Raw genomic sequence first — 288358 nt, 5'->3', positions numbered from 1 at the left:
GAGATCGAAACATTTGTTTAATAGGCAGGAAATGGATCTAATATATTTTGTTGTAAAATGCGATCACCATAGAGACTTTGTTGGCTCCATGACTAGGAGGGAGTCAAAAAGTTCAGGAGCTGGAAACTGGAGGTTTCCTGGTGTCTTCCAGTAAGACTTCTGTCGTGACTGCAGTTTTTCCACTTGAGAAAGGCACAGGAAAGGGGAAAGAAGAACCGTGATGTGTGTTTCCAACTTCAGGGTAATTGAGGGGTTGGATTATTCTGCTGAGAGTGCATCAAAGAGAAGAAAACCCATTACCTGATGGGAGCAAAGAACCCGGGGAGAGGCCAGATTGCCCGAAGTATGATGCTCACAGCACTGGAAGCGAGCATGAGACAGGGCCTCCTGCAGCTGCAGACAGAAGGATCCTTCCCTGCCCCTGCACTGAGCAGGAATGAGGCTGAGGACACGGAACAGGCCGGGCTTCGTGGGAATTTTCAGCCTTCCATATGCTCTCTACCACTGCCAGGCTGCATTATGTTAATTAAACCTCTTATTCTGAAGTGGTTATTACAAAAGAGGTCTGCAGTGTCCAGCATAGGAGGCAAGCACAGGAAGACAGGACAGGGTGAGGAGGGGGCATCTACTGAGAAATGAGGGGCAGCCCAACCACCAGGATCTGGGCATTGGGGGGAAAATAAACTCAAAACAAGATGATGTGGTCTCTGTGCTTTTAAATGAGACTGTGAGCTCTGTCCCCCAAACAGCAGTGTGAGTAGTAGATACCTTGGAGCCAAATTTCCTAATTAGAATAGTCTCAAATGACCTTGAGTCTCCTGCCAAGGACACCAGTGGAAGAGAGTAGATGAGCGCTTTCCTCCTTGGGGCTGCTGGGCCTTCATACTCCTCCTCCCCTCTTCCCTGTGGTGGTGTCTGAAATGGCAAATTTCACACTAGAACTGGGAGGAGAGAGTAAGGTACCTAAAAGTCTGTTTGAGATCCCATTTCTGTAAAATAATGACAAAAATAACTTGTCGACATGACTGCACACAGATGATTAGAACAATGAGAGATGAGAGATAGATCTGTTAGATGGACCTTTATTGTTGTTCTTATTTTGTAAGCCTGGAGAAACATGGGTGTGTGAACATGGGTTGTGGTAGTGAGTCAGAGGTGATACAGAAAAGGAGAGAAGAAAAAGGGGAGGAGGGACGCCTGGTGGCTCAGCAGTTGAGCATCTGCCTTTGGCTAAGGGCATGATCCCAGTTCAGGAAACAAGTCCCACACTGGGCTCCCTACAGGGAGCCTGCTTCTCCCTCTGCCTAAGTCTCTCCCTCTCTCATGAATAAATAAATAAGATCTTAAAAAAAAAAAAAAAAAGGAAAGAAAAAGGAGAGGAAACAGAAGACAAAACACTCCTTTTTCAAAGTTCCAAGCATGTATATAGTCTGTTTTAAAAGTAGTCATGTAAAATTATGTCGGCATGTATCTGCAAGGACCAAATTTAAAGAACTTCATGTAGTCTGAAACATTGATTTCTTAGGAGGATGAAAAATTGTTTCTAGACCCTTGCATGTTAATTTCTGAACAAGTAAATATGCAAACAGCCATTACTAGTTAAGATACATTTATTGGGGCCACATACACCTCGGGTGTTATTGAAATTGCGGGGCCCGGCAGTCTCCTTCCAAATTCCTCCTCTCACCACATCATAAGAACAAAACAGAAGGAGGCATCATGGGACAAAAACAAGAGATTTTTCACAGTGGAACCTACTCTATCGAACAGTATGCACTGGCAGTGGGAGGGCGGGACCCTTTCCTGGCAGAGATGAAGGATGGACATGCTCATGGATCCACAGTTCAAATGTGAAAGATAAAAGTTTCTAACTATGTCCTGAACACACATGCATCCGTACAACCACATCTTTACTCTTCTAGATAGAATTGTCTCAATAAATTTACTGATTTTTTAAAATATAAAATAGTTCAGGTATTATTGGATTCTCATAACTTGTCATTTTCTTAACGCATTAACTTTTGGGCAACGCAAAGTAGGATCATCTTTTTATAGAAATTTGTTAATTGCCTAGGATGCCGTTCTTCTCAAGTATGTACCCATCTTGTTTTTATTCTCTCTCTAGTCTCCACTATGCTGCTGAAGATGTAATCTGACTCTTGGCTACCCTGTAAAAAATTAGTTTGATGTCGGGAGCCCGATACTATTGTCCTTTCCTTGGCACCCCTCCCAATGAGATCAATCAGAGCTTTCCTTCTGACCCTAGGAGACAGCGATTGGGTCCCAGTGCAAGAGAAAATGTGGGCAAACACGGCAGCTGTTTGGTCACCATCGATTGCTCAAACATGGTTAGGAGCATGTGAGTCCCTTTAGGCCCCGCTGGGATACTGACCTTAAATTCAGGCTGTAGAGCATCAGGAAGAGAGGACTGCTTTGGAAATATCTCATGCCCTTTTACTTTAGTATTTCTGCAGCCACTTTTTTTTTTTTTAATTTCTCATGAATTCTTCTAATTCTAGCGTGAGGATTAAATTTAGATGTATTCACTAGGTAGATGTAGGTGGCGATCCAGATGGACTTGATGGAAGACAGACAGGGGGCAGAGGGAGTGGTGAGCACTTCCATGGGGAGATGGAAAAAACTTCCCTGTGAACATTTTGTCCTAGGATCCATAATTATGACAATCAATATAATGAAAAACTACAACAACATAATCTAGTAAATTATATGTTTACTCTCCAAAGCATTTTTAAAATATTTTCCAAGTCAACAAACTAAGCCTACCTGACTTGGAATTTTCTCTATCATGTGCTATTATTATAGAACAAAAAAGATTTACTACAACACAAAGTTTCAAATGTAATATTTGAATTATTGCTTGTATCATTTTACTTTAGTCATGTAAAAACACAATCAAAAGCAACTAGATAATAAAGTATTCCGAAAGCTAAACCTTGCTTTCTGTTTAATATATATATATTTATATTTTACATATTTATATATTTCTATAATTACATTTATTTATTATTGTTGATGATGATGCTTTACTCACTATACATTACAGAAGTTGTTATTTATCAATAGGATTTTCTGTTGATATTTTTCTCTACGGTTGACTAAAAGAACAGGGTTGAATATTTATATTTAATAAGCTTCTGTTGAAGCATAAGAGATATATGGAATTTTATTTTTTATTGTAGTAACAGCGCTTAACATGGTATTTACCCTTTTAACAGATTTTTCAGTGTATGGTCCAGTATTGTTACCTATAGACACAACGTTGAATAGCAAATCTTTAGAACTTACTCATCTTTCACAACTGAAATTTTATACCTATAGATTAGTAACGCCATACTTGGTCCTGGCAACCTCTTTCAATCCTTTGTTCTGGGAGTTTGACTATTTCAGGTAATGCACTTAAGGGGAACCATTCTGTAGCTGTCCCTTAGTGACTGGCTTTTCACTCAGCGTCATGTCCAGATGACCACGTGGGTACACATTGCAGGATTTTTTTTTTTTCTTCTTTAGGCTGAATTCTAGACTTAGGTTTGAATAATGACAGAGAAACAGTAAAGGTAACAATTGTTGATTTCTAAATGGTTAGGAACATTACACAAAGAGTAATATAAGGACAAATAAGATACTCTGGGGGCAAAGATCGAAGGTGTCAGAAAATAAAGGAGCTTCCTCTTGACTTCAGGACTGGTTCCTCAAGCAGTTTGGGTTTTTGCTAGATTTTGTGGTTTGCCAGGCTGACGTCTATGGTTTTGAAGACTGTTATTCTTGAGACTTGATGAACACACAGCGTTGCTGGGAAATACCTTACCGGAGAAAGGGCACAGCACACATGCAAGTATTGGGAAAGATATGGTTGTGAAATGGAATAGAATTATTCATTAATAACCACAGAAAATGAATCTGAGGCGTCCAGTTCATCTCCCTGCCATTTCAAAATTTTTCTCTCCATTAAGATACTCATAGTAATATAAACAAATAATATTGCATTTTATTAGTTCACATTTTAATATGACATTTATATTCCATTTTCTATTTCACTAGTCGTCATGTATATTCCTATTGTTTTCATATTTCCCTTTTTGTCAATGGTGTTTTTTAATAAGATTTTTCTTATAAAGTCAATTCTAAAATGTTTTGATGTTCTATATAATCAATTTTCCATAGTTCTGTAATGATCGCTTCACAACATCCTATGGCTGGTTTTATTGCCTTTGTTTTCATTTATAAACCTATTATAGGAATTGAAAATATAAATGCATGTGTAGGGTTTTTCATATAGCTGCAAAGATTTAAACTTGGAATTTTTGCAAGGCAGTTCATAAAAACATGACAATATAATCAGAGAGTTAAAGGATGGTGGTTTTCTGATGGAGTATTATTTTTGTAAAGCAAACTTAGAAATGGATACTGAATGACCTGAGTGATCATATTTTTGGTTAACAATCAGGTTTCTGGTTTTCCTAGCATCATTGTTGCCTGCTGGAGCTAGTCACAAACCTAAGCGCCTGACAGTATTCTTAAATTATCTAAAAAATCAAGAAGATATCAATTAGTGAAGGACTCCAGCATTTTGGTATTTTTATTAGTTTATTTTTAAAGACAGCAAAAACAAAACAAGTTGTGAATATGATAAATTAAATTATCGAAATCTTTAAGTAACTCACTGATTTTCTATCATTGGAAATGAACACACACACACACAGAGAAATGAAAATTAGAGACAAGAAAAGTCTGGAACATACTATGCTGCAGAAAAATATATGTTACAGACAGAACTATTCTTAGAAACTTAGTATCCCAAACTATCCTTTTGGGCACAAGACTACAGGCTATTGCTTCTCTACTTGATGGATTCAATATCTCTCTTACATAACGAATATTTTTATAATGACATTTTTATTCTCCCAATACGAAGTTCACAGTTACAATCATCTATCAATAAATAAATCATTAATAGAGAAAAGTAAATTAATTTATAACAAAATATTATACATTCAATATGTAAATTTTAGACATGACTGTGTAAACAATCATAACGAAGTAGGTAAATGCTCACTCCTCTAGGTATCATCACTGTGAATGCTACAGATAAAAATGCGAATTAATTCACTTTTTTGTATTGTTTCAAAACCAGAGAAACACAATGCTATCGGTGATGAGATTTCGAGAAATGGCAAACCATTCTTGGTAAAGTTCTTAACAAAATGAAGTTCAGTCTTTCCTCAATTTAAACAGTAGTGGCAATACTGAAAAAAAAAAATTGCATGTACTAAAACTCTTCACAAAAATACTTGATTTTACTAGGCTTAGTTATTTATTGACAGGTCTTTCACTTCCACGGATACTCAGTGGGACATTGAAGAATGTCAGACAGGGACATACACCTCCAGAGCTTCTGATATCCCTGGCAATTGGCTACTCAATGACAGCAGTGTCCTTCCACTTGGCATAACAACAACATGCCCGAACACATTTCCCGAAGGACCTCCAGGTCATTGAACGTCCTGTTAAGAACCACAACTCTAAGTAAATCACATTGTATCTATTTGCTGCTATGACCAAAGCATCGTTCTAAACAATAATCAGGTTTTCTTTGGCTCAATGGTTGCATGTCTGCCTTTGGCTCGGGTCGTGAACCCAGGGTCCTGGAATCAAATTCCACATCCTACAGGGAGCCTGCTTCTCCCTCTGCCTATGTCTCTGCCAATCTCTGTGTCTCTCATGAATAAATAACTAAATCTTTAGAAACAATAACTAACTAAATATAAAAATAAATAACTAAAATCTTTAGAAAACAAATAAGAAATAAACAACTACCACAAAGGGAAATCATTCTGAAAGAATCCCTGAATCTTCCTGTTTCTCTCTTCCTCTTAATCTAAGAGCCTTGGATATGATGGAAAGAAGCAGTTCTACACTCACATTCTACTTCCTTTGACTTTAGAGAGGTGAGTGCTTCCTATCACTGGACCCAAACATCTTGCCTAGGACAATCACGGTACGTCTGTTTGTTTTTTCCATTGTTGCAGAGCAGAGCTAGCCATGCGAGGGGCTTATGGATAATCATAAAACATGAACCTGGAGATAAACTTACCCATTAACTGTGTGACTTCCATAACAAGAGCTAACACTTAAAGGAGCTACTGACCACTATGCCAGTCTCTAAGCTGTGGTATAGATATTAATGCGTTTAATTCTCACAACCCTATAAGGAAGGTGTTGTCATTCCCATTTTATAGATGAGGAAACTGAGGCCTAGCCTAAAATCACACAGCTGAAAAGTCTGTAGAGTGGGGCTGAAAACCTGGCAGTCTGGTGCCAGCGCCCATGAGATTCACTACCTGTGTCATCCTCTTTCTGATGCATGTGGGTAAAGGGGTGAAATGGATAGTTATGAACTAGTTGTTTTTCTACAAGTTTTAGAGTTTTATCGTTATTGTTATTTTTCTTTCTTTTTTAAAAAAATGTCAGATGATACCATTATTCCCTTCTCTTTCAGCTGCCTCCTGCAAATTATGACTGTTGTTCTAAGATAATATCAGAAGCCCCTAAGGCATAGGTCCCCTGGAAGTTACTCGGGGCTTGTTTCTGGGGATGGCTGATTTTAGACTTATGGAGGTTTCCAGAATTTGCATTGCATTTCCATTGTGTTTCTGATCATAAATCTTGGCTCTCCACTTTTCCAGCTTTAATTAAATTGTCCAAGGAACACTTTTATTTCGCTGATGCACTCTAGCACAGTGAATTTATAGGTATTTAGCAAGTCCAGAAATATCATGGCTCAGGAATTATGGTAGCCCAGGTTGTAAGTTCTATGAGGGCAGATAATGTGTTTTTTCTAGTGCTAACTAGATCTCCGGGTCATGAGTTTTAGCCCCACGTTGGGTGTAGAGGTTACTTAAATAAATAGACTTTAAATAATGATTTGTATGTAAGAGTTGAGAAAATAACTTGGTTTGAATTTACTCATCCTAATACTATCGTTATGGCTACTTTCTCTTCTGGATCAAATGCTTTTACCTTTTACCATTATTATCATTCAAACTGGTCAACATTCTATGGTCCTCTGTCATACATGATTCAACTTATCTTGGCCTATATCTCCTTGAATTAAATACAACATCAAATTTGTATGGAAATCACCCTTTAAAAAAATCTCCAAGATTCTTTTTATTATCCTGAATTACTGTTGCTGCATGTTTATCATGGAAATCAAACTATGTAATAATCACGTTATATTTTAAGCATATATTTTTTACTACAATAAAGTTCTGCATTTGGAGAAGTTATCCTCCAACCACCAAGAGGAAAAATAAGGAACATTTAATAAATATAAATAGGTCAAAATTGTAAGTCAAGTATACAAAACTGATTTCCTTCATATATATAATTTTTATATGAAAACCAGAACAAAAAAAATTAATATGAGTCTATAAAACATTCATTGCATCATTAAACTGGCATGCATTTGTAAAGATTTGCCTTTCAATGCAGAGATATGTCAATAGGGCATAATGTGGCATGCAGTCCCAACATAGATTGTCCTCTGTTGCATGCATTTTGTTGGAAAGCATAAAGATGTAAAATGACAGAAAATTTGGTTATAAAATATGTACATACAACAGCAAAATTAAGTGAATTAATCTTTTAACAATTATACAAAAACTACTCAAAAATTTGAGATAAATTTAGAAACACAATATTTTAAATACTGTGCTGAAGTATATGCATAAATTGGAGCCCACATTTTAGTGAAACTCTCTATTACCACCCACCACCTATTCTGATTATAAGCATGTTTTACCTTTCTAAGGGAAATCCAAACTCTGCAAAAAAAAAAAAATAATAATAATAATAATAATGATAATAATTCAAATTAACTGCAAAGACCAATTGAAAGTCCCACCTAGGAACAGACCCTAAATTAATTCTCTGAAAATAGTTAATAGAAGTGAAAATGAACTACAATTTCCAACATAAAAATGCATAAAAATATTCCCATCAGAGGAAATAAAGTAAAACCAAAAATTGGCTCTGGCATAGGGAGTCTCAGAATGGCATATGGAGCAGGAGATCAGAATGCCTAAAATCTTAGGGAGAAATAAGTATTTAAAAATGAAAAAAAATTAAAGGAAATGTATGATTTTTAGATATCTGCAAGAATACTTTTAAGAGGTAACATGAGAATGAAAATAATGGAGACATGTCATTTTAGGATTGTAGACCATGGCTAGAACATAGCTCTCACCTTTGTCGAACTCAAAATTACAACATAAAACATAATTTGGATCTGTGTCCTGGTAGGAAGACTTAGAGAGACTGTTAATCTTTCGTTATTACAGTCTAAAATTTTCTAGGGACGGATGCTCAGTCCGTTAAGCATCTGTCTTTGGCTCAGGTCATGATCTCAGCAGAGAGTCTGCTTCTCCCTCTCCCTTGGTCCCTTCCCTCCTCTCATCCTGTATGCCTGTCTTTCTCAAATAAATAAAGAAAATCTTTTAGAAAATTAAAAAAATAAAGTAAAATAAAATTCTCCCATCCCTGCTTTGTCAAATTGCAAGTCATTTTCCCTTTATTAGTGTTCTCTGAAAACATTCACCTCTGTTCTCCTTCCCATGTATGTTCTCTCCTTACCTCGAAAGTGTACTTGAAGAAGAAGAAAAAAAAAAAAAAACCTTTCCATAACCCCCCTTATTATTAAAATAGAATAAACAGGTGATGCTAAGTCCATAGAAATGCTTCCAGTCTGTCATCACATCCTTCAAAGTTTGCAGACATATTTTCTATTATTTCACAGTATGTTTTCTAACAGCACTTCTGCGTTAGTCAGTTCCCACCTATTTGATCAATTCTTTCATGTGTGTAAAGAAAAAGAACTAAATTGCTATGTGCTGAATAGAAAGAAGCCACTGTGTCTACAGATGGTTCAGGTCCTAATATTCAATACAATTCTTTTTTTTAAAGATTTTATTTATTTATTCATGGAAGACACACGGGGTGGGGTGGGGGGCAGAGACACAGGCAGAGGCACAGGCAGAGGAAGAACCAGGCTCCATGCAAGGAGCCTGACATGGACTGGATCCTGGGCCTCCAGGATCACACCCTGGGCTGAAGGCAACACTAAACCACTGAGCCACCCAGGCTGCCCTCAATACAATTCTTTAAGCAATTTGGGGAAGATTTAAAATGTTGGCTACCAATCTCCCAACCACATCTAACCAGGAAGGTGATAATTATACCCTTTTTCTAATTCTCTGCACCTCCCCCCAAAAAACCTCAGCTACCTGGTCTTTCAATACATCCAAAAAAACAGTTGGATGAATATAGAAGGAACTTTCCAGGTACAACATTTTCCTGCTAAAATAGAAGAATGCTCTACTTAGGTTTTTGTTTTCAGCTTTAGAATCAAGTAACTTTTTGAAAAGACAGTTTGAGGTAGAAGAACAATTAAAGACATGGGTGGCACCACACTAGTTCAATGACCTTGACATGACTCCTTCTGTGGATCTCAGCTGACTCTTCCTCCATAAATGATGAAATTGGTTATACTAATTTCATAGGGTTGAAGAGAGAATTAAAATGAATTAATATATGTAAAGGGCCTTGTATATTCGATGTCTGTCATATAGTAAGGGCTATATAAACATTTACTATCACGAGGATACTGATAATGATTCGTCAACCCAGAAATAAATGAAAAATTTCAGAAACTATTCTAACACAACAAATGTGAATAGACATATATATATATATATATATATATATATATATATATAGGGAGGCCTTTTTACAAGATTTCTTGTCAAGAATACATGGCATGAGGCACATATGTGTACTTTTCCTCAATATAACAAATATCTACTATTATTTTCTTCTTTTCTCTCTAGACTAGGCAATCTGAGGACATATCTCTTCAGCTTTATCAAATGGGGTTACCATTGGGAGAGTCTTGATGGAGTTTATCTGTAAAAATGGCCCCATCTAGCTGAGGGCAGAGTTCCAATGTCCAGAACTGATTTCCCCAGGGAGGTCTTACTGGATATAAAGTTTCTCTGAAATTCACAGCCAATAGCAAAGTGCAGGAGGTCACCATTAACCACAATGTGTTCAATTCTTCAGGTCAGCTCTTTAAGAGACAGCTATATTTAACCCGGATGTTCCTTCTGTATCCACCATTGATGCACATTAGTTCAAAACAGGAGCCAGGGAACTCTTGGATATAGTCTAATAACTGAAGGAATTTCATAAGTCTTTGTGTTCTTTACTTATATAGACCCATCTGGGAAAAGTTTGCTCATGGGAGTCAAGACAATTCCTTATCAATAGGATACACTTGAAAGTGTGCTTATTCTAGTGGGGAAAAAAATGGAATAAAAGCCACATTGCTGCTCGGAAATCCAATCTTGAACAGAGTTAGAAATGAATAAGGAAGAAGTGTTTTCTTCATTTAATTATTTGGCATAATTTTTAAAAGCTTATTTCTCTGTAAACAGTTTCATTTATCCTAACAGAAAAAAAAAAAGTATTTTGCAAAATTTTCTTTATAGTTGGTGTGTAATTTTTTTTCTTTTTCCTTTGTTGGGAAGATGAGGACTGCATTTGCTTATTAATTGCATCTGATGTTATGATCAGCATATTACATATTTATTCTTATTTAAGGCTTATAACAAGTAAGTATTTTATTTTCTAACTTTACAGCTGAGGAAAAGTGAAGGTCTGTAAGTAATGCTCAATAAAAGCAGTGCTATGGCGAGGCAAGAATATAAACCTAATTCTGTTCCATTTTATTTTATGCTACTTACTACTCTGTGCAGTGACTCTACCAGACATGACCATTTTGGCTAAATTATTATTTTTTTCAATTGTTTGTTTTGGCAGTATAGTAAATAAGACACGGTGTTTTGTTTTTTGTTTGTTTGTTTTACTTCCCTTTAAACAGCTCAGCAACTATACTATTGTTTTCTGCTTCTTCCATTCTGTTGAACTATTATTTCTCTGTTCATCTTCATCTTCTGGATTAATGGGTGTTAAGCAAAAATACAGATTGAATCATTAGTACAAAAGATTTATGAGACCAGATCTGTGGCTACCAAGCATTCATTATAGCGTCAAGATATCTTCCATGGTGCTTTCAGGAAATCTTCTATTGGAACATTTCTTCCACTTCTATTCCAAGAAAGTTAAATTTGTATAGCCTTTGAAAAAAATTAGCAAAATAACTAGGAAACTGTTAAAAGCCACTTTAAGAGAAATCCATTCCTGTGCCCAAACAGCTGCCTCTTATCAAAGGAGGAACATCTCCACAAAAGTTGTGTCTAAACATGCTTTCAAAATTGGCCGGTTCTCACACTAAGATCTCATTTCCACAGGTGGATCCTGAGATACACTAAATAGAAGAACAAACCATTCAGTCCTCTTGCTATTAAATTGAGTTTTTGAGGAGATTTTCGGATGCTGACATGATGCTATTGATTTTCCAAAGTATTGATTTGGCTTTAAAAAACGTTAGTGGAAAATGAGATGATACGAGACGTTTTCCAAAATCTAACAAAACAAAAACGTTTGTGAAGTCTAGAGCTAAAGGCCAACACAACATCTACAGAACCATGAGGCTCACACATAAAGAAGACTCATCAGCTTTCACATTTGGGGATGAATGAAAAGTATAATTACTTTGGAAATACGGAGACCATCTCGGAGTATTGAAATTAATCTTGTCTTTAATTAATTAATTAAAATTAATCCCATCTCTGAGTCTGTAAGGGCAGGGACCCTATCTCATTAATCATTCTACCCCCAGTACCTACTGTTATGTATGAACGATGTGGGTGCTTAAAATATATTGGGAAAAAGAATTAGTGAAATAATAAATGGGTAACTTGATAGTGGCCCCAGGCAGAGAACACTACAGGATTCCAACATAGGATAAGAAACCGTGTTGGAAACTGAGAAGGAAGGTCAGGTATCTCTTATCATGTACAAGCCCAAGTGGAAGGGCCAGTGAAAGCTTTGTTAGTGCTCATCCCCTATGTCCCAACCCCAGGAAAGTTATATCTCTGCCAGATTTTGGCTCATTTCTCCATCTCCTCCATGGGCTGCTCTTTCATCCTTCCTAATGTTACACTGAGTGCAGAGCATACATTGCAATGTTCCCCTACCCTAACAATCCCATATTAACTTTTAAAAAGAAAAAACTTAACATTATAAAGGTCACTCCAAGCACAGAACATCAGTCATCTTAGGATCTCTCTCCTAAATATGCACTTAAATTCCTTAATCAATAAATTCAAGTCACCTAGTTGTCATTAGCAGTCTTATTCAGGGGTGGGGAAAGGGCTGTAAAATTGATGGGTTAAGTAATTCATCAACTTCTCCACATGAGTGCCCTGGAACCTTACCTCAATAACTCATTGTGTCCATTTACTATACATTCTCAAGTAAGTGGTATTCACTCACAATAACATAGTAAAATCCCAAATAGTTTTTTTTTTTCATATAAATTATGCAGCCACCACTAAAGGATATTGCAGGACATCCAATCTACAACTTAGTGACATACGATTCAGTTCTAATGTTTTGTAGAGGAATATTTTTCATTCGATTCAAGGTAGTTTTACAAACCAGGCCCTGCACTGAAAAAGTGTTCGTTTTGAGGATTCAAAAAAAAAATATTTTGATGATTCAAAAATGGGTAAGAAACTGTTTCTTGACCTTAAGATCTTACTAATCAAGAGGCTTAAGATTAGCATGCACACTATTACCATGACACAGAAAAAAACAGAAATTATTAAATATGCGGAGGGTAAAGAAGAAAAAGCCTTATCTATCTGTTAGATACAGTTGTCAGCAGATTGTTGGATGTTTGAGAATAATGATTAGAATTTTGTGATGATCCAGTGACCAGACAGGCAAAAATACAGGGGGACAGGAGCCTAATTTCATCCTGGTACAAATTCTGAGAGTACACTTATAGAACAGCAAATATTGCTGCAATATAAGCTATCTTTACCGTGCTGTGTGCCATGCACTATCCTAAGAACTATACACACGTTATAAAATGTATTTATGTTTGTCAAGATAGAAGTGGCAGCTATCATCATATAGTATCTGGCGCACAGCATAATGATTCACTATTTACAGGTCCAGCAAAACAATCATCCCAGTAACATCCAACACCATAAATGGCCATAATTTTTTGTGTGTGACGAGAACTTTCAAGGGCCACTCTCTCAGCAAGTTTCAAATATTCAGTACAGTATTAGTAACGATAAAAATGTCATCTGTACCACAGCAACATGGGATTAAGGTGTTAAGTTACTTTATTATTCCAATGACAGCTGGGTTGGACTTGGGTGGCCTTCCCCCATAAAGCTTGCTCTTAAGCGCTGCACCATACGTCTCTTGCTTCTTGTAGCTGTCTACCTGGGAGAGTGGCAAGGATGCTACTACCTAGGCTCCTTAGCAAAAACCTCGATGTCAGAAGGAACCACTCTGAGCAGAGAAGAAGATGAGTTCTTCTTGCTGTATTTCCATTGCCAGGGCCTGTAATCTCATGGACTTGGTTTTTAGAGGTGGAGAAAACTCCAATTTTGGTTTGGAAATGAGCTTCCCAGAGTTGAAATGAAAATAAGGTGTAGCACAGAAGGAACAATGTGTGAGGAGAAGAGGGTGGAGAACAGAGCCTTGAGGAAAGAGGCCTCTGACCAAGAGCTGGTGGTGCCCCTGCCCAGGCCCTGCATAGTCCAGTCACTCCCAGTGGGCCGCATTCTCTCCCGTCCTACCCGCACCATGAGGCTTTGTGTTAGGCACGTAGGAGACGTTCAAAAGTCATTTCAAATGGAATGGGAAAGAACTAAGATCTGCATGTGTGTGGTATGAGCCCCGGGCTTTAATAACTCTGCCTCACTGAATACCCATGGTTCCTTTGCTCCCTGCTTAGAAACGAAGAGCTTCACACATTCAATAGATGGGAAGACTTTAAGCCAACTTCAGATTTGTCTGATTCCAAATTGGTTTCTATTTCTAAACTGTGCATCAGAGATGTCTGCCCTTTGTTCGTGGGGCTGCTTCTAGCGTAGGTTAGTTTTCATTTTTATGGGGATGATGGTTGGTGTTTGAAGAAAGGAGAAGGCTTCATTTCACATGAAATAATGAGCTGTCATTCTTACAGTCATGCTCATGCTATTATGAAACAAAACGGAGAAAAAAGCAACACGGGGGCTAGAATTTGTGTTTAAACTAATTGTTACTCTGTCTAAACAAAATGAACCAGTAGTTAGCAAGTTAGCAATCTATGACATTGTTGAAGAGACAGTTTTGTGATACCACGATAATCATCCCAGGCAAACGTCACCTACCTAAGACACAAAGGAATCAGGTCTTTCTCATTCTCTCTCTCTCTCTCTCCTTCTCCTCCTCTTCCTTTCTCTTTCCCTCTCTCTCTTCCTCCCTCTCTTCCTCTCTTCCTTTCTCTCTTACACACATTTTTTTTGTCTTGACAATGGGACAAAACGTCACTCTGTTTCTTAAGTTCTGTTGTTGTTGTTGTTGCTTTTCTTATGTTTGTGTATGAAGAATTCCTTTTTGTCCTCACGACTTGTGGATTTATTCCAGACAAAAATCTCCTGATTTGGACCCTGAGGAAATAGATTTAAATCTTCCTTTAAAGGTTATCAGTGAGGTCAAGAAGCATGTTAATTTAGGTCTATAACACACCATGGCCAGATAGATGAGCCTCCTATTGTGTCCCCCTGTTTGTCTGCAACTCCCAGGAGGAGAAGAGCAGGTCATGCATTTTCAGAGGAAGGGGTGGGGAAGTGGCATTTCCTCTTTTGTAAGAGGAAAAAGGAAACCCATCCATTTAGGGTGTTTGAGTTTGATCTTGATCCTTCTGATCTAGAGTCATCATTTGTTTGTTAGATAGGAATGAAAGTTGTGCACTGACCCAGAGGAAAACATAACATCTGAATTGTGACCCTGATCCCCCCACCAACAGCCACATAAAAGAACCTTCTGCATTGCTAACTATTCAGGTTGACAGGGAAAGTTTGAAAGGAAATGTGACATCATGTCATAATGTAAACGATGGAAAGAAGAGACCAGAAAAAAAAAATGCCACTCTAGTCTCTCTTAAGAGTCCTCATTCATAGGAGACATTGAGGAAAGAATAACAACACAAAAGGCAGTATCATACGTATATTCAATTCTAACTTTTATTCCAGCCATTCACCCTTTGGTACTGTACTTCGTCTCAATTATTTTTAAGCTTTCCAACAAATTTGATGTATTTTAGAAAACCAAAGTAGAAAGGAGAGAGAAATTAGAATTGATGCTTCCTTTAAGTTATTTAGATGTTAAGGCTTCATAAGGAAAATAGTAGTATTTCCTGCTCAAATTGGAGGGTTTTTTCTTTTGAGAGAGAGAGAGAGACAGGGAGCACGAGCAGAAGGGAGGGGCAGAGGGAGAAGGAGAAGCAGACTTCCTGCTGAGCAAGGAGACCTATCCGGGTCTCAATCCCAGGAATCTGAGACCATGACCTGAACCGAAGGCAGATGTTCAACCAACTGAGCCTCCCAGGCCCCCTGGAGCAGTTTTGATATTTCATCCTGATGTCTTCAACACTAATGACCCATTGTAATTTACAGAGAATGTTGATACTGTATGATTAAACTACGCCAAGGACATTATACCATTTATTTCTTAGATAAATTTTTTATTTTCTATAGTGTAACCTCTGTCTCTATGAACTAACCTGTCCATTCATGCAACATAATAAAAATCAATGGAATACAAAGGTTCTAGTAATGATACGTAGTATGTTTACAACAGATATGATATTCCATGTGATTGAGTTCACCGAGCTTGCTGCTTTATTCAAGCTTGGCTGACATGGCAGGTTCAATGCTACAAAAGATATTTTTTACAAAGCATCCAGCCCTCCAGCCTCATTATTTCACTTATCAGTGTGTAATTTTACATTGTCATCGTAAAGCATCTATCTGCCTTGGTCTTTAAACAAAAATGACACAACTTTTGTTGCAAAAACAGAAGGAAAATCAATGTGCATGTTCCTATTACTTGGAAATGTTACTTTTTTTTTTTTTTGGAAATGTTCCTTTTTTAAATGAATGTACATTTTATCATTTTTTCCAAACACTTTTTTTATATATCACTCTATATCATACAGAATGGAGAAAGATTGTTCTATCAGATTCTATAAAACCAGAGCTGAATGATTAAGTCTAAAGCCCAAAGTAGGTGTCCAATAAACATTTGTTACAATAACTGAAAGTTCTGATTCTGAATCTGACTTCTACTAATTAGCTATTTGAAGTTTGAAAGTCATAGTAATATGATCGAATAGAGTGGAGCACAAAAAGAGTGGGGATTATTGACTTCATAAAACTCTGAAGTCCCAAAGTTTGCCTTCAGGTATGTAAAAAAAAAAAAAAAAAAAAAGAAAAGTTACTATTTGTATTTCAATGGTCAGGCATGAATCTTGTGGCTTCTCCTAGATCTCAGAAGTGAGGTCATCCTATATAAAGATGTGCACTAATTGTGAAAGAGTGAAAATGCAAACATTATTTATACTACATGTACCTACTACATAATTTCACCTGAGATAAATTTAATCTTTTAGTATATTTCAATAATGGAATTTCACCAATATAACAATTCTGCAAGGGGTGGCTAAAGTATTTCCAAAGGTCATCAGCGATTTTGAAGACTATTATTATATTATTATTCTAGCCTTTCAAGTATTTAATTTTATCAAATTCAAAAGAGTAATTTATGTGGAGAAAGTATTATTACCATAACTCCCCCCTGAAATTAGGCCACAGTCACTATTTGGGGAACAAGTTTAACAACACAGTTTTAAGAATATTTATTTAATTGAAAAGGATAATTCCATCTGAAAAATGACTTTCATTTTCTAAAGAGTCTGATCAGATTTCCCTAATAAATGAAATTGGTGCTAACAAAATGATGATAGTACACTTCTATTGTTTTCCCAGGACTAAGAGGAATTTTTGTATTATTGTTGTATATAGTAACTTGTCCAATCTCTTATGAGTGGCTTATATGTGCAAGACATCTGGCTTGCCAGGGTTAGATATGCAGTCTGTGATCACTGCACAGAAAAAAAATGCTAATTGGCCCATACAGGGCTCGAGCCCTGACATCAGCCTTATTATGTGTAGAACCAAATCAATTGTGCTTACCAGCCATAGACATGAGGGAGTGTCATTAAGTGTCCCAGATTTCCTGACATAGGCTTCTTCCCTACCGGGCCACAACAGTTTGGTGATGACTCATCTAAGAAGCAGCCATGCATATCCCAGCTTCCTGAGGAAGGAACCAGAACAACAGACCAAACAATCTTTAGAAGCTGATAAGATTTAAGTCAGCACCTTCTTCATCAACATCTCCCAGCCACCCCCCCAACCCCCACTGACTCTGTTTCCTTGGCACAATGATGTATAATAGTTACATCATTTCTCAGGAAATAAAGTCCAGAGCCCAATGTTCTCTATAGAATTATGATCATTGCTATTATTTTTATAATTGGAAATCTCAGTTGTTCTTTTGAAAAAAATCTTCTCTTGAAGGATGATAAATCCAGCTGGATGCATGTCTGGCTTCAAGCATATCAGGACTCAAATCTCAATTACTAGATTTCAAGTTTACTTATGGTAATTTGAACATAGTCTTAATTTTTCACTTTTTCATACTCTTTAGGTTGCAAAAGTGTAAGTACTTTTCCTTCAGCACCTAATGAATGTGGCCTAACCTCTCCATCATCACAGCTTTTGGTTTTTCCTTATATGAGAGATTGTTTCTAGCCTTTGACCTATATGATTAAAATGCATTTCATGCAATTTCAAAATATAGCAACTGACTAAATACCTTACAATATTTACTTTTTTTTTTTCAGTAAATTGCCACCTTTAATCCATCCTGCAGTGCCCTATGAAAGGGTCACAGAAAGACAGTTATGACCATATGAAAATATGATTCTTGATACAGAATCAAAAGTTATTTTCAATTTCCTTTGCTTTTATAAAGTCCAAATAACAATACTTAAATGCACTTTTTTTGTTTCCTATGATATAATTAAAACCCAGTGTTTTATTTCAATTGAACTTTAAAATAGAGTCCCTGGTCTGAATTAGACTTTAAATCATACTGTAAACATATATTTGGTATAATTTATTGATCATCATCCAGTTGCTCCAAAAGGGTCCTTCTGTGCTTTTCCAATTCCCCTTCAATCAGTTCACTGCCAGAAGTATCCCAATTCCCAGAATCCTTTCCAGTCTTTTTCTTAGGTGATTTGTGTTTTGATTCTGATCTTTGTCTAGTTCTATCTTTTTCACTTTCTCGGTCTTTTTCTTTTATATCCTTCTCTCGCTCAGCATCTGACTCTGGAGAGTCAGATTTATGTCTCCTCTTCTTGCTTTTTTTCTTATGCTTTTTTGACTTCTTTGACTATATTTGTAAAGGCTTTTTACCATGGCTTTTCTGATGCATGATGCCTATAATTATATTGAGATCAGATCATCATTTACTAAATGTCTTTGATAATAAGCATCATGATCAGAATTCATAGACTGAGCCTATCTTTTTAAAAATAAATATATTATTGTATGAGTTTTGATGCTAAAACTCCCTTTTTGTATCTATTATTCTATCATTATTATCGGGTTCAAATTTTCTGGAGATTGAACCAAAGGTGCTGCCATTAAGTGCCTGATTTGAGCTGCAGATATTTGGATAAATAAAACTACAGATAATAGGGTTCATGCTAAGAAGGGAGGATGGAAAGAAGGGAAAAAGAAAGCAAAAATCACTTATACATTTTTCATGCACCTTTAATAGTGTGATTATGCATGCTAGTTCAATCTAACCCTAAAAAACAAAATTAGAACATGAAAAGTACAGAAACTATACCTAATCTAAACCAGCTTTGTGAAAGCCAATAGGATATGAAAACACAGCAGTAGGTATTAAATGAACATTCGTTGAGAAACTCAGATAAAATGGCTGAGACATTTCTAAAATAGATTTCTTTTTCTCTCTCAATCCAAAATACACTAGAAGGAAAGCACGAGTCCATAAAGGAAAGAGAAGTGACCATTTTGTTTTAAAAGCTTTGGCAAGTCACTTTCCTCATAATGTTTGGAAGCACTCTTTATGTGAGTTCAGAAAGCTGTGAAAATATTGTATATTGTACCACTGAAAACATTACAGACATCCTGAAAAATAACAAAGGTGAAATACAATGCTATTTCAATCACAAAACGTTAAACATAAGGATTTACAATAATGTAACTTATATGATCAGTTATAAACATATAATTCTAGACACATATAAGAACCAGTATAAAATTCTGTAATTAAAACATCCATTAAAACACATATGGACTTAAGAGTCTCACTGAAATTCCACTATTAACTTTTAAAGGGTCTTAAAGCTGCCAGTTCAGCTGTTTAAATAATAGGAAGACTTGTAATAGGAACATATTAGGTCATTGTATTAGAAAAGCCTACATTTCATACCTCTTTAATGTTAGTCTTTCTGGGATATTCCCTACATATTTTATTAGTGGCAAAGCCCTGCCTGGGTGTTATTTCAGCTACAGAAAGTTCTTCTGGAACCCATGTGAATGTATTTGGTTGGGTAAGCAACACAAATGAAAGCATTTTAAATATCCTTGAGTCTGGAGAGCAGGACGTATGCTGATGATGGCAATTTTATCTCTCAATCAGAATTTCATAAGGAGTCATTATCCTACAGTGTCAGTGCTTAGAAACTCTCTTGGAAGGGAGAGGTTGGGTTGCAATGAATTTATAGAAGAACAGATGAAACCTCAAAGTATTTGTGACTGTTGAAAAGTGGAATCCTAGGAGATTTATTTAGATGGTTTTAAAATTAGTTCCACTTGGAAGGTCACTTCTCAAAACTATCTTAGAAGCTACTGAAGTATAGATAATGAATTATCCACGATAATGAAGCCAAACTGTCTGTGGAGCCAGAGGAGGGAAAATAGGTACTGTACACAACAGAAGGCACAAGGTATCAGGGATCCGGAGCCCCACAATGGCTCTGTGCTTCATTGTGTTTACATTTACCTAACATGTATTCCACGCTGATTCCATTTGCCTCCTGAATATCCCTGTTAACGCCAACATTCACACCTTTATCTTACTCTTCTCCTCCACTGGAATGTCCATTGCCTACCCGTGTCTATCCATTATTCAAGGATTCAACTGAGAGATCACCTTTGCTCCTCTATCCTGTTCAAAAGATGTCCTAGCCTTTCCCTGTCTCCCTGTCTCCCCTCCTGCCATCTTTCCCCTTTCCTTTTCTTCCGTCTTCCTTCTGGTATTGTGCTAGAAGCAGTGTTAAACATCTGTTTCGTTTTTAAGGGTGACACTCTTCCATTACATACTTTTCTCTTGGTGATCCTTTAAAAATGTGAAATGTTGAGTCCAGCTTTTGATCAATCCGTTAGTAGCACTTTTCTCAAACACCCATGTATATATTCAACACAACATTGACCTTACCCTTTAAACAAAGAGCCTCACAGAAATGGGATAGCAATCTCATATATTAAGTTATTGCTGGTTTAAAGACTATGCTAGACACTTTTACAAATTCATTGAACATTTACAACAATCTACTCCATCCAACCCTGACTGGGTCCACATTATGTAGAAGAAAGAATACCTACCCAGAAGGCAAAGGCTGGGTCCTGACCCTTCCCCATTGCTTACCAGCTGTTCAATCATGAGCACCTCACTCTACCTTGATATTAAAATCAACTAAAGATAATAATGGCCAAAGTTCACACATGGCAATAGATATGAAAATTGTCTTTACATTTCAAAGCGCTATTCAAGTATCAGGTATTATAATCTCTTGCAAAATTGCACAAAAGACTACCTTCAATTTTTCACATAATTAACTTTTTACAGCGTAAATTAGAGCCACTTGAAACTTTTCCCTATAACAAGGTCACTTCACTTTCTTGTATATTCTTATGTGGGAGAAAAAGTGGTTGAGGTAGGGGTAGAAGGATTAGAATTACACATTATTAGAGTAGTCAATATCCTAAAGCTTCTTCCCTGCAATTTTTAAGGCTACTGAGAATCGAGCTCTTATTCTGTGCTAAGTCAAATGCTTTATACGTGTCTCAAAGAGAAAAAAGACAAACTCCTCCTGGGAATATAACTTTTTAAAACCATAATGAACATGGCTTCAATATTCTGGAGGAAAAAAGAAGAAAGAAGAAAAAAGAAAAATCAAAGCTAAATTGACCTATTGGTAAAGGTTTTGGGAACTGGGGAGCAGAGAAGGTGCTAGAAAGTGAGGCTGATAAAGAGCCAAGAGCCTTATTCAGTTTCGAGTCAAGGCAAGTTAGTGACAAATGTCTGGTTGGGGAAATGGCTGAGGAATATTTGAAAATGGTATCACTTTAGCATACTTTATTGAAACACCTGCAAATCTGTGAACTTTAGCAAAGCCTCCCTCCACCCCACAACACACACACCATATACACACTCCTTTGGTGGTGGTACTCCTAGGAGGGATTAAGAATCAAGACAGCATCGAGTATATGGTAATGTGGCATGGAAAAGGAGACTAGGGCCATGTGGGTGGCTCAGTGGTCGAACATCTGCCTTTGGCTCAGGTCATGATCCCAGATTGAGTAGCACATTGGGCTGCTCACAGGGACCCTGCTTCTCCCTCTGCCTGTGTCTCTGCCTCTTTCTCTGTGTCTCTCATGAATAAATAAAATCTTTAAAAAAAAAAAAGAAAAGGAAAGGAAAGGAAAGGAAAGGAAAGGAAAGGAAAGGAAAGGAAAGGAAAGGAAAGGAAAGGAAAGGAAAGGGAAGACAAGACAGCTTGGGAAACAGCAGAAAACAGAAATGGAAGAGCCCAGTATACATGCGTGCATTGCTAAGGGGCTTTAGAAACTGGATTAAAATCCAGTATCTTGCAATTATAATGGTGTGATATTGGGAAAATCTTTTCTCTTTCCTGACACACTGATTCATCAGGAATAATTGAGGATGATGATTTCCACCTTGAAAGACTGTTGTCTACATCAAATATATATATATATATATATATTGTATATATATATACTCACATATATATATATACATATCCAAAAATATTTGGGATATATATATATATATATATATATATATATATATATAACCACTGTTGGGCTATATGGATTTACTCAATGGACTCTAATCTCTTCAAGCCTTTCTGAACTCTTAGATATATATATATATATTTTTTTTTTTGGATAGATATCCAAAAATATTTGGGATATATATATATATATATATATATATAACCAATGATGGGCTATATGGATTTACTCAATGGACTCTAATCTCTTCAAGCCTTTCTGAACTCTTAGATATATATATATATTTTTTTTTTTTTGGATATATATCCAAAAATATTTGGGATATATATATATATATATATATATATATATATATAACCAATGATGCGCTATATGGATTTACTCAATGGACTCTAATCTCTTCAAGCCTTTCTGAACTCTTAGATATATATATATATTTTTTTTTTTGGATATATATCCAAAAATATTTGGGATATATATATATATATATATATATATATATATATATATATATAACCAATGATGGGCTATATGGATTTACTCAATGGACTCTAATCTCTTCAAGCCTTTCTGAACTCTTAGATATATAGTAAAACTCCACCCCTCCTTCTTTGATTGTCTCCAGTATCAATGAGGATATTTCCAGGAATAAAAATTAAGACCCTTGCTGCAGAGAACCAGGTGGTAACTTTGCCTCCATGATATATAAACTCCTTCCATATGTAAGCTCTTCATGTCTGTCTGTATACGCCGGGCATTTCACTATAACACAGAACTTGGCGGAACTACACGTGCCTCATCACGTGACAACACTGATAAACCTTGGTTTACCTTAAGGTATTACTGAATGATAGTCCAATGCATAAACTACTCTGAAATATACAGAGTATATTTCTCTGTACATTAAAAATAACAATAATAGGGAACATATACTGAGCTCTTCCTGTATAAACAGGCACTTTCTAAGCACTTTTTAATGTATTATATGCAGTGTTTAACTTCACACAACCACAGGGCAAAGCTGCTTTTAATGTCCCTCTTTTGAAAACAAAAATAACTAAACTTTAAAAGTTTAAAGGCTCTAGCCAACTGCCTCATCACTGTTTAGTGGGACCAAGATTCAAACATAATTTTCTATATTCAATAAATTTAGCTATCACTATTAATACATTAATGATATTGATATTATGGATATTAATATTTAATATGTTTATTCTTGATAATCTGCTGAGATGGGTTTTATCATCTCATAACATCGCATCTCAAGGCAAATTAGTTGACCATATACTTTCTCATATAAAAAAAGAGAATCTGAGGCACCTGGGTGGCTCAGTCAGTTGAGTATCTGACTCTTGATTTCAGCTCAGGTCATGATCTCGGAGTCATAGGGTTGAGCCCCATGATGGGCTACCATGCTGGGCATGGAGGCTGCTTAAGATTCTTTCTCTCTCTCTCCCTCTCCCCTCCCCCACCATGTGCTCACTCAGTCTCTCTCTCTGTTTCTCCATCTTCCTAAAAGAAAAAGAGAGGGAATCTTCCCCTACTGTCCTGAAATATTTTCTAGCAATTTAATCCTACCCATATACACATGACTTTGAACTCTTAATATTTCTGAGCTTTAAACCTCTATATGATGTCACTTTCTTCTTGAAGTCCCTCTAAGCTTTCTCATAGTTCATAGAACTCAGTCCATGTTTCTATAAGATCAGGGTGATTGGTCTCCTCATGCATCTTTATTTAGCGAACATATCAAAGTTTCTTCTACCTCTGTGCGATGCTATCCTCACATCCTTCATCACCTTGCCAACTTCCATTCACCTCCAGAGCCAAACTAATGACTGTCACAGTGAAGAGTTCTGAGACCTTGCACCCCAGGCTGGGTTAAGTCTACCCAATGGAACCTTTCATTACATACTCTACCTCCTTATGCAATTCTAATATGGCACTAATACTAATTTTTATAATTTTGTTCCCTGTATTTTCCCATAGTTAGGGAATTTCATGGTGGAAAGAATATGTCTGTTGTTTTTGTTTTCCTTGTTTCATCAATCTATCCCTTGTCCTATTATATCATAAGCCGTATCCTAAGCTGCCCAGACATTTTCTAATATTCATACAGGCACATCAAACTTAAAATGTCCAATATTCATCTTTTTATTTTTATCTTTTAAAGATTTTGTTTATTCATGAGAGACACATAGAGAGAGGCGGAGACATAGGCAGAGGGAGAAGCAGGCTTCCTGCAGGGAACCCGATGCAGGACTCAATCCCCAGGACCTGGGATCACGCTCTGAGCCAAAGGCAGACACTCAACCCCTGAGCCATACAGTTGCCTCCAAGACTCAACTGTTTAATCTCTCCCCAAAATCTCGAGAATCTAAGCAATGAATATCCACTTATTTATATTCAGTCATCCAGGGATTTATTCCACCCTGGCCCTTTTTTTTTTTTCCTCTGCTCATCCACAGTGGTTAGGTTGTATGGATTCTACTTCTTAAACTCTTTTCCTCCTCTCTGTTTGCAAAACCCAACACTCAATCTGTCTTGATAAATTTTCAGAACTGGTCTGGCCTCCTTGTCTCAAATCCGTCCTCGAATGCATATTTTTTTCCCAAAACACACAACTGGTCAAATTAATGTTCTGCTGAAAGTATTTCAATGAACTATTCAACTGCCTTCAAAATAGTATTCCACATTTTTCTGTTGTCCCTTCCTATTCCCCACACTCACCGTCCCCTTCAACCATGCTATACAAATATCCCTACAAACACCATGCATTCCATGTGCTTCCCTGCCCCCGCCCCCCCACCCCTAACGCACCAGCTTGGATGACTTTTCCTCCTTGGAGAATGTAGCTAACTCTTATTTAAGACTCACCTGTTAATTCCTCTAAGAAGCTTTTTCTTACTCATTCTTACTCCTTACCCTCTGTTCTCCAGAGTTTGATACTTCCACAGTGCCCTATAATCAACTATAAAAGTTTCATATCATATATTCGTTGTTTATTAATACTGAAATAGGGAAGATCAGATTTGGTTAGAACAATTTTGAAATTCAAAGTAGTTAGAAAGAATACAATTTTTTACTGTTTCTGTTTTGTTTCATATTCAATATTTCATTCCTATTCCAATTCCAGTTTGAGAGAAAATCCAGACACAAGAACCCACTAAGATTTGTGGTTTTGTTTTAGTTTCATAATCTAACGTTTGGAAGGAAACCCTTCTAATGATATCATGAATCCTAAAGGAACTGTAAAAACACTCAGCTCCTTAGGGCGAGTTTTGTTTTGCTTGTTGGATTGTGTTTGGTTTGGTTTTTTTGTTTGTTGGTTTGTTTTTTGTAGCTTTAGATTGTTGGTTTTTGAGATAAAAGCTTTAAAGGCCTCAAAAATGATTTGAGTTACTTCCTGCCTTTTTTAGAACTACAAAGACAATATTCCAACCAAAGTATGGTTTTCTACATTAAAGGAATCTCAAAGGAATCTCCACGAAAGCGAACTGTGGTTTATGAGACACCAAATCTGATCCTTCAGACTTTCACAGAAATCATAGGATGATTTCAAGGAATTGGTTTCCTCTTTCCTGTCCTACTTGCTTGTGTTTTAGAGAAAGGGAGAGAAGGAAGGGAGGAAGAGAGGGAGTTTGATGCTTCCTTCCATCAGCATGATTTTCTACTTATCCTCTACATTTTTGTTATTTATAAAGTTAAAGGTTTGAAATGTGAAAGGAAGGCATATGGGGGATTTTGCTTTTTGTTTCCGTTTTTATTTTTAGCTCAACTGCTGCATCTTTTCAACGTTTTCATGAGCATTGTAGTTAAAATTACTTGGTAAAACTATCATTTTACTTTTTCTGTAGTAAGAGGTGATTAGATATGTTTGAGTGGTTAACTTAAGAAAATTCACAGATACTATTACAAAATAAATACAATTTAAATTGTGGAATATATACAGGTATCCATATACATTTATATTCTGTGAAATATCTCTTTATAGGCATCATTCACAGAAACTACTAGCAAGATGGAAACTAATTGGTGGGATAGATCAATTCTGAAATAAAAAGGCCGTGAAAAAAATTTTTTAAGGAATCTATCTTTATTGGAATGCCTGGGTAGCTCAGTGGTTGAGCATCTGCCTTCTGCTCAGGGTGTGATCCCAGGGTCCTGGGATCAAGTCCCGTGTCAGGCTCCCTGCATGAAGCCTGCTTCTCCCTCTGCCTGTGTCTCTGCCTCTTTCTGTGTGTCTCTCATAAATAAATAAATAAATAAATAAATAAATAAATAAATAAATAAATAAATTTAAAAATCTATCTTTATTATTTTGACTGAAGTTCTTAATCTGTCTTATTCTCAGCTTTTAGCAACAAACAATAATAGCAACTACTTCAGATTTCTGTGTGAGTCTAAAAAATAATACGCTTGAAGTTCCTAGCACAAACTCAACACAGAGAAAACCCTCAGGAAATGTAAGTTTCTCCCTTCAGACTTTTTAAATCCTAAATGTTCTAAATGTTTAATAGCTGTTTTATGTTTTCAGCCATGGTCATATCATATTTTAAAATATCGGAAAAGAAAATTTAAGTCTTAAACTGCAGTCCTGTCCTTGTTTGTATACAAAGTTTTAGATGCCTTGAGCATATCATAATTTAATCCACCCACTATTTAGCATGGCAAATGGTAAAATTGATGTCTTTGTTAATATTACAGATACATCATCTGGGGCACAGAGTATAACACTCGTGGCCCATAGGAAGAGAAGAAGGGGTTCTGATTTCCCAGCAGGAGACATTTCTTGGGATCTTTAAATGTTGATGTGCAATTTTTCACTGCAAAATTCAGTGATCCCATTTTTTAATCTGTGCAGGGAGATAATGACATACAATTCAGGAAGTAACCCAAAACTGGGCATTTGCAGGATTGTTTTTAACAGTTTTTGCTGAGGTAAATTGGAAACGATACACTGAACATAGTTGAAGTTATACTTTATTAAGTTTTGACATATGAGTGTGTATAGATACATGTAAATATATATCCGAGAAACTGTCCCCACAACCAAGATAGTGAACTTATCACCCCCACAGAGGTTTCTTGCAGCTCGTTTATAATCCCTCCCTCTTGTCTCCTGCCCCTCCCAGTCCCCATACAACCACTATTCTGCTTTTTGAAACTATAGGTTATGTTGCATTTCCTAAGGTTTTATGCAAAGGTAATCATACAAGCTGTACTCTTTTTTTACTCACTCGATTTAATGGTTTTGATTCATCTGTGTTACGGCACACATCGATAGTTTGTCCACTTTTATTGCTAGGCAGTATTCCTTTGCATGAATATTCCAGACTCTGTTTAATCCTTTCACCTGTTGTAGGACATTTGGGTTGTTCTGAGTTTTATAAAAATAAAGCTGCTATAAACATTTTTTTTTTTTTGCTATAAACATTCTTGAACAAACCTCCGTAAAGACATATGCTTGAATATCTGGGTACTTCTTTGTTAATACTTTTCAATTTTTTCATTTGCTCCCCCCACACCCAAAATTTCTTATAGCTTATTGAAGCACCTTTTGATGGCTGCTTTAAAAATCCTGTCAGATAATATCAATATTCATCCCCATGTTAGCATCTGTAGATTATATTTTTTTCTTCATGGTTCTTAGCATGAAGAATAATTTTATATTTGTACTATCTTCTAGGTATATTTGACATGATACTATGAGACTCCAACTCTTATTTAACTTTTTTTTGGCAGGCAGTCCCCAGGTGAGGTGTAACACCAGGCCAGTTGGGCGTGGGTGGCCATCTCCCCACATGCCTTGCCGGCATTCCTCTTGCACAAATGGGACACTGTCTCCCACCGCTCATCGCCCGTAGCTGGGGTGGAAGGTCAGCGTCCCTTTGATCCTGCTGTACCTTCCCATTAAATATCAGGCACCTCTTCACACCACCTCATTACCTCTGAGCAGAGGGGTGGATCACTTTCCCCTGATATCAGCCACCACCAAGGAGGTGGGAAGTGAAGGAGCCAGCCCCAAAACTGCTTTTCTGGTGAAAGTTGGAGAAGCTAAACTCTGCTGTGGCCCTTCTCCATCACCCCCAGCCCCAGAAACCATGAGAAGGGAAGTGGGGCAAGTGGAGTGTCAGCTAATCCTGCCTCTCCTACCTCCTCGAGCCTCTTGAGATGGATTCTCAGCAACCATGCTGGAGATGAGGGAGTTGTCTGTAGAAGCAGGACCACTTTATCACAGGATCTTACTGTGGCCTGGTGGACAAGGAGGGTCAGCTCTCCAATGGCCCTTAATGACACCAGGGATGGGGAGAAAGTGAACTACTTATTAGCACCTACTTACACCACTACCTTGCTTCATTTTATTGATGCCCAGTAGGGTGGAGGCTTTTCTTCCCACCAATAAGGAGGAGAGTGATGTAATTTCTAATGGTGACCAGTTATACCTGCGCCATCTGTTTAAGTCTCTTTGCTTCCAGGTGTGGCATGGAAGCTCGGCTGGCCTCTAGCCCCCCTAATGCTATCCTGGTAGGGAAATGGGAACATTGCCTGCATTTGCCAAGCAGATGATGCAAGATTAGTTCCCTGCTCTGTCTGCCAATACTGAAGTCAGTTCTATAGGCAGGGAGTTGGGGGTGAAAGATCAACACCTCTTCTCCTGAAACACAATGTCTTGAAAAGCAACGTTTCATGTGTTTTATCTAGTTTTCAGGTATTTCAGGAAGAAGAATAAACCTGCTCACTGTGACTTCATCTTGGCTAGAAGCAGAAGTCTGAAATAACTCTGCTAAACTAATTATCAAACTTTTCGAAAAGATGGACTTGAGTGGAGCTGAATTGGTCACAGTATCCAACATTGCAATCAAATGTAATAAGCTGGAATACATCAGCTCGCAGGACCAGAAAATGAGGGGCCATGGTATTCTCTCCATAAAGACTTCAGATTCTGATTGGCTCTAAGAGCCAATCAACAGCAAGCTGATGTCTTATGTCTTCAGTCTGGTAAGCATTCCTTAGTGCTTTATTTTAATGCAAACAAGAATAATAAAATGAGGATGGAGAGAGACCTATTCAAATAATTAACTGAGATTATCACTTACGAACATTGGTGAATGGTATTTCTAGTTTCCTTAACAGTACTGCGGCAGTATAAATTTCTTAATTTTGATAATTGCACTTTGTGAGATGTTAATTAGAGGAACCTAGGTGAAAGGAATACAGACATTCTGTTCTATTTTTGCAACTCCTCCATAAGTCTAATTCATGTCAAAGCAAACAATTAAGGAAAAAAAAAAAAAAGTTCTCTATGTTCCGATAATCATAGTCGATGACTTGAAATATCAGAGTCTTTTTCATTCTTAATTCCATTCCACTCCTCCAGCCACCAAAGCTTGTGTTTTTTATTTCTGAACCATCTTTTGTCTTCTGTAACCCACTCTTTACTTACTTCTAACTTGGATCATTACAATGGCCCTCACATTAATCTTCCTATTTCTACGCCTGAGAAGGGACAAGTCATGTAGGTAGATCCCTTAGCTCTTCTGGATCACAAATGTCCTCAGCTGTAAAATGGGAATGACTACAAAGTGACAGTGAGACACAAATTGTATCTATTTATATCTCCTGAAAATGGCAAAGCACTTGCATTTTAAAATGCTAATGCATAGTTACTTGCTAGATGCAGCCAATCATAAACAACTGCTTCCAGGAAAATCATTTTACTCACATGTTTTAGGTTCACAGGCTTCTTGTGCTCTGCTTGCATAAAAATAGCCTCCAGCCATGACACTAAAACCCAAAGTAAACTGACGTGCTTCAAGCCTAGTCCATCGTGGGGATTGCAATGGTCTCCTATTTCCACTTTGTTCAATTTCAGCTATGTAATACAGCCATACAAGGCTAAAGCTGTTAATTTTCATTTTGTCACCTTCAGTAACTTCTTAAAGCCACATAGCTCTAGAGCTGCCTACAAATTAACCCCAAGTAAAATAAGTCACCCTTAAATGATTGAATCGCCTTCTTGGATCCATGTAATAACATCCATTGATTAATGCACCTGTAAGAACATGGGTAACACCGAAGTAATAAATGTCTCAAAAATAAATAAATTTTTGCAAGTTCAGTTGCAGGAAACAATAGGATATGCTTTTAAAATTATTCATGACATTTAAAAACCATCATCACCTTTGTAATTTGTCACATTTAAATATTCTTCGTGAGAATGAGCACAAACATTCGCATGGTTTACAGCCTTCTAAAATTAACAATATTTTGCAGAAGAGTTTTGCTTTACAAGTCACCGACTCAACCCAACCTTTCCAGATCTCCCAACTTCTCCTTTTCCTTGCCTTTAGGTAGAAGAAATAATCAAAAATTTCTTAATGATAAATAGCAATGAGATATCTTAAACTTTTAATCATGGATTAGGCCTTTTCTTTTTTTTTTTTTCTAAGTTAACAGTTATTTGCAAAGGGTTTAAAACAAAAGCAAGCTCTGCATTTTAGGAAAATTTTCCAGTTCTTAATAAAAGTAACACCTACACAGCACCATATGTCGGCCGGGTGATGGGGCGGGGGGTGGTGATGAATAATTCAGAATTGCCGCCAGAGCCTTAACATCATAATGGTTTTCATACCGCTTGGTTATTTCTTGCTGGACTCACTTAACTGCCATAGTCCACGCTGCCGCAGAGCTCCATTCAGGAAGAAAATCTCTGCTGAGACCCTAAGCCTTAACAAATTGCCAAGGGATGAGGCTAGAGATGACTGGGGATCTCTGCATATTTAAATATTCAGGAATCAAACTTGATAAATATGGAGGGTAAGGCAGTAATTTAAGGAAAAGAAAAGGTTCCTATTTGCATCCCAGAGAGTTTGCTATGTCACTAGGATGTTAAATGAGAACCTTGGCTTTCAATATTGACGGATGAATCATCTGACTCTTGAGGAAGAGTTATTATCCAGTCCGGGCTCTGTGTTACACAAGCCGTTCTGTGTTAGTTCTGGGGGCACTTGGCATGAGGACTCTCTGCCATTATCTGCAGCTTGAGAATGCACAGCTGGAATGGCAATGGATTTGTTATTTGTAAAACATCCATGAATTTCACCACAGGCCTCCACCAACGTGGAAGCATCTGTGAGTCAAACTGTTCCCCAGCTGTTCATCCACTACCTGCAGGTTCTTGTAGCATCAAGTCCCTATTAATACTGCTGGTTACACTGCACCCCTGATGAGTTCCTCCAAAATCGTTCCTCTTCTACTACAGTTTAATGCATGAAATCCCTCAAGATAAATCCCTTAAGATTCTTTAAAAAAAAAAAAAATCAGGTCTTTTTGGAATTACTGCCAGAGCTTCCGGAATGAGTCTCCCCATTTTCATCTGAGCCCCTTTTGTTTCCTAAGTTTCTGTAAAAGGTCTTCCCTTCCAGGCAGATACATCCTTGGTGTTTTTCCACACAAAGAATAGAGAGAATTTCCAAGAAAGCAAGATTCAAAAGCTAAATAGGAAAAAAAAAAAAAAAAAAGCCAAAGTGAAGCTGTTTTACGTCTTATCATCAAAAGCACAATTGCTTCAGGACCCCTTAACAAATAGCTTTTCTTATTAAGGCTCAGGAAATTTTAATTTCTTTAACAGTGACACACATATTTTAGGTTTTAATTAAAAGGTTTAGGGATAATAATTTGTATCATTGTACCACTGTACTTTTATTTAAAAACAAATTGCATTTATAAATCATTTGGTAAAGGGTGTTTAACAGCTTTACTACTTTCATATTAAAAGCAAAACAATAACATATAATGTTTAAATTTGCAAAGAACATTTATTTTAACTTAAACACCAACTAATAACTATGGTAAATGAATGACCACGAGGTTTAACAATTCAACAAAGTTTTACAAATACTCATGAAGAACACGTGATGAGTTATTTTAAAATCCAGATACCTTTGATGATTTTATTTTGTTTCCTAGCTGCAAAATTTCGATCGGATCGGGCTTACTACGGAAATGCAGGAGCCCTCCCAACAGCAGCTCACCATCTCTTCCATGTCAACACCGGTAGATTTCTTGACATCAAATTGGGTATTCTCTCCAGTACTCATGTTTGTTTTTCTGTGAATTTACATTTCTCTGGATCCAAAAACTATAGACTCAGTTTAATAAGAATATAGTCACAAGAGTATAAAAATCTAATACTTGAAACCTGGTGTCTTATCAGTCATTAACAAAGCATTATCAACAGTTTCGTTTGCAAATGGATTTCTAGATTCGATTTTGATTTTCAAATTTCAGATATTGATCTTCGTTTTTAGATTTCTGAGATTACTTTTGTACTCACAAGTGGACATGAATATAATAAGCTTTTTAAGATAAAATTCCTGGTATATAGGCCATTTTCAAATGGGAAATCATTTATTTGACTCTGTACTGGAAGAAAGAAAATAAATCAGACATCGCCTGCCTGCTGACATTAGAAGAAATACATCACCAGGTCCTAAGTAGAAGAATAATTGATAATATATATGGTGCATGCACGTGGCAAAGGACTGGCTCATCAGCTTCTGATCTGTGGCCTGGCTACCCACACTAAGTAATATTTCTCCAGAGGAAAAAAACCACTCTCTTTTTCCATGTATTACCTCTCTCCGTATCATTGCTTGACATATCTCTTTCTCCAACCCAATTTCCATCCAAGCCCTTACTACGTAGGTGTCCTTTAGCCACCTATTTAATAGTCACGGAGAATTTCATCATAATTCATGACACTTTGGCAACATTGTTCAAGCTCGAGACTGACATATGACATACACTAGGTCTTCCCTCTGCCTAGGACACTTTTTCATTTATTTTATATTTTTATGGCCATGGCCACTTCTTATCATGTTAATTAATGTATCAATAATGCCTTCCCTAATTGTCCAGTATGTATTTATCACCACCCATCGTTCCTGTATATAGTTTGAATCACACATGTCCACAACTAACAGAAAACTTGGTCAAAGAGTAGCTTAAGTGAATTAAGCCTTTATTTTCCTCATGTATGAGAAGAATGTAGGCAATTGTTGAAGTTAATTCCAAGCATTGTCCTGTCTTTTTCACATGGTCACAGCGTGGACTCTCATTATCAGCCATCCATCGCTTCTGCTCTCCAGCCAAGAAGTAAATGGCAAAGGGGGACACATGTGTATAAGGAGAGCAAAACTGTCCCAGAAATTTCAGAATTCTTCTTAAGTCTTCCTATTCTGAATGGTGTCATGACCACCATTAGCTGCAAAGGATGAATAAACAGGCAAAATTCTGCCCCTTGGAACAGGAATGACATTCTGTAGGCAACAAAGGGAGAGCAAATAAGCAACTAGCAGCATCTGCCAAACTTCCACACACATCTTGTGCTTTATTTTTTTTTTTTTTTTTGCTGCTCTCATTAACTGATTTATTTGGTTATTTATTTAAGTACCTAATGTCTCTCTTACTAGAAAATGAGCTCCAGGAGAGCAGAAGTCGCAACTGTCTTGTTCCCTGCTTCATGCCCACTGTCTGGAAAACTCTCTGGCCCACAGAAAAAGTGTACAAATACTTTCTTAGTGAAAGAACATTGAATTAATGGAAGTTTGATTAAATAGTAACTTTGACGCGGGCAATCCAAATACTTCCTGCCTTAAATTGTCACAAAATGACTTAGCAATTTTCAGTTAATTGTATCAAGGATTACTTAAAGTTTTGATCCAAAGACCTACCACATAAGGGGTGCCTGAGTGGCTCAGTTGGTTAAGCATCTGACTCTTGATTTCAGCTCAGGTCATGATCTCAGAGTTGTCAGATGGAGCCCCTGGGTCAGGCTCCAGTCAAGGCACAGAGTTGGCTTGGGATTCTCTCTCTCTCTCTCTCTCTCTCTCCCTCTCTGCCCCTATCCCCACTCACATGCTCTACCACTCTCTTTCATAAATAAATAAATAAATAAATAAATAAATAAATAAATAAATAATAAATAAAATCTTCAAAGAATTACCATGTAGAATCAGACTACAAGGATTTCCTCAGTCATCACTTGGCTGGGATTTGAAAGAATTCTAATACTTAAAGTGCAACACTATCTTTTTTTTGTAGAGCTAATAATTCTTTTTTTTTTTTTTTTTTTTTAGAGCTAATAATTCTAATCACATCACCGTCTTCTTCTTCCCACACCCCCCGCCTCGCCAAACACAAAAACGTAAGAGGCAACATAATTTTGAACAAGTACTATCTGCCAAAAAACTCCACTGTATATCACATATATAAATATTTCAAAAACTAGGAAAGTTATTTCCTTACTTAAGTTCTGTAATACTGTAAATGAATGGAAGATGGTTATTATTGGCTTCGTAAAGCCTCATAATTTAATTTCTAAAATATAGCATTTCATAAATGGCTATTATATATGCAAATTAAGACAAGGCTACTTCTTTAGTGGATTTAAAATGAAATAGGCATGAGAATTCCTGCTAAATAGAGTGTGCCTATAAATAGTTTAGTTGGAAGGTGTTCACGTCCTTTTTAAAAGACTATCTTAAACAAATGTAGCTGGGGATTTAGTAGCTTTCTAGGAACAAGCACCTTCAGGCAGAATGGGGAAGTTTCCTTACACATCTCCCATCATTTCTAACACTTGTCATCAAATGCCATCCTTCCCAGAAGTAGGCTGCTTGGAAAATAATTCCTTTTTCTATTTCCTAGACTTGGATATTGTTAGAAGCAGAGGAAAAATCATTCATTGTTCAACTCTTTTTGAGTCCATCAAAAAGTCTCAACTAGTATAAGTCTGTACCCAATTCTCACCACCTGGAAAGGAAATTTTGAGATCATAAAGATAGAAGTTCCTGTTGGTTCACCGGGAATTCTCCAGTAGTTTCATTACAGAAAAATCACCGAAAGCTGATGTAATCCCTTTTATGTCTCATTACTACACAATAATTACTGAAGGATGTTATTTTAAATTATCCAAGCAATTGCTTTTCCCAGGAGACGACTCAGGAACTGAGATACTATCACTTCACTGAGTTACTCAGAATTACAGAATCACCTTAGAAGTCGTGTCAAAACTAAATTCGATTTTCCTGACTCCCAAGCCTGTGTTAGAACCATTCTTTCACCAGAGTCCCCGATATATTATTATCCTATAATGATTAAAGGATCATTAGCTCAGGGCATGAGGATATCATTAAAATACTCAGGAAGAAGCTGCTTGCCCACTGTTACACTGACTCCCTCAAACAGTTAAAAAATGAAAAGTCCCACCCACAAGGTATTTAACAGACATTGGCTCATCCTAGAATCAGAAGTTCTTTAACTTTTATCTTTTAAAATAAATTTAACTTTGATTGTATGTCTGCATCTGTTTGCTGTTTGCTGAGGGATCCAGAGAATCATTGTAACCCCAGGTGCTCCATCCCTCTCCTGCTGATTTGTATGAATTTTCAAGAAAAGAATAACAGGAAAGTGAGAGCAATGATAAATACAATTGCAATTCCAGAGTTTCAAGCTGTTTTTTTTTTTTTACTTTAGATTACATAATGTATCTGTTACTGAAGACTAAGTTTCTTTTAATAGTCAAAAATTTCTCCATAAATTATAAAATTTGGAATGTCTTAGATACCACAGCTAATAAAAAGTTGGCATGTAGATACATTCTTATATCATTAACTGTTTTTGCCATCAAAATGAATATCTGAACTCAACTTTAGTACCATTATTTATTTATTTATTTTATTTATTTATTTTTTTTGCAGTTGACCCTGATGGATTTTTTTTTAATTTTCTTTTTTTTTTAAATTTTTTATTGGTGTTCAATTTACTAACATACAGAATAACCCCCAGTGCCCGTCACCCATTCACTCCCACCCCCCGCCCTCCTCCCCTTCTACCACCCCTAGTTCGTTTCCCAGAGTTAGCAGTTAGTACCATTATTTAAATGACTCAGTTGCAACCATCTACATTCTTGAAGCAAATTTTATTTAGCGCTTATAGGGGTTTTATTCATGTGTTACTGATATTCTGATAGAGTTAACTTTTTTGCATATGACAAGATTAAAAATCAAGTTAGATGTGTTGGCCTTTTAAAAACAATTCTTCATAGTAATATTACTAAGAGTACAGAACCTATAATAGCTGCCGGCTAATTTCAAAATACAAAGTTTATCCTAGAGTTTTAATTATAAATTCTACTTCTCTGAGATTGAGGAATATGCCAGAAGAAAAAAAAAAAAATATATATATATATAAGGAGAATGAGGGTGGGAGGGGGAAGGAAAAGAATGAGAGAGAAAGGAGAAAAGGAGGAAGGAGCAGGATGGGGACCAGAAGGAGGGAGAGCAGAAGGGGGACGTGGGGAGGAGGAGGAGGGAAGATGGGAGGAAGAGGAGGGAGAGGAAGACTTGAGGAGATCACCAGGGAAAGCATCAGTGCCTCTTCCTGCTATGTTCTGTTTTGGCTAAAAGAAGGCTAATAAGCAAAGTACAAGTATGTAGTGTTAAGGACTTTAATTCCAAGGAACTTGGCGTATATCACATATAACATCTAACTCCCAGCAGGTCAAAGGCACAATTCTTTGCTCCTTCCCTCCCTCTGTCATATCTCTTTCTTTGTTTCTCTTGGTTTTCTCCTCTCTATTCTTCCCACATTTCTGTTTCTGATCAAATGCAATCTGCTCACGTGAAGCAGGATGTCATGCTGACTTAAGTCTTTCTGCTTCTTTATCTTTCAGGGGAAAAAAAATCTACTCTATAGCTGAAATCCCAAATTACAGTAAAAAAAAAACACACAAGGTGTCAGTGATTCAGATTTTGATCACCAATACAAAGTAGTAGGCTTTTTTTGCCCTCTTTGAAGTGAAATGTTTATCTTATAGATAGATTGATAGTAGAACTAATAGTAATGAGAATACTTTACATCAGAGCATTTATAATTAAATTTGGTTCTAGAATTTGTAGGTGACATAGGAAGCATTTTTTTTCTTGTTAAAAGTGTTGTAGTATTATAAACAAAAAATTGGGGGTTTTTTATTACTGCATTTCAGGTTTGGGAGAATATTAAAGAATGTTTATGTATCTACCTTTCAGAATAGAATTTTTTCCTTTTGAAATGCTCTCAGGGCTACAACAGTCAATATTTTAATTTTTTCTTATGATATATTTCCAGTACGTCTGCTGATTTTTAAGTATGTTAAGAGATTTTAATATTGCAAGAGATTGATGACTTATTCTTGAGGTAACTTTGTAGCTGCTTCTTTTTACTCAATATTTAAATCTGTTATCATTGTGTTAAGTCAGCCACCCAAAATGTTACCTGTTCATATGAATACGACTGATAATTTGTGTATATCTGAAAGGTGTATTCAGATTTATTTTACGTAGTATCTTTTCCGAACACAATTCACCCTTCATGTACAGACCACAATTGAAAGTCCTTCAACATTGTTCCCATCAAGACAAGGTAAGTAGAAGGAATAATCGCCCCTAAATCCATGTGATTCTTCCCTTTAAATTTTGGGAAGAAATTGAATTTGTTTAAAAAGTTTTCTTTTGATACATCACAGCTACTGTTCTTCAACTCATGCTTTTAGTTTGCAACATTGGAGGGAAGTGCCCATAAATATTCAGCTGCCTGAATAAAGGCAGACCAAATATACTTGAAGAAAGATGTTTTGATAATATGCCTTTCTGAAGGATGTTCTCATCAATTTATACTCAAGAAAGAATCTATACCATTTAAACTAATTTCCAACATGTTTGACAAAAAGAATCTTCTGCTCAAATGTTGCTTCTCAATAAGCAATTACATTGTTGATGGAAATCAAGCTGCTGGGTTATCTTTTACTCCTTTCATGGTTTTTGATCCTTATATGGAATCACACTCCATTTTGCAGGTATTGTTAGACAAAAACCATGAATATTAAGCCATTATTTTTCCATTAGCAAGTTTTCCCAAGGTGGGTTTTTATCATTTTAAGACATTTTGTTTTGTGTGTTACTCCCTTTTTGTCTAATCACCTCTAAAATTATGAACTCTACAAGAATAATACATGCTGAATAACAAAACAGCTTGAAATATTCATAACTAAGAAAGCAACTGTTAAATGTTCATAAACAAAGTTGTTTGGAGACTCCTTTATTAATTTTTAATTTATTTTCAGTCAATTCCTTATTACTTCCAAATTCCTGTAGGGGATTCTGTTAATTAGTCATGTGTAAAATATTCATTAAAACCAGCTTCCTATTTTCTTCTTTTATTGCAAATTTACATTTCTAATCTTATAACCAAAATAAATGCCATTGGGTAGAAGAACCACATTAATTTTGATCAGTCACTTAAAATAGAAGCTCATATAACAAAAGATATGGTAATATAAACTAAAAGTAGTACTGATTTTGTACTTTTATACCTTCGCACATTAGACACTGCAGAAACAACATGTACTTTATATAACTTAGTTAAAGATTCAAGGTTAATCCACAGTGACAAAGTTGATGTCAAATTAAATCGTTGGGTTGCACAAGTTTTGCTAGACTAGTAAACTTCATGTTTACTTTATTTATTTGTTACTTTAAAAAAAAATTTGAAGTCTATCTTTAATACAGATTACTATTGTTTTGGATCCATACTACAAGGAGCAAAGTAGGGTAGTCAACGGGACATTCGTGTGAGTTTAGCATTATTAATGTACCTATTGAGTCCTTTCGCAATAAAGGTATTCATACAGATATCCTTAAAAGTAATATATGCTGGCTTAGTGAGAAATAAAGTTTCCTATGCCAGGTGTAGTACTAAAAGAGTGAAATTCTTGGTCTAGTTAAAAACTTTTGCTTTACAGTACATCTTATACTGCTCTCCTGAAACACTTCCAGAGAGCCTGTGCAAACCGCATCTCTTCTGAAAGTCTATGCCCAAATTTTAATCCTTCATTCATGTAATTAAAATATGTAAAATACAACTCCATTTGGAAAGGCTGTTAAACGTAAGTGACTATTGGGGTACTTGGGTGGCTCTGTGTGATGTGCGAAACAAAGGCAGAAGAAAAATTATTAAATTTCCTTACTACTTCAGCCCATTGACAAGTCTTTGAAACAGGCAGAGTGACATTCATGTTGATACTTTGCTAAGGGCAAAAGGCAATCTTAGCCCAACCTGCAGGATCCTGTAGGTCTACTTTAACATATAAAAATTCTTTGGGGAACTTCCTTTATCTCTACCCCCCAAAATACCGGTTTGCAATCACCCCCCAAGCATATGACTCCCTACCAATATATGTCTGAAGGGTCTCCTGACTCAGGTTTTATTAGATGGTAATAAATGACTTTTCCACTACAACAGCTAGCCCCCATCACGGTCCTGGAAACCTTGCTTCCAAGTTCCTTAGAGATTTACACTAACCCTAACCCCTCCCAACTTGAAAGTATGTAATGGGCCACTCCTCCTACAGCCAGCGCAACTCTTTCTGCCCACAGATCCTGTCCCCATGCTTTAACAAAACCACCGTTTTGCACCAAAGATGTCTCAAAAATCTTTCTTGGCCATGGTCTTCTAACCATAGCATCTTTTCTAAATCAAATGGGCTCAGTGTCTGACTCTTGATTTCTGCTCCCAGGGTTGTGAGATCAAGCCCCACATCAGTATCCACACTCAAGGGAAGTCTGCTTGAAGATTCTCTTTCTCTGACCCTTCTCCCCCCACCCTCCAAAAATAAATAAATAAATCTTTAAGTAACTATTTATTGGGGAAAAATTTTTAAAAATAGATATTTTGATAGAGAGGAAAGGAAATCACAGTCAAAGAAATGGAGTATTTTGTTTGTTTGCCCTTTGGCGGGGGGGAGGGCAGTAAATTTACTACCAAATTAAAGTCATGGTTAGTGACAGCACATTTACACCACAGCAAGATTTAGCAATATTAATCAGAAGTCTCTCAGAGTTCTAACTTTGTCTTTGGACACTTAGTCATATGGAGGCAATAATGTAGGTAGCACAATTTATTCTTTGTTTTAAAGAGAATATACCAATTCATAACAAAAACTACTCATCAAGATATCTAGGATGTATAGACCAATATTTTAAAAGATCATTTTTTCATTTAATGGAAGGCCTAGCACAAGCCTGAATTTTTGGAAGACATAATAGCAATATTAAAAGAAGCTTCTAAAAAATAAAATAATAAAATAAGCTTCTAAGTAATAGATAAAAATATGTACAAAAAAATCTTTAATCATAGTAGTATATGGCCAATCATTAGAGATCATTTCCCAGGCTAATTTGAAATATCAGTCAATACTCCGTAGGATTGCTTAGTCTCCTAAAAGTCAACCTATCTGATTATGACCTAGCCTGTATTGATTTCTTCATCTTGACCACAGGATATCATGTCAAGAAAGTTTTTCTATGGTGACATACACACATAAATGAATTGACCAGTCTTGTATCATAATTTTTAAAAGCTAATTTAACATGCCTACTGGTAAAGAATTCCTGCTTGCCCCTTTTCAGTCTTCTCTTCTAAATGTTCACAAAACATGAACTCTCCAGCAATACTTCTCAGAATCAACTTACTTAGAGTTTTCTATATCTCCTTTTGACCATGAGGTCCTTTGTCCTCACTATTTTGCAACTCTCATTCTCCAAGAGTTTTCAAAGAATTATCAGGCACTCCTGACTTTACACCTCCATTATTCTATCATTATTTTAGGCTTGAGAAATATGATTTTTCAAAACCATGACCCCTTAACTTATGCAAAGTCCTTTGGAAAATCTCAGAGACTTCTCTGTATCTTGTCTCTACAAGATGTCCTTTGATCATTATTGCATGCCTTCTGGGTTGAAAATCATCTTCCCATTTTAGATGGGAGAGTGGGGCGTGGCTGAAGATGCTCATGAGTGTCAATCCCCTCTTACAAATGAGGACCCTGAGGACTCATCGAACAGAGGGTCAGTGGGACCTGGGGTCACGGCTCATGTTCATTCTCCATGAAAAGAACTTAACAATCCCCTCTTACAAATGAGGACCCTGAGGACTTATCGAACAGAGGGTCAGTGGGACCTGAGGTCATGGCTCATGTTCATTCTCCATGAAAAGAACTTCAAAGCAAAATGAGAATACTGTATATGAGTGTAGTATGAATAAAAAAACATACTCAACTCTGATTTGGGTTTAAGTTCCAGCTTAACGTTTAAGCAAAGTTTTGAACATAGTTTCTTCATCTGAAAAAGGCAAAAAATGCTTTGTTTATATACCACTGCCATGAGATGTCTAATTGGGAAACAAAGCAGGAAAGCCATAATGGAGTATACAAGCATAAGTTATTACAATTATGTAGTAAATTACACCATCTGTCCTTGTTCTTGCTCTACACTTTAACAAAAACTTTAACATAGTCTGCCCTAGCTGATTCTCAAAATGTTTTAAAAATGTCAGATCGTTTTTTATCTTCCTAGACTTTATTCCAGAGAAAAGACCATGAATTTTAGAATAACCCAACAGTAGTTTTTCCTGAACATACTTTCTGATGATGATCAGCATTTAAAGTTTTAAAGTGTGTGCGTGCAAGTGCGCACGCACGCACACTTGTTCTACATGAGTAATCTGATGAGTTTAATTCCATCTAGGATTGGGATTGTAGCTCTTCCAAAGAACTAGTAACAACGCTTTCTCAGAACTGTAAGACTGATACGTTTCTGAAAATATCCTCAGCTGTGTCTGAAGAGACTATTAAATCCAAGCTGTGGCTCTTTTTTAGAAACATCTCCACAACAAGAGAGTTTCCTATTTAAGACACTGCCATATGCAACATTTTCTTGCTCACTCAGAGATTGTATTTAATCCCTATAAAAATATATTGTGTTGGTTTCTTTTGAAAATAACAAAACTTTGAGTAACAGTAGTGTGTTTTAATAAAGAACACCTAAATTTTACACTACTCTAATAATGTTTTCTGTTTCATTCTTCAGTAGCGGACAGGAAGAAAGCTAAGTATTATAACAGCAAAACAAAATAAAAATATAGTCTATAACCTAGGCAAATGAGAATTGAATTATTGTCATAAATATATCTGGTTCTTCCAACAGGTAAATATGAAACAATTCCTCATAAGTATTGTATCTGATTTTTGAAATGTCCACTATCTCAAATAGTTTTTTAAATGAAATTATTAGTAAATCAAACTCATGTAAAAAATATAGAAAGGGCAGTTTTTCTACAAAAAAAAATAGCTGTTTTTGTTTAAAGAATTAATTAAGCAATTATTTTATACATAGCCCCAAAACCTATTCACAGTTGGGCAAAGCAATTAAATATAATGTAATGTTATAAAGTTACACTGCTGGTATTTTGTCATAACAAATGATCTTATTTTTACTTCACTATGCAACAGAAAAGAGAAAATTATTTTCCACCATCATTTTGATCTCTAAAAACAACTTACGCTCAGAAAATCATGTGTAAAATGTAGACCCTGATAATAAATTTGGACACATTTTTATTCGCATTCAAAATCTCTTTAAGTTAAAATTCAGGTTGAAAGGGAAGGGATTTAGAAAGACTCAAAGATTAAGAATTCATCATTGTGGAATGACATTTCTTTTGACAACATAACTTGATTGCTACTCAAAACTAAATCATTTAGGATTCAAATGCTGTGAATATTTATTTAGTGTCATACCTGTCATTTGTTTGGCGCTTTCCCCCATGGAGAGAGAATTGTATATCTCTTATTACGCAGCCGAAACCATTTCTAGGAGCAAAAATTCAAATGCTGTGTACCTTAAAGAGGGCAGCAGAGTTTTTCAGTTGCTCTAATAAATCACAAGAAGAACCAATATAATTCTCATAACAACACTCCACTTGCTGTAAAGCTAACACTTCATAAAACATCATTCAAATGCAACAGTAGAAAAATCTGCCCAGGCTATTTGATAGGATGATATTAGTATTAAATTGAATAAAAGGATAAAAGCATAAAGTGTCAAGTTCCCAGCCTTTTCCAAAATTAAGTTCCTGCAGGGTCAAACAGTATCCTCATTTTTATAATGTCATGTCTGTGCCAAACGTTTCTTTAGGAACTACCTACCCATAATGCTGACAGTAGGGTCCAACACAACATGATGGAATAGAGAGTAGGTAAGAGCTAAGAACAACTTCTGGGAAATTAAGTTAGACAAGACACTATTGGATTTTGGGGGGAATTACTAATATTTTAATCATATTACAGTGTACCTATAAAATAATATTTCAACATTTTAAATTAATTTGCTTAAAAATTCTCAGCTTCTATTTTTTTTATGTGGTTGGAGAGCAGTAAATTTAACCTAAAAAAAAATTTTTGCTGAATAAAAGATTTTTGGACAAAGCATTGACACTCTCCAAAATTTCTATCCTGTACTATTTTTGTGATGATTGGCTGAAGTCATAAATGTAAAGTACACTGCCAGATAAAGCTGTATATGAATATAATGGATTACTGTGCTGATGGTGATGATTAGTATGTTTTTGGCCAATTTAACCAGATACATTTTCACGCAGCCTTAACGCATTTTGGGGAGTAAAACCAACCCCCAAAGCCAAATAAAATGTCTAGATTTATCAGAGAATTGAATCTTAAGAGAAATCTGTTGATAATAATAAAATAATGAATTAAGAAAGTTGATATCTCATAATAAAGTGAATGAAGTAAATCAAGAATTTTAAGATCTACTCACTCAACAAATCCTGGAATCAGTTTCTCTTGATCTGTACAATATATGAATGGATTGGATTTTAGGTACCAAATTTCTACCCAGTAATAAATTTCTATATTAACTGTCAGAATCAGAAATTAATAATTTCATAACTTACTAATAATATAATAATCCAAATGGTAAATTGTACTTATTCAGTGAAACATTATTTCATATCCATTACATTAAATGATCCTCTTCGACCACGTTCCCCAACCAAAAAATAAGCAACAAGGAAGCCAGAACAGACTTTACTATCCCCATTTTACAGGTCAAAAAACTAATGCTAAATGTGTCATGGACGGAAACCTAAGATGCTCAACTGGGGCTAGAATCCAGATTTTTTCATCCCAAGAAAAAGAGTTTTTCAGGATTTTTATAAGCCATTTTCTCAAAAATGAAAGATAAATCATTGATCATAGAGTATTTTGATTTCTATTAACAATAAAATTTCCCATAAGTTATAGAATAGATCGGAATGTTCAATATATAAAGATTAAAATGTTCTCTTCTGTATATTACTACATAAAAACAAGGAAACTAACCTTGCTTGTTTACTCTTCATTAAATATTTTTAGCAAATAGTGGGAAAATGTTTAAGTTTTTAGGTATTAGGCATCTGTCTTTAGTGGGTTATACTTGCATTTTAAATAGTATATCAAAACTGCAAAATACATATAATTATAATATTTAAAAGTATTCATTTTCCCTGTGTTCAAATATGAGTAAATAAATCACATTCTAATTGCAAAACCTCTATCATTTATTAGAATCAAATTTAATCATATTCATATTTTATTATAAAGCCAATTCATTCACTTATAGAAAGGTGTTCATGCTATTAATACTAATTGCTTTTAGATATATTAATATTTCCTTGATTTGATAAAAAGTAATCATTTGCTTGAAGATACTCTGTAAATAAATATTTTAGCAACTTGATCTATAGCTCTGTTCCGGAATTTCCATGTTCCACAGTATGTCTTCAGATTTGCTGCAGTTTATAAAATCTGAAATACAGTGATAGAGATTGTGTATCATTTATATGTCAAAGACATTTAAACGCTAACTCTTGAAAATTTTCTTTCATCTCTAGTACTGATTTCCTGTGAAAAATACTATATTAGAATGAAATACAGGTAGCTGAGTTGTACCACACATCTTTAATATACAGTGAAACCTATTCACTTCTCTCAATAACCTCAATTAGATAAGAAGGTTATGACAACTTGTAGATTTCCTTTTTTTTTTTTTCTTTTTGGCTGAGTGATAGGAAGTAACATAATTTTTTTTTTAAGATTTTACTTACATATTCATGAGAGAGACAGAGAGACAGAGACACAGGCAGAGGGAGAAGCAGGCTCCATGCAGGGAGCCTGACATGGGACTCGATCCCAGGACCCCAGGATCATGCCCTGAACCAAAGGCAGATGCTCAATCACTGAGCCACCAGGCCTCCCGGAAGTAACCGCATTTAACTACCAAAGATTATTAGCATATAGACTGAGGAAGGACTATGGTTTGCTAAAAATTAAATTTTTCTAGTACAACTTTAAAACTTACTCCTGGGTGGACTCCATTCCTTATTTGAGAAAAATGACATTGTCTTTTTAAGTCAGAGTATAATCAGCATATGTATTGCATATCTCCCTTTTTTATACACTTTATGAAAATGAAATATTATGATGAAGCTTTTGAGAGCATTATAATTTTCTAAGTTGCAAAGTGAACTGAAAGGAATGGAGGGAGGGAGACCTGCAAGATGACAGGGTGGGAAATGGAAGCGGAGGGGAGAGGTAGGGAAGGAAAATAATCCTGATGCCCCCATAAAGAAACCTGGCCTCCACCGCCTGGTACTCCTGCACATGAGCAGTTGGGCAGTTGGCAGAACCAAGAAGTGATTCACAGACCCTGCAGATTTCAGTCCTGCTCCCAGGAATGGGTTCTGGACCTCCTCAGGAGGAGGAGGAGGAGGAGGCCCTGAGGAGATGAAACTTGGCAGAAGCCAGGTGGAAACTCATTGCATCTGTTTTCATTTCATACTATCACGTATTTTTGATGACTAAATGGAAAAGAAAAAAAAAGTGAAATGCTACCATATGAATTTCTATTAAATATCGTTTTTGCTATCAGTTTTCACACCTGTTATTTGATGCATTTCAGCCAATTGGTATAATTATATATTTTTGCAACCTGTGTCACTCTCCGGAGGCTTATTTATTTCGCAATAAATCCAATTTATTAAAAATTTACTCAGACTTTTTAATATATACCAAATATTTGTTTCCAATATATTTAAATATTTTTCAGTCTGAATCTATAAGGGATTGATAACATGTGGCTGTTTTTAAGTGAAAATGAGTCACTGTTTTCCATGATAATGTCATGACGGTTCTGCGGGCTCCTCAGAAATGTACAGGTCAGCTCATGCGCTTAGATTTGCATAAAATTTCAGGAGGTTTTGAGGTTCCCTGATATCTCTTTTTTAAACCCTCCCAGAAAAAAAATGTAGAAAAAATAAAAAAATAAATAAACCCTCCCAGGTTCTGAAGCTCCATCAAACCTCTATAGCCTATCAGTTGCCTCCAAAATTCGATCATTTGAGTCACACACATATCCATTACATTTTTTTTAGTATTCCCCCACAAGGGTATATTTATATATAATACCATGCAGGATTACTCTCTTAAATATAACATAAACATATATAAAATTGACTTTAAAAGACAAAACAAAGATGCAATGAATAATATTTTACTGTTTCCTTACTGATATGGCTTCACAGTACCTATATGCTTGGGAGTGATTAATAATTAATGATGGTATATTATGTAAAACTGGTGTTTCAAAAAGATTTATTTTTTCTTTTGTTTTTTGGCTAAATTTCTGTCAGATCTGATTAATTCCTGTTTTTTTTGCCTCCTAAAATGGCTTATAGTATAAGTATCGACATCCCACTTTCAAAACCAGCAGTCTAGGTATTATAAAAACACATACACATACATACATACATATTGTATTATTACTATATACCTCATGAAGATGGCTCAGCAACCATTCAAACTTCTGACTGGATGTAAATCATAGATAGTCTGGCCTAAGCAGGACCACCAGTACCACCGCAGTGGTATATTAAAATAAACCTCAGTGGGATATTAAAATAAAAATACCCTTATGCGTCTATTTCAGTAGACACATATTTTAATTTCTTTAGTCACAGTCAACTTTTAAATAATTTTAAATGCTTCCATCTTGACTTATTTAATATTTCCTAGATCAAGTGTTATAAATGTGCACTTTACTGAAAATATTCAAGATGATTCCTGTACTCCTGTTTCTAAACTCACAAGATATCTTATCTTATTTAGATCTTTTCCTTTGACTGCATCTGTTGATAAAAAGAAAGATTAAGAGAGAATATATTGTTAACAAAGACATCCTTTTTTTGAATTTCCCTGCCAAATATTTTTTAATATGCTGAGCAAAGTTTTCTTTTGGGAAAAAAAAAAGCCATTTTATACCATTCATTTCTCAACATTCATTTATTTAAAAATGTACTTGAATGCATATTTTTTTATAAGCTCTCTGCTAGGTACTGTAGATTCCTTTTTCAAAAGTTGATATCTGCTTCCTTCCTTTTTATACTCTCAGTCTGAAATTAATTGAATGAAGGGCACCACCCAAATTTCCTCTGACAGTTTTTTCCTACTGCAAATGCACTTTTCCTAAGTCTGTAGAAAATAAGTAGTGTTTATCAACCGCAAAGAATTACTGAACCATATATAAATGGGCACTAAGAGTCAGTCCCCACCCTTGCAATCTGGTTCTAAAATAAATCCTGGAAATGGTGCTCATTTTATCAGGCAATATGAAAGTTGACATTTCTATAGTTAGTAAGCTTATTCTTTGGTGGTGATAGAAAAGAAAGACTGATCTAATCATTCCAGTATTCCAAATTACATCACAGATAGTGACTCTGAAAATGAAAACATACTTCATAGACCTACTCTGTATGGTTTATATTCTGTACTGTGACAAAGTATTTAAGGAATGAAAATGACAGATGTGAGGTACATTAGCAAAATGAATAGTCACTTCTTCCCACCAGACCAAGCACTTTTATCACAGCAATTTATCAGGAACGAGATAGTGATTTAAGAGGAAACGTTTGAACCACAGTATATATTGCAAAGGAAGTTAGCAAGTTTGAAAATATGACTACAAAACTGGTAAGCATTTCATTACTGATTTTAATATTTTGAAATTAAAGTATCACTTAAAAGATGAAGAAGTGGAAAAATACACAGTTATCAGAATATATCAGGTTAAAGTTAGGGAGGAAGGAAATTTAACTCTGATTCAGTCGGTAATGGCTTGCCTTTCTCACTCTGCATTTGTACGCTCACATTTTGGGGAAGCACTTGGCTGATTTTGTGGGAAGTACTGACTCTCCTCACTGCCTGTTCTCTGCTTCTGCTCAAGAATTTTAGAAGTAAATACAAGTCTAAATTCAAGATCCAAACGCTTAAACAGCAGAGAATTTTCTACTCATTCTATTTTGTTTCATTTCATTGTTCTTATCAATAGCAGTTGACATTCAGGAAGAGTTATTTTAAGGCTACATGTGTTCAAGACGAAGTCTAAAGATAAATATGTATAAAAAATTCTGAGAAATGACAAAATTCCAGAATAGAAACATGCTTTGGTCAAGGGGAAACATTCCATCCCTCAGCCTTTCACTCACTTCATTAGACATAAGTAACCTCCTTGGGTGGTGCAGAAATGAGAAACACACAGCCCAGGCTCTCAGAAGCTCACATTTTGTTGACAAGACCATTAATATTCAGTTTGAATACAGGTTAGACGTGGTATAATAAAAATACATTTAACATGCCATGACAGAAACGTGAACTAAGTCCCCCAATGTGCGAGAAATCCTGAGAGAAGCCTGGCCAGGCCAGGCCAGTGATGCAGGACGGAAAAGGTTCCCCAGAGTGGCATCCAGCCCCACCTCTGCCCAAGCTGGAAGCGATACTTCCATTCCTCGAACAGCATCACATTAGGAATGACTGCATGAAGCCATTCTAGACAACATTAAGGACGAATCTGTAGACAGCAGGGTACTAGAAAAGTTTAGGAAAAACACATAAATGGGCACAAAGGACGGGCATTTCCTCTTTCAGTCTACATGCTATGATGCTCAGAGTTGGTACAGTTCTATTACCCCCTCTAAGAAGGAATAGGAAAGAAAAGTTGGGGGCCAGTGGAGCTGCACACAGTCCAAAGCCCATTAAGTTACATTCGCATTTGCAAACAAAATAACTTTGACAGCTTCACTAAGTGGTCAAGAGAATCCCAGGGTCAATCCCTTGGTATAGATATATGTACCCTAGTTACCTCATCAAAGTCCAGGAGATAGAAATAGAACGGGCTTCGCAGAGTGAGAATCTATTCTTCACTGATCTAGTCCCATCCTTTCACCCTAAGTGATTCACTCCCTTGTGTCTTGATACAAAAGCTTAAATAGCCATGCGTAGGCTCAGTTATTATTAACTAATGTAAGAATGAATGCATGATATGCACATATTGCGTGATGTAATAACGTGCCAAATGTAGAGAAGGGTAGTTGATGCTTGGGAGAGAAGCAAGGGACCTAGTCAAGGGTACAAATCAAAAGAATGGAAAGAGTGAAAGTAAAGTTAGAATAGAGACCCAGCTTGCCTATTTCACAGTTTTATCTGGCTTTGGTCCTAAATACAATCTTTGAGATAAATTTTATTTCATTCCAGAAGGATAGATTTTATATCTAAAATTACTTCTCTGTTTCCTCATTAGTCAAATCTATTATCAACAGACGGCCAGCTGGAAGAAATCCACAGTAGTATTTGCCGGTCTATTATGAAATAATGATTGCAAATTGCTCCCATTTATTGAAAATTTCTACATGCAAGAAGTGTGCTTGATATGTATTATCTCATTTAATGATCATAGCGAAACTGAGGCTAATGCAGAACTATGAGGCTGATCTTTATGTTCCCCAATAAAACCAAGATTCAGTTACCCAAGGTCACAGAATTTGTAAGCAGCAAAAGTGAGATTCAAACTCAGGCTCTCTGAATACAAAACTCATGCTTTTAAACACTAGCTGTGGATGTATGACTCCTGGGAGGAAACACGTCGGCAATTAGCCAAGGAATGTGGCACCTCTTCACTATGGAGGTCATTATTTCAGTATTGTATTTTTGAGTGTTGAAGTAATCTGTGATGGTGTTTTCTAAATTTTCTTATCATAAAATTTTATCAAATGTCCCTGTCAAGAAATGCTAGCACTAAAAAAAAAAAAGAAAGAAAAGAAAAAAAAAGAAATGCTAACATTGCTTTGCTTAACTGAGTACAAACTAAGTATTTGCAATGATTAATAATGCATTTTCAAAAATACTTGAAAACACTCCTGTGACAACTGATTGATAATTTCCTTCCATTTTACACATTTATAAAAATGAGTATCTTTACAGTTATGTTAGGGTAGTAATTTTAACAGCCTCTCTTGAAATTTTATGGGAACCAGTGAGTTAATATTCATAAAGCACATTGTAATTCTGAGTTTAAAGGTGCTTAATTTAAAAATATATGGACTCTAATAAAAAGGTCAGATGTGTAATTTATTGAACTAAAAGCAAGTTCTTCTTTATGTGTAATTAATCATGGGCCTTGTATTGACACGGACTGAAAAACAGTGTGGCTCATTGCAATTCAACCTCCCCAGGATAGTTAAATGAGAGAACAAATTGTTCAAGTAACACCAGCCTAAAGAATACAACGGAACCTAACATAAGCATAAATGTCATAATTGCCATCAATTAATATTCACTGGCTGCCTGCTGAGTGGATAGAACTATGATAAATGTTTTAAGAGTTTTAAAGAGAGGGAGAACATGATGGGTCAATGGTATAGGAAAAAATAAGTTGTAAGATATGATTTTAATAGTTCTCTCATTTGCAGCAAGCATTATTCACATGCAACTTCGTCCTTTTGTTTAAATTTAATGAATTTTTATTCATTATTTTAAAGAAGAAATATTTGATACAGATGAAAAACCACGAGCAAACATATATGTTATAAAGCATAAAATAGACACCACCGCGCATTATTGTCTATTCCTTCCATATATCTTATTTTTATCTCTCACCCAGAAATAAACACTATCCTGAGTTTTTTAGTATGATTCTCTTGATTTTTATAGTTTTAGCACTTTCCCTGCACAGAAAGTTAGTTTATATTTGGGAGGGAGCCATCAAAATGTCATCACACTAAGACTTAATAATTTGTTTCATTTTCTTGTTTCATTAATTCACTACTGAAAAATATTCCCTTAGGTGAGTAGACTTCAGTTTACTTATCAGTTCTCTTCCCTACAAACTACAAATTCAAGTAGTTTGTTTTTAGTATTTTAGCTTTTGTTTGTTTTTAGTATTACAAACTGAGTTTTAGTATTACTAACTGAGCTGCTATGTACATTTTTGTATCTGTCTCCCATGTCTTATGTGCAAAAGCTTCTCCAATTATACATCAAGAATACAACTGCTAATGGGTAGATTTTGTTTTTCATAAGTGGATACACTAAAATATAAATTTCACTTGTTCTATATCCACACCAGTACTTGATATTGTTAAGCTTCTTGTTGCCAACCTGTACGTGTCCCAACAAAGTTGAGACAATTTTATTTTGGGTTTTTTAAAACTCTCTTGAGATTCTGTTTCCAGTTTAATTGAATCTATAGATCATTTTTATGGAGAAGTGACAGGATTACGTCACTCTATTTAAACATTTTATAAAGACTTAAAAATGTCATAATATTCTCCATATAGGTCTTCCAAATTATATTACACATTTTAGAATACATTGGGTTTTTTGTTGATAGTGTAAAAAGGTATTTTTAATTGGAGCAAAATGTAATCAATTTTTATATATTGATCTTGTATCTAGTCACTTTGTCAATCTATCATTTCTACTAATACATTTGCTATAAAACAGTAAGTATATAATAGCAGCTTTGTTTATTCTTTTTAATCCTAATACATTGTATTTCCTTTTCTTACTTTGTTGGCTAGGCTTTCAGTATAATGTTTTGAAGAAGTGAAAATAAGTCATTTTTATCTTTTTTCCTGATTTTAAAGCAAAGATTCCTAATGTTTCCCAAAATAATGATATCTGCTTTAATCTAAACATTTTTTCTATTATATATTTTCTTTAAAAAATCAAGAATGAGTATTGAATTTTAAGAAATAGTCCTTTTCTATATCTATAGAGGGCACTGTGTTATTTTTTTCTCCTTTAGCCAGCTAATGTGGTCAATTTACTTGAAGATAATCTGAAGTTTTACTCTTGGGCTAACCTCAAACTGGTCTTTTTTTTATACATTGGTGTATCAGACTGTTATTTTTTTGGCATTAGCCTCATTTAGTTTTGGTTCCAATGTTATATAGAGCTTATAGACTAGGCTGCCTCTTTACTCTTATTCTCTAAATCTTTGCATAAGATTAATTAAAATGATATGTTCCTTGAAAATTTGATAAAACTCATCTACAAAATTCTCCAAAAATTCTCCAAAATTTTCGCATCAACATAATTTTGCTCCAGAGGCTGCATCTACTAGAATTCTCTGTCCACGAGAAGTCCTGCATTTTATATCTTTTGCCTTGCATTGGCAGGTTTTAGTCTTTCCCTTCTTCCAATTTCCAAAGTTCTGAGAAAGGTCTTTAATTGGATCATGTTACCCTCCACTCAACTATGGTTAGGGTGACAGGACCTATAGAAACATGACTGCTCCCATTCTCACATAGAAAATGGCCAAAGTTCTGGGGAGACAGAAGCATTGAACTAGGAAAAATATCTGAATAACAGGAAAAATGCCAGACTCAGAAGAAATATTTTCCTTTTACAAATGGAGTTCTGTGTGTAGTAAAGAATTTTCTTTGCTCAAAGAGAAGTCTGACCTTTGCCCTTGATTCCAGGGAGATACTCCCTAAGATCTTAGACATTCTTGCCTGATAAAAGGATATATATATATATATGTATATTTTATGTGAAAGCTTGAGCCACATCAAGCAGTCTATGTTAACAATATGATGTATGGTAGGGACTTTGGGTTATGCAGTATCAACTTGACAACCAAAAAACTGGAGAGTAAATTCAGTCACATAGGCAGCCAACCATCCCATGTGACCAAACACCAATAAATACTTTGGACACTAAGGCTTGTGTGAACTTTCCTCTTTGCCAATACTCTGCATATTTTCATAGCATTGCTAGGAGGAGTTAACACTATCCCTGACTTCTTTGGGAGAGGACAACTAGAAGCTTCACATAGAAAACTCTCCCGGACTCAGTCTCACATGTCTCTTCCCTTTGACTGATTCTAAGCTGTGTCCTTTATAAACTATAACTGTGAATTTAACAGCTTTCAGTGAGTTCTGTGAATCCTTTTAGTAAATTATCAAACCTGAGGGTGATCTAGGGAACCCCTGAAGTCTGCAGGTGATGTCAGAAATGAGAGTGGTCTTGTGGACTGTTTCATAACTTTGTTAATGGCAAAAATGTGTCTGCCTGATGCCCTGTTCTATTAGGTGAAGAGTCCTTTCAGAAAATGCCTTGGTCCCTAATACAAAGAAATTTGTAGCAGGAAGCCCCCTGGCAAGGCCACTAACATACTCAATTTTCTACATTGCATCCAATTCATGCTTCTATATATGTAAATCAGTACACATATTTTATATCTATGTATGTGTACCTGTATACATCTACACATACATATCAATATAATTGCTTGTTTCATGATCTCTCCTCCTAGACTGTGAACTCCAGAAAGCAATGATCGTGTCTCTTTTAATCATTCACAGGGTCTTTATTCATTTACTATTCAAATTTAATGGATTTACTGATTCATTAATTGATTTAACCATTCTATGAATATTTATTGAGTGTTGGTTATATACCAGGTCCTGTTCCACATGCAGTGGGTCCAACAGTAAAGAGTCCCAATTTAGGATGTAGAAAAGAGTGATAAATTTAGGGGTGTGGTTCAGTAGTCAGGAAGGGTCTCATTTATAAGGTGTTGTTTCAGCATTAGACTGAAGGGCATAAGCAATGTATCCGTGCTGAGAGATCGACAAAGCCATGTGAAAACTAGGAGGAAAACATTTTCAAGTGCGGGACTTGTCAGAATAAGTTCCCAAATGAGGCCCGTGTTTTAAGAGTTGACTGGTAGAGAGGGAGAGAGAAATTATAGAAGGTAATGTTAGGTAAAAATGAGTACAGATCATATAAAGCCCTATGTGTCAGTGGAAGAACTTTGGCTTCGATTCTGAATGAACATAGATTGTCATTCGATGGTTTTGAGCAGAGGAATGTCATTATTGAAGTAATATTTTTAAAAAATCACTCTGGCTCCTCTTGAGTACTGATTATGTGAAGGCCAAAGATGAGAATAGAAAGTCCAATTAAGAAACTTATGGAGGGATCCCTGGGTGGCGCAGCGGTTTGGCGCCTGCCTTTGGCCCAGGGCGCGATCCTGGAGACCCGGGATCGAATCCCACATCAGGCCTCCCAGTGCATGGAGCCTGCTTCTCCCTCTGCCTGTGTCTCTGCCTCTCTCTCTGTGTGACTATTATAAATAAATAAAAAAAAAAAATTAAAAAAAAAAAAAAAGAAACTTATGGAGAAATCCAGGAGAGATATGATGGTGGCTTGGGCCATGGTCAAGGTGGTGGTGGCTGTGAGAAGTAAAATGATTCTAGATGGATTCTGAAGGTAGAGCTCACAGAATTTACTGATAAGTTAGATGTTGGGTGAGAGAGAGAAGAGTCAAAGGTGATCCTGAGGCTTGTCTCAAGTAACAGTTAGGATGGAATTATCCTTAACTCAAATGTAGAAGTAGACACAATTTCAGATTTGTTCTCTTTGAGAAGTAGAGGAGGAAAAGAGAGGAAGTTTAGACATTTCAATGGTGTATCTAAGACAGTAGTAGTTCTAGGTGCTGGTGATACAGTTTAAATATGGCAAGAATAAACAACAAAGACATGAGCTTCATCAAGCTTCAACTGGTTTACTGTTACATCATCATTACCTTGCATAGTGCATTGCTATTAGGTGCTCAATAAATATTCAAGACATGAAGGAACAAGTGTTTTACTATGAACATCTAAAACTTGCCATGATTTTGCCTCTATGGGAGTTGTGCAGCAATCACATTGAAGGATAGGGCCAGGAATTTCCTTAGAATGCAACTCCAGATATACTCAGTTCTGACCTCTATCCACTAAGCAACTTGCTTCCTGTAACATGTTTGATTTTGAACAGTAATATTCTTGTGAGTCAGTTAGGATGTTAGCCAGAAAGCAGACCTCCCGGTAAGTAAGTGAGTTAAGTTGAACATAGTTTAATCTAATAGAATACCAGGTGATTTTTGTGTAGAAACAACTCTAATTTTTCCATAATTGATATTCATGTTTTTCTGACAAAATCTGGCCAAGGTCTTTGGCTACTTCTGAAGACCACTTCTGGAAAGAGGAAGTTTGTTTTCCTGTTGCTTTGACAGGAAGAAGCAGATCTACCTCACCAAAATGCAATACCCAATTATTAGGACACAAGCTAAAAATGATGGCTAAGCTAGTATACGGTGCTCGTTAAGGTTACGTATTTATATACACAAAGTTATGTGCGTGTTTACATATGTGTCTCTACATACTAAGTTTGCAGTGCTAAACAAATCTCTTAAGGGTTGCTGGCAAACCACTTTCACAACATTGATATGGCAGGTGTAACCGCGGGCCATCAGATGAGATCCAGAACCCACCACGCACCAGTTGATGGCACTGAACACATTCTAGTCTTGCTAAGCCTCAGATCTTTATTTCTAAAATGGTAATGAACGTTTAGCTTATGGAGTTATCTCAAACTTTACATGAATTTATATGCACTAGATGCTTTAAAGTGGTTGGTGCATAAAAACATTTACTACATGGTGCTTATTATTGTTAATAAGATTGTGTATGTAATTTTGTATCTTTCTGTTCTTCTGTTTTTTTTACTCTTTACTAATTATGCCATATTAATTCTCCATGTGGTTGAATAGTCTTCATAGGTAATATTTAAAATGCTGTTTGCAATATCCCTGGTGTTCAGTTCTTTTGGCATTCAAGGCTGTTTTTAAAAATTAATACACTGGTCTGTTTTTTTTTCACATTATGTCATCACACTGGCATTTTAAAAATCTGAAATCTGTATCATTATTTTATTCAGATGAAAATCACTGACTCTATGATATGGTTAATGTGAAAAACAAATCAATTACTAATCTATAAGCGTAGTTGGTTCTGTGCCAGTGGATCTAAATAGGCAAATGTATTGTGATTTTGCAACTCTTTTTCAAGAACAATTCTTAGTCTACTTCAAAGACATTGCAAATAAATGGAATACAAACATAGCAGTATTGAAATTGTTATACAGTTAAGTATGCCTCAAAATTTCCATTTATTCATGATAAAATTTATAAAACGACAAATCAGGAAACTGTTCATTATACCAAAAACAAAATATACAGCTTGCCGTCAATAAAAAGTTTGTAGTGTCGGAAAAAAAAAAAAACAACTCTAAAATATTATTTTAAATGATCTTCTTAAAGCAGTCAACTAAGGGTTGTATTACTTGAAGATGAAAGAGTTAGAATAAAATTCTTAAAGCTGTCAACTAAGGGTGGTATTGTTTGAAGATAAAAGATTTAGAATAAAATTTGGACTTACTTTATAGCCTGTCTCTGCATCATTCTCTTGACTTGTGTAGAGTCAGAATAAGCTTCTTCAGCAGCAGGGAACAATCTGCACAAAAATATACTCATGAGTTAACATTGACAGTATTGACACTCTTAAAATTTTGCTTTTAAAGAGACATCAAATATTTTGCTTTCGATATTTTATAATCAATTCTTTTTACTTTATATTCTTTTTGGCTCACTGAAAATACTTTATTATGTTAATGAATATTTGAATAGAAAGTATAAATTTACAATTCTGCTCCATGACTTATAATATAGTTATAATTTATTGCACTTGAAATGTATCATGTATTTAGTCTCATTTTATTTTATGAATTCAAAACTTTTTTAATAAATGAATGGGACTTATATCAGCACCTTGAAATTAACCAAAAAAATACCAAAATATCTATTTTGCTCTACTATTACCATCACTAATTTTATATGACCTTATATGAACATAGCAATGACCAGTTGTGGCATGGTTTCTTTAATTATTTCTTTTCTGTTGAGTTTTTAAAGTATTTCCAATATTTGAATGCTACAGTCAAATACTTTAGTGCATAAAACTTGTCAACATCTAAGGGTGTTTGTTTCTTTCTTTTATTTTTTATTTTTTATTATTTTTTTTTTTTTGGTGTATACATGAAGAATGGGAACTGCTTAGTCGAAAAGAGAATAATTTGAAGGCTGTTGATAAACACTAAGAAATTGCTCTCCAAATCAGTTTAAGTGTTTGTTTTTGTTTTGTTTGTTTGTTTAACTAATTAACAATTGCAGAGAATTTGCAGGAGTAGGCCACCTGTGTCAAGGCATTCTAGGCATTGTTGCTATAACAATGTTCCCATAATAGACTTTCATAGTGGGCAGCAATGAGTAAGCCTAGGATAGGACTAAAAATTACTTATCTATAGCTGCACTAGTCAAGGTTTGCCCCTGAGGGAACTTACTGCCTAATGTGGTGCATTCTACATTAAAACAACACAGAGGAAAACCACATAAGAATCAAAATAGAGAAATAAAGTCAAGGGGACATAGAGAATGAGGAAATTAAATTCTGTTAACAATCAGAAAGCGCACAGGAAACGGTGGCCCTCGTTACACATGTGCACTCATAATGTGGAAAGACTTTTAGATTATTCTTACTTTGTTCCTTATTAGACCTTTAGATTGAGTCTCTATTTTGTTTCTAACTGAAAAATGTACTTCAAATTTTTCTTCATGTTCTCCCCCAAATTTATTTTTTGATCAATCATATCAATATCAACACATTTCTAAGATACTATGAATTGTAAAATAAAAGATCATGCAAAATCAATGTTGATATATAGCAAAAGACAATGTGCTTGGTAAAAACTGCAAAGAGACTTCTTGTAAAGATTTAAATGTTATCTTTTTTTTTTTTTTGCTTTTCTATGAAAAACCAGTAAGCTAACATTATCTAATAATTGCATTTGAGAGGAAAACCAGAACTGACAATTTTACTGATAAAGCTATTATTTCTAAGTATTTCACTTAAGATGTCAACTACTTAGAAACCAAAAGTCTTTATCAATAAGCCACATTTGCTTCACTCAAAGCTGAGGATTGTGTTACAAAAACACTGTGTGATAGTTATAAATTAATAAAAATTCCCATTATCACTTACAGCATGCTGGGATGCTTTTTTCATGTTACTCTGATAAATACCATCTTATTTTTTAATGACTGTCTTCATAATCTATAAAAGGCACCATGGCAGCTCTCTAGAAATGTTTCAGCAACCCTCTGATTGAACAAAATCCTTATGGATTTCTTTGAAATCTTGAAGGTTTGTCATTATTTTTAATAGACTAAGCGGAACACTCAAAGGATAAAGTCACAAACAGTTAAATCAGTTGGATCTGGACTTGCTACACTGAGGGACGTTCATGTACCATTCACGTTTTAATCAAGGAGGATCTCTTTAATTTAATTTACAATTTGTCAACATGCTCTAAGAATTAGGATGAAGAGAGATAGAACAGTGAAGTGAAAATCCCATAATAAGTATTGAGAAAACATTTATTTTCCCTATCTGTTTCAGTTTCTGGACCCAACATATTGGTGAAAAAAATAATATGAAAATAAATATTCTAATTTTGAGTATTTCTGTTGTACTTTGGTATGAAAATAAGTACTTTTAAAGTTGCTATATTTGTGTCAATACAAACATATATACACAGATACATATACGTGTGTATACGTATGTATACCAGAGATTAGAGAATTAAATACACATATACACACATACACATATTCATATGTGTATTTAATTCTCTAACTTTTGGTTCAAGGCCCCCTGTCTTATCCTAAATGTTACTTCCTGCCAGAACCTCTGACTTCCTTTGCTGACAGTCTCTGATCATCACCAACGAAGAGTCAAAAACAAATTAGGGGGAGACCCAACATTATGTTGGTGCAAAGAATACACTTGCAGACTGCCCTGGTAGCCCTGACTTCATCCTGGTGTATCAAAACTGTCCTCATCTCCAGCTCTCTCAAATCCAACATTGATAGTTTTGAAAACATTATCAATTGGGATTACATCTATTTATACTTAAGAGTAAATCCCAAAACAACACTGGCTCACATAAGAGAAAGAGGAGGTTATTTTTCTCACATTAAGGACTAGGAGTAGCCAATTTTGCCAGTTCTGGAGGTAGCTTTGGCTCCACAGTCCTCAAGGATGACTCTGGTTTACCACTCTACCATCACCAGGCTGCAGCTCTTTCTCTTAGCCCAAGATAACTGCTAGAGTTCTGATTTTGACCACAGGATTAAGCAACAGGATAGAAGTGAGGAGGAAAAAATTAGTCTATTTAAAGAAGGTTTCTAAAAGCAAAATCCAAAGCTGTGCTGATACTTCGATAGTCAGAACTTAGTCTCAGCAGTCCCAGTTGCAAAAGAACTTAAAAAAACGCATTTTTTATTTTGGTGGTCCAAGTTCACAGCCTCAAGTACAGGATACCATTGTTGGGAAAGATGGAAAAAAAATATCTCTAGGGAAGCAACCAGCAATCCCTGCCACACCCTCATGACAGTCTACAATCTTCGTACAACTACTGACAATTGTTTCTTTGGATTAAGTGTTTGCTTTATCCTTGCTTGACTGAAGCATTATTGAAGTCAATAACATGTCATGTCAAGTTTTGTGCTATGAAAATCAGGACTGTCTAAAAGTTAACCTGAGAATTCATTTTGGGTTGCTTAGCAAGAGATCTTAAATTAGAGATTCTCTTTCTCCCATCAGAAGGCGATTTTCTTTCCCACCCCAGCCGCCAATAGGAGGAGTTAACAACCTCTGAAAACCCCTACAGTCTCTGATGTTAGCTAGTTATTACCTAAATTCAGGTTACTTGGCTCCCAGGAGTCTGCTACCCTCTGAAAAAGCTACTTTCTTAGGGTTACTTATAAGAGGGGAGAACGAAGGTCCAAGTCTGCTTTACTAGGATCCAAACTCCCACGGTGTGTCCTGCAAAGCACCTATCTAGGTAAATTCACAAGCCCATGTTTGACAATAAACAAGATGGCATACATCCTCTCCATGAGGAGAGAGCTGCTAGTCCAGGCCCCTCCTCTGTACATGAAGTACAAATGTCCCTTCCAGTGGAGATGGCCCTGTTTTCCCTTTTGGTGGGATGAGTAGGACAACAATCCTGTCAGTCATAGAGGAAGAAATTATCAGTTAATTTGTTTGACAGGAAGTCTGAATTTTGATATCAGATGTTGACAAGAGTTTTCTGGGCAAGTACCTGGGTACCTTGTGGCCCTGTGGGAAGCCAGGTTAGATACTGATGAAGATAGTAGAGGGGAATCTTCAAGTCCCACTTGTTCATTGTCCAGGAAATCCAGAATTAGCCTGTAGGATGATTTAGGAATATTTCTTCTTGTCACGGTATAATTTTGAATCTTCAGGGTCACAGAGAATATGATAAAAACAAGCACTTGGTAATGTTGCCTGGAGAATTAATGAATGAATAGAGGATATCTAGTGTTATACATGAAAGCGACATTGAGAAATACATTAATATCTAAATTATTTGTTATTTTCATTAAATAGGGGGAAAGTCACCTTTATGTAGATACTGCTTACCTGTCAGTATGTGTTTTCTCAAGAAAGGTCTAAGCTTTCGATGATGCTACCAAGGGAAATACAGAGTAAGGCCTACGGGAGTAATGTAAAGAACTTTTGTCTTAGGAATTGCTCAACATAATGGAACAAGCTTCCATTCTGTTATTTTTAACTTCCTGTATTTCTTTCAATCTGATTCCAATCATCTAATTAGAATAGTTTCTTTTAGTCATAAAAGAAAAAAATATTTATTATAAAACAATATCTCTCAGAATTAGAGAGACAAATAGGTCATTGCAGCCAGTTTGAAGACACATGAAAAAGAGGAAAACCAGGCATGGCCTCCCTGTTCTGATGTGAAGATCAGGCCAAGTAGACAAAGCAATGCCTTTGGCTTTAGGAGATAAAGAGGCTTGATATCCCTTGGGCATATGAAGCCACTGGAAGCCAATAAAGGTGGAACCGTGATAAAGAGCACCGTTCTCAAGATACAGCAGGGCACTTCCAAAATATATCCTACTCTTTAGTTCCTGGTATCGTAGTTCATTATTGGACACATTACATGGACTATTGCTTTCGTTGGGTAATATTTGGAGATGATTCAGTGCTAGAGTGATACGACATTCTAGTAACAGATTACTGGGTTGATAATATACATTAAATACATAATATACATTAAAAGTTACATCTGGGCAAGTTATTTTACCATAGCTACATTTCCTCAGTGCTATGTAGCACTCAACATGAACCAGGAAGCTAGGTTTTAAAGATTCTGATAAGAATAGATTATTTTGACCCGATGTCTCTCAGTAAATTTTTTGCACAAAGTATCGCACTTTAAATTCAAGGATAACTCTTTGTTAGACTCAAGCATTTTCTGATGACAGAGCTGTAAAATTAATCCATTTTGTTGACAGCCTTATAAGTCCTTTAGGAAAAAATAAAACAAAAAGCAAAAGCCATTCTATTGGCAAGGATAGTAGGGAAATGGAACAAAATTAGTGTATTTGCAGGACAACCTCTAAGACCATAATCATATGGTTCCTCTCAAATGCTATAGTAATGGACCACTGAACAATGTAAACAAGACATATCACTTAAAAATTGTACACATCAACCTTAACAATCTTAGAACTGAAAGTATAAACAACGCATATTAATTTCAGCCTTCAAAAACCAAAAGAAAGCAGTCAACAGAGGATTCACAATTTTAAAGTGATATGCATTATATAAAGTTTTCAAAGTACTTTCTTATAAGTACAAATAAAACTTTATTCTCACAAATATGAGGGGACTGAGGGACATATTTAGAAGATACATTGCTAATGATAAAATACTAAAATAATTAAATATAACTTTTTTTTATTTTTTATTTATTTATGATAGTCACAGAGAGAGAGAGAGAGAGAGAGAGAGAGAGAGACAGGCAGAGACACAGGCAGAGGGAGAAGCAGGCTCCATGCACCGGGAGCCCGACGTGGGATTCGATCCCGGGTCTCCAGGATCGCGCCCTGGGCCAAAGGCAGGCGCCAAACCACTGCGCCACCAAGGGATCCCTAAAATGATTAAATATAAAATGAAGAATAATTATAAAAAAGAAATCTGGTCAATAGTAGAAAATAATGTAATAGAAATAAAATAAAAACTACTTAAGACAGTGTTGATTATGTACCTTTTCTTTTTTAAGAGAGGAAGTGCCTACATAAAGGAAAATGGTAACTACTTACATTGGAACCTTATTTTTATCTTCTGATCTAATTAGACAAAATGAGAAAACACATTAAAATAAAACCCCAACCTCAAGATTAAAGGGTCAATTATGTTGATAATAATTTAACTGCAACTTCTATCTTTCACAGCCAAGCAATTTCACACCTAAACAATGTTATTACAATTATACTTTAGAATTCTTTTCATTTACACTTTTCATTGTAAATATATATATTTATATAAGGAAAGTTACTTATAGATAACCTGAATATCTCCTAATGAAAAACACCCCTCTTCATTTATCCAGTGTTCTGGGCTCAGTAACTACCTTTGTCACAAAAATAAGATAATGTGAAAATTTTCTGCATATCATTATTCTTCATGCCTTAGCTAACTTTGTTATTTCAGAAACAAGATTCACTTTCAAAAGACATTATTTCAGATAATTTTTTCCCTCTCCAGAATTTTTTTTTTTTTTTAGATTTTGTTTATTCATTCATGAGAGACACACAGAGAGGCAGAGACACAGGCAGGTGGAGAAGCAGGCTCCATGCAGGGAGCCTGATGTGGAACTCAATCCCAGGACCCCAGGATCATGCCCTAAGCCAAAGGCAGACACTCAAATGCTGAGCCACCCAGGTGTCCCACCAGAAGTTAATTCATAGAAAGGAATGTTTAGGGCACCTGGGTGGCTGAGTAGGTTAGTTAAGCTTCAGCCTTCAGCTCAGGTCATGATCCCAGAATCCTGAGATGGAGCCCAGGCTTCTTGCTCAGCCAGAAGTCTTCTTCTCTCTCCCCCTCTGTCCCTCCTCCTGCTCATTCTCTCTCTCTCTCTTCTTTTCTCTCTCTCTCAAATAAATAAATAATCTTAAAAAAAGAAATATGTTTAGAATTACCACCAAAACCAATCATCATTCTAGATTTTCATCATTTTCTTGTAAGTCACTGGGTAAAACAGCTGTGTCTATGAAATTTCATATGACAAAGAAATCTATTTTTATTATCAATTCAAAAATGTGATTATGTTACTAGAAAGAGTAGTGGTAGTATTTGGTTTAATTAAATTTAGAAAATTAACAACTATTTAAGTATTTGGGGGTGTCTGGCTGGCTCAGTCCATAAATCTTGCAATTTTTGATCTCAGGGTTGCAAGTTTGAGTTCCAGATTGGATGTAGAGATTACTTAAAACAATAAAGTCTTTAGAAAAGTAAAAAATTTGGGAAGAGAAAGTAGTGCAACTGGTTTGTGAATAATTTTTAAGATACATATAAGAACCAAACACTATTTCTTAGCTCTTGTTAACAATGTTAATTCATGAGTTGTGTATCAATGATACCTTTTTGTCATCATGACTCTAAGGGGAATAAATGATTACCTCTAAATTTGCCTAATTATTTCTGTTTAGGCAAAATTATATTAGCAATTGGTTGAAGATAGTATTATTCATATTCACTTATGGTTATAGACAGAAAAAATGGTGAAAACTCATGACCTGCTCTGCACCTTTAATAAAAAAGTTCTAAAAATGACATAAATTCAAATAATTATAAGCTAGTGAATTTTATTTAGAGTTTGAAATAGCTCTCTATTTTTAAGCCAATCCTTTCTCATAGAAGGCTATTAATAAAACAGATTATAATAAGAAAATTAAATCTTGTCTGAGATTAAAGATTTGTGACAAAGTAGAAAGTAAAGAGTAAGAATAAAAAGATAATTCTCAAAGTGGTAGGAAGTTAATAATGATGTTCCCTGGAGATTTGAACAAGAGACTTGTATCTTCAATATGCGTATTAATAATAATGGATGATCATGAATAACAAGCAGCTAAAATATGCTGACAGTACATAATTACAATATTTAATTTTCCTAAAAAAATTTGAGCCATTGTGGAGAATTGTAAAAAGGCATAATAAACTAGTGATTGAAGAACATAAAGTATGTGAAGTATGATACATTACATGCCTAAAGATTAATAATTTAATTTAAATTACTTACACATCCTGATGGATTCTGTAACTTCTTAGGATCTTAATTTGAACAACCCAGTGAAGAAGAGCGATCAACTATGATTAAATCAATATTACAACATGTTAAAAGCATAGCTAAAAAGTGTAGCAATGTTAAATAGAAGATGATTTTAGCACGGTTTCTACTTTAGAAGTGCCACCCTTTTTAAACAATGTAGTGTCAGTTTAATATTTTTGTAATGTGGAAAAGGTCCAAAGGAAAATTTATTAATAAAATATTTAGAAGTCAGTTATAAGGCAAACAATTAGTATAATACACATGCTTTCTTTTTTTTTTTTTTTAATGTATCAATGCCTTGCTTAAAAATATCAGTTCCAAAGTGTTGGAGGTAATTTATAAATTTATAAATCTTTAATAATAGGAATTATAGGAGAGAAAGAATCATAAAAAAACAGGGACATTTTCAAATATTAAACAGAATAATTGAAGGATTTAGTGAGTTTTCTGAAGGTCACAAAACAATTGAATGACCAGGCTGAGATCTCCTTCCTTCTAGTCAACATTGAAAATTACCAGATGCTCTTTGCATCCTCTTCCACGAAAAAAATTAGTAGCATAAAGCCAGTCAAGCGTTGCTATTCATAGCTTTAGAAACTCAATTTTTAAATCGTTCTTTTAAACTCTAACTTGTGTTTTCTAATTACGGGGTTAAGTTATTAAAAATGCCTACATGGAAATGCACATTAAACCATTAAAATTAAAAAAAAACACAAAAGCAAAAACAAAAATAATAAAATAAACCACTAAAATTATTATTTGATATAAAATGTTGACAGACAATAAATAGACTCAGTACATATTAGAAAGACACAGGTTTCCAGATAGCTAAGTTTGAAAATTATAGCATCTCCATACCAAATACTTAATATTATCAGATGAATAGGAGACAAAAAGCCAGAGTTCCCTACTGTTTGAGAACCATTAATTACAAATAACTAAGGGTTTTCCTGGCATTTCTTTAAATATAAATTCAAGATATTTAGATTATATTGCAATAACATGAAATATACCTGGAAATCTTTTGAGGTAAACAATTTCCACCTGATCTCCAAAAATAAAGATTTCCATTTGTGATAAATTTTACTGTGCGTTGTTCTAGACATTTATGAATTTATTCATTCATTTAATGAGCACGTATGCCTATCATTCTCAAATTACCCTCTGAGGAGTCATGGAGGGAAGGGAAAAAAAATAGCAAAACTACATTTCTTACCTTCAAGTTCTAAGATACGAGGCTAAGAAGCCTTATCAGAAAAGTCCACCTTGTGGAAATTCAATCCTTACCCATTCAGTGGAAGCTGATGTCTCATTTTGATAAAGCTTTTCTTGGTTTCAATATTGCAAATGTTGCCATTGGATTACTCTTCCCATCCTTACACATAACTCAATTTTCTGCTTTTCACCTTTCTACAATTCTTTTTTGTCAAGTATATGTTGTTAATGCTGGGACTAAAAAAGTAACCGGAGGTGGGCAAATGGGGGCAATCTGCTTGGTACATTGTAATCCTATTGAGAAGCCTATGGGAACAGAGATGATACGAAAGAATAGGGAACTACCTAAATTAACAAAATGGCGACAAAGTCTCCTTAAGTTGAGAAAGTCAAATGACATTTAAAGACGATATTTGGCATATGGTCACAGAGCTGGTCAAACGCTTAGAACCCAATCACACTATTAACACTCAGGGAAGGGATTAGGAAATCTCACAGAGACCTCATGAAGGAGGTCCAGGAGCAGCACACGTTCTTTGTGCCAGGCTCTGTGAGCATCATAAATACATCCTTGGAGAAGACCTTTATTTCAGTTGTGCACTTATTTTCTGTATTTTGATGTGTTGAGTATTAAAAAGTATGGAAGGCCTGACAGTTCTCACATATATATGAATGATCTTAGCAACTGTGATCTAATGTGACCTGCACAGTTATTTCATGTTAAAATGGGTGAGCTCTTCCCCAAAGAGGTTAAGGAATCCATTGATGATAGAAGTTAGAGTTAAACCCAGGTCTTAGTGAATACTTTTTTTGTTTTAAGATTTCATTTCTTGATTCATTCCTGAGAGACACAAAAAGAGAGGCAGAGACACAGGAAGAGGGAGAAGCAGGCTCCCTGCAGGGAGCTCAAGGCAGGATTTGATCCCAGGACCTGGGGATCATGACCTGAGCCAAAGGCAGATGCTCAACACCCTGAGCCATCTGGGTGCCCCTATTGAATACTTTTCATTGCAAAGTTTAACCTGACTGAGGACCTTTCAAGGAAATTCCATTTAATTTGCCACCTTATGGACAAACCCAAGATGGAACTAATGATGAATGAGGGTTCATACTAGTTAATGTTTTTAGACCAATTGGTAGGCAGCTTAAAATGACTCAACTTCCATGTGTTATATTTAGGCCAAAATCAAGTTCTAAGTGATTGTTATATTTTTAAAAGTCAGACATGGCTCAGTAGTATCCAAGTGAAGGTGATTGATAATGTTTTAAACCTGAAGTCTATGTTTCCTCCAGAATCCTTCTTTAAAATATGCTTTTATCTCACAATTAAAATATTTGGGTTGAAAATTATAAGTGTGTTTTTTTTCTAATGTAAAGACAATGGGTCGAAATTACCCAATTATATCTATCCCCTAAGAAAACAGACTATTTAGAATAAGTTTTGAAGTAATTTTGATTTTTACAAAGAACAATCTTCAACTGTATCATTAAACATTTTGTGCTTACCCTCATGCTCTCCTGTATTTTCTTGATAGAAATAGGTGAAAAAAAACTTTGCTTTTTATAAAAGTACACAAGCAAAAGGAAAGTTTGGAAAATATTTTTTAATTGAATTTTAACTCACTTTTGTTAATCTTAGAACAGTGTTTTAAGAAGAATAACATAAATATTTTTTTTAATTGCCTATCTTCTAACATCCTAAGCTTAAAGAATAAGCATGTGTGGCTGATGTATGATGTAAACTATTTTAAGGTAATGATTTCAAAGTAAATACTGTGTTTCAACTTATAATCTGTCTCAGAAAATGACGTATTTTTATTATTTTTATAGTTATGCCTTTTGAATGCTGAGTCTGTTCAATGACTCCTCCATACAATGAATAGATGCCATGACTATGGGAAAACCAGCTTCATAAATGGAATCAGGTCATTGGAACACCTCGAATTTTATATTATAAGACTGAGCCCATTACTTTATTCTCTTCAAAGCGTAGCTTTCCTATTTTTTTTTTTTTTTTTTTTTTTTGTGAATGGCCCCAACCTTCCTCTACTCATACAACTTGAAAACCTTTACACTCCTTGTCTCAAACATAGCTCTCAACCTGAGCAAGTCAATCAGACATCAATTTGTCTTTAATCCTTTCTTGGACTCTGTCCCCCCTTTTTTTTTTCATCCAAGTACCCCTACCTTTGTTCAAACATGTGTAGTCTATTTCCTGAACTATTCTGGCTTCCCTGCCTTTGATGTCTCCTTAATATCCTTCATTCAGACTGCTGCCAGAGGTTTTTTCACTGAATCACTGTCTAGATTTTTTTTTTTTAAGTAATCTTTAAAAGAAAACGAATTAACAACAGAATGAAATCCCAAACTTATTTTTCATGGCATTTAGGGTATTTAAATCCCCTTTAGGACTCCCTGAAGAGGAATAGCTGGGTAACTGGTGAGTCTTCACTTTTGACACCCTTCTGAGCATAGCATGGCTGAGAGCACTGGCTGGGGCAAAACAGATGGGTTTGAGCTCCGTGTTCTATCACTGGGACTTGGGTCCTTGGGACCAGACTCGGTCATTGCCCCACTGAGGGCCATGGCTTGCTGGTCTTCTCGAGTGCAGCCTCTCTGCAAAGCAGATTCTCAGTAGGTGTTTGCTGAATTAAACAGGATGCCCACGAAACAGAAAAAAAAGGTGTGCCCAGCTGTTTACAGGGGAAAGAACTTGTCTTGATGGCACAGACATCAGTCATTCCTCTTCTTTAAGTCAACTTTACTGACTTTATTCACACGCCATAAAATGCACCAATTCGATGAGTGTGGACAAAGGCGTGCTCTTCTGAAACTTGGCTTTCTTGTTAGCTTTGTTTCTCACTCGGTCCGGTGGAGCACAGACCGGCCCGCACCCCGCCCCCCCCACACCCAGGTGCGCTCCCAAAGCCCGAGGTCCCGCAAGGTGAGGCCCCGCCCTCTGCTGGGAGCCGGGGCGCAGCGCCTCGGGCCCCCGGGGTCCCCTGAAATGCGTCGGCAAGTAAAGGAGCGCCGAGTGCTGGAGTCGGGGCCCCAGGACGCCCCAGGACGCCCCAGGACGCCCCAGGACGCGCAGGTGTGGGGGCCCCGGGGGCCTGCGGAGCGCGCCCGCCGCCAGGTCGAGGCTTCCCTCCCCCCGGGGTCCGCGACGGCCGGGGCGGGCGTGACCCGACGGCCCTGGCCCGCGCCCCGCGGCGGAGGCCGGAAGGGTCCGGAGGAAGCGGCGTCACCGGGACGAGCGGGGCCGGGCCGCCTGCCCGTCGGGCCCAGGCCGCCGCCGCCGCCGCCGCACTCGCGCCACCGCAGCCCCGCGGCCCCGCCAATGACACGCCTCCCGCTCCTAGGTGAGTCCCCGCGGGCCGCGCTCTTCGGGGCGGGGGCGGGGGCGGGGGGCAGGTGGGCTCCAGGTGGGCTCCAGGTGGGCTCCAGGACCTGGTGCTCCCGGGACTGCGGCGCTGCAGCTCGGCATTCAGGGCCAGGGACTGGAGTCCCGGAGTCCCGGAGTCCCGGAGTCCCCAAAGTATCCGGAGTCCCCAGAGTCCGCAGAGTCCCCAAAGTCCCCGGAGTCCCCGGAGTCCCCAAAGTATCCGGAGTCCCCAGAGTCCCGGAGTCCCCGGAGTCCCCGGAGTCCCCAGAGTCCCCAAAGTCCCCAGAGTCCCCAAAGTCCCCGGAGTCCCCAGAGTCCCCAGAGTCCCGGAGTCCCCAGAGTCCCGGAGTCCCCAGAGTCCCCAGAGTCCCGGAGTCCCCGGAGTCCCCAGAGTCCCAGAGTCCCCGGAGTCCCCAGAGTCCCCAAAGTCCCCGGAGTCCCCAGAGTCCCCAGAGTCCCGGAGTCCCCAGAGTCCCCAGAGTCCCGGAGTCCCCGGAGTCCCCAGAGTCCCCAGAGTCCCGGAGTCCCCAGAGTCCCCAGAGTCCCGGAGTCCCCAGAGTCCCCAGAGTCCCGGAGTCCCCGGAGTCCCCAGAGTCCCCAAAGTCCCCGGAGTCCCCAGAGTCCCCAGAGTCCCGGAGTCCCCGGAGTCCCCAGAGTCCCCAAAGTCCCCGGAGTCCCCGGAGTCCCCAAAGTATCCGGAGTCCCCAGAGTCCCGGAGTCCCCAGAGTCCCCAGAGTCCCCGGAGTCCCCGGAGTCCCCAGAGTCCCCAGAGTCCCGGAGTCCCCAGAGTCCCCGGAGTCCCCGGAGTCCCCAGAGTCCCCAGAGTCCCGGAGTCCCCAGAGTCCCCAGAGTCCCGGAGTCCCCGGAGTCCCCAGAGTCTCCAGAGTCCCCAAAGTCCCCAGAGTCCCCGGAGTCCCCAGAGCCCCCGGAGTCCCCAGAATCCCCAAAGTCAGCAACGTCCCCAGAGTCCCCAAAGTCCCCAAAGTCCCCAGAGTCCCCAATGTCCCCAGAGTCCCCAGAGCCCCCAGAGCCCCCAGAGTCCCCAAAGTCTGCAACGTCCCCAGAGTCCCCAAAGTCCCCGGAGTCCCCAAAGTCCCCAGAGTCCCCGGAGTCCCCAAAGTCTGCAACGTCCCCACAGTCCCCAAAGTCCCCAGAGTCCCCAATGTCCCCAGAGTCCCCAGAGCCCCCGGAGCCCCCAGAGTCCCCAAAGTCTGCAACGTCCCCAGAGTCCCCAGAGTCCCCGGAGTCCCCAACATCCCCAGAGTCCCGGAGTCCCCGGAATCCCCAGAGTCCCCAAAGTCCCTGGAGTCCCCAGAGTCCCCAGAGTCCTCAGAGTCCCCAATGTCCCCAGAGTCCCCAAAGTCCTCAGAGTCCCCAATGTCTCCAGAGTCCCCAGAGTCCTCAGAGTCCCCAATGTCCCCAGAGTCCCCAGAGTCCTCAGAGTCCCCAATATCCCCAGAGTCCCCAAAGTCTGCAATGTCCCCAGAGTCCCCAAAGTCCCCAAAGTCCCCAGAGTCCCCAAAGTCCCCCGAGTCCCCAGAGTCCCAAAGTCCCCAAAGTCCCCGGAGTCCCCAACATCCCCGGAGTCCCCAAAGTCCCCAGAGTCCCGAAGTCCCCAAAATCCCCAGAGTCCCCAAAGTCCCCCGAGTCCCCAGAGTCCCAAAGTCCCCAAAGTCCCCAGAGTCCCCAAAATCCTCAGAGTCCCCAATGTCTCCAGAGTCCCCAGAGTTCCCAGAGTCCCCAATGTCCCCAGAGTCCCCAGAGTCCTGAAAGGCCCAGGAGTCCCCAAAGTCCCCGGAGTCCCCAGAGTCCCCAAAGCCCCCAAAGTCCCCAAAATCTCAGACGTGGACTTTTTGTTTGTTTGTTTGTTTTCTGATCTCCCTTCAAGAAATCTGGGAAACCCAAACCAGTGACACTTGCGGGAGGTTTCCTGGCATTCTAAGGGGACCGCCAGCCCAGACGGGGTGCCTTTCGGGTACCTTTTTGATGATGCTGTGCAGAAGGATAAATCCCTTCTGTGAAGCTGAATTAATTCTGGTTTCGACAGTCTACGCAGTCCTGTGTGACTCCGGGATCCCCAATGGAAGGGGTAGCAATGTCTGGTGACCAGATGAGGACAGTTTATGTGTCTTGAGTGTTCTGCGAACCATTAACTTGCAGGATTCCCGGCTGTCCTTCCTCGAGAAGACCCAAGACCAGGGACAACAGTAAAAAAGGATCGACCCACGCTTTTCCTTCTTTTCCTAACAGTCCAGCTTCGTTTCCAATGACTCTGAAACTCAGTGGGGTTCTCCCTTCTGCTTCATTGTGTTGGTCGCATCTGTGTGGGTGTTCATTTCCCAAAGATGGGTCTTTGACCAACACACTGAGTTTACCTTGAATTCCCCTAGTGAAAGAAAATGTAGCTTACATTTTATGATGGGAAATGCAGGATTTAAAAAGAACATTGGAATACAGAAAAAAATAATAGTAATGATTGCATTTTGTCCTCCTGGATGTGATGGTATGTTGCTCCTCATCTTAAAATTACACAGATTTGAATTTGAAAAGAGCCCACCAATCAATTCATCTTGATTTCTTCGCAGAATCATTCCCAGAGGAGGAAAATTGCCATATAACCATGCAGTTCCCTCTAAATATATCTCACCTCAGAGTGAAGAGGCCAGTGATCTAGGAATGCTGTTTTTCTAGAGCGCGGTTGTTTACTACATTATAGCTTTGTTGAGATTTATTTGATAAACACAGATTGAAGAAAATGCTAATCCTTTTGCCTACTTGCTCTGGTGCTGTTATTTAGCTAAATACTCCCTTGGGAAATTCTCATAATCCATTTATCTAGTAAGAAAGAAGGGTTCTTGTGTTATGTAGTCTAGCTCAACAATGGGAAGGGGAACTTTTTCTTTCTTTTTCCTTTTTCCTTTTTTTTTTTTTTTGAAAAGATATATTTCTCTGTTTTCCTTAGTGGGCTTTTCCATTTTGCTAAATTGTTCCTACGCTCAAAATTGCACCAAGACACCTTGCCTTCCGAATGCAAAATGTGAAGTACGGAATGGAGTTGAAGCCTGTTACTGTAACATGGGATTTTCAGGAAATGGTGTCACGATTTGTGAAGGTAAACACTCTTTATTGTTTTCCTCTTTTGGATTGTTTTGTAAGATTAAATTCTGATGTGATTGCTTTTTCCTTGTCCAGAAATTGTTTTGCATTAAACTATCTGATTTCAGGGTTTTGATTTAAAACAAATAGCTTAATTAACTCAACAATAAGCTTGAACTTCCCACTTGAACATTTATATTCTATGACTGATTTTTGAGGAGTCTGTGTATATCTTATTTTTGTGTAACTATTAAAGAATGTCCTTGAACTGAAGCTGGAAAACGGAGCTGCAGAGAGCAGAGTCAGTACCTTCTGGAACAAAAGAACAGAGAATTCATCAAGTCTAGGCTATACTGCTATGTTGCCTTCAGGGACCTTCTTTAGTACGACTTCCTAAATCTGAGGACAGTATTAAGAGATTCAAGGGTTTTGCCTATAGACCTGCATGATACCTTGGGGGGGGGGGATTTTTAAAATATATTCTTTTCCAAAAAAGTAGATCTCATTTACAGAACTTGAGGCTACAGTCCAGAGCAAGAACAGTAGAAAAGGTCCTGGCAGGGTTCAGTTTAGCTCACTGATTTGATAAACAGAACGCTATCTGACAATCACGTCTCCGTGATTTCTTATCTGTGGTTTCCACTGCCACTCTTCCTCTTCCCTCAAGCCTCACTCTGTCCTTATTCTCTTTCATTTTTAGTAGAATCTCAGTTTTAACTGGGTCAATGGAAAAACATTCTGTGTAGCAGAGAGAGAAAGAAGGAAAAAAAAAAAAAGAAAGAAAATAGTTCCAAGTCATATAAATTAGTTTTAAAATATAATTAAATGACAAGTTCAAATTAGAACTGTGTGGTTTTATACTCCTAAATGTATTTAAGATAACATGGACTTTTTCTAATTAAGCCAGGATATTGTACATTGTTAATATTGCATGTGTTTGCTTATAGCGTAAACAAGTTGTATCTCGTGATTCAATTTGATAGGCTCTTAAAAAAGATTAAATATGCAGTACATAGTAAGACTAAACCTCATCATAATTAGTTTAATGTTTAAAAAATGTAGAGCACAGCTACAGTTGCTTAATGGTGCATTAGATCAGGCGTTTCTGCTTGTACATACAGCCGGGATTTGTAATATACTATTCTACAAGCACTACAAAATTCTTTCTATAAATAATCTTAGATTTTTATTGTGTATTTAATTTAATGGCATTATGGCAAGTTGATCGTCGAGTGACCTTCAAAATATTGCATCAAACATATTAGTGTGCTTTTCCGCTAATCATTACAAATTGTACCATAATGCTCAAAAATGGTGTTGCCTTTTTGTTATTTAGATACTTTTCAACTGTCATGATTACCGTCATTAACATCAATAATTTTTCACAATTTGGACCTTCAGCAGCTAAATATATTATAATCATCTTTTTAATGATTTTTTTAAACACATCTCCCATTATCCAGGGCACTTCTTTTTGTTTTGTTTTGTTTCTGTTTCCCCTGCTGTCTAAGTCAATAGTCAGCTGAAGGGCAGAAAATACTTTCTGTTGAAAAAAAAAAAAAAATACTTCAAGATCTTTTGGCCTGTGATTTCTTCTCACACAGAACACAATTTGTAACAGCATTTTTTTTTCTTTTCAAGTTCTTTTTAAGTCCCTTATTTAAAGAATGCTATAATTCACACTATATGATGTTTATAATGTCCCCTTTGTTTTTTATTTTTCTTATAATGTCCCCTTTAAAACTGTTCAAACAGTGGTTCTCACCTTTGTCACCTTTCCTGAATCCACTGATAGATTTTTGACATTTTTTTCCATAAGCATATTTCATATGCTTTTTAGAATTAAAATATTGTGTTCTCAACTGCTGAATAGTCTAGGTTATGCATTTGGTGTAAAGAGTCTTGGCTTTCTTCATCTTTTCGTACCGTTCTTTAAAATTGGTATTAGGTCAATAATAACCAGACTGCACTTTTGTTACCCAGGATGCCTACTTCTTTTTTTTTTTTTTTAAGATTTTATTTATCAATGAGAGACACACACAGAGAGAGAGAGAGAGAGAGAGAGAGAGAGGCAGAGACATAGGCAGAGGGAGAAGCAGGATCCATGCAGGGAGCCTGATGTGGGACTCGATCCCAGGACTCTAGGATCAAGCCCTGGACCAAAGGCAGACGCTAAACCGCTGAGCCACCCAGAGATCCCCAGGATGCCTACTTCTTGAGAAATAAAAGTTTCTTTTTGGTATCATTACCATCATCTTCCCCACCTCCATCAAATTTGGCTCCCTCAGAGACCTGCCAAGTAAATGCTATAGTAATAACCATACCTCACTAAATGTACTCTGTTCCAAGAGCTAGTTTTGAACAAGTCATTTAGAATTTCAATAACCTGGTCCCAGAGAAACAAGTTTTAGTAATAGTGACTTTATTTCATTTAATTATCTTTTTATTGAACAAATATTTATTATTTTCATCATCATCATCATCATCATCATCATCATGATGACCATCACATCAAGGTAGCTAATATCCACCATGCACTAAGTCTAAGATATTAATTAGCACAGCTCCTTCATCTATTATTATTCTCACTTTATGTATAAAAAAATAAGAGTCTTAGAAAGGCAAAGTGAATATCACAAGTGATGCAACAGGTAAGTGGTAGAGCTAAGTTTTGAGCCTAAGTCTGTCTCCAGAGCCTGTACTCTTCCTCACTATGCTTGACCATAAGGCCTCTGCCTAGCAGATACTACTATGTCTTTGGATTAAAATAATAAATAAGAAATCAGCCGTGTTTTCCAGGACATCTGGGGACAGTTACAGAACTACATGAAAGGCTTGATGCAATTGCATAAAATGTATAAATACAGGTAAATTTGACATGTGTAACCAACTGAAGGGGGACCTTTCCAAGTGGGGGTGATATTTAGGCTGAGAACTGAAGAATAAAAAGGATTGATTAAGATCGACAAAGTAACAAAGTCAGGCAAAAGGAATCAATAGTAACAAGGCCTAGGAGTTTAAGGTGTGCAGTGTGTTTGAAGGAGTCCCAGGTATTGCATGCTGGATATATTTCACAGGGTATATTGGCTGAGGGGACAGTAGGAATTGAGTTGGGATGTCAAGATACAGACTTTATTCTCTTAACAAAGAAGAGCCATTGGCAAGTATCACATAGCTGACTTACATGACAAATTGGACATATGAGAAGATGACCCCACGAGGTAGCATAAGAATAAATTAACAAGGGTCAATCTAACTTATACAAACAGTAGTACTTTGTACAATTCACTATAGTTTATGTCACTTCTACCCAATATATTTTAATTTTCTTAATAAGCTTTTGGGATAAAAAGTACAGATACTGTCTTTTATTTACAAACACCATTTAGACTGGTTATCACTAGTTCTATTGAGCTCCACATCATAGCTTTTTGATGTGAGAGAAGCAGGACTCTGAAAGCTTGAGTTTCCCAGTGTCCCAAGACTATTGTGACAAAGCTAGGATTCAAACCCTAGGGATCTCAACCTTCTCTAGATTACCAAAAATGCCACCTGACGTAATTAGTGTATTATAGGCTTTTAAACCAAATTGGTAAAACAGTATCATTTTCACAGGAATGTAGTTATTATTTTCAACAACTTTACTGAGGTGTTAAGAGGAATTTATTTACACACTTATACAAGGCTATTTTAAGACACAAGACGGAGAAGTATTTGTGTAGAAATTTAGGGGTACGTTTAAAGGCTTTTGAAATTGTTGACAAGATTTTCCCCAAATTGAAGTTATTTTAGTCTTCCAAGCATATATTATTGTTGCTCTATCTTATGCTTCTCAGCACGGTGTTGGTGTTACTCTCTGGGGGACAGTTATAAATCTGAAAAGTGAGACATCCCATCTCCCCTGGGTAATTAGGAAAGTTTTATAAAGGGAAGGAAGGTTGGAAGAGTTGAAAGAATCTTTCTATACACACGAAACATAACATTGCCTGAGCTGAAGTAATCTGAGCTGGAAGTGGTGAGAAGCGAAAACTAGGGGGAGGGTGCGGTAGGATGCGGGTGTGGGTGTGTAGGGGGGAAGATAGACTCTCTACTCTACTCTCATACAAACTTATTAAGTGGTGCTGTGTTTTGGGAAGTTGGGTGGAGTTCAAGTGGGGAGGAGGAAAGCAGTTGACCCAGGCGAGGATAGGAAAGGTCAGGAAGGCTGTAACTGACAGCTTGTACGCATGCATACAAATCTTTCATAGTTTGGGACATGCCTAATACGAGCAACATCACAAGCTCTTTATAAGAAATAATGAAATCTCAGTGCCTGCACTCAGGGAGACATACTCTATGCTTAAAAAACAGTTTTTCATCATTATCTAATAACCATATATATGCTTGTAAAATTCAACTGGAAGGATATTGTAATAAACTAGAGAGCATTGTGACACTGGTAAATGTAGAGGGAACAGTGACCCGGTAGCTATCTAAGAGGTACCAAGAAGAAATGGTCTATGGGTTCAGAATATGGAAGAAATACTAATTAAAACAATCCTGCTCTCATGGTTCTGTCCAGGCTGCAGGATAAGCACTGAGGACATGTGATTCTTTCCACAGCAGTTTGTGTTTAGTAATAGAGGACGCTCGTGAAAATGGGCAAACCGAACGTCATCAGAACAGATGCAAAGCACACAAAACGTGTGCGTGTGTGTCATGTGTCATCAGTTAACACAGTCGGATGTACTATCTAAACTATGTCCTACAAAAAGCAACTGCAGTTTTAAAATTTTAACAAAATGACCATTAGTAATTTCTGTAATAGAAATGTGACCAGCAACACTTAAATGATTCAAGTCCTTTCTTCCTTCTCCTTTTAAAAATAGAATATTAGGGCATCTGGGTTTCTTAGTCAGTTAGGCTGTTGAGTGTCTGCCTTTGGCTCAGGTCATGGTCTCAGGGTCCTGGGATCAAGTCCCCCTTAGGGCTCCCTCCTGCTTCTCCCTCTCCCTCTGCTGCTCCCCTGCTTGTGCTCTTTCTCTCTCTGTCAAGAATATAAATAAAATCTTTAAAAAAATAAAAAATAAAAATAGAATATTAGCTTAAAGGAAGTTTTTATAAGTTTTTTATAATGGTTTCTTCTTTTATTTATCTCTTCCTATATGTTAAAGGAATTTGTCATCTTATGGAATGCATATTTTTGAGGAAATCCCACATAATTATTGTGGTAGAGTTTGTTCTCTCTATTGTGTAACCCCTCTTGTCAACAGACACAAGAGGTCACACTTCTAGTACAAGGAAAACGATTTCTGGAATTGGCAAAGGTATTTTATTTATTTAGAGGAAGTTCATGGAAATCATGCATCCTGGAATGTAAGCCTTGGGTTAATTTAGACTGTCACTTCTTAGATTGGTTACATTTTCCATTCAGTACAAGAAATCCCAAGGAAATATGTACCTCAGTTTAAACAAATCTTCTACTTGACTATCTAGAAGCACTTCAGAGTTTATCCTTTTTCAAGTTTGTATCAGTATTCATTTACCTAAAAAGATGATTTGGAGTGTGTAAGAATGCATTTGTTTTACAAAAAAAAAAAAAATTCCTCAAGAAATTTTTTAGTGTATCACATCTGAAGGAAGAATGAATCTGTAATGTTATGTACCTTTCTTCCAACTAGCACCTGCAGTTGTTCAAATATTCTTTAAATATTACTTAAAAATTACCTGAAAAGGAGGAGCCACCTCCTTCTGAGGATTGCAATAAGAAAGAGAAAGAGGGTGTGGAAGGGAAATGAAGGATGGTACAAATAAAAAGGAAAGTGCTGGTCCCACCTGCTACTTACGTCATTTGAGTTTTGCTGATGAGCTACACACTTGTTTTGTTGTGGTTGTTGTTTTTAAGATTTTATTTATTCACATAGAGAGAGAAAGCAAAGCAGGCATGCAAGCAGGGGTTGGTGTGGTGGGCAGAGGGAGAGAGAGAAGCTCAAGCAGACTCCCCACTCAGTGCAGAGCCAGATGCGGGGCTTGACCTCCCAATCCTGAGATCAGGACCAGAGCAGAAACCAAGAGCCCAATTTCAATCGACTGAGCCACCCAGGTGCCCGAATCAACTGCACAGTCTTATAAGTAAACATTTACCTGATCTGACTTGACAATGTCATTTTTTGCAGACTGTTTCAGAAATCACTTTTTAAAATCCACCTGTCTCATATTTATCGCACAGGATAATTAGAATTAATGAGATAATAAAGTAAGAAATAGTCTGAAATCTTAAAGGACCATTCAATATGAACATAGATTTTGGGTTTTCCCAAGTAATGTGTAATGAAATATCATAAAAAGTTTTCTTCCTGTGAAAGTCTCATTTATTTTTAAGCATTTTTAGATCGGCATTATCTAGGTGGATTCATTGCATATTTAGAATCAGCATAGGGAATTAAAATAAATACATTGCCTCTGAGTTCTAATTTCAACAATCAAAAAGAATTGTTCAAAATTCTGTATTAAATCAATTCTAAATAAGATTTGCCATCTGATTTGACATTATATTACAGTGCTGATTTTTTTTTTCAAAGTGAAGACTATCATTTTTGTTTTTTACCTCAGGTTAAAGATCAGTTCATAATGTGTGTGTGTGTACGTGTGTGTGTATAAATATGTTGTGTGTGTCTGTGTATATATATATATATATATATACACACACCATATAATGTGTGCTGATGATAAGGCATTAATAAAAAATGGGTATTGTTTTTCTAGAATTAGTTTCCATTTTGCATGCAAAGTGAACATGGCAGCTGTGCCATCTTATACTTTCTGTTAGCCATATCTTTAGGAGATGCTAGGAAATTAAAATTAAATGGAAATTTTGCTCTAAATGTAGAATTTTCATACATTTTAATCCTCTCTCACTTTTCAAGAAAAATACTGGTAGAAATAAGAGCAAAGGGACGATAGACTTAGCACCTTCAATACCACAAAGTAAATCACCAAGTCCCAATTTTCTGCTTTGTTTACTCTAGCTCCGATCTTTCATCAATATTTTAAGTTTGGAAACTATGTGGCAAAATTGATGATATTTCCTTTGTCCTGGGATAGCTCCAGTTTTATAGGACATCAACATACTTCACAGCCAACCCCTGCTTATTTCTGAAGCAAAATGATCCAGTCTTCTCATTATCCATTTTTCTATTATTTCTCTTTTTCCTAATTTAAATAACTTTCATATTTATAGCTTATTTACCAAAAAGACTCATAATGTTGATGTTGACTAGTGCTTTCTGTAAGCTACACACTTTACATGATTTTTATAAATTTATGAATTTAATCCTCATAACAGCTCTCTGAAATAAGGGCTAGTATTATCCTCAATTTGTAGATTAAATCATTTTCCCATGAAAACACATTCCAACTATCGCTTTTTGCAGGTCTCAAACTTCTCTGTGAAGTAAGTCTGCAAACAAGGAAACTGAACCTCGCTGAGACAAAAATGAATTGTTTTCGTTCTAGCTCCCTACCTCGAATCTGCTTTTTTTCCCCACTACCCTCTCAAAACAATTGATAAAAAAGACAAAAAGCTTGAGGTGTGTATTTACCATTTAAAATACAGTAGGAATAAATGCAGGAAGTGAAAACAATTTTTAAGTTTCATTATCTTGATGAAACTCATAGATCAGATACAATTGTTGAACTCATGTACCTCCACCTCCTTAAAGCCCAGTGGACTGATAATAAAACCAGTGAAATGGAGGCCAGGAAGTTGGGCATGAGAAGTCTATAAATTAAGAGTGAACTTCTCCAAGCAGAATCCAGGGGCACGAAGCAGGCAGTCCAGTGTACACAGAGAAGGCTTCCATGAAAATGGCTCCATTTCCTTGTGGTGATAATCCTATCCTCTTCCTGGAAAGGGAGTGGCAATCTCGGTGACTGGTTTAGACATTATTTTCCAGAGGTTGAGCTGATTTGGCTTCTTATTCCCCATTGGTGTTTAATCCCAAGTAAAGCCAAGGAAAAAATACTCTCAAAGGAAACGTGGGCATCTGCCTGGAAGGAATGCATGAGAGTAAAAATTGATGTCTTACTTCCCAATCTATGCTACCTGGAAGAATGTTTGCAAATTGTTCTCTCCCCCTCATCCCCCCACCCCCCTATGGGGAATTCTGAACTCTCTTGCACTAAAGGGGTCGGAATGGCCGGCAGACAGAACTTGAGCCAAGCTACCTGTGATAATCAACATTGTTCTTTAATTAAAAACATGAAGGTCACGTAAGGATAAGCAGTCATTGGAGAAAAGCCAAAAATACGAACACAAAGATGAATAAATAGAACAATTGGCCTGGAAAAGGATACTTTTAGGAAGAAAAAAGTGGTTGAAGAGAAAAGTCTAGCTTAAATCTTCCAAGTGATTCTGGAAAGATTTGCATCCAACAAACAAAACAACTAAAATAGGCTTCTGTGTATGAAGGAACTATCATACCACAAAATACTTTCTTCTTCCATATATCTTAAAACCTTTTTGCTGCTCAATTCCTCGTACCCTTTTCCTCCTCTGTGCTTCTCATTTTGCAGCAAGGGGCACCAAGACAATAAGCCGGTAAGGTTGGCAGTAATGCAAACCAATGCTTACAAATCACCAGAAGATTGAGACTAAAGTCTTCATTCCTGGGTTTCCTCTCCTACCAGGATGATCACACATAGAACAGGAAAAGCTACAAATATAAAATGTATTAACCCATCAGTGCAAGATACGTCAGGACTCCATAAGTCAAGATATTCTGAGCTGATCAGCTCAGCACAATCACCCTTTTTTATAACACAATTTCCCCCTTGTGTGATCTTTTCCTTCATCAGTGCCAAGACCTCTCCCAAATTCTTTCCATGCTTTATCTCAAAAGTGAAACAGGGTAGCCCGTGTGACTTCCGATCCTAATTGTGTGATTTATCTGTGGTTTTCACATCATAATGTCATTAATATGCAGCCCATATACAGTCTCCCCATGTTGTCTGTTTTCCCAAGTGATTTCCTGAATTCACCGGCTAATACTTTTTGATGATTCCTGCCAGACACACCTAATGTATTTTTCTCCTCCAATAAAATGTTATTTATCATTTGATCAATATTATTCCCAAATCGAGTTGATAATATATAGCAGAAGGGCTGAGAAGTAATATCCAATGTATTGCAGAACTAAAAAGCTCAGATGAAAAATATGAGAACAAAACTAGGAAACAGGACCAGACACGCTGCGAACCTGATATCCATTTAATAGAAGTCTTATTGAAGAAAGGATCAGACAAGATTTAGCAGAGGAAATAATAAAAGATCTGACAATTTCACAGAGCTCAAGAAAGACATGAATCTTCAATTAAAAGAGCTTTCTAATTCCCTCCTATCTTCTACTAAATATGTTTGTGCCTTCACTTCTCAGCTTATGCTTGAGGAATGCCTATTGATTGATAACACTGCTATAAAAGAGGAGTATAGTTTACTTCATAACCTGTCACTTTTATTTATACATTCAAGTTGTTTATTAGCTTTATGCCCTTAAATAATAATGGAATATACTGACTGACTTATCAGCGGGCTGCTCAGTTCCTGGAGCCCAGGGTGAAAACCTGTGCAAATCATAGGGACGGAATGCGAGAAAGGACATTGGGGTGGCTGTTGCCATCAGGAGAGTGCGTGATGCCTAAAAACATAGATGCCCACTATAGGAAACATTTTTAGCAAAACTTTGAGCCTTATTTTTGCACTTATCCACTTTCATTTAACCTCTGCTTCATTTAATTCCTTTCTGAGACTAAGGAAGGGAAGGGGAGTGTATTTCAGAAATCCTGTGGTATTAATCATTATCTTAAAAATAAAGTAATTTTTAAACCAAAGTCTAAAAAAAATAGTAATAAACCAAAGTCTTTATTTTCAAGTTCCCATTAGTAGATCCATCCCTTATGCCCTTATATTCCAGTAGGTAAGACCAAGCCCTATAAATTGGAGTCTTCCTAGTATGTCATGCCCTAGTTACTAGATTCTCTGACATAAATATTGCTGTTCTAAGGTCTCCAAACTTGTTATAAATATTCTAGTCCTGTTCGACTGGAATTCTCATGATAAGTCACACAGTGCGTCTGAGCCTGTTTCTCTGTGAAATGAGCAGATTTCACTAGGACACTATCCTCTTCCAGTTTTAAATCTATTTGATTCTATTATTGGGAGGCATGTATTTGAACTGTAGTTAATTTTCACTTCAGTCAATTTTAGGGTAACTAGCCTGGATTTGGAGCTTTATTTGAAACCTCAAAGTGAAAGAGGTATAGATTTTACTCTCTCGCCTCTATACTCCGTATACTTTTCATTGCATGACTCTGCTTTTTAAAATTCTGATCTCTGGAACTGGCATGACCAATGCAAGCAATGCTTTCATCTACTCCTTCTGCTCCCTTCCTTCTTCCAACTCATGCTCATCACATCCTGATACTCTTTCCTCCTGAGCCAGAATGGGACCTCAAAGTTCTTCTCTAGGCAGGTGCTACGAATGAATAGAGACTGGCACATAGATGACACTTATTTTTTTTGTTTTCTCTAATGGCTTCCACCATTGGAAGAAATTCTGGACAAATCTTCAGTGAGCCCTCCTTTATGGCAGTGCTGAAGAGTTAGCTATTAAATATAATGTAATCAGCAAGATCAGTACTGTATTAGAGTCATTTGAACCATTAAAAACAAACAAGGCTATCAAATCTTGATTTCTATATTTGCTCTCCTTTTGGAGAGGTTTAGTTTCTGTCTTACACGATTGAGTGTACCCCCTTTGAGTAAGATGGTGTGCATATCCATTTTGTGGGGAAGTGGGTTGTGATTCATGGGCTTTTATGATCGCCATTTAACAAACATCTGGAACAAAATGCTACAAATGGAACTTGTCCTTGTGTTGCAATTCCGAAAGAACGCTGATAATCGTGTGTTTACGAATATGTGATGAGCCAGGGATGGTGAGAAGGGCATTGACCAGAGGTCCAGGTCTCTCCGCTGGAAACCTGGAGCCAAATCTCTCCCCTCTGAGGGTTACCTGTATTTACAGGCATCAATGTGGCTTTGTGTCAGGCTCAATAAATGGGACAGGATAATCAATTACGTGGTGTTCAGGGGAGAAACTGGGCACTTTCCATGTTATTGGTTATTATAAACCAAGACTCATTATGTAAGACACATGTTGTTGTCTTTGCAAGGTTTTGTCATTTCTATCTATTAAGAATAATTGTTTCTTTTTTTTCATGTTCTCTTTATAATTTCTTTTTATCTTTACATTTATACATAATGTTGGAGTAAGTTTGGATGGGGTCTACCTGCTTTTCTGTAGTCCCCGGAGGTATCTCAATAATGACGGCTGTTTGGGGACAGGAACTGGTTCTTATTCTTGATTGTATCCTTGGAAACTACCAAAATTTCTTGGATCAAATCTATAAAATATTATGGATTGTTTTTCAGTGGCTATTCTGACAGGTTGATACACACTATTTTTATTGTTCCTTGCCTGTGCCAAATGTATTAAGACATCACAGATAATATTTCCATTGATTGAATCCGCACTCAGATTTGGCTGAATTTTATACATTGTGAAAGGCTATCTTGGTCTTAGGATCATACATAAGATAATCTTCACAAATATTTTGCTGTAAATAATGAGACTGTTATATCCAGATGGAAAATTTGCAGGGATGATCAGCGAGTATCTTCATATACTTTTTTCCGTACTATCTTTGTTTCCTACTTCATTTTGAGTGATCTTCTATACAAGAATGGATACTCATTAACTTACTTATTGCTCTTTTGTGCACTTTCACGAATTAGGAAGTAGCGTGTATTAAGGCAGGGCTTTTAAAAACACTAATTCTGGGATCCCTGGGTGGCGCAGCGGTTTGGCGCCTGCCTTTGGCCCAGGGCGCGATCCTGGAGACCCAGGATCGAATCCCACATCGGGCTCCCGGTGCATGGAGCCTGCTTCTCCCTCTGCCTGTGTCTCTGCCTCTCTCTCTCTCTCTGTGACTATCATAAATAAATAAAAATTTAAAAAAAAAAAATAAAGACACTAATTCTTTGTGATGGTCCCCTAGTTTTGAGGCTCCCTGATCTTCATCTGTAGAGTCCCAGGAGTTATGTTGACTATGGTATTTCCTTTAGTGTCTTATGTATCAAAAATGGCTCTTTCACAAAAATCCTAGGAAGTGTGAAATTATTGGCACTTAAAAATGATATTTGTACTCTCAATCATACTAGTACTTTGATAGTTCTTTCTTTAATTGCAAAAAAGAATTTTAATCTCTGTGTTATTAAAAACTCCTGTCTCATATTTATTGCTTCTTCCAATGAGCTGACCTTTTAAAGTACAACTTTACATGAAATCATGTTTATTTTTTAGTTAAATATTTAATATGAAGTTTTACCTTCTTTGCATTAATGTGTACAAAGTGAAGGATTGTTGTTTCATTTTGCTTTTTTATCAAGCTCTAAATTTGATTAAAATAGAATAAATGATCACATGAAATGGGAAGAAATAAAATATTCTTATTTTCTATAACTCTAAATAATCTCATTAGACTTTTGATACTTCCGAAATATAAAGATTATAAAGAAAATGTTGTCTCCATCTACAAAAATGTTTTGATAAGAATAATTTATTTTAACCTTCCCAAGAGTTACTCACTTTCTTGCTCTAGAAAAGATTCTTTTCATTCCATTTAGCAGTGCTGAAATCACATAAAAAGATTACATGTTTAGGAGGCTGTGGGGAAAATGATTTGAACAACTCTAAATGTATTATCTCAGATAATTTTCTATTTCCTGTCTGCTTCAGATACAGTTTCATATGCTGTATGTTATCAATCATCAAACATCATCTTGGTCCCAAGGATCTGAATTTACAGTAGATTTGTATAATTTGTTAGTCAGCTGTAAGAGAAAATGCCACTGTGTAGTGGATACAGCCCTTATATAAATATCTCAGACATTCGCAGTATTAAAAAACCTAGAACACAGCATTCTCATCTGGCATGAAAATTGCAATTTTCTGAATATTAAAATATTGGGGCAAGACTATTGAAATGGTTCCTGTAACTATTTTGGTCTATTGCCACTGAATATAGATAAAAGGCACTAACACTTAAATTACTATAGTCTTATATGTAGTTGTGAGTAAGGTGAGAATGAGAATATTAGGAGAAAAAAAGATTCAGTTTAAGAAATTGGAATATAGAGAAAGAACTTCAACCCCTGAATTTAACAGATGTGGTGTTTTATATTCAAGTCAAAGCGTTTTCATTAAAAATGTGATTATCTTGAGTGTCATTGGTCAGACAAGCTCAATTCCTACAAAGTGCCTTTATGTGGATTAACTGCAAAGTACTGCTGTTTTCTATATTAACATGATTTTCCCCACAACTTTGTGTTTAGATCATTAATTTCTATTACCAAGAAGTCTGGTTAGTTTCAGAGATTCTCTTTATAATTGTTTAAAAACTCCCAGATAAATTGCCGGAATATAGAATGTGAGAACTGTTCAAACCTAGTACTTACTTGAAGGAGGAAATTAACACTGTGGTCCTTTATTTGCCATGGAAAGAGATAATGACGTTCTGTAGGAAGATTAGAATCTAACCAAACATTGTAGGCTATATATAGCATACAAAGCCTTGTGCCATTTGTGAAAATGCTATCAGGGAGAAAACCCAATGACTGAGTTTCTGTACTGTATTTTTTGGGTACACAGATTTAATTTAGAGATTATGGTTTGAAAATAAAATTTACTGTATGAGTGTTTTTGGCTGATAAGAAATTGATTTTGTGACCTTGCTACACATTAATTGAAATATCTGGCAATGTGTCTTGACTAGATTTAAGAAACCATACGTACGTGGAACCTATATTACTCTTTCGCATTGAACTGGCAAGTTAATCACTTTGTTACTCATATAAGGAAGAAACTACTTTTTTCTAGTTGGCTTACGATACTGAAGGTGGAGCGCTTTAAGTTATTTAAGAGTGATCTTATTTACGAATTAAATCCAATAATTTATACTTCCTAATATTTTAAAGTCTATATTTATAAAACCGAAAATAAGAAAGCATATGCGCATAAATAAAGGTTGTTATTGATATTATTCACAAATTTTAGAATGTAGTTTTTAAGATATTAAAATAGAATGAAGGTAGTTACATTATCAGTGCCTTTTATATGACTTAAATATCAGCTTACTTAACAAGTATTGACTCAGGTTGTGCTCGCACAGAAGAAATGCATTGCAGACAAGACTTAAATTGTGCAATTTGGAAAATCTTCCCAAAAGAGTGCCCAGATATATAATCCCCATGAGATTCTTTAAACTAAACTAAGCAGATCACTTATCTATACAGAATTATCAGCAAAGGGGACATCTCTACTTTATTTCTCTTTTGTGGATATAACGTAAGAATCAAAATTTGGATCATGTTTATGGAGTATCTTCACACCGTTGGCCCTCTGCTTAACAAGAATACAACTTAAGTCTTAAATAATTTACTATTAAAAATATAATTGTGTTTTATATTTAGAATTTGAGGGAAGAAATGTGCTGGTCTTTGTGCATTTTTTGAGAATCGGAGTTAACATATACAGACAACTAAATCAATTTTGATGAGATTAAACAGAGGTGGAGGTGGTTCTAACACTTGTTTGACAGTTTTGTATTTAGGGCAATTTTGTGATATTTTGAAATAAAAGAATTGTATATCCTTTGTGTCAGAAAGGTTCTTATGCCACATTTCCTGGTGCCATATGGAGGATAAGTTCTGAAGATAATTCCTGGACCTGTATAAACACAGAAACCTATTGAGAATACTGAAAAAAAAAACTACAACAAATCTCTGCTGTATATGCAATGCAGGAAGGCAAGCAGATGCTTGATTATAGTGTTATGTTTGTTCAACTAATGTTATGTTCATTGCTGCAGTTTCATAATGGAATACCATGTGGAGAAGAATGGTTTTTTAAATGTGTTTTGGACTTTGAATTTCAGTTTATTAGTAGACAAATATGTCAGAAAATTTTCAGTAGAGGCATTAATTGTTGTTTTATAGTCAATGATCTCTTTATATTTATCCTTTGGAAAAAAAATCAGGTAGTCGCTTTAGGAATAAATAAGTATAGAGTTAATCTGACTTAATTTCATTGTTATGATAAGAAAACTTCAATCTTGTTCATTATTGGTGATACAGTTTTAATAAAAGATTATAGCGATTCATACATTGTGATCCAAGGACATGCTACTACTAATGCCTTAATATTTGTAGTTTTATTACTCTATTTATGGAAAATAAATTATCTTTATAACAACACTTAAAAGAAAATGAATGTTTGATACATTTAAAGAGTAGAATTTAGAATAAAATTTTGACATATGGTAAGTATTCAAAACTAGGATATCAAGTACAGATAATAAATATAGAAGAGAAAAGGAATGGCTATAATTTATTTTGAAGTTGGTTTCAGAAGATGAAACGTTATAATGGAGACCCACTTTCAAAATATGGGCCTCGACTTTTTAGATTCAGACACTGTTCACAATTTCAACCAAGATGGCTCAAAAGTAGAATTATAGCTTATGGAAAGCAGGGCCATGAAAGAAGCAGAGTCCTCTGAGGAAGCCATCCATTGGCTTAAATCCTGATTCTGTCATTTATCCACAATCAGATTTGGACCAGTTTCTACATCTTCACCATATAAATAGTTTTGTCAACATCAAAATATTTTTTGAGGATTATAGGAGGTGATACCAAAACAGCACTTAGTTATGGCACTGGCTGGGTGGAAAGACCCCCGTAAATGATAACTGTTATTAATCTAAAGCCATCCATCACTTTCTGCCAAACTGGTTTTGGTAGGTTCATTCTCTTTCTACTTTCCCAAACCATTCAGAAAGCCAGATTAAATCATCTAGGCAGCTAGGTTCTGTGCGGACACTACACGTATATAGCAAAACGCTCTTCTGCTTTTCTCCAACCCCATCAACAGCAACACATATGTGCACTTCAGCACGTATCTGCAATCAGGGCATGTTACTACCACTTGTTAACAGCTTATTAATCCTTAATTTATATTTTAGACTTGCTTTGTCTGAGGAAAAACTTACACACACACACACACACACACACACACACACACACCAACAAGGTCTCTGCCTCTCTCATGAGTAAATAAAATCTTTTAAAAAAATTAAAAATAAAAATAAATGTTCAGCTTTGGAGACACAGAACCTAATAAAATATAGAAAGAAACATTTAAAAAGTATAAATTCTCAGTAAAGTTTATCTTGTATTCTATGACGGTTTATTGTTATTGATTAACAAATATGTTAATATTCCTCAGCCTTTTTATTGCTTGAAATAGGGCTTACATAAAAATGTGAACAAATCCTTTATCAAATTCTTTTTTTTAATTTATTTTTTATTGGTGTTCAATTTACTAACATACAGAATAACCCCCAGTGCCCGTCACCCATTCACTCCCACCCCCCGCCCTCCTCCCCTTCTATCACCCCTAGTTCATTTCCCAGAGTTAGCAGTCTTTACGTTCTGTCTCCCTTTCTGATATTTCCCACACATTTCTTCTCCCTTCCCTTCTATTCCCTTTCACTATTATTTATATTCCCCAAATGAATGAGAACATATAATGTTTGTCCTTCTCCGACTGACTTACTTCACTCAGCTTTATCAAATTCTACATATTTTTGTTTCATTTAACAAATCTCTAACTAAAATTAGCTATTTTTTTAAGGATTTTATTTATTTATTCATGAGAGACACAGAGAGAGGCAGAGACACAGGCAAAGGGAGAAGCAGGCTCCATGCAGGGACCCCTATATGGGACTTGATCCCGGGTCTCCAGGATCACACCCTGGGCTGAAGGCAGGCGCTAAACCACTGAGTCACCCAGGCTGCCCTAAAATTAGCTATTTTGAAGTATACAAAGATAAATAGACACAGAAAAATAGGTATTTCTATATATGTAGTTTTTTTTAAATACTATTATGCAATTTTTAAAAAGACTTGCAGGATACTTTGTCATCAAGTTTAATAGAATAGAGAAGTATATATATAACATATATGTTTGCATACATATAAGATCACTATATATGTAATAAGGTTATTAAATATAATAAGATTTATTTTTCATTGAGTTAGATCATTCTGAGAAAAATATGAGGGAAAGTAATATTGCAGAGTAGAAGGATTCAATGTTTTGTACAATATTGTTTCAAAGATAAGAATTTGATGTCTTACTTTTTAATATAATCTCCAAGTAGATTCTTAAATTCTGAGGGAAATCACGGAACCATAGAGTAACCTCACAGGACAGTACTTACCAGGAATTTCAGTGCCTGGGGAAAGTGATGTGTGCTCACTGACAGAAACTGGTTGAGAGTAATGATTGGAATTCCTCTCTCATGATTCTGCTCTTCCATGGTTGTCCAAGCATTCATCAGTGTAATATATCTCATCCCGAATAAGGATAGATTTGAATGGAAATATGTCAAGACACCTTTATTTAGTTCAACAACATTTCTGATTACAGCTTAACTGTGTCAACCCAAGATGACCAAATACTTATTCATTGTATTTGAACTCTGTAATTTCTTGGAAAATTCTCCAATAAATGAAAAAGTAAGAAGACCAAATACAAATTCAATTGATTAAGAATGAAAAGGTATCCTTTTGAAACTAAATATCAACTAATTTTTTTTTTAATGTCAAAACAGACTTCTTAGCACTTGATCCATTAGGATCTCCTAAGACTGAATATACTCCTCTCATTTTTTTTAAACCTGTCATTTCAGAATTATTAACAAAGAGCTGAGGACCAATATAACTTTTTTAAAATGTCCTAAAATAGAGTGTTTAAACCCTTGATATGATTGCATTTGTTTGTTTTCCATTTTATAATTTGGCAAAAAAAAAAAAAGGACTAGGTTATATCTTAAATTTCTTCACTTTTAAATTTGTTATTTTTAATTCTAATATATTTTGCAACTTTCATTCTAATTTGTCAATATTTCTGAATTATAGACATAAAAAAAAATACAGTTGCTGGGGCACTTGGGTGGCTCAGTGATTGAGCATCAGCTTTTGGCTCAGGGCGTGATCTTGGAGTCCCAGGATCGAGTCCCACATTGAGCTCCCTGCATGGAGCCTGCTTCTCCCTCTTCCTCTGTCTGTGTCTCTGCCTCTCTCTGTATGTCTCTCATGAATAAATAAATAAAAATCTTTAAAAAAAAAAAAAAGAATTGATTAGAGAAAAAAAATAGATGAAGGAAAAAAAGTAGAAGAGTAGGTTCAATTAAGACACAAACGGATGGAATCAAGCTCAGGAAAGGGACCCCAGGCTAAGTGCAGGGTACAGAGCAGAGGAAGATTCTGCGTTACATGTAGGCACAGACACAGGTTTGGCATCTAGAGCGTTCTAGCATGCTATTTCGAATTCTTCCGTGGTGGGGAAAAAATGTGGTTTGTCTAGGAAAATGAAAGGAGTCTTGCAGTATTGAAAAAGATAGCAACAAAGAAATTATCCCCATAAAATAACCAAGCAGTATTTGCCAGTGCCTAGAGCAACGTGCCAGATGATGGTTCCAGCTACGCCATGTTCCTTATGTTCTCCTGTAGATAATTATCATCATTTCTGTCTTAATCAGTCCAAACTGCTCTAACAAATATCATAGAGTGGATGGACTATAAACAACAAACATCTCTGTCACACAGCTCTAAGGAATGGGAAGTCCAAGATCAAGGTACCTGCAAACTAGGTGCCTGATGAGAACACTTGGCAGATGGCCATTTTCTCTCTGTACCTTCATAGGGCAGAGAGGGAATACTCTAGCCCCTTCATCATCTCAAAAGGACACCAATCTCATTCATTAGGTTTCTACCCTTATGACCCAATTACCCCTCAAAAGTTCTACCTTCAAATACCATCACAATGGGGAGTAGGGCTTTAACATATGCATTTTGTGGGGACACAATTATTTAATCCATAGTAGTACCCTAAACCAGCACTGATTGAACATTCCCTTAGAATTGTCTCAGAACAGTGTATTGTGCAATAACTACCAAATAATTAGAACTGCCAGGCAATCAATCCCATTTAGGTCAATGAGGGTGTTATTTTGGGGGGATCCTGCATTTATGCCATAAATTAGAATTTTGCAGACTGCACATCCAGTATATGTACATTTACTAATCATATTTACACTATATTATGAAAGATCCCAAAATGGAATCGTAAAAAGGAAAAGATATAAATAAATGAAGAAATATTAATATTTTTTCCTGTATTCCAGTGGATCATTTTGTACACACTTCAGGTTGCATTTCCCCCATGGTAATTTGGAAACGGCTGGTAGTGATGAGGTCTTCTTTGACAAGTGATGGCCAGCCTGTCACATGTCTACTGTCTAGCTGTCTCAAATCATACATGCAAAATATAATTATTGTGCTTTCTGTTTAGATATTGAGATGGACAGCTACTTTTAAGTTATGTTCTTGGTGATGAAAAAAAATAATCTGAAATTGAAAATTTACTATTGAAAATAGAACTGACAGCTCCTTCCAAAATATCATTTTTAAATGATACCATTGTGCCATAATTTATCTAATTTTGTTCCATGACACATGGATTGAGATTAAAGTGCCTTCAAAGCATCTTATTGCTACAGAACACCTCCCTTATGGTCATATTCATTTTTAGACTCTTGATCCAGTCTCTTTGCCAAGATATATTTTTTTTCTATTCTCGATAATCTTTTGAGGTGTTAACTTAGATTGTTTGCAGTCGTTTTGAATAGGACACCAGCTGCTTTTAGTTATGATGAGTCAACAACTTGGAAAATATTTGAATTTGAGTAGAAACAGTTTGCATTTGGATCTCAATCTTATTTTATTAGTTGCAACATATTATTTTATCTGTCAGCTTTTGAAAGTTTCAATGAGAGGAAAAAATAACATGTACTGCTTTTTAAAAAATTAACATTTTTGTTGTAGATTTCATTGCCAGAAAACAAAGTGATCATTAGTCTGCTGCATAAAAACTTAAATGTGAATCATATTTTTCATATATTGTTTAAATTTTGCCATTCATATCTTCCACAGTCTAAGAGGATGTTCGTCTTGTGTAATTTTTATCTTTTGTCTTCATTTAGTTGTGAAACGAGAGATTATATAATAGCTACCAATAAATTTGAAATTACCATTGCAGGAAGCATATTATGTTAGTTGTGCAAAACAATTAAAAGGTAAAAATTAAGGTACTGCCATTAAATTTATCAAATAAGGAATAAACTCTGTAGTTTGTTGTTTACAGTTGTTTAAAAAGATTATTTTAGAATAACATCTTTGCTTTTATGTGTGATATGTACTCACAATAAGAATTCTGAGCCATTTAAAAAGCGTGAAGGACAAAGCAAAATATCACTCAAATCTCTCTACCCTAGCTTTTATGTATTCAACGAACAGTATTCTGTGGATCTTTTATGGGTGCCTATAAAAGGATATTATAGATAAGGGAAATGATAGATAGATGATGATGATAGATAGATAGATAGATAGATAGATAGATAGATAAATAGATTATTATAGCAGTAAGATTATTATTTTACTAAAAGATGCCCACTCTCATTTTCCTGGAAGTTAACAGAAGAAAAAGAAACTGAAATGAAACTGAAAGAATTGCTGATTGCAGATTTCTATTTTTAGCCACAAGAGAAATAAACTTTAAAGGAACTTTAAATGTAAGGAAAAAAATGTAAAAATAGAATCAGAGTGCTGAGATCATTTTTTTAACCATTCATTTTAATTTCAGACAGTACTGATTTGCTCGTTGCTATAAAAGATGAATCTGTATCATAGTAACACTTCCTTCTCCCTTCCCTTTTCACCTGTTTTGGTTTTTTGTTTTGTTTTGTTTTTTGATTATACTATTTTTACTTTGTCAAAGCTTATGCTATTGATATTCTGTTCCACTGCAATTCCCCTGGAAGTTCTGTCTTGATTTTATGTTTAAAAGGTTTTAGTGCCTCCCTTGAGTAATTTTCACTATCGATTCTCCATTTCTGGAATTTAAAAATATCTCTAATTAGCTGAGTTTTATCATTGAAGATGTTTTTTCAAGAAGAGTTTCTGGCTACTGCATTTCCAGTGTTCCTGTACATTTGAAAATGTCCAACAGCTTCTTATATACTTGAAAATTTTGCATGAACATACTGTCTTGAAGTCAGACTGTCTTTTCATTAGACCTCTGTGCACCCCTTTCTGTGTCTCCCGGTGTTGGCTGTAGCACGCCAAAGATTCAGGCTGGCCTAACTTTTACCTCTCATAGAGGACACGCCTTTCCTGCCTAGATGGCTGCATTCAAAATTTATTCAGATGGTCCTAGCAGACATTTTCCTTTTCTGTGTCTTTTCTTTTAGTAGTGCCCTTAATTTTTAGCTTGTGTAATTAACTAAACAAGCCAAAGATACTTAGCATCTCTATGCCCCTCTCAAAAAATAAGAACTTAAATATTTCAACACCAATCAGCCATCTCTTGTCTGAATTGTTTTTATAGTCCAGTATTTTAGTTTGCTATTATTTTTGTTCCTTGTATTAGTCATTGTTATTTTTTAATAAAAGTGGTGATACTAAAAATAATAGGAGTTATTATAACATGCTTATATCCGTGCCCGGATCTGTTTTAGGGTCTTGGCTTATACTAACTCATGTAATCCTCATAACACCTGTCTTTCAGATGTGGAAGCTGATATATTATCAGCCAACTGACTAATGACTGAATGGAATTTAAGGCAGGGGCAGGCCAGCTCCATAAAACATGATCTAAACCACTAGTCTACTATCTTTTTGAGTGTACTATTTATGTAGTAATATTGTTTTAGATTTATCTGGTTATTTATCCATCTCCTTTTTAACCATTCCTTCCTGTCTACCATTCTTGACTTCTGGGGTCGATATTCTTTGCCCTAAGGTTTACTCTTGGTGGCAAATTTTATGTATATATTTAGCTGCAGATCTTTTTTCTTGTTCTCTAATTTATATAACATTCGGAGTTAGCAGATAATTTTCCCTAAGATCTTTGAAGGTATATGATATATTACTTTCTAGTAATCACTGTTTAAAGTCTGTTGTCATCCATCTTTGTAGGTTATCTATCTTTTCTGAATAGTAATCTATCTTTTCTGTATTAGTTCACTTGGGCTGTCAGAATAAAATACCATAGACCGGGTGGCTTAAACACAAGAATTTATTTTCTCATAGTGTTGGAGACTAAAAGTCTGAGGTCAGGGTGTCAGCAAGGTCAGGTTCTTGTGAAAACTGTTTTCCTGACTTGAAGACACTCACCTTGCTTTGCCCTTATATGGCAGAAAAAGGGAGAGAGAGGCAGCAAGCTCTATGATGTCTCTTCTTAGAGGCACTGATCCCATGAGACCAGAGTCCCACCCTCATGATCTCATCTAACTCTAATAACTCCCAAGAGCCCCATCCCCAGTTTAGATTTAACTCTAAATCATCCCATTTAGAGATTAGGACTTCAACATATGAAATTTTGTGGATGCAAACATTTAGTCCATAACACTGTTCATAAGATCATCAGTTTGTAAGATTGTCTCTATAATTTCACTGTGATGTGTCCAGGCTTAAATTTTCTTTCATTTTTCTTGCTTGGAATTGTATTTGCCAAATTGAAACATTCTTGTCTTCGATTCTGTAAAATTTTTACCTACACCTCTCAAAATGTTGACTCTCCCTCATTAATGCTCTGTGGAATTCCAGTGGAATATTCTAGCTCTGTCTTTCATGGATCAAACTTTGTTTCAATTTTCCATCTCTTTGTTTACATATGATCCACTTAGGTGATTTCTTCAGACATATCTTGTATATCAACATTTTCTTTACAAATATATCTATCTACACTGCTGTGTAACAGTCCACTGAGTTATTAAATTCAACTATTTTTTTATTTTAAAATTTCTATTTTGTTCTTCAAACTCTCTTAAATACTTCTTAATAGAGCCTTTTTTGTTGCTATCACATGTTTTGAATTCCATCTCTTTAATGTTTTAAACATAGTTATTTTATATTTTGCACCCAAGAATTCCATTTGTGAAACATCTTAAATTTGCTTCTTGCTGTTTTCTGCTGGTCCTCACTAATGGTGGGGTGTGTGTGTGTGTGTGTGTGTGTTCAGTATTAGTTGTATAATTTGTTTTCACCAGTCTCTATGTGTGGGAATCCTGCAGTGCCTGTGTCAAGGGTCTTTCTGTGAAGGAATAATATTCATTTGCTTTCTCCAGCTGCCATGCCCTCCTTAATACCACCTCAGAATCACTTGCAACTCATTTTTCAGCCGGTGGTTTCTGTAGCTACAGACATGTAGTCATGAATCCTGAAATGACCTTCTTCCTTCCACGTCGTATAAGCCAGGACATGCAGTTTTTTGTGTTACCTCTTTTTTTCTGGTGAAGACCTTTTTAAAGTCTATCCTATCGCTGAATTTGTGACCCTGAGAGTAAGCAATTATTTCAGTCCCGGCTCCATCTTGCACAGGTTCACTTCTATCTCCTCTGCCAGAGAAGCCGTTAAGGATCATCACTCCTAAAAAGTAGTTTGAGACTTGGTTTTACACCCTAGTTTGTGTCTTTCTCTTTATTTTTGTCCCTAGAGGATTTCTCTTACTTTGTAGTATGCTCAGTTGTAGCTTTAGCAGTAGGTTTGTTTTCGTTGTCATATTGTATCTGACATTTCTAGGTATCTTCTTGGACAACGATATTGAAATTATCTAGTCTTACATAATTAGGATAAAAAAAAATCAAAATTTATTGTAAGTCATCTTAATGACCGTGAAGAAAGCTAGTGCAAGGAAAAAGCATCAATTTTGTGGATGACAGAGCAGAAGGAGGAAAGAACCTTGATGACATGGTTGTGCTACTAGATTAATCAACCCTGTAGTCACTCAACTGCAGCACTTTTTCTTTTTTGAGATAATTAATTGCCTTATGGTTTAAGTCACTTGGAAATGGGTTTTCTGTTACTCAAAGCTAAAGCACCTACCATGATCTATAATCGGTGTGTTTGCTTTGATTTCTCAACTGTTCCCACCTGTGCCTTGACTGTAAGGCCAGGTTGGTGTGATTTGTTGCCCAGCCTTTCAAAGGAGAACATTAAAAAAAAAAAAAAAAAAAAAAAACAAAGGAGAACATTAAAGCAAGGGATTATCTGGCTCTAACAAAAATGACAAATATTTTGGACTGGTGTTTGCAAATATAGGGAAATATACATGAGATTTTCAATGGAAAATCTCTTAAGATTGTGAAATGAATCAGAAAAAATTTCAAAAAATAATATTCAATTAATATATATGAAAACAAAAAATATGTAAAACTCAAAGAAAATTATAGCATCACATTTCTTAGGAGATCCTAAAGTTTGAACCCAAGGGGAAGTAAAATAGACAGGTGAGGCAGATTGCAAAAAAGACTGAAAAAGAAGTAAAAAGTGAAAGTGGAGAATTAATTAGAATATCTATGGAACATAAAGAAAAAATAGTAAGATGTTCCATAATCACATTGAGGAAAATGAAAGAACGATTATTTACAAATTCAAATGATTTCAGCTTGTATTTATTAAGTTTCGTTCTTTATCAGTATTATTTAAACTTAATTCATCCCACAGAAATAGATATTTTCATGATTCTTAGAAGCCATTTGTATAAAACCAAGGAAAACCAGGGTACCATATAGACTTATTTGTTTCTGTTAAGACCATATTTCTAGTCATTTCAGAGCTTCCTGAGAATTGCAATTATATAATATGACTCATATGTTTGAAAAGAGTAAGAGATCATCACTCCTCTGCAAACACTACTACTTACAACAACTAACATTTACCAAGCACATCCTTGATGCAGTGACTTTTAATTCACTCATATTGTTATCAATCCTATTGATGGATAAGTGTTCTTATTGTAACCATTTTTTTGGTTAAACATAGTTTCAATTTAATATCTATACCTAAATCAGCCGTGGGGTAAATTAACACAAAATAATTAGAAACATCATGAAGGGAATGGGAATACTAGAATCATGGCTTCATTACAAGCACTTTGTCTATATTAGTCACTCCATATTAATTAATCTATTTTACTTTCAACAGATGTTTTTTTATTCCATCCTCCTCGAAGTTTGCACGCTAATGTGACTGCTTTTGGAGGAAAGGCTTGTTGAGGGACAGGAGTGAAAATTAGAAGGCCGTTGTGGAGAGTCTGGTGCCTTCGGCAAGAATTGTGAGAGTTGTAGCAAAGATTAATACAATTTTGGAAAATGACTATTCAACCTGAGATAAAGGAAGTACTCAAGGGCTCCAGTAATGGAAGATACTGTTCAAACTGCTGCTCACATGGTGGAGATTAACCTGCTATTCTCAGGCCTGAACAGCGATGGTACAAGAGGAAATAGGTTTAAACCCTAGGAATAGAAATTACATTACATTTTGGGAGAGATTTTTAAGGTGAAAGGTGTTAAATACTGGAATGAGTACAGAGAGAAGTTGTCATATCTACTTTTACAAATAGTATAGCTTTTTATTTCTCTGGGATGATTTAAACATGAGAGATGAACTCAGTGACCTTTCTGGTTGACTCCTCGCCTTGTAATTCTGTGAAGAAATAAAATATTTCTTCAGAACTGCTCATAAATTTCATTAGGCTGCAGTTAGTATTCTCAGTGGTAAACTAGTTACTAAAGATTTCTTCTAAGTTTTCTGACCTTACTATATAAATAAAGCTTTGACTCCTCAGTGGCTATAAAATTTTCGGTTTTAAGAATATTAAGTAAAATTCTTTTAGTTGTAGAAGTCAGCACAGTTTTTCAATGAAACACTCAAATGGACTTGGTTTATAGGTCTCTACTGAAAGCAGTGCTATATTGTAAGAAGCAGTGTTTTGTTTTTTTAAAGACTTTTTATTTATTCATTCGAGAGAGATACAGAGAGAGCACAAACAGGAGGAGAGGCAGAGGGAGAGGGAGAAGCAGACTCCCCACTGAGCTAGGAGTCTGATGTGGGGCTGGATCCCTGGACGCCGGGGTCATGACCTGAGCCCAAGGCAGTAATAGGCTGAGCCACCCAGGTGCCCCTGTTTTGTTTTTTAACTGAATACTTATTGTGTCTGTTCTCAGCAGGAAAAGTATTAAGTGCTGGAAAGAAACAAAGATGTCTTTACTCTTCAGAAGAAAGATCAAATGAAAAAATCATACAGCAAATAAAAAAGATTCGAACTCAGGGTGAAGCACAGCAAGAAGACAGGTTGCGTATCAGAGAAGGGGGTGCCTTCCAGCCGGGTGCATGCACAGATCAGAAAGCAGGAAGCGTGCCCAAAAAGGATGAAATCTGAGCAATGTCCTAAAATATTAGTCTTTATTAAAATGAGGTTAAGAAGGAATACTATGTCAGAAGCAATATGGTTCTGAAAATGAGCATGAGTTCTTTGGAAATCTTCAAGTACTTCATAGATCTGAAATATTGGCCACATGGTGGGGTGAGAAGGGAGATACAGCCAAGCACTGGCTCCTGGAGGAACTTCAGCACCAAACTATGGGAAGTGGGCTTAAATAGCAAAGGATAGGATTTGAAGTTAATTTTGAAAACAAAGATTTTTTTTTTTTTTACGTTGGGACAGGAAACGATATGTTTTGGGTCTGTATCTGTCATGACTGTGAACAGTGTTTATTATTTTTGAGGGGCAGGTGAACCATTTACCATTCCAAAATTATCAGGAAAGTTTGTTTTCACTTTCTTAGAAAAGCTATCCCCATTAGAGAGATCCTTATGCCGGGGCTAGAGAAGGCTGCGATGTTTTCTTGATTTAAGGCAGGCACATTTGCAGATGTGTTTTCATTAAACTTAACTCATAACTAGTTCTAAATATTCCTGCTTCTAGTAGTAAATGGTAGGTATTAAGAGTCCAAAAAGATTAAAATGTAGAACATCACGTTAGTTATCAATCTAATATCGATGCTATGCCAAACTAAACTATACTATAATAATACTATACTATGATAGAGATGCTAGGATAGAGAAGAAAAAGAGGATAAGATCTTGGGCATTAGATGAACTTGTATTTTAGTCCTGACTCTAAGCTTTCCAACTTAGTAAACATCGAAAAATCAACCTCTTTGACTCTAATTTTCTAACTGGTGAAATAGAACTAATAAAATCCAACCCACAGGAATTTTTGTAAGGATCAATTGAAACAACACATGTAAAGCACTTACAGATTTCAGCACTTGGAAAGTACTTGATAAATGTTAGTCTGGTCTTCTGCATATTTGTAAGATACAGTAAGGTTGCTGAGGAAGTCCTTCTCAAAGGCAAGTATATATCATAGATGTTGAAGAGTAGAGTTATGAGAAAAAAAAATGATAATGAAAACAGAAATATCTGGCAACAATGGCCCAAAGAATGACATGAGAGGGGAATATAAACATTGGTTATTCCGGAAATTTTCTACTTAGAAAATTGTAGCTTTTCATCTTCCATGTTCGTGTGGGCAAAAATAATACTGCCTCTCACTTTTGAGTGTCAGCTATAAGGCAGGCAGTATATTTTTAATACCCAAATAGTTGTATGGATAAAAGGATAAGTTATGCCAACACATGGTCTATCTAGATCCTCTGTCAAGAGCAAGAAAACCCACCAAGGGTCCCCAAGCTCCAGAAGCCTGGGACCTGACAATAGGCACAGAAATTAGAGCCAGAAATGTAGATTACAATGGGTACTCTTAAACTGAAAGAAAACCGGAATGCTGATGATTTGACACATGACTTCAGATTCAGGAGCCAAGTAGAAGTCCTGTTATTTTTGGATGCCAAAGAAGCTGAAGCCCAGACCTTTTACTACACGGCCAACGTACATGAAAAGACAGAGCAGAAAGTGGAGTGGTTATGAAAATTTACATGATTGCAAAATTTGGTGGGGAGAATACTTTTAAGTAAATTTTAAAATTTAATTATTTGCTGAATTTTAGTTTATTTAATGAATTGCTTTTCTGGCCTAGTGGCCTATACTTCTTTGCTAATATTTTCCACCACTAATACATAATGGGTTAGTCTTTGTTAATTAGTCCCAGGTGAAGTTCACACCTGCATAGACACTGTATTCATTAGCATAAATAGTCTATAGCTAGGTTCTAGTAGTGCCAGATAGAAAAAATAGGACTTATTCTCCAAACTACTCACCAATATACACACATACTAATACTACTATCATTACTACTGCTTCTACACACACACACAGATTTGCACATGGATCTGTTTCTGAGTTCTGTGTTCTATTTCACTGGTCCCTTTGTCTATCCTTGCGTCAGCACCACGTGGTCTTAAATACTGTCACTTTATATTGTCTTTACTGGTAGACTCATCCCACCTTATTTTCTTCTCTTCCAGAGTATCTTAAGAATATTCAACTATTAAAAAAAAAAGAATATTCAACTATTTACATTTTTAATCAACCTTATTGTGGTATAATTTGCGTACAATGATATTCATCCATTTTAAATGTATCTGATGAGTTTTGATAAATTTATAAAGCCATGTAACCAATGTCACAGTCAATATATAGAACATTTCCACCACTCCAAATAATCCATCATAGTCAGTCGTGTCCCTAGCCCCAAGCCAGGTCTGAGGCAACTCCTGATCAAATTTCTGTCATCATAGACTATATTTATCTCAAATACATGCCATCTTTATTTTTTTTTATTTTATTTATTCATGAGAGACACAGAGACAGAGAGAGAGGCAGAGACACAGGCAGAGGGAGAAGCAGGCTCCATGCAGGGAGCCTGACATGGGACTCGATCTCCAGGATCAGGCCCTGGACTGAAGGCAGCGCTAAACCGCTGAGCCGCCCGGGCTGCCCACAGGCCATCTTTAGATATATACTTTTTGAATATGACTTCTTTTTCTCAGCATAATGATTTTGAGATTCAACCATGTTGTGAAATGCATCAGTAGTTTATTCCTTTTCTTCTGAGCAATATTCACAATTTACTGATTTTTTTTTACTGTTGATGGATATTTGGGTTGTTTATTGTTTGGGGCTGTTATGAACAAAACTGCTATGAAAATTCATATCCAAGTCTTAGTGTGGATAATTTCTCTTGAGTAAATGCATATAAATAGAATTGCTAGTTCATTTGGTAAGTGTGTGTTTAACTAAGAAACTGACAAAATATTTGGCAAAATGGTTGAACCACTTTACTTTCCTATAGATAATGAATGAGAGACCTGGTTGCTCTAGGTCCTCATCATCATTTGGGCCATCAATTTAATTTTAGTTTTTCTATTAGATGTTTAATGGTATCTCATTGTGGCTTTAATTTCATTTCCCAAATTACTGATGATGTTGAGCATCTTTTCAAGTGCTTCTTTGCATTCCCTATCTTTGTTGCAGTGTCTGTTCAAATCTTTTGCCCAATATTATTGAGGTGTTTTCTTTCTAGTGAATTGTTAGTGTTTTTAAAAATATATTATGGATATGTCTTTAATGAGATACATGCTTTGCAAATATTTTCTCCCAGTCTGTGACTTTATATTTTTAAATTTTGATATAGTTTATCAATTTGATCTCTGCTTTTTGTGCTTTATCTAAGAAATATTTTTATAACATAAGTCACAGATTCATCCTATGTTTGGTTTTACATTGTGGTCTTTGAGTCATTTGAGTTAATATTTATACATTGTGTAAGATATGATTAAAGTATTTTTTAACATATGGCTATCCAAATATTTTATAATCATTGGCTAAAAAGAATATTCTTTCCAAATAGATGATTGTTGTCATCTGCCAATAAAGACAGCTTCAATTCTTTCTTTCCAGTACCTATGTTTTGGGTCCAGTACCTCTTATTCATTTGTCCTGCCTTATTTTGTGCTAAAACCTCCAGCACAATGTTGAACAGAAGTAATGACAGCAGATAACCTCATTTTGTTATTCATCCTAAAAAAATCTTTCAGTCTTTGCCATTCAATATAATTTTAGATGATATTTTTGTTTCTTATGAGACTGAGAAAGTTTCCTTCCATTTCCAGTTTGCAGAAAGTTGTTTTATCAGAAATAGAAAAAATAAAAAAATTAAAAAAATAAAGAAATAGATGTTGCATTTTGTCAAAATACTTTTTCTGCATTGTTAGAGATAATCAGATTTGTTTTCTTTTTTAGTTGTTAATTATTTATATTGATTGATTTTTAGAAGTTAAAATTTGCTCACACTCCAGGGATAATCCCAAGTTGGCCATGGGTATACTCTACCTTGTATGTATAGTTGCAAGTAAATTTGTCTCAGTTGTGTTTAGAATTTTTCCATCTGTTCACAAAGGGATATTGGTCTGCAGTTTTCCTGTAATATTTTGTCTGATTTTGTTATCAGGGTAATGGTAGCCTAATAAAATGAATTGGAAAGGACGCCCTTCTCTTGGATTTCCTGGGAAAGTTTGTGTAAAATTGGTTTGGAAGAATTCACATTGAAGCCATTTGGGCCTGGAAGTTTTGTTTGTTTGTTTGTTTTCTGGAAACTTTTTAATTAAAAAGTTGACTACTTCAGTAGATATAGGGTTGTTTAGATGGTCTGTTTCTTCAGGTAATTTCAATAGTTTGTGTTTTACAAGGAATTTTTCTATTTCATCCAAGTCAAGGATTGGCAAATTTTGCCATAAAGACCCAGAAGGTAAATACAAACCATCCTTAGCTCACAGGCCATAAAAACAAAACTGAAATTAAAACAAAAACAGACATGGTGGATATTTTTCACATCAGACATTGAAGATTTTATCTCTGGATTTTTTTTTTAATACTCCATGTCTATATGTAGTTTTTGAACATATGGGAGAAACTGCTGAAACTTGACCCTATTAAAACATTCTACCTAATGTCCTCTTTTCCATCTGGTCTGTGGGAACAGAAACTATTGCTGTGAGCAGGGGTACTGTGCTCTTAGACTTTTGGACGTTTTTTTCTTCACATGCAGCACTAGTCAGTTCTTAGCTGAATCCTCAAGGTGAACCTTTGCAGTCCTCTAGAACTTTGTCTTTCTGCAACTTCCCTACTTCCTACATTTCTTCCTTCCTTCCCTCCTTCCTTCCCTTTCTTTCCTTTCCTTTTCCTTTTCCTTTTCCTTTTCCTTTTCCTTTTTTTCCTTTTCCTTTTCCTTTTCCTTTTCCTTTTCCTTTTCCTTTTCCTTTTCCTTCCTTCCTTCCTTCCTTCCTTCCTTCCTTCCTTCCTTCCTTCCTTCCTTCCTTCCTTTCTTACCTTCGTTCCTTCTTTTTTTCCTTCCTTCTCTCTTTCTTTCCTTTTTCCTGTCCTGTGAACCCAGATACCCTGGTCTTCTGACTATAAGCGCCATCTGCCCAACTCAGAGAATTCATTAGGCTCCATCTGGGTCACAGGCAAGAAATTCTCTCAAGACAGTAAGCTTACCTCTTTTTTTTTTTTTTTTTTTAAACTCATCTCACAGGGATTTCTGTCTTTTGATATCTGTTGCCCAATGTCTTTAAAATAACCATTGTTTCATATGTTTTTCTTGTTTTGTTGTCATTAATGTTGATTATTTCTGGTAAAAGAGTAAATCTGATATCTTTTATTCACTTTCATCCCTTTGTACTTTTATCTAAATTGAAAAAGATAGCATGAATTCTCCATAAAAGCTTGGTTCTTTTGGTTAGAATTTTGTTGCTAAATGCAAGGATTCTATCTATCAGTTTAAAATGGATATCTGGGGCAGCCCCAGTGGCTCAGCGGTTTAGCACCGCCTTCGGCCCAGGGCCTGCTCCTGGGGACCCGGAATCGAGTCCCACGTCAGGCTTCCTGCATGGAGCCTGCTTCTCCCTCTGCCTGTGTCTCTGCCTCTCTCTCTCTCTCTATGTCTCTCATGGAATAAATAAATAAAATCTTTAAAAAAATAAAATAAAATAAAATAAAATAAAATAAAATATAAAATAAATAAAATAAAATAAATAAAATAAAATAAAATAAAATAAAATAAAATAGATATCTGTTTAGTAAGGAAGTAACCAATCTGTGAACGTGGTATATGCCTGCTTTACAATAATTCAACATTTCTCACTTGATCTAAGCCAAAAGGCCGAGAAGCGATAACATTTCTCAATAGTACTTAATCATCTTTGTAGACAGCTTGCACAGTTTTTAAGTTATTTGTAGAAATCTGTGATTTTTTTTGGTATTTTAATTGATATTTTAATTTTATTGCTTCTTTTGTTAAAAAAGCTTATTGCTTTTATTGCTGATTGAAAGGAATGCAATTGATCTTTTTTCTTATTTTGACTATGTATCTAATGAGCTTGCTATATTTATTAGTATTTCTGATAATTTATCAAATCATCTACAATTTTATTTTTCTTTCCTTTTAATACTATCCCTCTTATTTCTTTTTGTTACTTCAGTGGACCTCTAGTACAATGATGAATAGAGGTAGTAAAACCAGACATTCTTATCTAATTTCTAATCTCAAAAAACCCACTTTGTTGTATCATTAAATATTGTTTGTTGTATTATCTCTTTTATTCCTAACTTTCAGAAATTTTCATCAGGGATAGCTGTTAAGTTTTATAAAGTCTTTGTTCTTTATCTATTAAGATGATGCCGTTTTTCTTATTCATACTAGTAGTGTGGTAAATTTAACTGATTTTCAATTGTTAAACAATCTTTATATTGCTGAAATAAATCAATGTATATACAAACATGTATTACCCATGTTTGTATTTTATTGGATTAGATTTGCTGCTATTTGCTTATATATTTTGCACCACTTTATGAATAAAGTTGAACTGTAATTTTTATTTTTCATAATGTTCTTGTCAGGCTTTTAAATTTTTAGATTTTTCTGGCTTCTTATAATTTGTTAGATAGAATTCCATCGTTTCTATTCTTTGAAAGAATTTTTGAAATGGCCTGTTTTTCTTTATATCATCCAGATGGTATACCATACAAGTCCTGGTGTTTTGTTTATGTGGAAATATTTAATTACAGATTCAATTTCTTTAATAGTTAATTTAATATTTCTATCCCATGCTTATTTTTATTTACAATAAGAGAAGGACTGCAAGCACTGGAGAAAGAATGGTCTTTTCAGCAAATGGTGATAAAATAATTACATACCCATGTAAAAAAGTGAAAAGTATGCCCCCTACTTACAACATATATAATAGCCTCAGTTGAATTGTACATCTTTATATGAAATTAAAATCAGAACAGCTTGTAAAAGAGTAGGAGGAGGTTAGGAAATGATTTCTTATACAGGAAAGAATAGTAGTAACCATAAAAGTAAATATAAATGAAACTAGATTAAATTTTTTTTATCATCAAATGACATCATTAATGAAAAGGCAAGCCATATAGTGGGAGAACATAAAGGCAACACATGTAATCTATCAATGACTTTTATATAGAATAGATAAAAAAAGAACTTCTGCAAAATAATAATAAGGTAAAGAGCCCAGTAGAAAATGGGCAACAGACTTGAGTAAGCATTCCATGAAAGAAGATATCCAAATGCCCAGAAAACATAAGAAAAAGTGCTCACACTTAATAATCACAGAGATTAAAAGTAAACTGCAGTGAATCAATACTGCATATTTACCTGGATAGGTAAAATTTTAAAAGATTGTCAACATCAAATGTCAATGAAATTTGGAGACAAATGGGTACTGCTAGTATGGAAACTAGTTTGGCATTATCTAGTATATTTGAAGATTAAGCATATCCTATAATCCATCAATTCTACTACATAGACTTCAAAAGACATAAAAATAGTTGTAGCAGGAATATTTCTAATATTCAAAAACGTAAACAGCTCAATTGACCATCATCAGGAGAATGTATAAATCAATTGGAGTCTAATCACATAATGGAATAATTATTAAATAGAACCATAAAAGTAAATAGGGCGAAGCTACACATAAAACCATATAAGAGAATCTCACAAATACAATTTTGACTAAAAATAGACAAACAAAAAAATCAGACCTTATAGGATGTATAGTGCATTATAAACTTCAGGACCTGGCAAATGCGTATAGTGTTTAGGAAACCACACTTGTGCAATGAAATTATAAAGACAAACAGTGATGTAATTTCATAAAGTCAAGATAGTTGCTACCTCTAGGAGTGAATTGGCATAATGATTAAGAGAAGGTACAGGGAGAGTCTTATGAGATGCTGCTAATGTTCTGGTTTTTGGCCTGATTGTTTATTACATAAAGATTTCCACTGACCTCTGCATCTTTATTTTGTCCACCTTTCTATATGTGTGCACAATAAAAGAATTTTTGCACCAAAAAAGTTTTAAAACCTTATATTTCTATAAACATATTCTTTTTTTTTGCACTCAAACATCAGGTCGCTCTGACTCATTATCTACATCTAGGCTTCTCTCACTATCCATCTGGGTGACATAAGGCATATCAGATTTTTTATTTATAAAACGAGAATGTGTTATTAGTATAGGACTATCTTCTTCCTGTTCTGAAATTCGACAACTTTATTTGCTCACTGTTTCGTTCTTTTAACTATAGTTTCACCATCATTGTTTCTGTGTTACAATTGTCATATCATTACTTTATCATGAGATATTTATTCTAAGCAATAATTAACATTCCCTCCAACAGAGTTACAACTCAGAAACCATTTCAGTTCTACCCCTCAGAGTCATATCCAGAAACAAATGGTGATCAAGACTGAGGATTGCTTGATAATGGCATAAATTCTCAATTTTAATCTTGTGCTAGAAAAAAAATGAAATGGTTAATTAATGTATTTTTTCTCTTCGTGATTGTAATAGGATTTGAAAAACAAATGTTATCACCTTCCCACTGCAGTCTGTTTGCTAGTTTTGTTAGTGTTTCTTCACCATATGAAATAGGCGCTAGGCATAATAATGGCCCCCAAGGACACCAATGACCTAATTCTCAGAATCTGTGAATATGTCATTTTACATGACAAGAAGAAACGAAGTTTGTGACCTTAAAATAGGGCAGTTACCCTAGATTGTCTGAGTGGGTCCATGGTAATTTCTCAAGTTACATGAAAGGAAGGAAGAAGGAGGCAGAAATATTAGTTTTCCAGTGAAGAGATATGAAAAAAACTCAACTAGCCATTTCTGGCTTTGACAATGGAAGTGGGGCATAAGCCAAGGAATACTGGCTGTTTCTAGAAGCCAGAACGGCAAGAAAATACATTTTCCCCCAGAGCTTCATGGAGAAAACCCAATCCCACTGACACATTTTAACCCACATTTAGCCACATTTTAGGCCACTGAACCCATTTCAGTCTCCAAGCTCTAAAACCATAAAATAATAAATTTGTGTTGTTTATAGCCACCAAGTTTGTGGTAATTTGTTATAGCAGCAAAAGAATATTTATACAATAATACTGTTTCCTTGGGTATAATATTGTGTAAAAGTGAAAGCATCATAGATGTATTTCCATTCTTATTATCATTATCATTATCATTATTATTATTGTTGTTGTTGTTGTTATTGTTATTGTTATTATTTTTACCTCCTAAAATCTTGGAGTCATATTTTTAAAAGAGACACCATAAAAAAATTTTAAAGCCAAATGGCATAACTGGGTTGCCAATAAATACCTGAGAAAGTAGAAGAAAATAGATCATGGTGCTAAAATTCACCCATATCCACAAGAAGAGGTTACACAGGCTTGTGATTTTTCCCCCAATTTTGTAGGTAATTGTTAAATAATAATTTAAAATCAGGGCAGCCCAGGTGGCTCAGCAGTTTAGCACCTGCCTCCAGCCTAGGGCATGATCCTGGAGACCCGGGATTGAGTCCCACGTCAGGCTGCCTGCATGGGGCCTGCTTCTCCCTCTGTCTGTGTCTCTGCCTCTCTCTTTCTCTCTCTCTCTCTGTGTCTCTCCTGAATAAATAAATAAAATATTTAAAATAAATAAATAAATAAATAAAATCAGAGTAGTCACTCCAAAGGTAGAAATCAAGTAGAAGACTTTTTAGGAAAGATGAACTGATATATAATAAAGATACCTGTGTGCATGTATATATTTGAGAGAATACTACGAAAAGTAGTCACAGGGAGCGGAGGTCTGTGGTTGTGCATGCTGGTAAAGGGTGCTTGAAAGAGAGGTGTGTGTGTGCAATATACCGATCAAAGATAAGAGAGTATATTTTTCTTTAAAGATTATTATCAATACAGTCTCAATAACTGAATACTGAAGTCAAAGTTAAAACTCATGAATACCCAAAGATTTTTGTCAGTTGCCCTAACCTTAATTTGTTTGTTAAATTAGTCAAAACTCTTCTTAGAGTTATTAAAAAGGAAAATTGTAGAGTACGAACATATGTGATAAAGCAACATGAAACAAAAACCCTTTTTTGCAGTAATGGAGATTATAAGCACAGTTTACAAGTGAAGGAGGAAAACAACCAGATTAATTTATCACAAAGATTTTAGGTGGCAAAACTCAGTGAAAAATGTGTTTTATATGTTTCAGTTAACATTGTATAACTAGACTTCCTTCTTATTTCTGTTGACTCTTAAGTGTTTTCATGTATGCCATATCCCCCATCACTTAGGAGAAATTGCTTTGTATTACATTTCATTCAAATTGTATCTTTTAAATATATTGTACTTGCTCATGAAATATCCCTTATTTGAAACTGTAAGTATAGCTGTATGAGTAACTTTTAAAATCATATATGTTTATGTGAAGGGTTTTTAAATAATATTTTTAATTATAAGCTGAACAGGAACTCAGAATCCTTCATTTCCTTATAAATGAAGGTATTCTCTACCTACAGCTTTTGTATAATGCTTATGCTAATATGAAAAGGAGTTCCTGGATATTTACTCCATTACATGGAGTCCAAATAAACTCATTTTAAAAAGATATAAGTCAGATGCTAAAAGGAGTTCTTGGTTTAACTCTTAAAATCTGAACTGAAACTAAGAACTTGTTTTTCACAAAGCTTTGGAACTAGCTTTCAAAGGGGGGTGGGGGGGTGGGGAGGTGGGGGGGTGGGGGGGTGGGGGGTGCGGTAGAGGAGACTAAATCTGGAGTAGAGTGAAGGAAACTTGATCTTTGAGAGAAAATGCAAATGCTAACAACCTAAGGGTGCCACCTGTCTGGCTTCCTTGAAAACCACAGAAATATGTGCTTTTGCAACTGAACTCAGGCTGATGTTCAGAGCTGCGAAGCCCCCCACACCTGTGAGAGCGGGGTCCACCAGCAAGCTTATTTCTCAACCAGACTTCCCACACTTTTGGTGCCGAATGGGCAAGACGGCAACAACAGATGGAATATTACTGCGGCACAAAAAAACATTTGAGGGAAAACATGTGCAGATGTATTTTGGCCATGAAACTATGTGAAAGGTCTTACAATTTGAGAAATTAATTAGAAAACAGAACTGTTGTGTAGAATTTGAGAAAGTTTTTGGCAGTAAGCAATTAACATTTATAAAACCAAATAGCCAACGCTTTTCTCCTCATCTTTCAAATAATACATTTTATTTCCAACATTTTCCCTTCCTAATTTAACAAACTCACAAACCCATATCAATGTACCAGTGGTGAATGGATACAGCCCTTAACTGATAAAGCTTTGCTATGGGAATGGAACTTTTTTTTTTTTAATGTAAATTCCTCACATTTTGGATTTTATTCTTTTTGACATATTTCTGATTTCCATTTGTTCTAAATTTGCAAGGTGAGAAAACTTTTAGGTCAACCAGATTTATAGTGAAATCTATTCATTCTATTTGTAGAATTAGGCAGTAATCAATAAGTTTTTATTTACTGTCTCAATGAAGATTTGGCCCAGAGTATTAGACTTAAACATTCATACTGATAGAAAATTCAGACTTCTTCAGCATAAAAATGCAGTGTGGTGATAAATACATGCTTTACATAACAGAGGTAAGATTCTATAACCTAAGAGAGGGTTAAAATAATTGTATACCTTCCTACATATTTATTCAAAAGTTAGTATGCTTTATTATTCATATTTGTATAACATCTCCAGTGTGCCAAAAACTACCTGAGGATATTTAATGCTTTTTTCCCTTTGTTTTTATTTTTTAAAGCAATATTAGGTTTACACAGAATTGTCCATACACCCCCTAAGCCCACATTTATTACAATTGCTGAAACTATGTGGACACATTATCACCCAGAGTCCACAGTTTACATTAGGGTTGCTCTTGGTGGACATTCTACAGGTTTGGAAAAAAACTGCAAAATGAAATATATATACCATTATAGTATCCTACAGACCATTTTTACTGCCCTACAAATCCCCTTTTCTCTGTCCTCCTCGAAGGATTTTTAACCTTCACAATAACCCTACAGTGGACATCCTTAATTCCATTTTGCTGATGGGGCAATTAAAATCTGGACATGTCATATAAGATTCGAACTTTGTTCTATATGACTCTCCAGTCTGTGTTTTTCCCAATTTCACAGTGGCTGTTTTCAACCAGGATTCCAAATGACCACCTTTTGTTTTGTTTTATATTGTTTTATTTATTTTTGGTTTGTTTTGTCTTGTGCTGTCATCACTGTCAAACTGAAATAAACTTTCCGGCCTCATTGGAGAATAGTTCTTCTGGCACCACGTTCATTGGAGATAATAGAAGTCTTGCTTAATATTTTACAGTATCAGCTCAGCTGTCAGATTTAAAACCCAGTTCTGACACTCTGATGCTTCTCCTGCTGTGTGCTGCCTCATGCTCTATGCCTTCAGAGTTTTCATCCATAAAACAGGGGCAATATTATTTCAAATATTTAATATTTAAATGATTCAGTAAGGTAACTGCCTCACACATAATAAATGCTCAATCAATGTTAGCAATTACTTTCTTATTTTAAGAAAGAGATGGAAATGGGTTCAGTAGTTTTAATACTTATAATCTCTTGTTCTTTCCATCTGTTGGAGTAGGTTATTTAAAAGAGGATTCTAGTTACACTTGCTCTTGGTAAATCATTTTATTGTTTGTTACAAAATTGTTGGGATGTGAGACTAGGAAATGCTGTGTTTTTTCCTTTAAATTAACACTTTATTGTTTGGGTATCTCGGGGGGTACTATAAAAACTGTAATGTTGGCGTGTTGTTCTACATTATTTATATTTTTATGTTAGCCTGCAAGGTTTGCCTGCTATAAACAAGCAAGTAGAAGGAGTAAGTGCTCCAAAGGAGATATTCCTTTCCTAGCACAGTTAAAATTGAATCCGCAGTTAATTTTTCACTTTCATTTTATTCTTAGAACAAAGTATTATACAGATTATGGTTTTTTGAGTCATATTTAAGAATGATGATTATAAAGATTTTTAAAAATACAAAATTTTAGCTTTTATGTTAAAAATGGAATCTCCCCCAAAAAATGGAATCTCTCAAAATGTATACTTAGATTTTATCAGAACTCTGGACCAAGTAATCATAAGCATCAATTATATTTTTATATTATGACTTAGGTGAATTCCTATTTTTAAAGATTAAAATACGTAGGATTAAAATAGCTTCACAGTTTTACGTATTTAAGTCCATCTACATTCACTATCTCTTTTATTGCCAAAAACACTTCCCCAGAAATTTAGAAAATATAGTATTAACATCACCACTTTGTAGGTGAGAAAACAGAGATACAAAATAGAACTGAGTGACTTGTCTGAAATAACACAACCGGTTGTAAATAAATCCAGGACTGGGGCTTATCTCCCCTATTTAAAGTCTTTGTAAAATTTCTTAACACACCAATAAGCGGAATTCTATTCTGATTCCACGTCCTTCTGCTCCCAAAATATCTAGTATGAGTCGTGTAGCCCGGAACCAAGATGTTCCCATTTTCTAAATGTCTGCACAACCAAGTCATTAGGCATAACTAACTGCTATCACAGCCATCTGTAAATGAGCTTCAAAAGAAACAACTTTGATAGTGTAACAGAAAACATCACAGAGGCAGAGAACAGTATTTTATTTGATGAGTTTAACAATATCTCAACTAATAAATTGGCTGTCATCCCTGCCCAGTGTAGAGATAAGGGGATGAGGACATGTAGATGCCCTTTTTGGCTTGCCAATTTGTAATTATTCCATGACAAAACACAGTGTTACTATGATTGATGAAACATTTTAGGAAAAAAAAAAAAGGTGAGGGGAGACTTAAATGGAAAGATTTTATTAGGTTTTAAAATGACACTGCTAACAATAGTACTGGGGAAAAATAAACACAAAAACATTTTAAGTAGATAGCAAGAACGCAACCTAATCCAAACTGCCTAGAATGTCCTTGCTGTTCTCACTTACTTTTGCATCATATATGGGGATGCAAACAACTTAATTCTAAGGTTATTGTTGCAACCTTTTCTGCTTTGTACTTTGATCAGAAATAGTGTCTGAAATAAAAATGAGGTACCTCTAAGACTTCAGTGGCTTGTCATAAAAGGATGTTATTAAACATAAAAAAAAAAAATCCAGTAACTGCATACCCTGAGCTAGAAAAGCACTAGAGTGATAAGGAAATGTACATTATACAGTAATATTAAGATCACTCTGATCTTGAGCATTCATTTTTAAGTTGGACAAAGTTTTTGAATCAATCTCCCTTGCTCTTAAGTATTCGTATCTCAAGTTATATAATCAGTTTTACCGTCCCATATTGGGTCAGATCACTGGTCCAGAAAATAAGGCATCAGGTCTTTTCCCAGAGTCTGTGCTATTAGCTAAATCATCTTCACACTGCTCAGTGTACCTAACCAGTGGTATAAGGCTACAAAACTGATGGAGGAAAGCAATTTCTAACTGACCCTTAAGGCAATTATTTTAGAGCTGGAAGCGTGATATTTGATTACACCTAGTATCATTTTCAATTTAAATAGCTATAAATTACTCACATCTTTTTTTTGAATGGCAACAAGTTTTAAATCAGTGAACTCTTCTGAGAATTGAAGAAATGTCCATATGTTTATTATATGCCCCATAAAACAGGATTTCTTTACATGCTTTAATTATTTCTTGGGGCCATGATTTTATTATGTGTAAATTTATTTTTATTTTTATTATTTTTTTTTACTAAGAAATCCTACAAAATAGTCAAGTGACTAATGATTTGAGACCAGCCATACATAAATGATAAAATAATAGTTTTGTGACATGCTTCATGATAAAAACAGGTTTGTCTTAAAATATAAACAAACGTCATGTCTAATCCTGCTGGGATGAAAACTAAGAGTACAAGATTTATTTTTCACAGTCCCAAAGTAGATCTCAAATATCTAAATTCAATTAGAGGCCTTTGTCCTCTTAAAGAGGCTTTGGAAGGCAGAGGGAGTTAATCTTGGCAGCACTCTGGAAATGAACAAACCCCAAATAGCCTGGGTCAGAGGAGTTTGGGATCAGCACACAGGCAAGCAAAGGAGCAAAGTGGGGTCAGGGAAATACGGAGTATGAATTACCTACTGAATACCACAACCTCCATTGCAGTTTGAACACTAGTATGACTTAGACCTCTTACAAACCATATACCAAGTAATAAACAGTTTGTTGATAAAAGGTGTATGACATACTCATATCTGGGTGCAAACAAAAAGACTCAGTATTGTGATCACCTCATTGGACAACCATTTATTGTGCATGTACTATGTAGCATATATATATAAATGTCTGAAAATACAAATATCAATTATTTATGGTCTTTTTCCTTGATAACCTCACAGTTTAAAATCGAGGACATATTTATAGTGAGTTCATCAAGTTATAAAATATGGAAAACTTGTTTTAATAATAATGAAATATGAAAATATAAGCTTTTATATATATCATAGTTTGGCACATCAAGTCTACTTAAGAAAAAGTAAGCTTCCATGGCCATTTTTTCTCAAGCAGATTGGTGCCATGTTTTTTATTCATCAAAAGTTATTTGAGTAGCTTAGCCACAGATTTTTAAATGTGTTCTTACAATTATTGTACTTTATTTTGTACATGTTAAGACATCTGTCAGATTTGAAAGGATATGTCACCAAAAAGATCAAAAAATTATTGAAATTAAATTTCTGTATTTTTTCTTTCAATGATTAAAAACTATGTATACTTATACAGACATATATACATGTATATATATAATTATAAATACATAAATGACAGTCAAAATACATAAATGACATTTCACGATAATTTTTGATGAATGTCTGATATGACTTATGGCAAATATCTAAAGAAAAAGAGGTCATCCTGACATTGTCAAGATAAAGTTTATGTTTGGATGGAGAAGATGGAGAGAAAAGAATCAAAGGTGTCTTCAACACAGATCTGCACAAGGACTCATGAAATAATGATGTGGATAAAAAGAACTTGAGGCAAAATGGCTGTCATCTTTGAGGAGGAAGGTAATAAATTAAAAGTTCCCATAGTTAATTTAGGGAATTGTTGGAAGAGGTAAGTAGGAATATCTAGTAACTATTGAATTAAAATGCAGAGAGAGATCAAGGATGTAGAAAAACAAAACAAAACAAAAAATAAGCCTGTCCCCAATGGTAATAGTTGACTACAGAGAGTGACTGTGATCTCCAAGAAGGAGAAGGACAAAGGGCTGCTAATAGAGGCATATTAGGGATGCATTAAATGTTGATTGCAGATAGCCTGAAATGCTGCCCATGCTTTGCTTTCTGGGCCCTGCACTATAATTAAAGGATCTGAAAAAATGAGTGTTAGGCTTTTGCCCTACCAAAAATTAAAATTTAACATAGATTTGACCATTAAACAAATACTATTTTTTGATATTTAATGTTGATCAGTCTGATATCAAGATGCACCTATTGACTGATGGAGAAGTAAGTCGTGATTTTTGCCATTTCCTTCTCCGAAATTAACATAGTCTTGTCTCTAGGAATGGATCATAAAATGTGCAAGACTTAGGCTGGTACCATCAATGTAGGCATCAGGAAAGAATATCACTAGACATCAGACAAGCAAAATCCTAGTTTAACTAAAAGAAAAAAAAAAACAGACAAAACTTATAGTTTTTGCATTTCAATACCATCTCTCACACCTAGATGCAGTGAATATAGAGGTCAAAGTTATAATCGCAAATTATAGAAGGCAGCATATCATCATTATACTATGTACAGTTGGACCTCATGTAATATTAGAATGGAATGTCAAAGGATTAGAGTCAACTTCATGATACAGTTAAAAGAGTACTAGGTAGCTGTATGGATAAATGTTTAAACTTTTAGTAAGTATAGATTAGATACAGGGTTTTTTTCTAAAACATTTTATTACATTAATCAAGTGTCGTAAAATTTATGGCATCTTAAAATCAAGGAAACAAGTTCTCATTGATAGTTAAATCAGGCTGCGAGTGATGTAGGTATATACTTCGATAGTGTGTCATCTCCATTTTCGTGGTTCATGGATTTACTTTTAAATTTGCTTTAAACTTTACGTGCATTTATTATTAGCAAAATATAACTGAATTTCATCTGTAATCTGATCTAATAAAATGTGTCTTATAATGGGAAATATAGGTCTTTTGCATGTAGTGTAACAGTTGATAGATTTGATAGATATTTTTATTCTAGCAAAATTATTTCATGTTAGGTATTTTATTTTACCTATAGTTTCATTTTTTTCCCCTCTTAATTTTAACTTCGCAATTTACTATTCCTCCCTCTTTGTTTTTGTTTTTGTTTTTGTTTTTTGAAAATTCAGTTGTGAATTTTCAGTCCATTTCCTATCTAGGGGCCAAAGGCAGGACCCCCTAAGATGGGGCCACTTTAGCATGAAGGTTCTTTTCAGTTACAGAGGTTAGAAAAGAGACCTGCTCCAGGAAGAAAGCTATCACCAAAGATGACTATGTTATACTGCAAACCAGGTATGGTAGACACAGAAAAATCTAGCAAGGCCTGTTTGATCAAAGTCCTCTGTGACCCACTGATTCTGAGTGGTCCAACAAACATTTGTTTATCAAACTTGAAATCTAAAAATTAATTAATTAATTAACTCTTTTCAGCATCCTGTGAATTGCATTCCTTTGAAGTCCTGGACCCTAACCTCTTTCTCCTTAGTTCAGAATGACATAAATACTACATTTTTGCCTGACTGTCTTTGGCATTTCCACGTCTGAGTGGCTTCTCCCATCCATACACTATTAAATTTGATTTTCTTCTGTTCATCTGTCTCATGTCAATCCGATTCTTAATCCAGCTAGAAAGACCTTAAATGGGACAAGAAATTCTTGTTCCCCGACACCTATTCCTGGTGCTCATAATCAAATCCATATTTTTATCCTTTGCTAATAGTAAGTAACAACACCTCCTTTCTGCAGTGTGCTCTGCTTGCCCACTGTACCCTAAAGTAATATCAACTTGACCAAAGTAATATCAACTCTATGAACCTTACTATGTCCCTACTATTAGTTTTTCCTTTCAGTAAATATCAGAATCTTAAGCATCTCTTATTTTACACGTCCGTAATCCTACAGTCATTATCCATTTGAATTCATATATTGTAGAGTTGATCATCCACCATTAGTACACCTCAATCTAACCTTCCTCTGTGTTGAGCCCTGTCTACTAAATCCCATCCTTATTTGATTAAAACACTATCTTGAATGTTTATTTCACACAGAGCACATGGGTGGGTGATCTACTCTGAATCCATGCGTTTCTAAAAATGTTTATCACCCTACTGAGTGAAAGGTTTCTTTAGCTGGTTAGAGAACTATAGGATCCGTTATTTTATCCCAGTGACTTGCACATGCTAGCCCACTGCCACTCAGTTATGTTAGTGAGAATTTGATGCTATTCTAATCATTTTTCCTTTGTTAACTGGCAACTTTCTTTGGTGACTGAGAGCTTATAAGATTTTTCTCCCTATCACGGATTTTATTTTCTCCTTGAATATGTATTACTTTAATGATTAGAAACAAAAATCAATAAAACTAGTTTCTCAAAAACTATTTCATAACCATCACTTAAGTATCAGAAAGACTATAAGAGTGTTATTCATCTTTACTATTAAAGTTAATAGATACAACAGAATGAGAAAAAAATTAGAATCATTGATTCATAAATTGAAATAAATGTATGAGGATTTTTATCCTACCCTCTGCAGCCAATGAGCAAGAGAAGTGGCTTCCAGTGTCTAGAGAAATAAGATGGCTTGTTTTCTTTCTTTGCGTATTCTACTTATACTTGGTTTTGCTCATTTGCTCTAAAAGGTGTGTTTTAATAGTTCTGACAAAGAGAGGAGCAAAAAATGATCATAGCATAGAACGGGAACATTTTCTTAAGTGCTACATTTCCTTCAGAAAATAAATAAATGCAAAAACAGCAACAGAGACCATTCTATCCATGAAGGGGTGTTGTGGGGGGGGTATATCCTTGACAAAATCTGAACCATAATCAAAGGCACACTTTTCCTTTCAAAAAACTTGAGATAATATCTGTTGCTTCAGTTTAAAAAACACATTTTCATTGAAGAAATTCTTTAAAATAATGAATACCCAGTGGGAAAACTTGATTCTTATGTAATCTTATTTTCTTTACCATGATAATTCTAACATTTTGCATTTGATATATATGACTTTTCTTTACTAAATTGGATTTACTAAATCAATGGTCATAGAAACATGAGTTTATACCAAGTGTTCTATAATCAACAATGGAAAAGTGAGAAGTGTATCTTCAGTGCTGGATTTATTTATTTTTTATCTGTCTTCCTAATAATTCTGCAATGTGAGTCTGTGTATATGGAGGGTGGGTCATGTGTGTATCATATTCTGGCCTGCACTTAAAGATTGGGGTGCAGAAGAAATTCCTAGAGGGGAAGAAGAATATAACTCTGTCTTTCTTTCCCTTGTCTTATATAGAGGATGTAATGACATCATTTCGGTGTGGAAACAATAACTCCAGTTCTTTTCTTGGCTGGCTGAACCCATTCTAATTCCATTGTAGTTCTTTTATCTTTCCCTTCTCCTGACCTTTTCTTCCCTTTACCTGTATGTTTACTTTAATATTCCCAAGAAAAGTACAAACCGCAGAAAGTCCATAATTGAGGAGGCTAATAATGATGATTTTTCTAAGTTCATTAGAGCATTGGGGATGAGAAGAGAATTGCCAGTGCTACTGGAAACAAATGAGCCCAGCAGGCTGCCTTGGGGAGAAAAAGAAAAGGAAAAAAATAAAGCTTTGGCATTGCTCCACCTTTGACATAGAGGGCCTGTTTCGCAAGGAATCACATAATAGTTATAGTCATTTTAGTGTTCAAATTTACGGAGCAATACTGGCGATCATGTCCAGAGGGAAAATGTGTGTAAGAGCTATGCTGCTGTTAAGGTTCCGTGGCTTTCAAGTTGTTATAATCCATTTGAGCCCCACCAATATCTCAAGTGCTTGGAAAAGGGAGAATAATATTTTCTCTTTTTTAATTATTTTTCCCTGACTGAGGTCAATAGATTAACCAAAATGGAATACCAACTCAAATTGTGTTCAGCTTCTGGAATGCCAGTGTTTTATAAAACCACAAAAAATTCACAAAATTTTACTTTATTATACAGAAAGTAATATAGTATGATTTGTTGCCCAAAATGTGTCATTACTTGGATAGTCAATATCACCCTTAAATTTAGAGATTTAGATGCCCACTAATTGAACCTTAAGAGACAGCTTTATGACAAAGTACACCTTACTCCATAATACAGAGATAGAAGGTAGAACCAGCTAGTCTTAGGTATAAAAAGCACATGCAACAGATTTTTCTCTCTAAAATGCATGATTTATCCCATCGGAGATTTAGTTTTGTCATAAGTAAAAGAGAGATAATACTAATCATTGCATTGTTGTAACAATTAAATAAAATGAACCATCTAGCAGAATGCCTGAGAAATGTTTTCTATCTTCTTTCAGCTTATTAGGTATAAATCATACTGATCTAGTTTTTTATATAAGCCCACAATAACAAATTGAGTAGCTAACCACCAACCGCAGGAACAAGTTGCCCAAAAATTTGTTGAGAGAGAATGTTTCTAGCATGTGCATCTGATTATTATTTACACCCCTGCGTGGTTTTCTGGTAAGCTGAACTGAACCACGTGGAACCCCAAAGATTTTTTCTGGCCAACACTGGTATCAAAAATAAGCTAATGGGCTTTCTTGGTCCTTGTTCTCGTCTCTCATATCCTAACCTCCAGACTGTTGGTAGGAAGAGCCAAACCCAAGTGAAAACATACTCAGTTGGTAGGAAGAGCCAAAATATACTCAGTTGGTAGGAAGAAAAATATACTCAGTTGGTAGGAAGAGCCAAACCCAAGTGAAAACATACAAAGAACAACAACAAAAGGAAAAAAACAAAGAATGTAGTAATGCCACAGCAACGTCCATTAAACTACGGAGATCAAAGCAGATGGTGTCAGGAGAGAAGGTCCACCGAGAGATAAATGCAAAGAAAGACAGCAAGCTGGCTTGCTCCTTGCACTAGAGCTGAATGCCAGGCTCCTGATTCTGACACATCCTCTGGAAGAGGAGGGAGCCTTGAGTGTTACCTCATAATTAAATCGTGTATGGCTCTATGATTGACTATTCGATTGTTAATACTCCTGTCTTAATGTCCTAAATGCACCTCAATCTTTCCTTGTCCGAAAGCAAACTCCCTCCTTAGCCCCAAAGGGAAGCTCCTCTTCTGCTTTTCCCTGTCCTGGTAAGTGGATCAAGGTATCAGCCAAATTCTTCTAAGCGGGAACCTGGGAGTCATCCCTGCCTTCTCCCTCTCCAACTAACTCATATCCAGTTAGTCCCTGATCCCCACTAATATTTTTAAAATTCTTTTCCTCTGAAAAATCCAAACACACAAAATTAAAAAAAATAATAATAATATAAAGATCCGCAGGTAGCCATTATCCAGCTAATACAATTATCAATTCACGCCGAATCTAGTTTAATCCTAACCACCTTCCTTTCTCTTCTCACATCATTGATTTTTAAGCCCTAAGTGTTTCTGAAATACAGCTCATCCCACTTTTTTCCCTGATTGTGCTTTGGTTAGTTCTTCATGTCTTGCAGCATTCTACTAGGTCTCCCTCTCTCTCTGGCAAATAAATAAATCTTAGCTAATTTTCCTTATATTTCAAAACTATTTTGAAATTCAAATCTAATCAGATTTCTCCACTACTGAAATCTGATAATGGCCTTTCTTTTTTACCCACTGAATATAGTCCCAAATCCTTAGCAAGTGTTTTCTGAGTTTAGACCATGCCCACTTGCACAGATTCTTGCCTCATGCCCAACAATACAGCTCTCCTGTAAATTATGCCGCTCGTTCAGGCCTCCAAGCAGTGGAGGTGAGCTCTCGCCTTTGAAAGGATTATTGGGAACCCCTTTAGTTTGTCTACATTCTTATACTTCAGTGCCTCGCTCCAGCATCCCCTCTTCTTCTTAGCCTTCCCTGCAAATAACCTTCACCCTTCTAACGGAAAACTTGCCCAGGAAGCCATTCTCCTCTCTGAGTTACCTCTCTACTGCTAAATACCCCTTGTGTTCATTACACACACTGCATTCTAATAACTTGGGCTTTTATCCATCTTCTCCAGGAGTCTGGATCCTCTTCTATTACATGCCTTTGTTCTCACAGCGCTCAACTCATGATGTTAGACATGAACCATTAAAAACTTTTGCTGGAGTGTTTTAATGATTTTTGATAAATTAAAAAAAATTTTTGTCTCCAACTTAATGGTGTAGCAATGAATTTTTCGGGTGAGATTCTAATCTAAATATTTATTTTATAATCCCACAAGAAGGTTTAAATGGAAGGTTTAAATATAGCATTACAGAGAGCAGGAAACATAACTGGTAAATTGATGTGAACAATGAAAATGAGAGCACAAAAGGAGCAGGCTTCTATTTTCCTATATTATAGCCATCCAAAGAAACTTTCTCCTTGAAAATTAATTACTGTGAAGCTGGACACTGGAAAGTTTAAAGTTATTTAAATACTTCAAATTTATATATTGCTTCATGAAGATAATTTCTTGCCTATCTCCACTATCTTGGGGGAAGAGAGGAGGTTACTTTCAGATAAGTGCTATTTTATGAAACAAGATTTGACTCGGACCATTAGGGAGTTAGTCCTTATTGTATATCGAGTCCAGAAGATTGGGAGAGAGATAACAAAATACTTTTATTTCCCAATTCTTGATAAGAGAGCTAAGAGGTCAAGTGCTCAAAACCACACGGTAGAGAAAGACACAAAAATCATTGTTAATCTCTTCCTTCTGCCTATTAATAGTGTTACCCAAGACTTTTAAAAAATATGTTGGAGTCCAATAACTTATTGCCATATTAATTTATTTTTAAAAACGTAATCAGTTGATAATAAAGTGTCTCATTTTCTTGGACTCTGACCAATACCTCAAACCTAGTGAGTCCTTTTTCTCTGTATTTTTGCATATCATTTTTCAGCTGTAGACCACAAGGGATACAATCTTCCTCGTTCTCTATATTACCAATAACTGATCTGAGAGCACAATTTCTTTTAAAGTTAATATAAACTTCTCCCAGTATGCAGTAAAAGGAGTCAAATTTTGAGATAAAAATTGAAACTTTTATTTTAATAAGAACTCAATTATATGCTCCTGTGTTAACTTGCTTTAGAATGTGAACTCTGACAGCAGGGCACATATCCTGACTTTTTGATTAATTTTTACTTATTTCCCAGTGTAGACCATATTCACATTTGGGGACTAGGAAACTCCATAAATATTTGAGTAACTAAATGATTAAATCAAACCCAGGGTTAGGAAATATTTTTCTTTTACTCGATTTAGATGATTGTGTTCAATTTGTGAGCTACTCGCAGTTAATTTTAATAAACTAGTTTTGTGTATGCATACATAAACGTACATGCTCGCTCTGAGTATATATGTACATACTGTCATTAGAGTTGTAGAACTCATCTCTGTACACAGAATAAATTAATAAATACACACACGTTAATGAAGTATTACCTCTTAATAAAGTTTCAACTCCTTAGCACACTAAAGCTATTCAAAATTGATCTTACTTTATTATCAGACTTTCAGTGATTTTCCTCAATTCTTCCAGCCTTCATATGCTTTTGCTGAGGGTTGGCATATGTCTAGCCAATGGCTAAGCATGAACAAAGTGTTTTAAATATACTTTTTGAGGGGCAGCTGGGTGGCTCAATGGGTTAGTCATCTGCTTTCAGCTCAGGTCCCAATCCCAAGGTCCTGGGATTGAGCCCCGCCATCAGGTTCCCTGCTTAGCGGGAAGTCGGCTTTTCCCTCTCCCTCTGCCCTTCCTCCTGCTTGTGCTTGCTCTCTCCCTCTCTCTCTGGCAAATATATAAATCTTTAAATATAAGTAACAAATATGCTTTTTGAAATTTTTGAAACATATAACCCTTTAGGTCAGCTGTGTACTGCCCAGTATCACAAGCAATGCCACCTTCTGTTATCTGACACCTGATGGAGTCTCCCACCTGGCCCATTGGAGCTTTTGAGAGCTTTGTTCTTATATGTCTCCAAGTTGTTGGCTCCTCAGGGGAGTTCAAAACTCGTCTCTTCCTGTTCTGCCCTATTTATCTAAGAATAAATCAGGTTTTATGTTGCAGATTAGAGCTTTCAGTGAACAAGGGATTCAAAATCAAACCCCTCAGAGAGGTGCCTGTTAAGGTAAGGGGAAAAGGCCTGGCGCAAAAACACAACAAAAATCTTAGGTGCAAGGCCTGATGTAGCTGTGCTCTTGATACTGGAAAACAAAAAATGTTCTTACTTCTCACAGGCTGATTGGTTTTTCTCTTGAACTGATTTTTCCAAGCAACTGAAATGTTAGTGTGCCCATAGTAGACATTTGGGTGTGTGCTCAGAGCAAAAGACACACTGAGTGCTTCTGGCTTGCTTTGTTTTAGGGACAGGCCTTCCTTAGGCCCAGGAAGGGAGTATAGCACAGTCCTACCAGTCTTACCATGAAATAGGTCTGAATTGTAGGACATCCTGCTAGTAGTGAAGATCTTATACTTGTTGAGTTTTGGACCTCACGGTTAACACTCAAGGCCAAGTCTCAAATATTTGAAAGTCTGTTTACAGAGATCTTTGGTAAACTAAATGGTATGTTTCCACATCATAAAATGAAATAACACCATTTTATTGATATTTTGGCTAACTCAAATAACATGGAATTCTTAGGGAAAATATGTTAATGTGATGGTCCTGCATAAAGTCATTATGCCAAAGTAGATATTTTACATCTGAATCATTAAAATGGAAGTGGCTCAGAGGATGAGTGGTTACCTTTGTGTAATGGCATTACAGATGATTTTTATTTTCTTTCTTTACAGCATTCTTCTAAAGAATTATACTGAGCAGCATTAAATTACTGGAATTTTAAATTTGAATTATGGGAAAACGAATTTTAAGATACTATGTTATAGAGTCTTTACGAGTATCTTTATTATCATATATATGTCAGGATAAGTGATTTAAACTAGCTCCCAGACTCCTGAAGTTCCTTTCCACATAGAAAGGGGATAACATTACATGCTAATGGCCAAGTAGCCTTAAGAATTTTAACCAAAGTGTAATAGGACAAGAATCCTAGAAATTTAAATAGCAATAGTAATATTTTTAAAATAATGAGATTAGCAGCTCGTATATAGGGCTTACTACATGCTAGGTACCACTTTAAGAATTATCTGAACATCAATTTCTTTAGTCTTCTTGACAGTTATCTGAGGTAGTCACAACGTATTTTCCATTTTCAGTAATCTTTCTATCACGGTGACTAGCACATAATAAACAATAAATGGTAGTTATTACTACTATGAACTCTTATAATGCAGTATTTAAGAAAAATGAGATCACTTTGACATTCAGAATGCTCCAGGCCTGAGTCAGACTTTGCCACTTATTTGTTGAGTGCCTTTGGGCAAGGTAATCCAACTTTCTATATTTCTGTGTTATTTATACAAATAGAAATGATGTCTGTATAGGTAGGTTTATATGAGGATTAAAAATGAGTGTCAGATAATGTATATGAAGTGCTTAGTATGGTGCCTGGTTCATTGGGAGCCTTCAGTGAATGGGAGTCATCATGTCAATCAGACAGCCGCATCTTAAAATGTGCTCCCCTGGAAGCTACAGGGTAGGAAGCTACCTTGCAGTCAGGTGGGAGGTGAAATGACATTAATTACATTATTTCCTTCTCGTGCCATAACATCTTTTAAGAGTTCCATAATATGTAAAATTATGTCCAAACAGAATTATATGAAAATGTAATCCATGAAAACCTCAACTTTTAAGACTCAATGAAATCTCTTCTGACCTCTTTTCCAGCTCTAGTAAAAAGAATGAGGCCATTATTCACCCTTGCAGTCTTCTTTCACCACATACACACTTCCCTGTCCTCTGCTTACACCCCCCTCCCCATTCTTTTGTCAAGGTGCCTAGATTCTGAAGGGCAAAGGCAGGGCTGTGGTTCTTCTTTTATCCTCCAACAGAGATGCAATGTCAAAATATCAAAACAAATCAAGGGAAATGATTGGCCAATGGAAGAGTAAAAGCTATTAACCCAATGGATATCCCTAATTTAAATGATATTTATTAAGGAAATTACAATAACATCAAAAATATAATGTTATCTTCCCTTTTGTGTTCCAGTCAATTAATTTATGTAAGTTTACTATTAATATTTGGTAATTTTTTTTGGTATTCATATATGTCTGGTTTCATTATTCAAATGTCATTGTATTTATGAAAGAATAAATATGGCAGAGAGTTCTGACTATTCAGAATCTTTTCTTTATTTGTCCTGGCCTACCTCCTTCTTCTTCCTGCCTTAAGACTACCAGCCTTCCTTGCAGTCAGGTGTGGCCATTTAAATGACTTCCAGTGAACAGAATGTGGACCAAAGTAATGGATGACTCTTTTATGCTCTCAACTCCCTACCTGGACCGATACAGAGAAGCCCTATGGGGTGGTGGAGCCATTAGATGGAACAGTTGTGCTTGTGTCCTTGAACCATTGTGAAAGAATGACCAGAACCCTCACCTTGGTCTCTGACTAGAACAGTAAATTATCTTTTTATTGTACTGCGCTGTTACATGTTTGGATACATTGATAACACTTAGCCTATTATAATTACTATAATAAGTCAAATGATAAAGCATATAAATATTAAAATAAGAGTATGAAATAGAACTATATAGGTTGAATATCTTGAAAGGATAGTACTTGCAAATCTTACCTGACCTGTCCATAGTAGTCATTTTTGAAAAAAAAGAGGAATGCACCTCCAGGTGTCTACCATACAATAATGTCTATACATATATCCTTAGTGTTTGAAAATCAGTAAGTGGAAATAAAATTTGAGTCAAAAATAGAATGCAGGGGTACCTGAGGGGTTAAGCATCTGACTTAGGCTCAGGTCATGATCTCAAGATCCTGGGATCAAGCCCTGCTTGTGGGGAGCCTAATTGTCCCTGTCCTTCAGCCCCTCCCCCTGCTAGTGCTCTCTCTGCCATGCTCTCAAATAAATAAATAAAATCTTAAAAAAAAAATAGAATGCAAATATAAAGTTTCCACTTTCCTTCTGAAATCACTACCTCAGTGTCTTTCGATCTCTCAAAATAGACCATAATTCATTTGATAAATCCTTATTATACATTTTTGGCACTTTAAAATAATTCTCACAGAAGCAGCAGGATGCAACAGTTAAAAAAAAAAAAAAGGCTTTGGAACCAAACTACCTGGCTCTGCAACTAAATAGCTGTGTGATGTTGGCAAGTTACTTTTTCTCTCTATTCCTTATTTTCTTCAGCAATTAGAGGGGGTCACAATGGTACCTACTTCCTAGAGCTTAGGTAAGGATTCAGTGATTTCATATTTATAAAGCATTTGGAAAAATCCCCAACGCTCAGTTATCACTACATATCTGCAATAGCCTATGTACAAATTAAATGTTACACAGCTTATTCTGAAAGAGAAATTAAACTTGGTTTGATAATAATGGAGGATAAAAATTAAAAATATTTATCAAACTTGTTTTTGCAATGATTCCCCTGTGATTTCTCTCTGTACTCCTCATTTGCTCCCCTCTACCTTCAGAAATATTTCAGTTGCCTTATGCTTCATCTTTGCCCAACATTCTGTCTTCCTTTTAGGGACCTGTCTGCTCCCTAACCAATACTTAGCCTACCCTGGATTGGCCAGTTGGGGTCTGTTTCAGACGGCTGCCTTGACAGACTAGCACAAACTAGGAGGCTCCAAACAACACAAACACAGCCTCTCCAGCTCTGGGGGCTAGAAGTCTGAAATCAAGTCTGTTGGAAGGGGCATGTTCCCTCCAAAGATTCTAGGGAACCCCAGAGTTTCTAGCTTCTAGTGGTTGCCCACTGTTCTATTCTTGACATCCTGTGACTTGCAGCTGCATCTCTTCAAGCTCTTCCTTTGTCCCCACATAGCTTTTTCTTCTGCGTCTTCATGTCCAAATTTCCCATATATTTATTATAAGGATACCAGTCACTGGATTAGGGCCCACCTAATTCGGTGTGACATCATCTTAGCTTAATTACATCTGCAAAGCTCCCATTTCTAAAGCCATGCTCACAAGACACAAGGTTAGGACTTGAACATCTTTTTGTGAGACATAATTCGACCCAAAAGACTTAATGTCACCTGAAAATATTCTCTTTCTCCTCCAGCCCATTATGGTCACTTCTGAAAGGCACTTATCTTCTGTTTTATTGACTTGATAGGTAATATAAATTTGCTTTCTAATTTTCACAAAAGGCTTATGGATCTATATATTTTCTGATAAACTATATTACAAGACTATAAGGTAAGGACGATGGACCATGATATAATTTTTTTATTTGTGTACTCTTCATAGGATGATAAAATGTACATGGTATTTAATGAATAAATGCATTAATAAGTAAAGAGATGTAGACCGGTAATGTAAAATCCTTCTAGGGAATAAGAAAAAAAATAAATGGTACATGATTAGAGCATGTCAATTTGTAATCTCTGATTTTTTTTAACTTACAGTATGCTTTTGACTAATTATAGAAAGGATTATAAATTTACAAATGAGTATATATATGCATTGACATTATTATAATTAAATTACATATACAACTTGGAACATGTTCCAATACAGTTTCAATAATTATGTTCAGTGTTTCAGAAGTAAGAGATTCTATTTTGCTTTGCAACTACAAAGAAAGTGTCACATTATAATAAAATTCAGACAACTGTGGAATGTACAATTGTGCTGTTAACTCTTCCTAAAAATTGACTTTGCCTTGATTTAAACTGTTTAACAGTCACAGTCCCCAAACATTGGTGGAAAATATTGAATTTCAATCATATAAAAATAGTGTTTTAAATGGACATGTCCACAGATGACAATGAGTGTGGAAATTTGACCCAGCCCTGTGGTGAAAATGCCAACTGCACTAACACGGAGGGAAGTTACTACTGTATGTGTGCACCTGGCTTCAGATCCAGCAGTCACCAGGACAGGTTCATCACTAATGATGGAACCATCTGCATAGGTAAGTTTGGCTGCCTAACTTAGATTTGTATAATCCTACAAATTCTAACAGGACTATTCCTAGTCATTCACTTCACATCAGATACAGCAACAGCCTTCTCATCAGTTACCCGTATCTGCTGAGATGTAAACTACAGCTGAATTATCTGATATAGACATGCAAATGGAGCCTCCATATTATTTATTTGTTTATTCAAGCCTATGGGATGAGGATTATATTACAGCTCCTATGTATTCATAGAAACATGAAACATTGGAATTATTCTTCTATCTGTGACCATGGCCACGGCATTCATAGGTTACGTCCTCCCATGAGGACAAATATCTTTATAAGGAGCAACTGTTATCACAAATTTACTTTCAGCCATCCCTTACATCAGAACTAACCTGGTAGAATGAATCCGAGGTGGTTTCCCAGTTGATAAAGCAATCCAAACATGATTCTTCACATTCCATTTTATCCTCCCATTCATTATCGCAGCCCTGGCTATAGTACATCTATTATTCTTACACGAATCAGGATCCTTCAGGGATTTCATCTGATTCAGACAAAATTCCATTTCACAATTAAAGATATCCTAGGAGCTTTATTCCTCATTCTAACATTAATATCACTAGTCCTATTTATACCTGACCTACTGGGAGAATCAGATAACTACATCCCTGCAAACCCAGTTAACCCCCCACCACACAAAAACCTGAGTGATATTTCCTATTTGCCTACGCTATCCTATGATCCATCCTTAAGAAACTAGGAGGAGTACTTGCTCTAGTATCCTCCATTTTAACCCTAGCAATTATCCCCTTACTCCACACATCCGAACAGTGTGGAGTAATATTTCGACTACTCAGTCAATGTCTATTCTGACTATTAACACCAGATTTACTCACACTAACATGAATCGGAGAACAACCAGTAGAACACCCCTTTATTATTATCGGTCAAATAGCATCAATCCTGTACTTCACAATCCTCCTAATTCTAATAACAATCATTAGTATTATTGAAAATAACCTTATAAAATGAAGAGTGTTCATTGTATAATTATTATTTTGGTTTTGTAAACCAAAGATAGAGAATAATCACTCTCCCTAATCACTCTCCCTAAGACTCAAAGAAGCATCAGCTCCACCATCAGCACCCAAAGCTGAAATTCTTTTTTAAACTATTCCCTGATAGACAAATCCCACCCAACAACTTTCCCAATTCATATATTGCTACAATTCTACTGTGCCATGTATGTCTAAAATATTTAACCGTAACTACCTATTCAACCAATACAGAATTTTTTTTCAATTTTTGTCATGCATTAATGGTTTGCCCCATGCATATAAGCATGTACATGCTATTATTAATATTACATAAGGACATACATTCAAACACTTATCCATTCCAAAATAAAATGAATCATGCTCCTCACCCAGTCCAGAAGGGCTTAATCAATAAGCCTCAAGAAACCATCAATCCTTGCACAAAGTATCCCTCTTTTCACTCCAGGCCCATACTACATGGGGGTTTCTAGCCTGAAACTATACCTGGCATATGGTTCTTACTTCAGGACCACATAATTCTTTACTCCTATCCTTCAACCCTCTCAAATGGAACATCTCAATGTCCAATCAGCCCATGATCATACATAACTGTGGTGTCATGCATTTGGTATCTTTTAAGTTTTAGTGGGGGGGACAGATATCACTCAGCTATGACCATAAAGGTCTCAACGCAGTCAAATAACTTGTAGCTGGACTTAATTAATATCATATACCAGCATCACATAACCATAAAGTATAATTCAGTCAATGGTTACAGGACATATAAATTTATACACACGTACACATACACATACACGTACACAACCCTTGCAGTAACTATTCTAGGTTACATTCTGCCACTAGAATTAAACCTCACAACACAGGCCTCAAGTTCAACTATCCATCAAACTTCTTTAAATTCTCCAACCTACTAGGTTACTACCCTACCATTATACGCCACCTCACACCAACAATAAATCTATTAATAAGCCAAAAATCAGCATCAATACTTCCTAGACATAATCTGACTAGAAAACGTATTACCCAAATCAATCTCTCATTTTCAAATAGAATCTTCTAATCTAATCTAATCTAATCTAATCTTCTAATCTCAAACAAAAAGGTATAGTTAAATTGTATTTTCTCTCTTTTATAATTACCATAGCCCTTAGCCTACTAATACTTAATTACCACGAGTAACCTCCATAATTACCAAGACACCAGTTAGTAATGATCAACCAGTAACAATCACTAACCAAGTCCCATAATTATACAACGCCACAATTCCCATAGCCTCTTCACTGAAAAACCCCAAATATCCATATCATAAATTACTTAGTCACCTATTCCATTAAATTTAAGCACCACTTCAACCTCAGCATCCTTTAAAACATAACGAGCAGCCAACAATTCAGATAATAAACCAGTAATAAATGCAGCCAACACATCTTTATTAGAAACTCAAACCTCAGGATACTGTTCAGCCACCATAGCAGTAATATAACCAAAAACTACAAGCATTCCCCCTAAATAAATTTTAAAAACTATCAACCCCAAAAGGACCCTCCAAAATTTAACACAATAACACAACCAATATCACCACTAATAATTAGCACAAGCCCACCATAAATAGGAGAAAGTTTTGTAGCAAAACCCACAAATTCATTACAAAGACAATCCTTAAAATAAAAACAATGTATGTTATCATTATTCCTACATGGAATCTAACCATGACTATCTCTTACTGCTTATTACTGCCAGAGATTAAAGCCTATGTGAACCAAATTCTACCTGTCGTTGAGTGTACCCTACTTGTGCAGTATTTTTAGAAACTTCATTCATGCCTTTAGTTCTCTAACGCTGTAAAATCAGTTACTATGGAATATTTATCTAAGGGCGCAAGGAAAATATTTGGGGGGAGAAAATCAAGCAGTTCACAAGAAAAAATCATCAAAGTTATGAGATCTAGCATGGCAACCAACAACAGAATAAATATTTACACTTTAATTTGTTGACTCAAGAAAATTATCATTTGCATGACAAGATACTGATACTGCTGCTTTCATAAATATGCACTCCAAGATGGGCTCCACATTTTCTCAGAAAATGTTCAGAAAGGCATTTGTTATAAAAGAATTGTTCTAGTGCATTTAGTATTGTCTGCTGAAGGTAGTGACACTTAAGATCTGCATTAAGTTTTTCTGAACATTAGAGTACTATTTAGAAAATCATTTCCAGTTCACTAAAATGTCCTCTGAAATGATAATAATTTTAATTAAATCCCTATGTGAAATATTATTCTGAATTGGAAGAGAGTATCTAGAAGTTTTTAAATGTCCTTCTGTTGTAATTTGGTCATGCATTTGATATACCAGACTATAGAATTCAGATTACAGTCTGAGAAAAAAAGACTTCTTAGGAAATTCAAAAAGATGAACTATTTTCAGAGGCAAATTCTCTGAAGCCAAAGGCTTAAGCTTCGAAAGTAAGTTATACATCATCTTAATCATGGTTTATACAAAAGTGTCCAACTTACCCACAACTAGCTTAATTAATTATGGCCGATACTAATCAGCAAAATTAATACATAAACTGAGGCCTGAGAGTGAAGCCATATGGCCAGAAGAAAATGCTAGACTAGAACTCAAGACTTTATATGCAGCATGGACAAGGGTAATGTGCTGCTTCTACTTTACATAGTTAGATAAAAGAGAGATATCCAAGTTAATCTAGATCACACTGAAGCCTTTGATTAGTTCCCTACTGAGATTCTCATCAGTAAGCTGAGGAGAAGTCTAATAATGTTATTATTAATACATGATAAGTTAGGAGACAGTGTTCAAAGAAACTTTATCAGTGAAATGTCTGTATCAAAGAACTTACCTTGTCTCACGTGCCTATGGTTCATAACAGTTACTCTGCTATATAAACAAAAAATTAATTTATTCTCCTCATTAGATAGCAAGGGATGTGCAGGCTACTCCAGAGTCACATGTTTAGGATAAAGGGAGGAGGATTAGAATCACGGCCTTGTATCTGGAAGGCCAAGGGAAGGCGGAAGTGGGTGGCCATCTAAATCTTACGCATTGTTTTGAATCATGCAAGTGCAATGGATCATGTTTTTGCAAGGGCATAAACAATTTAAAATATGAGAAAATAGGACTATTTTTGCTGAACAATAATTTTATCTTTAGTGTTTGCAACAAAAAAAAATTTTATTGGAACATAGCTTTACTGTATATTCAAGAAATAATCTACAAAGCTCTGCCCAGAAAACTTGGAGTACCTCACTATCTGTTCTCAAGCTCATTCTCTTGTTGCTGGTCTTCTTAGAATGTTACGCATGTGTTTATTTTACCAGTAGTAGTTAAGTTCTAATTATAGAGCTCTGTAAACTTTATTGGAAATGTTGCAGTTAGTGAAGAAATAGAACTTACAACAGCTTAATTACTGGAAATTAATACAATTTTAACTATGCTCTCCATCCTTCTTGTCTCTGGAAGACATCTGTCTTTTCATCTGATCATATTTACTTTTAGTATGCCTCAATTCACAAAAGGCTATGCTTCTCTGTTTGTGTTCCCTACAAGTTGAGAATTCCTGTATTAGAAAAAAATTGAATCACAGACACAGAGAAAATACACACACACACACACACAAGATGATTGAATGCCAACGTTTTATGGAGGTATAACATATTTGTAATTTCAGACTCTTTCTCCCAATACTCATTAATTATTGAGATATTGTGGAATGACCCTAAATTTTGGCTAACTCCCTTTTTAGCTATTTTACATAATCAGTAAACATAAGAACTATAATAAAACCCAGCACCCAATATTGAGTCCTTCAGCTTCTACCTGTTTTGTTTGATGGATTATTCACTGAAGAACTCATTCTCTGGAAAATTGTTATTTCTCACCAATTTTGTTGTCCTTAAGGATTAAGCTTTTTTTGAGAAGCAGAACAGCTATATCTTTTTTTTCTCTTCTCTAGTCCTATAGTAATTTTCATTGTGCACTATGGTAGTCTTCAGGGATTTTGAACAGAGAACTATAATTCTGTTTCCTTTTACGATAGTTTATCACCTTGTACTGTATCACCTCTGACTTGAAAGTTTAGCTTATCCTTAAATTTGACATGTCTGGTAATTAGTCATTAAGAACCTCTATAAATAGATAATGAAAAACTCCAGTTCAGGGCAAGAAATGACGCAAGCAAAATTCTTTACCTTTAGTCTATATTCAAATACTACTGTCCACAGATAAGGAAATTTTGTTGTTGAAGGCTTTGAGGGAAATTTAGCATCCTGCACATTTATTTTCTCTTGGAATTACAGTAAAACAGAATTTCAGATCCCTAACGCCCAGACACCTGGTTCCAGACTCGCATTTCACAAATGGGAAAACCAAAGCATCCAATAAGAAAGTGAATTCTCCCAAGGCCATATGAGTGCAACTCAAGAACTCCTTCACATTTATCATGTGTTTACTGCTTCTAATTTTGTATGTCCTATTGCCTTGGGTATGCTGATAATTTCACTTTTTTTTTCTGGCTTTGAATAATATTAACATTCAATTTTGTCTTTGCAAATTACTTTCAGTAATTGAACGTGTTATCTTTTTTTCGCAGTCTGTGAGTTAAACATTAGACAATTCAGTTATTGATGAAAATGATAAAAATCAAAATAATCATAGGATCATGTTTTGAAAGAAGATTATGATAAAATACTGCCGGCTTGACTCATTGTAGACATGAAAAACAAGCACAGCCTTACTAATGAAAAAGTAGCAAGTGAATTTTTTGATGTGCAAAACAAGCAAATGATTATTATGATGTGCTCACATTTGGCAAAATCAAGTTATTAGCATTAAGCCGAGTGTTAGGTTGGTGGCAGAAAAAGTGGCTCAGTTATTAAATATGGTATGTCAATTCTAGCCTGACTGAAATAATTACATAATAGCAATTTAACTTTTATTAAGATGAGGGGGGGATCTTTTCCTCTTTTACATCTCTGGGGAGTACTAAGACATGGCAATCTAATGAGACACTCATTATCAATCTGTTTTCTCCAACCCTACATATTCACAGTGCTCCTGCTATTAAGAAAACACACAATGTAAATAGAATCACTGGATCTGTTAGATCTTGGGCACGACTTCAAAACACCTTCACATACATTTCCTCATTATTACAAAAAAGAACTCTCTTGAGGTAAAAGGTATTTTTTATAGCTTTACCTGAAGTCACAAGGCTAATGAGTATGAAAGCTAGGATTTGAATTAAAATCTTCAACAGGGCCTTTACTTATAATAGGAAGGATACATCATGTTTTTATTAGATCTCAGCTAATGAGACCCTGCAAGAGAAGTGGGTGTGGATCTTGCTGCCAAATAGCAGTCATGTTCATTTTGGTAAACCACCCACATCCCACTTGGGCATGGCATACTCTTTCAATATTTTATTATTCTCTCTATATTATTAGGTAGCAAGGGGCAGAGAGTGATAACAACAGTAGAGGCTTTTTGACTACTCTGGCACTCTGTGATAGTTAGACACTCCATTAGCAGGTTAGATTCAATAAACTGTGCTACTGAGGCACAGAGTGAGAAGGATATCAAATTCAGCAAACCTCACTTCCACATTTGGGTAAAAAATTATAAAATCAAAAAAGTATAAGCAAGACAAGTCCAAAACAATTTGGAAACCATTTCGTTGATGGGATGCATGATTAAGATTTGAAAACCACTACTTTGGTAGATAGTTAATATTCTTGTATAACATTTGGAGTCAGGATATAAAAATTTGCATAATCCCAATCTTGAATGCTGGTCTCCCAGGAGACTACCTCCTTGTTTTTTCTTACAAATTACCAGATCACCATTTTGTCACTTGGTGAATTTAGAGTTGAAAAACCCTACTCAGTCCAAGGCTGACAACCTGGGATTATAACTAGCTAAGTGAGTGGTGGTAGGAAGGTCTAAACTAGAGCAGAAACCCAACAAACCCACCACAGATGTGGAGGATGCACAGGGAAAACTGAAACATAGTCAGTTATAAGCACCAAGATTATATACCCCTGTGTCCAAAATACGAGAGAGAGAATGGAAATTGAGTTTCCCAAGATTTGTTGCTTAGAGATGAGTTTGGGACAAAGTTCCCAAGAAAATTTACAGCTTTAAATAATTTTATTTATTTTTTGAGGATTTTATTTATTTATTCATGAGAGACACAGAGAGAGAGAGGCAGAGACACAGGCAGAGGGAGAAGCAGGCTCCCTGCAGGGAGCCCAGTTGGGGACTTGATCCCAAGACCCCAGGATCATGCCCTGAACCGAAGGTAGATGCTCAACCACTGAGCCACCCAGGTGCCCCTAAATAATTTTAATTTTGAGAGAAATCAACACCTAATTTCTTATTAGCCATAAAAGACATCTGAAAATATGAAATGACATTCAGAAAACATAAGTTTTTTATTCACGAAATAAATTATTCTATTTGATATCACATGAGTCTCTTCACATCTTCATTGGGATTTTATCCCCATTTGGGTGTATAATACATGGTACTTCTTTGGTTCTGCTCCAGAGAGGACTAGTCTTTTGTTTTCTTACATAATTTTTAATCACTTCATGGATTTCATGAAAGATAATAGCCTGAGTCTGCACTTCCACTTGGCTTCTTTTTTTTTTAACCTAACCAGAAATGCTTTCCTTGATGATTCACTGTGTCTTAAGAGTCAACCTGCTGTTGCTCGTCCCCCTTACTTTATTTTCTGTGTGTGTGTGTGTGTGTCTGTGTGTGTGGTGGCAGTCTCTAAACACACATTTATAGAAATGAGAGGAAGAGGATGAGGGTGCTAGGATAGTGTTCCTGTTTCTTTAAAAGTAGTGTTCTTGGATTTCTGGGGAGTACAGATTATGAATATATAAGCTTAGCTGAAGGACAAGGAGTTTTCTACTCTTTTTTCAGGCTATGAATTGTTTTCTTAAATCTAGTACCATTGCCTTTCTAGCTAATGGAAATTTCTTCAAGAACTACCAAGAGGCTTACTGTCAGTTCCAGTTTTTAGTAGTTTGAGTTTTATTATCATTCTGTGCCTTCGTTGAATTTTTGAAGTGAGAAATTAGGATCAATTACTTTTAAAATAACTGGCTAGACATCTTAAGTTGGACTTTGATTACTCCACCTTTTCTATGGCAAACACTATTGTGGCACTCTATTAGTTTTTTAAAAAAATCAAATTTTATACTTAACATTACAGGTTTATTCATTAATATAACACAGAGTATCTCTAAGATGTCAGAGCCAGGCTGGGAACACAAAAATCTTTGCATTAGTTGAGGGTAATGATCTGGACTCTTCCGTTCCTTGGAATCATTCCCTATTGGAACACTGCCTACTGGCAGAGTATTTATACTATATTTATAACTTTAAGACATATTTCACTGCAGTATGTAAAATTTTAAATTAAGAATATAAATTATGTGAGCTTAAAACCTAACACTTTTATTGTGACTTTGATATATAGCTACTAAAAATCTAAGACTTAATTCTATACAATTTGCTACTTTATCTATGATGACTTTGCATTCAGAATCATGGTAAAATATAACCTAGATAAAAGTAATAAGTTGTGGTAAAATTTTAAGGGAGTTGAATCACACATTCTGCTAATTTTTAGGCTAACTTACATGCAAAAATGATGCTTTGTAAAGAACGTGGGCAACACTTTTTATACTCCAGATTAAACTGGGTTGTTACAATTGATTTAGTTTCATAGTAAAAAACAGAATTTTAGATGTATTTTAAAAATTGAGCCTTTATTAAATTAGGACTAAATGTTAAATTGCCAATTATGGAAATTATCCTAATGACTTTGTGGATGAGTCATTCTACTCAGAAGATTAATTCAAAAGTTTGGTCCATAAATGACATTTTTTAGCACACTTTCCGAATGGATTGGCCAAATCAGGGTTTGGAGAAATATATGCAGCTAAGTTTTTTTCTGTCATTTTCCAAATTATGGGATTTTCCTTGTTCTTGTAATATTTGATATGAAATCACTAACCATACATCATACTGTATCAGCAAGGTAGCAGTTGTATAAATAATAAATAAAAAATTAAAATTTTCAAATATTTCCAGATATAGATGAGTGCAGCGAATCCGCTGCCTGTGGTGACCATGCAGTGTGTGAAAATGTGGATGGTGGGTATAATTGCTCCTGCAAGGAAGGTTATAAGACATCCACGGGAAAATCACAGTTCATACCTAATGATGGCACTTACTGCCAAGGTAAGTTACATGATTAAATTTTATGTATAATTGAAGAACTATATAAAATATAATACTACACTGCAGTCAAGTATACAAAGGACTACATCTTCTGAAAAATGTGCCAGTATTCTTTTATTGTCTATAAAATGATTTAAGGAAAGTTACTGTTTTATTTAATGGAAGAGTTTGACCATATGTTTTATGTAGTTAACATACTTTATTCCTTGAAGTAACTACGGTCTTCCTTTTTCCATAAAATATTGTGTATTTTAATGAATAAAAATAAATAACAAATAAAAATAAATAAGGAAAAATAAATGAATAAAATGAAAATAAATAAATAAATGTTAACAAATAAAAAATAAAATAAAACTCAAATGTTAAAAATATGTTTTTAATATTTAAATAAGGGAGTAAAATTATTGGAATCACTATAATCATCTTAGGAAAAAATATTTTTAAAAACTTACTATATAATCTATTTTCTTTTTCTACAGAAAATGTGAGTGCAGACTGCCATCTGGATAATGCCTGTATTGCTGCAAATATTGATAGAACGCTAACAAAAGTAAGTTAGATTAAGAATTTATTGGGGGCTCCTGGGTGGCTCAGTGATTGAGCATCTGCCTTCAGCTTAGGTTGTGATTCCAGGGTCTGGGATCAAGTCCCACATTGAGCTCCTGGCAGGGAGCCTGATTCTCCCTCTGCCTATGTTTCTGCCTCTCCCTCTGTGTCTCTCATGAATAAATAAATAAAATCTTTTTAAAAAAAGAATTTATTATATTTTGACATATTGGTTTCCATTAAAATCCTTCCTAGGTCACATTTTAAGTAGAATTACAACCAGCTGATCGTCATGTACAATTAAAACATATAGAGATTTAAGTAGTTTGTTTGAGTCACAAAAATGATTAATTTGAAAATCCCCAAAGTGTTGAAGAAGACTGAGATATTTAACATATATTACTTTTTCACTATTTAGTATACTGGAAATTTTGTTTTCAACATATAATGAAAATTAATGAATAAAATAGTAAAAACACACTTTGACCCCAGGCCCATTCCCACATTCTAAGAAAACATAATGAATGCAACTAGATTTTGTACTTCAAAGGAAATATTTTAAAGAATAAATAAAGTAGGATGTTCATAAAATTATCATCATGTGACTGGAAATGTGACCCTCAACATGACTAACAGTCAGCTAAAAGCAAATTACCAATATGTCACATTGTAAAGAATTTTCTCTGGTTGAGTAAAATCTAATTCAAAAAAAGTTATAGTATCTTATAACTCTTAAAAGCTAATTTTTAAAAGTTATTAATGCAAACGTGTTGTTTCTTTTCTAAAGTAACTTCTATGCTTTTTATTTGCTAAGCTTTTGTAAATAATTCCAAGTTTCAGTGCTACATGACATGGTTTAGGTATAATCTGATAATTTATTAATACATAGCACACGAAACCAAGCTTAGAATAAATTTAGCATACAACCTTTATTCCTGAAAAGATCCAGTACTACTCTAAATTGGTTTCTTTTTTTCTGGGCTCATTTGTGTACAGATGAGACACATAAAAGAACCTGTGGCTTTGCTACAAGAAGTCTATAGAAATTCCGTGAAAGATCTTTCGCCGGTGGATATAATTACATACATAGAAATATTAGCTGAGTCATCCCCATTACTGGGTGACATGAATAGCACTAATTTAGCCAAGGACATCCTTTCTAATTCAACTCTTACTGTAAGTATGTTGAGCTAATTTAACTCAATATAACAGAGCTTTAAACTTTTCCTTACATCTGTGATTCATGGAAGTTTCCAATGTTTTTAAAAGACACGCTATTTTTTTTCAACAGGAATTTATAAAAACTGTGAATAATTTTGTCCAAAAGGACACATTTATAGCTTGGGACAAATTATCTATGAATCATAGAAGAACTCATCTCACAAAACTGATGCATGCTGCTGAACACACTACCTTAAGAATATCTCAGAACTTCCAAAAGACCACTCAGTTCGATACCAATTCAAGTGATATAGGTAAGAAGCCAAGGTCAATTTCAAAACAATATCATTTGCCAAAGAAGCCATTCTCAAAATAGAAAGTGCTTGAAATGCTGCTAATTCAATCATCAGCTGTTTCCTCAATGCAGAAATGAATGGCAATGCACATTACAAGAGTAATATGAATGAAAGATGAGTAAAAACGTTGAAACATAAGCATTGCCTCTTTCCTACCATCTTCACCTTGTATTCCTGAACCATCTAGCATTTAAATGCTTCAGAGTACATCACTCCTTTGTCATGAATTAGTCATCTCATGACTTGTTAGCATCTACCTTGACCAAAGATGTTCTAGACAGATTTTCTGGTATGAAGCAATCAACATGGCAAACTAGGATGTTTCCTGCTTCGTGCAATCTCATATTTAGAATATATAGAATCTTGAATCAAATTGAAAATGCCTATAAAGTTGCTCTGAGGAAGCAAAGTACATTGTTTGATGATCATTGCCTACATCTTAAATGCTTTATTGTGTGGGTGGCATCTTGCTATGCAGCAGTAAGTATGCATGAATCTCTGTCTTGTGTCATGATTTACCACTTACTCAAAATTAAAGTAGCAAGCATTATGACTAATATATTGAATACCTGCATTTCTGTGATATTCTTGAGTAAAAAAGGTGAACTACCCCAGGTAAGGAAATTATCACTCGAGAATTTAATTCAATCACTCTCCATATAGTAAATTTTATTATAGTTACCATCCTCTAAGATATTGTGGTTGCTTTTCTTTGATTTAGTAGTTATAATTTATAGCTCCCTCGTGCACATATGTGTTTTGTCCTTTATATAATCCAATGATTAAATTAAATCCCAAGTGTTATAGTCAAATCAAAAAAGTTCAACCTCGAATCAGATTTTCGAGATACAATGTTTAAGCATGTTCAGAATATGTTCATTCTACCTGCCAAAAAATGTTGAAATACAGTAATGATGGATAAAATAAAATAATGGTGGATAAAACATTGTCCCCAATTAAGCCAACACATTGATTAAACTAACTTCAGAGAATTTATGATTTTCATGGTTTCATTTCAGCACTCAAAACTTTCTTTTTTGATTCAAATCACATCAAACATACTCATCCCTATATGAATGTGGATGGAGATTACATAAGGATATTTCCAAAGAGAAAAGCTGCATATGATTCATATGGTAAGACTTTGATAGTCTTTATTCAATATGTTAGTAATTTGCAATAAATACTTTCATACTTTTGATTATATCATATGTACACATAATATGTGGTTTCCTATGGAAAATATTTGGTTGATATACAGAAATTCTGCATTTGTACTCAGGATTCTCAATCTGATGTTGATGAGAATTTTAGCAAACAATGTCTATATTCTTCTTGTCTTATGCTTCGTCTCTGAAGCTGTCTGATATTTTTGAGATTCTAATGAAAAATATAAAGGAGCTGTGATTCTATTCCTTCTTTTGCAGCAATCATAGGTGCTACAATTTGCATAGGATTCTTTTACTATATCTTCTTCATTAATCTTTCATATTCCTCACTGGGAAGCTGAATTTGTAATTGGGTGAGGAAGACAATGTTCCCAAAGACAGAAAGGTAGTGTTCAGGCTTGGATTTCTTTTCCACTTGCCATTTCTTAGTTCTTGTACAGTAAACTTCTCAAATAAACGCAGGGTTTCTTGGGAAATGGAATCTGAGAATGCCAGTACTAGGCAACTTGATGATTACCTACCCTAATTTCTTCATTTTATGGATAATGGAATGAAGACTCAATGAAATTGATGGATTTGTTTCCATGCACATCAACAAATGATACAGAGCCAATACTAGGAGGAAGTTGAAGAAATCAACCCTGACCAGCTTTTCCTTGTCACCTAATCAAAGGCAAGCAAGCAGCTATTTTAGCCATTTACCTGCTCTCTTAGTGCAGTGCACCTAGAAAAAAATTTCTGCCAACAGAAGAATTGTTATCATTCTCATATAGGTTAAAGTGTATTACCTAAGCGAAATGTGAATTATAATAGCTTCTCAAAGAATATGTGAGTGGCCATAAATGTAAGCAAAAAATATATATATAATAACACAGTATGGTCTCTTTTATGGATGTCATTTCATAAATGGATGTGTTGTCTTTTTTCAATATTCTGCACATTCATTCTCAGAAAAACATCCTTTAAAAAATTGTACAACACTAATGTGGGTTTTTCCCCAATCCATTGATATTATCTAATCTCTTCATTTTTTCTTGTCATTTTTATACAACAATAAGAAACAGATGGCCACAAAACAAAGAAAAAATAACTAAGCCATACTACCATTGAACCCAAGGATCTTACCCTACTATATCATAGTCTAACTAACCAAGCACACATATAATATTGAGGAACAAATCCAAAGACTGTGTTAAACTGTTGAAATTTCAAAGAGAATTTGAGTAGTATTTAGAAGTTGAGAATAAAGCCATTGAAAATACTTATACTGACAGATGATGAAATCATCCTGGAATTAATTTCTCAAAGAGATCCTCTCTGAATATATGATAGCCTTGTTACATTTGAAGATCATGCATGACACTTAAAAGAAACCATAAATATCAGCTCTTAAGAAAAACACAGGGAGAAAATTTTATTTCCTTAAGTTTGTATCTTAAAAATAAGGGCAATTCTAACAAACTGATAAAACCTGCTTTATAATGTCGACATGTGATTATTCATTTAGTGATAAAAATCCATTAATAAAACACAGGCTTCAAGTTAAAATCTGTATAGTGTCATTAGTAGGAAAATAAAGGAAGTCCATGGAGCAACAGGTGGATTTTAAATCTTTTTTTTTTTTAATAGGCTGAATTTTAGTCTCTGTCATTAATGAATAAACCCCTAATTTACTGAATGAAGGTACTACCAGAAAGAGAGTTAAAAGCTAGATCAGGCAGAGAAATCATGGGAATTAGAAGTTCAAATGATGAGAATAGACAAATACTGAAACAATACTCCAAATGAAGGTATGAAGGGATTTTGGAGCATTCTGTGAAGTACGAATCCCATTTTACCCAAAGTCAAAAATGTGATGTTAAATATTTTGAGAAAAGATGGGAATGATTAATAGATTTTAAAGGTTCATCTTATCTTTTGGGGGCTTCATTTGATTTTGGACCATCTCCTACAGCAACTTCTGAGAAGTCACTGTGACATGAACTGGTTCATCCACTGGACTGAGTCAAAGATCTGTCTGTCCTTTCTGATCCTGCTGCAGGCCCTGGTCTGTCCACTGCAAAGGCCGGGCTAGTTGTCATTATGGGGAGTCCTCATAAAGTCTGTAGCTCAGCTACATTAGACTAACTTCTCAACTTCCTTTCTTTTTCTGGTGTAAGTTTTCTTAAGCTGGCAGTTGAGAAAAACTCTCTTATATATGTAGATTTCAGGAACCTCTTTGGATGTTTCTTGTGATACCTTTTTAGATAAGATAGAAAATATGAATCATGTGGCAATTTCTAGTTCACATAACCATGGCAGTATCCAAAACTATTACTTATTAGTGTGACGTGGTGATGTAGAAGGACTCAGATTTGTCTCACACTTCTTTGTTTTGGATTTTTTTTCTTTTATTAACTTTGTTTCAAACTTTATTCCCAGACTTCTTCAGCTTAATTAGCTGCAAAGAACAAATTGTGTCAAAGCAAACACTGCAAAGAGTTGCAGTGTCCAAAGGGGCTTGAGCTTAAAAATATTACAGATCCAGATTTTATCTGATCCGTGAACAGAATTTTAAAAAGTCATCATAATACACAGTAGCAGCTCCCAGTAACTTCTTCCAAGTTTTATCTTCCTCCGAAGTTGACTTGATTCTGTTTGCTTCATCCTTGGAAATTTCATCAAAATTCTCCCCACGTTCTGGAACTTCATCATCATCCTCTTCTCCAGTAGCAAGTGGTGCTTCTCCATCCACAGATTGTGTGGCCAGAGCTTCAACCGGTCTTCCTAAAACTAGTCAGACTGTCTGCACCAAGTTGCTTGAACATACTGGGTAGCATTTCTGTCAGCAGCTTTGTCTCAGCCTGGCCTGTGATGGCCAAAGTGTTTGTTTCCAGGGATGCCTGCCCTTCAAGGGGGCATCACTGTTCCTTAGTGTGTGAACGTACTTCTTCAATACTAGAGATACGGCTTACTCCCAACTTCTTTAAGGAGAACTGGAGTTTTTGTGTGGTCTGTTGCCGTTCTGGGGACCACTCTCTTCTCTTGACCAGCAGTTTATCTCCCACCAGTGCAGACTTGTGCAGTTTGCTGGGTTTCTCCTGGTTCATGGTAGTTTCCTTCACCTTGCTGGAGCCCAAGTGAGACTAGGGTTGGTGCTCACGGGGTCTGAGCAGACCAGCTATTAGGAGCACACACGCAGTAACACAAGATGGCCATTAGGGGGCACAGATTTGTGTTTTTTATGATACACTCAACATTTATATTTACCATTTTGATTAATTTATGCCCATCACATTTTTCTGGTGTGTGCCACAAATTTGAGGGAACAAATATAAAAGAGTTCTTTGTAAGTTGTCCCAATAACCTAAAGCAAGTGTCTACTACTAATAATAATGTGTCTACTTTAAAAATATGACAAGAATCATATTAATATAGCACCTTAAATTTTACAGAAGACTCATGTATTATTTGATTTGGTCTCCACCTCAGCCAAGTGAGTAGCTAGAGTGAGTATCACTATTATCATTTTATAAGTGAAGAAGCTGAAGTTCAAAGCACTTTGTCCATAGCCACACATGGAGGAGCAATGACTGAAGCTGCAACTTTCGATCCCAAGAGTAAATTCTGTATGCAAAGTTGTAAATTTTGTGTCCATAATTCTGTATAACAGAGAAGATGTATGATCTAAGTGGTGAGAAGAATTTCAAAAAGACAATAGATCTAGATTTTGAGTTGTTCACATACTTAACATCAGTAATAATAAGCTGCTTCCAAAACCAAGATGATTTGAGATCCATTAATACAGGTGTAATGTCTAGGCTAAGGGAAAAATAGTCACACGATAATCTGTATTGAACAGGTTGCATTTCTAGTATTGGGTTATTTGCTGATTTACTGCATTTGGAATGTCAGGGGCACAGATAAATAGCTGTCTTGGCAAGGCAATAAATTTCCTACCTGGAAACTGCATAACTATATATGTCATCAATATTAACTAGGAAACATTTCACTGCGCATGAGGTGGAACTCGGTGGCATCTGACAACTTGTTTAATTCTCAACTTCCTTAATAACTCCAAGGCCATGATAATTTTCTTCCAATATCTTTCTAATCCCTATATTTGCATAGCAAAGTAGTAACTCCAAATTTTTTTTCCTTTAAGTGAATATATTTCACAGCTTGGTTCTTAGGAGTTGGATATACACTTATCTAGGACTGTTTTTCTCCTAAGTATAGCTTGTGCGAAGGGGATGCTATCGTCCTTGATCATTGTCAGAGTCATGAGGGTCAGGGCATATGTCTTAATAGGATTTGATTATACAGACATGGACTTTTTATGATCCACATTTTAGTGTCTAGGTATTCGTATGATTACCTTAGAGAAAAAAATTTTGTCTGCTAAATGTTTACATTTCTTTTGAGAGTTTAAATATATTTTTGTTTTATAAGGATTTCATTAAATAGGGGCACCTGGGTGGCTCAGTGGTTAAGCATCTGCTTTTGGCTCAGGATGAGATCCCTGGGATCCTGGGATCAAGTCTCACATCGGACTCCCTGCAGGGAACCTGCTTCTCCCTCTGCCTATATGTCTCTGCCTCTCTCTCTCTCTCTCTCTCTCTGTGTGTGTGTCTCTCATGAATAAATAACATTTTTTAAAAAAGAATTTCACTAAATATACTTATTTGATTGATAGGCAATGTTGCAGTTGCGTTTTTATATTATAAAAGTATCGGTCCCTTATTTTCATCGTCTGACAAATCCGTATTGGAACCTCAAAGTGATGATCATTCTGAAGAAGAAGAAAGAGTCATTTCTTCAGTGATTTCAGTCTCAATTAGCTCGAACCCACCCACATTGTATGAACTTGAAAAAATAACATTTACATTAAGTCACATAAAGGTAAGCTGTTTTTCTGGTGACTCTATGTTATGAGTGTGAAACATTTGGTGAAGTGAACATTTTTTTTATTGTGTCACTTTAATATGTGTGAATTCTTGAGTTTAAAATTTTTTTTTATTTTATTTTATTTATGATAGTCATACAGAGAGAGAGAGAGAGAGAGAGGCAGAGACATAGGCAGAGGGAGAAGCAGGCTCCATGCACCGGGAGCCTGACGCGGGATTCGATCCCGGGTCTCCAGGATTGCGCCCTGGGCCAAAGGCAGGCGCCAAACCGCTGCGCCACCCAGGGATCCCGTTGAGTTTAAAAATTAAAAGAGTAAAGTAATTTCAACTAATTTTTCTATAAAGGATTTTTGTACTTTCAATGCTCTGTAATCTTTCTAATAAATATCAAGGAATTTTACACGTTTGATTTTCTGAAATTAAGCTATATTTTAATTTTACTTTTAATTACATTGTTCATTTTGGAAGTCTCCATACCTTTTAGGAATGAGTTATAAAAATGTATCAGAGCCAAAGAGATAGATGTCATTTGTGCAATGGCAGAGTTGTTTGCTTAATAATTGCCATTTAAAATAATATTTGCAGGGATTTAAATGTTGATTAAAATAAAATTACAGAGAAGTTTACAATATTTCATAAAGAAATTAGCTGAGACCATTTTATTCCTTTATTATCATTCCAAACCTTTTTCAAGCTCATATGTAATTAAAACTTATCATAATCAACATTAGAAAGAACTAAGTATTCAGTTCATTCAGTTTTGAGTGAAGAAACTAAAGATCATAAATTATTTGCTGGTTTGTTTTTTTTTTACAGTTGATGGTTTCTTGGATTTTCAATAGAATTTGAGTCCTGGTACATGATTAAAAGTACCTCTGATGCTCCATTTGGAGAGCCTTGAAGCTGGACAATTGGATTTGCATGTTTATGGGAGAAAGAGGGGACTAATATGCCTACACACAGCACAAATGTGTCACTACAAATAAAGACATCTAATGTACAGAGAAACTAAATGTAGAGAAGATACAAGAAAATAGTAGCCCAAACCTAAACATCGGTAGGCATTATGTTCAGTGTAGGAGAGGGTGTGAAATGTTTTAAGAATGGAAACAAACGAAACCTAGATACTTTCAGATGCTAACTGCCCTTTTGATGCTAGAATCAAAACATTGTTCTTTCACATGCTCTGATGGTTTTTCTTCAGTTTTTACTAGTTTTCTTCAGTTTTTACTACTGTTTTGGCAGCTGAAGAGATGCCACGGACAACCCACTTCACCAATCTCTGACCCAATCACAAAACAAAACACAACACACGTTTAAGTAAAAATTCTTCACCGAAACTCATGGGAAAACTTGATTATCCTTTTAAATCTTTTTTTTTTTTTTTTTTTTATTTATTTATGATAGTCACACACAGAGAGAGAGAGAGAGAGGGAGAAGCAGGCTCCATGCCCCGGGAGCCCGACGTGGGATTCGATCCTGGGTCTCCAGGTTCGCGCCCTGGGCCAAAGGCAGGCGCTAAACCGCTGCGCCACCCAGGGATCCCTGATTATCCTTAATCTTCCTTTCTGTTCCAGTCTTTTTCCCATTCGAATTAATGACCACCATGAAATTTTATCACTTTATTTGATGACACACCTACCTAATTCATGGTTTCCCTCTCTCTGAGAACAAAATTTGGATCCCATTGTTTTCCTAAAAAAAAAAAAAAAAAAAAGTTATCTCATATATACCACCTTCAGTTTCCTGATTCCCTGATAATTTATTTGCAATTTCACCAATTAGTATATACTTCTCCATTACTTCAAAGTAATATTAAAAGCAGTTGTCAGAATATTATGTTATGATTACTTAATATAAATATGTGATAAAGAGAACTCTACTTATTAAATAATCAACCTGTCGTCTACGTGATCAGACTCTATGTCTGATCTTGCCTACAATTTGCTCTTTATCTCATTCACTGTACCCAAAATACACTGGTTTCCAGCGTTTCTGAAAGATTCTTATCTAGTCCTAACTCAACTTTTTCATTCCATCCCAAGTCTTAGGGTTTACTCTCTTTCTCTAACTTCCCTGGGGTATTTGCTTTAATATCATCTCCTAAGAAAGGCTTCCTCAGACCAACCACAACTACTTTCTTTCTTCTTTCCCTGGTTTATATTTCTTGTTTAATCATTTCTCATCTCATGGGAATCTAAAATCAACAGTACAAATATTTATTCTTTTTCTGTTTAGTATCGTATTTTTAGTACTTGGGTCAATGACTAATAATAAATGTTTATTAAATAAAGAATGTGTGATAATTATGTGTCATGTACTATTTTAAATGATCTCATTTGATAAGAAATCATTCTCACAACTTTCGTGGCACAGGACTTGATAAAATATAGCATTGTTGCAATAACCAATTCTTCCACATAATGTCAGGATTCATTTATTAGCACTGATTTTATGCTTTACTTTCTAGGCATGGTTTTAATTATATTGCTATGCAAAATCATGTTTTAAATATGAGAGATGTGACACTATATGTATATTTTTTTTCTTTTTCTTCCATCAGTAAAATGTCTCTTTTTCAGGCCACAGATAAGTATAGGAGTCAATGTGCATTTTGGAACTATTCGCCTGACACCATGAATGGCAGCTGGTCTTTGGAAGGCTGTGAGCTGATATACTCAAATGAGACCCACACCTCATGCCGCTGTAACCACCTGACACATTTTGCAATTTTGATGTCTTCTGGTTCTTCCATTGTAAGCCAGTTTTCCATCATTTCATATTTATAAACCTGCTTATTTTCTTTTTTCTCTTGTTTACATCAGTCAAGAGAATTAATTTTTTATGTTTCTTTGGGTGCCAATATATTTAGTTAACTAATAAAACCCCAACATTATCTTTTTGGAGTTTCATTTCTTACTTGTCTTGTATGAAATATTTTGACTAGATTTTAGGTTATTGATTGTCTAGGACTTACCTAATCTATAATAGCTAGCAGGTTGTGCATTAAATATTACCCATTGACTCTTAATTTTTAATGTTGCTTTTAAAAAACCACTTATATCTTTTAATGTATCATGGTCTTTAAGGGCCTTTGCCTTTGTATTGAAAGCTTATTTTCAGCAATTATAAAGTAGTTAAAAATATTTGAAACCTTGTCTATAAGTATTAGCATATTTATAACTATTACTATGTTTTAGTAATGTAGAACCGTACAAGATTTTTAAAAATGAACCATCTCTCTACAGCGGATAGGTCTAGGCTATTTATTTCCCATCAGTAATATCTTTCTTTTACACTCTACAGTTTCTTATTTTATATCTCTGTATCATAATATTCATTAAATTACAGGTTCATTTCCATGTCTACTGAGAATCCATCAAATATATAAAGTGGCCAAATAAATCTACCTAACCATAATGTCAGTCATAAAGATTTTTTTCCTGAATGTTAAGTAAGCAAAGAAGCCTCCACTCTCTATATAAGATATAAATATTCATCCGGTTAGAATAAAACCAACTTTTCCCATTTCAAAGTCTCTTAATTTTACTATTTTGATATTATATATATTCAGCATTTCTGATACCTTTCTTTAATGTGTTTTAGATGAATTGCTGCATAGAAATAGGACTTGTTATTGCCACTGATAAATCTGTTTTAATTAACCATTTTCACATTACAATAATGAATTGCCTTTTTAATATCATGAAACTGATGACGATAACATTGCTAAACCATATACTAATATATACTATGTCCAGAAAAAAAATCACTAATTACAGAACTTTTAAAGTGCTCCATGATTTATATCAGATTTCTCTGAATATTGAGCATTTGCAAAGGTACAAAATTTTTCTCATCTAAATGCACATTTGTATTTTTACATTTTATGAACATTTTGATTAATGTTTCACCAAAAAAGGAAGTTCATTATATGTTGTAGTTCCTTTGACAAGTTACTGAGTTATTCTCTTAACAGCTTTATTATTATTTTCCCTTAGGGTATTAAAGATTATAATATTCTTACAAGGATCACTCAACTAGGAATAATTATTTCACTGATTTGCCTTGCCATATGCATTTTTACCTTCTGGTTCTTCAGTGAAATTCAAAGCACCAGAACAACAATTCACAAAAATCTCTGCTGTAACCTATTCCTTGCTGAACTAGTTTTTCTTGTTGGGATCAATACAAATACTAATAAGGTATGTAGATCTCCCCTTACTGTCTATTTTTGTTTTCTAAATTTGTACTTTCCTAAATATATATGTGATAGAATCATGAATTATAATTAAGAGCTTAATGGGCAAATGTATGGTATACTTTGTTCCCAGGTCTTTTCTAAGTTTTCTAATGCTAATATATCTAAAACCTGCCTATCAATTCCATTAAGCATAATGTCCCTTGTTATAATGAATGAATCATTGGGACAAATGAAAACTTAGCAACAAACTGAAAAAATAACCTTTTTTTTTTTTTGCTTTGTTTTTACATGGACATTAAACAGAAGCAGAAGGGATAAAGAGAGAATTGAAAATAAAAAGTTTATCTTAACACAGGGACTGACTATAAAAGCAGTGGGTTCATCAGTTGAAATATGACAAATTGTCTCCACCTACTCACTGCACTTTCCTACCTATTTCCCACCATTACTGATCGAGAGTCTTACAAAAGAATTTCTATACTGTGTGAGTCTGGGTCCTTCTAGAAGCAGACATTAAAATGGGATTACACTTGCAGTAAATTTATTAGCCAAAATGGCTGAGAGATAATGGGAAGAGAGACCTAGAGAGCTATCAGACCAAGATGTGGGGCTGACCCCAAGTAAAGGAGAGAAGGAAGAAAGGACAGGTAGTAGGTGGAAGCATTTTACACAGCAGTGTCATTCTCAGGGAAGTTCAATGTGGTTGTCAAGGAGTCCTTTGAGGAGACCCCGAGCCAGAGTCATGTGATAGAGGAATTCTGTGTAGCGGCAGCCTGTGGGGAAGATGAACGCAGCAATGGTTTTCCTGGTGTAACAGCTAGAGCTCTAGGTCAGTTGCCCTCCCTGCAGGTAGAGATTGGAGAAGCGTATGCGAAGGTCGCAAGACATTAAATTGCCTCCATATTTCCATCCCTGTTAGAAATCTTTCAAGTACTGACATTAATCCCCAGTTATCAGTGTTTTCCTCTGAAGTAGATCTATTTTAAATAGTATCCCTAGACTATGGACTTCATATCTGGGTTTGTTTGTTTGTTTGTTTGTTTGTTTGTTTTGCAGTGGTACTCCTGACATGTGCCAATTTTACATACCACCCACCATCTTCCAATGCCCAGTTCCTCCTTCAGTTTCATCTCCTCATTATCCTTACCCCAAAACCATTCCTTAGAGTGTTTATTTTCAATTCTATTTCACCCATCAAGTTCTTCCCATCTGCAAGCCATATTTCAATCTCACTTCCTTACTAAAGTAGTTCTCAAATTTTGATCACCAGTAATCTCTCTGTTCCCAACCTTACATAGTACTCCCCAATTGGATGTTTAATATATAATCTCATCATGCTTGGATTATACTCTTTTATTAAGTACTATAATAGGTATGTAAGTGTGTATTGTGTTCTCTTTCCAGCAATAGATAGTTCTATTATTACGGGAGTGTGTAACTATACTTCTTTTACTGTTCTTATAAGCCTAACTCCAATTCTATGCAAGTAAATACTATTAAGTTATATTTAACCAAAATCCATCTCAAATTTACCTGATAGTCCTACAACTTAAAGTGATTCCATAATGGATATTTTTGTAAAATATATTATCATTTGTTTGTTTTATAATTTCAATGTTTGCCACAATAATCAAGATACTATTGTTAATCAAGGAAATCAGTTATTTTCACTCTCTGAGCATGAATAAAATTAAGGAAAGGAAAGGCATTTCCCAAACAAATCAACTTAAGTCATAACACAGTCACTAAGGTATCATGGTTTGCATGTGAGGAATCCACAACTTATCACATGATATAAATATATAAAAATGTAAGTCTCTGGACAAGAACAGTAAATTAGTTCTATGACAAGATTGCTTCACAACTGATGCTTCACACTGGTGAAGCTCAGCTGGAAGCAGTACGTCTTGAAAAACTGGCACTTGACGAGGATATTTTAATGTGATCAAGCATTACATGGAGTGGCATGATTTAAGGAGAAAGTCAGGATTTTATGTTATGCTAATGTTAAAGCAAACATTGCTTACAGTTTCTTTCTTTCTTTGACTTCTAGCTCTTCTGTTCAATCATTGCTGGGCTGCTGCATTATTTCTTTTTAGCTGCCTTCGCATGGATGTGCATTGAAGGCATACACCTCTATCTCATTGTTGTGGGCGTCATCTACAACAAAGGATTTCTGCACAAGAATTTTTATATCTTTGGCTATCTCAGCCCAGCTGTGGTAGTTGGATTTTCAGCATCACTAGGATATAGATATTATGGCACCACCAAAGTGTAAGTTAAGATGATCTCATAAGTATTTGAAATGCGATTCTGAATATGCTTCATATACATTGAAAATGTTGCTTTGTGAAGTACATACAAACATATTTATAGACTTATTATTTACTTTTCAGATGTTGGCTTAGCACAGAAAACAACTTTATTTGGAGTTTTATAGGACCAGCATGTCTAATCATTCTTGTACGTATATTTAACATTGGTTGAAAATCCAAAATGTGATGATTAAAATTCTCTGCAATAGGGCATTACTCAGGGAAAACAATAATTTTGAGAACTTTACAGTATGTTATTTATTAATATTTTACATGTATTCATCATGATTGAGAAAAATATATATATATACATCTTAAATTTAGAGGTATTATAATTCATCCGCCCCTCCCAGAGGAGGAGGATATATTTCTGCACCTCATATAGGAAAAGCATTTTTCACTTATCAGTAGTGTCTCAGCGTACTTCAATAGTGAGAGTTTGCCAAACAGCTGATAATCTGGCATTTCAGATGTTTGTGTTATTTAATCTTTTATCAATGAGCAGTGATCTTTGAAGATTAGACTGTCATCTTTATAGTTTTATCATCCTATGTACCCTGTCATCATGAAAGTGATTTTAAACTAAATTGCAACGTCAGAGACAAGAACCCACTATTTCTCATGAGCCGACAAGTCATATATTGATAGTCCCATTTCAGTGAGGAAGAGGGCCTTTTAATTCTTATTGGAAGTGGTTTCAAACCTACAAATTTGGCAGGTGTTATATGTTCCTTTCTAAATAAAGACATTTTTAGATGTCTCAAGAGCATTTCTAAGTGCTGTAACTTTTCAAAGCCATTCTGAATATAATAGTCTGTCAGTGAATCTGGGAGGTCTGACAAGGCTCTAGAATGGAATGAATTGTCAATGGAGGAGCTGTGACGATATTTTGGACAACTTTGTCCCATATGTTTTGACCATAAGCTAGCTATCTTTTTTGAATTGTTTCTTCTCTCACTCTTTCCCCTTGTGTTTTTATATTTGTAAGGAAGCTGCTAAATGGAGAAAGACTTGAAATGTCAAGCAGAGCATTTTCACCAATGGTTATTTTTTAATGCTATGGGTGAAATAAATTGCATTCAGAGGCTATATTTCCTAATCATCACAGAAAAATGCTTATAATTCTCCCAATGAATCTAGTAATATAAAAAGAAATCATTGGCTAGATTTCAGCTACAGCAATTTCAGAGTTAGTTCATTCCAATGCCAAAATCTTCAACCCCCATGAGAATACAGACTGAATGTTGTCCCTTTCACATACTTTCATGTATTGCCCTGACAGGAGTATTTTGTGTAAACACACTTTCTATATATTCTGATTTTACTGATTCCATCTCTACAGAATGGACCATCTCTTATTATTTTGTACAAGCCAAACATTCTTTGGATCAGTAATTTCTTATAATTAAGATGAAAAGTAGTAGGCTAGATATTATAGTGAAAACAAGAAAAATAGGAGTATTTTTCTCTTAAGTAAGAAATGGAAAGTGTTCCCTGAAATGGTTTTTTTTTATTTTTGCTTATGTAAGGGAAAAATATAACTTTGGATTATCTTACAGTAAAGTCCACAGACTTTAGATGGGCTTATCTAAAAATGAGTCCTGCAAACTTTCTTAGAAGCCTAAATGAATAACGTCACACTGTCCTAGTCTGGAATTAATGAACCAATTTATCTTCCATAGTTTCAGTATGATAATCATTCCATTTAACCCGAGGGTCAGTCTACTTAAGAAATGGATGAGGCACCTCAGTTTTACTCTAAAACTGAATAATGTTTATCTTTTTTAGTATCTTTAAAGGCAGCAGAAATTCCTTAATTACTGAATTGAAGTGAATTCATTTATTCTAGTTATTCTTGGTTTTCTGGGCTAATAGTGGCTAATCACTATTATTGTTGCCATTGTGATTATTTGTTGTTGTTATTATTCAGCTCTATGTTGTTGTTCCATTGTTCTAATGTTACTATTTAGCTGTATGACACAGTGTTGAGACCCATCCTGTTGTCCCAGAATAGTATGCATCTTTAGTTCAGAAATAGTGGGTACCAAACATTTGAAAAAGATCTACTAACAGTTTGGGTCTGACACTTCCCACAGTGTGATAAAGAGACAGTAGGACCAGCTGTAGCCCAATAAGAGGACTGGAGATGGGTGCTCCAGGGATTGTGGTATAGAATTAGGAGTCCTTGACCTTTGGAGGAGTGCAAAAGCTTTTCTTTTTGCTGCCAGTGGGGGGGGGGGAAAAAAAGGCAGATACTCCTCTATCTTTTTGAAGACAAGATGTGGACAAGTACTCTGAAGGTTTGTAGACAATGGGATCAGAAATATATAGAAAGAGTAAAATCTCATTCTGATTGCAGATCAAATGCCAGTCTGATTTGATTTTCTTGCCTCCTCAATATATAAGAGCTGAGTATAATGAGCCAATTTTTATGAGAGCTTGACATACGTCCCCTGACTTTTGGCCAAATCTGAATATAGAAACTAGACTTGTTTTTGTTTGGAGTTTCCCGCAAGCTGCATGCTTACTGGAGTATTTTTTGACAACAGGGAAGGAAAGGATTATTGTATAGCATGCCTAGGAATAAAATAATGAAGGAACATACAAGACTCCAGCTATTCTATAAACACAGGAAAGTTAGGGAAGTGGACATAAGTTGTAGGGTTGCCCAGAAGGTGGCCAGGTCAAAGGGAAATTATACACAACCGAAAGAATGGGTTGAATAAAGGAGAGGTTAAATGGTGACTTGACGGTCATTCTCTGAAGAATAAAAGGAGCCAAGATGGAAAGGAAATTCTATAAACACTAAGAAAATCATACATACCATCTAAGTGGAGGCCACCACATAAGCCAAGATTGCTACCAATAGTAAGAACCAAACCAAACCAAAGTGATATCAGGAAGCTCCATCAGCAAGAGGTAATCGGGTCCTTCCAGCCACCAACAGCAGAGGAGTTGAGCTTTATCAATGAAGGGACAGTACCTGAGAACCAACTATGCTGCCCACACTCATCTCCATCGATCTACTGAATTGAAAATGATTATCCCAGGGCACCTGAGGGGCTTAGTCAGTTAAGTGTCCAACTCTCAATTTCAGCACCAGTCAGGATCTCAGGGTCGTGAGATCGAGCACTATGTCGGGCTCCACACTGAACATGGAGCCTGCATGAGATTATCTTTCCCTCTGCCCCACCCCCCTTAAAAAAATCATTATTCTATGTTTGGGTATATTCTGATAGGTAAAGATGCCAAGCCATATAATTAAGTTTACTGTGTTAATTGGGTGGTATGAGCATGATGAGAGAACAAAAGAAATATAAGAATTATCCCCTGCCCATTATAGTATCAATGAGAATAAAGCAAGACAAAACAAGTCAAAAGAGTGATATATAATAAAATATAAGTGATGTTGATAAGATGTGGGAGATATCAATATGAGCTTGATAATCATTCCACAAGTCTTCATTGAAAGATGAACTTGTTTATAGATAGGGCAGGAGGTAAATTTGGTTTGACAGCAGATTCTTGATGTGAACTGAAGTGTCTGCCAAGGAGCCCCATAAACGTGACAGATTTCTTTTGAAGGTAAACAAAGGGCACAGACATAATGGTCACCATTGTCAATGGTGACAATGCCAGAAATAACAAAATTATCATCATGTATCTGTTATTAAGAATAGTAAAGCATCTGGGGCACCAAGGTGGCTCAGTCAGTTGAACATCTGATGCCTGATTTTGGCTCAGGTCATGATTTCAGGTCCTGGGATCCAGCCCCACAGATTGGGTACAGGTTCACTGGGGAGTCTGCTTCTCTCCTTCTCTGTCTCCCTCTGCCCCCTCTCCCCTTGTGTGTGTGCTCTCTCTCTCAAATAAATGAGTAAGTAAATAAAAAATAATATTTAAAAAAAGAATAGTCAAGAATCATCATTTCATGGATTCATTACATCCTAGTTTGGATGCTATTAATTAAGTCCTCCATAAACTTACCCATTTCTTTTCTACTTTCAAGATCAAACTATTGCTATATCTTCCTCATATTCCAGTATTAATAATAGGAGTTCTTAAATGCATAAGTTGTTAATCAGCTACTGCTCACAGCTAATACTCAGTCTCCTTTAATCACCCACATTGCTATTATCTATTCATTTTATAGTTAACAAAAAATAGGATGCTATTCAAAATGTTAAGTGATTGGCTCAAGGCTCTAGGTCTACAAATAAATACTGATTCTAGAACTTGAGACTAGGAGCACATTTTCATTTTACTTTGCAGTTGCCTTAGGACTTATGTTTCTGCTGCCCTTCTTTCCAATTTTGTTTTAATCCATCCATAATAAGTGGAGAGAGAGAGAGAGAGAGAAGCAGACTCCCTGTGGAGCAGGAGCCTGTTGTGGGACTTGGCAATGGCAACTATTAATAAAAAAATAACATTAATGTTTAACCCTATTGTATTCCTGACAATAATCTAAACATTCTCTGTGTGTTGGCACATTTAATCTAATCCTTCAAACAATCCAAAAATGGCTATGTATATGTGTGTGCGCGTGTGTGTGATTATTTTATTTTGAAGCTGGAAAACTTGAGGCATAAGGTTGATTACACAGCTTGATTAACAGCTTGTAAGTGACCTGAGCTGAAACCCATATTCGTGAAGTTGAATTTGTCAAGTTGAGTCCACACCTGCTTTCTTAATTCCAAGGCTGATACTCCACTTCACCTACAGGCCAAATTCTATGCGCTGGAATGTCAAGTTCTCAGTCACTTAGCTGAACCCCGCTTTTTTTTTTTTCAGCTTTCCCCACCCCCCCACACTGCCTAACCTCACAAAACAGCCTCTCCCAAAACTTCATCCTTGTTAGAATACTTGCTCTTCTTGAATATTTTCTTGGTCCTTTGCACTCAATAATCCTACCCCCTTGTGCACAGTTCTGACTACAATCTTATTATTAACTAATACAGGACTTGATGAAAACTTTTCCAGATTTTTAACCAATCTCTTCCTCTATTGTACTCCCATAGACTTTTTATTCAAACCTTCTACAGTGCTGTTAATGCTCTGTTTTTGTTGCACATGGTAATTTTCCTTGCGTGTCATGCTACCCATCCCCTATATCCAAACACCCAAAGAGAGGTATGAGTTTCTTCATTTACTGGCTATATCTTGCTCAATTATTAGTGTCATTTCTGGTACACAACCTTAAGGGCCTCCATTCAGTAAACTGCAGTTATTCTCTACAGAGCAACATTCACATTGCATTCTCTATGAACCCTGGACTATAAAACTGACTCCTTTTGGTCATCCCGGAATATAGAAATATTTAGCAAGTCCTTAATAATTATCTCTGTATTTTAATTAATCTGTTAATAAAGACCATAGTAACAAATGAGGCAAGAAGAAACACCGTGAGATCCTTCTTAAGCTATGCGACCACTCTGTGCCCTGGATTTCTAACAGATAAAATGAAGATATCAGGGCCAGCCCTACACAACAAAGCTATAGTGAAAGCAAAAATAAATGTTTTAGGAAAAACATCCACTCTTCAAAATTAAAATAAGAGAATGCACAATAATTTGGAGGGCAATGTTTGTCTCCCTAATTTATACCTTTTGTATTAAAAAAATAAAGACTAATTGTAAAGCCATGGTTTGCACAGGCAAAAATTGTATGCAAGGGAATGTATTTTGGCCAATACAGTGTGTGTGTATACATATGTATATACATTTACATATAGATATATATATAAAATAAATTTAAGCATAGATCCTAATTTTTAAAATACTGGTGAAGATAAGACAGCATTTGTTTAATTATAGCAAGATACAATTATAATATACGTGCTTCTTACTTCCTGGAATTTGTTACAAATCTCTAATACAGTCTGCCAGAGAAAGCTTAACTGAAATTAAAGTGTAAAATATCTTAAGAAAAGCAATAAAAATTTAATAGAATAAAAAGATAGGATAAAGGTAAGTGAACCTTCAAATATAAATAGATGATTAGCGGTGATTTTGTTAGGCCAAGTCTTAAATGAGGATTAAGATTGGTTTTGGGACTTTCTCTAAACAAATCTGGGAAGACCAGTATGCCAGAGTAGACGTCTCTGTAGAACAATGGCAATACCTTTCATTCACACGTGGAATTCTTGCATTTCTTCTATAGACTGGAGACTAGGCCCTACAGATGATATTTGCTTGTTTTTATGAATGGAACTCTTGAGCTCACCTGGTTTGAGGTTATAATGTAAAATGCCTTTAAGACAATATGTAAATGAGTAAGAACTGAATGGGATCAGCACTGGTGGCTTTTTCTACCCCTAGGTATTTTGTTTCAAAGCAATGTTCACGCTTTTAATCTACTCCGATAAGTGTTAACAATTTAGGTCTTTGAGCAGCAACATTCCCCTCATTGATCAAATGAGAGTATTTCCTCAGGTGTTGACTCATTAATATTAAGGATCTCTTAGAATTCTGAAGTATGAACCAGTGACCCCGCGGATTCTATCTAGGAATCACTAAATTTAAAACGTTAAGATTGTAACTATACATAAAAAGGCCTAGCCATGCTTTTGAAAGATTGAGCTGTACAAGAAAGAGGCTTCTAAAATCTTTGTAAAGCAAGCTGCAAACTGAAGATAATTTCCATAATTCATTTCTTTCTTCAATATTTTTAATCTTTAATGCTGAATCCTTTCAACTAAAACTGCACAAGCGATTAGATTCAAGTACACAAATATAAAAAAGAGTTGGTGAAAATAATTTGACTTTTAAGTAAGAAATTGAAGTTTCCCATAGACATGTTCAGTATTGAAGAATAGAATTTGCTTGATTGAGGCAAATACTAATTACACTATGTCCGAATAAGGCATTTTTCTTTTAAAAATGTGAGCTTTCATTTGAATTTAAATCACAACCCTTATAATTGAGTGTTTTCTATATTGCTACTCCTACCCCTTTCCTTTTAGGTTTGCCCAGAATTCCACTCAGTTCTTTATAGTGTCCTCCTCTAATTGTTCTATGTCTACAATCTCTTAATTCCCTTTCGCCAGGAAATGCCTATTAAAGCCTCCTTAAAAGTGAATTCCTGGGAAGCCTGGGTGGCTCAGCAGTTGAGCACCTGCCTGCAGCCCAGGGCTTGATCCCCAGGATCATTGGGCTCCCTGCATGGGGCCTTCTTCTCTCCCTGCCTGTCTTTGCCTCTCGCTCTCTCACTCTCTCTCTCTCTCTCTCTCTGTGTGTCTTTCATGAATAAATGAATAAAATCTTTTAAAAAAAAAAAAGTGAAGGTTATTCAGGGTTATTCCTCACATAACCCTTACACAACGGACAGTATGTATGTTTTTTATTACGTAAGCTATTCTTGTTACATTTTTTAGTTTCACCAATTGCACAAACTTGAAAGAAATGCAAATATTATGAGACTATATAGAGTAAAAAGTGGATATTTTATCCCACACTTATATTTTTTATTACAGTTCTTTTTCTTAGTATTTGTTCTGCATCCTTCAAGACCTTTGGTGTGTGCACACACACACACACTTATATAAGTTTAAGCAAAAAAATTGATTACAAATTCAAAAAACCTGAGTCATTTATAACCTGAAATATATCATATTCATCCTTCTTTCTTATAATATACAATTCTACCAATTTTATCATTACATATTATCCATATTATGCTCTAATTTATTTTACCACTTCCTTATTGATGAACATCTAATTGGTTTCTAATATTTTCTTGTTATAAATAATACTGCATGCACAGAGAATTCTTGTTCCAATATAGTTACATATATGATTATATAAAATTGTTAATAAATGCTTCTTAAAAGTAGAAATGCAGGTAGAGACAGATTTTTAAATTTACAAACTGCCTCCAAAACATTTACTTCAAGGATACTTATACAAACAATATTTAAGAATGTCTTTTCTGACATTTTTACCAATTCTAGATATTATTATCTACTATAGAGTCTAAATAGCTAAGCTGGAATTTATAAATCCAAGGGAAGAAAGGATACACCAGAGTCCTACAACCATGGCACCGTTGACACCTTGGACCAAATGTCTGTTGGAGGACCTGTCCTGTGCCTTATAAAGAACTTAGCAGCATCTTTGCCTTCTACTCACTAGATGCCAGTAGCACCACTACCACCACTGCCTAGACATGACAACCAAAGGAGTCCCGGTATAACCATATATCCCTTGGGGAATGATATCCTGGATTCTTTCCATTAGAAATCACTAGTCTATACTCAGATATTAAGCATCTTATATAGCTGCATTTTACAGCTTTCCTTGAACAGCAAAAATAAAAGAAAAAAGAATTAAAATCATAGTTTGGGCAATGTCCTCTGGATAACCCCATTGAAGCTATATTAGAAACACTAACCACTGCAAATTTTACATGTTGTGGATAACAGCATCAACATTTTAATTACATCTTTTAATTTAGTGGCACCATATTCTTTAGATTCATTGTTTAGTGACCTCTGTGGTTCAAGGCATTTTAAAATTCTAACCATTTCTTCATGTTATATATCAATAAGCATTTCAGTACCTGTAACATTTTGTTACTTTTTTTGTGGTATTCCAACCTTCTTGAAACAATAGGTAGCTAGAATTTTTAAAAGAACAAGTTAAAAAAAAACATAAATAATACATTTGTAGTTTTCAATATATTCTCATATATGGGAGTTATATTCTTACTGGAAATACCTTCATAGAAAATCTCCTTGGGATTTGTACTAAAAAAATTCATAAAAATTGAATAACTTTATAAAAATTAGAGATCTGAAAAAATATATTGAAAACATCCCTTGGGTCTCTCAAGCCCAATTAGGAAAAACTGGCCAAGGTAAAGTTCGTCACTGATATTTTTTAATAAATATAGGTTTACAGTGAAGGATGTTACATCACGTTATGGTGAAGGTGAGTTGGTAGTGCAAGATATCGTTAGAATTAATATTCACATCATATTTGTATAGTCTTTTAATCTTTACAAAACCCTTTTTACACTTCAGTTAATCCTCACAAAAAGCTTAGGTAGTACAACACAATAAAAATAGTCCTAGCATTTAGTGAGAGATAATGTTTTACTAGATTTTCACTAGATCTAGTAACTATAATCTTGACTCTATTTATAAATACGAAGCCCCTATGGGGCTTCTACTATTTGTAACTTTTTAAAGAAGTACATCAATTCCTTGAGAAGAACCTATTATACTGAATCAAATTATGTACATTCTTATGTAAGCAATGGGTAAATCAAGCTTCTACTCACTAAGAAGTCATAAAAATCCTTAAACTTGGTTAAAAGCTCAGTATGTATCCTGATTGTTGTGATACCTCTGATCTTCCTTTGAACATAAAACAATGTCCTAGCTGAAGCTGGTCTGCAACAGAAGCAAGCCCTTTGAATCAGTCCTTATTAGCATTTGCAGAGATCTTATTCTACACATGAGACAATATTTTATCTTCCCTCTAAGTATTTATTATATCCCTTGGTCTCCTTCAGTATTCTCTGCAAAATACAAAGACTCAGATTGAGAGAATGGATTATCTGTGGGGCTCTGTCTTGATTTCTGTCTCTCATATGAAAATGTTGTGTCATGTCTAGTTTCAGAGTTTCCCAAGAAAGGAACATTTAAAATTCCTTCTGATGAAAAAAAAAAAAAAATCTGATCAAAAAGAGAGCCCAAGGTGTTCACTGTTAGGACACAGGCTTTAATCAATAGAGCTTAATTCCCGTGTGTTAGGGTAAGAGCCACCATTTTGTCTGTATTTTCAAGAAGTGAAAACTAAGGCTTAGCGAATTTAAGTAATTTACTCAGAATCACCCACCTACCCAGTGGTAGAGACAAGCTCATGCTTTCCAGGGTCACATTGTACAGTTTCACTACTACATATCCTTTCCTTTTGAACGGAGCATATTTTGTTAGGCCCCTGAAGAACTTCTTCTTATCTTCTAGATTTCAAAAATGGTTTTAGGCTAAGTTATGAAAGACCTAGCAACTACAGACCTTCTAGAAATTATTTATAAAATTTCAATTTTTATTTTACTTAGTAAAGGTATTAAAATAAATTACTTTTCATCTTCTTGAAAATGAGGGAAATCCTGTCCACTATAAATATCTCTTCCCCCATTTTGTTTTGTTTTATCTAAATCTTGCCAAGATTATTCAACAACTGACCAAAATGCTCTACCTAAAATCATGACTATATAGACTATATAGATCAATATGTGGAAAACAGGTAGTCTGGAGGTTTACTATTCTATTAATTGATATTCATAAATAAGTAATTCTCAATGCCCTGTTTGACATCTAATTGCTTAAATTCCTTTTTTTTTTCCATTTTTCTCCTATTAAGAAAAAGCTGAGAGATGAGTATAGTGCTTCACCCATTTTTAATCACCCTTAATTTCATATTTCTATTTAGAAAATTTATTTTCTTAGAAAAAAAAAGTCTTTTGTGTTCTTTTAAAAATCCATATTTTATTTAATTAATGTTTATCAACATAGGTAGTATGAAATCAAAATGAAAGTACAGATAGTATGAAAAAAAAAAAACCTAGGAAAAAAGGTACAATGCTTTGAATATTTCAGAATAGGCCAAAACTTTATCAAGTATTAAAGACACCCCCACCCAAAAAAAGACCCAAATAAGGATGTGCTAGAAACTAAGGGGAGAGACTTTGCTGGCAAAAAGTATTATCAGGGAGACATATGTAAACAAACAACCATAAGACAACACATTAGTATGCTTGAGGTAATATTTTGGAAAAACAAATCTGAACATTTCTTTACCGTTATTTACATCTGTCTTGGCTTCGTTGCTCTTGGGGCCAAATCTAAACTTTTTAACAAAGCCTACATACAATAGGGGTGACCATATTCATTTATCAGTCACCAAAATCTGGACCTTTTTAGGAATGAAAGTAGGTAATAAAAAACATTCAAATTGGTTTCATTTTATTGATGGACCTATAAAACAGCTCTATTCAAAAAAATCTGTCTTCAAAAGCAATTTCTTTAAATTAAAAAATGTCAGAGCACCGTGTGCTGGACAATATGGCCATTTTGAATCTTTCTCCCACTACCCTGGATCATGAAGAAGGTAGCTGTCCCTAAGCACTCATGCCGGAGCGTGAGCGGAAGGTGGTGCTTACACCATATCTGGGTAGGGTCTGGAAAGAGAGGTGGGATATTGCTGGCTGTCATACATATTTGAGCACATGTCAAAGTCAGCATGGTCACTACGCAGGTGACTCTCACATAGTGTCCTAAGAGACATGACAGGGTGGAAGTGGAGCTTACCAAATTTTCCCTGGCTTATTTTAATAAGGTGTCAGCAAAAAAAAAACTCAAATGCCAAACTGAACAGAACACTGGGCAACCAACCTTAAAAAGACTGTGACCAGCAAACAGGCATCAAGTGGATGCTTACTTAGGAGGCACTGCATGTTCTGGCACCTGTGTGCTGAGCAGCCTCGTCTCACATGACCCTTCCGTGGGCCTCTGTGTTTTAATCACATGGCTTTACAGTTTCTAGGAGGTTCTATGTACCTTCCCATCCCAGCACCTTGGCACTAAAACATTCCCTGTCACTTCCCTCCAGCTATCCCTTTGTCTAGGTAATTCCTGTTTGTCTTTCAGATCTATTCAAGCAACATTTTCTGAGGCAAGTCCTCCCCGACTCACTGATCTATAACGTATTTTGTTGTTGTTGTGAGATGCCTTCATAAAAAAAAAAAAAAAAAAAAAAAAAAAAAACTTCCCTCAATTTATAATTATACAGGTATTGGTGTGAATAATGGATTAGGAACTGATTCATATCTGTCTCCTCCAGGAGACTATAAGTTCTTTGAGAGTAAAGCTTTATGGATTTTCTCTCACTATATTATCCTTGAGGTTTATCAGGTAGTAATTACTCAGGTAATACTGCTGGGTAAATAAATAAATGATGTACCAAACACAGTATTTAGTCAAAAATGTTCACACCTTTCCCCCAAAGAACTTTAGAGAAATCATCACGATCATGGAAATGGAATTATTTTGAAAAGTCTTCTCAGAAGAGAAAATACATGAAGCTCGCATTATAGCACATCACTTTTCCTTCATTTCTTTTCTCCTTAAAAACAACTGCTGTATGTATCTATCTACATCAATCTATCTATTTATGGAACTCTTTCACTCAGAATTGTAAGATTGGCATTTTACATTTAACTGAATAAAATGAGGACCTGGCCAAATAATGTGAAAAGTTTTCAAAAGCAATCCAACTGGTAAAAAAAAGTATACACAATGGGTTCTTTCTGTGCCCTGGATTTCTAACATATGCACAAGGGTAATAATGCCAACCCTGTAGACAGTGCTATTAAAAATGAAATTAAAAGAATAAAAGCATCTTTCAAAAGTTCAAAAAGGAAAATTTGGGGGCAATCTTACGTCCCTTCTATTTTTACCTTTAAAATTACCTTTAAAACTTTAAATACCTCTTTGCATTTAATTGTGCAAGCTCTATTTTAAATGTGAAGTAACACTCAAATGACCTATATGTATGTGTACATATATATGTAAGTATTTATACACCTCTGTCCTCTCTTTCTATAGTAAGTATACACAAGGAACATATTTCCTTGCTTATATCTTAACAAAGGAGATTTAATCACCTCCTAATGAGGCAGTAGTCTGTCTACTTGTGATTAAGACATTTGTTGTGACCTACCTGTGTGCTAAAGATTGTATTTAAGAAATACATATCATAAAATCCATGCGTCTACAGTTTCTGTTAGATGCAAAATATTGTGTATACCCGAGGTATCCACCTATAAAATAAAGAAGGTATACCTTCATCCTTTCCCCTTATGCAAAATTGTTCCTAGAGGGTCAATACATTTTAATAATGTATAAATATCCCTCAGTTATTATTGCTGTATCTATGGATAGTAGATTCCTTTTTTTTTTTTTAAAGATTTTACTTATTTATTCATGATAGTCACACAGAGAGAGAGAGGCAGAGACACAGGCAGAGGGAGAAGCAGGCTCCATGCACCGGGAGCCCGACGTGGGATTCGATCCCGGGTCTCCAGGATCGCGCCCTGGGCCAAAGGCAGGCGCCAAACCGCTGCGCCACCCAGGGATCCCTGGATAGTAGATTCCTAATAAGATATCATTTTGTCAAAATCTACAAGATATGAAAAATTAAAAATAATTATTTTACTGTTTAATCAAATTAATGGTTGAATGCTCTTTTACATAGGTCATAAAGGATACCTGGGATTTAGGTATACCATCCTTCATCCTTTTATTCATTCAACCAATGTTTATTCAGCATCTTCCATACACCAGTGTTCGAGGCCTTGAGAATATGTCAATGAATAAAATAGAAAAAAAAAGTCCTAACTCTTATGTATCTTAAACTCTAGACCAAGAGTCGGCAATGGACACAGTCTGTTTTTATAGATAATTTTTTACAGGGAAACAGTCACATTCACTTGTTTGTGTATTGTCTATGGTTTCTTTAATGGTATGGCAAAGTTCAGTGGTTGAAAATAGAGACCATATGGATATGGCCCTCAAAACCTAAGCTATTTACAATCTGTCCCTTTACAGAAAAAAATTTCCTGACCTCTGTTCTACACGAGAGTGATTGAAGATAACTATCCTCTCCCATAAAATATCCCAGAATATCATATTGGATTCATGAAGATTATGTTTCTTATATTTAAGGTATCTGGATTGCCCTTCGGAATACTCCTACCTTTTCTATAAACTTCCTAAAGATATCCAGATTTTGACCTGGAAATTTCAGTTCGACCCTAGAGGAGTTTCAACAAAAAAATGAGAAACTGTATGAGCAATAAATATTTGCCTTATTGTTGAATGATATTACATTATTGACTTATTGTTGAAGTGTTTATTTTGCTGACATTATTTTAAAGGAAAGTCCTGAAAGTAGGAGAAGATCCATCTGTTTTCTATTGAAATCATATTGTCCAAAATAAAGACTGAAAGATCTAAGTTCTGATATAAGGTGCTATTTATAGGTCCAATGAGATTACATCACAAAATAATTCTTATCCAACTGTGGAGTGAATATTATATTTACCATTGGGCATGTCAAATACTGAGACAATTCGGAAGAACACATTTTCATATAAGCATAATAGCCATTAGTGGTAATAATTGATGTTTGTTGAGAACTTACATATTGAGCACTATTAGTACTTTATGTGAATTATTTAATACATACATCCTTATATGTTAAATGTTATCATTTCATTCGTATTTTACATAGAAGGAAAGCAAAATACAAAGAGTTAAATAAAACTGACCAGTCATGGGACGCCTGGGTGGCTGAGCAGTTAAGCATCTGCCTTCGGCAGCGTCTGTTTTCCAGTGGTACATTACTTTTTAAAACTCTCAGTAGAAAACTTTAAAAGACACTGCTAAACCCGTATTACTGACTTTAGAGAAATGATATGTTGCATTGATTATGAATGACTTTAACTATGAATGAAAACTGTGGATCTGAATGCATACTGCAACTAGTCCTCTTAATAATTTGAATTTTTAAATAATATTTTATCAAATTAGATTAGATCTTCTAACTTGGTTCACTTACATGGACTTACAATTTAGCTAGCAAATAACTTACTCTCAGAGTAGGGAAAATATCAGTTCTGTCATTGTCTCACTTGATATATTTTTTATCAGGATGACTTTTAACCCACAGTGTACTTGGAAACATTTGGGTCTTAATTCTTTACTTAGTTAGTGTTACTTTATTAAAACTACATAATGTGATCCGAAAATCCACTTAACAGGCATACATACAATATGTTGCAGTAGGCCGTAAGATCCCAAAAGGGGTGAACCTTTCTCCCTTTAGGAATAAATACTAATTCCATCGAATGGCTTCTATCTGACATGTGGCTCCATATGACATTGAAAAAGTGACAGCACCAGTATCATATGCATTTTAAAGAGTAAACCTTAATTTTTCCTTGGAAACATATCAATGGGAATTCTAATGTGTTCCTCCTGTACCCCAGAAGACTATTTTAAGACATTCTACTTGACCACTAACATGAACTCAGTGACCATATTTGAACTCTACAGGATAGAAAGCTCTGTTGTTCACCAGCACAGAAAGACTATGGCGTTCTTAGATCCTTTGACGGCAGGGAACAGTGAAGACAGTTAACCTCCACTGGGGGGGTCACTGGCATAACTCATGTTTACGAGGCCTTCACCGCTGGTGTCTTGACTAAGTTCAATGAGCACATTAAGGCCAAACAGCTAACTATATCACTACTCATTAATGTTTTACTCTTATACTTTTAACCATTTCTAAAACGACATAACTGTTACCAGTTAACATAATAAATGCCTAAGCAGTTAAGTTTGTGAAATTTTAGATGTCAATTTAACTTTTCTCCCTGGCCCTTCCTCTGTAGTCTAGGAGTTTTGTAATGTACTTAAGGGCATATCCTCTAGAACCTGTCTACTAGGTATGAATCTTTGCTCTGATAACTTCCCAACTGTGTCACCTTGGGCACATTATTTAACCTCTCTATGCCTCTGTTGCCATATACGTGAAATAATGATAATAAGAAGAATTACTCCATGAAGTTGGTGTAAGGATGAAATGAGTTAAAAATAAAGAACACTTAGAATAATGTCTAAAACACAGAAAACGCTCAATAAATATTATGTTTTTGTTACCGACTCAACATCTCAATGTTACTGTAGTTTGTAACTACCTGCAAATGCTAGTTTATGCCAGAACAGCGGTCCATCCAGTTGTACACCCCAGCAGTCAATACTTGGTGGGAGAGCACTGCTATCTTCTAAAGTATAAACCTCAAGGTATTAATATCATGAATGCTGTTAATAGCTCAGATACTCAATGAAGGATACTCTCCTCAGATAATATTTAGAACTATTTAGATATATCTATTATAGTTTCAGATTGTTTCAGTATGTTTCACATTATTCTTAATATAGTTTTCATAGAATTATAGACTGCACTCCTATGTCTCTCTGGACTCCTCTCTCCTGAGCCAAGTGTGAATAACCTGAGCCAAGGAGTACCTCTTAAGTCTGTAGATATTCCCAAGGCTGCTCAATCCTGAGCCTCGGGAATGTGATATAAGATAGGGCTCATGATGTTGGAGAGAGATGCTTCCTAGCAGCATCATGTAGGTATACGTAGGGGGAAAAGTCACTCCATTCCATGATTCTGACAACAAGTCAACAAATACTGTGGCACCATAATTTCTGTGAGTTTTCACTAAATTTATACTAATGTAATTTAAAATCTAAGCTTCGGAAATTTTATTTCTAGCCATTAGTTTATTAACAAAAGTTTTTTTTTTTTGTTTTTTTTTTTGTTTTTTTTTTTTTAACAGGTACTGACCTAATCCATTGCTTCCCAGCACAGCTTCATGATGCACACTGAGGGGTTTCAGAGGGGAGGGAGTCCTACCTGGCCTGGGTGTATTCTTTACTAGGCTCAAACCTTTTATATGTGCTTTCATCCTCTACTCACATTAAGAAAATGTTATCAGTCTCTGCACATACACACATGTTCAGGTTACACAACAATTGCAGCATCTGAAAATTTTCCCCTTCTTCCTTTGAGATCTCTTTTCAAACTGTTGTATGTGAAGAGGGTAATGTCCTTAGGGTTTTCTACAATGAAGCCAGTGTCTTCAGATTACAAAAAGGATCAAATGTGAAAATAATTTTGAAGCTATGAAGTTATGGCTGCCAGACAAAACATAGGATGCCCAATTAATTTGAATTTCAGCTAAACAACAAATTAGTCTTTAAGTATGCCCCAAATATTGTATGGGAGATACTTATACTAAAAAATTATTTGTTGTATATCTGAAATTCAAATTTAACTGGCATTTTGTATTTTTATTTACTAATGAAGCAACCTTATGACAAGGGCCTATACATGTGTGCATTATACAGAAGAAAATGTGACAGGTACTTGAAAGTACGAACTGTATTTATGAGTTACTGAAAAGGAAGTTTTCAGTAAGTTTAAGTAAATTATAATTTGTTGATCTTTTTGTTTTAAGAAACACAGATACAGAACCCACAAGTAAGTTTTGACATAATTAATTACTCACCAAATACCCGGAACATCTATAATAAATGAGTTATTGGTAAATGAGTATTTATTGTAAACTGGATTTTTTAAGTTCTTATTTAAAATATAGGAAACACTATAGGGCATTTCATATATATATATATATGTAACTTTTATTTTATATTTATAAGTCTTTTACTTTGCATTAGTTTTCTGTTGTTGTCACAGCAAATTACCGCAAATTTAGTGGCTTCAAACAACAAATCTATTATTTCACAGTTCTGGAGGTCAGAAGTCTGGGTACAGTGTGGCTCAGCTGTTTCTTCTGCTTAGAGCCTCACTAGGCTAAAACTAAGGCATCAGCCATTCTGGAGGCTCTGGGGGAGAATTTGTTTCCACTCCTAGTTAGGTTGTTGGCCAAATTCAGTTTCATGTGATTGATTTCCTTGCTGGCTGTGGAACAGGGGTCATCCTCCATTTGTAGGGGCCTCCCACGTTTCCTGCCTGACCTGAGGACCCCCCTTGTCTTCAGTTCTCTCTGACCTCCATTTCTGCCCCTCTTCTGTAGCTCCTGGCTGCTGAATCTCTTCTGTCTTCTTTCGTTTCTAAAGGCTCACATGCTCACATTGGGCCTAACAGGATAATCCAGAATAACATCTTTATCTTAAAGTCCATAACCGTATTCCAGCGGCACCATCCTTTTTGCTGTACTCACAAACTGCAGACATTAGTTGTGCCTGTTTTCTTGGAAGAGGGGACTTTTTTTTTTTTTTTTTTTGCTCACCACATACCCCACTTTTTCTGATACTCTCTGCGTTTAGCATTCTAAGGCATGTAAGGGTGTGATTCCAGTGGAGAAATAAAATCAGGATGAAGGCAAAACTCTCCTTGATTCCAATGTTGCTAGTAGATATTTTTCTTTAATTAAGAGAGGATATCCTTTGATTTGAAAAGCTTCCATTGAAAACTATTGAACCATCTATGCGGTGCTCTAGGGATGCAGAATGGGTCACTGTTTGGGGGAGGGGGGTTGTGTGGGTAGGTGGGTGGGTTTTGTTTTTGTTTTTAATGCCCTCTCCGTAGGTTAGTAGAAATCTACCCTCTGTCCATGGCAGAAGCACATTAACTAGGCCAGTTCGTCTAAAGGTAATAAAACTATTTGAAAGGACACAGTAGTTGTGATCATGACACATTCTTAAATGAACCAGACTCTATTTGATGTATGTGAAAAATTAAAGCATAGGTCTAAGAGTGCTGTAAGAGACATTTTCTCATTCTTTTGGTAAGATCTGACATCAGCATATAGATGGCTTCATCAATTATTGAGAAAAAGACTAAGAAAAGAAAAATGACTGATTGGGATGCTTCATTTTGAAGTCTGAATTTGAAGCCCTTGGGTCGAATGTACCTGTAGGTCTAAATCTTTCAGAATTAGCTCCTGCTCTCTCTACAGCTTATCTGTTTAAGTTTCTTGCTTAAAAAAAATAAGGCACTTAAAAATTTTTAATGCACTCTGTCAAACATCAGAACATGTGTGCCAGACTTTGAAGCAACTGCATATATCAATGAAGGGAAGAAACAGATCTCCGTGTAGATAAATATTCCTTAAGATGAAGCCAGGAGAATGATTTTAAATTTAAAATACCAGTTTCTCTCAAGGGTTAAGTTTTCACAACTTGAATGATTTATTTTTTCTTCACAGCTGTATTCTCAAATGCAACAGTGAATTTCAGAGTTCTTACGTTTGCCACCTAACGGTCTTGTCTTGCTTATTCCTCGCCAAGTATTAAGGACTTGTAGTTGACAAGCTAAAACTGTTTTGTTTTGTTTTTTTTCAATTGAAACAAAAATGACAACAAACGACCTTGTTCATTTGCAAGTCATTCATTAGCCTCTGTGGCTTTTGTGGCACTAATATTTAGAGATAAATAATGAGGGAACCACAGCTGATAAAATCAGCACACATAGGTAAATATTAATGAGCAAAAGTGTGAATCATCTTAAAAGCACCATTCCCTTAACTATGGTTCATATTAACAATCTTTCTTGTGTTTGAAAGAATCGCGCAAGTATTCAAGTCAGTTATCGAGGTAGCCTTGCCTGTGAACACAATGCTAGTAGTATCTTTCCAGTTATTTAGCCTAAAATGCCCATATTTATTTAGCCTCAAAGTCATTACTTCTGGAATAACTGCAAACCATTTACTATCAGAAATACTTTTTAATTCTATATAATCTTGTTTGGGGCTTTTGTTTTTATCTCACACTCTTCGTACTTACTTCATAAAACATCCCCTCCAGAAAATACTTTTCCATACCATATAAAATGTGGTGTTTCAACTTAATCTCCACCTCTAAGTGAATCAAGTCTTGTGCCTTTGGGTGATGCTGATTATTTATGGTTTTTCAGTCTATTTTAAAAAGGGTTTAAAGTAGCTTATATATTTACAGATAAAGAGGGAACACAGGCAGTGTAAAAGCCGCAAAAACAAATTTTTCCGGTTACCCCAAATTTGCTCAATATTATAATATGATGTTGCATTTGTCTCTGCGAGTTTCGTTAAAGAAAAAAAAAACCTACTCTGACACTTGTTAAAATGGTAAGGAAGACTTTTTCCAGGACTACTGTGATAGGTGTCAACACTATTGCGATGGGGAGAGAGATTCAGCTCAACTCTGAATACAATGAAGCCAGCTGGGATTTACAGGATCAGGTGGTGTGGTGGGGAGAGGGGAGTGCGTGCAAAATTGCTAAGAGTGGATGGCTGGGGTCGGGAGAATTCTTGCTAAATTTAATTTAACAGGACTCTTGCTGGAAGGTGGGCCAGTGTGATCAAACATCAAGGGTGGGAGATGAGGAATTTAATTAGATATTGAGAATGACCAGATACCAAGGGAGGGTGGTAGTAGGATTCTCTCTAAGCTGATTTAGCAGGATTCCTGCTAAAACTGAATTCTGCAGAGATGGACACCGAGGCGCATGGCTGAGGCTGACTAAAGTGTGACCAAGGAGAATTTTTTTTTTCAGTGTCCTATTGACCAGGGCAAGGGAAGAACATGTTTGCATGCAGAACTTACACTGTCCAAAGCAGTGAAGGACACCATCATCATCTGTAGGTCCATGGAATTGAGCTCCAGGTCTGATTTAATCATTTGGGTTTCAGTTTTTTAATAAGCATACATTGGGAGGCAGTGTATGGATAAGGCGGCATTTAAACAGAGCTGGTGAGGGAATTTGCCTCGGGAATACCAGAGAGCCCAGTAAGTACAAGCACCCTAAGGCCTGCTGGTATGCTGGAGGAAGGACAGGGAATCCAATGTGAATTAGTGAAGTGATCAAAGGAGAGAGAAGTAGGGCTTGAGAGAAGAGGGATAGTGAGAACCAAATCATTTCAAATCTACAGCCCATTGTGAGGTCTTTAGGTTTAACTCTGAGTGCGAAGGGAAGCCATCGGAGGGTTCTGAAGAGAGACTTGGTCTGACTTACATTTTAAGGGGATCAATCTGCCTGCTGTAAAGAGAACACATTGTAGGAGGGCAAGGATGGAAGCAGAGAGACCAATTAGGGGCTTTTGCAATAGCCCAGGTGAGGCACAATGTGGCCTCTCCCAGGATAGGCGCTGTGCAGACAGTAAATGGTAGTCACATTCGGAGTATGTTTTAAATGTAGAGGTGAAGGGTTTGCTGATGAATAAAGCTGACCTGCTTGAAGGATGAGATTAGTGTTTTTTTTTGTTGTTTTTTTTTTTTTTAGGTAAGGAAGATTGAAGCAAAAATAGGTTCTTTGAGGGGAAGAACAGCAGCTTAGTTTTTGACATTTTCAACTCCTGATGCCTATTAGACATAGTGAAGCAATCAGATAGGATGTAAGGGTAACATTTTGAGCCATAAGATCTGATCACCTAAAAAATGAGTGAATGTGCAGAGATTGGTCCAATGAACTGCTATACTGAGCAATCACTTTCTCCGGGTTTCTCTCCTTTGGCTTTACTGGTCATTCAAGACTGGCTTAGAAATCCTAAGGTGTTAGGATGATAGGGTGTCACTACCTGTGTTCTTTTGCTCATCTTTGCAAACAAACACCGGGCACTTACTGAATAGTGTTTTACTTGCCTGTTGACTGGTTATCTCTTCCATTATACTCTAAGTTCCTTAAGGAAAAGGCTTAAATATGTAAGTGTTCTTGAGTGAAAGAATAAACTAAAACTCTTTGCATTTAAGGTAAAATCTAAGTAATATTCATCCCTGTGTACTTCACTCACCTCTTCTCATATTACCCTTCCCTTTGTTGACTTCACCCCAGCTGCCTTTGCTAATTCCTTCAAGACTTGCCATACCCTCAACTTTCTCAAGCTTCATGGATTCTTTGATCTGTTAATGTATCATAATTTAGTAGGTCTTGGTTTAAATACTAAGTCCTAAGAGAAGTACCTCCCGAACCTTTATCCTAATCCACCCTCATTTTGTCTCTCCTAGTAATCCAAATTTGTGACTTGATAGCATTTATCACTGTTTGTAGGTTTACAAGTATTTATGTCATTACTTACTATGTATCTTCTTAACACGTTTATGAGAACAAAAGACGATGCCTATTGTGTTCATTAATATGTACCCACTCCTAACCGCTATGCCGGAGGCTTGGGCCTTCTATAAAATATTTAGAATACATATAAAAAGCTTCCTATATTTGTATTAGTACCAATGAATATGGATAATAAAATCAATGTGTTTGTGACTTTTTTTTATTACATAAAATAGTAACATCTTTTGATAAAAATATATTAATCTGTTTCTCTTATAATTGGGAAAGCATGAGATCATGGAGTAAGAATTAGTCTCCTACTTGTCCAGAAGCACCTGGTTTTTATTATGTACGTAAACATTCTCCCTATTGTACAGAAAAATGTACTTTCCAGAACTGTATCACCCGTAGGGAATGTTATGCCCTTCGCTATTTTGGCTTATGATGTGGAACAGCATTTCAAATGTATATGGCCTTCTGAGAAGACACAGCAGTATGAGCAACTATTTTCAAACCTTTTTTATTGAAAAGAGTTTAAGAAACTTTGCTCAATATAACAATCAGTCACATGGAAAGATTATGCATCTAGAAAACAATTCTTTTGTTAAACTTACCTCATAACTCTTTGTTGAGATAACAGATTGAACATTCCATAAAAATTCAAACCAATACTATTCTAACCAATCATGGTTTGAAATATATCATTTATACTAACCAAATTTTAATACTTTGTATTATTTTAAAAATATATACCCATATTCACAAAATTAAATACAATTATTGTTTCCAAATTTATTTAAAGAAGCTATAGCTATAAAAACCTAGAAAATTCTATGTATCCTTCTTTTGCAAGTAAAGACTCCCCACAAAATTAAATATTATAAATTATCATTTCAGTTAGTTATTTGAGCCTAAGACAGGGTGAAACTATCCATCCAATCACTTTTAATATGCTTTGTCTCTCCTCTACAATTGCTGAAGTCTTTTCTTTGTATGGAAGAATTACTGTAATTAGAATTAATTAATCATATAATTAGAAGTGATGGACATTTGGAAGCAGAAGGAAAGGAATAGACTCTTATTCCTTTAAGATTTTCTCTCAAGGGCCTCTCCATGGAGAAGTGACAACATGAAATTATCTGACCCATTCTTCCATACTGCTTTATATAATAGTAATTAGTAAACTTTGAGAAGCTATGTAAAACTTCTTAGAATATAGAAGAAAAATTTGTTTTCATAATTCTAAGCTTTTGAAATACTTCTGTAAGGATTAGGTAATAATATACAATAATATACTATATATACAATAATATATATTATTGCACTTTGCTATTATTACAAAATGGCTTTTGAAAAAATCTGTTTGGATTAATAAAATATATTCAATAAAGGATCAATATACAAATTATTTTTATAATCTAATATTTCTAATTGTTAGTATTTTCATATTAAAGTAGATACACATTTAAAATACACCCTTGATTTAGTCATCTGGCATCAGAAATAGGACTTTAAGTTTTCCAAAATGATAGGAAAAGAGGAAATTTCTCGTAATGCTCAGTTTAAAAGGAGTAAAAATTATATGTACTCTACTTAGCCCATAATAGGAAATATAAATAACAGAATGATAAATATTAGTAAAAAGTATATACCTTCGGATAAACATTCATTTCATTGATTAATATTTTGCAAGTTTCTGAAGTTAAATTTAGGGAAAGGAAATCTGAACACAAACTTTAGGAGACATAGCTAGATGAACCATACAAAAGAGTACACCCAAGCATTTTCTAGCAAAAGAGAAATTGAAGGTGTTTTGTTGGGTTTTCTAATTCCTCTGAATATCTTTTTTCCAGTTTAGTTTTTTAAAGGTTGACGGAATTATCGCTAACACTTCTCCTTGAAGCAGCATATCATTTAATGAACAAAAATTTGATTTCTCAAATATTCACAAAGTTTTTCAAACCAAAATGCAATTTAATATGTAGATGAATCCTATTATTGGCAGCAGATGATCCTCATCAATCTGTAGATGTGATCTTACATCTGAAGAAGTTCCTTGAACAGGGTGTTTAATACAACCTGCCACATTGTACCACCATTTGTACTAACAATTTTCAGTGATACCATAAAGATCAGCCACAGATTTGCTTCCTTAAATCTACCAGAGGGTTTGTACTTTGCAATATACATAAAAATCCCACAATTTTCTAGTTTCTATCTTATTTGAAATCTTTTATCTACTTCCTTCGTATGTATCTAATTGACTGCGAAAATCATCTCTTTTTGGAATTCACTTATTTTCTCAGGTTAATCTCTTGGCGTTTGGATTTATCATATACAAAGTTTTCCGTCACACTGCGGGGTTGAAACCAGAAGTTAGTTGCTATGAGAACATAAGGTAAATGTCTCTCAAACTCTATTTCTTTAGTAGCGAAAAGCTTTAGTGACTTGAGGCACAAATAATTCTTGGAAGGACTATTTTTTAAAGCATTATTTATACTTTTTTTCTGCCGTATCCAGAATACTTATTGTTAAATAGCAATTAATATGTCTAAAAAGACTGTAGTCTCGACAGATGAGATGGTAAGTGGTAAGTGAAGCATTCTTTTCCAACATACCCATTGAAAGAAAAGATGCTGGCTGTGTTTTAAGGCCAAAAGAGACCTTCGTGATTTTCTTTGGAAAACATTCCTCGGAGCTTAGTAACTGTGTTTCTTTCTTGTGATTCCTAGTTTGCATGCTGCCATGATTTTCCCTTCAACCCTCTCTTTAAAACTGATTTATTGAGACCTTGAAAATGGTTTGTTCAGGAAAAACTGAAGTGTACTATAGGGAATGTTAGAAACAACTAACGTTTGTGTTGCTTGGAAACACTCCTGGAGTTTCAATACCTCGCACAAGATTTATAGTTCGGATTTAGCAAACGTTTGATCGATTACTTTCTTTTACTCCTCACCATTCATAGCTTCATGTAGTGTGCTGGTTTTAATAAAGTTGAAAATGACTCATTTTCTGAGGGTATACCACTAAAACATCTTCTGCGGTACGGAATGATTGGACAAAGAATGAATAAGAAAATAATCATTAGTTGCCTCATTTTCAAAGCAGTGTCCTCAGTGAGCAGGATTGAATATTGCTTTCCCAAAGTCCTAGGCAATAGACTGAAAATATGTAAGAGTGTTTCATCTAATTTTTAAGAAATCAGTATTCTGACCTGAATTTATTTTGAGATAACTATATTGCAGCAGTGAAGAAAAAAAAATCTAAATTTATTCCTATACTTTCTTTACTAAACCTGAGAGAAAAGCAGAAACTTCCTTTGACGTCATGCGCAGGTACTGACCCAAATCCACGCAGTCTACAAGGCTTCTAAGGGAAAATACTTCCTAACAGATATATGTCTTACCTTCAGGAATGATTGCAACATTTGATTTGAAATCAAAGCACACACACTGCAGTACACCAGATAAAAATATTTTAAGATTAAGGAAATTCCTTGAAAAATACTCTTTTAATCTTTTTGGAAGCACAGCCCTGCCGCGGGGCAGTAACACACCCTAAAGGCTGTCCCGTGAAGCTAGAATTAATAATTCATCAGTTTCAAAATAATCTTTTGGTCTCTGCAGATTTCTTAATTGCACCAAACACTCATTGCCCACATAATTTGAGGGGTTTAGGGGTGTGGGGGCTTTATATGTAGTTTTCTTAACTGAAACATTTCTAACATGTTATAGGTCTTGTGCCAGAGGAGCCCTTGCTCTCCTCTTCCTTCTTGGCACCACCTGGATCTTTGGGGTTCTCCATGTTGTGCACGCATCAGTGGTAACGGCTTACCTCTTCACGGTCAGCAATGCCTTCCAGGGGATGTTCATTTTCTTATTCCTGTGCATCCTGTCTAGAAAAGTAAGCAATTTTGTTTTATTTTTGTTTATTTGCTTTTTTAATTTTGGTGAACCCTATACCCTATTCATGTAGTATCAGTTACCAAATTGATCAAAATTCTTATTCTCATGGATTCATGTTGAGCCTTTATAGCCTAAATACAGGACATTTTCAGAGCAAAATCAGAACACCTAGCTGTTCATATGGAAATAGACCTTCAAAAAAAAAACTTGCTCTTAGGAATGTAAACATAGCTTGTATTCATTTGAGCATATTCTGATAGGCAATGAGAAAACAATACTTCTGAAAACCAAATATAACAATTTAATGTGATTTGAAAATAACTTAATGTGATTTGCAATTATGTTTAACATTTCCTTTTTTTTCTTTTTTTCTTTTTTTCTTTTTTTTTTTTTTTTTAGATCCAAGAAGAATATTATAGATTGTTCAAAAATGTCCCTTGTTGTTTTGGGTGTTTAAGATAAAAAATAGAGAACTATGGATAATTGTTACTACACATAAAAAAGCCAAGCTGTGGATGACCAATGTGTATAAATGACTTGAGCCAATTACCCAATTATTAATTACTAGCTAGTCTTTTAAATCAGTTTTTCTGTTTCCAGTGTAGGAACTGTAGGTAAGATATCTTAATTGTGTACCAGAGAGCTATAGTTTGCTTTCCTATGCGACATGGTTAGTTATGTCAAAACAGTATTGCAGATATGTGAAAAGTAATTGGTTTCTCAGGAGTGATATCACTGCTCCCAAGGAAAGGTTTTCTTTTTAACACAAGAAATATATGAATGTCCTGAAGGGAACCACTGGATTGATATTTTTGTGACTCATGTTGCCTTTGAAACTAGTCCCCTATCACCTTGGTAATGAGCTCTGTTACAGAAAGTGGAATATGAGAGGATGAAAGGGCAGAATGAAAAGCAGGAAAAAGGAAATGGTTATTATAACAATGAGATGTATTTTGAGTAAACTCGTTTTTTTGCAAACCAAATGAGAAATTATAGATAAAATAATTGAACAAACACATCTTGCCATTGCGTGGATTGCTCTGAACTTAAGTTTCTACTAAGACAACTTAGATTTATATTTGTTATATCCATCTTCCTTCCTAATGTTCTAAAAAAGACACAAAACTTACAGATGGAAATGACAAACAGTTATGTCCTGTTTGTTTTTTTTTAGGTGATGCCATAGTGGGGTATATACGGTTTCTGTACTCCTTTCATTGATCACAACTTCATATGCTTAATCAGTAATACATAAATGTGTCAAACTATAATATTGTTCAAGGCTGTAAATGTAAAAATAGTGTATATAAAGCTGAAGTATTCTATTCTATAACCTTTTCAGTTAGTGAAAAATATTATATCTCATTAGGCTAGTCTGTGTGAGTTCTTTATTTCTTTTAATTTTAGAGATGTTCTAGTTCACATCACAATTTTCCCTTTTAACTTACTATTCTTAAAAGGGCATTGTAAATATGAAAGTTATTCAGAAAGTGAATTGCTATTTTTTTCTGTTCAGAAAAGTACACATTTAAAAAATGTTATTTATAACAAAGAAATCCCTGAGAACTGTAGAAATGTTCACAGTGGATCTATTTTCTGACAGTTTCCTACTATCTATTAAAGCATATCTGCTTCAATGTATGGCTTCTATCTATCCTCAAATCTTCTCATTAAAATGTAGAAGCAGTGATTTTATTTCAAAAAACATGTAATTGCACCTACCTGTAGAAGTATGCCAGTACACTAAATGTTGTGATTTTAAATTAATTTCTCCAGCTGTTAAAATGAAGTCTGTCAAAACTTACTTTAACAAATAAAATGTTATCTAAATGAATACAGCTACTGCTTTGCTGAGTCGTTTGCTCAAGAAAGATGAGCTACTCGCCGATATGTCTTCTACATTTTTAGAGAATCCATGATACATTTTCATTATATCTTCTGATCTCTTATATGCTAAGCCTGTGACCCGTTATTAGAAATGTCATTATAGAACAGTGTTATAAAAATGTGATATTGAAAAACCAATCTGTTCAATCGACATATACAAATGATGTATGGTAGGCAGAGTAATGGCTCTCCCAACACTTGCATGCCATAATCTTCAGAATCTGTAAATACTACCATTAGGGCACATGGAGAAGAGGATTGCTAATCAGCTGACCTTGCCACGGGGAGAGTATCCTGGATTATCTGGGCAGGCTCAATGTCATCACAAGGGTCCTTATCAATGAAGGAGGGAGAGAGGGAGGGAGAAAAGGGAACATGGTAGAGCGATACAGTCTGAGACGTCTTGACCAGCCATTGCTGGCTTTGAAGACAGAAGCAGTCCACAAGCCAAGGAATGGCGGCAGCTTCTAGAAGCTGCAAAAGGCAAGGAAATGGCTTCTTCCCTGGAACCCATAGAAAGAAGTCAGCCATGCTGATACCTTTCTTTTAGCCTGGGATGACCCATTTTGGACTTCTAACTTCCACAACTGTAAGATAATAAGTGAATATTATCTTAAGCTGCCAAGTTTGTTGATAATTTGTCATAGGTTTATTGATAAATTTTTGATAATTACAGCAACCATAGGGAATATTATGGAAATATCTAATAGCATCTTTAGAGACAAGTGATTGTTCACACCATTGGGCAAACTTTTAACTCTGGATATTGTTTTTATCAACCCTCCTGTAGATATCATTGGATAAAGCTTGTACTCTGTAGCATGCTGGATTGAAACCTCCTTGGAGTGTCCTGGGTATATTCTGAAACCAGCCCCCCTGTATGGAGGGCAGGGAGAGATCGAAGAAGAGACAGGCCACTCTAGATTGGGAGGTGGTAGGTTTAATAAGCAAGAGAATTTGTCTTACAAGATTTGTCTTGAGTGGCCACAGATGCATACATCTCTGCACCCACTCACCAAATCTTAAAAGTTTATATGGAGGCTCTAACTGGATTCAGTCACATGTACCATCCAGAGAGTTACAACACCACATTCCTATCCCATGGCTGCAATGTTGGGGCAGTTTCGGGGAGCAGTGAAGACAAGCAGAATGCACATTCCAAGGACTGTGAAGCAGTGAGGAGCCTCCAACTGCCCCAAGGTCTAGCTTGCAGGTCAACCAGATGTCAAGTCTTCTTGATGACCTCCTCCAAAAATGAGATTTCAGGCTTTTTCATACTTACTTACCTCCCTAGTTTTCATTTTTTCCTACAAAAATTTCTTTAGTCACACCAAACTGTTTCTCTTTCCCAAAACTTGCCATGGTTTACCAAATCCCCAACCCTGGAAGTTTCCTCCTTATTACCATCATTACCCTGACAAACATTTAGTTACCCCCAATATGTCTTTATCTATGAAGCCTTCCTGGGCTCACTCAATGAATTAATCACTTCCACTTCTGTGTCACCACTTGGTGTAGCACTTAACCTATTTTAACATTCATCACATTTTATTGCAATTATTTAGGCCAAGTGCAGGACATTCACCATACTTAGCTGTGTTCTTCATTAATGGCAAGTACCTTTTCTCTTTTTTGCTTCCTGAATCAATGGTACTGCCTTCTTCTGCCTTATGAGTACGTAACTGATAGGAAGGTCCAGATCCTCTGAATAGCCTGGCTTTTGCTTTGGGTATTCCACACTGGAAACCCATTCGGTGAACTGGCTTTTTCAGGTAAAGCCTTCTGTGCTGGTCTCTAACCATCAGAGAGTTCAGTGGAAAAGATGGCCCAGCAATCTCAGTTTGGTGAAATATAACAGATAGAAGAATTAGGCCACCAATGTAGACTTGAGTTCAGACTATGGCTTCAACTCAATTTTTCCAGGGAAGACCTCTGGGGATTTGTAAGGAGCTTACAAAACTACTCATAAAGAGTGATTTATTTTCCATTTGACTGTTATTCCTCATGTACTACTCCCCTGTTTGGTAGTGAGACAAGTATTAGGATTTTAGACTCAATCTCCTCAACTCCTAAAACATCAAAAATTCTGTTAGATTAATTTATAAACTCTTCTTTTCTTGATAAATAAATGGGGATAAAAGGATATTATAGGATCTCAAGAGATCAAATCAAAGGATTCAATAGTTTAAAGTTGGCCTCCATGAGAAGAATGGACACCAAAGAAGTATAAGATAAATTCCCTGTGAAAACTTGCTAGTAACTACACATAATAATCCCCTAATTTAAAAAAATATATTGCTTGATTGATTACACTGTGTAAATATATTTACACACAATATATATAAACACATTTACACAGAATATACTAATTAGAAAAAGTATTTTAAACTGTATCGGCAAATGCTCTACATCCGAATGCTAGGTGTAAGCAACAAACAGTACTTAGTAGTTTGATAACATCATTTCTTCAGTCCCTTTCAATTCAATGCCACTCTCCTAAAATTAGACGATAACTCAACGTTTCTTAATTTTCTACATAGTCAATTTAACTTATCATACCTATCTTCTATGTCTTACACAGTAGGTGTCTTTTCTAGGTACTAACATTATTCTCTAATTTCTCCAACACAAAATCTTTAAAGGAAGCATAAATTATGGATCCAGAAAGAGTACCCATTGTCCATGTTCTTCCTTTACCTGGAATGTCTTCTCCCCTGCAGATTCCACCCATCATCCAAGACTTCTCTTTATGAAGCCTCCTCTGATCCATTTGGTCCTTACTGATTTCCCCAATCTACTAGAGCTATAACAGAGAGAGTGGACAGGATAGCACAGCGCTTAGTGGGAGTTATTGTGAAATTGTCATGCAGCGTTCAAACTTAAGACTTCTAGGTTTTAGATTACAGATAATGAGAGAAATAACTTAGAGAAGACATTTAAAGCGGGGAAAAGATTTCTTCCCAGAAGTTGATACTGATTTTAATTATTACACCACATGATCTCATTTCATTCTCACAGTAACATGGAATTCTATCCTCATTTTTCTTTTTTTTTCTATTTTTTTTTAATTTTTATTTATTCATGATAGGCACACAGTGAGAGTGAGAGAGGCAGAGACACAGGCAGAGGGAGAAGCAGGCTCCACGCACCGGGAGCCCGACATGGGACTCTATCCCGGGTCTCCAGGATCGCGCCCTGGGCCAAAGGCAGGCGCCAAACCGCTGCGCTACCCAGGGATCCCCTCTATCCTCATTTTTCAATGTGAAAAGTACTCAATGTCCCATAGCTAGAAAATTGCAAAGTTAGCATTCACAGTGAAAGCCCCAAGCTGCTTCTGCTCCCCCGTGGGAACTTAGGAATTGGCTCACTCTCTCAGATAGAAAGTTCCAAGTGGCCATAAACTCATATAGTAGGAGGACAGTATTCCTGTTCATATTTATGTTCTCTTGGGGATGACATGCTTTTATAACATGGCATTTTGACAAGTCTTTTCTACATGCGTATGCAGTGTGAAATACCTGCATATCACATGTTTTAAGGTGCAGTACTTCTCTTTGCTTGGTTGCTTTTTCCTTGCACATTTAGTTCTCTTGTCCCCATTCACACCCTCAGCTAAGCAATTCACTTTAATTCCCTGTTATATAAACTTTCACTTGTTCTTCATGTTTATATCATCACATTCAAATCATTAATAGAAGATCACATTATAAATTCCTCTCTGCTACCTGTTTCTTTTTTTCTTTTTTTTTTTTTTTTTTCTGACTTGGAAAGCTAAGAGGTATAGCTCTCTCATTCTTTTTGGTGACTGAATAATATTCCATATTGAAGATGGACCATAAGTTGCACAGCTGTTACGCAATTTGGATTAATGCAGCAATACAGTAGACTTTGGTATCTTTCAGAAGGAATGTTCTCTATGCCATATAGCTCAGTTTTGTCATCAGAAATACCAAATGCCGTCTTTTCTCCTATGTTCCTATGACAGATGTGGGCTCATGTTGAGACGACAAAACACTATGACCCTTTCTTTGACGTAGAGATTCCTTGTTATTTCTTGTAAGTATTCAGTGAAACGGTGCCACGGATTTGAGATCCACAAATCTCCTTGAGCATTTTAAGTGAAAAAGATTTGAATTATTTACCCTAGACTGAAGGTTTGGGCAAGCATTAAGATCAGGAGGCAATCTGAGAGTACAGAGCATTTGACTTGGTCTTTCACTCAGGGGTTACACATCACAGGTTTGCGTGGTAGTTACCCTTCATATAAAATGAGAGGGTTGGTTTAGCTGCACTGGATCTCTTCCGGTGCCCACGGACCATGATTCTAATTCTGACCCCCACTGGGAGGTATGGTAAATAATACAATTTATAATGCATATTCCAATTTTATGCACTCGAAAATAAGGGGGGAAAATAATAGGCTTCTTTCAAAACTGCCCTTAAGTAATGTGGTTTCACTTCCCATTGGGCTGCAATTTGCCATATATCAGAAACTAAGGACCAGGCTGTTCAACCTGAAAATGATTATTTTCTTTCTTTTCCTTAATGTGTCGGAAGTGGATCTAAAAGAACCTCCAGTATGCAGGGGGGCTCATTATCCTGGCAGTCAGTTAAGCCTTGGAAGGTTTAGGTGATAAGCACAGAGCCCTAAAAAGGACTCCCTGCTACTGCTGCCTGCTGCGAAGAAAGAAACATGCGCCGCCATCCCTGCAAATATTGCTCAAATTACCCTAAAATTCTTCTGCTTTTGTGTGCATCCTGGCTCCTGAGCTAGCGAGGTCACTTCAGCCCGGCTCGGGGATCGTGCCCCCTCCGGCCTTCCCGCTCTCCTAGGCAGGAGGCGTTTCCGCAAGACCTTGTGTGACCCCAGCCGGCAAAGTAATCATTCACAACAGGCCGTTTCGTGTGCAAGTGTCACCAGCCACTCGCAGAGCCAGCGACCCGTGGCCCCAGCTGGCCTCCCCGTCTCCACAGGTGCGGGCCGCCCCGGGGCTTAGGGCTCCGACGCGGTTAGGGACGCGGGGCCGGGGCTGGGCGGGGCGGGGGCGGGGGCGGGGCCGGGCTTCTCCCCAGGACGCCGCGCACCTGCCCCACGGCCTCGCCTGGACCACTGACTCTTTTCTTTTTTTTTTATTTATTTTTTTTTTTAAGATTTCATTTATTTGTTCATGAGAGACCCAGAGACAGAGGCAGAGACACAGGCAGAGGGAGAAGCAGGCTCCATGCAGGGAGCCCGACGGGGGACTCGATCCCGGGTCTCCAGGGTCACGCCCTGGGCTGAGGGGGCGCTAACCCGCGGAGCCACCCAGGATTGACATTTTCAAACCGCGGAAGAGGATTGATTCCCTCGCTGCTTGGCGGTGTTGAAGGATTGGCTTGGATTCTTAGAAGCCCGGGGGAGCAACTCTGGATTGAGCACCTCGTGGTGCCTGCAACCAGGAGAATTCCCTGGCCAAACCAAACTAAAATATATATATTTATATTTGTATTTGTATTTGTATTTGTATTTAAATATATTTATATTTAAATATATGTTTATATTTAAATATATGTGTATATTTATATATGTTTATATTTAAATATATACTTAAATATATGCTTATATTTAAATATATACTTAAATATATGTTTATATTTAAATATATGTTTATATTTATGTGTATGTTTATATTTATATATATTATATTTAAATATATATGTTTATATTTATATATATTATATTTAAATATATATGTTTATATTTATATATATTATATTTAAATATATATATATATATGACAGCTCGGGTGGCTCAGCGGTTTAGCGCCACCCTCAGCCCAGGGCATGACCCTGGAGACCTTGGATGGAGTCCCACGACAGGCTCCCTGCATGGAGCCTGCTTCTCCCTCTGCCGGTGTCTCTGCTGCTCTCTCTCCCTGTGCCTCTCATGAATAAATAAATAAAATCTTTAAAAAATAGTAATAATAATAATTAATTAATTAAAATCTAAAAATAAAATGGACCCTTTTCTCTTGTGCAGAGTGGGGGCTCCTATTTCTGAAATAGCAAGGAAGCAAGAAACACAAAAATCAGCAATGATGTCAGATTGTGGGTCTACTGTCTCCATTTTCTTTCCTTTCTTTCCTTTCTTTCTTTCTTTCTTTCCACTTGTTTTTATTTAAGTTCCATTGGCCCACGTGTAGTCTAACACCCAGGGCCTCGGTGCCCCTCACCCCGTGGGTTTCCTACCAGCACTAGATGGGCCTGGCCAGCCCCACCCCCCGCCCCTGGGGCAGCCCCTCACCTCCAAAGTCCCTGCCATGCACTGAGAGGCCGGGAGGATGGCAGAAAGAACCTCAAAAGCTTAACATCGTTGCCATGTGCTTTGAGGGAGAGGCCCCCACACTGCTCTGCACCCATTAAAATCTCGGCCTGGTGGGGCTGATGTCCTACAATTTGATGAAAATCGCTTTCCTGTGTCAAAGTACATCGATATATTTTTATCTAAATATAAACACTATTAGCATTTACAGGAACTTGAAAAATAGAATCTCTTCTTTAACCAGTGCCCATAAGCAAAGATCGTTTGGTATTCTCAGCCTTCCATATATGCCTTTAAATGAGAGACATTTTTATTGGCATTATTTGGGGACTTCACGTTCTTTGTTCAGGACACTCTTGCAGTCATTTCATTTGCTCCTGCTGAATGCAAAACCATAGAAACCGTGCTCCTTAAAACACAGGCTTTGATTTCTTTAGAGGCAAAAGCAAATGAGCTATTTTAATACCTGAGGAAAAAAAGTACAGGAATCTTCAATAAGAAAGCAGAAATATTCTTTAATAAATGCCTATTACTCACAGGTAAAATGCATTTGGTTTTAGCTATCATTTATACTATTTCAATGTTCACCATTGTTTCCTGAGAGTCAGATGTTTTTGTTATTATATAAAGGTGATTTCTAGTTTCCATATTTAGTAAACTCGATATTGAAAAATTTTTGAGATAAATAAATTCGGAATTCTATTAGTTAGTAATTTAGAAATTCAGACATTTTATCTGTCACCCTCATCTGCATACCTCATCATTACGATGAAGAATGCCGTAGAGGTCAGAAACAGAGTTCTTTATTCTTCTATGTGCTAAAGTATAAGACATGTTTAGTGCTGTGATTTTTTTTTTTTACCAAGTAGATTTACATGCAGAGGCTTGAATAAGCTGAACACACAGCCAAACACTTTTTCTACTTGTAGAGACAAGTAGAATATGAGGCCTCTTTTGCTCACCAAATCTTGATTTCCTTGAGACTAAGAGTATAATGCTGTTTCTTAGCATGCCTCTATTTTCTTTATAAAATACAAAAAAAAAAAAGGTAAGTGGATTAATATATATATTTTTCACTTGGACATGATGTGAATTTTATACACAACGAATTGTGTACATTTCAAACTTCTTGCAAAATGAACTTAAGGCACTTTATGAAGATGGATAAAATAGAAACTAGATGGTATAAATGCGAAGCACGTACTAGAGTCGTGTCAAAGGAAAAACAAGGTTACAGTCATAAAATGGAGGTAAAAACTTTAAACGTGAGTGCTTTATTCATTCAAGTTCTGTCCTATTACCCGTTGCCAGGGAACAACACCACTCCAAAGTGTGCCTTTAGAGAAATGGTTTATTCTTAGTTTCTCACATTTCTGGTGGTTGACTGGGTTCAAGGAGGTAGCTCCTGAAACTACAGTCTGATGCTCAATGGGGCCGCAGCTAGCTGACAGGGCTGGCCACTAAAATCTCAAAAGGGGCTGTTGGCCAAGCACTTGTCCATAGTCTTCTCCATGTCATCTGGGTTTCACACGACCTGGGTTCTGTGTCTGCGAGGGAGCATCCCGAAAGCAAGCATTCCATGAGACCCTCGTAGAGATGGCTTTTTACCACCTAACCTCTGAAGTCATACAGTTTACTTCTGCCAAAGCCATTGGTCGCCAAGCCCAACCCAGATTTAAGGGCTTGAAGAAATAGACCCACGTTTTAATGGAGGAGTGACAAGGTCACACAGCATAAGAGTACATGGAAATGGAAAATATTATTGAGGTCATTTTGGGAAAATACAATCTGTCCTAAGTTTTATGCTCTTGCTAATATCTATATATCATAATAATATCCTTACATTGGACAAAGCACTGAATTTCATAGGACTGTTTCCTCAAGTGTCCTTGAGGGTAAGCCAATGAAATCACACCAAAGAACAATTCAATAAAAGCAATAAAAGCCATAAAAGTTCCAAAGTATGTGACCCAGGTAACTATTTTTTTGCTACTATATCTTAACCCAAAGGTAGATTTAAAAATCCATGTCTATATCAATATTTCTCGTACTGTATCCTAGTAGTCTGAACACCAGTATTCTGATTGATGGTAGTAGGGCCTTCCTGAAAATAAAAGATAAAAGCATTCCATAAGTAAATTTTTTTTTAAATCTCCACGTAGATTACTCATATCATGACACAACTCCACCATTGACCCTGAATCAGCCTGTCAATTCTTTTAATGTAGAAAATGTTTGCAGAAATACTGTTGCTTAAGAAAAAAATACACACAAGCCAAAATGCTGATGTTAGTCTAACATAGCTTTGTCATATTTTTTTTTAAGATTCTATTTATTTATTCATGGGAGACAGAGAAAGGAGAGAGGTAGCTGGGATTCCTGGGTGGCTCAACGGTTAAACACCTGCCTTTGGCCCAGGGTGTGATCCAGGGGTCCTGGGATCGAGTCCCACATTGGGCTCCCTGCATGGAGCCTGCTTCTCCCTCTGCCTATGTCTCTGCCTGCCTCTCTCTCTCTCTCTATTTTTAAGATTTTTATTTATTTATTCATGAGAGACACAGAGAGAGAGAGAGAGGCAGAGACATAGGAAGAGGGAGAAGCAGGCTTCCTCTGGGATGCCTGATGTGGGACTCGATCCCAGGACTCTGGGATCATGACCTGAGCCAAAGGCAGACCCCTTGAACCACCCAGGTGCCCCTTGCTGTGCCTTTTTAAACACAAGATACAGCAATTAAGAGCCAAGAGACCTCACAGAGCAGAGACAACAGTACGTGGATGTGGTACAGTACAGTTTTCACATCCTTCTACTCTGACTCATCCACAATTATGGACTCTATCACTTGAGCTCTTCAGAAATACTGAGTAGTACTCTATTTGAGAATATACTCTAAGTACCTATTATATATAAAATAATATCTCTTTCCTTTTTTTTTTTTTTTTTTTTTTTAAATTTTTATTTATTTATGATAGTCACACAGAGAGAGAGAGAGGCAGAGACATAGGCAGAGGGAGAAGCAGGCTCCATGCACCGGGAGCCTGACGTGGGATTCGATCCCGGGTCTCCAGGATCACGCCCTGGGCCAAAGGCAGGCGCCAAACCGCTGCGCCACCCAGGGATCCCAATAATATCTCTTTCCATTCGATCAAATCAAGAATACAATTGGTGTTCTTTTGTGAAAACAACAACATAAAAGGACTCAGGGGCAAAAAGCAAGGGACTATGTCACCACAGACATAACAAATGATTGGGTGATGGTGAGTACAAAGTTCTGCCCCATATATGTGGCACAGTAAGAACAGTTTAGTTAAAAATCCTCACTGGTCAATATACAGCCAAGTAGAAAGCAAGATGAACTTTTACAAATAAAGCAATCCTAATACTTAACTCCAGGTTATAGTATAAAACGTAGTTAGGGTAAAAATCTACAAACTCCTTTCTTTCACTTACTTGACAACTTTCAAAACAGTCTCAAGTTCAGAACATGTTTGCAAGTATTTAGTTCTGAAGAACACTACAATCCTAAAATTTGGGTAAACTTATTTGCTTTGTATAAAATGGCATATAAGTGATCTTCGGTAACTCTTTATTATTTTAAATCTAATCATCGTAAGTCTAGTAACAATGTAATGTTTTCTAAATTAATGTGAATGAACTAATGTCAGTTGATCCTATGCCCTCAACAGTATATGCCATTTACAGAATAATATTTCTGACCAGAAATAAGGGAAGACAACTATGTAATACAAGAAAAATTAGAAAAGTTTATAAATACAAGAAGTCTATTTCAAAAGTTTGATATACTTAGCAAGACCAAACTTAAACTAGGTCATATGTTCTCATACCACAGCAACATGAGTCGGAAGGCTAGGACCTAAAACAGATTGTCCTCTAAGACTACATTTCATCTAGCCTAGATCTAGATGAGGAACATTTTCAAGACAGAATGATTCAAAAATGAAATGTGTGCTACCCATGAGATTAAAGAACTCTCAGGTCCCTGCTTCACTGTGACAGTGTACAAAAGGGAGAGGGAAATAATGAAGTTGTGCTTAATGGAAAATGAATTTATGAATTAGTGAGGAAATGAAAGAAGCTTTCAATGAGAGCAGTTTGCAGGGATGCCTCCCCTGAAGCTACACAAAATTGAAAAGGCATCTACCGAATCTTAAAACCGCATTCAGTGTTATCTTCTAGTCTACCCTTTTAATGGATGATTTGTATGCAACACTTCCAAGTGAGATGAGAGTATTACAGGCCTACTGAATCAGACATAATCACCCTATAGACCCAGCAGGGGCAGCCTGAGATAATAGGGGGAGAGTGAAAAATCCTACGTTCAGAAAGTAGTTTTCTCTGAAACCACCCAAGCAACACAGTCTGTGAACACCACACACATCATCGCGTGGTCTTCACTGTAGCTTATGCCTCTCATTGTTCAAGGGAAAATACCCGCCCTCCCCCAATTAGTCCGTTTTCCCTAAGCATTCTGTCTCTAATAAGCTAAATCTCGAAGGAGGTGGTGATTGCCTTTTGGTGGCACTACAGGCACCAATGTGCTTGAAATATGCTTGAAAGATACAGCTATTTTGGTTTTAGCTAAATTTGTTTTCAAGAGGTGACATTTCAAAAGTATTGTAAGCTAACAGAACCCAATGGAGAGAGCTTTGTGTAGTAACCCAATCACTGAAAACCAGACACACAAAACCCTTTATAAGCAAGGGATGATAAGCTAACTTTAAAGGATGGCAAGCCTGGATGGAAGAACACACCCATGAAGGAAAGACCATGTGTGGGGCTCTTCTCTTTCCTACAATGTTAGAGATAAACAGCTGCTTATAAAGAGGAGCATGTAACAATAGAGGAAGACTCCAACAACTGAAATGCCTAAATACAAAAATTGACCACTTTAAACATCTTTCTTATCAAAAAGTTTGCGTTACAAAATGCTTAGACATATTATAACTTATAATCTACTTAGAAAAGGAAAAAGTTAAGAGTTCTTTAAAAGTCTCAAAGTGTGCATTTTTTCAGCACTGGCAAATACCATCACTACCATGCATATTTAAATTCTGTTTCATGATATTTAAAATTCATGTATTTTTTTCTTATGTTATCTGATCTGTAATGAAGAACTAACATTGCCCAAAGAGAGGTCTGAGCTTTGCCTTCAGCTTCTGAAAGGTGATCTCCAGGTCTCCAGGTCCTGCCTGATTAAGAAAGCCTTTGTCAGCTCAGAGACTGGCCACCAGATGGCCTAACAGTGTGATTTATAATGGGAGCTTTGGGCCACACTATACTGGTTCTGTATCCCTGAGGAACTAGGGACTAATGGTATTAGCTCAGTCTCTACAACAGGCTGAGGCTAAAGCCCCAATAAAAACTCTGGACACCAAAAGCTTTGGTGAGCTTCCCTTGCTGTCAGTACTCTATGTGTATTGTCTCACACTGTGGCCAAAAGGAGTTAATGTTGACTACGATTCCATGGGGAGAGGACAACGTGGGGTTCCACATTTGGACCCCTCCTGGACTCCGTTCTGTGTATCTCTTGCTTTGGCTGATTTTTTAAAAGATTTTTTAGATTTCCTTATTTGAGAGAGAGTAGGTGAGAGGGTTAGATGAAGAGGGAGGAGACACTCCCCACTACACAGGGTGCCCAATACAGGGCTCAATCCCAGGACCCTGGGATCATGCCCTGAGCCAAAGGCAGATGCTCAACCAACTGAGGCAACCAGGCACCCCTCTTTGGCCGATTTTAATTTGTATTTTTTCACTGTAATAAAAACCTGAATCATAAGCATAGTCCATTTCTGACTTAGTTGTTCTAGGGAATTACCAAACCTGTGAGTGGTCATGGAGACCCCATGAATTTGTAACTGTATCATATATATTATAGCTGTATTATATATATGAACCTTGTTTCTCTTGGGAACCCTGACTGACCATTAAGAAAGAGAGGGAATTTTTTTTTATAAGAAATTGGCTCATAAAATTTCATAGTAGCTGGCAAGTCCAGAATTTGTAGGGCAGACTGGCAGTTTGGAAACTCGGGCAGGAGTTGATGTTGCAGTCTTGAGGCAGAATTTTTCTTCTCTGGGAAGCTTCAGTGTTTACTCTTAAGGACTTGAACTGATTGGATTAGACTCATCCACATTATAGAGGATAATTTCCTTTCCTTAAAGTAAATCGATTGCAGATGTCAACACTATATACAAAATATTCTCACAGCAACATCCATACTAGTGTTTGAGTAAACAACACATAAAACTAGTAATAACAGTAGCCAGCTGGTCTGAAGTGGGGGTAGTCCTAGGGATCCCTTGAACTTATGGCTGGTATCTGAAATGAGGACTGTGTCCTCTGACTGTATATTTGGCTAAATTCCAAAAATAGACCCATACAAATATAGTCAACTGATTTTTTACAAAGGCACAAAGGTAATTCAATAGAGAAAGAACAGTATTTTCAATAAATGGTGCTGGAACAATTGGGTTTCTGTATCAAAAGAGAAAAAAAACTAGAACTAGAAGTACACATTACATCTTTCACACACACACACACACACACACAAATCACTGGAAGTGGATCATAAGCCTAAATATAAATTTTTAAACTATAACATTTTTGGAAGAAAACAGGGAGAAAAATCCCTATAGCCCTGAATTTGGTGATGAGCCTTTAGCTATAGCAAGAAAAGTACAACTATGAAGGAAAAAAATGATAAATTAGACTTTTTTTTTAATTAAACACTTCTGCTCTACAAAGAACTGTTGAGAGAATGAAAAGACAAGCTATATATACTGGGAGAAAATATTTGCAAATCACACATCTGATAAAGTATTTGTATCCAAAACATACTAAGAACTCTAAAACTCAACAATGAAAGCCAAACGCAATTTAAAAATGGGCAAAAGATCTGGACACTTCACCAAAGAAGTTATACATATGGCAAATGGGCCTAGGAAAAGCTACTCAACATCATTTGACATTAAATAAATGCAAATGAAAGCAACAATGAGATAGCACTACACGCTGACTCGAATGGCTAACATCCAAAAAGCTGACAATATCCATCTCTGGCAAGAACACAGAGCAACAGGAACTCTCATTCATTGCTGGTAGGAATGCAATGCCACCACTTTGGAAGACGGTCTGGCAGTTTCTTAAAAGCTAAACATAGTTTACCATATGATCCTGTGATTGTGTGCCTAGATATTTACCCAATTCATTTGAAAATTAATGTCTACATAAACCTGCACATAAATATGAGAGAAGCTTTGTTCATAGTTACTAAAAAATGAAAATGACCAAATGTTCTTCAAATAGGTGAAAGAATAAACAAACTGTGGGATATTCATACAATGGAAAGCTATTTGGTGATTAAATATAATGTGCTGTGAAGCCATGCAAAAACATGGATGAACCTTGAATACATACTACTAAGCAAGAGAAGCCAGACTGAAAAGTCTATATATTGTATAATTCCATGTAATAATTATTAAATTATAATAATTATAATTATTGTATAATTTCATGTAAATAATGTTCTGGAAAAGTCCAAATTTTAAAAATAATACACAAATCAGTGATTTCAGAAGTGCCTGGTGGGTCTCTGGATAGGGGAAAAAAGGGATTTTTCCTAGTGCAGCTAAACTGTTGTGTAGGATGCTGCAATGACACTCTGCAGTTGTCAAAATCCATTGAAATTTATAGCACAAATAATGCACTCTAATGCATGCATATTTTTATAAAATCATTTAGAAAGTTGGGGGATTCCATGATATAATGCAAAATGTGACAAGAGGGTATAATTCTATTACAAACGTATGATACATCCTCGCTGAAAGAGGGTGGGGGGAAAGAGCACCAAGTAAAGGAACTTCGGAAGTGAATGGTCTGTAAGACTAAAGGGGGGGGGAAAGAAATGTGTATAACACTGTGTTCTATAAAGTTGTTTTCTGTAGAGGTATGGGTTAACAATTCTGAAATTATCATATATGTGTACCAGAATTGAAAAATTAAGTAAAAATAAGATGGATGGTGATGGCCAAGTTTCTCATTTTTGGAGTAAGAAGTCACAGTTAAGCAATGGAAAAAAACTAGAATGATATATGTGGCAATGTATTATAGCTGGAGACATCAGTATGAACTGGCTAGCTTAATACAGGTACAGAGTTACACATAGAAGTGTGTGTGTGTGTGTTCATGTGTGTATGTGTGTATATGTTGGTTGATAGACACATCTATTTCACTGCTCTGCCATCTAAGAGGATCTTAAACAATGATAGCCCAATAACAATGTGCATATCTAATAGTTGGATCTTGGTTTCAAATTCCATTTTCCAATAAAAGGAACCAGAGCTCCTTGAAGACATGGCTGTACCAGGAGTGAGGCAGGAAATATACAAAATGAGCCTGGCGTACCTTGTAGTGCCAGAAAATAAGGAAGTTCTCAAAAAAAATATTTTTCTAATGATGGGAATATGTCAAAGGGGACACTTGAGCAATGGAAAGAGCTCACATTGGCCAAAGCTAGAACACATCTGGGATATTTGATGAAGGAGTAAGGGCAACGCATTGGAGAAAAGTCAGTCTTTTCAACAATTGTACGTCCACATGCAAGAAAAAAAGAAAAAGACTCTAAACACAGATTTTACAGCCCTCACAAAAATTAAACCAAAATGGAACATAGACCTAAATGTAAAGTGCTGAATTACAGAACTCCTAGAAAACAAAACAGAAAATCTAGGGGGCCCTGACTATAGCAATGACTTTTCAGACTCAATACAAAAGGCATGATCCATGAAAGAAATAACTGATAAGTTGAACTTCACTAAAATTTTAAAATTCCATTCTGTGAAAGATACCATCAAGAGAATAAAAAGACAAGCTACAGATTGGGAGAAATTACTTGCAAAAGACATATCTAATAAAAGACTGTTATCAAAAGTACTGGATGAACTTGTACAATCCAACAATAAGGAAATGAACAAACTGATATAAAAATAGGCAGAAGGCCTAAACAGACACCTCACCAAAAAGATGATACGTGGGACACCTGGGTGGCTCAGCCGTTGGGCGTCTGCCTTGGGCTCAGGGCATGATCCCAGTCCTGGGATCAAGTCCCACATCAGGCTCCCTATGGGGAGCCAGCTTCTCCCTCTGCCTGTGTCTCTGCCATTCTGTGTGTGTGTGTGTGTGTGTGTGTGTGTGTGTGTGTGTCTCATGAATAAATAAATAAAATCTTAAAAAAAAAAGATGATACGTATGGCAGACAAGCATATGGAAAAAGTTCAACGGCATATATCATTAAGGAAATGCAAATTAAAATAAGAAATCACTATTAGAATGTCCAAAATCCTGAACACTGACACCAGCAAATACTGGCAAGGATGTGTAGCACTAACGGCCCTCCTTCATTGCTCTGAGAATGCAATATACTCGAACCACTTCATAAGACAGTTTGGCAGTTTCTTGCAAAACTAAACATACTCTTACCATATAGCCCAGCAATCAATCACACTCCCTCACTCAATCGCATTCACTCAAAGGAGCTGAAAACTTCTATCCGCCAAAAGGTTGCACACAGCTGTTTATAGTAGCTGTATTCATAATTGCCAAACAACCAAGATGTCCTTCAGGAGGTGAATGGATAAAGCGTAATACCATACGAACAATGAAGTATTATTCAGCACCAAAGAGAAGTGAGCCATCAATCTGTGAAAACACACAAAGAAAATTTAAATGCACTTTACTGAGTAAAAAAAGATAATCTAAAAAAAAAAAGATAATCTGCTGAGGCTACACAGTGTTTGATTCCAACTCTATGACTATCTGGAAATAGTAAAACTATGGAGGCAGGAAAAAGATCAGTGGTTGACAAGGGATTAGTAGGAGGGAGGGATGAATAAACAGGCAGCACACAGAGAACTTTTAGGTCAGTGGAACTATTCTGTACGATATCATAATGATGGATACATGTTCCAGTACAGTTACTAAAACTCCTAGAACGTACAACACCAAAAGTGAACACAACTGTGAAGTATGGACTTTGGGTGGCAACCATATGTCAATTTAGGTGCATTGACTGTAACATATCCCACCCTGGTGTGTGATGTTCATGGGCACGAGGCCGTACGTGTCCAAGGGCAGAGGGTGTATGGGAACTTTCTGCATCTTCCACTCAGTTTTGTTATGAACCTGAAACTTCTCTAAAAAAAATAATAAAGTTTATTAAATAAAATACTGAATTATAGCCCAAAGTAGAAGACAAATACCCATGAGTTCATATAGATGTAAAAACAAAAAATTACATAAATGAATGCAGGAAAGTAAACAAATCTTCCATGCAATAGAATTTGAAGAAGTTTACGTAAATATGCCCCCAAAGGAGTTAGACCTTAACTCCCCACATATTAATTGTGGACTGTGCATACATACTTCCTTCCAAAGGTTACATTATGGGAAAAAAAAGAAAAAAGAATAGCTTTACACTGGAGAAACCTGATAAATACTACCTCACTCAGCTGCTCTACGTCAGCACCTACAGTGATAAGTCATGTTGTTAGACTGTAATCTTGATACAGTAAGAATAGTAATTTATCTCTGTGATCTGCTTCTTCAAAGCCCATAATCCCAGGCTAATAAAGAGAAAGACATAAACATATCCCAACTGAAGGACAATCTGCAAAAATCCTGACCGGTACTCCTTAAAGCTGTCAAAGTCATCAAAAACATGGAAAATCTGAGAAGTTATCACAATCAATAGAGCCTAAAAAGACCATGGCTAAATGTAGCATGGTATCCTCAACCATAGAACTCTGGAACAGAAAAAAGGACATTAGAGGACAATTAAGGAATCTGAATAAATTTTGGACTTCACCTAATAATAACATGTCAGTATTTGTTCACTGAATGTGACAAAGGTACTGGGTTTGGGGTCTATAGGAACTCTGTACTATCTGCCCAATTTTCCTGTAAATCTAGAATTTCCATTCTACAATAGAAAAAAATGATTTTCTAAAATGCAGGGGATTTTTTCCTTTAATTTCACCTTGAAGTGTAATTCAAATCCCATGCCAGAAATTGAAAAAATATTTGCAAGTGGAAAAGATAGCTTTTACATTTTTTATTTATAAACTGGACCCACCATCCCACCTCTGTTTACTTTCAGCTACACAGCACCACTTGGTAATGAGGAAATTCTGCTCTATCACTCAAATAACATATGGAAACAGCAGATAACCTCAATGTTTGACCTGAAATATAACTGACCACATTAATACCTACCTAACAGTAGATATAATTGCCATAGCTGACTAATCTCTTCAAGGTTTTGACCCTAACAACAGGAACCAAATTAAAATACTTGAGTAGAGCAAGGGTGGCCTGTGGCTCTGGGAGACGTGGAACAAAGAGATGATGGACATTCTCTAGGCTCAAAAAAAGGGTGAAGACCCAAGCTGGCAGAATGAATAATCCAAAGAAGACAGCAAGGTGGTAGAAGGACTTCGGAGGCAACAGGATTGCAAAAGGATAAGAGCAACTATAGTTGCAGCCTTTGGGATTCGGGATACAAAGTGGAGAGTTTATATCTGGTGTCTGTAGTGTCACCTGCCCTCATAATTGCAGGGATCTGTCAATGATGCTGAGCATGTGCCAACTAGGACAAAAGCTTTTATATCCCTTAGCTCTCAGAAACTAAGCTTGAGACAGGAACAGGATTCTCTCATTCAGACTATTAGGTATAGGAATTTTGAGAGGATGCAGCTCATAATGAAGTACTAATACCGGAGAACACTCGCTGGGGTATCTAACCCCTTGGGGAGAAAGCCCCACACCAAGAGGACCAATGGAGAGAGAAAATGGGTCGTACCACTCTCTGACTCTTCTACTAATACCCAGTGATAGCGCCCTGACTTCCTTCGGTCTATCTAACTCTGTTTTCTGACCTTATTTGCTTCCCCGTTTCTTACCCTTGGGTACCCTATGCTTTGTTACCTCTGCACTGGTTTCTGACTCCTTGTCCTATAGAATGGGTCAAGTCTAACCCGACATCCAGTGGTGCCCCCAACCTTCAGTTTGGGCTGATTCACCCTTCCTGATAGCACCACATAGAATCCAGGACACTGACCTCGTCTATATACCCCTCAGAGGTTTGATCTCTATAAGGTACTCCTTTGCTATAACTGAAATATTCTAATTTATCCTCATGAGTCTTCCTAAAATAGTTTCATCTTAAGAACCTTATCTGCATGCCACTTGATAGTGTGCAAAAACATTTCACATCTATCTATTTATCTGAGTCTGCCACAAAAATCAATGAAATAGTCCATTAATGGTTTCCCCACATTAAAACTAAGTTTTAAGAGTGTTACTTGTTCTAGATCCCAGAGCAAGTGGAGGGATTTCAAATTCCCAAACCAAAAAGTACACTACATCAAGTACAACATACTCTGCTGGTTTGGTCTGAAAACCATGATTGACAAGGCTGGCGTGAAAACCGAAGATCACAAATATGTCAAATGAAAACTGTTTCTGAAAACTGCATCTCTATACTAACCACTAACGCTTAAAATTCCCTCAAAATACACTTCCTTTCCCAGCTGCCCCTCACCATCAATTGTAGCCATGCTCCGGAATTATTATGGAGATTTGTCATCTAGAGGAAGCAAGAATTTACGATTAAACTCAAATTACAACCAGCCAGCCAATTATCCTATTTTCCTTCCACCATTTCTACATGTATTCAATGCCCTTCATATATTTTGCAGGCTCTCTTGTCACTGCATGTTGAGATTGTTACTGATGCTTCGTCTCCTACTCCTCACTCTGTCTTTTTAAACATGGTTACAACAATCTCTCTTATCGTATTTGGTGTATAACTTTCCTATAGAACACATTTTAACACCCTCCTATTCATCCTTATCTAAATTTAAACTTCTTAGCAGAGCATCCAGGACCCTAACACGTTGTCCTGTTATGAAATTCATCTCTACTCCCACCCATACATGCCAATCAAGCCAGCATCTCATTGTTCTCTCAAGTAGGTGCTGATCACTAATCACCCTAGCCTGGATTTTATTTAACATCTCCATCCATTAATTAATATCTCTCACTAAATTAAGATCACAAAATTAAGATTTCACTCTCTTAAAAGAATGTATCTGATTGTCTCTACTATTATCTGTAAATTCCTCTTTGATAATACTATTTTCAGAATACATGTTTCTCATCTGGAGTAATTGTGTTTCAGATGTCAGGGGGGAAATACCTTCTCTGTCCTCTGCCAAAAGCCATGCTGGGCACTTAAAGCATGAAATATGCTCTTCTCATCTATTGCTTCAGAATAAGCCAATCAAAGCTAGTGCTATAAAACAACGGCCTTTCCATTAGGCTACTTTGGAGGGTTACAAATTCTACCAGGATCCAGGGGTGTCGCTGGATTCTCCTCTGGAGTCTCAGCTGAGAGGGACACAAATGACCAGGACCTGAAAAGGCTGGGGCTGAAGGGTACACTTCCGAGACAGTTATTTCATTCGCATGGGTGGTGCTTGGGCTGGAATTGCTCAGACTTGGCTTAGCTAGAGCTGTTGATCAGAGCATGTACAAGTGGCCAAACCAAGTGGCTCGGGCTTCTCACAGTATGGATTCTGGATTCCAAGAGGGAACATCCTGAGCACAAGCTGCAAGACTTCTAACCTGGCTCCAGAAGCCAGGCAGCATCAGTACTGCCCCCGTTCTATTGCTTATGGTCCACGCTTAGGCAGCAGCTGGAAGGAGTTAGACCTTACCTCCTGACTGGGAGGTGGTAAGATCACACTGAAGAAAATAGGTGGGATAGAAAATGTGTTGTAGTTTTACAAAGTACCACAAGGCAAAAATAAATTTTGTTAGGATGGCATTCTATGTCAGGGTGCATCCTGCTTCCCTCATTGTTCCAAATTGGACAACGTAATCTCCACTATTCGGTCATAATTGTAGACATACGTTGAATGGCCAACATCACTTTTTTTTTTTTTTTGAGAGTTCTCCTTATAACTAACACACGTGATGTTATGGTGCTGTTACATGTGCTGCCCAGCACACCCTGGCCACTGGAAGTGAGGAGGGCTTAGGTGGGGAGGGACACACCAACACTGGACTAATCATAAAAGCCAGTGCCTCTGCAATTAGTTCTTAGGAACTTTGTGTCTTGCAGGACCAATCAGTCTTTTCTGAAGACAAAGGTTAGAGGGAGAATGTCTATTTCCTCTAGTGTTATTAAGCTGGAAACAGATAATTGTGCCCTCTGGTAGCCTCCTTAGCTAAGGACATGTGAAAAGCTCATCTCGAATATAAAAAATTCAAACTGATACACAGCAAGAAGCAGCATTGAGGGATGAAGAGAAAAGCCTGATAACATCATTAGACTCTTAGATCTTAATGTGCGTGAAACTAGATCCACCCCTGATTTCCAGCTTACACAAGCCAGTAAGTTCCCTTTTGTGCTCACAGTGATTTAGCTTGAATTGCCAGTACCTGTGCTGAAAAAGTCTTGATCTGAGTAATGTCCACCTAGTTCTGTCACCTATGCATAAGAATATCTGAAAGAAGATCTTTAATAACAGATGACATTCAATCAAAAGGGCTTATATGAGAAGGGATGTAAAGAATGACAAACTCTTATACAGTTGTCCCAGGCACAATTAATAAAGCAGCTTCGAGTACTGTAAGGTAAGTTATGATGTTAACTTGATCACTTTCGGAACTAATAAGAAACCTTAGCGAGGAAAACCAAAAGAAAATCTTTGAATCAGTTGGATCTAGATTACTTTCTACCTACTCACATCAGAGACCCACTGTAACTTCTCCGTATGTCCAATAGTAAGCTCACCCCATAGCGTTTAGCACTAGAATCAGGTCCCATATTTCAGTCAAGGGACTTACTTTCTAGTTTTTGTGCTTTAACAAGATCAAGACTTGCCTTTTTAGATGCATTGGTGAGGAAGGCAAAAATCCTCTTTCTTTAGTAAAAAGAATCACTCAGCAATGGGGATTCATACTGAAAATAACTTTCATGTTGACCAATGAACCTGATAGTTTCTGGGTAGTATTACTGATCATCACCCTTGTAGCAGTAATTTGGGCAATTTCCTCTTTAGCAATTGCTTATTTTGTTTCACATTGTCTATCCAATGGTTATTTGGGTGCTGACATGGTCTAGAACTGGACAGAGCACTATGCCATACTAGAACAGTAGCAAACAATCCAAATACCAAAAGAACCCAGTGGGAAGCCAATGCTGACACACAGAAGCCAACTAGAGAACAAAGTATTATGTGAAAAACATACCAAATAAAGAACATGAATAATGAGGCATAGATAATTAGATGGTACATAGAATGTCCGATAAGAATGAGAAAAGGGAGGCCCAACATGAGACAAAATTCTTGGAGACAGCTTCTTCCAATAAGCCCTGACAGGAAACACGGACAGGGAAAGACTCTGTTCTTTCATTGAAGAAGCCCTAGTAGCTCTTGTGGCTCCCTGGGCCTCTCACATTACAGCATGTTGTCCACTCCACGGTGTGTCCTAGTGATCAGACCGATGGCCGAGGGTGACTGCCGCACCACCCCTCAGTTACCTGGGCCAGAACAGGACTCCCAATCTCCCGGCTCCACCAACTGACAGCTTTATCCCAGGCCCATTCAAAGGAGTGGAATCTCCCATCTGCTTTATTGGCTGACACCATAAAACGTCCTGACCTCAAATGAATTTTATGTATTTCTACAAACGTAACATTTCTTGCCATTGTTTAATTTGAGATGTCTTGGGGATTTATTAATAGTTTCATAAAGATATTTTCTGTTTTAAAAAAAAAATGGACATTATGAAAGTGACACTTCAGGGCATCTTTATCAAGCAGCGCAGCTGAATCTTACTAAGGAAAAGAAAAGCAAAGGGAACCACTAGAAATATATGGAAGCAAGCTAGCTCTGGGAGCGGGAGGCCTACACACCGTGATAGTGGAAGTGAGCCCAGGGAAGAGAGACACGACCATGTGATCCTGAGAAAGGAAGCTCCAGAGGTCTGGGTTCCTGAGCTGAGCATCCTCAGAGTCGATTCCCTAATTGAATTCATAGATCATAGATAAATTCTTTATAGGGCAAATAAGTAATGCCTACGTCCACAACTTCAACAAAACAGAGAGTTAGAAAAAGAGAGAGAGAGTTTCCTTCTTTCTTTAATGTGAAGGACACTTTGGTTGAACCACCGAGCCACCCCACCGGCCCCCCTGCCGCCCCAGTCAGGCAATCAGGTTAACTTGGATAACTACGTCTACCTGACCCTGAGGAAAACTCTGGTTGGTTTATCAGTGGTCAAAGAATGACATTCTCAAAAGCTGAGTGTTTTTGAAAAAAAAATAATAATTAAGTCACAATGGACGATAAAAAAATAATGAAGCACATCACCCCACGGTAATATTTAGTTTCTAAACGCAGGCAACCACAGCACTGGCTTACACATCTGAAGCCTAGCTTGGGGGCCTGTGCTGTTCTATTTGCAGTTCCGAATTTCCAGATCCCTGTACCTCGTGGCGGCATGACCTACCATGCACATTCCCCCGTGACTCTGCGAAGCTGTAAAACCTGCTCAGTGCAGCTGGTTTTGTGCTCAGCACTGTTTCCAGGCAGCACTGGAGGAAAGAAAGCGTAAAAGGCAATCATTCCCAAGGTTTAGTGGGGGTAAGAGTCATTAGGAGCTGCGTTATAAAAACAGATTCCTGAGCTCTGTCCCTAGAGATTGGGCTTCAGTGGGTCTGGGGTGGGCCCAGGAATCTGCATTGCAAGAAGTGCTCCCAAGCTGACTCTGATACAGTCAGTCTGTGGGCCACACTTTGTGAGACTCTGATTTGTGAGAACCACCAGGTTAGTGCTCCATCCCGCATGTGCCCGGAGCAGGCCGTGCGCTCCCTGTTAGGCCAAGGAGCACGTCGTATTAATGTGATTTGTTTATATTTTGTCCCACTAGAGTGTGAGCTTCTTGAGGGCATGTCTTGGTCAATTAATTTTATGTTCCCAGTGCCTGGAACAGCGAGTTTAATGAAAGATAATCTAAAGTCGATGCCACAAGAGCAAACAGAATGTTTCCCGATGACGAAAAGAGATAAAAGAGCATTACAAGTTAATTAGAATATAGTTTGCCAGGTTATTCCCCATAGTGGGGACCCAACTCTGACATCTCAGGGAACTATTCCTTCTCCTCCCACCTCATAAATGCTATTAAGCTGAATCACCACATTTTTTTTTAAGATTTTTTTTTTTAATTTATTCATGAGAAACACAGAGAGAGGGAGAGGCAGAGACACAGGCAGAGGGAGAAGCAGGCTCCCTGCAGGGATCCTGATGCAAGACTTGTTTCTGGGACCCTGGGATCACCACCAGAGCTGAAGGCAGATGCTTAACCGCTGAGCCACCCAGGTGTCCCACCACAGTCTCATAGTAACTCACCTTTCTGTCTATAACGTACTTTTGTTTCTGTTTTCTGGGAAGTGGTCCACCACCAAATGTGAGCTCACTTTGCCACTTAGGTTCTTGATCATGGGATTTATTGGGAAATAGACACAAGCCTGAAGCAGGGTGGCTCGGTCATTCTGGGAGTTGTTGTTGTTAAGCAGAGCCAGCATGGTGGGGTTTTCCCTTTTTAAATAATCACTCGTCTATTCATTCAGCAAAACCATATCACTTCTCTTCGAGTGCTGACAGATAACCTCAAGTCTCTTGGTGAACTGACCTTCTTCACTTCACTCTAACTTCCTCCTCACTCCACTCGGGCCACACTACTGACAACTCTCCAATCAAACTCCAGCCTCAGGGCCTTTGCACCGGCTATATTTGCTGCTGGAAATGCTTCCCCACCTTACATCCACACCCATCTGGTTCACTCCCTCACATTGAAGTCTTTGTGCAGAATTAGCCACAGGCCTCCTCAACAGCATTCCCAATCTCCTGTTTCCCTGCTCTACTTCCTTCCCATTTCATAGAATCTATCCCCTTCAAACAAACTGAAAAATTTACTTGTGTAATTATTGTTTTCTTCCCCCCGAAATCCCCATCTAAAGTGAATTGTGCAAAAAAGCAAGGATCCTTGATACATTCCAAACATCTAGAATGGTGTTTGGCACATAGTAGGTACACAATAATTCATCCAATTCATCCAACTAATATTTGAATGTTTCTATGCGTCAGGTGGTTAAGCAAACAGATCAAAACTGTTCTGAGTGAGAGGACGGATGAAACAAGTGATGGAGATAAAGGAGCACACTTGTTGTGATGAGCCCTGGGTGATGTATGGGATTGAATCACTCTACTGTACACCTGAAACTAATATAATACTGTATATTAACTATCCTGGAATTTAACATTTTTTTATTTTAAAAAAAGACTGTTCTTATTGAACTTATGTGATAGTGGAGAACTCAGATAACAACCAACAGATACAATGGCCAACTACTGATAAAGTGCTTAGAAGAAAATAGAGCATAGGAAAAAAAAAAGATAGATAGTTCCAAGGGTATTATTTTAGATAGAGTGGTCAGGTCTTTGAGGAGCTAGTATTTGAGGCAAGTCCTGAAAATGAAAACATTAAGACACAGACTCTGAAGCCGCATTCCCCGGGCTTGAATCTGGCTATGCTACTGATCAGCTGTATGACATTGAGTAAAATACCTTTCTATGAATTTATTTCCTTCATCTGGATAGTGGAGATAAAATACAGTCTTTTTCAGAGATTTGATGTTGAATATTAAATGGATTAACTTATATATAAAGTACAGAGATCAGTACCTGAACATAATAAATACTCTTTAACTGAGCATTACTATTATTATCCTGGGATGGAGTATTCCAGTAGAAGACTTGCCATGGTAGCATGCTTGGCAGTCTCACAGGACACAAGGAAAGAGTAGGACTGGCTGGAAGAGCCAGGCTCAGAAATATCTATGGGCTGGTCCTCATGAAGGGGGCTGAGAAGTCCCAATATCATGTTCCCCGCTGAATGAAGGGAAATATTCATCTGTAAGAGAGGACAAATTTCACATGTAGATAGAAGCAGAGATGAGAGACCAACAGAAAAAAGCTTTGATGACACTTGAATTGCTGGGATCCACAGAAAGAGTTTCATGTCTCTCTTTTCCAAGAGTTCCTGATCCTCGTCCCATCTGGGAACCACCTCAAAGCCCTTCCAATAAGTCCACCTTTTCCTATTCAGCAGGATGAGAGGGTGGGTTTCTACCCTCTGCAACCAAGAGGGTCTGGTACAGTGTACCTTCTAGCAGCCCTATGAAATAGGTACTGCTATTATTGCTCTAATTTTTCAAAACAGAAAAAAAAGTGCAAAAAAATAAGATTTTTTCAAGGTTATGTATCTACTAAATGGACTAACAGAATTGAACTTCCTTTGATCTTACCTTTTCGTATTTCGCCTAAATATTTATTGGCACTGGGGTTAGACTGTGCCAGACTGCCTGGGTTCTTTTCTTACCTTTTTCACTCAAAATTCTGCTTTGTCACAAATCATTTCATCATTTACAAAACTTGGCTAATAATAGTGCATGCTTTAGTGGACTGTTGCAATGTTTAGAAATATTAACAAATATAAAGCCCTTAGAACAGTACTCCGCTCCTGTCACCTGTCAATAAAATGTTGTTGTTGCATTATTAATACTGAGCTGGCTGAGCCAGAGCTCCATATGTGTGTGTCCTAATTTTCCCTAGGTTTTTATTGCTGTGTGGCCTATGAGTCAATGTCACCAATTCTTCCAAAAAGAGCAGCACCAAGCTCACAGCAGATCTGTATCCATCCCACTTCTAGTTCTCCTCCTATAGAGCTGCCCACTACCTATTTGCCATTGACTCTGTCCCCTCCCCTTGTGTTCCTCCTGAAGACAATTTATAATTGTCCTGGGGTGACTTTTTAGTCCTCTCAATTTCACTTTACATTCCCCCTTGGAACAACCTCACCGGTCTCCCAACTATCGGGTCGCTTTAAATAAATCCCAAGTCTCCCATTACTGCTGTATCAGCTTCCTATTGCTGCTATAAGTTACCACAAACTTAGTGACTTAAAACAATAGAAAGTTATTATCTTGTGGCTCTGGAATCAGAAGTTTAAAATAGATGGACAGAGCTGCATTCCTTCTGTAGGGTCTGGGGGAGGATTTGTTTCCCTACCTTTTCCCCACCACAAGAGGCCACCTGCTATCCTTGGCTCACGACCACTTCCTCCACCTTGAAAGCTGACAATCTAGCATCTCCCACCCTTTCTCTGACTCTAAGGCCTCTGTTTGCTTCCATCATCATATCACCTTCTTCCTTCCTCTTAAAGAGTCCCTTGTGATTACTCTGAGCACATTCAGAAAATCCAGGATAATCTCCCATCTCAAGAGTTTTCTCTTAATCACACCTGCAGAATCCTTTGATGTACAAGATAGCATATTCACTGATGCTGAGGATTAAGATATGAACATCTTTGTGGGAGGGGGGCAGGCATTAATCTACTACGCGCTTTGACCTTTCCCTCAAGCATTATATAAAACTGCCCAATGTTTTGCTTCTAAAAGTTCCAACTCTTCCTAAAAATATTTTTACATATAATAATCCCTCAACACATATTCAAGGAACCTATTCCCTCTTCAACTAACGTTGCGCGTAACTGTTATCCCAGTTACCCTCCAGTTATCCGGACCAGAAAACATGATGAAAGGTAGCATGATATATAAAAATGTTGTCACTAGGGGAAAATTGCCTGGACTCATATCCCAGCTTGAGTATTTGGCTAAGAAATCATCAGCCAACCTCTCTTAACAGCTCTGTATCTTAGATCCTCACCGAAATACAGGGATAAAAATGGTGTCTACTTACTACATTCTTTCTGAGAACTAAATATGATCATTCATGTGTAGTACACATCACGTAGTAAGTGCTCCATAAATGTTAGCCAGTTCCCTCATCCTCAAGACTAGTCAACCTGAACTTTGCTACAGTAACAAATAAACCTAAAACCTCAGTGGTTGTAACAACACTGTCTTTTGGGTTTCTTTGTTTGTTTGCCTTATTTTGTTTTGTTTTTGTCATTCATAGAACATGCCTCTGATGGGTCAACAGGCTCTCTGCTCCTTATATCCACTCAAGAATGAGGCTGAAAGAGAACTCTCCTTCTCAGATATTGTAAGTCATGATATTAAGAAAGAGAGAGAGGGAGGGAGAGAGAGAGAGAGAGAGAGAGATGGGGAAACATTGGTGATTAAATACTCAGGCAAGGAATAATGTACTTGACTCCCATGTATAGCTTACTGTTTCTAATTAACCAGGTGACTCCACCCAACCACAAAAAGACAGAAAATGCATTCCATGTGTCCAAAAAGGGAAAGAATTGGGATTATTTGCCCGAGAACATTAATGACAAGTGCATCCCCGAATTCAAACTATTTGAGTCCTTCTCAGATTACCTTTGACATTGCTTTCATGGCCAGGCTCTACTTTTCATTTCCACTGTCATTTCTATAGCTATGCCTTAAATGACATTTTGCTTGGACCATTGCAATAATCTTATTGGTTTCATTACTTCCACTGTATTTTCCAATGCAACCTTTAAACTGATGATGTGGTTCCAATCATATCCCTTCCTCCTCCAAAAGCTTTTGATAATAAAGCTGTTTAGTATAATAGTTTCGAGCCCTGCTCTGGAGTCAGATCTGGATTCAGACAGATACGCGATTAGCCCGATAGGTGACTTTGGGAATATTACTTCAACTCTCTAAGCCTCAGCTTGGTTTTGAGGATTAAGTAAGATAATGTTTGTAAATTGCATATTTACCCACTCTAAAACTTGGTATTACCACAGTTCAATAAATACCCGTGCTCATTTCCTCTACTGCCTCAAGTACAAAATTCCTAACATGACATTCCAGTCTTCATAACCTGAAATCAGTTTAATTTCATCTTGTTTTCTGTTTCGGTTTTCCCCCCATGAACCCCAAGTTGCAGCCCTTGCAGTCTGCCTTCCGTGGATAACATAAACTCTTACTGTTACATCTCTTCATAGACTGACCCCACCTCAAATGTACATTTTCTTTATCCTGTGGAAAGTTTCCTCATCATCCAAAGCCTATCTCAAACACTAAAGTGCTCCATGAAGGCTTCAGTGATGATACAGTCAGAATGAATCCTTTTTTGGGGCCCTGGGTGGTTCAGTGGATAAGCATCCACCTCTTGATTTGGGCTCAGGTCATGATCTCAGGGTTATAAGTTGGAGCCCCATGTCCAACCGTTCAGAGCCCCACTTGAAGGCTCTGTGCTAAGCATGGAGCCTGCTTAGAATTCTGTCTCTGTCTCCCTCTGCCCCTCCTGCTGCTTGTGTTCTCCTCTCTCTCTCTCTTTCTCTCTCTCTCTCAATAAAATCTTAAAAAAAAAAATAACAATCCTTTTCTTGCTAGATTCTAAGGCCCTAATTCATCACATAAGAACTGAGGTGCTACTATGTACCCAGAACTGGGCAAAGGACTGTGGACATATTAATTAATAAAACAGATGTGAGTCCAGCCTTCTTGGGCTGTGCCTTTCCCACTGGGGTCCCTCACACATGAGTGTTGGGTGAATTGAATTATTTTCTTTACACAAGGCAGCCTTCTCTACATGAGGAATCTTTACATCATTCCTGCTCTCTCCCCTGGATTCTCTCCAGGTTCCGCATATCTGTTTAAATTTCTTTGGTCACTGCTAAACACAAGGCTCTTACCAAAGCTGTACAAATGCTAAGGCCTGTGAGGATTAGCTCATGTTTTCTATAGTTACACTCCTGTTTATACGTCCCAGAATCGAGCTTTGCTTCATGAACAGCAGGACTATACTGTGGCTGTGTTTTGCTATACATTAAAATATGTGTTGGGGAAGGACCAGATTCTCAGCCTGTACAACTATAAACATTTTCTCCAAATTGCCTACAATGTGATCCACCCCACAAAGAATATATACAAACACAAAGCTTTGAAGCAAGGTATTTTTCCAACTTGAAATGGAATAAAATATAAACTACCTAGCAACACTCCAACTCTTCTATTTTAAATTAGCTAATGAAATGTGCCAAGAGAACGTATTCCCCAGTCCTGAGAAATGCCTTCTCCATGAAATCTTACCTGCTCACCTTGGCGTCTTCCTGGCAGAAGGTTTGACTTGATCCTTTCATTCCCAAGAGAAGGAACAACAAGGAAGATCTCAGTCTCAGAAGCCTGACAATCCTGGGTTCGAGTGATGTCTTTGTCCCTTGATAAGGAACACCTCGGCCGTGTACCGTAATCCCGCTAAGCCTTAATGGCCTCATTGGTAAAAGTGGAGATAATGATATGTATTTCATAAGGCTGTTGGGAAGATTAGCAAGATGGGGTATATTAGATGCTTAGCAGGTATGTGTCATTCAGAATTACTAGGTTTATGGCTGTGATTAGGTCCTCTAGTTTCCTCTGTGTCGACCTGCCTTGCCAGACCATGAGTCCCCTGGGAACAGCGACAATTTTTGAGAATGGGGATTTTTTCAGTCACCGCCCCACTGCCTTCCACAGTACTCAGAAGACATTCGTCTAATAGATAATTGATAAGCTCTTGTTGTTTATGAATCTTTGACATCCGTTACCTACCCACCAGCAAGCCTTTGTGCTTTTACTGCCTGTCACTTCTCCTTGAATAGTGACCTGAAGCTGAAAGCTACTAAGTGCCCTGGTATTTGAATTGGTGTTAAGGATTAAGAATTTAAATATGGCAAATGAGATACAGATTGAGGATCCAGTGCTAAAGAAATTTTGTTATATTCCACTTGAAGTAATGACTTCAAATCAAAAAGTTGTAGCAATGACCTCAGAACTCCCCTTAAACATTTTTCTCTTGCTTTGAATTTTTCTCTTCATGTGAGCATGTGCAAGTATTCCTTAGCAACATACCTGCTGTATGGGGTTTCTTTACCCCCTGTGAATAGATACGTATACCCTTTTCGAGATCATGAGTAGAGCAATAGTAGAAGTAACTGTAATTTCAGACTAAATTCAAATTTAAAAGGTACAAGGTCTCCATTTTATGGTCCATAAAAATTTAAAGGGACAAAACCCACCTCAGTACTTTTGTCTTATAGTCAATAAAATGTCTCTTTTCCTTATTAGGCAGTGTCCGTGGCTGTCAACGATTGTCAACAACCAATTTGCTCTATCAGCGAAGCAAATCATTACTAGCCACATGGTGCTGGTGCTGTGCTTCTCCAGTTGGTCTTGAGCATGAAATGAAAAAGAAAAAAAAATTTTTTTTTTCTTTTGCTTTAGAAATTAAAAGCCAACAGGATATAAAGGAGAGTGAATTTTCAGGCTAACATAAAAGACTCTTTTTCATCTTTTCCTAAAACCAGAGGGAATTATCTATCTATAGTATACACGGTCTCCAATCATGCATTTTAAAACCCTCTCATTAAACACAGAAGGCCAGATAGATGTGTGACAGCTATCACCTTGGCAAATACGGCAGGCTGAGACGGAAATGGTAGACATAGCCAACCTAGAAGAAGGAGAGGAAATAAAAGGCTCTTTTACTTCAAAGCCCCAGCTAGTCAGAATCAAGAGGGCTGAGAACACTGGAAAAGAATGGGGCTCTTTTCCTCCATCCTTCCTATAATCTGCGTAAAACAGTGCTGGCCACGTTGTTGATACTCAATAAATATTGGCTAATCAACTTATCCAGTAACAGAAAACTGAAGTCTCTGGCTACTGGGAAATACATTTTCAAGAACAGAAGGGCTTTTAACTAGGGCCAGAAAGCCTTTGGGACCAGGGGAGGCAGAGAATGCAGCTGGATGGAGACCACACAGACTCTTCAAGGGATCGCACTTATTAGTCATCTAGGCAGGGCAAAGCTCAGAAAAGCAGAGCTGGGAAAGACAGTCAGCTGAGAAGATGACTGGCAGGCTCCTTGCATTCCTGCATGGAAGGCTTTCTTTCTTGGCACAAGAATCTTCTAGATCTGTAGGGCAGAAGATCTCCCAGCTGTTAAAACCCTCTCTTCATTCTCCCGGTTAAGAGCCAAAACCAGAAGTGTCAGTCAGGAAGAGCTGGTTGCTGCAGTGCAGCTGATACTTACTCCTCGTTGCCTGGGCCTGGAGTGTTCTGGAAAGAATCTATTTCTATAGGGTCACTGGGGACCAGCTGCAACTTCAGGTGGTGTTCCAAAGATCCCAGGAGCAACAGGTGCCCGGGAGGCTGCGCACCCCAACTGCGGGGAGGCAGAGGGAGCTGCAGAGATAAAGGCTGGGAGGGAGAAGAAAGCTCTGCTGTTTTTAATGTGCTTGAACTGGCATCGAAAGGAAGATATTTCTTCTTGGAAGCTAGACCCAGGAGCAACCTCTCTGCTACTATGGGAACAGCTGTGGTAGCTCTTTGGGGATGGCTACGTTCCAGAACTCGGGGTTGGCAATCTGAGAAACCTCTCTAGTTTTTGGCTCCGAATTGATCATCACACTAAAACTGAATGTTTAACTGGAATACATAACACTTCAAGGACTGTTGTTTCAGGTGCAACTTATCCTTACTAAGTTTAAAGATGTAGGAACAACTACCGCACTTTGAGTTTCTTCATAACCAAAAACAATACAAACCCAGATTTTTAAAATCCTTATGGAGATTTTCATCTCAATGCACTGGGACTTAGGGATTTACACATAGAATTCCCATTAACACTAATAGGCGTCAGAGTATGTGTACCAATTCCCTCGTGTCAAAATGGGAACATAACCATATGGATACTAATAAATACATTTCTAATTCTGATTTTTATGCAGATTTAACATAATATTTTGTACAACACTTAGCAAATTCTTCGGAGACAAAGATTGTCTCAATTCCTTCTCCCCAACAGAGATAAGCATATTCATATAAACTACTATTTCTAGAAGAATATTGATTTCTTTTGCACAGAAGGTCCGACTAAACTATGGGTAGTACTTTAAATGTATGCCTCACTAAGATTTTGTAAGTGCAAAATGTTTATTGTTTGCAAACTTACCTTCTTTACACGCAACCACCTCATGACCCAGCAGAGATTTTTTTTTTTTTTTAATCCAGGTGACTAAAATTGCAGAGGTGTGACTCTATCTTTTTACAGTGTTTTAGTGCCACCTCCTGGAGAAATCTTTAAAAGCAAGAGATTTCGAAGTTGAAAGAACCTACGTTTTTCCAACCTGAGAAACGATTAGCTGAAAAAAATCCACTGCTATTCACAAAGGAAGAAAATAAAAGATTTTCACAAGAATGACAAGAAAAAAAGGGGACCTTGTCAAAGAAAAAAGAAATATTTTTGTTTGTTTTTAAGTAAGGATAAGGAGAAAAGAAAAATGGGAAGGGGTCAACCATAGAGAGAATAAATAGATCTGAAACTGAAGCAAATGTTTTTTTGTTGTTGTTGTTTTTTGTTTTGTTTTTCTTTTTGGTTATACTTAAAATTTAGCTTATTTTTGTATGGATTTTAAAGTAGGCTCCACGTCCAATATGGGGCTCCAACTGCTGACCCTGAGATCAAGAGTCACACGCTCTACTTACTGAGCCAGCCAAGCACCCCACTGATAGACACATTTTTTTTTTTAGAAAATCTTGAGATTAAAAACAAAAACAAAAAAACCCTTCAGTTGATTGTGTACCTATGACAATGTAATAAATATTCAGGATAAATTACCTCAGAAACCAAGGAAGTATAAATAGACAAAGTCATTCATTTAGAACCTACTAAAAAGAGCTCCAATATAAGTAATGGGGAGTTGTGAGTCTAAATAGGTTTAAATAATAGGACTGACTTTTTGGAAATATAATGCCCTCACAGAAACACAATAAAAACAGCACATATGGTGTTTGAGAAAGAAAATTAAGCTGTAAAAATTTAATTACTTTGAACTCAGTATAGACTAAAATGCAAAGACACAATCCTCAGTAAAAGCAAGTGTTGATTTATCTGAATTTAACAACACAGCTCCTAACAAAGTGCACGGAGTCTCTAAAGACATGATTTCTGAAAGGTCATGCCTTCTCAGTTAAGGGTTATGAACTATCCAATAAGTAGTCCAGCAGTGGGACATTATATCTGATAAGGCCTCCCAGCCCAGGCCCCACACCCACACCTCCTTAGAGGGGAAAAAGAAGAAAACTCTCCTTTTTATTTAGAAACCTCATTTAAGGAAACTGTCTATTGGAAATAGTTCTACTTCAAACAAGAAGTGCTTATTGAATTCGAATGTGAGGATCTGGGACAGTCGATTTTAAAAAGGTAATGGAGGCCACTAAGCCTCATCACACTAAGCTTAATGATAATTGGGGAAAGATAATTAGAATTTTTTAAATCTCCCCATTTTAATCAATCATAGGTTTATTAGGATGTTTTTAAAAATAAATTATTTTTGTCTTGCTAGGACCAGAAAGAGGAATTTAAGGAGAAAGGCTTGAAACGTGCTGAAATTTTTTTAAGCCAACAACCTTGAAAAGACAGTCTCTCTGAGCAAATCAACACTTAGACAATAAAATATTCCCTACTTGAATTAGATCATTGATTGTTTACCTCCATCTCTTCATGTGCTGTAGAATCATTCCATACAGATATGCACAAACGTATGCACAGAGACACACCAAAGACTCTTTTAATTTGTCCTCAATCAGAAGCATATTTTTTAAGTAGTCCACCTTAACAACCCTTCCGAATTTCAGCCAAACAGCTATTTGTACTTGAATGGTACGTGGGACAATTACAGGCTAAGGGTTTATATATTACATTGCATCATACTGAGATCATTTATTTTTTTTCCACAGTTAGGAAAGCCATTGGAGAAGAATAAAGCTTGTTTCTATAAATACCACCAAAGAAGACAGTGAAAGTGAATATACTTTTTTTCTTAAACCGGGATTTCTATCATTTTTATGTCTGTCCCCCAATAAAAACCTAATATTATATTGCTCTTTCCAATTCTCAGGTACTATAATATTATCTTCTTGATGCACATGCCCAGCTTCTATTATATACAAATGGTGGCCCCACACATACATCCTGAGGACATGGTGGGCCTGAACAGGAATGTGGGGATACGCTTTTCTTGATGTGCTTTTAGCCGTGCATTAAAATGGATTATACTTCCATTAATGCACCTAATGAAAACAGATTGGCCTGTCTTCAAATCATATGGATGAAGAACAAGGGGACAGGCTTCAAGCCATCACTAACTCAACTTCTTTGTTTTAAGAGAAGATAAGAACAGTTGGTTAACCCCCAGTGGGTGTGTCTACATAATACATCCCTCCACATCATGCATCTCTATTGTGTGTGAGAGTACAGTCATGTATTTTTCCTTAGACTTATGATCCAATGGGTACAAATGAAGGCACATTAATATAAAAGCCTAAATGATACTGCCTGAATTCCATCTCTGCATCCCTCCCATGTCTTCTAGCTGTAGCATATCTCTCCAGTTCTCCCATAGTCATTTCTGGAAATGACTAGCAGTGTGAGGTTCCTAAGTAGATCTTCACATTTATTTCCATATCAGCTTGTAAACAAATTCACAACTGGATCTTATACTGAATTAAATTAAGGATTGATTTCTACTCTATTTTGCTATATCCCAAAAGCATTCTACCCCGAGCGCTGTCTTTACATTTAAAAACATTTTTCTATAATATTTAAATACAAGTGAAATCCAACATAATTTATCTTTAGCGCCTTTTTTTAATGTACATAAAATACAATTAAAATAAGAGGCTATTACAACTACAAAAATATGGAAGATTCACAAAGAAACAATCCATTGTTTTCAGGGCTCTAAACACTTGCTGACTGTTGCAGCAATTTTTTTCTATGGGAAAAGAATTACATATGTACTTATACATAAAGCCTTACAGGCTTTGAAAATAAGTAGAGAAACATATTTTCAATATCATCTGTAATGCAAAATATTTATAGCGTTCTCTATATACTACTGGCCTCAAAACACTAACTTAACCTCAAAAGCACTTAGTCCCTACAATGTCACAAGTGGTTATGGTCACATTGCAAACTGATCAAATCTAAAATAGCCTTTCTTTTAAGAGAAAAGAACTTGTTGTTTTATGCAACTTTATAAAATAGTTATAAAAAATAAAAACCTTCCTTTATCCTTTCCTAAAATGGTACTTCTTAGTGATACCACATGAAACTTAATACTATAGACGTTGTACAAAAAGGCTATCTGCTAAATAACAAATTGAAATCTGGAAATAACCCAAGTGCTTTTCAACTGATGAATGGTACCTCTATACAATGGCATACTACTGAGCCATAAATATGAACTACTGTTACACACAGTAACTCAGATGATTCTCAAAGACTCACTGAGAGAAGCCACTCATAAATGGTTACATATGAAATGATTCCATTCATAGGACATTCTTAAGAGGTAAGATTACAGTGATGGAGAACAGATCAGTGGTTGCCACTGGAAGGGGATGGAGGGAGGGCGTGACTATAGAGTGATAATGTGATGGAGTTTTTGGAGATGAAACAACTGTTCTATATCCTGAAAATAGTGGAAACCATACATGTTTCTTAAAATTCATATAACTGTAAACCAAAATCAAAAGTTGATTTTCCTTTACCAAAAAAAAAAAAAATACTATGTATTATTATATAAGGAAAGCTGGAATTTTAAAAAGATGACCTAAATTATTAAAAAATAACTGAATGCAAAAAATAAATAAATAAATAATAAATAATAAAACTAAATGCATATATGTAATTTTATCATGACTTTCCCTTCACTTATTTTATTCATTTAATTCTTTCTTCAACAAATGTTTATTGAGAGCCTACTATTTCTTATTTTTATGAACATTGGTGAACCTTGTCAGATACACCTCCTTTTGTGGAAATTCACAATGTGTTGATTTTACTTCCTCCCCTCTCACTTCTCTTGAATCCATCTAATCAAGATATTACCTCCACCAGTCCCCTGAGACTGCATTTATAGAGCTCACCAGTGACCTACATGTTGTAAAATCCAGTCCTCAACTTACTGGAATCAGGGTCTGCAGGTACAGTTATCCACTATTTCTTCCCTTAGCTTCTAAGACACCACCACTCTTGTTTTTTCTCCTACCTCACTAACTATTCTTTGTTTTTCCCTTCATTTGACTTCTAATTGTTTCCCTGCTTGAGAGCTCAGTCTTTCAGCCTCTTCTCTATTAATAGTCACTTCATAGGTAATTTCATAAAATGACTCCCAAGTTAATAAATAGATCCAGTGACATTTTCTTTCTTAATTTCCCAAATCCTCTATCAAATTACCCAACATCTCCATTTTAATGTTTATTTTTTATTGAGATATTTATGTATGTATGTATGTATGTATGTATTTAAGAGAGAGCAGGAGCTGGGAAGGGGAAGGGCAGAAGGAGAGGGAGAAGTAGACTCCCTGCTGAGCAGGGAGCCCACAGGGGGCTTGATCCTAGGACCCTGGGATCATGACCTGAGCCAAAAGCAGAAGATTAACTGACTGAGCCACCCAGGTGCCCCTCTATTTTGATGTTTAATAGATATTCCAAAAATAACAACTTTTGACATTTCTATCACTGCAAACAATAAAAACTATATTAACAATAATAGCCCCTGCCCCTTGTACATTCTTCTCTATCTCAGGAAATGTCAATGCCATCCTAGAATTTTCTCAGGCCAAATTTTGGAGTTAATCTTGACTGCTCTCTTTACCTTTGGGAAGACAGGTATACAATGAGGCTGAAAAAGAGATATCAGATAGACATACAATATAGCTATAGGCCACTTAAAATATTTTAAATTAGAGTAAGACAAAGCAATTGTTTTATTTATTTTTTTAAAGATGCATTTTTTAAAAGATTTTATTTGTTTATTCATGAGAGACACAGAGAGAGGTAGAGAAATACGCAGAGGGAGAGGCAGGGTCCCCGCAGTGAGCCCATTCAGGACTCAATTCCCAGACCCGGGATCACTCCCTGAGCCAAAAGCAGATGATCTACCCCTGAGCCACCCAGGATTCGAGTCCCAACAAAGCCATTGTTTTAAACAGTGAGTTTATTGAATTTGGTTTATGTGGAAAATGTGTTGGGTGGAATGGTTGCAAAGATAGAAGAAGAGAGGTGGTTGTGACATGAGAACAGTATTCCTGGAGAGGAATGATGGCATCCTAGGTTGTGTGGAAGTTGCAACTCATGGGGTTTCATTATGCACAGAACTTGGAGGATTTCTAATTCATACAATTAGACAAATATTGGTATAATGGCAGAAAACCTATGTCGTGCTTGTTTTTATTTGTTTTCTAGGGGAGATGGATAAAAATCATTTGTTTAGTTTTGGACATACTCTGTTTGAGGTGCCTTCCCCACATCCAAAAGGAGATCTCAACTAGCAGTTGCATACCTTTGTCGGCAACTTGGGAGATAGATAGATAAATCTAGAGACCTATATTTCTGAGTCAGTTGCATACTGAGAAAACTTTAATCCATAGGTATTAATGATATAGACTATACTATATAGCATAAAATTATAGTATAACATATAGTATAAAATTTGAAGAGATCACTTAAGACTGAGCCTTGGCAATGTCAGTGTTTGCTGGGTGAGTAGAGAAGAATGAACTCTCACAGAAAAAAAAAAAAAAAAAGGCAGAGAATAGTGATCTGAGAAGAAAGAAGCAAAAAGCGTATTATGACATAGAAACCAAGAAAAGAGAGTTACCTCAACATGTGAGTCAGAAACATAGTAGTATCTTGATAAAAGTTCAAATAAATACTGATAATTGTCTGAAGAATTTAGGAAGATGTGGATCATTTGTGGTCTTAACATGTATTATTTTGGGACACGTGGGTAGCTCAGTGGTTGAGCATCTGCCTTTGGCTCAGGCATGATCTCAGGGTTCTTGGATCAAGTCCCACGTCAGGCTCCCTGCATGGAGATGCTTCTCCCTCTGCCTGTGTCTCTGCCTCTCTCTCTCTCTCTCTCTCTCTCTCTCTCTCTGTCTCTCTCTCTCTCTCCCTCTGTCTCTCATGAATAAATAAATAAAATATTTTTAAAAATGTATTATTTTGGTGAAAGGATGAGGTCAGAATACTGACAGGACTAAATTAATGAGTAAATTGGATGCAAGGAAATGAAAACATTTAGGCCACTATTTGAGAATATGGATAATGAAATTTGGGGAAGGGACGAGGGAGAGGACGTAAAGCTAGAAGCAGCTAATGAAGTGAAAATGAGAAAAATTAAATAGTGAAGCTGATCTGAATTTGGGACAATTTCAGGTGAAAGTGATGAAAAGAAAGCAAAAGAAGTATAACATAAGTAGCAAGAGTGTTGTTGAAATGATGAATCGTGAAATTTAACCTGGATGATGAGGCATGAAAGGTAGCTGTAGACAAATAAAGGGATGAACAGATCAGAGTGGATACAGGCTGTAGACAGGGCTAAATGGTTAAAAAGGAGATGGTTGAATAAATAAGCTGACTATAAGAGAACATGGCAAAGAGACTGAGGCTTGAATTAATTGATTTTAGGGGAAAAGAAATTGGAAGTGATGACATGGTGTTAGGATGCCCACTAGAGTAGACTATTAAAGTGGGAAAATATGATGCCTGGGTGTTTTAGCAGTTGAGCATCTGCCTTTGGCTGAGGTTGTGACCCTAGGGTCCTGGGATCGAGTCCCACATCAGGCTCCCTGCATGCATGGAGCCTGCTTCTCCCTCTGCCTGTGTCTCTGCCTCTCTCTCTGTGTCTCTCATGAATAAATAAAAATATTTTTTAAAATTTAGAAAAATAAAGTAGAAAAAAATAGAAAGTCATGGAGTTGAAGAGGTCAACACAGTAAAAAGCCAAGACACTGCAGGGTTCACCCTGTGAGCACTGATGATATATTCGGGATGGTGACAGTAAACTAGGCAAACACAGTCCTCACCACGCTGGCTTGTGGGAAAAGAATTTGTGTTATTTACAAAAAGTGGAAGGGCAGGGCGCCTGGGTAGCTCAGCGGTTTGGCACCTGCCTTCGGCCCAGGGTGTGATTCTGGAGACCCAGGATCGAATCCCACGTCAGGCTCCCTGCATGGAGCCTGCTTCTCCTTCTGCCTATGTCTCTGCCTCTCTGTGTTTTTCACGAATAAATGAATAATATCTTTTAAAAAAAAGTGGAAGGACAAAGTGCTGGAGGTGATGATGGAGATAAAGGGGGTCACCAAAGCTTAACTCCTGGCCAGAAGTTATGTTGGGTCAGGAGAGTAAACAGGAAAAGGCAGAAGCGGTTCATACAGGGAGGAGGCAGTTATCCATGAGGACAAGATGTTGGAGAAAACATGGAGATGTCCACTGAGGATACAGTAGAGTTTGCCAGTTTTGGAGGACCAACCCCAGAGGAGGTCATGAATGATCCAGTAGGTACAGAAGGGCAGCCCAAGGACAAAGTAGGCCAGTGTGGTTGAGCACATGTAGCATTGGAACACGGATGGGCCAGAGAACAGGCCACCAGGCCTTTAAAACAAGGATCGGAAGTGTGTGAAGTTAGCCACAACCAATCTCTAAAGACATTGGGCATTCATCTTACCATTTGGCCTGGTTGCCTGGGATTCCTGATGCACAAAACACTACAAATACCATGTGGCTCGCCTGTTAGGAAACCCTGAGGCTGTCAACTGTACACAGAGAATGGGCTTGGTTGGCATCAGATCCCTAAATGGTAGGCTTATTTGCTGAGCCTTCAAAAAGATGATTAATCCAAATATTTGACATGTTCATGATTTAAAAAAAAAAGAAAAAGAAAAAGAAAAAACTTCAAAGAGTATTGACAGATGTAACCTGCCCAGGCAGCTACGTTAGAAAAGAAAAACGATAGGGACATTTAAAAGAATGATGAAGTACAAAATCATGTCCCACCTTTAACATGATTTCTCAAATTAAATGCGGAATTGAATTCCTTAGCATATGAGCTTGGTCTTTGGACTTCACACTTTTGGCTTATCCTTCAAATGTAGCAAAACAGGGCACCTCAGCAGGCATAGCAATGTCCAGTCAAAAAGAAAAGGGGGTATTTTTAAATCTGAGCCTCTTTTAATTGAGGCAAAAGCATCTCCTAGGAGGCCCAGTGGACCTCAGCTCATATCCCACCGACCATGACTGAGTCACCGGCTCCTGGTCTAGCTGCAGAGACCCTTCAAAGCATGTTTCTGGGGACAGTGCGGCCTCTCCAGTGGGAACTCGACCACACTGGCAAAGAGGAAATGAAAGAGGAGAGAAGTGACTCCTAAGGGGCCACCAGTACCGGTGACCTTAGGAAGGTGAAATGCTTTCTACTGAATTGTATGTAGTGTGTGTGTGTGCGCGTGAATATATCTCTAAATGCATGAAGGTTATTTTGTAAGCATGTTTTTCCAGTTTGCAAATGTCTCTTAATTTTGTTCATGGGACCTATCGTTCCTTATAGAAACCTTGAAAGTTTTTCTAGGCAACCCTGTCAACCACGTCCTTCACAGCTTCTGGCTTGATGGCCTGCACAGAAAAGTTGTCCTCTATCAAAGATTCTAAAGTATTCGCTTCTATTTTCTTCAACTGTTGTTGAGATTTTACTTTTTAATATTACATGCATTGCTCTATCTGAAATTGATTTCAGTGAGGTATGGATTTTCATTACACTTTTCCCCCAAAGGCTAACTAGTTTTCTCAGCATCATTTGTTGAATAGCCAATCTGTTACCCATGAATTTGAAATACTACATTAACAAAATGTTAAAAATCCATATAAAACTGAGACAGGTCCCAAATTCTTTTTTTTTTTCCCATTCACCTATTTAACTAATGTTGTTTTAGTTCTGCATTTTTTAATCATAAATGGAAAGAGAGAAGACAGAGCTAATCCTGCCACGTTCAGTCTGAACGATACCCGGAGGATTACAGGCTTGTACTCACCTTTTAAGATGAGCCAAGCAACCCCAGGCATAGACAGAGAACTCGATCCTAGAAGTGAAAAGGCCTGAAAATGTCTGTGCCCGACTTTGTCCGCGCCCTTCAGCGGCAGGCTCTGAGGATAGCTCACCTCTAAATCCCAACCCCCTTCTGCTAAGGAGCCAGAATATTTTTCATCCATAACAAATAGTTATTGATCTCCTACTGTATGCCATGCACTTTTCTAAAGACAGAAGAAAAATAACGGTTGAGACAAAAATCCATGCTTTCACTACACAAGTAAGCAAATAAACAAGATAATTTTGCGCGATGATAAATGCAGAGAAGACAAGAATGCAAGGTGGTGAGACGGAAAATGCCTACGGTCTGCGGGGGCTTCTCCATAAGTGCTCGGGGAAACCTGGCCTCAGTGAGCAGTGCCCAGTGGGGAGACCCCAGAGGCTGAGCAATTTTGGGCAAGGGCAATTTCGAGTTCAGAAATCTGGGGCTGGAATGAGCTTAGAATTTGGGATATGGGAGGAAAAGAAAAGACAGATGGGTGCTGGTGGGGAGAGTGGAAGTGAGGCTGCGGAGCTAGGCAGGCAAGCAAGCACATCAAGGAGGACACCCTAGGCTGTGGTAAGACTAGATTTCAGACTCACCAGGTGGTAGGTTTTTAAATGAGCCTGTGGCCCTAACCTCAGAATATCCTGTATTCAGGAGCTCCTTGGGACACCTGGCTGGCTCAGTCAGTAGAGCATGTGACTCTTGATCTCAGGGTCATGAGTTCAAGACCCATGTTGGACTAGGGGCCTATATAAAAAAAGAGAGAGAGAAGGATGCCTGGGTGGCTCAGTGGTTGAGCGTCTGCCTTTGGCTCAGGGCGTGATCCTGGGGTCCCAGGATCGAGTCCCACATCGGGCTCCCTGCATGGAGCCTGCTTCTCCCTCTGCCTGTGTCTCTGCCTCTCTCTCTCTCTGTGTCTCTCAAGAATAAATAAATAAAATCTTAAAAATACATATTTTAAAAAATAAAAATAAGAAAAGAGAGAGAGAGAGAGAGATCCTTCATGAGCTTTCTGCTTTAACCTTCATTACTGCTGCTACCGCAGTCCTTACTCCAGCCTTTTCCTGCATATGGCCCCACTGGAACCAGGGGTAGCGATGATCAGTAGGGAAAGGACTCTGCTGTCAAAGTTTTTATGGAAAATGCAAATCTGACTTTGTCACTCTTTTGTTACATCTTCTGTGAAATTTTTTCTGATACTATTTTTTTTCCTGGTGTTTTGCTGCACGATTATATTAATAGTAGCATTTAACGTCTATTCAGGCCATTTATTATGCTCTAGGCGATGTTTGGAGGTTTCATATGTGTTAACTCATCGAATCTTCACAACAAACCTGTAAAAGCTAGAGCTCTTTATCATTCCCACCACAGATGAAGAGCCTGAAGCTTGCCCCGGGTCACCCAGCTCCTAAGTGGAGGAACTGGGATTTGAATATAAGGAGTAGGTCCAAAGCCTGAAGGCTGAGCCATTATGCTTGGTGGCTTAGTGATGCTCTGTATTTGACCAATGCTGAATTTCTAAGAGAACCAGAAGACGAGAATTATCTAAGAAATACGACATCCTGATGACAGGAGCATACAATGTGCCTATTATTAGGGTTTCTACATGTGTTTCCTTACTTAATACCACCGTCCCCCAAATGTCTGGTGCCACAGTCAGTTTCACGTATCACTACCCTGCTGCTTCTCAATGTCTAGCAATGCCCTAAGCACCCACAGAGGAGCCTGGGAAAGAACTCTTAGGGGAACTCCCTTAGGCAGGAGCACAGCCTGTTTTCACCTGGGGAGGGAACCATTCAGGCTGGCCAAGAGTCCAGGCAGAGGTTCAGTGGCAATTCTAATGGAAGACAACAGATGCCAGTACCCGTCTCTGATCAGTTCACCTATTGCTGGAGTTTCTTGCTTTAGGGCTGCAACCAGGCAATCCTGTGTGATACACAGAAGGTGTGCAATCCGTGTTCACGGAGTCCATGAATGGTGTCCCTAAAATGGTAACAAATTCAGCCTCTCACCTTTTATCTTTATCTTTTTTAAAAACACAGTTCTCCTTTGTTCTCTTCCATTTCCTTGGTTGACCCTTATCTAAAGACACATAGAGGATAGATGTACTATTGATGAGGGAACAGTAGGCTAGAGGAGGACAAAGTACAAGCTGACAACTTGTAACCGCTTCCCCCAACTTCTGGGTGGAATATGTGTGACATTCCTCCAGGAAGTTCCCAACTGCCTTAATGTTAATACCTTGCTAGAGGGAAAAACAGCCATAACTTGACAATGGCAAGGCCTCAGGTATCTTGCAGGTCCTCTTTAGCATATGAAAATCCTTTTGAAACCTCCCTTTCCTCTTTTCCTACCTCCTCCAACTCCCAAGTATGTATATAATCAGCCACCCCTCAAACCCCAGTGGCACAGCACCCCTTTCTGCCCTTGGGTCCTGTCCTGTGCTTTAGTAAAACCGCCATTTTGTACCAAAGATGTCTCGAGAATTCTTTCTTGGTTGTCAGGTCCGGACCTCACCCCACCAAACCTCACCTACATTTCAAAACTACATCAGTATGGTCCTGACTCTCCTTTAAGTACTTACTAATTTGAGACCCTGAAACTCACAACTTCATGAAAAAGGCACTATTGTGCTCCCTTTTGCAGGTGAAAGGAACTGAGGCATAGGGAAATCCATTTACCCTCTAAATTCACAAACTAGTAAATAATAGAGCCAGACTTCCCATGCAAGAAGTTTAACTCCAACCTCTCAGCTATTAACCACCTCGGCCCTGCCCTAATACACGTTGCTTTGTCACGGAGAACCTCCTAATGTCTCACTAGCCTTATGGCAAAAGTGAGAAGCCATTTATAGTTATGCTTGGATGATAGTGCCTTGAAGCTGCTATATCTCTGGTCATTTTCATTTTCCCAGAATTCACTCTCCACAGAAATGCTCACACAAACCCCTGGAGTTGCCAATACTCTGTCCATAAACCAATCCTTGCCAGAGCTCCCCTGTTGCCAATGGTATCATTCAAGGCTGAACTCCACAAGTGATGGGCTCCCACACTCCCTCAAGTGGCTCCAATTGCCTCCAGCCTCACAGCCTACTAGTCCCGGTGGACTGGCATTGGTGATGGTGGAGCCAGATATTTAGAGTCTTGTATGGCCCACCTAAAGGTGCCAGCAATTCTCCAAGATGTAAAACAACTTGTCTCCATGGAATCATAGATCGGAGAAGGATGTGCTCTTCTCGCTTCCATTTAATCAGACACCAACCACAACAAAGCCACCTGGATCTGCAGTAGTACCCTCTTTAGTGGCACAGCACTTTCAATTCACACATCTGTCCATTTCTCAGAAAACACACTGAATCTGAATGGGCTCCTAAATCAGCTACATGCTATGCCTCAAGTCAACACTGCCCTCTCCCCAGTGGGCCGGTCACTGCTGTCCTTCCGCCACAAGTCCACACTCTTTGTCTCTTAAGATGGGGCCCTCTTAGAGCCTTCTTTTAGTCTTTCCAATATTCTGACATTGTCTGGATTATCCCTACTAGATAAGACTCTTTTCTTTTTATGCTAAACTTCAGTAGAGCTAAAGAAGTCAGGGTTCTAATCATTTCCTGTGCTCCATTGCAGAAGACTTCTTTGGTCTTTCATGTAAATTCCCAGTTCTGTACAGCAGGAAGTGCTTCCCAGGTTTAGTAGACAAGTTGTTCAAAGAAGGCTCTTGCCTATCATCATCTATGAACAGACCAATGGCATTGGCCCCATCCATTCACAGCAGCTTACCACATTTTGCTTTAAGATTTTCTTGGTCTGCCACTGTGACTTTTGTCCATCCTCACCATATTCCAAAATTCAAGATCTCAAACAACACAGGTATTTTGAGGTATTATGTTCAAATCTGTAATCAATGTTCATAAATTAGAGACCTTTTCCCTCCGGCTCTAAGCCTCCTGTATTTTCTTAAAATCTTTTTAAGTTCTTAATTGTTCTCAATTCATCTTCTTACATTCTGTTCTTCTTTATATCTGGGAACTAACAATATAAATAAATGTGCAAATTATCTTTCATAGCATTGTATGTTTATTCCAACCCAATAATGAAAAAAATGTAGATGACAACACTTTCAGGATGATTTTCAAAAAAATAACACCTATAGTTTTAAATATTTATCAGGAAGATAAATACGCCCCCAATAAATCTCAATATTATGGTTTCCTAAAGCTCAATCAGTGTTTCCAACACAATATTTGCTTAAGAGAAGGTTGGGATTCATATGTACCAGAGTGATCCTAATTCTAAATTAATTCTGAAATTTGTTCTCTGAAATTAGTTCTCTTCCAGCACATACATAGCTCTAAATCCTACAACCCTCTCTTCAAAACACAGGAAATTTGAAAGAAGTTAGTTTCTTGTTTGCTCTGGAAAAGAGGATAGAATCCAGCCTAATCCTTCTGAGCAGCAAATTCAGAAAAAAGTCGGAAGAAAGGGAGATGGCTCATTTAAAATTATCCCTTTCCTGGTTTCTTGGAGGGGAAAGTAGTTCTAAATTCTTTACCTGGGCTTCCTCACGATGATGTGGCAGGTTGACTAGTGTCCTGCCCAATTCAAGTCCAACTAAATATGAGAATGGGACCTCATCTGAAATAGTATCTTTGCAGATATAATGAAGTTAAAATGAAGTCATACTGGATTAGGGTCAGCCCTACATCCAATGACTGGTGTCTTTGTAAGAAGAGAAGGGGGTGCCCAGAAAGGCATACAAGGAAGACCGTGTGAAGACAGAGGCTGAGACTGGATTTATGCTGCCACAAATTTAAGAACACCTGAGGTCACCAGAAGCTGAAAGACAAGGAAATACTCTTTCCTAGAGCCTTCAGAGGAAACATGGTTCTCCTAACACGTTGAGTCCAGACTTCTAGTCTCCATAAATGTGAGAGAATAAATTCCTGTTGTTTAAGCCACCGAGTTGGTGCTATTTTGTTACAGCAGCATTAGGAAACACGACCGTATCAGAATGCCCATTTGCTCATTTCACTCTGCTGACTTGGGCCCTCCAGAATACAAGTTTGAAGAGACTTGGATGAGTCATTGCTGTACCTGGAGTTTTTACTGGTAAGAGGCAAAGACTCTGGTGCCAAGTTGCCTGGTAGATTATTTTTTGCTCAGGCTGACATAACAAAGTACGATAGCCTGGGTGGCTGAACAGAAATATCTTTCTCTTTTTTCTGGAGGTGAGAAGTCTAAGATAGAGGTGCAAGCCAATTGGCTCTTGGAGAGAGCTCTTTTGCTGGATTTCAGATACCTACCTCCTAGCTATACCTTCACCTGGCAGAGAGACAGAGGACACAAGTAATCTCTGGTATCTCCCCCTCCTCTTATAAGGACATCATAAATCCCATCAGATTAGGGCACCACCCTATCACCTCATTCAACCTTAATTACTTCCTAAAGTCCCTATCTCCAAATACAGTCACACTGGGGATTAGGGCTCTAACGTTATGTTAAAATTCTAATCCCCTGTGTGGATACAATTCAATCCATAGCACCGAGGTTTAGCACATATTTTCCACATTTTAGCCATGTAATCCAATGCATGTTATTTAACTTCTCTGGCTGTCAGTTTCCTCCTCTGTCAATAGGAATACCAATACCACCTACCTCATAGGGTTGTCCTTAAGAATGACATGTACTGGGACACCTGGGTGGCTCAGTCAGGTAAGTGTCTGCCTTTGGCTCAGGTCATGATCTTGGGATCAGGGACCAAGCCCTGTGTCAGGCTTCCTGCTCAGTGAGAAGCCTGCTTCTCTGTCTCCCTCTGTCACTTCCCTTGCTAATGCTCATTGTCTCTTTCTGTCTCTATCAAATAAATAAAAAATCCTTTAAAAAAAAGAATGATGTGTATTAATATATCTAAATTATTTTCAACAGTGCCTGACACACACTAAACAGCATAAAAGGATTAGCTATAATTATAGTTATCAGGATGTTCATAAATCATGATCTGACTTATTTTTCACTATCAGTTCTGCGGAAGAAAATAGTCCTTTTCATAATTATGGCATTATAGGAGAATATGATATTCAATGATAGTCATACTTTCAGATCCTTAGAATTAAGTTTCTTTGGCGTTATTCATAGACTTGTCCTATATCCCAAACTCTCACATTGGCAAATATTTGTAACATCTGTACAGTGACGCTGCTTTTATTGCTGTATATCAACATTGGCCATCTTCCAGGGGGCTTATAAAGATATCACTGACCACATGGAACCAGGAAGAAAAATCTGCTGGAGATTTCTCTAAAAAGCTACTGTCTACTTTACACATTAGTGTTTTTCTTTTCTTAAGAAGACTACATACAAGATAATGATTTAGTGCTGGTAATCACAAAATGCTCATTTACATGTCACTCTGTTAAGTGTGGCTTTTCTTTTAAATCACAAGTTCCTTGTAAATTATTTACTTCTCTTGTGTATGTATGAAGAGCAGAATGATGGCTGCAAAAGAATTTTACCAACAGGTAAAAGATTCTATTTTCATATCTGTGCTGTCTGAGGCTTCAGAAAAGTTTAGCTCTAATAATGATTTGAACTTTTCATATAATTTATGGGTAAAAATAAACTTCTTCAAAGTCAATTCTTTCAAATGTCAAATAACTAGCATTCCTGCAGAAATATTTTGTTAATTCAGTTAGAAAGTCTGGCATTGCAGTGATGAAACAAATACAAATGTTGAGGGACAGCATTATTATACTAATGTTCTTACTAAGTTGAAAATATAAAAAGATATTCTTAAGTACAGTGCACACATAATTTTCATTGCAAACAGCAGTGTTCTGAAAATAAAAATAAGAGCTCTAATTATCAAATTTATAAACACATACATATATGCATATGTTAATTTCCCACACAACTTTCCTGATTAAGTTAATGTTAAATACTTCATATACAAAGAGATATAGATAGATATTTCTACATGAGAGCATGTAACTTCTTCTTTTGCTGCCCATATCAGTAATATTTTGGAAATGTTTGACTCTTTGAACAACTGCTTTGTCAATAAAGCTAAAGGTCCTACAATGATATTGAACATTTTTAAAAAATCCTCTAGATGTTGATATTTTCTTTTCAAAATAAGAAATTAAAAATATTTAAAGAATTCAACAAATGGAGCGCCTTCCAAAATTTTAGGTCTAAAAATTTTGGCAGCTCAAAATTATTGACAGTTTGCAAACAAGAACACATTGAAAGTATCATCACTTTCAAATTAATCATACAATGCATCTTCAAGGAATATTTGAAAAAATATTTAAAAAATAAAATTAATTAAGCCATGGTAAATTTTTGTACTTAAAAATACCAGTGACCTAGTATTAGACATAGTTACAGCTAAGCTATGATAAAATATGTGAAAGTGTATAAGAATAATTATGGGCTATGATAATTTTTAATAAGATATTTTGTTTTTAAATGTTGCTTTAACAACCACTGATTGGGGAGAAAATTTTAGTTGTGAAAATATTTCTTTAATATAGTTCTTTGACATCTACAAATATAGTTAATCCAATTTGCCCATTCATAAGGGTGTATTTCAAAATCCTATGCTCTAAATCATTTTTATTGTCTTCCACTCTTCAAAGTGTTCTGGCTTAGAGGATAAATGTATGCTCACCTTATAAGCTTGAAAGACTTTGGCTTTTATAGGCATACCTTGGTATTGCAGGTTTCGTTCCAGAACATCTCAATAAAGTGAATCAAATTAATTTTTTGGTTTCCAAGTACATAGAAAAACTATGTTTCCAGTATACTATAGCCCATTAAATGTGCAATAGCATTACGTCTAAAACAACAGTGTACATCTCCTAATTAGAAAAAGCTTTATTGCTAAAAATTGCTAACCATCATCTGAGCTCTCAGCAAGTCAATAATCTGGTGGAGTCTTGCCTAGATGTTGATAGCTGCTGACTGATCAGGTTAGTGGCTACTGCAAGTTGGGGTGACTGCAGCAATTTCTTAAAATAAGACAACAATGAAGTTTGCCACATAGATTGGCTTTTCCTTTCACAAGTGATTTCTCTGTAGCATGCACTGTTATTTGATAGCACTTTACCCACAGTAGAACTTCTTTCAGAATTGGAGTTAATCCTCTGAAACCCTACCTCTGCTTTATCAACTAAGTTTATGTAATATTCTAAATCCTCTGCTGTCATTTCAACAATCTTCACAGGATCTGTACCCGGAGTAGTTTCCATCTCAGGAAATCAGGAAATCACTTTCTTTGCTCATCCATAAGAAGCAACTTCTCGTCCACTTAAGCCTAAAATGAGATTGCAGCAGTTCAGTCACATCTTCAGGCTTTACTTCTAATTCTAGTAGTCTTGATATTTTTACCACATCTTCAATTAGTTCCTACACAAAGTCTTGCACCCCTGAAAGTCATCTCTGAGGGTTAGAATCAACTTCTTCCAAACTCCTGTTAATGTTCGTATTTTGTCCTCTTCTCATGAATCATGTTCTTAATGGCATCTAGAATGGTAATTCCTTTCCAGAAGGTTTTTGACTTGCTTTGCCTAGATCCATCAGAGCAATCACTATGTATGGAGGCAAGAGCTTTCTGAAACCTATTTCTTAAATAAGAAGACTCAAAAGTCAAAATTACTCCTTGATCCAGAGGCTACAGAATAGATGTGTTAGTAGGCATGAAAACAATGTTAATCTTGTTGTATATCTCCATCAGAGCTCCATACATGCAGTAACATTTTAAAAAGAAACTTTTCCCTTGACCAATAGGTCTCAAAAGCAGGCTTAAATAATTCAGTAAACCATATTACAAACAGATGTGCTGTCATCCAGGCTTTATTGGTAAATTTGTAGAGCACAAGCACAGTAAATTCAGCCTATTTCTTAAGGGCCCTAGGATTTTTTTATAATGGTAATGAGCATTGGCTTTGACCTCAAGTCATCAGCTGTAGTAACCCCTAACAAGAGAGAGTCAGGAGTCCTATGAAGTTTTGAAGCCAGGCATTGACTTCTCCTCTCTAGCTATGTAAGCCCTGGATGGCAATCTTCTTCTAATAAGAAGAATTAATAGAGTGTAGCCATCTCTATTAATTATATTAGCTGGATCTTCTGGATAACTTTCTGTGGCTTCTCTATTAGCACTTGCTGCTTCATCTTGCAATTCTGTGTTATGGAAATAGCTTCTTTCCTTAAAATCCATGAACCCACCTCTGATATCTTCAAACTTTTCTTCTGCAGCTTCCTCACCTCCTTCAGCCTTCATGAAACTTAAGAGAGTTAAAGCCTTTTTCTGAATTAAACTTTGGCTTAAGGGAATGTTGTGGCTGGTTTGATCTTCTATCTGGATCGTTAAAGCTTTCTCCATATCAGCAATAAAACTGTTTCACTTTCTTGTCACTAGTGTGTTCACTAAAGTAGCACTTATAATTTCCTTTAAGAACTTTTCCTTTGCATTTACAACTAACTTAACTATTTGGTGCAAGAGGACCAGTTTTCAACTTGTCACAACTTTTGACATGGTTTCTTATTAGGCTTAATCATTTCTAGCTTTTGATTTAAAAAGAGAAACATGCAATTCTTTCTTTCACTTGAATACCTAGAGGCCCTTGTAGAGGTATCAACTGACCTAACTGCATTCGATAAGATTGTGTTTCAGTGAATAAAGAAGCCTGAGGAGAGAGAGTGAAATGAGGGAATGGCTGGTCAGTGGAGCAGTCAGCAAACATACAACGTGTGAGTTTACCATCATACATAGGCCTCTTTTGTGGCTTCCCAAAACAATCACAATAGTAGCATCAAAGATTGCTGATCACGAATCATTATAACAACTATAATAACATTTAAAAAGTTTGAAATATTTCCACTATTACCAAATGTGACCCAAAGCCACAATGTGAGCAACTGGTGTTTGAAAAATCTGCCTATACACTTGCTTAACACAGGGCTGCCATAAACCTTCAATTTGGAAAACGAAAAACAAAAACAACAAAACAAAGAAAAGCACTATCTATGAAGCAAAATAAAGCAAAGTACAGTAAAATAAGTTATGCCTATACTCTGATGAAAATAAAAATCATTTAGAGCTAAAAAAAATGACATGATGTGGCTTATAGACTATATATACATAGGACATACATATTCTTCTATATTCTAGGATTACTTTATCTCTATAGAGGAACATGATAAGCCAAATATGGAGACCAGACCAGGTAAATGGCTATTATAATAATGCCATTAGAAATGATAATGTGGTAACAATGTAACTGAGTATTGTTCGGATTTGAGATCTAACTCAAAAGTAGAACCAAAAGCATTAGGTGACAGATTGGATGTTGGATATGGAAGAAAAACAATAATTTTGATGGCCTGAGAAACTATGCAAATGAAGATGCTATTTTCAAAGATTAGGAAGTATTAAAGGATGATATTGCTGACAAGAGGTGAAAAGATTGTAAATATAATTTGGGACAAAGTTGGGATGACTATTAGACATCTTAGGGATACTGACAAGAAAAATAGTTGAACATATGAGTCAGATTTAGAACAGAACCAGTCTGGAGATATAACAGGAAAATCATTAGATATTTAAGCAGCACTTAAATTCAGACTGGACTAGATTACTCAGGAAGAAATCAAGGCAAAGAACAAAAGAGGTCCAGAAACTAAATTTCAAGGCCTTCATTTAGAGAGAGGCCAGAAAGTGAAACTGCAGAGGAGTGTCCAGTGTAACAGGAGGAAAGCCAGAGAAACAGAATACACTGGAAGGCATGTGAAGGAAATGGTTCCAACAAGACAAGTGATCAGCGTTATAAAATGGTGATAAGCCAAGTATGAGGAGAACTGAGAACTGACCACTGGACTTAGCAAAGTAGAGGTCATAGTTGACCTTGACAAAAGTCATTATGGTGAAGTGAGTAGAGAAGTTAAACATGCTTTTATATATTTAAGCTAAAAGAGAGAGAGAGAAAAGGGGTGGATATGTAGATAGTAGGGCAAATAATTATCAAATCTGGGTGACAGGAATATAAGATTTCATTATCCATTATCTAATTTTGTGTATGTTTGAATTTTTCTAAACAAAAACTTTAAAACGGGAGAGTCAAAGCAGAAAACTGGAGAAGCAATTACACGTAACTTTTCTTGGTAGCTTAGTTATAAAAGGGAGATGAGAAATGAGGCTGAGGGATGCTAGTTGGAGAGGAAGTAGGATCCAGAGAGACCTGTTTTCAAGTGTATGAAAAAGCATTATTTATTTGTACAATGATAGTAATAAAGAGGTAAAATTGATGATGCATAAAAGAGAAAGGGAAGACATGCTCAAAAGATAATTGAGCAAATAAAATGGAGGGGTTATCCAACAAAGGTTTCACTTTAGCTAAGAGCATGACATGGGTGTAGGAGTGATGTAGGGACTGTACACACAGTTGGAAGTTTCCTGGGTGTTGTGATGGAGAAAGTATGTGGCATTTTATTCCTATTGTTTCTCTGTCTTTAGTGAAATAAGCAAGGTCATAAGCTGAGAGTAAAGATGGATAAGAGAGTTTTAAATGTAAGAAGAAAGCAGGAAATAGTTACCTATGAGAGCAGTAGAGTGGGGGGATTCTGAGTTCTAGTGGGCCAGCCATCATGGTTGTGAGCTTTCCTTATCCAATGCAGGCAAGAGTACCAGTGTAAATGATGAGTACAAAGAGTTGGATTCATTTAGGGTACAGATTTTTCAGACTTTTACAAAAAAAGCAAGACAATGAAGGTTATAGGCAAGGTAAAAAGAGGAGAGAAAGAGGTTATAGATTGAAGTCTGTAGGTCTCAGTGGGTCATACAGAATCTAATAGGGATAAGAATCTAGGTGATGAGTTTATTTGTATGTTGACTGAATTAAAATATAAAATTATTTTCATTAAGATACACTACAAAAGTGGAAAGAGAGCCTAAAAAATATTTAATTTTTATATTTGTGTATATTTATGTATAGTATACTATACAGATAGCTATAATATGTTTTTAACTGCTAAACACGTAAAAAGCAAGATGCATAGGCAATTCAAAAAAGAGGCAAATAAACATATGAAATGATGATGCTCTATTTTATTAGTAATTAAGAAAAAATATATTAAGGTCACAATGAAATCCCATTTCATAATAATCGAGTTGGCAAACATTTTAAGAGTTGCTTGATATCAAATGTTGGCAAAGCAGAGAAACATCAGGAATATTTATACATAGCTGGTGGGACTGGGCATTGGTACAATCACTTGGGAGAATGTATAAAAATAACATCATAAAAAAATGGAGAAAGAAAGAAAAAACATTTAAATGTTTATAGCAGGAGAATGAATAAATAAATGCTGGTATATTCATACCATAGGCAAAAAGAATGAATATAAATAAATCTCACAAACACCATGTTGGATGAAAAAAATTGAAGTTACACATTGAAACCAATTATATAAAGATTTAAATATTCAAGACAAAATTATGTATTACTTAGGAATTTTTGCATATATAGAAAACTATAAAGAAATTCATGACAGTGCTAAATAAGAATGTCGGGCTACTTCTAGAGGAGACATTGGCTGTGCCAAGGAAAGATTTGTGAAGATTTAGCTGAATCAAGCTATTTTCTTGAGCCAGTTGGTAAGTATGTAGGTACTTGATACAATATTTCTTACATCTTTTTGGAAGTCTTAAGTACTAATAAACTTTAAACCTAAAAACCAGTAATATATTAACTAGCAACTTCAGAACTACTATAATGATGTCTCCCGTTTTTCTTTCTCTTTCCATTTTTTTTTTGTTATCTTCATACCCCTTCATCTTTTTGTTTTTCTTGCTGCCTCAGTACACCATGTATTTACTTCCTCCCCCTTGGGTTCCAACAATGTACTTAAGAAAATATACACATTTCCTTGAGTGTACAGTCTTTTACTGGAGGTCTAAATTTTTTAAAAGGACTACACTGAGAAACATGTATATATGGATAGGTAATTTTCTTGATCCTAACCATTAAGAAGGGTAAAAATATTAGAGCAATTATTCTTTTCTTGAATTCATCTATTTCCATGAAATCTCATTAGTTAAAACCAATAGCCCTCTCACTCCCTGAGGCGAGGAAAACTCTTACCTAATTCATATTATGAAGTTTGACAGACAGACTAATTTTCCCAAAGTTTAAGATTTCCCATTAAAGTTTCTCTTCAGGTGTTTTTTTGTTTGTTTGTTTCTGGATGAGAAAATGTACCACTCCAGCTCACACATATTTGTTATATGGACCTTAAACTTTCCTTTTCTAATCTCATTTTACATCCTTCTGAATTATTAGCCAACACTTGGGCACTCTTTCTGCCCCTTCTCTGAGAACCTGGAGGTAATTTTAGCAACTATAATGGACAGTAACACCTAGTTTCTACAAATTTCATTTTCTCTACTCTCCTTTTGCTTAAATCATATGTAGGGATTTCTCTTCTCCACAGATCAAGTTCATGAATGAATATGCAGTTGTCATTTTGATTGCCGCTAGAAGCAGTGTTAAGGTTATAAATCACCCAAAATAAACCACCGAAAATACAATAGATTTCAGATTTTCAGAACTCCGTTTACTGTATATCCATAAAAAAATAAAAAAATAAAAAAATAAAGAAATTTACATAGCACATGCAGCACATTTCCTTACTGCTTTATATGCCTTTGTGGAAATTTAAAATGAAGAGTAATCATATTTACCAACTAATAAATATGCCTTTTTTGTCCATTTAGTCAGGGCAAGATATGAATGTAGCATCCGTGTAATGTCTACACATAAGTTTAAATGAATTAGCAAGTGAATACTCAGTGAGAGAAAGTGCTGAAGTTAAAATTGGATCTAATTTAAGCAAGGGAGATAGAAACATTTATTGAAGAAATACAAGTTTTTTTACAAAACGACAAAATTAGGCATGAGCTCTGTGCACAGTAGTCAGCTACAAAGTAATTTAAAACTTGATGCCATTGTGCTTCTGCACTGTATATCCCCCAGGAGTATCTTTTGGGAATATGATAGTAAATACTAATGACAGGGACATAAAGCTTCAAAATATTTTTAAATTTAAAATCCCCTTAGTAAAATGGAATGAGTAAAAGACTAGAAGTCTAGTTTCTAATTTCATATTTATTTATTTACGTATTCATCAATCATTAACTACACCAACTATATGCCAGGAGCTTGCGAGGCACTGAGGTGATCAAGATAAACAAAATATACTTGTGCTTAGAAATTGCTGACATTCAGGTTGAATAAATAAGGTTGTATGACCGCCCAAATCAATCTTTCAATGCCTTCTTTTGTAAAATGAAGAAAATGCAAATCCTAACCAATCTCACTGATGCCAAGGATCAAATGTGCATGTGAAAGTTCTACTTAAACTGCTAACCACAAACAGAAATATGCTGGAGAAGAGACTATGAGTTTTTGGAGGCCTCCCATATCCACAACTGCTAAGCAAAATGGCCTTGTGTATGTTAAGGAACAAAAGTAATTCTATGAGAAGGGTCACATGCTTTCCATGAGGATCAAGTCCCACTAGTTAAACCCAGATTAAAGACAACCAAGCCAAGTCTTTGGGTTTCCAGTGAAGCACATAAGAGGCTTGAAAGTTACCACTCCATCCTAATAACATGAAAAAGCGGACGGGCTATAAAATCAACAGTGCTTCTCAGATGTGTAAGAGAACTGAGAACACAGGGCAATTTGCTATCCATAAAGTTGGAGACATCAATAGACAAATACTGAAAATCACAACTTACCTCGGCAGAAATCCATAAACTGAAACCTCCATGAAAACAAGTGCGGGGGGCGGGGGGCGGGGGGGGGACCATTTTGAAACACCCAAGAGCACTCTTTCCTTAACAAGGTCTGCCCATAGCAGAAACTATTTAACCAAATTGTAATCAGCTGGATTTTATCAGAGCCTAACTGACTTGGGAGAAGAGAAATACTCAACTCCAGCTAGATCTACTCTTCCACATGGATAAAAGGAAACATCCAAATCCAGTACCTCTGTCCATTCTGTCCCACATAAGGGAGTGAGGAGGAATGAGAAGCTTGTGTGATGTTCATGGTCCAGAGATACACAATCACTTAAAGACTGAGACCTAATCAGGGCACTACAGAATGCTTCATCTCCTCCCCCACCTCACCACCACATTACTAAAGGCCTATTCATGGCTGTTCCTTTTACCCAGTGCACCATATTCAGCTATCAAGAAAAACTTACAAGACATATTAAAAGGCAAAAACATAGTTTGTAGAGACAGAGAAAGCATGAAAAACAGACCCAGAAGTGACACGGATTTTGGAATTATCAGACTAGGAATTTAAAACATCTGGATTAATATTCTAAGGGCTCTAATGAATAAACAGCATGCAAAAACAGATATCCTAAGAATTAAAAAGAAATGCTAGAGAGCCCCCCCTCCAAAAAAAAACCTAACAGAAATGAAGAATGCTTTTGATGGTCTTATTAGTAGATTGGATACAGCTGGAGACAGAATCTTGAGGCTATCTCAAGAGAAACCACCAAAACTGAAAAGTAAAGAGAAAGAAGAGTGAAAAAATAAACAAGTGGAACAGAATTTCTAATAACTGGCACAACTACCAAAGGTGTAACATATGCATAATGGGAATAATACCAGAAGAAGACAGAAAAGCACTGTTGAACAGAATGCTGTGCACCAGTTACTAGTCCCAGGGAGGACTCCAACTATGTGAGGGATAGCAAAGATCATCCCTATGCCAACCACCAGCAGTAGAAGTTAAAGCACTTCTGCCCACTGCATCTTCATATCAGAGTCACCAAGAAAAACACACTTGACTTAGCACTGGATGGAACAATGCTTGGCTTACATAGAAACAAGCCAGAGAACAACCAGGCTCAATAGTGGATGCCCGCTTTCCACTGCCAGCCGGCCTCTCCTGTCAGCTGCTGTAGGGCCATTTGCTGATAAACACCCATCTTGTGTCTTGGTAGAAGGACCTCATCCACTCTCCACAAGGGACAGATATAGCAATGGAGTTGTCCAAGATCCATATGACTTACACACTTAAACAGGACAAAAGGGCATACACTGAACATGAAACAGGAAAATATATTACCACAGAAGATAATAAGTCCAGCACAGGCTGTGTGGGCTCTTTAACTATTGCAAAGTATTCCAGGAACAAGACACTGTCTTATGCAGCTAACTGGAATTTGAAAGATGGTGCACAGAACTGCCTTTCCCAACAGAAACAGAAGAAATATTTAAAACAATGACTGAGGGACACCCCAGTGGCTCAGCAGTTGAGCTTCTGCTTCAGCCCAGGGCATGCTCCTGGGGTCCTGGGATCAAGTCCCGTATTGGGCTCCCTGCATGGAGCCTGCTTTTCTCTCTGCCTGTGTCTCTGCCTCTCTCTGTGTGTCTCTCATGAATAAATAAATAAAATCTAAAAAAAAAAAAAAGACTGAGAACTTCTCCAAGTTAGCATCAAACATGAAACCACAGATCCAGGAAACTCAGAGAACATCAAACAGCATGAATCCCAGAAACACTAAGCCAAGACGTGTCATTTTCAAACAACAGAAGGCCAACGATAAAGAAAAATGTTTTTATTTTATTTTATTTTTTTTTTTAAAGATTTTATTTATTTATTCATGATAGTCACACAGAGAGAGAGAGAGAGAGGCAGAGCGAGAAGCAGGCTCCATGCACTGGGAGCCCGACGTGGGATTCGATCCCGGGTCTCCAGGATCGCGCCCTGGGCCAAAGGCAGGCGCCAAACCGCTGTGCCACCCAGGGATCCCAAGAAAAATGTTTTTAAATGTCAGAGGATTAAACCTTGACTATAGCAAAGCAAAGATAAAAATTATATCTTCTCAGAAACCATGCAAGCAAGAAGACAGTGGAAATACTTGAGGTGTTATAAGAAATAAAAAAAACACTAACCTAGAATTCTATATGTTGTGAAGTTAGCTTTCAAAAATGAAGGGTGCCTTGGTGGCTCAGTTGATTAAGCATCTGCCTTTGGCTCAGGTTATGATCCAGGATCCTGTGATGGAGTCCCGCATCAGTCCCTGCTGAGTACGGAGCCTACTTCTCTCTCTGCTCTTCCCCAATGCTCATGATCTCACCCCCTCCTCTCCCAAATAAACAAATAAAATCTTAAAAAGAAAAAAGAAGAAAAGAAAATGAAAGAGAAATAATGGTGTTCTCAAATAAAAAAATAGGGAATTTATTGTTATTAGTTCTCGTAAAGAATGTTAAAAGTTCTTTAGAGAAAAGGAAAATTATATAGTTAAAAAACTCAGATCTGCCTAAAGATAAGAAGGAACAGATGAAGATAAAATAAAAACTTGTATTTTTCTTACTCTTAATTGATCTAACAGATAGATTTATTCAAAATAGTGGTAGCAATGGTGTATCTGATTACGTTTGTGTGTGTGTGTATGTGTATGCTTATGCATGCTTATGAATAAGCAAAGTGAATGACAGCAAAAGGACAGAAGTGAATAATTAGGATTAGTTTTATTATAAAGTACTCACACTACCTGTGAAGCAGTAGAGTGTCATTTGAAAGTAGATGTGGGTCAGTTGTAAATATACATTGCAAATTCTAGGACAACCACTAAATGCATATATAAAAAGAAGTATAACTTACATGCTAAGAAAGTAGAGAAAATGAAATCCTATAAAATTGCAAAAAGCAGAAAAAGGTGAACAACAAAAATAGAAACAAGAAACAAGGACAAGTAGAAAACTGGAACTAATATGGTAGACAGTAATCCAACTGTATCAATAATGGTCTACATGCACCAATTAAAAAACTTAAATTCTCAGAGTGGATAAAAAAAAAAAAACCACTATCTAACCATATGTTGCCTGTGAGAAACCCACTTTATATAAAGGCACAGATAGATTAAAAGTAACTGGGTGAGGAAAGATAGCATGCTGACACCTAAAAAACAACAAAAAAAGTAGGATTGGCTATATTACTTTCAGGCAAAGTAGACCTCAGAATGAAGAAAGCTACCAAGGATAAAGAGGGACATTACATGATGATAGAGGAGTCAATTCTCCACAAAGATGAAACAAACCTTACTGTGTATATACCTAACAACAGAGCATCAAAATAGGTGCGGCAAAAAAAATGATACATGTGCAAGGAGAAATAGATTAATCCACTGTTATAGTTGGAGACTTCAACATCCCTTTCCAAAATAGACAAATCCGGTGGGCAGAAAATCATTGTAAAGACATAGCTGAATTTAACAACACCGTTAATCAATTGGATAAAATGGACATCTATACATTACATCATCCAATAACAGCAGAATACACATTCTTCTCAAGCTCATGTGGAACATTCACCAAGGTAAAACACAACCTGGGACATAAAACATACCTTGATAAATTTAAAAGAATGTAAATCATACAATATCTGCTCTCAGACCACAATGGGATTGAACTAGAAATCAATAACAGAAAATAGCTGGAAAATCCTAACATATATGAAGATTAAACAACGCTCCTCTGAATAACACATGGGCTAAGAAAGAAATATGAATTAAAATAAAGGTGTTTTGAACTAAATGAAAATACAACTATCAGAATTTGTGAAATGCAGAGAAAAAAATCCAGCTCGACAACAAGTGTATGAAATGATGTTCGTCATTACCAGTCATCAGGAAATTGGAAATCACAACCTCAATCAATATCTCCTCACACTAGGATAACTATTATGAAGAAGAGGAAGAGGAAGAAGGAAGAGAAGGAGGAGGAGGAGGAGGAGGAGGAGGAGGAGGAGGAGGAGGAGAAGAAGAAGAAGAAGAAGAAGAAGAAGAAGAAGAAGAAGAAGAAGAAGAAGAAGAAGAAGAAGAAGAGGAAGAAGAGGAAGAAGAGGAAGAAGGAGGAGGAGGAAGGAGGGGACAAAGACAAAGATGAAGATGAAGAAGAGAAGTGTTGCCTAGGGTGTAGAGAAATTAGACCCCTTATACACTGTTGATGGGAATGTAAAATGGTGCAGCCTCTATTGAAAACACAAGGTTCCGCAACAAATTAAAAATAAAATTACCACGTGATCCAGCAATCCCCACTTATAAGTAGGATATATCCAAAAGAATTGAAATAAGATCTTGAAGAGAGAACTGCACTTCCATGTTCCTTGCAGCATTAGCCAGAATAGTCGAGGTAGGGTAATAATCTAATTGTCCATTGGTGGATAAATTGATAAAGAAAATATGGTATATACATAAAATGGAATATTATCTCATCTTTAGAAACAAGAAAATACTATCATCTGCAACCACCTGGATGAACCTGGAGGACATTATGCTAAGTGAAATAAACCAGTCACGGAAGGACAAATACTGCATGATTCCACTTATATGAGGACCCTAAAATAGTTAAACTTGGAAGCATTGAGTAGCATGGTGATTTCCAGGGACTGCAATAAGGGGGAAAAGGGGAGTTGTTCAACAGGTGTTAGGTTTCAGTTATGCAAAATGGCTAAGTTCTAGAGATGCAGTGTACCATGTAGTGCTTAGCTAGAGTTAACGATACTGTATTGCGCACCTAAAAACTGGTAAGAAGAAAGGTATTCAAAGTGCTCTTGCCACACACACACACACAAAAAGAAAAGAAAAAAGTTGAACAAAAAAATATAGATATGCAAGTCACTACAATGGTGGAAATATATCCAGTATTATTTTTCATAAGTAAAATAGATTAATAAACCCTGATATCTAGGATGATAGAAGCCAGACGTCAGGATAGTGATTATACTGGGAATGGATAGGAGTCCAAGTAGAGATAAGGGATTGAATGAAATAAGGGATTGAATTGAGTGGTGTTCAGATATTCTTTATCTTATTCAGGTGGTGGTCACTGCATGGCTTTTAAGAAATGTATCAAACTCTATACCTGTTTTTTTTTTTTTCTTTTTTCTTTTTTTTTTTCAGATAGGGAGAAGGGGTGGGGGCAGAGGGAGAGAGAGGATCTCAGCACAGAGCCTGATGCAAAACTGATCTCACAACCCCGAGATCAGAACCTAAGCCCAAACCAAGAGCTGTGCGCTTAACTGACTGAGTCACCTAGGAGCTTCTATACCTAAGATTTTACCTATAAAATTTTCAACTTTCCCGAATACATGTTGCGCTTCAAGAAAAAAAAAATGTTTTTTTTTTTTAAAGTCATCTTATATATATACTGGTGACTACCACTGCACATGCTAAAATATGCCAGAAAATAGGAGTATCCCAAATGCCCTTTCTGAGGGAGGACATGCAATTCCCATACCTCCAACCAAATACAATAAATACAGAGCCTCAACTTCTGGATGGTTCACCCGATTGGCCCTACTTTGTTAGGATTATTTTATCATAAATGGATGCTGAATTTTGTTTTACACTATAGATTGTAGGATTTTTATCTGCAATCTGTTAACGAGAAAATTACATAGAATGCATAAAATTAAATCAGACACACTTTTCAGGTCATGACGTAATATGTTTTATATACTGCTATTTGATTATTTTTTAATGATTTCACCTGTTTTGTGAATATGATTTTCTTACTTCTTAATTTTGAATCAAGATTACAGTTGCTTCATGAATTAAGCTGGGGTGAATTCCTTCTATTTTTATTCTGTAAATAATTTGTTCAAGCTGAAACAGATTTCTTCCATATAAATGATAAGATTTGCTTGTAAAACCATCTGCGAGTAGCATTTAGTGGTATTATCTTTATGGAGATTGTTAATTGATGCAGTGTATTTAATGCCTGTAGGATTATTCCATGTTCCTATTTCTTTCTGAATTGGTTTGGTAAGTCACTTTCCTAGGAAGTTTTCCCACTCCATATGTTTCAGATATATTGGCATAGATTTGTTTATGATATTCTATTACTCTCTTTTAAATCTCAGCTATATCCTTAGTTCTGCCATTTTATTTTATTTTTTTTTTTTATTTTTTTTTTTTTAATTTAAAAAAAAACTTTTTTTTTTAAACTTTTATTTATCTATGATAGGCACACAGTGAGAGAGAGAGGCAGAGACACAGGCAGAGGGAGAAGCAGGCTCCATGCACCGGGAGCCCGACGTGGGATTCGATCCCGGGTCTCCAGGACCGCGCCCTGGGCCAAAGGCAGGCGCCAAACCGCTGCGCCACGCAGGGATCCCTCTGCTGCCATTTTAATTCTTGATGTTATTTGTATTTTCATTCTTGTTTTTCTATCCTTGTCAACCTGTAAAAGGTATGATGGTTTATCATCACTTTAATAATCCTTGTTTTAGCTTAGTGGTTCTTTTATTTTGCATATTTGCTTTATATCTCATTAATTTCTATTCATGTCTTTATGAGATTTGTCTTTCTAATGTATTTCGGTCTTTTCTCTTTGTTGTTTTTCCAACTAAAGTTGGATGCTGAACCCTTTTATTTTCAGTCTTCTTTATTTCTAATATGAGTGGTAAAGCCTGTACATTTTGATGTAATCAACTTGGTTGCATCTACCTAGTATTGATATGCCATATTTTGCTATCATACAGGAAATGTTTTTTACGTAATGTCCATTTTGATATTTTCATCCTGTAAATAATTAATTTTTTTAACTTCCTAATATAGAAATAAATTGTATTAAATATCATTTTATGACTGATTTCTAACTTATATTTGGATTTTTGGGGCATTTTTCCCCAGCTTTATTGATATATAATTGGCAAATAAAAAATTGTATATATTTAAGGATATAACATGATGGTTTGATATATATATATATATATATAATATGAAGTAATTACCACAATCCAACTAATTCTCACTTATTTCTAGGGTCATAGAATTGTGGTCAGTAAACTATCTGCATGATATCAATTTATTAAAAACTGTTGAGATTTTTTAATATGCTAGCATTCATTAAGACAAATTATATAAATATTTAATGAGTATTTGAGAAGGATTTATATTTTTTGAGTGTTGGCTTCAGGAAAAGATCTCTTATTAAATAAAGTTTGTTAAGCATACTTTTCAAATTCTACTTGTTTTAAATCAAAGTTTGCTGTATCTATTAGCTACATACAACTTCGAATTAGTATATCTTCCTGGTGAACTAAGCCTCTTACCATAATGTGGCAATTCCTTTGGTCTCAAATAACTTTTTTGTCTTTAAATCTATTTTTTCCTCTCTTAATAGCATATGTGCTATCTCTGGTATTCACCTTATATGACTTCTTCCATCCGTTTGTATGCAGCATTTTGGCATCCTCATATTTTTGGCTTATTGCTTATAAAGAACCTATAACTACAACTGGACCTTGCAAACTGCACTTGACAGTTTCTGTCTTATGAAGGAAACATTCAGTTTGCATAGAGTAGATCACTGATATATCAAATCTTCCTTACATCATTTTATTTGAAGCTTTCTATTATTCTTCTCTTATATGTTATTTTTCTTTGTTGCTTTTTATTTTGGAGGAATTTTCCAAGGATTTGCACCTGTTAATTTTTCATATTATTCCTTAAATCTACACATTTGAGTGCTATCATATCATTTCTATTCTTTTATGAGTTACACTTAAAATTGTATCATCAGTGCCTAATATAAACTCTCAATATAATCATCATGTTAATTCTCCTTTCAAATACCAAGAACTTTGAATGTTTTATATGCCCCAATGTATGTGATATTTTGTCTTTTTTACTTCCCCCAAATTATACATGAATATTATTTTATACAATTGACATACATGTGTTTTTATACTCATGTTTACAAGTTTATTTTCTCACCATTTTTTCTTACATCTCAAACGTTCTTCTAGGGTCATTTTCTTTCTTCCTAACATGCAAATGTAACTTGCAAGTTCTTTAGATAAGGATCTATTGATAGTAAACTCCATTCGGTTAAGTTGCCAATTTCTTTTTTTTTCACTTTATTTTTTTTTATTTTTTTTAATAAATTTATTTTTTATTGGTGTTCAACTTACCAACATACAGAATAACATCTAGTGCTCATCCCGTCAAGTGCCCCCCTCAGTGCCCGTCACTCATTCACCCCCACCCCCCGCCCTCCTCCCCTTCCACCACCCCTAGTTCGTTTCCCAGAGTTAGGAGTCTTTATGTTCTATCTTCCTTTCTGATATTTCCCACACATTTCTTCTTCCTTCCCTTATATTCCCTTTCACTAAATAGTTGCCAATTTCTTTTCTTTTCCCTCACTTGTAAAAAACAGTTTTGTGGGGTGTAGAAATCCTCTTTCCACTTTGAAGATATTTTCCATTATTGTCTAAATTACAGTATTACTCTTGAAACATCAGTTGTCAATATGACTATGGGTCATAAGAAGAGAATTTATGCCTTTTAAAAAACATTTGATGTAGGGATGCCTGGGTGGCTCAGCGGTTGAACGTCTGCCTTTGGCTTGGGGCGTGATCCCAGAGTCCTGGCATCCAGTCTCGCATTGGGCTCCCTACCAGCAGCCTGCTTCTCCTTCTTCCTATGTCTCTGCCTCTCTGTGTCTCTCATGAATAAATAAATAAAATCTTTAAAATATATATGCATATATATTTGGTGTAGCTTTTGTTTGTTTTTGTTTGGGCATGGTATAGCTATTTCACTACAAAGTATCAAGTATCAAAGTATTTCACTTCTTTCCATTTATACTATTAGTATTCATAATGGCTTTTGTGTCATATAAAATTATGTAAATTTTGAAAAACTTATCAACCATTCTCTTCTAACATTAATTTTTTTCTCATTATCTTATTCATTATTTCTGGAACTCTAATCATATCAATGTTGGAGCATATCCATCTATCCTATATATCTTTCACTTCTCATTCATGTTATACATCTCCTTTCCTCTCTACTAGAGATTAAATAATTTCTTAATAGCTCTTCTAGTTCATTAAGATTCTCTACAGATTTATTTAACCTGTTCGATTTTCTATTCACTTTAAATTTCTTTTCCTTAATTTTCAACTCTCTTTAATTAAAATCAAATCTTTCTGGTGTTTATAACTTCTTGTACATTGCTATTTTTATGCCATTGTTCTTTTAAAAATAGTTAATATATAATTATTTTATATTCTAAATCTGTTAATTCCGATATATGAAGTCCTTGGATATCTTTATCTATTGTGTTATTTCTGCTGGATCTCACACATAATGGCTCCTTTTCTGGTGTACTCAGAAATTTTAATCTGAATTAATGTTGTATAAAATTTAATCTGTTGGAATCCTGAGATTTTCCTGGGTCTGTTTTCTTCCTGAGAGGATTTATATGTCATCAGAAGAACTGCCTACTTGAGACCAATTTAAATTAATTTCTTGCCTTAACACTCTCAGTTGACATCGGTTGTAGAAATTTGAAATCCAGAGTCACCTGAGAGAAGCACAATGTTTCTAAATTATGAAATAAGACTATCATTTTGATGATTATAATTATTTTATATCAAAACTTTCACTTTTTTGAGATGCAATATTTTTGTATGTTCCTTCTGCTGAAAATTTTTGGTAACCTGCCCTTTCACTAATGTGTAGCTTTTTTATATTACCTCATATTATTGTAGCAGTGTGCTATTCATTGCTTTCTAATTTGGTGGCCTAATAAGAATGTCAAATTTCCTGCATACTATATCATTTACATTTAAAGTCTAGTAACTAATACATGCATTTGCCCTAAGGGACATCTCCTAGATTTTGCTTACTTAATGCATTGATTTGGTTTCAGCAAACTAGTCCTATTTTGGAACCCGTGGTAATGTTTCCTACTTCTTTATAAGCTCAGTCACTCATTTAAATATAAATAGATATTAAAATTTACCCAGGATCTAGTTGTGTTGGAGAAGAAAGGGGTTTTGTGCTTGTTTCTTTGTTTGTTTTTAGAATATCCAATCAATCATAAAATTGGAAGCACTGTTTCTGATGTGTAATGTGGCTCTTTCTTAGATTCTTTGATTTCAAATGATTTAAGAGAGGACAGCCTGAGGCCCAAAGCCAAGATTAGGGATGATCAGGATATGAAACCAAGTATTTTCTCAATATGATGTTATCTGTAACATCAACTTGTTTTTTTTTCTTTTTTTTTTTTTAAGATGTATTTATTTATTTGAGAGAGAGAGAAAGAGGGGAGGGAGAGGGAAAGAAAATCTTAAACAGACTCCACCCCGTGTGGAACTCCATCTTACAACCCTGAAATCACAAACTGAGCCCAAACCAAGAGTCAGATGCTTAATTAACTGTACCACCAAGGCACCCCAACAGTAACATTTTTTATTCTTTTTTATCTCAAATCTTCATTTACAATTAAGAGGCATGTGATTTACTAAATTGTTATTCTAATATAATCTGATTTCAAAGGTCATTAGAATAAGTTAATTTTGGCTTTTCAAATGCATTTCTTCTGAGGCTCATTAATTAGAAATTGCTTCCAATCTTAAAATGATTAATAGTCATCAAAAATATGATTTAAAGATTTCTGAAAAACATTTAGACTTACTCTTGAGATAAGCCCATTAAACTTAACCCTGAGTGTGTAGTATATTTGGCAATGACACACTAGAATGCTGTGTTAGGGGATCACATAGGTTTCTTCACAGTCACTAAAGCCCCCTGTCTTGGACTGTACATATGCAGATATAATCTCTCATAGATCCAAAGAGAAACTATCCTGACTCTAATTCAATGTCGATAAAGGCAGAAGCAAATTGCTCTGCTATATAGAGAGTTGAGGTCATTGAAATCATTGCTCCATTGAATGATGTTTGAAACAAAAATGTGAACAGGGATCCCTGGGTGGCGCAGCGATTTGGGCTCCCGGTGCATGGAGCCTGCTTCTCCTTCTGCCTATGTCTCTGTCTCTCTCTCTCTCTCTCTGTGTGACTATCATAAATAAATAAAAATTAAAAAAAAATGTGAACAAAATTGAACAAAAATAGCAAAATATACAGACTCCATATTACATGAGCCAAAGAATACTTGAAAGTGTATAGAGTAACCAGTAAGTGGCATTTTTGTAATTATCAGATTAAAGAATATGTTTACTTCTAAGGACATTTTACTTTTAGATGATTGGGCGATTTTACATTTCCTAGAATAAAATCAAGTTCTCTATTTGAGTTGGCACAAAGGGGTCTGATTTAGCACAAAGATTCCTTTGGGTGTTAAATTACCTACCTCTCTTCTGACCTAGTGTCATTCTGACTATGTGTTACAATGACCCACAGATGACAAAAATAGGCATTGTATTCTACACAATCAAATCTAATAACTCATTTAACTGCTGACTTATGTATTGTCCTTATTTCCAGATGTTAAGTTTTACAAAATACTAATTCTAGATAGAAAAATAAAACACACCATCCAAAAACCAAATCTTTGTAACATAGCAAGTCCTTAAAAAAAAAACAAATTATGTATTTCTTATTAAAATATACTTCTATAGAAAAAATAATACTTTATTATTCTTGTTTTTTTTTAATTTTTTATTTATTTATGATAGTCACACAGGGAGAGAGAGAGAGGCAGAGACATAGGCAGAGGGAGAAGCAGGCTCCATGCACCAGGAGCCTGACGTGGGATTCGATCCCGGGTCTCCAGGATCCCACCCTAGGCTAAAGGCAGGCGCCAAACTGCTGCGCCACCCAGGGATCCCAATACTTTATTATTCTTTAACAAAAATATAACTTATAGGGTTATTGTAACTAAGCTTTAAGAAAGTAGCTTTGATTTCACTACATCAACAAAATTTTTATAAGATATCACTTTAAAATCACATGACAGGTAATACCAAATTTTGTGGTACAGTTTTTTTTAAGAAATTTCCTACATAAGCAAGTTCCTTGTTATAAAACTACAACATTTGAGAATTAACTAAATCTTATTGATGATCTTATCCAACTCCTTCACACTATAATTAGGAAAACTAAGGTCTGGAAGCGTTAATATGATTTGGGCATGGTAACAAACTTACAAAGTGGCAAAATCAGAACTAACATCTCAATCTTCTGGTTTCTCATGTCAAAATTTTTATGCAAAATTACTGGGAGAGAACTAAAAACTCACATATTCCCATAATAGTAAAAAAATATTGTGCAATATTACAATATTGCAAGAAAAAATTCTTTGGAATGTATGGTTCATTTTATTCGAGACTATATTTTGGCCTTTGACATTAAAACCTTGGCCTCAAGTTAAAATTATCTTTACCATGAGGGTGAAGTTCAATTATTCAGCAGTGCCCTCTAAAAGAAGCAACTAAGAGAACAGCCTGAGTTGATGAATTTCACAGGAGATTACAATTAGAAACATTCACTGTAGACAAGACATTTAAGCTAAAATACAAATTCCAAGTCAGCTGATTACTGTTACATTGGGTTCTGACCTGATGTTCAGCAATATGCTTTTCCTAAAAGCATATTTCCTCAAAAGTTAAATGGGGGGCACCTGGGTAGCTAATCAGTTAAGCGTCTGCCTTGTGCTCAGGTCATGATCTCAAGATCCTGGAACTGAGGCCCACATCAGGCTCCCTACTAAGCAGGAAATCTGCTTCTCCCTCTCCCTCTGCTCCTCCTCCCTGTTCATACTCTCTCTCTCTCTATCTCTCTCTCTTTCTCTCACAAATAATAAATAAATAAATAAATAAATAAATAAATAAATAAATAAATAAATAAATAAATAAATATCTTTTTTAAAAGTTAAAACTGATAAAATGCATTCAAAGAATTAGTGCTACATTTTACCCTGAGTTGAAATTATTTTTCTACAATGAAATTATTTTCAGTCATGAAATTATTTTTTTACAATGTCAGCTGTCACTTTTAACTACAATTTCTGTTGCTGTGTGGTTTGGGAGATTTGAAAAAAATACGGAATCTGCAGAGAAAATGCTAAGTATAGAGATTAAAAATTTTGTTAACTTTTATCCGTATATAATGACACTTGAAATACTAGTCACTTCATGAATAAGTCTTTGACAGTGTGCCAATGTCATCAAATTACAAAATAGAAAATATCAAAAGTATTGATTTTGCTTAAGCTGTGGTATACTAACACAGAATATACTAATCTTAGGAAACATATCTCAGCAACAAAGGGTACTAAACAGAACATATATTTGGAGATATGACATAAAGTCATTTCCATTCTAATTATGTATTCGGAAGTTGAAGTAAATGCCAATGTCATCTACCATAGCTGGTTATTTGTTCCGGTAAAAATTTACTATGGTGGCTGAGAGCAATTTTCCTAATCCTGTTTTTATCCCTAAACAACATATGAAAGTGGTATCACTAAACCATAATTCAGTGTCATGAATATAGTAAGAGGAGTACCTACGAATATCAGCTGAATTTCAACAGTCATTAACATAACTCTGTTACCTAAAGAGAATATGTTTGTAACAACACCAACGTGAAAGGAGTATTTCTAAAGTGATAATTAAAATGCATTTTTAGGGCATTTTGCAATTCAAAACATCCTACATTCATTCTTCTACACTTATGCTCTGCTCACTCTTATTTTTACTCCCATCAACACTGCCAAGTACCAGATGCACATAAAAGTATTAAAATGGGCAATTCACAAATGTCAGTTTTCCTTACCGCTAAGGAGAAGAATCATATTTTCCCTCACAAGTGTTAAAATAACATTTTCCTCTAAATATCTCTCCTCGAGATCTTTTGTGTTTCTATAGAACATTATTCTTGGTTTTCTAGTGAGTTGCCTACTAAGGAACATTCTATTGGAAGGGATTAACTGATAGTCCATTTTTGTTTTTCTGGATATCACATATTGAAAAAAAAAAAGAAAATATTTACAAAGGCATGCTTAATTTCTCAGAGTTTAAGGTGGAGAGAGCAGCATGTATAGTGTCAAAGATGAAAAAGCCACCTTTTTTTGTAGTCTGGAGTTTTATCCTGACACATATCAACAGGAGTCATGTGCTGGCTTTTCAAATACTGAAGTAGAATGTTAGATCAAATAGGTCCCTAATTAATCCTAGAGTCATTTACATAATGTTACACATACTACTCAATCAAAGATGTTTCAAATCAGCTCCCTGTAATCACCCTTAAGGTTTTATAAAACTGAAGAAATTAACGAGTCATTGTTTTCCTGGATATATAGAAAAGGAGAATAAAATGTGGCTCTGGTCTGGGAGTCTCCTATAACCCATCAATATATGGCAGGTGCAGTATTTGTTGCAAGCAAATCGTGGATTGCTGATATATTTTAGGGATATACCTTGTTAATCAAGAGAAATAAGGTAAGATTGAAGTATTCCAAATGAACCCAACATTGCTCTGCTTTTCTACTCAGCTTCCTACTTGCTGCCATATTTTGTGCTGAGGGTTAATAAGAACTAAATATTTTTAATGCCTAAAATTTGACATGTGTATCTAGCCTCAAAAATATGAGAATATATTAAATTCCACTAGAATTTACACTGTAAGAGTGTCAAGATATGAGTTGGCAGAGGTAGTGCAGGGGCAAATTGTGGAAGCCCTTCTAAGCCACATGTTATGGACTAGAAGTGCCCCCCCAAAACTCACATGTTGTGATCCTCATGTCCAATATAATTATATTAACAGGTATGGCCTTTGGGGGATGATTAAGTCATGAAGGTGAAGCCATCATGAGTGAGATCAGTGCCCTTACAACTATGACCCCAAAGAGCTCTCCTACTCCTTCTGCCAGCAGAAGACATAGAAAGACAACTGTGAACCAGGAAGTGGGCTCTCACAGACAGCAATTTTGCTGTATTCTTAATCTTGAACTTTGCGGCTTCCAAAACTGTAAGAAATAAATTTCTGTTGTTTGTATGCCACCTCGTCTAAGGTATTCTGTGGTAGCAGCCCAACCTGGCTAAGACACATGGTAACATGTTACACTTAGTTAGATTTAAAGATGGGGAATAATACTAGTTTGGCATTTAGGAAATCTACTCTAGTTTCGATGTAAGATAGAGATCTGCAGAAAGCAAAATTATTGGCATGGAGATCAGTTTAGCAAATATAATTAGAGGTAAGAGAGATAGTGTTTGGGTAGAAGGTAAATGAATATTGTCAAGTGGTCAAGCAGTTCCTGAGCAGCAGGGTGATGGTGGTAGCTACTAGGTTGGCTTGCCACATTTCTATAGATTCGGTCAGCAAAAGACAATGAATCTGAATGGATTTAGATAGTTTATTATTTACCTAAAAGAAAGCAAAAGCAATTATCAGCATGGTTTCAGCTCCCTGTGACCCTAATCCCATAGAATGACACAGGACTTGACCTGAGGGACCAAATGGCAGCACAATTTGTACATTGCTCTGCTATGGATGAGCCATCTCTGGACTGCAGTTAACTGGTGTTTTAGAGCTTACACCTCCACCCTCCGTGGAGGACTCGGTGGGAAGTCCCATAGCTCACCACACCCAGGGAGGTGAATGAGAAACCGCCTCATGGCAGCCCCCTCTAGGGGTGGATGAGAAACAGTCCTGCGACAGTTCCTCAGGACACTGCCTTTCTTGCTATATTACAGGGAGAATCACAAGACATTCACTAATACTTGGGTTAGACTAAAAACAAACAGTCCAACTAGAAAACGTGCAAAAAATATGACAGACATGTCACCAGAAACGACATACAGACACATGAGAAGATGGTCAACATGATTAGTCGTTAGAAAAATAGAAATTAAAGCCACAATGTGATATGACTACACACATCACACGTGATACCTATCGGAATCGCTAATTTTTTTTAAAAAACTGATTTGTTATAAAGGTATATCAATTATAAATGTACATGTACCTAACAATGGTTTTATAATAGACAAAGCAGAATTGTATAGAAATGGAAAAATTAAAAAAAAATTAAAAAAAAGAAATGGAAAAATAAATGTAACCACGTTTAATAGATATGAGAGTTATTCTGATTGAGCCTTATTTTCTATCTCTGTAAGCTTGAAAGTTTATTTCTCTCCTGCATACAGTAGACACCCCCTTATTGCAGGGGCTATTTGAAAGCTCCCAGTGGGGTCACTTCAGGTGTTCCATTTATAGAATTTGTGTTTACTCTTTTGCCATATTAGAGATCCTGATTTCCCGGGAGGGAATACATTTATTTCAAGACCAGATTGGTGTGGTATAATCAAAATTGTATAGGAGTTGGAGTTGGAAATCTCTGCACTGTGTCCTAATTGTGACCTAATGCCTGCCATTATGATCTGATGCCTCCTTGCTGAGAGAATTTGCCCAAGTAACACTTCATCTTTCAAGTGGACACAGTAATCGTGCCTTTCATTTTTATTGCTTTGCCTGCAAACTTAATCATATTTGTTAACTTCTATGTGCCTCAGTCTCAACATCTGTGAGTTGGGGATAATAATCACCACGTTGTTGAAAGAATTGATGAGAAAAAGCAGGTGAACTCTTGGCATAGAGCCTGGAAGAAAGCAAGTGTTGATATGTGCTGCTGTGTTTGTTTTATTACCTATTACCCCCCCCCCCCCAGGATTTCTGGAAGAATCAAATTAGTCAGTGGGCTAGAAATCATCTAAACAAATTTAGTTACTATTTCAATGGCCCCTCGATTTCCACAATTTTTTGCTAGGTTATTATACAACCTTAATTTATGTAAAACCACTATTGGAATAAAAGTATAATTTTCTTGTTTTTTTAGTCTCTAAGATATACTAATAATTGCAGAATCAGATCACTGAGACTGGAAATTTGTTCAAAAATACAAATATTATAGATATATTTACTATTCAGATAATAATGGAAGTAATTTGGCTAAAGCCAAGCAACATCTGCTTTCCCTGCAATTGTAGATCTATATTGACTCTAAAAATATCTATATTGACTCTAAAAATTTATTACAGTTAAGTTCCAAAATGGTTTTGGCTAAATATTCCTTTTTAAGGTGAATTTAGAGTATTTACAGTGAACTTCACATTAAAATAAGGTAGTCTGTTTTTTTTCTTTTTTTTCTTCTCTAGGGTTTGTAAGTAAATTTTAATTTGTTATCATCAGTTTCTTGAGAAGTACATGATGGATAATACATTAGACAGACTATTGGTTTGGGGAACATTCATAAACATAAAAGCTTCAGAACCTTAGCATGAAAAACTAATAGATCTTTAGGAAATTCTTCATAGTATTAATAATCATGAAATAAGAAGCTAGTTTGATTTGCTCCTGAAAATGGAGAGTATCAATTAAAGGAAGACAGAATTGACAAAATAGATGTATTACAAAAAAAAAAAAAAAAAAAAAAAAAAAAAAAACACCTGATATTGCCACGTAGTGGAAGGTCATTCTTTTAAATCTTACCTAACTGCAATATTTTCTACTTTTCAGGGGTGTTTGTGGAAACAAAAACTGCATTAGAGGAGGTACTATTTTACCTCATTAATTATTGGATCTCATTATATTAGCATATGTGATACATAGTGTTTTCATAATTGAATCTACAATATAGAGTATTTAGGCATTTTAATGTAAGTATGGCTTTCACATTTGCATGTGTTCTTCAGGGAAACAAAAGCACATCCATTATTTAGACCTATTCTTCATATTTCATTAAGTAGAATTGAACATGCTTATAATTGTGGAGTCGTATTTTATTTTTTAGAACTTAACTTCAGAAAGGGACGATTTATAGTTCTAAATAAGAAAGGATATTTCTGATGGACGGCCACAATCATGCTTGGAAAAACTGGGATGTGGGTGAAAAGTAAAGTAGAAATCACTGGCCCTGATCTAAAACCCAGTCTCATTAGGTTAAGAAAATATATCCAATTTGAAAGCTGAAATTACCTTCTTTCTACAACTTTTTCAAGTTTTGGAGAAATAAGTGAGTTTCATCATACGTTTTCTTACTCATGCAGAATGTAACTAAGACCGGTTTTTGTGGGGGGGAGGGGGTTTGTTGTTGTTGTTTTACGTAGTAGCCTACCTAAATTCCATTTCATACTTTTGCCAGATAATTCTCAGCTCAAGCCAGGCTTGGACTGGAGGGATCTCTTCAGCTCTGCACTCAAGGGAGATAAAAGAGCATAATTTTAAATGCACAGCAGTTCATCTCAAGATCTATTCAACTGTATGAAAACCATATAACCTCAGGTTAGTTAATCAACTCATTTCATATGCAGAAAACAAACAGATACAAAAGCAAACACTTCACTGCTACTTGATATTTAACATAATTAGTACCATTTCCTGGTTTTGCATTTCAAGAATTCATACTACATTTATGTTGAATGGAGAATTATATTCTAATTACGCGGTGATATTAATGTTTCCCATCTTACATAAGAAAATATCTTCACTCTAAATTTGTGGACAAGTGTATAAAAATAACCCCCTCAATTTCTTCATCATAAAAGCATTAGTTGACTTGGGTAAATATGGAGGATCACAGATTAATAATGCTTTATGAAAAGAATATGTTTTGTATCTCTGTCTGTACCTATATCTATATACAGATATATCTCTACCAGGATAGATCCTTCAAAAGATATTTGAAGGTTAAGTGTTCAGAGTTTAAAGGTTCAATATTTCTATATCAGCCATAAGTCCTCCTCATGAAATGGGTCAGACCAAGTGTGGTTCTTTGAAAAGTACCTCTCGGGTTAATATTCTCCTTCAGGGACACCTGGGTGGCTCAGTGATTGAGCGTCTGCCTTTGGCCCAGGGCGTGATCCTGGAGACCAGGGATCAAGTCCCACATCAGGCTCCCTGCATGGAACCTGCTTCTCCCTCTGCCTGTGTCTCTGCCTCTCTCTCTCTGTATCTTTCATGAATAAAAAAAAAAAAAAAAAAATCTCCTTCATTGGATCGCTTTTACTTCTCTTACATCATCACTATAAGATGTACTGAAATTGTTCAATGAGTTCATAGTCAAACTGCTCAGTTAGAGCCTCAAAGGCCACTTAAAATGGACATTTGGGCCTTTTTCATAATTTGACTACTGGTGATAATGCTGCTATAAACATCAGAGTGCATGTATCCCTTGAATAAGTATTTTTGCATCCTTTGGATAAATACATAGTAGTGCAACTGCTGGGTGGCGGGGTAGCTCTATTTTTAACTTTTTGAGGAACCTCCATACTGTTTTCCAAAGCAGCTGCACCAGTTTGCATTCCCACCAACAGTGTAATAAGGTTCTCCTTCTTCCGTATCCTCACCAACACCTGTTGTTTCCTGAGTTAATTTTAATTTTAGCCATTTTGACAGGCGTCAGAGGTGATATCTCATTGTAGTTTTGATTTCTGCTTCCCTGATGGTGAGTGATGGTGAGCATTGTTTCATGTGTCTGTTAGCCATCTGGATGTCTTTGGAGAAATATCTGTTCATGGCTTCTGCACCTTTTTTAACTGGATTTTTTTTGGTTTTGGCGTGTTGAGTTTGATAAGTTCCTTATACATTTTAGGCACTAGCTCTTTATCAGATATGCCATTTGCAAATATCTTCTCCCATTCCAAAGGTAGCCTTTTGGTTTTTTTGTTCATTGTTTCCTTTGCTGTGCAGAAGTTCTTTATCTTGATGGAGTCCTAATAGTTCATTTTTGCTTTTGTCTCCTTTGCCTCTGGAGATGTAGAAGTTGCTATAGATGATGTCAAAGAGATTGCTGCCTATGTTCTCCTTTGGGATTTTGATTGATTCCTGTCTCATACTTAGGTCTTTCATCCATTTTGAGTCTATTTTTGTGAATGGTGTGAGGAAATGGCCGTTTCATTCTTCCTCATGTGGCTGTCGAATTTTCCTAACACAATTTGTTGAAGAAACTGTCATTTTCCATTGGATATTCTTTCCTGCTCTGTCAAAGATTGGTTGACCATAGCGTTGCGGGTTTATTTCTAGGTTCTCTATTCGGTTCCATTGATCTATGTGTCTGTTTCCGTGCCAGTACCACACTGTCTTGATCACTACAGCTTTATAATACAGCTTGAAGTCCAGAATTGTGATGTCTCCAGCAAAGCTGCTTTAGCTGTTCAGAATCTTTTGTGGTTCCATATAAATTTTAGGATTGTTTGTTCCAGCTCTGTGAAAAATGTTGGTGTTATTTTGATAGGGATTGCACTGAATGTATAGATTGTTCTGGGTAGTATATACATTTTAACAATGTTTGTTCTAATCCATGAGCATGGAATTTCTATTTTCAATTGTCTCAATTCTATTCAATTCAATTTCTATCTTTAATTTTTTTCATCTGTGTTTTATAGTTTTCATAGTAAAGATCTTTTACCTTTGGGTCAGGTTTATTCCTAGGTATCTTATGGTTTTTGGTGCAATTGTAAGTGGGATCAATTCCTTGATTTCTCTTTCTGCTGCTTCATTATTGGTGTACAGAAATGCCATAGACTTCTGTGAGTTGGTTTTATATCCTATAACATTACTGAATTCCTGTATCAATTGTAGCATTTTTTTGTGGAGTCTTTCAGGCAGTCACAATTTATTTTACTTTTTCAAAGGACTATTTCTGGAATACATTTAGCACTCTCCTCTTTTTTCTGTTTTCTAATTTATTAATTTTTGTTTTTTTCCTTTTGTGATTTCCTTTGCTCTCTCTGGACTAATTTCAGCTTTCTTTGTCTTGAGTTGATAATTTATTTTTAGTCAAGTTAGGTATTTAAACCTGTGAAATATCTCTGAAAATAGATTTAGCCATTAAAGAGAAATGGGGGGTAGAGATAAGAAATAGAGGCAGAGATAGAAATAGAAACAGAGATAGATGTATATATTTCAAGATGCTTATTATTTCTCATGCACTTAAATGTCAACTTGAATGTATATAAGATTTTTTTTAAGATCTTATTTATTCATGAGAGACACAGAGAGAGAGGCAGAGGGAGAAGTAGGCTCCCTGCTGGGAGCCCAATGTGGGACTTGATCCCAGGACCCCAGGATCACACCCTGAGCCAAAGGCCGGCGCTCAACCACTGAGCCACCCAGGTGCCCCTGTGTATAAGATTTTTGAGTCACTTTTTCCTTTCTCTATATTTTATTTTAACTTTTTCATTGAAGCATAATATTCACACTACATAAAGTATGCAAACATTAAGTGTACAGATCAATAAACGTTTATTAGTTGAATACAACTTCCTAGCCACCACCCAGACCAAGACACACATATCACCATGTCGCGTTATTCAAAGCTCCTTCTTGCTGTTGCATAAAACTATAAAATGGGTGGGACAGAAATGTGTTTGGGAAATCTCACATCCCCCAACTCCCTGTTGATTACCTACCCAAATTCCTATCATGGTATACTTGTCACTGTTCTCAAAGTCTATCTGAATGATATTTCACAATAGGTAGCCTGTCGTGTCTGACTTTTTTCATTTTGACCGTGAGAAACAACCCAATTGTAGCATGTAGTATTAATTCAATTTTTATCAATGCTGTATTCAATTATGTAAATATAACAGGATTCATTTATCTCTTCTACTAATGATAAACATTTGGGTATTACAAATAATTTGGTTTTTTTTAGTTACTATCTGAAAGATGTGAAAAAGCAGCTACACTTGTGAATTCATGAGATGATGACTTATTTTTTTTTAAGTGTGAAAAAGAGCATCTTTGTGGGACTGAAAGGCAAAGAAATTTATGGCTACCCAGAGTCAGAAAAATTTTTAAACACTTCTCATCTAGTGTTTTAGTATAAATAAATACCATATATTAAACATGTCTTTTTTAAAAGATTTTATTTATGTATTTGACAGAAAGAGCATAAGCAGGGGGAGGGGTAGAGGGAGAGAGAGAAGTAGTCTCCCTGCTGAGCAAGGAGCCTGATAAAACAAAATTATGTATTGATCAAAACGTTGACAAAAAATGTTGGGATCAGAGGCTGTCAAAGACATAACCCTGTAACTCCTCAGTTAACAATGACTCAGTATTCACTAATTCATGTTCACAATAACTTTACGGAACATAACTACCCTGAATCAACTGTATACCTACTACATATCAAGTACTTCTCTGATTCTAGGGATTCAGCAATGAATAAATTAGACTTAGTCCTTTCTTCAAAATGTTTGCATTTCAGTGGTTGGGAGTAGGGGAGAGCAAAAACCAAATAAGTATATAACATGTTGGGAGGTAAAAATACTACTAAAAAAATCTGGGTGGGGCAATAGTGTTATGAATGGGTTGTATTTTTATACAGACTAGTCAGGGAAATTTTCTCTGATGGAATGACCTTAAAACAGGAAGTGGAAAAAAGTGCCAAGCAGAGGAGGGAACAGAAGCAGAAGGTTCAAAAAAGAAGTATACTTTTTTAGTGGGGAAAAAAGGATGCAGGATGCAGGCCAGTGTTCACAAGGAAAATATTGTTAGGTAGAATAAGTAGAAAAATAGGTAGAAAGGAGTAGGGCAACTCCAGGACAGCTTTATAAGGCCTCATAAATTGGATACTTTATATTTGTTCCTCAGATATATTCCCCAATCTTCTACACCCTTATCTGTGCCCTTTTATGGACCACATCAATGGGCTGCCTTGCCCTTTGGCTTCTGGTAGGATTTAGCCAATAAAAGGTATGAAGAGGAAATTAGAGGAGAAAAGAAATAAAGGTAAGGTTTTTAATCCTCCAGCTCTCTCTGTGTTTCACTGCCTTGGTCTGGCTTTGCCCCTGAAGCCATGGCTCCTGACGGGTCACCCTCTGTCTCCGAGTTCTGGTAATGGCTTTGTAAACAGACCCTTGATTATTTCCAAAAATTGTGAATTTGAATATGCCATTTGTTTCCTGTTGTGACTACATTGAACAAGGGAAGGATTTGATGTTAATATGGGTGGGCGCCCATGGAGTCCCTGGAGAGTTTTGAGTATTTAAATAGTATCACTTTGGTTGCTGTGTGAATAAAATAACCAAGGTTAGTAGCAGAGAGATCATCTCAGAGGGTATTTTAACAATCCAGGTAAGATAATGTTGGCCTACATAAAGTGATAGAACTAGAGGTATCAGGAAGCAGGTTGAATTGTACATACATTTCAAACAAATCTGTTAGGATATGCTAATGAATTGAGTTTAGTAAACAAGGGAAAGAGAGAACCCCCCTGCCCAAAAAATTAGAGCTTTTAGTCCAAACAGAAGATTGGAGGGAAGTGCCTTTCACCAAAATAAGGAACAGTAGATTTTATGAGGAAATTAAAAATCTGTATTTGGAAAAATTTAATTTATAATATCAACCAGGCAGTCTGGCAGAGAAATAGAAATCTGGAATTCAAAGATGTGTATTAATGTAAGAATCATCAATATAGAGATGGCACTTCCTGTAAGAGAGTGGGTAAGAGCACTAATATTGTGTGTATATAGAGGGGGAGGAGAGAGCACTAAGTCTTGGGGCAATGATGTCTAGAAGATAGGAAGGGGGCGCCCGGGGTGGCTCAGTCGGTTAAGCATCTTCCTTCAGCTCAGGTCATGATCCCAGGGTCCTGGAATCAAGCCTCTTGTCTGGCTCCCTGCTCAGTGGAGAGTTGGCTTCTTCCTCTCCCTCTCCCTCTGCCCCTCCCCCTGAATCATTCCCTCTCCTCACTCTTGTTCTCTCTCTCTCTCTCATAAATAAATAAAATCTTAAAAAAAAAATAAGATGGGAAGAGAAATAAATTCTGGAAAAGGACAAAGAAGATCAGAAGTCAGTGAAGTAAGAGAATAATCAACAGGTTTCAAGACAGTAAGAAAGGTCTTCAAGAGAGAGGAAATGACTAATTCTTACAAGTGCTTTTTACAAGGCAAGTTAGAATTGACCAATAAATTGGGTGAGAAACGGGTTTGACTGTCCTTAACAAGAACATTCTTATTAAAACACCTAGTTACAGAATGGAAGAAGTAGAAGCACAGATAGTAAATGTAGATAACTCCTTCAGATACTCATCAGGGTCAACAAGATGGAAGGAAAACAGAGAACGGGGAAACTGGATGGTGGCTGAAAGAAGATACATATTTGGTGTTGGAAGAATGTGACATTTTTCCTATGCATTTCTGTATCCTCATTTTGAAACAAAAAGGAAGGTTTTCAACTGAGGGGAAAGAGGGTTAAACTTTGGAGACAGAGACGAATGTATGTCATAGCCCCCTAAAACAGAGATCAGCAAAGTTTTGTTAACAAAGAATCAGATATTAAGTACTGTGGGTTCTGTGGATGATTCAGTCTCCGTACAGCTACTCAACTCAACGTCTGTGTTGTAGTGTAAAGACAGCCACGGACAATACATAACCAAATACGCATGGCTGTGTTTCAGGAAAATCTTATTTTCAAAATCACACAGAGCTGGGCTTTGCTCACAGGAGATAGTTTGCAGATCCCTGATCCAGGAGAGTGAAAAACTGATGCCCAGAGAAATGCAGTTGAGTTTGCAGGAAGCTAAAGGCTGACTTGAGGTTATAGCCATAAATATAAAGTTGGACCAGTCAGGATGGGGTGGTTTGTCTCTAGCCATGTTTTAGGTGCTTGGGGGCCGAAGTTGCAGCTGGTCCAACGACAATACTGAACAAGACAGGCATCTTTTATCCTCAGCTTCCGCCAAGAGCTGAGCTGCTCTGGTCATTTACCCTGCCCTCCGCTTTCATTCCTATAATCCTGTGCTTGCTTTTGCGTGTTTGGACATGATTCTCCATGTAGCAGCCTGAATGGTTTTCTGAATTCCTCCGTTAGACAGGCAGGTTCCTGCTTTCTACCCTTCACTGTCTCCCAGTGTATTGTGCATCACATTGGAAACATGACTGCCTAGGCCTTGCAGGGTCTGGCTCCCCACCTCCTTCCAGACTCATCTCCCAGCTCTTTGCTCTCTTGTTGTCACATGCTCCACACACACTTTCTGTCTCTGTTTCTCAAATGTATCAAGGTTTATTCTGTCCTCAGACTTGAAATACTCTTTCTCTGAAACTTCCCTGAATTCCCACTCTTTTTTCAGACTCTATTTTTTTTTAAGATTTTATTTATTTATTTGAGAGAGAGCACAGAGGGAGAGGGAGAAGCAGACTCCCCACACTGAGCAGAGAGCCCGATGTGGGTCTCCATCCCAGGACCCTGGGATCGTGATCCGAGCCGAAGGCAGACACTTAACCAACTGAGCCACCCAGCTGCCCCTTCAAGCTCTATTTTAAATGCCCCTTCTTCTTTAAGATGTCCCCTCAGCCCTGCGAATACTCCTCATCACCACCCCCCATGCGCCCACCCTTTCCCATCCACACAGCTACCCATTATTTCTGTCCTAGGACTCTCCCCTTCCCCTTCACTGGATTCAGTGTATTCTATAATGATGAATTTATAGCTGATACCATGGGCTTAAGGTCTACATGGCCCATCAGATAATACATCTCACGAGGGCAGGATGTTTGTATGTTCCACCAACACACACCCTAGCCTAACCCTTGGTATAGTAGATTCATAATCAGTATTGTTGATGAATGAATTAAGGAATTCAACTCACTTCGGGGTTGAAGGTAAGAAAAGACTTCGTTTGCTGCTTTCTAACCGTTAATTCCTTGTATTAGTCTATCCGGGTTGGTATACTAAAACATCACACACTGGGTGGCTTAGACAACAGAAATTTTGTTTTCTCACAGTTCTGGAATGTGGAGTTCCAAGAACAAGGTGCCAGCAGAGTTTGCTTTTAGGGAGCAATCTCCCCTCAGTATGTAGACGGTATCTTCTTGCTGTGTCCTCACATGACCTTTTCTCTGCACACACTCCCAGAGGGAGAGCTAGCTCTGGTATCTCTTCCTCTTCTTGTAGGAAAATCAGTCCTATAGATTAGGGCCCCAGCCTTAGACCTTACTTCATCTTACATCCTTAAAAGCTCTATCTCCAGTTATAGTCCCATTGGAGATTAGGGTTTCAACATATGAATTTAGAGGGGGACACCTTCAGCCCCAACCCACTCCCCATCCCATGCCCCTGCCTCCTAGACTGGGTCAGGTTCTCCTTCATTTGTTCCCCCGGTGCCCTGAACTTCTATTACACACTGCATATTAACTTCTGATTTCATGTCTTTATTTCCCGCAAAACACTTAACTTCAGAAGAGCAGTAATTGTATCTGTTTTGTTCAACATTCTTTCCTAGTTACATTGCACACTACCTGGCACATGGCACCCAAAACTGCCTTTTAAATAAATGAACGGGGGACACCTGTGTGACTCAGGGTTTGGGGTGTCTGCCTTGGCTCAGGTCGTGATCCTGGGTCCCAGGGATCAAGTCCCACATCGGGCTCCTGCAAGAAGCTACTTCTCTCTCTGCCTATGTCTCTGCCTCTCTCTCTCGCTCTCTCTCCCTCTCTCTCTGTCAGGAATAAATAAATACATCTTTTATAAATAAATAATAAATAAATAAATAAATAAATAAATAAATAAATAAATAGCTTTAGCTTACAAAAAATCCTAATATTTTGTGTTCCCAGTGATTACATACTTCTTGTGGAAAAAATAATCCTTAGAAGATTTTTACTTACTTTCTATACAGAGAGACAATTTGAAGACAGAAAAAAAAATTCATTCAATTTAATGTAATGTAATTTTAAAATGAAAAAACTGAAAGGAAAAGAGGTTATAGTCCATGAAGCCTATGAGGTAGACACCAAATACAACCTGTAAAACCTGTTTTGATATCTCTTTGGTTTGGGGGGAGGTTTTTTGTTTTTTGTTTTTTTTTGTATTGTTTTGTTTTTTTTGAAAGATTTTATTTATTTATTCATGAGAGACAGAGAGAGAGAGAGAGAGAGAGAGAGACAGAGACACAGGCAGAGGGAGAAGCAGGCTCCATGCAGGGAGCCTGGTGTAGGACTCGACCCCAGGACTCCAGAATCAGGCCCCAGGCCAAAGGCAGGTGCTAAATTGTTGAGGCACCCAGGCATCCCTTGATATCTCTTTGAACAAAAAATTCAAACAGATTATTTGGGGAAAATATGAAAAATATAAATACAGATTGGATATTGGAGGACATAAATAATTTTTAATTGTGTTGGTTCATGATAATGGCACCGCCATTGTTTTTTTTTTTTTTTTTTTTTTAAGTCCTTTACTAGGATTTGTTTAAAATACTCCAGGAAGAAAGAAAAAAGTAGAGGAGAGAGATAAAATGAGATAGTAAAATGAAATTCTTGAAGTTTGGTGATAGTACTTGGGGATTCATCATACTTTTCTTTCTATTTTTTATGTTTAAAATTTCCATGAGAAAAATTTTTTAAAGGAACACATGAAATGTAAAGAAGTGCTATGTACAAAGTTACTGCTTTTAAAATTTTTTCCACTCAAAATCAAAACTATGATCCTTTTTGGGGATTAATTCAGTTATAGTGATGGAGTAAAGTGGCAACTGGCCAAAAAAATAACTTCGTTCTTTCATTTAAACTCACCAAGTCTCTGGGAACACAGCTTCTCATACCTGTCAATTTTCAGTATCCTGGGGGCCAAAGTGGAAGAATTTACATCTCATATCAGAAATCAAATCGTGTTCTGAATATATAGAAAGGCAACTCAGAAATTTTTGAAAATACCATCAAGAGTAGATATGTATAGTTTGAAAAATTATAGTGCTGTATTTCAATTGTCAAAATTGCATGAAAGGCAGGAAAATCACCCCATTCATTCTTGAAACATGAGCTGTCTGAAATCTGTCGTAAAATAGAGGCCCTGTGGAATGACTGAGGTAATTGTAGTAGTAATATTAAGATAGCAAGATATCCCCTTATGATGTCATATTAAGGCATTTTATATTATCATTATTTATATTTTATAGATATGCTATAAAATCATCATAAATGCACTGCCCACACGGCTCTTTCATTGCACTATAAGCACAATTATTAAAAAATAAACTAATAACCTAAAAGATGGAATAAAGGGAAAATAACTTTTATGGAATATCTACTTTTTAATATTAACTATGCAAGGTGGTATCCATGCTTTCATTTAGCCTATAAATAACTTATTTACATTATAATCTATCAAGTAGAAATCATTCTATGGCTAAATTGAGAACCAGAGTGTTTTCAGCAATTTTCTCCAGGTAGCACAGTTAATAGAGGAGCTCTGATTAAAGCCCAGATGTATGGGATTCCAAACCTACTTGCCTCACCACTAATGTACATTGTGTTACTACATTTATAAAACATCCATTGAGCATGGAAGAAGTTATATAAGCTTGGCTGAAGGTTGCAGTTCAAGGTTTTAAAATAGAAATTTGATCTAGAAATACTGGTTGTTTATGTAGGCAGAAAGTCCTAGTTTGGGGGGACTGCTGTAACAAAAATACCACAGGCTGGTGGCTTTAACAATAAATATTTATTTTTCCCAGTTCTGGAGGCTGGGAAGTCCAGGATCAAAGCACCAATATGTCTGATGTGTTGTGAGGATCTGCTTTCTGGTTTGTAGATGGCAACTTACCTGACGTGTTGTCTCATAGAGAGAGCTCCGAGATCTCTTGTTAAGGACACTAATCCCATTCATGATGGCTCCACACTAATGGCCTCATCACCTCCTATTTCCTAATACTGTCCTACTGGACATTAAAATTTCAACATGCATGGTGCAGGGGACAGCATGATTCAAGGACCTGCTACAATGACCACAGGGTCAGTATCAATTAGTCCTAGATTAGGAATTAACTAAAAGATTTCTGACACACAATATTACCCAATACTGATTACCATAGCTTTAAGTAATATGAACAGGGAATCAGAACACAAGCAAACAATAGTTGTTTCAAGATGTCTCATCACATATAAGGCACAGTTTCCAGATCCTCCTTCCCACCACCACTCCATTGCAAAAGATAAGGTCAAAGAGAGGCAAGACCATTTCAATCTTCAATACGGAAAGATACCCTCTCAGGTCCCTGTCTTGCACTGGTCCTATACTCCTCACAAGATCCCTCTAAGAGTACATGGTACCTTTAATGAAAGAATATCTAACTATTTAGAAGATACTGTCACAACCTCTGGATGACTTCCAAAGTTGTGTTTACACTGAACTACATCTACACTGAACTACATCCAGAGTAATCAAAACACTGTCCAGTCTTTGTTACAATTTTATAATGAGGGATCCCTGGGTGGCGCAGCGGTTTGGCGCCTGCCTTTGGCCCAGGGCGCGATCCTGGAGACCCGAGATCGAGTCCCACGTCGGGCTCCCGGTGCATGGAGCCTGCTTCTCCCTCTGCCTGTGTCTCTGCCTCTCTCTCTCTCTCTCTGTGTGACTATCATAAATAAATAAAAATTTATAAAAAAAAAAAAAAAAAAACAATTTTATAATGAGAGGACAATTTTAAAATTTTTTGGATATCGTGTGAATAAAGATGTGTATGTGAATATACCTATGTTAAATATACCTGTTTAGGAAAATGTTTGCCCTGTTATAATGCAAACCATAGACCTTGGCTGATAATGTGTCAGCATAGCTTGGACGACTGTAATAAATGTACCATATGGGGCAGGATATAAATAGTGGGGGAGATTGTGGGTATGAGGACAGGAGAAGTATGTGGAGCTCTCTGTTCCTTCCACTCAACCTTGCTGTGAACCTAAAACTATTCTAAAAACAGAAATAGAGGGGTGCTTGAGTGGCTCAGTTGGTTAAGTGTCTGCCCTCAGCTTAGGTCATGATCCTGGGGTCCTAGGATTGAGCCCCACATCAGGCCCCCTGCTCAGGACTCTCCCTCTCCCTCTACCCTTCCCCCTGCTTATGCACTTTCTCTATCAAATAAATAAATACAATATTTTAAGAAAATAAAAAGATAAAAACATAAATAGCTTATTAATTTAAAAACTTCATCAAGTTTTATCCCTAAAACATAAATATTCAATTGCTTAATTGATTTAATTTGATTTAAGTAACTATTTCAGATATGTAAATTAAACATCTTTATAGTAAAACATATTATTTCATTATCTTTTATTGGTAATATTTTGTTTCAGAGATAAAAACTAATTTATTGTTCTTTCTAGCACAAAGAAACCAATGAAGGAAATCTTTTCGCAGTATTTTCAGCTTTCCTGTTTCTTCCAAAGATTCTATCCATATGAATCTGTGTAATTCAAGGAAACCAATTATTCCAGTCTTTTCATATGCTTAGATTTTAGAATCAGATCAGTGAACTGAACTGGTTATTGGGTAAATTCAACAAGAGATCAAAGTTTCTAATAGATTTTCTAGTGAAGAAAATTTCCAGCAGGGTAGACTAAAGGCTAGATTGAATGTAATTCTATGAAAAAATAAAATAAAATACAACTACAGTCAATTTCAATAATAATTTGCATCTATTAAGGTATAATACATTAGAATGTAGTTATATTTCAGGCTCCTTGTGGATTACTTAAAGGAAATAAAATCTTATTTAAGCCACTTTGTGGTTTTCAGGAATATGAGCGTTTATTGAGACTTTTAAAACATGGAAATTTTAAATGGGTAGTCCTAATAGGAACTCCTCTCCAGTTCCAAAATTTGCTATTTTTGTAGCCATTAGTTTTTGGGTTTTTTGGTTTTTTTGAACCAATGTCTTGAGGTCTGTTTGCCATAACCCCTCACCCCCATGGGAATTATTGACCTGGTGGAACAGGGCAAGAGGTCATATCAGGGAAGGGAATAGAAGCAAAATACTTGATTAATTTCTTCCCAGGCCATGCTTTCTTCCCATTCCTGTGGTAGATGAAAGCAAGAATTGTGACTTTGTGTCTAAGCAGAAACTAAATTTCAAATAGGTCATGTCTCTTGTGATTTTCAGAGCGACATCAGAAACCACAAAGAATATGAGTAAGTGCCGAGATTCCTGTTGCTGTGCTCAAACACCAAAATCTGACTATTAGTAAGACCTAAAAAAAAAGAATCCTGGAAGATCTGATATATACAATGTTTCAGTTATCTGTTAAAATTTTAAAATACATTATTTGTACCTTTATATTTTTCCCAAGCCAGATAACCTATTGATTTTCAGAATCATTGTTCTTTCTAAGATGCACAATTTTAAAAATTTTCAATAGATATTTAATTTCACAGGTAAAACATTTTACTTTTCTTATATCTCTTAAGATCTGTGTATACATTGAACAATTGAACATTATGATTATTATTCTTTATCCTTTTAAAGTACCATTCTGGGGAATGAACACATGAACTTCCTAAATTATTTTCCTTATCAATAGAACTAGCCCCAACTTGTTCTTCAATCTCACAGTAATTTAACAGCTGAGCTGGCAGCAAGGCATGGGCCAGAGCTACATGAAAGTGAGACACAAAGTCTTTTTAGTGAAGGCTAAAATGCTGTTTTTGTGTCTCCCAGTGGTTTTGCAGCTGCCATTGATCTAATCTCAGAAGGATGCCTGTGACCAATTCAGCAATTTTCTATTTTTATACACAATCGGCCCCTTTTATAAACTAAATGAGACTTTCCAAAAAAAAAAAAAAACCAATAATTTAATCTTTCACTAATGGCTCACCCATCACCTCTATGTGTTAATCAGAACTAGGCAAAGTTCTTCTAGAACTTAAATAATAATTATTGTCTTAACAAGCTAAAACAAGCATAAAGTAGTTGTGGAGGATGCAAACCATCAGAGATCTTAGGTTGTCAAGTTTTACTCTTTCCTCCACATATCCAGTATACTCTTGTTTATCTGTTTTTCAAACTGACTTTAGAACATTAAATCCACAAAGCAGGTATTTTCTAATATTGGTATGTTGTCCACAACACATTGCTAGAAGAGATCCTCAAAACCAAGTTAAGTCCGATGGCATCTGATGTGGCCACCTCTTGGTACATTAAATTGCTTTCAAGTAGAAAACTGCTCAGAATCTCTTAAAACACAATAATTTCAAATAAACAGTTTAGAGAGCAATGCTGATTCCAGAGTAAATATCCACCTGCAAGTGTATGCATTTATTCTGTCCCCAAACATTTCAGGTAAGCCATTAGACATGTTTTCCCATGTGATTTAGTTTTAAGATTATAAAAAGGTTGTATCATTGGACTTTATACGTTACATTAGTTATCTTTTGCTGCATAACCAATTATGGATATCAAAAGTCCACGTTATGCCACTTTGCTTTTATGAAAGACTTGCATTACTACCTGTTTTTGCTAACCAAAATAAATCCAAAGAGGATTTTTGCTTTTATGGAAAAAAAAAAAATTGAAAGTAGCATTCAGTGTGTGTCTTGCTGTGGGCTATTACAGAGGGAGTGTGCACTTGGAGCAGCACAGCAGCCCCACCAAGCTCCTCCCCCAGGAACTACACTCAGCATCTCAGCATCAAGACTCAGTAGCCTTGAACTGGGTCTGTGAACATTTGTGCTTCATCTCAATTGATTTTATGAATTCACTAAGAAGATGTGTCTTAAGGTATCAGGAAAATCTACTTGCTAAAGGTATCAGAGAGGTTGTCTTTTAGGTCTGGAAATGCCTAAAAATGTTTCCATATAAACGAACGGTAATTACTTCTTTGTTTCATGCCACTTCAGCTTACCAAAGTTCTTATAAAAATGCTCTATTTTTGGATAGCTGGGGAAACCCAGATGGTAAAACTTAGTAACTTAAAACATAAGACATTTATAGTCAATTTTCTTTATCTGTAGTAAGCGTGTCCTATAAAGTCACTGCAAAAATGGAGCAATTGAATTCTGAGCAATGGCTTGTAGAGGCAACACAGGCTTAGGCTCCTGTGAGCTTCAGGTCACAACCTTTTCAACCAACGATCAATACATAACTTTGCTTTATGTGTGTTACTGCTTAAAAGCACTTACGTAGTTGATATATGTAGTTGATTCATTAATACTAAACTCATAGCCAATAGCACTATAACTCATGCCTGAACAAAGCTTACCTAACACTTGTATTTTCTCCCTAAGGCATAGCACAGCCTTCTTGTGTTCAGAAACACTAGAAAGCCCTTCAACATCATGCTTGGGGCTATTTTAAACAGTGAAACCACCACCAAAAAAAGCACAAAAATGCAGAAAATAGAGCACCAAATAGGCCATGAAAAAAGATACTTGCTTACACCAGGGGAGCTGATGCAGGATGGCAGAGCTGGGAACAGGGACATGGACGTTGGGCCACTCAAATCATTCATTGCTCTGTGCATATCTGTAAATGACTGTAAAAATGTCACAAATATTGATTTGGGGATTACAAATATATTTTAGCAAGTAGGCAAATTTGCAAATACAGCATCTGTGACTAATGATAGATTGCATTTTTGCAGTCTCTGAAAGGCAGCAATCTGGGAACAGATTACCTAACTCTTACTTATTCCTCAGAATTTAGTTTATGGTATCTCCCCTTAGAATCACCTTCTTTTACGTTCTTTTTGCCGATTTTTATCACATTGCTTATTAGAGTAAACCATAATGTCATAGTAACTTGTCCTTCCCAATACTCAATTGTATGCTCTTTTAGGGCAGGAACTGTGCCTTATTCATTATTATATTTCCAAAAAGAGTTGCCTTAATGGGCAATAATTCCTAATGGCTCAATAAATTACTTAATCTAGTTTTACCTGATGGTGCAAGTAATGTCAACATGGACCCACCAAAGTACCTCTCAGCTCCAAAGAAATACTGTATATTTAAATTTCAGTTATTAATGAAATTAGCACTTACGAAGCTTCTTCAAGTATTAGCTCTGAAGACTAATTTGCACCAAGAAATTGAAAAATACTGTACAAGTATTAATGGATTGAGATAGCTGGCAAATGAAAAAAGCTGGTAATATAGCAAATGACTATTGTTAATTTAAAATTAGTCAAATTTGGGGCTGCTGAAAAATTTACTCAAGTTACTGTCAAAGGCTGGAAGGACTTCTACCCTTCTTGAAAACTAACAAGTTAGCCCGCTGTATTTCATGGAGAGAGAACACAAATTAACAATAGCAGGAATGAAAAGGAGGAAGTAATTAGAAATACTGAAATTATTAAAATGATTATGAGAATATTTTTAGTAACTTTATGCCAGTGATTTGACAACTTAGATGAAATGGACAATTTCAACTTACACAAAAAGAAATAGAAATGCAAGAGATCCATACCTATTAAGGAAATTAATATTATATTTTTCCCACAAAGAACTGTAGGCTCAGCTTCACTATTAAGTTCTACCAAGCATTTAAGAAAGAAAAAATAGCTATCATACACAAACTTTCAGAGATTAGTAAAAGAGAGAGCATTTTCCAATCCATCTTATAAACCAGAATAAGCTTATGGTTAAAATATTACAAGAAAAAATATAGGCCAATATCTCTAATAAGCACAGATGACAGAATCCATAACAAAATATTAGTGAATCCAATCCAGTCATACATAAAAAGGATACTATGTTATAGCCAAATACAGTTTAACCCAGAAATTTAGGTTAATGTATCATTCAAAAATAAATAGAACTCAATCCACTATCAGAATAAGAGAGGAAAGATGAAGCGACATGAATTTCTCAAGAAACATAAAAAGCATTTGGCAAAATTCTACACTCATTCATGATTAAAAAAAAACTACTCAGATTAAGAATAGAAGAAAATTTCCTTCACCCAATAAGGGGCATTTATGAAAAGCCTAATATTAACATCACATTTTCTAATGAAATACTAAGCCCTTTCCTCCAAGATAGGGAATAGACGGAGATACTGTCTCACCACTTCTATTCAGCATTGTAGTGGATGTCCTAGTCAGTGCAGTACAGGTAAAAATGTCTAAGAATAAATAAAAGACAAAAAAAAAACCCTAGAAATAAGTAAACCATATTTATTTGAAAGTTTCATGATTTATGTATATGTGAAATTCTAGAGTCTACCAAAAAAATGACTAGAACTAATAAACGAATTGATCAAGCTCATAGGATTCAAAATAAAAATATAAAAATGATTTACATTCCTATCTACTAGCAATAAACAATACCATTAAAGCAACATAAAAAGTATTACAACTAAATCAGGTGAAAGATATACACAACCTGCGTACTGAAAAATAGAAAACACTGTTTAAAGAAATTAATGGTGGCATAAAGGGAGAGATTTGCCATTTTATGAATTGGAAGGCTCAATGTTTTAGAGATGTCCATGTCTCTAAATTGTTCTGTGGATTCAACAAAATCCCAACAGGATTTCTCATAGAAATTGGTGAGAAGATTCTAAAACTCATACATAAATGTAAAAAATCTAGAAAACCCTCCTGAAAAAAAATGAAAGAGTTAAAGGAATTATACAAACTGATTTTAAAACTTATAATAACTGGGACAGTATGATATTCGTGTAAGATCCATGCACAGGATAGTCCAAAAATAGACTCAAATATCTGGCCAATTGGGGGAAAAAAAGGTTGTTTGTTTTTGTTTTTGACAAATGTTGATCAAAATACCTGCGTGAAATATAATCATTCATAATCATACAAATTAAAATGAAAACCACAGACATCTGTTCACATCTACTAGAATGGCAAATAAACAAGATACACTAAATACAGGACAGAATGTGGAACAGTGTAAACTCTCATACAGTACTGTTGAGAGTATAAAATGGAAAACATTTTGGAGAACTGTTTGCCAGTTTCTTATTAAAATTAAGCATACATCTAGTCTACAATCCAGCAATACCATTCTTTGATAGTAACTTAAAATACAAATGGCTTCAAGAAGCTTTGTATAAGAATATAGCAATTTTACCCATAATAGTCCAAACCAGAAACCATCCAAGAGCCTGACAATAGGAAAATGGACAAATTGGGATAGTTTCATACAATGGAATACTATTCAGCAATGTAAAAGAATGAGCTACACACAATGTTCTCAAAAATATTTTGTTAAAATGAAAAGCCCATCACAGAAAATGCATTCAGCGTGATACCATTTATCCACAGTATGAGGATTCACAAAACCAATCGATGATAATAGAATTCATAAAAGCACTGCCTAGAAGAGAGGTGAAATCAACTTGAAAGGGACATGAGGGAATTTTCTGAGGTAATGAAAATGTTCCACACATTATTTTGTGCTGTGATTTTTTTTAAAAAATTATTTTATCTATTTATTTATTTGACAGAGGTAGAAAAAATGAGCGCAAGCAGGGAGAGTGGCAGGCAGAAAGAGAAGCAGATGCCCTACAGAGCAGGGAGCCCGACTCAGGACTCCATCCCAGGACCCCAGGGTCATGAGCTGAGCCGAAGGTAGACACTTAACCCACTGAACCACCCAGGCACCTCTATATTATGCTATGATTGAACTAGTGCAGGAAATAGTAAAAACATGTCAAAATGAACATTTAGTATCTGTCCACTTCATTGCATGCCAATTATGAATCAATTTTAAAAACATTGAATTTGCTTTATCCCTAAGTCTGATTTTACTCTATTGTTTTCTTTTGTGTTGAATGAGAGCACAAACAGGTGAAAAATCTGGAAATTTTCTTTGAACCTACCTGCTACAACCTATTTTCTGTCATCAGATCTTCTTGAATCTATCATAAATACTTCTCCAACCCAGTTACACCTTTCCATCAGATTGCCAGCACCTTTTCCCAAATTATCATCACACTGAATTTGGACTAACTGGGTCCTACGCCTACGCTTTTGCCTTGCAATCTACTTGCTACAATTTATATAGGATAATATTTCATAAATACAAATGTATTGAAACATTTAAAATTTTCACGTTGCTCTTATAAAAACTAACAAATATTTACCACTGAGCAAATTTCCTACAAAGCCATACATAGCTAGAGACTAAATCTGTAATCTCTAATACTTTATGAGGAACAAGCAATGACTTATATCCTCACAGATGTGTAACCAAAAACGATACTAACAACTTATTGACTCTCAAAGTTTTGTCAGGTCTTGTACTAGGTGGTTATAGACATAATCTCTAATTTCATCAACCTCCAATGAAGAAACAGAAGTTTAGACAAGTTAGTGACTTCCAGAAGATTAAGTTTATGTGTGGTGAACCTGGAATTTAAATTCAGGTTTGTCTGGCTCCAAAGTCTGTCTGCTGAATTTCAATGATATTACTGGGAATTGTGTTCGTGGATCTTTGGCTGCATATAGCTGTGATTTAAATGGCTGAGTATGATAATTACAGGAGCTGGGTCAATACCAACTATTTTTCTTATAATTCCTAGTGATCCGCTCCCAATAAATAACATTTGCACGAGAACCCCACAATAATGGGGTCTCCATGTGCATCAATTTATGTGTTCCCTTTTGTAAATCAGCATAACAATAGACGTAATATGGAAAGATTGCCAAAAGGCAGAGGAGTCCATGTAATTTATTAGATGACCACAAAGGAGTATTTTCTAAAGTCAAGAAAGTAACTCTGAAAATCATTCTAATGGTCAGTTTCTGGGAAAACAATGGGAAGGAAAGTCCTTCAACTATTTTCAAAACCTTCAATGAGAATGCTGCCTTTCGAGATCATTGGCAGACATGCTTATGTGACTCTTCAATTCCACATACTGTGCAACAGCATTTAACCCCACTTCAACAAAAAGAAATAGAAAACAGACCACAAAAAAAAAAAAGAAAAAATAGAAAGAAAAAAGAAAACAGACCACAGAAACAACAGTAATGTAGTGATACCCATACTAGGAACCTGAGAGACATTTGGAAAGACATGCCTAAGGAAAAAACAATCACCACCGAACGCTAAAAGTATAAAGAACATTTCTATTTTTTCTCAAGTTTTTTAAGTCCAGGATAATTAACATACAGTGTTATATTAGTTTCAGGCGTACATTATAGTGATTCAACAATTCCATACATTACTCAATGCTCCTCATGGTAAGTGTGTTCCTCATGGTAATCCCCTTTACCTCTTTCACCCATCCCTCCCCCCTCACCACACCCCCTGCTCTGGTAACCAAAAGCTTGTTCCCTATAGTTAAAACTGTTCCTTGGTTTGTCTCTCTCTCTCTCTCTTTTTTTTTCCTTTTGTTCAATTTATTTTCTTTCTTAAATTCCACATATAAGTGAAATCATATGGTATTTGTCTTTCTCTGGCTGACTTGTTTCACTTCATATTGTACTCTCCAGCCCATCCATGTCATTGCAAATGGCAAAACTTCATTCTTTTCTATGCTGGAGTAATATTCTAATATTCCATTTCATATAGATATATATATATATATCACTTCACATCTTCTTTCTCCATTTATCTAAAAACGGACACTTGCACTGCTTCTGTGATTTGACTATTGGGTAAATACTCAGTAGTGCAATTACTGGATCATAGGGTAGTTCTATTTTTAATTTTTTGAGCAACCTCCATACTGGTTTCCACAGTGGCAGTGCCAATCTGCATTCTCACCAACAAGGCATAAGAGTTCCTTTTTCTCCACATTCTTGCCAACATTTGTTTCTTGTGTTTTTGATTTTAGCCATTTCACAGGTGTGAGGTATTTCCCTGATGGTGAGTGATGTTGAGCATCTTTTCATGTGCCTGTTGGTCACCTGTACGTCTTCTTTGGAGAAATATCGGTTCATATCTTGTGCTCATTTATTAGTTTGTGTTTTGAAAGTTTAGTTGTGTAAGTTCTTTATATATATTTTGGATACTAACCCTTTATTAGATGCCATTTGCAAATATCTTCTTCCTTTTAATAGGTTGTCTTTTAGTTTTGTTAATTGTTTCCTTCACTGTACAGAAGCTTTTTATTTTGATGTAGTCCTAAAAAATTACTTTTGCTTTAATTTCCCTTGCCTCAGGAGACATGTCAAGAAAATACTGATGTGATAGATGTCAGAGAAATTACTGCTTGTACCCTCTTCTAGGCTTTTTATGATTTCAGATCTAACATTTAGGTCTTCAATCCATTTTGAGCTTATTTTATTTTATTTTTTAAAGATTTTATTTATTCATGAGAGACACACAGAGATAGAGAGAGAGGCAGAGACACAGGCAGAGGGAGAAGCAGGCTCCATGCATGGAGCCTGATGTGGGACTCGATCCCGGGACCCCAGGATCATGAAGGCAGGCGCTAAACTGCTGAGCCACCCCATTTTGAGTTTATTTTGTGTCTGGTATGAGACAGTGGTACAGTTTTCCCAAAACCATTTGTTGAAGTGACTCTTTTTTCCCACTGCATGTTCTTGCCTCCTTTGTCGAAGATTAATTGACTATATAATCATGGATTTGTTTCTGGGCTTTCTGTCCTGTTGCCTTGATCTATGTGTCTATTTTTGTGCCATTACTATACTGTTTTAATTACTTCAGCTTTGTAGTATAACTTGAAATCTGTAACTGTAATACCTCCAACTTTGTTTTTCTTTTTCAAGATTGTTTTGGCTATTCAGGGTTTCTTTGTGGCTCCATACAAATCTTATGAGTATTTGTTCTAGTTCTGTGAAAAATGATGATGGTACTTTGTTAGGGATTGCGTTAAATCTGTAGATTACTTAAAATGTATGGACATTTTAGAAATATTTGTTTTTCCAAATCATGAGGATGGACTCTTTCCATTTGTGCCATCTCAAATTTCTTTTATCAATGTTTTATAGTTTTCAGAGTACAGGTCCCTCACCTTCCTTGGTATTTTATTATTTTTGGTACAATAGTAAATGGGGTTGCTTTCTTGATTTCTCTTTATGTTGCTTCATTATTAGTGCATAGAAATGCAGTGGATTTCTGTATATTGATTGTTTTCATCCCATGATCTTACTGAATTCATTTATCAGCTCTACTAGTTTCATGGTGGAGTCTTCTGAGTTTTCTATATATAGTATCATGTCACCTGCAAAGAGTGAAAGTTTTACTTCTAAAGAACATTCTTACTTTTTTAGAATGTACCAAGAGTAAGCAATTTTATAGTAATAATCAAATACATCTCAGTCATCAGCCTGATGCGGGACTTGATCCCCAGCAGCCCCCCAAACCCCGGGGCTCACTTCTTTTTCTCATTTCTGCTTGGATATAAATCTTGGGCAAGGTGACAGTGTAAGAAAGAAGAAGGTTGGTGTGACTTGGCTTTAGTTGAATCATTGCACTTCATGTCATAGCCAAGAGAAAATAATAAACCAGAAGACACTAAAGTGTATCAGATATTGTTAACCAAGTGATGATTCAGTGGGTTCATGTACAAACCTTGGAGAGAAATTTTAAATGTAACATATGAGTGAAAATATATCAGTTGATACGATCTCACTTTGGCAGACATATAGCCTATAATAACTGCATTTCTATAGGACCTGAATAGTAGATATTTTGGAGGATACAATCACAATGAATCAATAGATTTCAACTGGAACTTAGTAACTAACTTCTAACTTTTATAATACGATAAGCTGTTATTAGAGTCTCATTTTGATTATCAGTAAAAATCAAAGGGTTTTGTCACAGAAATGGAAAAATGTAAACTTTTTTTCAGAACAGGTGCAATGTAAGTGAATATTATACTTTCACTCCAATGTAAGGGTCTGATTTCAAACTAATGAGACAATAGATCAGAATTCACCAATTGCACTGCACTATGGAAACATATTTCATTAACAGAATATAAATATGTCTTATATTTGCACTAAAGTTGGTTTCATGAAGCTAGAGTCAGTTTCTCTATAAGGTGTAACTGTGCTAGTATAAGCAAATATTATTCAGATTGAATAATTCATTCTCTAGTTTGTAACAAAATGCTTATACGCAGAGTCAAAAGTTTTCATCAGAGTTGAATTATATGGTCTGTTATGAGCTGAATGCTTGTATCCCCCTAAAATTCATATGTTGAAGCCCTAACCTCCAACATGGCTATATCTAGAGACAGGGTTTCTAAGGAAATAATTAAGGTTAAATGAGGGCATAAGAGTGAGTCCCTGATTTCATAGGATTTATAACAATAGACACCAGAGTTCGCTCACACTCTCTTTCTCTCCCTCCCTTTGTCTCTGTCTTTGTCTCTTCCTCTACCTTTCCTTGCACTCCAAGGAAGGCCACGTGAGAACATAGTAAGAGGGAGCTGTCTATAAGCCAGGACACCTTCACTAGACACCGAATTTGCTGACACCTTGATCTTGGACTTTCCAGCCTCCAGGATGGTGAGAAAATAAATTTCTGTTCTTTAAACCAACCAGTCTGTGTTTTGTTATAGCAGCCCTAACTAACTAATATATGGTCTCTTCCATTTCAAGGTACTACAGCATTACATATGCAAAAGAAACATACATATCTTTTTCTCTAAAAAAGTCATAAAAAATTGTTTAGTGATGTTGTCTTTGAAAAGTATTTATCTATTGTTTATACTTAGTCAAAGTAATTATGAATATAAGAACTTCCTTAAAAGAATTTTAAATAATTGCAGTTGAGCATGAAACCATCACCTCACAATCCATGCCTGCAAATGTAGTCTTCCTGAATTTAATAGCCAGAATGCATCATTTCTCTATATCAACACGTTCTCCATCATGCATAAATACTTGGTACTAATGAAGGCTAAGGGACTGGCGTGAAAGCCTAAATATATCTATGTCTGAGTAAGGTTATTGGTGAAAACCAATTTTTTTTAAAAAGGCACTACCTTCTGGCAATAACCAGAATTGATTATTGTTTACATACAAATCTTGGAAGTACCTTATAATTATACAATAGTTTTCCATAAGAACCTCAGAAAACTACACACAATATATTTAACTTGGATAACAAGAACTTTTCTCATTAAAGTACCTCTAAGACATGGTAGAGGCATATTTGAAATGAACTGAGTTGATTTGAATTAAATTCAACATTTTTTTTCTTCCCAAAAAATGTAAGATGTAGTGAGAGTTATTTATCCTATATGATAATTATGTAGTGCTTGTCATCCAATAAATACCCACCATAAACCAAATATTTATTTTTAAAATATTTTTTTATTTTAGCATAACACATTTTCAAAACCAGGAAGCTGAAGTTCATATAATACTATTAACTCTGGTACAGATCACATTTGGATTTGATCAACTTTTATAACAAGTACTGATTTTTTTATAGCTTTATTAAAGTATAATTGATACACAAACACCTGCACATATTTAATGTATACAATGTGATGAGTTTGGACATACGTCTGCACCTGTGATACCATCAAAAAATATGGAACACTTCACAAATTTGCATGTCATCCTTGCTCAGGGGCCAGGCTAATCTTCTCTGTGTTGTCCCAATTTTAGTATATGTGCTGCTGAAGTGAGCACTATAAACCAAATATTTAGTTTTTATCCCCAAAACTAAGGCATACTCACCTTAAGAAGTACAAGAAATTAGAAGAGAGATCAATTACAAATAATCTAATTTGCCATCATTTTCTTCAATTTCTACCTGCTTTTGTAATGTGACTCGCCCAATATGAGACTGGTCTTTGAAAACCTTTCTGTCTGGGTCACTTGAGTGGCTCAGGCAGTTGAGCAACCAACTCTTGGTTTCAGCAGGTCACGATCTCAGGGTCCTTGGACAGAGCCCCACACATCAGGTTCTGTGCTCAGCAGGGAGTCTGCTTGAGGTTCTCTCTCCCCTGTCCCTACCTCCACCCATGTGCTCTCTCTCTCTCACACACACACAAAAATAAATAAATCTTTATAAAAATTCATTTGTCTATCAAAAAAGAAATCAAAGAACTACAAACATATGTAGAATAAAGAAATGTTGAAATAAACTTGCAAATGACCTAATACTGGCTTTTTCACAGGAGTATTTGGGGAGTGGGGAGTGAGAAAAATCAACTGAGTCTCCACCTGACACAATTTATTGGTGTGTATAATGACAATAATTATTTCTCATTGCTAATAGTTATCTATAACTTGCAAAGTTGTTTTCATAAATTTTTTAGTTTTTTTTTTTTTTTTTTTTTTTTAAGTAGTAAGAACACATTCAGAACTGTTAAAACAGGAGGAAAGAGACCTCAGTATAGAACTGAGTTCAATTCTAAATACAGCATGGGCAGGAGAAATTCATAGCCAAGTGGTAGGGTGGTGGTGAATGGATAGAAAGGTACTGATAGGAAACTTCAAGGATAAGGGGAGAGTCTGGCTAAATCGACTTGATAGGATCCTTGCCGAGGTCAGGCTAGGGTGATCAGACACTAAGGAGTGGGGAGAGGGAATGTGACCAGAGATCAAGGGTGATCAGATATCAAGATGAGGAATTCTTGCTACAGCAGGACAATGTGGGTGCCATGAGGACAGACACTGAAGGTAGAGGCCTAGGAAGGAATGAGAGGCTCTGGCTGGAAGTAGGGTGAGAAGAGAGTTTGTATCCACAAAGAAGCCTCTCATTTTTCTCTTTCAATGGGATCCAATGGAATAGAATTAGGCGAAGATGAAGGGGTTGGTGTGGGTAGGATTTTCTCCAAATGGCACTCCTATGTTCTTATTAAATGAATGAATTTCAAGTAAACAATTCACAGAGTTGACAGAGAGAAGAGGGTTCTAAATGCATCCCAGAAAGCCAAAAAAGTCTTTCCATAAAACTCCAGTGAAGAGTTACTCACTCTAACATGTATAAGCCTGCATCTGCCACATAATCCCCCTAGAGAATAGTTTTTAAGTGACAGAGTAGGATACTGGCAAATTCTACTTCTACTGACAAACCTAATGGAACCAGCTATTAGTCTAATTCAAGGCACAATGACTACATGAAAAGCCATATCCCCTTCCCCAGTTCTGCCAGAGCAAAAATGAGTAAGTTCAAAGAAGAATGCTCAAACCTAGAATGGGCAAATGTTTTTGAGGTTACATGTCATTTTATTGCTCTCTCACTTTTAATGTTTTAGCAGGTATTACTGAACATATCAAACTACCGCACTGTAATTTAGTCTCTGATAAAACACTTTACCATCTGGCCAGCTTCCTTCCAACACTTTCATCAGTTTTCCCAAACTGATAGCAAAAGAGAGTCATTTGTTTCATCTCCTGATCTCCTTTTTCACATCACAATGAGTGATTCCCATTTAATACATCTCATGAGCTGATACTACAGAATGTGAAGGAATGCAAATGATGTGACTGGTACAATTGGAAAAAATTTTATAATTGCCATGAAATGAACAAGGGGTCTCTAATTATACACATTAACAGGACAAAGATGCACGGTGTTCTGCCCATGACGGTTTAATGACATCAGTTTTATGGCTGGGATTTCTAGCATTTCTCTCATTATGCTGTATGTCATATTAGGCAAGTAGTAAATTGGTTCAAACTGCATGGGTGGTTTTAAAAGCCAACCCATATGCTGATATGTGTTTCCTTTTCTTTACATTCTCTTATGACAGGTAATGCCCTTGAATAGTACTCCAGTAAATAAGACAGGTAAAACTTTTCCCCTACTAATATCTTCAAACTCAAGTATGTCTCTTCAGATGCACCTGGATTTAACATGTGGATTTAATCTTTTTGTTGTCATCTATCCTCTAAAATAAAGATGCACATTTAATAAAATCTAGAAAAGCTTATGGAAATGCATCCAATCAGATGTGACACTTATAGGGGACATAAGGGCAATAATATCCGAGAAATAGTAGGAAAGAAAAGTAAAGTAGGAAAATTACTTTTCATACTTCAAGTGAGAGAAATGTTATTCTATTGCTATACTCAAAAGCAATATCCACAATATGACTGAAAAGCAGCAACTCCAAATAATTTCACAATTGTATATGCCAAAGTTATTTTGACAAAAACTTTTCTTTAATGTATCTGATAAATATTTGTCCCAAATGGAATAGAAAATTGAAAAAAAATGCAGTAGTTTTTTTACTATCTCTTTTTAGATACTTTGATTCATGGCATAAGTTCTCTTTATGATTTTTTTTCAAATAAAATTGTTTCATCTGCATAACCTAGCGATTTTATGACCCCTGGAAGCATTTTCTCCAGGTGCAGTTTCTAATATGATTTTAGTATTTCAAATTTTTCTTCTTTTATAATTTCAGGCATTTGGAGAACCAGAGGGAAATCTTGACAGTCAAGAAGGTCATTAGGAGTCGGCAGTACAATTTTATAGTTCAGTGATGTAAACCATTACTCTTTTCAAGCATTCGAAAGATCATGCCAGCCTCCATTGGACTGCCATTGAAAAGGATCTTCTGTTACATTTCTTTAAATTGGACACCAAGAGCAGAGGTTACGTGATTATATCCTTTAAGTGCAGAATTTAAAGCAATGAATCACTGTGATTACTTTATCATGGATGAAGCCAAGAAAAGTACTGGGCTAAGCACTGTGATGGATACAATGAATAGGGAGCGCACATTTAATTTGGAAGATTGCAGATGAAAAAATAAATAACAAGTAACAAGACTTGAAATGGGTTGGTGCTCTACCACGAGCAGTGTGACACTGGCCAAACACTGAACATTGATGAACCCGAACTTACCAGGTTAAGTGACTTAACTAGCGACACACACACACAAGACTTGTTAAGATACACTGGTGCCATATAAAGTGGGGTGTAATCTGGAGATACATCTTTGTTTTTGTTTGTTTTTAGTACTGATATTTAAGAAAAAGATGGAAAGAGAGGAAGAAAGACTGAAGAAAAGAAAACGAAGCTTGAGGCAGACATAGACATGTTTGTAAGAGGACAGAGAGTTAATAAAGAAAGGTCATGTTGGTGGCTCATACTCTTCTCTCTTAGAAATAAAAGTCAAGATTATCTCTAAGTGTGCAGGAGAACAAAGTAAAGTGCATGACAGATGGAAAGATCAGGATAGTTGTTGAAATAAATCAGAGAGCAGCTGTTAAAGTGTAATTGCCTCCGATTTTAAACTCTAACAGGTGTAAGAAAGTAGAAGGCAATTTTTAATGGTTTTTGATTTGCAGAGAGATTTTTAAGGGATGACGTACAAAGCCAGGGAAGCAAAGGACCTGAGGCTATTAGCTAAAGGACACCTGAAGTGAAAAGAATGTTGAGAAAAGGAAGGAATACCTTAAAGTAAGTCCAGGAATAGAAGATGAAGTTGGATGTCAAGGGACTGAAGGCCCAACAAGATCAAAGAACAAGAGTGTAGGGAATGCTGGTAAGGTTTTCTGAAAAGAAATGATGCTTCTAATCCATTTCAGGTGAGGGCAATGTTCAGGATTGGGCTGTGGAGGTAAGTCCCTGGACAAATATGAGGAGAGACGTCGACATAGAGGAATAAGAAGCCACGAGAGTTGAAATATTTGGGGTGATTGATATAGTGACATCACATAGGAAAATAGAAGGTGAAAGGATGGATGACTCTAACATAGGAATGGTTGTCCTCAATAAATGCCTGAAATGTGAATGAAAATTTCCATGTTTATACTTATGTAAATGTATGTAACTTTACATAAATGTAAATGAAAAGTAAATGATAGAAAGGATACAGACTGCATAGCAAATGGTTCTACTCTCATGTTGAAAAGTTTCTGTGTGAGTTTGAAAGTCTTGGAGAATGACAAGACTCCCAGTGTTGAAAAAAAGTGAGAAGCCCCGGGGAATGAGGCTTACCACTGAGCTGACCTACAAAGGAAATAATATTCCCAGGAAATAACCAGATTTCTGATTATTCCCGGAAACAATCATGCTTCTATGATAAAATACAGATAATATAAACTTCTATACAGTAATATACTCAAAGGTACAATTTATAATTCTGAAAATGTTGTTTCTGGTCATAGACAATAAAAAATTACAGAACCTGGTATACAACTTGTTAGCTCAGGAGTTCAAATAAGTATTGAATTATGCTGAATCATCCTGCCTAAACATTAATTACATTAACTTAATGACATTAACATTTGCCTCTTTTTATTCCCCCCTTTGTCTAATTGAGACATTTGTTACATGAACTAAATTAATTCTTGATATAATAGGTTTCTTTGCATCATGGTCTTTGTCAAACAATTTTGCCTTCTATTGTCCATCAAGTTTTTACATCTGGATTTGAAATGTACATTAGTATGATAAAATGGTTTCCCTGTCATTTTCCCATGAGCTGTTTCTCATTTAGTTAAATACCTCTTCAGGGGGCCGAGACTCCATTGATTTCAAAGTGAGATCAGCATGCTGATGAGATTTTTAGACCATATTGAATAACGAGAAAATGGACTCTTCATTGGTCTTCCCCCAAGAGGAATTCAGCAGAGCTACAGAAAGAAAACACCAATGAAAAAATATAGAGACCAAGGGACAGCAGGTAGAAGAATTAGTCATGGTTGCTCTAAAGTATAAAATTTTACTTCCAATATACTGCCAAAAATACTGAATGATTTAATAGAACATGTTAGTCTAGCTTTTACAAAGAATGGATTTCTGAGATTTTCTTTCTTTCATGGCCCTGTGTTTTCTTGACCTTTTTTACCTGGTTCCAGTTTCCTTAGATACTTGCTGGGGATAGCATTTTGGAGCATTTTGCCAAGACTTATTCACATGAGTCCTATTGACCTTGATCAAGGTCACAAGGCAAACTCTCCAGTCCTTAACTTTGAAAATAAACTTGATATTTCCAGTCATATTTTCATCTGGTTTTGTTATTCCACATATGAGAATTATTTCTCTGAGAGGTTTGATTTACTTCTATTAATTATTATTCAAAAATATACCCTGTGAAACAATTGCAACCAAATACCAAACGAATGAAAACAGATGGCAGTGTAATCTTGAGAAAGAATTTTGCCCCCCTAGGGAGGACAGTAGGAGGATATACTAGAGACAGAATTTTCTTAAATTGTCCTTAGAAAGTTAACATTAAAAGTGACTAAAATAAGGTTTGCTGGTATCTCTCTCAATTTTAAACATTTATGTTTCTAAGGTAAAGCATTTTTAAAAATAATTCAGAACTTACACAGAAAAAGTAAATTACTTTGTTTTGTGGTCTCACAATTACAACATTTGGGTCCGTGCCAAACCAAAGAAAAAATGTACCCAATGAATTTAGAAAATATGACATCAGAATGATAAAAGTAAGTTTGAGAACTGAACAAAATTTGAAGAACTCATCAAAAATTTCCCTCAGTTATTAGGATGTGTCTGACTTTTATTTTTCTGGCTTTATCTTTGTAGATTTTACCCATTCAAGATCAAAACAGTTGGTCAATTTCATTAGCTCCTTTAAAAGTGCATGTAGAAGGGCTCCTGGGTGGCTCAGTTGGTTAAGCATCTAACTTTTGATCTCAGCTCAGGTCTTGATCTCAGGATCATGAGTTCAAGCTCCGTGTTGGGTTCCACGCTGGGCACAGGGCTTCTTAAAAATAAGTAAATAATAAAATAAAACCATATGTGGCTAAATCTTAAAAAATGCATCTAGAGAGTGAAAGGAGTTTAAATATCTGAGGGCAATCCCTTTCACCATGTTAGAAGGGGGCCCTTTGGTCTCATTATCATACACTAAAAAGGTAGTGAAGTTAGATCCTACCCAAAAAAGCAGGTCTCCAGGGCACAGAATGAAGACCAAAGTCAGATTCACCAGATATTAATCTGTTAAAAGTACCTCTGCCTAAAAAGCCTAGTCCAAGATCCGCATGAGGCAATGTACTTAACACCTCCCAAACTCCCTTTTCAGCACAGATTACCCACTACACTTAGGGTGCCAGATGGAATCTTGAAAAAGTGTTGCAATGCAATCAGGCATCAAAGTTAAAATGAATTTTACAAACAGCATTAAGGCTAACTACATTTCCAAACCACTCTTGGCATATTTCTTGGGTCTCCTCCATTCATTTTGCCAGCAGTGGTTGATTTAAAAGGTTATGTGAATGTGTGTATTTTTTCCTAATGTAACATTTACAGAGAAAGCACTTATGTAAATAAACCTTTGGAAAATGAGGCTGTTAGGATTAAAGCACAAATGCGGGCATATGCTATGGAAAACACTGTTCTTTTTCTTTAATACTATGCTAAGGAAAATTTATTTAAGTAAATTTCAAATAAACATTTTATACGTACAATTGCTATGAAAGACACTCAATTTTCCACAATATTGCAAAAAAAAAAAAGTATGAGTGCTTTTAGACTGGAAATATCGATCACACCTTTCCTGGTACAAAGATCATAGAGAACACACATGTTCTCATAGCTTTATACTACATTTTTTTAATGTTAAAACACCAGAGCCAATGCTGGCTGCCTATTTTTATAATTCCATAGGTATTGACATATGTCACCTGTGATGCAGCCACATTTGGCCAACTCTCTGCACTCACCAGGGAAGAATCGATCCTCAGCTTTCATTAGATGGTAGAAATAGACCATTGGCAGAAAAAAAAATATTTTTAAAAATAAATAAGAGAATTTGCTGCCTGGGGATGACACCACTACCATTCTCCAGTGATTTGAATTATTGAATGGGCTAAATAAAAGCTGTTTCTATTCTCTTTTTGCCCAGACTAACCACCTGAAATGCAAGTTGACTTTTTAAAAATTCTTTTATCCCTTCAGGTTGGTAGGATTTATCCTTGAATGTTCTGTTCTGCACACTCTGTGTGGAGTGCTGACATGTATTTATCTAACAATCTCTAAAAAAATAGAGAGCTTTAAAGAAAATAAAGACTACAAAGCCCATAGTATTTGCCAAACTATTAGCCATGATGTGCAATTGTGAGATCGCTCAACAAACTTCACAAAAAGCTGAAACTTTTCATTTCTATAAAGTCTTTTCTGATCAGTAGCGTCAAAGGTGTTCTCACTGGGTCCGCATGGTAGGAGAACATGTAAATGACAAACAGGGCAATGAATGGAAACGATTTTAATCTGATTAAATTCGGCCAATGTTTGCTAAGCACCTACTACATGCGGGAACACAGTGCTGTGGCACTATGGATTATAACATCCATTTCTTCGCCAATCATTTCAATGCCAGGCTTTCAGCTCTATATCAAGAACTTAAGAAGTTTTTCTTGTCTTTCACCTCCCCAATCACCAGCTAGTTTCAGTTTGAACTCCTGGTTTTCCCATATTTGCACCTTATTGTCATTGTCCTGACCCCACTGCTATTGTAATTATTTGTTATAATTACTCTAAAAGCTTTTTCTTGTGCTCAAGAACTCTAATTCCATGTCCTGCAGAGACTTGCGCAATGACAGAGTTGAAGGAATAAATGAATTCATTCATTCAGTTGAATAAGTAAATGAGTGAATTAAGAGACAGCCAAGAAGCTGATAATCTCCCAATGCAGATACGTGCAAATATTACAAAAATACAAGGTAAAATTTAATAAATAGCTGAAAAGAGTTAAAGTGTTATAGAGAAGTTTAGAATAGCAGAAGGGGGACATTGTGTGTATGGTCAATAAGAAAAGGTGCCTTTTGAGAACAACCTTCAAAGATGAACAGGAATTCAATAAAAAGAAAAAGTTTTAATGGTGGAAGAAAGCATTGTAAGGAGGAACGAGAACACAAGGTCAGAAGCTGAAGAGCAGGCAAGAAGGAGGCATAACATTGCGATTACACCTGCACGCCCTGGGACCAGCCAGCTGAGGTTCACCTGCTGACAATGCCAACCTCTAGTTCCATGACCTTGGGCAAGTTGCCCAACATCTTCATGCTTTGCCCTTTTATCCCCTTTCTTTTTTTTTCAGGTTATAAAGTAAGGGTAATAGTAGTAACTACCTTGTAGAATTATTGTCAGGCTTAAATGATTTCATGCTTGTAAAATACCTGACACGTGATGAGCACTCGAAAAACTGGCTAATATTAGTTTTAACTAATTACAAAGAGCTCCATCAAACTATGGTGGAATCTATACACAGGACAAACAATGGTCCAAAAACTTTGAAAGAGGGTGTGCTCATTCTATGGAGTATAAAATTCCAGATGAGGAATTTGCACTTTGCAACACAATAGACAGACACATGGTTGTACAGTGTCTCACTTTAATGCAGCTAAATGTACACCTGATTCTTTCACCAAAAACCCATTTTTTAAATAAATAGGAAAGCTCTGAAGACACAGACTATACTGTGCACTATGTTGCATGGCACACAGAATTCATTAAATGTCAAATAAATTCTTGGTAATCTATTCATGGACCAAAAAGATACCTTTAGACTTCTACTCTGGAGAGCTAAAGAGCTGATGAAAAGTTTCTTTCCATCCCTTATTCAGAAGTCTGAACAAAAAACATTCAGACTCTTGGACTTTTTTTTGCACTGGGAATTGACCAATGTGACTGCTAGAATCAAATGTGCTTTCTGCTCAATAATATTCTTTACAGACAAGTTTATTCCCAGCCAAAGTGATATATATTAGAGAGATAATAAGCTTCTATATTAACATATAAGGAGTATTATTCAACTGCAAATGGTTTTGCACAATCCATGATACCTATAAACCCTATCCTAACAGGTAATTTGCCCTAAGTATTTTAGTCTATCATATATTAAACCATTGAGAGCAGAGAAAAATCATTATAAAAAATGAAAAAAATCCACAAAATATCAAAAAAAGTAATTACACATATAAAAAACATATATTCTTGAATTAAGAAATGACAGATCCAATTCAAGTTAATTTTCAGAAAACACAAGTTTATTTTTTTTTTTAAAACACAAGTTTAGAAAGTGAATCATTTGCTGTTTATTGGCAACAGTGCTCTTTAGTTAGTATTAACATTAATGCCAGAGGGCTTAAGAATATTCTACTACTCAAAATATGGAAGCTTCACTGACAAACATGACTAATTATTGAAACTGGACTGATATTCAGCTTCCTGAGCAGTCTTCTATTTCTAAGTAAAGGCACACTAGTAAGAGATAATATTAAAGTTTTTTATTCATAAATAAATATTTGACAACTTGGCATTTTATCTTAACTTTTTTTGGAATTTAATGTAAACATACATTAAAATGGGAAATTTGATATTGATGAGTTTTGCATATCATGTTGGTTTGACCTTTCACTTTGCCTTGATTTTCATAAATGAGAGTTAAACTCAAGGTGGCGAGTTGTATTGGAAGCCAGGGGGCTTTTACCAAATTATAGTAAAAAACCTACTTAATCACTAAAACTTAGTAAGAATTTCCTTCCTCTCTGCTCAAATTACATTATTACCTGCAGTATTTAACTCTATGAGATAATTTGCACACTTAGCTATGGCCATTTAAAAAGCCACATAAGTCATTATGTGACTTCTCTATTTGGTTTAATGCAAATTCCCAAAATGGCTTTCAAGTTATTTGGAATTTTTCTTCTCAGCCTAATTGCAATTTTATTTATAGAAATGGGAATTATTTCTGCTTGGAAAATAAACTTCTCAGAAACTGAAAATTTATCGACAGAAAGAGCATTTAACAGTATTTCCTCTTTAAAATAATCCCGGGATTTCTCATCAGATTGTAGAATGGGCAGTTAAAGGCAGCAGGTCTTGCCTGGTGAATAGAGAGACTAGTTGAAAATATCAGTTATTTCACTTACTTTTTCTTTTCTTTTTTTTTTTTTTTTTTTTTTTATTTCGCTTACTTTTTAACCAAACTATTCTCTGGCCTTGGACCCATAAGTCAATTTTCCAAGTAACTGTGTTTCAGAGTTTTGCGCTCTTCCTTCATTTACATCCATCTCTAATACATCCGTGAATGTCCAGGCATCTTGAGCTAGTTGCTCAAAGTGACCCTAGACCCGACTACTGAAAGAAGTCTTCACCCCCAGCCATTGTCAGGAGAGAATGTAGCAACTCCTTTTTCCCTCACTTGTTCTTATTGTCCTACATATTTCCATCTCACATGTAAAAGACCGCATACCAAGAACTGCCTAAAATTCTATTTAAATGTGTAGAAAGGATGTACACCAACTCTCCCAATTGACTTGCTTTCTTATTTTTGAATAACCAGAA

General features: G+C 36.2%; 1 protein-coding gene, 1 long non-coding RNA gene and 1 other non-coding gene across 3 annotated transcripts; 2 read left to right on the top strand and 1 right to left on the bottom strand.

The window, feature by feature from the left end:
• Positions 1-69050: 69050 nt before the first annotated feature.
• ADGRL4 (adhesion G protein-coupled receptor L4) lies at positions 69051-179246 on the top strand. The gene is made up of 16 exons (XM_072834195.1): positions 69051-69140; positions 72126-72275; positions 127764-127916; positions 137095-137244; positions 137724-137794; positions 138787-138966; positions 139082-139265; positions 140327-140443; positions 145152-145357; positions 147945-148118; positions 149364-149567; positions 151620-151840; positions 151963-152029; positions 175814-175905; positions 177242-177410; positions 177812-179246. The coding sequence occupies exons 1-16, from the start codon at positions 69119-69121 to the stop codon at positions 177872-177874; spliced, it is 2223 nt and encodes a 740-aa protein (XP_072690296.1). The 5' UTR covers positions 69051-69118; the 3' UTR covers positions 177875-179246.
• Positions 179247-251890: 72644 nt separating this feature from the next.
• LOC140637828 (uncharacterized) lies at positions 251891-282930 on the top strand. Its single transcript, XR_012034884.1, has 8 exons — positions 251891-252060; positions 252998-253032; positions 253623-253762; positions 258077-258214; positions 276530-276639; positions 278265-278326; positions 279846-279882; positions 280503-282930. It is a non-coding gene; the product is annotated as an uncharacterized lncRNA (long non-coding RNA).
• On the bottom strand, positions 277667-277773 carry LOC140639280 (U6 spliceosomal RNA). Its single transcript, XR_012036052.1, has one exon. It is a non-coding gene; the product is annotated as a U6 spliceosomal RNA (small nuclear RNA).
• Positions 282931-288358: the final 5428 nt, after the last annotated feature.

The sequence above is a fragment of the Canis lupus genome, chromosome 8, assembly GCF_048164855.1.
Source record: "Canis lupus baileyi chromosome 8, mCanLup2.hap1, whole genome shotgun sequence".
NCBI lineage: Eukaryota > Metazoa > Chordata > Mammalia > Carnivora > Canidae > Canis > Canis lupus.
Note: the sequence above shows the minus strand (reverse complement) of the source record. Positions and strands in the feature narration are given on the sequence as shown.

Coding starts and splice junctions, on each gene's coding strand:
- ADGRL4 (XM_072834195.1), top strand. CDS start 69,119: ATGACACGCCTCCCGCTCCTAG. Junction 137,245..137,723: donor TGATGGCACTTACTGCCAAG/GTAAGTTACATG, acceptor CTTTTTCTACAG/AAAATGTGAGTGCAGACTGC. Junction 177,411..177,811: donor TGTGCATCCTGTCTAGAAAA/GTAAGCAATTTT, acceptor TTTTTTTTTTAG/ATCCAAGAAGAATATTATAG.